We start from the raw sequence: 288,358 nt of genomic DNA, 5'->3' as shown, positions 1-288,358 counted from the left end.
TGCTTTATCTCAATGAAATTGCCTGCTTGAGTCATGATAATAATGTCAAGATAAACACCAGCATTTTCGAAATTGTCAGCTTCAGTATTGATGATGCCCCTGCAAATTCATTATTTTCCAAAGGGTCTTCAATTTCGCTCACATGTGCAATGTAGCTGTGAGTTTATGAAAGTATTGCTATACACGCTAAATTTGAAATGAAGATGGAATTATTGTTATGGTAATGGACTAGTTCTTTGTGTTTTAATCTACAGAAAAAAAATCCATTTTAATCCAGCTAGATGATGCCTGTGCTATTATTGTATCCTTCTGCTTTATCCTGTGCTCATCCTCATAATTTAATGCACCCAGTTGTGGTTGACATGTTATTGTGTGATGGCGTCATCACCTGAAGTGATATTGGCCATGTAGGTGAACGGAAGCACAGAATTTAGCCAGGTGGATGTGAGGGCAGCTCTGAAAATGTAGGAAGACCTACGGCCCAGTCAATATCTTGCTTGAGGTGTAAAAGTGTTAAGGTGAGCCAGCAGCGAAATATCTGGCTTGACAATGATATTGAAGGCTGAGAGGATGCCTGACCAGCAGAGGTAGAGTGCTGCTGTGCTGATTTTCAAGCACCGAGGCCAAAACGATAGCAGCTAAGGAGGGATCAAGTCAATGTACCACTCCATGAAGGTGTGCGAAAGAGTGGTTGAATCCAGGTTTGGAGGAGAAGTAAGCATCATTGAGCAGCAGTATGGTTTCACATTGAGGAAGAGAACTATCAGATGTTTGCACTGAGGATGTTGGTAGAGAAGAACAGAGAAGGCCAGACTGTGCCTTAATGGACCTTGAGAAAGCCAAATGTGATATTGCATGAGGAAGTGGGATTGTCGGACAAGAATGTGAGGTTTGTGCAGGACATGCACTGTATGAGGACAGTGAGAGAGTGGAGATGTTCTTGTTTGCTCTGGTCATGGACAGACTGACAGATGAGGTTAAGGATGTTTGCCGACGCATAGTGAGAGTGAAGATAAGTTGGAGGAGAAGCTGTTAAGGTGGTGGTATGAGCTGGATAGAAGAGGAAATGCATTTGTGTAAATGAGAGCTAAGGACGAGGGTTGGTGAAGATGAACTAGTAGAGGAAGTGAAAACAGACTTAACACTATAGTTTAGGAAACTATGTTAATAATCTTTAAACTGTTGTTATACAGATTTTTAACTGTCCAATATGATACTAACTAAGTAGTTTATTGATGTTTAACACACATTCCATAATCATAAGTGTTACTAAAATGATGGCTAGAGAGCGCAGGTTGGAACGTACGCAGATGGCTGTGCTGTGTTCAGAAGTGGAGTCTTTACAGGACAGTAGTGAGACCTGTCATGAGGAATAGAGACAGTTGCTCGTGGTAGAGATGAAGATGCTCAGGTTTTCATTGAGAGTGACTAGAAGGACAAGATTAGAAGTGAATATGTTAAAGAGGTCATGTGGAGAAGATTGGAGACAAAGTTAGGGAGGCCAGATTCAGGTGGTTTGGACATATGGGGAGGAGAGACAGGGAAGTTGCTGGAAGAATAATGTTAAAAATAGAAATACCAGGCAAAAGAAGAGACATTGAATGAGTTTCATGGATTTACTAAAGGAGGACATTGTGAGGATGCTGTAGGTGTGAGTAGGGAGGATGATCAAGATAGGTTAAGGTGGAGGTGGCTGACATGCAGTCACAACCCCTGACAGGAAATGTAATAGAATAAGAGTCATTTAAGTCACTTTATTCATAGTAATTGTATTGCAGTGAAGCTGCGATGAACACCATATATTATAGATTTAGAATTGTGTTATGTGGCATCATGGAACTGGCTTTTTGACTTTTTGAAGAAATCATGCACTGGTGCTGTCGAGCAGCTTTCTGAGGTTTATTTTTCCATTGCTTGCCTTTTGTTGTTGGTGTGTGTCACAGGGCCCCAGAGGGAGCCTAGCATATCATACTCAGGCACCGTTTTGAATAAATATTGTATGAGTGGATAGTATGTTTAAGCATAGGCACAGATCCCGGGGGTGCTCCAGGGCTCTTTTGTTTCGACGACAAATCTGTCTGTCACTGTCTGAATCGTGACTTTGTTTCATCACCCATTCAGTATTCTGTGTTTATAGCTTCAACATCACATTCTCATTAAATCTATAAGTTGATATTGTGGCCAACCACATATAAATTATTGGGCAAAATATGTTAATATGCACAGGTGGCACAGTGACAGTGGTCAAGGTTCGAATCCAGGTCTCGACCTTTCTGGGTGGGGTTTGCAGTTTCCTCCCAAAGACATGCTCCAACACTCCCCTGAACAGGACTCAGCAGTGGTTAACTGAAGATATATGTATGTTGATATGCAAAACCATAAGCTGAGTGAAATTAGTTGCTAGTTTGTGCGTGTCACGTGCCAAGTCTATGCAGTGTAGCAAATGGCTGCCCCCTTCCCAGCTCAAGTTTTTCCAATTTGTTCAAAACAAAAAGCCACATGAGGCAATAATTATTATTAAAAAAATGTCCCTAAATGTTCAAGTGTCTTAAAAGTTCACAGACACACAGGCATAATATTGCAAACAGAAATACCCTGACTCAAACAAAACTAAAAAAAAACAGGGCTTCAGCACCAAACGTACAAAAGCAAGTGAGGAAGTATACAACAAACAAAGCATAAAACTCAAAGCGACCCTTTTCAAGTGTTTTCAGACAGAATACGATGCAAAAGAAAAATACAAAGCAAAACAAAGAGACAGATCAAACGATGACCACGGAGTCGTAGCAGTGCAGTAGTTAACACAATTTACTGGTTAAGACGTGACAAAATTTGACCCTATTTCCTTTCAGGCATTCAATTTAGGCTCCAGATAAAATATTCTATTTAATGTCTGTGTTGCTGTAGCTCAATGGAATAGTACTTCTTTTAAAAAAACGCAGTGCAACAATAATATACAGTAGGTGGACATGCTGAGACCACAACCTTCCAGAAAGAGCAGTGCAGACGTGACCCATTCGTGGACTGAGACAGTCTTTTGGCTTTCATGAAACTCTCAAACTCAAAGCATCAGTTAGTTGAAGCTGTTCAATTCCAGCTCTGTGTACATGTGAGCGTGATGCTGCTGGCTGAGGCTTGAATCGAACAGCCACTGGCAGGAGTGTGTGTGTGTGTGTTGACAGTGTGTGGAGACAGTTGCGAACAGTGATGGCAGGACTTTGTGTCACCTTCGATGTGCCTCCCTCCATGGATGTGAATGTTTTTCCTCTCATCACAGCATAAAGCGCCCGCAGCAACATCTTTCCCGCTGGTCTGTGTTCATCAGCACTGACGACGCTGCACTCTCACTGACACCGACTCCCATTCATTCCCGTCCAAAGGGAGGCAGATGTGTGCCAGATGTCTGCCCCATCTAAACGCTGTTGTCCATCAGTGTGTATTCTCTCCTGTACGACTAACACTACAGCGGATGAATGGATTCTGAATAGCGCTAATTGATCGTGTTGTTGAGACTTGGACAGATTTCCAACTGTGGCCGATATATAATCGTAGTGCAGCACACCATGTTGGACACCTTTTTAATAATAATAAATTAAATATGGCCATTTTATTTTGTATAAAACTCAAAAATAAGGCTCCAGAAGTTCTTTGGTTACTGATGTAAATGTTCCTTTGAACATAAAATGTGTTGTGGATCAGCACATTCTGAAGAATTCTGCAAATTGTGCTTGAACTCACCTTTCATTCTCATTTAAAATGCATTATCATGTACTGTAAAGCAAGATGTTATACCTGTCAGAAATTAAATGATCATAGAAAGAAGGTGTTGACGTTTATGAAGTGCGTGTCGGTGCTTTGAGTCAGGAAAAACAAAAGAACAAAAAAGCTTTTTTTCCCTCATGCATTCGAATGTTGTTTTCTTACCATGTGAAAGAGGATAAAAAGCATATTTTAGATATCTCACAGCAAAGATGTCCATCTTCTCCATGAAAGAGTGTCTTTTCCTTGCATGCGAGCAAATAGTCATCATAAATCATCTGTTATGAGACAGGTGCAGGTCTGGCTTCTCAGTAGCAGCATTAATGATGGGTCATGAAATGAAGCTACACCACTGCGATACAGGTCAGTCCTTCCCACACATGCAGCGCTGTCGGACAGACACACACACCACGTTCACATGGGAACCGCGGTCTGGTCCCACCCAGATTTCTGTGCCTCATTGATTCATTACTTACAGTACTCCCTCATTCTGTCATCGGTTTTCCTTCACTGACATGTAAATGACTGAAGCTGCATCAGCAGGTTCAAACACTGCAGACATTTTATTTTCATGACTATACTATATCTACAATGCATTGTTTGATCACAATGATACTGGTTCCACACACTGTGAAACAGAATTCATTTGAATGTACATGCGCTCAATATGTGTAGCCATATAGTATTTCTTCTGTGCGGTGTAGACGGCAGAGAATATAATGCCTTTGAAACATGACTCTCTTACATCTGACGGTTTAATCTTAAAAGACTTTCAGCTTAAGAACCACTCACAGGGTCTTCAAAAACAATCAGCACCTAATTTATAGACCACCCACTTTTTGGCACTGTGGGCACGACCCACCCGGCTCTCGTCCAAATCCCTGAATTAGGCTTCTCCCAGGCTCCTAGAGGTTGTTTGGAGGAGTGTTTGACTGTGTGTGGGCAGCCGCTCCCGTGCCAGTCCTCTGTGGATTTACCACCTTGATTTTCTCCATTGTTTCACTCACACAAGCATTTGGCATTTGCAGTTATTCCTCTACTCCAGTACCGTGGCTTTCATTTAGTAGGTGGTGAGTGGGCGGTCGCTTCTGAAAGGCGTGATGGCCAGTCAATCATCTGCGTTAGGCACAGCGAAACGTGGTAATCTAACCGCAGTCATTATTGATGCAGACAGGCAGAGAGGTGGATGTTTGAAGGAGGTGCGCTGGCCAGCCTTCAGCTCAGGCAGCAACTGAGAAATGAGATAGAATCGATGCTGCAGGCCTTATTTAGATTCAAATTACAGCCATTTCTGATCAATTGGTTCTTCTTTTCACCAGAGAGCCGTGGCTCTGCTTTTGATCAATGGCCACACACTCTGATGTGCTCACATCCTGGGAAACAAACACACTCACACAGATGCGAAACCATTCAAATGTGTTTGATCGATGGCCGTTCGGCCGCAGCGCAGGATCTGCATTATTTCATGCTCTGTAGTTTAAATTGATTCGAGGATAAAATGATTAGTGGCTGGGATCGTTTCGTGTCTTTTTGATTCACAACAAAGCTCCTGGATTTTATTTGTGAACAAAAAGCTTTGGTTTTTGGTTGTTTGTTTTCGTGGTCTTCCTCTTGATCTCGGTCTAAGTTTCAGGTTCTTCAAAAGTGTTCACAGCGGATCTGAGGATTACAGAGCCTGATATTCTCACTGTAGCTGTGTTGTCTTTTACACTTGTTCAAAGCCAATTTGACTTTATAAAGTGTTTTGCTGTTGGATTTTGATCAGTGTTTTTATAGATAAAACCATGCAATACTTGTGTATTTTAATCACTGTATATGCATCAATTTGCAAAGATGCTTAATAGCTCAAACAGCTTGCAGATGGCTCCTCAGATGTGCATGCAACCATTTGGACGCACCCATACAGTTGCTTAAATGTCTCATCCTGTCAGTTTCTGTGTCAATATGTTTGCTTAGTTTGGATGCAACGGTTGACTTTGTTGATTTAATATCAGAGAGAGAATTGCCTCAAAGATGGGAGGGGGGGGGACTAATTCCATGCAAATATATGTAAATAACTGTGACTCACAACTCCTTCCGCATTGGTTCTATGCTAATAATGTTTGCCAGTCACATTGGACAGACCGGCATTTTCCCAACCCCCTCACATCCCACCCAACTCTTAGACCTCTTTCCAATTCGCAAGCAGCACCCCCATCCAACCAAGCGTCGCCCCATGCTTCCGTTTCTTTTTTATCATTGTCCCTATAGCCCCCCTTCATTGTTTCTTAATCCCCTCTTCGCTATTTCTCTCACTTGGCTGGCCACTCCGCACAGTTCACCCTCTCCGGTCTCGCCCATTACACCCCCTTTTTCGCTTCTCTCAGTAATCCTCCACCATTTCTCCCCCTCCTCTCATCCCTCAGTATGCTGCATGGCTGTTAGTGGTGTGAGGAAGCACTAATGGGGCTTGAGGAAAACATTGTCATAGTGCCTGGAAAGAGCAGAGCCGGGAGCCATGAAGGAGGCAGAGAGGCCTGATATTATCCCTGCTAATGGAAGGTTAAACAGACGCCAGAGAAGAGGGGTGAGGAGGGACAACACATTCACATTAGGAGATTCAGAGCCAAATGGCAGGTTCTGATTAGGGAAGACAGAAAGAACCCAATTGAGAACACCAGAGTACAAGATGTCACTGTGCACTATACTGATCTCTACGCTCACAAGTAACGGGAATCAGAGAATTCAGCAGGGACACTGTTGACCGGAGGATGTGACTGATGGAGGAGGCATTCACCTCGAGGTTATCAACCATGAAAGTTTGAAGGTACAAAAACAGAGGACACCATGTTCTCTTCAACCCACAACTACAACGCCCAAGCAATGAGGTCCCAGGATGCAAATGTTTACTGTACATCGTGGGATAGTCAGTCATCTGAGTATTCTGGAAAACTGGACAATATGGAACGGAGGTCCTCGAAGAAAGCTCCATATCATATCAACATCTGCAGTGTTGCACTATTCCTCAAATGCATCACATAAGACGAATCAATTATAATAATATCATGATCCATCTAAGAAAGATGAGTCACTCTATCTTTCATCTGCGCATTTTATTTGTCTGAGCTGCATTCTCAGTGCAGTAATGTGCTTACTTTTTGGACAGACCAGGAGGCTGCAGTCTCTTAACTCTCTCACATGCTGTAATGAAAAAATAATAGTAACATTGACAAAGCAATAAACAAATCTACTTGAGTAGCAATGTTGTCTGATGAGACAGGAACCATTTCTCTGCACCAGGTAGCGCCTACTACATTGGAGGACATTTTCGCCTCCATTGGCTTTTTGAGTTATGTGGTCCCAAGCTGGCATACATGCATCTATTATAAATATTATAAAATGTATGATAAAATTCCATGAGGGAATAACGTCTTAAGTTCATGGGAAGAATACTTATAAAATCTTTGCATGCAACCAAGAGGATGTGGTACTGTAGAAGAGGTACTGTAGCTGGAGATAGCAGGCAAGGTAGCAGAAGACTAGGCGCATAGATGTGGACATGAGGAGGAAAGGTGTGATGATCCTTGATGTAAAAGAAGACTGTACTGTATATGCATTTGGCCAGTGCAACTTATCTTATCTTGCCGCATCTCAAAGGTTAGGTCAGACCTGGGTGAAGTGGGAAGTGCGGCGAACTCGTGCATTGTTTTTTGTTCCTCATGATGCAACTGAAATATAACGTTTGGTTATTTTTCAATTGTTTGTCTTTTCCATTGGTTATTTTAGGAGTATTTCTTGTCCCTTAAAATACATCAGAATTGAAAGTATATTTTGAAATGTATGAGAATCTTTAAATGGAACATGGTTTAAATTAAATAAAACCCAACAAACCAACATTTTCTGTGCATTTTCAAAGTGTCATTTCGTAACCGCACTTGATGTGATCACTTGATCTTTATTTTCAATTTTCTCTTTCCATCCTTTCTAGGGGTTTGACAGCCCAACGGTCACAACATATAACCTGGAGCCTCAGGAAATTTATCATCATTTATCATTCATCAAAGGCACTAAAGCTCAACTAACTTCAGCTTTGAAAACCTGCTTGGTAAACAATTTCAATAAGTACATCAAACTTGAAATTACCTTTTGGGCTTTTGGCCTGCGGCCACTTTTAAGACAGGCTGCAGACAACACCAGGTCGAATCACTCTTAAAAAGCGAGTGAAATAGAATGTTTCTTCTCTTCTAGTTAGTCTCTCTTAAGTCACATCGGAGACCCACGATCGTAATTGGGAAGTTTTCTGTCTTTTAATTGGTATTTATTTGTGAGTATTCTGGTCTAGGTATGGCTTCTAGTGCAATTCAACTGAATTTATTCCACAAGAGCCCCCAATTGTTAATGTGGAGCCTTGCAGTTTCATCCTTCTTAGCACCGTCCTAGCGGTGTGGAGGGGGAGGAGGACAGGAGGCTAAGAAAAAGGGCCCTCTCTGAGTATTGCAATCCTCTTTTCTGGCTTCCCGTTTCATGAGGAGATTGTGGCATCACGCGTGACGGCTCCCGTCAAAAGCGAGGAAGCGTGTGCATGCGTGTCTGTAAAGGAATTCATGAAACCATCCATCCGGCCCAGACAAACTCCATGACACACAGCAGCACCATCGTGGCAGGAGGCGTTCTTTTTAAAACCTGCCCATGTTTTGTTTTTATTGAAAAAGCGCCAGGGGAAGTGTTGCTTGAAACCCAGTGGCCTCGCAGGATTAAACTTTAAAAGTACTTTGTTTCGTACAGAGTGAAGTGCAAACAGAGCGGAGGGGAAACGTATGCGAGGGTGATGTGGTGCACTGGAGCATTGGTGACAAAATGCAGACTGAGAGCAGAACTATGTCCACACAGCTAGTGTGGAGCAGCCAGGCACTGTTTCAACTAAATGGCATTTGTGAGTAATATGCTTTTCTCGGCTGCGACTGCAAGCAATGCAATACAGCTAAGTAATATCTCTCTGCAGAGCAATACGGGCTGTCAGCACAATATGGATGAGCTGATGATTGTGATGTGTGTGTGTGTGTGTGTGTGTGTGGTTGTGTGTGTGTGTGTCGTTTCCATTTAGGTTACAGGTAGACATAAGAAACAACACTGCAGAGAAAGGAGAGTTGTGTGTTTTGTATGCGTTATTGGCTTTAGTGTTGACCGGTCGTGTAAGGCGAGAGTGTGAAATGAAAGCGGCGAGGGGGAGAAAAACTCTTAAGACGAACTGAGGCACCAATATCTCCCCAGAAACAAGCTGGCCATTGCATAAAATATAGCAGTCTCAGCGAATAGCTGCCCAAAGAGTTTGAACCAACAGTAACTTTGTAAAGTGTGGCATTCCTCGTGGTTTAGTTTATATTTTTATTCTTCATTTGCATCATTTTCACCCTGCATAATAAGTACGGGCCAAAGGTTCTCATTCAACATGGTTCCTTAATTTCCACAACTATTCACTGAAGGCATCAAAACTGTGAATGAGCATACAGTCGTATGCAAAAGTTTGGGCACCCCTGATCATTTTCAAGATTTTCTTTTAAATCGTTGCTTGTTCAGATCAGCAATTTCAGTTAAATGTATCATATAGCAGACAAACCGTGATATTTGAGAAGTGAAATGAAGTTTATAGGATTTACAGAAAGTGTGCAACAATTACTTAAACAAAAGTAGGCAGGTGCATAAATTTGGGCACCCCAACAGAAAAATGACATCAATATTTAGTAGATCCTCCTTTTGCAGAAAGAACAGCCTCTAAACGCTTCTTATAGCTTCCAATGAGGGTCCGGATTCTGGTTGAAGGTATTTCTGACCATTCTTCTTTACAAAACATCTCCAGTTCAGTCAGGTTTGATGGTTTCCGAGCATGGACAGATTTTCAATAATATTCAGGTCTGGGGACTGAGATGGCCAGTCTAGAACGTTGTACTTGTTCCTCTGCATGAATGCCTTAGTAGAATGGAACCAGTGTTGTCTTGTTGAAGTATCCAGCCCCGGCGCAACTTCAACTTTGTCACTGATTCTTGAACGTTGTTCATAAGTATCTGCTGACACTGACTGGAATCCATGCGACCTTCAACTTTAACAAGATTGCCAGTACCTGCACTGGCCACACAGCCTCACAACATGATGGAACCACCACCAAATTTTACTGCGGGTAGCAAGTGTTTGTCTTGGAATGCTGTGTTCTTCTTTTGCCATGCATACCGCCCCTTGTTATGTCCAAATAACTCAATTTTAGTTTCATCAGTCCACAGCACCTGATTCCAAAATGACGCTGGCTCGTCCAAATGGGCTTTATCAGACCTCAAGCGACTCTGTTAGTGGCATGTGCGCAGAAAAGGCTTCTGCCACATTACTCTCCCATAGAGCATATCCTTGTGCAAAGTGCGCTGAATAGTTGAATGATGCACAGTGACACCATCTGCAGCAAGATCATGTTGTAGGTCTTTGGAGCTGGTCTGTGGGTTGAGTTTGACTGTTCTCACCATCCTTGGCCTCTGCTTAGCTGAGATTTTCCTTGGCCTGCCACTCCGGGCCTTAACTAGAACTGTGCCTGTGATCTTCCATTTCCTCACTATGTTTCTCACAGTGGAAACTGACTGCTGAAATCTCTGAGCTAGCTTTTTATATCCTTCCCCAAAACCATGATGTTGAACAATCTTTGTTTTCAGGTCATTTGGCAGTTGCTTTGAGGCTCCCATGTTGCTATGCCATAATCATTAATGCAAAAAGTTACTACTGAAAAATAAATAATGATAAGCATCCTTTTGCTGAGATAACCACACCGCTGCTCAACAAAAATCTGTGCGGTTATCGAAAAGGGAGAGAAAACAATTTGTTTTTTGGTGCTGTTCATGGCTATTTGATACATTCTGTTGAAGTCTCTGGTAGTAATTCAAGTAGACTGGCTATCATCAGTGTCGCACTTCAAAGTGAGGGTGTTTTTTTTTTGTATATTATTTGATTCCAGGATTAAGATGTTTATTATCAAATACAAGCCAGTGGGCATTACGGAAGAATGTTAATGACCTTACTGATCCATTCCAGAATATCATCTACCCAAGTGGTGGCTCTGGCTCATCACACACTGAGGTATGAAGAGGAGCAGGAAACTTGAATGAAGGAAGTGACTCTGTGGTCTCACATCCTGAGGAAATGTTGGGTCAGATTCAGACTCATCGTTTGCTCTGCGCTACTCTGCCTGAAGAAGAAGGACCACAGCAGGTTGTAAGCTCTGTTTTGTAGCAAAGAAAATGTGTCACACTTAAAATACTATTACTTTTTTTCATGGTCATAATGCTGATTTTGTAATCCTTCCAACAGGCAGTCAATCAAAAAAATAAACAATAACCGCCTTCAGAGAGAGATCCAGAATTGGCTTACGCACTGTCAAACTGTGCAAACACACAGACAGCAATGGGACTGTGAATCTGACACTGTATGAAGAAGAGAAAGACAAGTAGGAACACTCACACACAAAAGACATTACAGAGTGAGGTGGTGGAAGGGTGGCATGGCAGTTGGTGACAGACATTGTCGGGGCACAAGATCCCAGCAGGCCCCAGGCTCTGCTCTCAGTGTACCAGCATGTACACACTCCAGCGTGTAATGCAGCTCTCATCTGTCATGGATACAGACGACTGCCGTGCCACCCTGTGACGCTACGCTTTGGTCGTACCAGACACTTCACTGTGGAGATGGGTTTGTACATTTCTCTCAATGTGGCAGATATATCAAACTGGCTAAAAGTAAATGCCCACAGCAAGCAGCTCAAACAAACAAGTGTCGGCAATGAACAGACACAGAGGTGTGTGTGCTGGAGTGCATCACGCTCACTTGCCTATGTACGATATGTGCGCTTGGATGTGTGTGACCTGTCAGTGGAAGATGTGTAAACAACTGCAGCTTTGTTTCTAAAACCTGCTTTCTCATTCATGTCTCATCCACAAAGTGGAGCCAGAAGAGAGAGCAACCACGTGCGCTGAAGTATATGGGGTTGTAGGAAGGTTGGGCGAGAGGGAGCTGAAGTAGGAAAAGACTTGGGAGGGAATGCAGAGCACGGCGGAGTGAGACGATGCAGGGAGTTTGATCCAGCAGTTGTCAAAGATGCTGCATTATTGATGTGCTGTGGAGCACGCATTGTTGAACAGATTCCCAGTCTATCACGTCACATCCTGTGTGATATTCTACTACACTGTTATGGTCGCAATAATCCCACAGGAGCGCCACCTGTCAACAACCCCCTGTCACACAGCTTCGACGGTGACACCACTGTTTGGCCTGCACTGAGCACCGGGGACTTCTGAACTTTTCATTTGTTGATGTTAATTGAGTTTTTGGACTCGCCCAGTATATTTTGGGGTCTACATTAGTCTAGTTTTTGAGTGTAAAAATGGCAGTTCCATACTTGATTTGCTTGTCTTTTATATGTCCACATATACACTGCCTGAAAATGTCCATGATTAGGTTTTTAGGTTTAGGTTGCATGGGCATACAAGAATGTGTTCCCTCCTTTTTGGTGGCAACTTTTCAACAGCAACAATTGTGAAAACCCAGAGTGTATGCTCTGGTAAAGGAGACATCAGCCATACACTGTAACTTCAGTTTCAGGCGGCTGCTATTTGTGAGACCAATTTTACTCTCCCTATTTGTAAAGGTTGTCTGCTCTGGCATAATAAGAGTCTGCTACCTAACCTCCTTTAGAGTGTCATCTGCCCTGGCATTTTGTGGAGAGAAATGTTAAGATTCTTTCATAGACACTCTGAATAAAAGGTGCGTAATGACTTCACACTTCCGTATTCTTCTCAAGAACATCTTGTTGAGGGTTTGAGTCATCATATATAGGTGGACAGTATGTGTTACAATTGCTGTCTGACCAGATAGTATTATAAATGAACACACATCAGGTAGCGCAGCAATGTTTGTAAAATGACTTTTCAGAATAAAAGCTTTGGTTTTTGCTTGCCTTTTAAAAAATATATTTTTTAAAGATTATTCTATTTTGTATTTAACCGGAGGAGTGTTTAAACAAAATACAAGCTCATATAAAAAGTAGGCCTGTGTTCCCAGCTTTTCTGACTTATGTTTTTTTTTAATGTTTCTCTACATGATGAAGTAAGTCGCACATCATGAGGGTGCTCTGCTTTCCAGTTTTTGTCTTTTCCCCCAATCGTCAGAGTGCTACAATGTGACGTCACATTGAGATCGACAGCTTACACTTTGCCTCCAGTTGCCTCCATCTACTAGCCTGTTCACCTCCTTGTTACTACAGATAGAGTGTTCCGATATTTTTCACCCTTGTTATATGTCAAGGATCTGTAGCGGACTCCACATTTATTTCGTTGTCCAACTAGGATTGAGGGTACAGTTTCTAAGCTGGCCTGTTGGGAAGTGATATCATAGAATTATAGAATCATGGCAGATGTTAGTCACCACCAAATGTTTGAAGGTTTAGTTCTGAGGTGTGGGGTGGAAGCTGTTGAGAAGGACGCAAAAGAGCTCATTTTGTTTTGTCTTCCTACTTCCTTGAATGGGAACCAACGCTTCCATATCACTGCATCCATGCGGCCCTAAATTTAAAGCATTTATTTCAGGTTTCAATTAATTTGACCCAAGTCTTATCCACCTGCTCCTCCTCTCATGTCTCTGGCAGTAAGTCATTATGAGCTCAGCACCGCAGTGTTTCAATTGATTGGCGAAAGCTAATGGCTTCTTTCCAATTCACCATGGAATTTCTTTTTACTTTCCATACCTCATGATCACTCTTCTCTGCTCTTTCAATTAAAGGCCCTCTCCAGTAAGTCACAGCAAGTCGAGTAATAAATGACTTTGAGTCGGATCATATTTCATCACTGATTTCTCCGACTTTTATTACAGTGACCTTAAAGTGTGTGTAACCAGCTGATGTGCTGGCCGAGCCTCGCCGTCCAGATGACACACACCCTTCCTTCCTCCTACAAATCTTCCTCTCATGTTTAGTGTTCATTCTGCACCTTCAACTCGGGATTCTCTGTTACAGCAGAAAGAAGACTTGTATGACTTGTCTTTTTCTCACTACTATGTCCCACAATGGAAAGCAAATAAACAGATAAACAGATAGAAGAAGGAATAGGTAGCTGGAGAGATGGTGAGTGAATTGTGCTGGCCATCTTCCCAGACAGAGATCGATCAACCAAACCTGAGTCTCACTATTTCCTCTGTCAGTAGAATGAGTCTGACTGATAATGGAAGACAGTCACCATCTCTTCTCGTGACGTTCCACTCTTTTTTTTTGTCCCAGGGAGAACAATCATCGTCTCGGCAGAGGGTTGTCTCGCTCTCCCACTATGATCTGACATTTGAAAAGCAAATCTGTTTAGCCAGAGAAGTGGGTGTCACACAGCTACGAGATTCCTGTAACAGTGACTCACCGTATCCCGCTGCACCCAGAACTGAGACACACACTCAGACACACGCAGTTCCACATTGAAAACCATGCTGCTTAAAACCAGTGAGATCATTGATTCTTGACTGATTTCATTTCATGTAAAGCAAAATCTGTGTCCCGATATTCCATGTAAAGAGATACAATGAGTCGAGTTTGAACTTTTGTTGGAATGGCATTAATTCTTGGTTTTCATAAATGGAAACAATGTGTTCAGCAGCTTCAATAATGTTGGTACCTTAACCCTGCTAAATACCAGTCACAGTCACCTTAGGAATGAACTCTGCCCTAATTTTCATATTAATACGTGACCTAGAAAGATATTTTTTCTTTCAATTTTTAATTCTGAAATGTCCAATTCTACAGTTAGGCAGATTCTGGCTGTGGAATTCTCTCCGCACACTAAAACAGACTCAACTATTCTTGACAGTATGATTATTATTTTTTTTTTTTTTTCATCTTCGACATCCTTTCAAACCAAAGTGTTTGAGCAGAGTGGCAGAGAATATTATTTTTCTACCTCCATGGACATCCAATATGATCGTAAAAGCCCTTAAAGGAGCAGGACTTTAATTTTTTTTTTTTTTAAACTTTAAAAAAAACAAAGCAAAGTTTTGCTAGCTTGTAATCCTAAAGTCTTTTTTACAATCATTATGAAATCAACTAAGGCAGAAGCTAAGAGCCACAATGTTTTACTGTGTTGCTGGAAAGAGCCACATCCTACAAATATGTAAGGCTGTAAGGCTCACCTCACACAGCTGGTCACGTGACTTAGCGGCAGTATAGTGGTTAAAGCACATCCCTGAGTGTACCATGATCTTCCTCAAAATATCAAGCGGCGTGACATGTGCGCCATTTATTTGACCTGGGTTGACCAGGCCTGATCTAAGGAGTGGTTGGTTGACATTTGTATTCTAGTCTCTCCACTTAGTGCTTGTGTTGTTTGCTGTACGACTGTTCCGTTTTCCCATATTTCATTCAAAACAACTTATCAGAACATGCCATTTTATCGTGAACCATGTCACAGTAATCTGGCATACACTCAGCCTCTTCATCTACCATAGCTGACACATGCTAATATGAGAAGTACATCAAGATCCAGTCATCTCACAAAGCAGATATTAGAATTGATTCTGTCTGTCATCACTGATAGTGAGCTCTTCTCCCAGTGTCGCTTCAGCGCTTCTCAACTCCCTCACTTACAGAACATCTCATTCAACAGTGTCATCTGTTTGCGTTTTCCAGACCGATCACAGTCGTGACAGTAGTTTCTTGCTTGCAAGCTGTTGTGTTTGTTTTGTGAAGCACAGCTTTTAATGAGCTTCTCTTCTACAGAAACAGCCGTCAGTTCACACCAGGCATTTCTATCGACAGGCATTGATACTCTTCATCGTGAATGCTGGAAATCAAAAAGCGTCAAGAAGAAACTTCAAAGTAGTGTGATGTGTTCTTGCATGTCAGCTGCTATGATCGGGAAAAAGCCAGAGCGTCTGCAGGCTCACAACTTTTTGCGTCAGAACAGGCTGTCAGTCAAATGAAAGTGACAAAAAGGATGTGGAATCAGAATGTGACATATGTCAGCGTGACAGTTTCAGCAGTGACAGGGTTTTCTGTCCGACACACTGGAGGAAGATGAAACGCTTTTGTGGAGAACTAACACAGCGGAGGAAAACCATGGACTGGATCTCAAGCTGGCCTTTCATTCCGTTAAGCTCACCCATTTTTCATGTCATCAGTCTTGCTTAAAGCAGATTTCTCCTCTTGGGTTCTTAACAATTCTTCTTTTCCTTTATTTTTTCCCCTTTCCTCATTGTAGATTTTCATCTGCCCTCTATGTGGCCCTTTTACACAGTAAGGGGTCATTAAAATTCAACATCTTTGCGCAATAAAGTTAACAACTGCTTTTCAAGAATATAGTAAACAGCACTGTTTTGAGTCCCAATATTTGGTTTATGGCTTGTTTGCTGTAATGCATTCAAATGAGCGCTTAATTTTCATTGTAAACATCTGCATTTTTAAAGGGAGTTGTCACCATCAAAAGCCGTCTTCTGTAATTGAAATGTTATTATGTTACATTACCACTTCAAAGTCAATCTCTTGATTCCAGCAACAGGATAAGAGCAACCATTTTTTGATTTATGGTCCTCTTGTGCCATATATACATCACTTGACTTGAATTAGAAAAACTTTTATTTGCTTCCACATCTTGTCTCACGAAACATCTCTGCTGCTTTTATCAGACTGGCATCATGAATGGAATAACATACCCAACTTTGGTCTGTAAAAAACGACCAAAAATAATTCTTCTGTAAATATAAAAATGCTTTTTTCCTCAGTTAACACTTTTCTGTCTGAATGTACGGCATCTGGTCATAAATTCAACTTTGAAAATAATGAAGAGTATATTTGACTGGTTCAAATATTGTTTATCGCCTATAGGAAGCCAGAATAACTTTTTCCCCATTTTGCACAAGGGTTACTAATGAGGCAAGTGCGAGTTTTTGAGTTCACTAGTAGCACTAGTGGACAAATATGTCTACTAGGGCTACTAGTGAACATTTTTTAGCTCTGCTAGTAGTACATGTGGCAGTTTTTGTACTTGAGCATGAGTCAACCAAAGATGAGTATTCGTACTCCAAAATCTAGGACTTGTGGAGCTAGAACAAGGTTGATATCACCCATGTGGAATTTATGACAAAAAGGCTTTCCATAAGAATGTGGTGAGAGCCCTACTTGACTTGTGGCTCCAGTCATCCAAACATGTTTTATGAGACATGTAGCGCAAGTGGCGCACGCTCATGAAACCACTTAAGAAACAGATGAGTGCAGCGTGCAGTTAGTATCTGTCTGGCTGACCACCACAAAGTCTTTCAGCTTCCCCATTTGTGACGGTGGGGGTGGGGGGCTCATGAAAGCCTGGTTTTTGCTTTCATCAGGTGAACCTAGCAGACAAAGTCATCGTTGAAAGGAATTTTCTTCTACCAAATTCAGTCAGTCAACTTTCTCATTCACGCTCCCCTGCGGCACTGCTCTTGTATGTTTGCAGATGATACTTTGATGTGCCATAAATTATTTGTTTGCGTAGCGTCTCGTTTCACATCAGCTCAGTTTGTAGATGGTTAATTCCACTGACCAATTTCTTCCCGTCAGATCCACCTCAGCTACTCATTCATGTCTTTGATCACAACAGCAGTCAGCATAAAATCTTTAGAGGAACAACTTGTTTTCTGCTTTTGATGCCTTCCGCCAGACGTAGCCATGTGAGAAGTGATGACCTGGTTTTGTATTTGTTCCCGCAAACTTTAGATTTCTGTGGTCAACAATATTCAGCTATTTAGAATGAAGAGTCATCTGAGTATAGGGAATCCATGTCCTTTGAGATGGCTGCTTTAAAATTATGGAGGAGAGGCCTGTAAGTAGGTACGTGCGTAATCCGAGTCCAGAATTCATCAAGTGTCTCCAGCTGCCTCTGAAATAAGAAAAGGTGCCTGTGTGTGTGGAGGGGTATCCTTGCGCAAGACAGTTTTCTGCTGCCGGCTTTTTTCTGTGCAAACGGCGGGTTTTGGAATCACTTAACTTCTGTCACTAGCTGTTATGTCTCTCTGAGCCTGAGGAACAGAGGAGAGGGAGGAGAGGGAGACAGTATGGCGAGGGAAGGAAAGCAGCAGGGAGCTACACACATCTTCACAGGCTGCTTCACAAAACATGATGTCTTTCTTCATTTTTTTTTTCTCTGAAGCTCATGGGGATCTAATTTCCTTCATCCTAGTCAAGAAATTATTTACCATTAGTGGATTCATTTCACTGTCTCGTTCCTGTCTGACCCAAAACCCATTTTCCGTGTTGCCAGTGAATATCACAATAAGAATACTTGCTGCTCATGATATTTCTGCGTTGAAGCTCATCAGAGTCATGTTTGAACAGCATGACGATCAAAAATAGCCATTTAAGTTTTATTCATGGTTGAACTGAAACCTTCCACTCTGACTCTCTGCTGACATTGAAATTTAATTCCATGCTCCCTCTCCGTTGTTGTTGTTTGGCGCTTCACTACGGATCAACTCATGCAATTTGCATAGTGTGTTTCTCGGGGAAATCCATTTTTGGAACGAAACTGTGTCATTTCTTGTGGGTGTGTTGTGCTAAAGACATCACTTGACAGACTCACGGATACACTGAGGACCCCCCTGGTACGCAGCCTTCTGATGTGCGACCCTGTGTGACATTAATATGTCAAGCGGATGGCAGAACAGTGATGGAGTAAAAAACAAGGGGATGACAGCAGTCTGGAGGTGCAGGGTAAGCATGCAGGCTAAACATTCCTCTATGTTAGCGCTGCTTGCTGTTTAGAGAAGCCCTAGATACACAGCATAATCCTTTGATCTTACAACTGGATTGACAGCCCCCCAGTGGGGCAGTGGTTTATTAATCACCCTTGTACCTGAAGGACTGTTTCTGGGGAGAGTTTTGAGTAGATCATTCGAGGACTAGTTTGTCATAGCAGAGAAAGAGCTCGATTTGTCATAAGCTCCGTGTTCCTACCTTCACCCAATGTCACAAGCTTTGACCTACAGAACAAGGGTGTCCATGGTTCATGAGATGAGTTTAATAGCTTGGTCACATGGGCAAAACTCAGAGTAATACAATTGCTCTTCCACTCTTCTTTTTGAGAGAATCTCTATTTGAGCTTCCAATACTGAAGTAATTACAGAAATTCTTTCACTTGTTCACCCCATAAGTTTCAGCATTCCACTCGGGTCATGCTCCCTCTACTCATAAAATGAGTGACTTAAGTTTTCCTATCACATTTGTGAGTGACACATTGTCAAGTCATGTGCACTGAAAAAAACCCTCTAAAATTCAAGCAAGTCTCAGCTCCAAATCTGAAGGGGACAGAGAGAAACAGAGAGTGAGCAGAGGAGCCGAGATATCAGCCTGGACTTCTTGTAGCAGCCTGCTTCACCTGCACTCCTGCATAAAGTAAAAGTTTGTGAGAGAAGACAACAAAGGAAACTGAGCTCAGGACACTGAAGACACAAGTTGGAAATGGACTTTGGTAGACTAAGAAGCGTATATTAAGTCATTGCAAAGCAGTTTTTCAAGAACTAATACACCTACATAACTTGACACACATTAAAATGCAATGATTTTGCTAAAAAATGTGAATCAGATCAACAGGCTGAAGTGAGAGAGACAGAGACACGCACATCTTGTCACAGCACATCACACACACACTGTAAAGCTAGTGAATGTAACTACATTGCAGCTATTGTGAGTCAGTTGGAACTTTAAATACTATATTAAAGTGAATGACAAAGGGAAAAAAATCAGAATGTAGTCTAGTGCATGTTCTGATTTGCTCTGATAGTAGTGGGATAGTGGGGGAGGTGCGGTTTGTCTAAAGTGGCGGCTGGTCAATTGGATCTAATAATCATTAGTCTTTACTTCTTGAGTGGGGGAGTGTTTAGAGTCCACTAAAACGTGTAATCTATTTCATATGAATTGTTATATAATGGAGGAAACGGCTTCTGTGCGACTGGAAGAAGCCCACTCTTCAGCACAGCAGCTCAACCTTTCACAGACAAGAAATGGGTGCCAGAAATCCATCCAGTCAGCACCCTTGAATGCGTCGTCTGAGGAGTGACCTCTCCAGAGCCCCAAGTTCTCAGATCGAAGAGATTAGAAGGCCTTAACTCCACACAACGAATTCAGTGAGTGCTCATCTTCAGCACCTAATGTTCATTACTAATAATTCTGGATTACAATATTGACATTTTCCCAATATTGTCCAACACTTTCAATTTCCTACAATGCTGGTGCTTTTTTAACCCACATCAGACGTCTCCTATTGCAGAATTAACCCAATGCCCCAGTAGATGTGTCCGCAAATTAAATGTATAAAATATATATAACACTATAATAATATATAATAACAGTATATATGCATATAATATATACTTAAGTTATGAACTTTTATTTCATTACCTGAACCCTTTGTGTCTGGATCACACTCCTCATGAGCACATCCTGGCAATTCTCATTACAGCTAGTACAGATCTGACTTATTGACATAAATATTGCGCCTTTCCTGCACAACTTAGCTCAGTATTTAAAGTAAAATGAACATGCCACATAAGTTAGGCCCGCTGCCTATAACAAATTAGTTTTACTCCCATTACTAATATGGTCGCTGAGATTATAAACTGGCCTTGTGTAGCCACACTTTTGTATGAGTAACAAAATTATGCAAATTTAAAATGTACAAAAAAAAAACATTGATTCGAACATCCGTTGAGTCAACATAGCCCTCATAATGTGCAAAAGATGAGGCTCAAGACTGACACTGGATGACCTGGAGTGTTCTAAACGTAATCCTTATGCTACTGTGTAAGTGGTGGCATCTCAGCATTGTTGAAACGTTTTCTCATCTCGGTGAAGGCAAGATAACTTATTGAACAGCCGTTTGCTCTCTACACTGGTGCGGTGAGGCAAGAGCAAGTATGGTGAAAAACAAAACAAAAAATGACATTTCCTCACGTAACAAGCAAGCATGTGGCTGTTGCAGATGTTTTGCCTCCAAAATGCATGGATTCATTTATATTTATATATATTATAATACTTTGGTATCAGTGATCTGAAAAGTGATTTATACGTGATGTTTTATTACCATGATCTTGTTCACACATGCTGGGGAACAAAATACCCCAAACTATAGATAGAATTTTGCAATTTAGTACGTTCAGTTCAAATATTAACTAACCTTTTAAAATGTTTAATCCGAAGCAGAAAAAAATGTGGGCTAAATCTGAACTCCAAATCTGAACTCCAAATCTGAACGGAAGTTCACAGACCTATGCTGCACTCTATTCCACTGGAATGTAGGAGTTGTAGTTTCACACAGCTTCTTGTTAAATAATTTAGTTTTCCAAAACATCATTGCTACAGCATGATCCACTGATGTGTTGTTTGAAGTTCAAAAGGTTGTCAGATGCATATCTCTGATGACAAAGTCTTAAAAGTGTAAAGGAATAGGCACCTCAGTTTAGTGCTGTTAAAGCACTTGTTTGAGTGTACTGCAGTGTTCCAGTTCAAAAAGTTTGAAGTGCTGCTTCAAAGTTTACAAAGTAGAACAGACAACAGCTGCTTTTGTAAGCGTATCAACATTATATAACAATGAAGTTCAAAACTGATCACTGTCTCCAGCTCCCGCTCCTTGTCTTCTTTTGAATGAGCTCAACCCTCCGGCGGTGGTTGTGTAGGTGGCTGGACGCGTGTGTCCTTCACCGTGCACATGCTAACACATACATGGGCACCAAATGTTTTTCTTGTCTGTGTGTCACCCAGCCGCCCCCACAACATTGCGAGCCCCGTCTCTCCGTCATCCTCCGCTAATCCCAAAAGGTCAGGGCTCATCACCATGTCAGATAGAGTTTATTCATTCCTGCTCCCTCCTCCATTGTCATTCTTGCCGAGGCGACTGTCAGAGTCGGTGAAGGTTTGTCAAAATCACCGCGTTTTTGTGGCTTCCCATCCACCCTTACCTCCGGCTCCCCTCTCGTGTCGTCCGCTTTTCACGTGTTTTACACTCCAGCCTGTGATGCAACACGGTGTGCGCAAACATGAGCGGACGTAGGTTTTATCTTGTGATTCCTTCAGAATTGCTTGCAGATGCAAAGGCGTGAGCAAGGGTTGAGATTCTCCTGAAATCCCATCTTTATCTTGACTGAGCGCTCAGACTTTTCCTGGCTCTGCAGCAGCGTATTATCTGATTACACACAGAAATTCCTTGAAGTTGGCAGCACAAATTGGTCTCCCGGACGTTCAACGTAAAAATAAAAAGACAAGGACGGATGGGGATGAATTAGCATCACCCCTTTCAACATTCCGCTTAAAAGTTTTCACAATCAAAGGGCTCCTTATCTTTTCCTTCTGGGGTCCTCTTCATACTCACACCGACTGGAATCCTTGAACTACCCCGAAGAGTCAGGGAAGGATGGAATGATACCAATCTTCCTCACTCTGCTCTGTCCAATTTCTAGTGTCAAGATGCATTAAACAATCAAACTGAAAGCTGCGTGATGTGAGCTAATTCAAGGCCCCAACATAAACGCTTTTGCCAAATAGCCAGAAGCAGAAGTCAAGACACATTAAATGTGGGAGCTGAGATCTAAAATGGAGACACGCGGTCAGATGTGCTGCACTGTAAGCGAAAAACATTTCATGCCGCATTCTGGCTCCTTAATTAGCCGTCTTGTGAAAAATTGGATGGAAATGAAGGGTTTGTGGCTCCTGGCAGGCGTAATGGTCGTCATTAATTCTTGTCTGCTTGACTGTTGTGGTCCTTCAGCTCCTGTTGTCCTTAAAGTCGCCGCTAATGTGACTGCAGTGTATTGGGCTTTCACTCTGCCAATTAGACGGACAGCCTCTTGTCTGTGTGGTCCAGTGAAGCATGTCTCTGGTTCTGTCCAAATCTGACCCCGCTGTGGCCCCTCAGGCCCCGGCGAGTCGTGTGTGTGTGTGTGGATCAATTCTGACCAGTACAGCCTCTATCTAATCTGTTGGCAACTATGTCAAGTGTGAGAGGTCCACTGGGCCACACTGACTTCCCCTGCAGTAGTTCTTCTGATGCTTCGTGGGAAGCTGAAAGGTGATTTTTTTTCTGACAAGGACATAACCGTATTAGAAGTTTGGTAGAATGTCGTCACACTGTAAAAGCTTGATGCTGTATAAAGCGGTGGAAAGTCTCAGATTTTCCTGAGAGACGGAGAAGATGCAGTCTTCACAACAGTTCTTTTATTTTTTGAAGACCATCAAACCTGTCTGCCATTACGATGGAGCGATCCATCCAAGTGTAAGTTTCAAGAGTTACATCTCAGGTAAAAATAGGATTCATGAACCTCTGAAACCAGTGCTTTTATATTAGGCCTGGACGATGTCCAGAGGACAAAAAAACAAACAAACATTCAAGTCGCAGCCCATACAAGTATATCATCTGTTGAGAAACACTGGCTCGATTCTTGTCTCACAAGTTTCAAGTCTAAACAATAATGGGCTCGCAATCCACATGTTCTCATTAGAATTCCATAAAAAGTTTGTCATTTTCAAAAAAAGCTTTCTGTGTATCGATAAAAAGAAATTACATTACTTTTTACTATGGAAACGTTGGTGGCACGAGAGTGGCAGGTTGTTAAAATGTCAGAAGCGTTCGTCGGTTTTGTCAATAAAAATTGCAGGAGAAAAAAAGAGCCGGTCTTAAAATGCCACCAAGATTGAGTGATGGCTAAACTGAAACACAAGTCTGGTTTATTGATGAGGTAGATTTGAGGCGCAGGCGGATGCGTGTCTCCTTTGAACCTGCAGCACCGCCGGATCACAGAGCCAGACTCCCCTGGGAGACACACTTTCTCAAACACACCACTCAGTGGCCGATCGAAATAGAAAATGAAGGATTTTTTTTTATCCTCTTACAAAACAGCGTTTTCATATGAATGTCTGTGGGTGTTTCTCTCTGGTGGGAGTGTAATAGGTCATCAGCGTCTGAGAATGTAGACCACAGCTCATTTTAAATCATCTTGCATCATGCACTCAGTCGTTCCCAACACACCAGGTGCTGAATTATAGATCACACGTTTGCGTTCAATTTCAATTTCTGCATCTGGATTTCACGTTTATTAGCTTCTGTTCAACATTTATAACCACACAAGATCAGGTCCGGTTGACAAAGATATTTTTTCTCTGCATGTATTGAAGATGCTGCTGGACAGAGTGAGTGTGTGATCTGGGTGAGCAATTCAATTATTTTATTATTATATATTGTGCCTATACTGAGAGGCCAAAGAAAGATGGACAAGCAATGGGAATGACATAAGCTGAAAAGGTTCATTGATTATATTACATTTTATATACTTGTACTTTATATATTTGTACAAATCAAAAATATTGGAAGATGTTTGTACGTGGTCAATACAGAGCTACGTACATAACTATGATATAGAGATACGTTGAATACTTAATTTCTATTTTAAATAGCTATTTTAAAATACATTTTTTATTCACTTATGCCTTGCGATGGACTGGCAAACTGTATTCCTGCCTCTCACCCAATGACCCCTGAGTTAGCCTCAAGCACTCCAGAACCCTGAACAGTGCTGGTTAACTGAAGATTTATGTATGTATGTATTTTTATTAACTTATGATATTTATGACTATCATTAGCTATAGCTGGGACGAAAAAACGGACACATAAAATGAATAAGAAAATAGACTTATCTCAAAAAGTGACTAAAAAGGTATATTATGAGTTGGAATTCTAATGATAGAAAAAGTAAGAAATGTACGACCTCATGAGGGTCGCAAACACACTGGCAAAGGTCCAAATGTGGCCCATTGGCAGTGCTTTGTTCATGTCTGTGCTGAATCATGTTGCTGTCTTGCTCTTATATATATATATATATATATATATATATATATATATATATATATATATATATATATATATATATATATATATATATACACATATATATAGATAGATAGATAGATAGATAGATAGATAGATAGATAGATAGATAGATAGATAGATAGATAGATAGTGGCACTTTCTTGCTGAGACTGCTGTTTCAGCAACTAGTTTTTTTCCAGAGCCTCGTGCTAGGTTTTTGTAAACGCTGCCTGCAATTACCTAATTGGGGATGTGTTCACTGCCGTCTGCCAGGAAGTGACGACTCTCATTAGGGACACGCAGCCCCAGCTCCAGCATTAATCTCTCCAGTTTTGGCAGAAATCTGTCTTTCATCAAGCACCTGCCACAACCCACCTGCCCAGTTGCAGCTCCGGTAGGGTGAATAAGTCCTGCACATGTGCCCGACTGAATCTCTCTGCAGTTGCACAAGATCAAGTTTACCAGTGTATTTTTTGTCTTGTAGAGATGGGCCTTGTTTTGATAACCTACTAGCTTCATTGCAAACCGTGGGTATTGGAACAACTTCTCAACTGAAGTGCCTCATTGTTCTAGAAGTCAATGTTGTTCTGATGAAGGGGAGCTTTTATGCAGCACGTTTCATTTGTGGGGGGAGAAGCATGGGTCACACCAAAGGTTGGACTGGGAACAGCCTCTCCTGGGCAATTACCCTGGGCCCTAAGAATTCCAAGGCACCCAAACCTCAAAATCGAGTTAATTATGTGTTCTTCAGTTTGAAGTCTGTCTTCATTCACTCACTGTAACGCATCACAATGCTTGTTCTCTCATGGTCACTTCGACTGCACCCCTCACCCTTCTCTTGCAATGGACTTGTAAGTAGTCACTGGTTCCCTGGCATACAGAATCGTTCCCTTACAAATTTCCTCCACACGGTTTGAAGTATGACCTTTGTGCACGTTGTGCGATGGAGGAGTCTCCACACACTGACCTCAGAGAGGTGCAAGCCATTAGGTGGATCACGACGAACCTGTCGTGCCATCACTGGGACCCAAACGCTTCACTCTTACTGTTTCCCTCTTTGTGCTTGTAGTGTCTGTATCATTATGTTGGCGTGGATGCTTCTTTGCTGTAAGATATGAATCCTGATTGATTTTCCCGCTCCTCATTCCTATTTTTCTGTAACTATTCTCTGTTTCTCTCGCTCTCTCTGGCGCACGCTCTCTCTTACTCGCTCTCTCTGTCTGTCCCTGAAGCCCTAATCAAGGCTCTCCGCCATGGCGCACACAGACAGACGGAGGAGACAGAGCTGAGGAGCACCGAGGTTCCCACAATGTTCACTAATAGGCCAGAGGTAGGAGTCTGTCAGCTGTGGCCATAAAGACTTTGGTGCGGCGGTTCTGACAGCCTGCAGCGTCTCCCGTACAGCCAGGAGACCAAAGAGCGAACGCTCAAAGTCCTACGCTTACGCCTTGATCCCAGACGCTGGAACAAATCTTGCATTGTAGAAATTGTATAACTCATCCTTTACTCTTTTAACTTTTCTCTGGGCTGTAACTTTTTGCTCCCCCCTCGCCCTCCACCTCCGGGTCCCCGCCTTGTTTTGACTGAAGCTGGGGTAATTAGAATATGGAGATGTGAAGTATGAATGATGAATTAAGGTAATGGCGAGGGATTTGTGGGCAGAGCGCTTCCTAAAGACTTCATTTGCATAGATCCTCACCTTTAGCTGTGAAGATGAAGTGACAACACAAAAGAGTATTTCAGGACAAAGCTCATGAAAAGTAGGTGGTGATACTGCAGCTAAACGCTGAAAGCACTTTGGGATCGTCGTGACACACCAAGGTCTCACATTTGGGTGGATGATGTATGAGCCTCGCTTCAGGTGCGACACTTACAAATGTGTTACATTTGGTAATTGATTATCACAGTCTTGACCACTTTGATATTTCATAGTAATTAGTCTTTGGAGAGCTGCAGCAAAGTGAGCTGGGTCCGTGGTATGGCGGAAGGAAGAGGGCGAACACATCCATGACTACATCTTTTAGAGTTATGTCTTGCTCTTAATCCCTTCCCTGTTAAATTTTATCTAACAATGTCTGTCAAGACAGTCAATAAAAGTGGGTAAATATCTTCTGAGATCCAGAATATTGTTGATCTTCAAAACATCTTGGAGATGGCACATTTATGACACTGAGGAACCTCATGGAGGAGCTTCAGATGAGTGAGAGAATGCCCCTAGTTTGACTTGAGTCGGTGGGAAGACGCACTGAGACAGTAATTGAATTGTATTCTGGAAAGGTTTTGTTTTCGTCTAAGTAGAATTTGATAGCCTCCAGACTGTAAGTGTATTAGCATATTTTTAATTAAATGCCTGGGTGTGTGTTTGTCGATTATCAAAACCATCCTGTCCCTTCTGCTGTCACATTAACTAATTCATGTTTGCCCAGAATTGTCAGAGCATATTTGTCTGTTACCAAACCATAACCCACACAGATGATGATTTCCATGTTAGTTTTGTGAGAAATCTGAGAGCATGTAGTGTGTGTTCTTAGTGTACACATCCATTAGTAGCAAAACTGTGGAAATGAAGATATTATTTCTCATAATCCAGAGGACTGCTTTACTATGGGGGAAGGTTTTGCCCTTTGGCAAACAACAGCTTCTAGAACATATGTTGTCATACATATTGTGGTAGCCATCAGTATCAGCAGTACACAAACACACACACACACAGACACACACACATATGTGTATATATATATATATATATATATATATATATATATATATATATATATATATATATATATATATATATATATATATATATATATATATATATACGGTTTTCCAACGTCCCGGACTTTGAACGAATCGGAGTTCCAACACAAATTTCAAGGTTTTTTTGCTTTGGATTCAGAACTCGAAATTCAGAACTCGAACATCCCTGAAAAAAGCCGGAAAAAAACATAACGTGCACGGACCGATCAGCTGACACCCGACGCGCTTTGTTATTGTGTATAACGCAACCTCTGTATGCAGACGTGTCCCGTTAGCTACATTTACTGACTGTTTTCTCTTCATACTGAGGTGTAAAACCTTTCCTGTCTCTGCACTGGACCGTGGTAGAGTGTCACAGAGGAGGTGCTCGCTCTCCACACCTGGCTGGAGCGCTCACTCCAGGGTTTGATGTCCTGTTGTGGGCTGGAGCTGGGACAGGGATGAGGCGAGTCTGGGACAGAGCGTTACTTGGTTTATGACTTTGTCACAGCCAAACTGCACAGAAGCACACATTCAGAGCTGGACACGCACCGGGCACCTCTTCACTTCTGGAGAGATGTCACTCACTCGGCAACCCCTCCCACATGCAGCGGCCACACACATAGACGAACAGCGCACCTGCAGCAGACACTCTACATTCACTCCGACAAAAGCCTATTTTAAGGCTTGGAACGTATTATTTCTTTTTCCATTAATTGTAATTGGAAAAATCCATTCAGATTTCGAACACATCGCTTCTCGAACGGCCGCCTGGAACAGATTGTGGTCGAGAACCGAGGTACCACTGTATCTTTTTCCTTTCCTTTCGGCTTTTCCCTTCAGGGGTGGCCACAACGGATCATCCTCCTCCATCTGACCCTGTCCTCTGCTTCCTCTTCTCTCAAACCCACAAACCTCATGTTCTCCTTCACCACGTCGATTAATCGCCTAAAACATTCTGTTTAAAGAAATAAAATAAAATTTAAAAAATGGCATCAACTGCTATGGCTGAAGATCCATAGTGTGCATGCGTGTGTAAGAGCTTTGCATGTGGTCTAATGTGGAAATGAATGTCCAATGCCTGTGTATCAAACATCATAGAAACAACTCAGTAGTGCTATTGTGACTCTAAATAGGGGTTTACTTCTTCTTCTTATTGTTTTTGTAAACGATTGCTTACAAGCGCTGATGTGTTGCTCTTTGTGAGACAGATTCCACAAATGGCTACAGTATTACAGCAGGTTGAGTAACACAAATAAACAGGCATAAAATCTTGAGATGTCAAAACTGTTGCTTTTTTTATGCCCTGGGGTTTCAGCCGAGGAGAGAAATGATGTAAACACACGCACACAGAATAAAGAGACTCCAGGAAGAGGGAGCAATCACGTGGAGGCGCAACCTGGAGACACTGTGGACCAGGGGGAGGAGTGGGTGGTGGGGACAATCGGGAGTCAATTAGTATTCATAAAGGACAAATGAATCCATAGCTGCAGCCTAATACCAATTATTTTAGATCACCGAATCAATTAGCGGCGGTTAGGGTTACTGCAGCTAAATAGGAAATTAACCACGACGTTCGGCAACAGCGTTGAGGCGAATTTCCATCAAGAGCCACATCAGACATGATCATTTCTTCACCCAGGTGGAATCTAGGAGGGTCAGCAACACTCGCTTGATACAGAGCCTTTATTGAATCCTCCTGTACCCTCTTAATAGACAAATAGCATCTAATTCAATGAGGCAGAGGAATAGTGGGAGAGGCAAGAATATTAACAAAGGATCCGCAGCACTGAGAGACGGCTAAATGAGCAATTCAGAAATGATTGATTGTTCTTGAGAGAGTGAGAGATGGTGAATGAGAAGGAGAGAATGTGCTAAAGCGGCAAAGACTGATAAAATGGGCTGTAGATTGCAAAGGAGCTGAGCAATTGGATGGGGGGTGGGGGGAGAAAATGGAAAGCAGATATGGTTGGATAGCGAGAGTGAACCCAGTCCGATGAGTTACTCCCCACGCCAAACACTTGTGGCCTCGCTGTAGGTGGGCTATTACCGCACCTTCTCCTCATTCCAGTCTACCGAGGTTCAGTCAGACTTGCCTGAGGCGAGTGGAAGAGGGGTGGCGGCGCTATCAGGTCAAGCCTGGTGCGGAGAGGAGCTTAGTATTCTCAACGTCACATGCAGCAAGACGCAAGGAAGATGGAGATGAAGGCAGTCTCTTGGGCACACAGAGGGATTGTTTGGGTGTTTCAAAGTAACTTGAACATGCTTCACTTATCTCACTCTCAAAGATGCTCACGAGGCAGATGAATTGATGTGTCCTTGGTTATATTATTCTCTTCCAACCCAAGTTTCAATGTATTTCTTCAAGGTTTTTTGTTTTTTGTGTGACATTTTTTTCCCCAAGTCAAAATTCTTCCCAGCCTGTTTGTTTTTAGATGTTTAGTTCAGTTTATACATTTCATTTTTTTTTCCATTCTTTACCCACCAATTTTAAAAAGATATATTTATTTATTCTATTTTGTTGCTTTATTTGTTGTTTTTCATTTCTATTTTGTTTTCCCTGAAATGAACATTAATAAAAAGAGTGTGTCTTATATATCTCTTCAGTGTGGCCATTCCAAAGGCCCCAGGAGAAGAACACGAGTTGTTTGGTGGAGCATTTGCCCAATCCCATGGCAACAAAGAAAGAAGTACTTGAAAATGAGCTGGTGTAGCCGGAGGAGGTCATGACCGATTCACTGTTTTTTTGGGTTTTTTTTTTTTGCTCTTTCGCATGCATGTCATATGTGGATCTCATTCAGTGGAGCCTTGTGTTCACCCCTCTCTATTTCTGCTGGTTCACGTTTCCTTGCCCACTGCGTCGCGCCCTCTCTAATTTTGTCTTTCCCACTTCCCCTTTGCGTCCACTCGTCCAGCCGAACCTTTGAGGCCGACGGCCAAGACGGAGCCACACAATGCAGTATTGATGTGGATGGTTAGTTAGCTCTTCCTCCACATATAGTCCATCCTGTCTAATTAGTGTCCATGTAGAAGAGTCTGTCGCAGAATGTGTATATCGTGTGTGTGTGTGTGTGTGCGCGCGTGTGTGTGCGCGTCTGTTGGTGTGTGTGATTACCCGACCCGCTGCTCTCTTATCTCACAGCTCTCATTAGCCAGACTTTGTTTTCCTTGGTTTTATTAGCATTCCCTTGACAGCGGCTGCTACTGCAGCGCCAGGCTAAATACGGGGCTAAACGTCAACCCGCTCTTTTTTTATACCTATATTTGCTTGTTTACATTGTCTTACTGTTTGCCAGTCAAGTGACACAGCTAATGGTGTCGACTGTTGTCATCGAAACCTTTGCTTCAAATGAAACAAAGAAAAATAATGACTGAGACACATGGCACATGTTAGTATTGCGCAACACTTGAAGACGGTAATAGTCTTCATGACAGGAAGGATGCAACCTCTTTCTTTGGGGGAAAGTAGCATCCACCAAACCCTTACTAAGTCAGTAAAAACATGATGATGCTATAGTCAGGATAGGATAGGAATGGTTTTTCGGATTGTACATGCCACCCAGCGTGGGTCAGAAGAATCAAGAACCTGTGATGGTGGTTATACAAACAAATAAGATGCACAAGAAAACATGTTGTGGTGATCTACCTCTGAAGGCAATTGTGTTTCCTCTCTCCATCACCTGCATTCTTCATGCAGCATTCAAACTACCTCCCCCAACCCACACGCCACTCACTCACACACGTGCTTTAGCTCATTTATGCGTGATTTAATATCGGTTCACAGCTAAGGTATCAGTGTTAATTAAAGCCAGATATTTAATCTTGCATTGGGAATTATTTAATTTATTTATTGTCCCATTGGTCTGGAGGTTACACCGCTTAGATGACTCCACTTGGGTCTTGAATCATATTTATTAGGCCAAATGGTTGTCATTCTGAGGATTTGTTGTGTCGTCTATGGCCCCAAGTTGTGACCGATTCAGATTTGTAACCAGTGAAGCTACGTTTCTTACTTCTGTGAAATTACTCTGATAAGTAGGTCAATCCAATACTTATAAATGACCAATGCAAAACAAATATTTATCTATAAATACATCGAGTACTGTGTATTGTTCTTGTTTGTTGTTATTTCTCTCTCTCTGTAGCAGGTTCAGAAAAAGAGTCACGATAAAAAAAAATCTATAAGACAAATGTATATGTACATTATTTACATATTTTTTGTCTAATAATAAAATAAAAGAGGAATATGACTTTACATTTCTCAACATAAGTCTCTCTCTCACTTTCAAATCAACAGTTCGTGTGGTTGCAGTTGCCTGTCTGCATGAATCCATATTACACAATGCAAACCAGTTCATCGTTATCATCGCTCTTTCAGCAGCTGTGCTATCTACGTTGTACAAAAGTCAGTGATTTCTGTATATCAGCTTAAAAATGCGTGAGGACATGTGACATAACTTCTGCAATTTCAGTGGGTCCTATTTGGAATACAATTGGTAAGATTTGTCCACATTGGAAGTGATTCATCAGGGACATTTTTCACTTGCAAAAAAAGGTGCTTAAAATACGCTCCAATACAAAAAGAAAAACCAATCCATTTTGGCCCCAGACCAGTTCCCCGTCTCAAGTGGACGACTTGGCCGTGCATCCCGAGGCGACTGATCAGACTGACTGGTCTTTCCAGGATGGTTAAGGGTTGGAGGTAAAATGTGCATCTTGACTTATGTATCTGAAATTCCCCAATGTTCAAATGGCCTGGACTGCGTGGATTCTGTTACCGCTCTTCCACTGTGACAAATATATGAGACTTTCAGAGAATCAGTGGTTCCTCACATTGAAATCACAAGGGTTCATGTAGACCTTGCACCAGACTTCCGCTCATTCCAAGACCTCCTCTGGAGTACGCATATTGTTAGCAGACTGACGGGGGGTGAGCCAGATGAGAATAATTATGAGCAAAGCTGTCATGCCCCCTTTCCATCCATCCGCCATCCCTCACCACCCTCTCTCCTTATCGCTCCCTCACTCTAAACCACCCACTAACCCTGTCTATCAGCCACCACTGCGCACATTTCCTTGCAGGAGCTCAAGAAGTGGTCCTTATTATTCACGTCTTAAGCCATGGCTGTTGGCTGTGAAATAGCTCAGAGTGCATTAACATGCATTGAGAATTGCAATTAGCATAGCCATTAGCATAGCCATTTTTTTTTTTCATTTTAACCCGTCAAATAGACATCTACGTCTCTCTGGACCTGCAAGTCGACGTGACAATACAATCGGAAAGAAAGAACTTGAATTCAAGTCACCTTCTACGTGCAGATAAGGAAAGACTTTCCGATGAAGGTCGAATCGTGTTCTTTGTTCCCGCCTACATTGTTACCTGCTTATCACATTATCCATTGGCCTAGTCTCCCTAAGGATCCATTCAGTGACTAGATATTCCCACAGAGATAAATACTGGGCCATGACCCTCTCCAATAAGGGGCCCTCATAGGTGTGTAGCTATGACCTTAATAATTCATACTCTGAGAGCTCCAAAACCCACACATACACACAAGAATTAAGCCCTTAATAATTTACCAAGAGAGACGTCTAGCCTTTAGCATAAATGAGGAAGTCGGATCCCACTAACCCACATGCCCTTCTCTAGACTCTCACCACGCAACTGTTTCATCAGGATATTAATATTACATTTCGTCTAGTCCAGAACAGCCAAATATTTATGTCCCTCATTAATTGCCACCCATTATTTCCGAGTGGTCAGCCGTTTAAGCATGTGCATGGGGTGTTGCATCAATATGAAATGAGTCGATTGACACATGGACGTGTTTAACTTACCTTTCTTTTGTAAAAAGGATCATAAATCGAGTAACGTCCAACGGTCCAGATTTGTCCAAGAAGATGACATGGAAACAGAGTTGTGAGGTTTTAAATAGGTTAAACATTCCATATACATTTGGTTTAGTGTTATTTGGTAGCTACACTGTCATATACAGTATGTGGTGAGGTGAACAAAAGCAACTCACTCTGGCGCTGACAGGTGAATTGAAATGAACCAACACATTTTCGCTTCCAAGGCGTGACATCACCATTTGCATGTTGTAGCATTTTTTTCATGGGGACTTCTTGCATCTCAGAATGACACAGATGTCAGTCTTTTGCGCATGTGCAGGTATTTTGGCTTTCAAATGACCCATTTCTTCTTTCGTGCCACATCCTGTTGATGTGGCACGAAAGAAGAAACGGGTCCCCCGCCCAACAGAAGCCTGACTTCCGTGTCAACATTGGACGCTCAAGTCAACTTGAAAAGGGTCACACCTTGACGCCTTGAGAGTGAGAATGGGTTCAGGTTCTTCAAGTATTATTCTACGTAGCCTGCTACTGTTGCTTAGTAGTGGTAGTAGTGGTAACCAAAAGGCTACACACAACAAAGTCTCCAAATTAAACAATCTTTCATTCTGCAACTGGCTTTTTCCTGAATATTTTATGTTTCTTTCCGTCAATAAAGGCTTTCAGTGTCCTCTTGTGAGCTTAATGATTATCACATGCCAATCTGGTTTTGTGACTGGCACCTTCAAACACGTGCAGCAACAGTTGATGAGTACGTTTTCCAAGTGTGTTGACAGCCTACATTTTCAATCGCAGCTTGGATTACTGTAACCCCTGCTTTGTATTCATATTCACACATAAAAGGATTAATTGTCATTATTATAATGTGGTAGCATTGATTCCTCGCACACAAACCTCGATTTCACAATATTACAATGGTAGATTTCCATGTGAAGTAATCATTTCTCATTCATGTAGCGGCACTCGTATTACCCTTTAGACACATTTTTTGGTTCCGGATTGGATCCACCTGCCTTGTCGAGGTATGATGGTTAAAAAGAAACCCTCACACTCTAAATCTAATAAGCCCTAGTTTAACTTGTCTCATTGGATTCTGTCCTTGTTCTAATTCAATTTTCCACCGTGCAGAATCTAAACTCATCCATATACATTAGTGGAGACTGCGCTTCTATTTTGGCTAATTTGCTTTAAATGAAATGTTCTCTTTAAAACCTCCTTTGACTTCCACCACACACTGTTAACTGAGGAATTTTCAAATGTAAATCTGATGGGGTTCTGATGGAACCCAAAATATACATGTAAATTAAGTGTTTACGTGGAACGCAGTGCTGATGCCACATTCACAAACCATAAGGGCCAACATATAAATATGATAAATTAAGATTTGGTTAATACTGGTATGCAGAATAGATCTCTGCGCTTCTATAGAGCCATCCATTGGTAGATACAGTAGGATCGGACTTTTGTCAGTTAGGTGGTCGCCCATTCACGCCTAAAAACACAGGACTGAAGTCAAGTGTCTGAGCTGTTTCAACCACGGTGACATTGGCTCAGCTGCATGTATTTCCATGTCTCTAACTGGGACTGGTCAAGTGAGCAGAAATTCTTTCTGTTACATTACAAATCAATGACGAAATATTTTCTATGATCACAAAGACCTACAGAATACCACTAACATTATATCACCTCTACGAGATCCAATTTCCCTCCAGCTGTGAAAGTTGTTTTGAAATAGACTTATCCATTTTGGAGTAATTCTGTTCCCAATCACACACACAAACAAACAAGTGAACATAGCCCTCATAGAGAACCTTGCCCACTCCACCATCAGCTGAGGTAATAAACATACACACAAACACTTGACCTCTTTCACAGCATACTAGCCACTGCAGACTGGTTAAAAGACACTGGATTATAGAACAAGGTACACTTCCAGTTTTATAGATGCTCCTGAGATCATTGAAAATAAACAATTCATTCTTTGAAAATGTTCAAGATTCTTTTTTGTCATTCAAATTGGCATCTCTGATATACACTTAAATAGTCTAATAGGTTGGTGGTGGAACATGAGAACATGAAACAGATAGTTGTGACAGGGGAGGTTAAGTTAGGTTGAGGTGGAGGAGCTTGACTGTCAGGAAGCTGCTGATGAAAAATGCAGAAAGACAAAGACAATAAATGGATTGTTTGAGTCAAAACAAAATGCATGAAGGTGAACATATATTACTTCCCCCTCTTCCTCCATTGTGTTGCACTCCTTCAGGCCACTTCTGCCTTCAGCTGGTGGGAATTCAATGTCACATTATTTTTAGATCTGAGCTTAAACAATTCTAGTGACACTAGCTTTACTTTTCTTGGAAGTCCCCAGACTTGTTTGTCTTTCTTCCAAACTGTGCATGTCGCTTTTAAACATGCGCCATCGCCATGGTCAGAAGGGGGATCCTGCCACAGTACCCTCGATCCTAATAATAGATCCAGACAGAGAAACAGGCCCAGAAGAGGTGGAAGTGTTCTCAGGTCGCCGGCACTTATTGTGTTTTCGTAGTCTGTGAGGTTGCTTGTGATTAGATCAGTCGTGTAGGCACAGAAAACAATCACTCAAACTTTTTTTTTTCGTGACAAGAGCTGAGGGAGCTTCTACTTGGATTGTGATTATGAGATTGTGGCTGGTTGCCGGTGCAATGGGATAGAAGAGCAAGAGTGACATGGAAGCGAATAGAAGAGGAGGAGGATGGAGAGGTGAATGCTGTGAGGGGCTTTAAGGCTGGCAGAGCTATTGAGGTGCACAGAGGAAGAAAGGCAAAATACTATAAAGCAGGGAGAGTGGGTGCAGGACGTTGGCGGGTATCATGGGGAGTATTTGGTGGCCGAGAGCTACTATGAGTGAGATGAGGGAAGGCGAGTCTGCAGAGCCAATAAATTACAGGCCTTCAAGTCCCACTTTACATTAATGGAATGTGCAGTGCTGCTCTCTGCAGTCAGCCACTGAGATTAAAGAGTCAGGAAATGGCTGCGGACAGGCTCTCCCCGGTCCAGGCTCTCATTCTGTGATATGGAGGTTCAGAGTGGCCCTGTGGTGCTGCTCTAGCTGAACACCCTGGTCCAGACTGAGCATTTGTGGGTGTCTCTGCTTTTATGCTGTCCAGAAATTCCGACTGTGCATAGCTTATTAATCTCATTATTTATACGTGTTACACTTCTTTATGGGGTAGTCAAGAGGTTGGGAAGGTCTAACTGGACAGGCTGTGTTTTGCAGTCTATATTATTACTGAAGGTTTGTGATGACACCAGCTTGATATTATTGCTATTACTGGTAAATGTCGAAAGTTGTGTCTGTGAAAGTTTCTCAGTGGCATTGTTCATGGAAGAGAATGGTTGATGACATCTTTACAAAACAACCTTTAAAAACAACTACATGTTATTACACATTTGTCAGACGTGTACGAACGGAACCATTGATGATGTAAAAAACTTGTTTCACTTCAGATTTGAGTTCTGGCATCATCACATCAGTAGCTTCAGCTTACAAGTACAGTAGCTCAGTTGACCATGGTTCCCCAAGTCTCAGTCCTACTGTAACTCTTTAGTAACATCTTCTCAAACTGACACAAAATGCTGAACATGAAGGCAACTGAACAACGTAGTTGAGATGGGATTATCTGCTTTGGTCCCGAGTCGACTTAAATACTGGTACTTGTTTTTTTGGTTTTTTTTTTTTTATCTATATTGCATTTCGTCATATATTGCGTTGCGTCGTCACTGACCTCTGCTCAGACAGGTAATGTCACATCATTGCTACCTGTAAAAATGTGAAAGTCAATTCTGGGAACAAATATTGATATTTAATATTGTCATTTATGTGTGAATTGGTAGCAATGCATCCTCTCTCATATTGACAAGGGGAAAGTGGACTTTTGCATCCTATTCTGACAGTCAGTCGGCCTTCACCATGTTGCCACATTAGGCTTTCAATTCAACCACATGTTCTGGCTTCGACGCAGTACATCATGTAAAAGAAAGACGGAGGTTGGGGTTAGGTAAGCCATGTGATGGCGCTCCTTTCATTCTAGGCGCAACATGTCACTTGCTATTTGAAGGCCCTCAAATGGTTGTGCGTTCCCCTCAACGCGTGTGTGAGGATGCAAAAGGTCCCCAATGTCAATACATTGTGCCATACTGTGGGGGTGAGAATGGATCAGTGAATCCATTTTTAGTTCACCACAGTCCCCAGCATATACACATATATACACAGAAGCTTGACACTGATGTGCAAGGATCCTCCTGCTTATTGCTTTTATTCTAAATGTCTGCCACACATTGCCCCCTCAAACCACCTGAGGAAAAGCAATTGTCCAAATGAAATGAGCGTAAGCTCTCTGCAGAGGACCCTGTTCCTTGGCAAACCAGCGCTATGGATTGTGACGTTGCATAACAACAGACTCTATAAGCATTTACTGTTATGAAAAGAACATCAAATGTCCTTGTGTCTTCGCAACCATTAGCACATAACAGTAAGAGATGTGTGGCCACCTGGGAATTCCTGTTTTCCCAGATTATTTCAGCTGAACCGTGAGAAGTCTGCGTATATCCAACTGCACCTTGTGCCCTGCTTTTTCTCTCAGCACTGAACTGCCATCGCCGCTGCTGGTGCGGTGCCTCTTTGTTTGATGGGATCTCACGCATCAAAGAGGATTCAATTAAAATGTCGTTGTCTTCCTTAACTACTTCTCATCGCTTGCATATCTCCTGCCAGTCTTTAAAACTGATTACACACAATTAGTTCAATTAGTTGTCAGAAAAGAGCGCCATCATCATCAGGCAGTAATAAGGTTGCAGAGGAGCCGCGAGAGATGGAAAGAGTCAGCCACTTTCATTCCTTCACAGACAGAAGAAGCTGAGTTCTCCTCATGTTTACCACGGCAACTGTTCTTAACTTGATAAATGAACAGAAATGATCCACCAAAATATACATCAAGGACAAGGTGACCGGAGCTAACCACAAGATCCGTCCATCCTCACTTCATCGCTCATATTCTGGCAAACCTTCTTCCTCCCTTGCAACACAAGCATCCACCAAATGTTCTCCACATAGGCCATTACCAGCCAGTCAGGTTGTGTCTACAACCTATTGAAATATTTAATCTCCAGTTCAGACTCGAAGCACATCTGTATGGTTAGTTCATTATACTGACCGTGGTCTAGCTGTACAAAGTCATGGGTAAAGGCAGCTATTGAATAGTCTGAGGCCAACAGTTTCATCATTGTGGTGCTTTTTTCAGTCCAGCTCACTCTCGGTTTTCTGAAAATCTAAAAAACATCATCTTTTCTATTTGAAGCAAGTGTTCATTTCTCACCTGAAGTTGGCTTTCCATTGGTTCCCCGCACAAAACCTTAGATTTGAGCTGAAATACATTTTGCTGCTTCACACTTGGAGCCGGGGAAAAGGCACATCTGAGTTTTCGAAAATGACACATCTTCTTTACTCAACCTCTTGTCGGTTAAACTCTGCCAGGAGCACCATTTACCAAAAGGACTTCTTGATGCTTGTTCTTTTAGGCTTTTTGGAGCTCGATGAGTGAAAGCTGCTTTACGTTTCCCATCTGAGCTGCAGTGTGCAGTCCTTGAGGGTTGGAATAAGATATAGAAGCTCCGTTGGGACTTCCACTTGGTAACAATGCCAGTGCAAAAGCTGCTCGGGCTCTATGTTGTGATAACTGAGGCTTAGCTGGAGACATACGCAGAATGATGAACAATCCACCTCCCACTGCGGCAGTAGATGTATGAAGTAGATTTTCATTTTTAAATCCTATCTGTGAAACTCTGCGAGCTCTTAGTGGACAGCCCAGCCCTCTGCAGCACATGCTTGGTTGCTTAACTGACTGCATGCCTTTCAGCAGCATCAGTATGCTGCTGGCACGGTCCAGTGTCTGCACTCCTATCTCCTCCCTCCTTTCTCTGTCCACCTCTCAGCTTCCCTCTCACTTCACTGTCATACTGCCCTTACTGTACAGAGCCATTCCTTCATCTGTTTTTATCCTCATGTAATTGGCTTTGGAGCAGAAAATTTGAAGATTTTGCTTGGTCTGTTTTGCTTTTAAAAGTCACGTAGTTGGTGTGGTACGTGAACAGAATTTTGCTTTTATTTTAATACTAAATTCTCCATACGAGACCATTTACTTTCATTAAAGCTACAGTCTTTCTCCCTCCAAATATCAGCTTTAACGTAAACATAAGACACACAGGCAGCGGTAGAAAACTGTACTTGTATTTAATTCAATGAATAAAACAACTTCCATGGTTAAGGAATTACATGGGCTCATAGAAAAAAATCTACAATTTAAAAGATTCTCACTGGACTCAAAGACATAGACTTGGGCTTCACAGGGCAGCTGCACCACTTCTCTAGCAAGTGTATTGAAGTCTTATGAAGACTAAATACACGAGTTATCATAGTCTCATGAAAGTTGTTTTTATTTCAGTGATTCAATTGTGGTTTATCAAGTCATATATTCCCGTTTCTCCTGCTTCTCGTGATTGGATCCCATTATTTGTGAAGATCAACGGGGAAAATATAGAACTTTCCAGTGAACCTATTGAACAGCTCCAAAGTCAATTCACTTCGAACGTCTCCAAACAACCCAGAGCGCTGAAATTCGCACATCCATTTTGGAGTTATCCTGTTTACAAACAAGTGATTGAACAAACAAACCGCTCTGTCAGTCCACGATTGGCGAAGGTAATAACACTTTCAATTGCGGAGGTGGAGAATGACAAAGTAGTCGACTAAGTAAAGACATCTGGTTACACTGCTTAAATAAGGGTTTTGCTGTACTGAACTTTAGTTCACCTGAACTTTTGTGGGTGCATAAAACTTCTACTGCATGACACTCATTCACATTTGTCTGTCCCTGCTGAATATCCTGCTGCATTTCCCCCAGAGTCCTGTTACTCTGCCTGATTTTTAATCAATAACAATTGTTTGGAAGAAACATCATGTACACACCGCAGAGACAGCTCGCGTCAATTCCGCTTCATGTCATCTTCTGATTGATGATTTCACATTGCCCGACTGTTTTTCATAGCTCCATTAGTTCTGTGCTTTTATTTGGTATTAAAGTGCACAGGAAACAGGTTGACTCAAACTCGACTGCAGTGAAAACCAAAAAGAAGCTTCTGTTAAGTGGGAGATAAAAGAAGGAATCAAATTTTTCATTTTGTCATCTTGTTGTTCGGCAAATGCTTAAGTTCTATATTGAGTTATATATTGACTTCAAGACCTAATGTTGAGAGGGCACTTTCGCTGGAGTAGAATTTTCTTTATTTTTTCCTCAAGTATTGTGTTCGGTTACCTTGAAAGCAAAGCTGTGCCATAGCTTGTATTGCATATAAAATTCTATTTTTGGTCTCCCCGTCCTCAGTTTGCTCAGACAAATCACCCGCTGGATTACTGTGATGATCCTTCCCCATTTGTTGGTGTTGCCTGCTATGGTAACTGTAGCACATGCTCTTTAATTGTTGGCTCCCATCACCCACACTCTGGAAATATCTGACACCAAAGGGGTAGTGGGTGGCTGCATGTGTGTTTTGCCTATGTGTGTGTGTGTGTGCGTGTGTCTCGGTGGGTGTCTGATAGGAGGGTGCTCAAGTGTGGAGGACTCATCATGGGTTATTAGGAGCATGCAGGGGGCCCATCAAGCGTGAGAGACAGAAGAGGCAGAGAAAGATGAAGAGGAAGAATGATGACTGAAAGAGAATCATTCAAAGCAAACTAGTTCAGAGCCTCAATGTGACCCGGATGGGGCTCGGTTGCCCACATTTGTCTTCTTTGACCCAACAGTAACAGTTGGTATGATTAGATCTATAACTCATATCACCTATCAAGTCAGACCTGTGTGAGACAAGATATGACATTGCTAAACTAGAAGGTGATTCTTAGCCAAATCCCAGCTGCTCAGGGTGAGAGGCAGGGGACACTCTGGACAGGTCAGGCCATGCCAGGGCACAAAGACACAAGTGGGAAGTGATTGGATTTCTAATGGTGTGTGTGAAAGTAGAAAATTACGGCTATTTTCCACTGATGATAATTTGCTGTCTGACTGAACGGTCAAGGCGAGCTCAGGCAGGACAGAAGCCTCATGTGGAGCAGAACCTTTTCTTGATCTTCTTTTTCAGTCTGAATGCAGACCGTGAAACTGGTTTCATCAAATCCATTTCACTGAAATTCTGCAATATCGATATATGGGGCATGAGATCGATTTGCATGTCATGGCTTCATGCTGCGTTTACGTCCATTGTAATGTTGTCAAACTTGCATTCACGCAATGGAGAGCATGGTTTCAACATAACAGAAGCCATCGCAACTTTTGTCTTCAAAGACTCGGTTCTGGAAAACTGCTTCCCTCCGGTGCTTGATCCACACTATGTCACCACAGACTATTGGAGATTGAAGTTTTACTGAACTTTTGTTGTTATTATTTTCATATGTCATGTACACTTTCATTTCAAATTCCTTTGTAACATCAAGACTGCATGTTTTGGGAACAAGCCTGTCCTTTAACTTGCTGTGTATGATGAAGATTGTTATTTATCCACTCACAACTTAGTGGATTTAAACGTAATCGATTTAGGACGTTGACCATGAAACCCAGACCTCATTGTGGCCGTTCTGCAAAGGTTTTGTATTGGCTACACCAGAATACTTGTTCATTGTAGCAAGTCTCAGAGCATGAAAAGCATCTTTTTATTTTTCATCCATCCATTACATATGCATTGCTCCAATTGAAAACAATTCTATCCTTGCACTCACATGCTTTACCTGTACTGTAGTGCCCTGGAAAATTGCAAAAATGCACATAGAAAGTTCTGGAATAGTGCTTGAATTTAACATGTATAAAGGCGCTTAATTATAATTCATATTGAGCTGTAGGAAAAGTGAGGAAGAGGCAGCTGGTTAAAGTCGACCAGGGTGATTCACATATGGAGCAAAGGGTATAGCGTTGGCAACATGCCTGGTGACCTGCCACACTGCACCATTGGCAATGGTGTGCCATGACCCATGTGTGCCAGGAGGAACTCTTCATGCGTCTTTGGCCTGTGACTGGATCTGGATCTGACTCCATCTTCAGTTGAAGCCGGCGTCACTGAAGTTTTTGCCATGTTGTGAAAAGGCAGGTTCAGGTTGAATAAAACTCTCACGTTTATGTTATGGTCGCCCACAACAAGAATGAAGACAAACGTCTGAGGGAACATCTCAAGAGAAACGTCAGTTTGGTTTCACTCAGTGAAATGTGGGAACAAATTTGTGACATGATCCGTGAGTCACTCTTAACAAACGTTTTTCTCCCCCCTCAGCGAGGCAAATCTTAAATCTACTATCTCTCTCTCTCTCTCTCTCTCTCTCTCTCTCTCTCCCTCTATATATATATATATATATATATATATATATATATATATATATATATATATACACACATTATATATAATTTATATATACATTATATATTTTATATATATTATAGGTGAGTGGTAAAGTTCAACAATAGGGCTGCATATTAATTATCAACAATGGTTATTCAAAGATGATAGAAATAAAGAAATATGTGGGAAACCTTTTAAAATGTAAACATCACATCTCAAAAATCAGGTGTAATAACTGAAAATGCAAGGTAACATCATCTGAAAATGTGCTTGCTTTGAATGAATATGCTGTGAATATTTGATATTCTTACGCTACACAAAACATTCTGAATGTGGCAGAGGTAAAGAGATGCTGCGTGACAGCTCGGGAGGGTGAAATCACACATTTTCTAAATGACATTGTTAATACAGCTTCTCCTTAGCAGCAATGCAAATGTGACACTTAAGTAATTGAAACTGAACACAGAGTTAAATGGAAAATGGGTGTTAAATAGGAGAAAGGAGCGCGGGAGAGGTAGGAGTCGGCAATATACTTCCAGGGAGGTTCACGGTCAAATGTTTTCCGACACGGTTTCTGTGCTTGTAAGCAGCCAGACTGCAACAATAACAGCACCTCTTGCCTTGTGCCCCGAAGTCCAACGCCGACTAACTGTGCAGTGTACATAGCAATTATAGTCGACGAAAGTCTCCCCTCTGGAAACAGACTGGGGAACACAACAAAACACTGCAAGAACTTACACAAATCACATGGTAATAGAATCTGTGTTTATTGTTTGTAATTGGATGCTTTAATTAGCCCTTTGTGAGGTCCGAGTGTAAGCTGGGGTGTTGCATAACAACCCCTTCAGTGTTCTGTCCTGGCTGTATTGGAATTCATAGTTATTTTCTCCTTCATTTGTTCAGGTAAACTAACTGCAAACACTGACAGCTAAGACAAGTATTTGCGCTAATAACGCCATGAGAGCAACAACACCTAAGTCTTAAGATCACAGAGAAAAGTCTGGTAATGAGCACCGTCTGCTATGCATGTAGGTGACTGTCAGAGGGAAAGCATTTTTCTCTCCCTGTGACAAATGTTGTCAGAAGTAGGATGGTTATGTAAAGCCCTCTGGTGCTCTATCATCTTTTTTTTATGTTACGTGAACGATGACCAATGCTGCAAAAGGATAGCTCCTCGCTGGCTTTAGTGTATGTATATTCCTCTTGCTGACAAACTCATGGCAAAGGTACCCTCCACCTCTTGGCTCAAAAAAGAAAAGGAAATCTCCTCACCTACATGGGTGCATGGACGTTCGAATTTAAGATGTCTGTCCCTGAATAACAGCGCAACAGTTGTCATTCGCCTCTACCTCAATGACCTAAAGAGAACGATGATCTTGATATTTTGTGTTTCCTTCTTATTCTGTTCTTCATTTCCTCCCTGAGACAACCACTCTGTCATGACACGCCCTTTGCTCTGCCCGCCATCCTTTCTATCTGTTCTTATCTGTCCTCTTATTTCTGTCTTCTCTTGATGTTCTCAGCAGGTAAAATGGGCATCTTATCCGAGAAGAAATAGTCCCAGTGGTCGGTCTGGTTTTGTTTCTGAAGCGGTCACATTAGCCTCTTTATTCAGCATGTGTGCGTGCATGTGTGTGGTTTTTCTGGCTGAGTGTGACATTAGCCTCGCAGTGACACGTAATGATCTCATCTCTCCAGTGGTGACTAGGGGCACACACTCACTGACGCACGCACGCACACACACTGAGAAGGATAGATGGTAGGCAGAGATTGGTATTGTAATGGTTCTCTAATGGGCTACCTGACAAGTGCTTTTTCTTAATGCTATACCTTTATTTCCCCTCTCCATCTTCTCTTTCCATCCATCCAGGTGCATTCTCCGTCATTGAGGACCAGTGACATGGAAACCGGATGTGGTGACATTAAGGTGGGTACTGTAAAGTAGCCCTACCCTGGTTTTTAGTGAGTTACTCCTTTTACCTCTCCGTCCTAGAAACTGCACTCTTTAGGAACATTGCACAGTTTGAATGTGAGTTTTGGTGACCCATTCTGTTGTTTAGGTTTTGTTCGTTTCCATTAAATTTTGGGATGTAACTCTTTTTGTAAATGTGTATGGGGCAGTTACTTCTATTGAGATAAAGCCCACCTTTTAAAAAAAAGAGGCTAAAGCACATGATCTGGAGTGGCCTTCTAACTCAGAAGATCGTGCCAAAGTTCTACATCTCACTTCTGGACTACAGCAGCTACCTTGTGCCGTCATACCCAGACAGAAGGTCGAAGTGGAAGTGGCCACACGGGCACTTCAGCCAGTCAACATGCTGTTCCCCCACTGACTTATTATCTCACCAAATCCTCCTTGACATGCCTCTGTCATGAAGTCCTCCAATCATTTAAAAACACATCGTACTTGAAAGTCTTTCTAGCGCTGGTTGGATGAGATTAAGATCTTTTTTTCATTTGTTTTGTGAATGGCCCCGTTGGTCACTTGGTATTTAAGTGTGAGACAAATACTTTGTGCTGCAATTGATCCATAGTGTCGACATCACTGGTTTCTGTACGTTATGAATGGTGTTCCTTCCTGCCAAGTTTATCTTGTCATTTCACCTTCAGGCTGTATCGTGCAGGGTCTAAAAACAGATCCACCGAAGGGCCGCCGTGGATGCAGGTCTTTGTTCCAACCAAACAAGCCGCACCAGACACTCCACTGATTACAGTCTTTACTGCTCTGATTGGTGAAGCTACGTGCTCTTGATTGGATGGAACAAAGTCCTGCATCCACAGTAGCCCATTTGTGGATCAATCTGGTTTTGATGCTTCTTTGAGACTGTGCGCAACGTCTGGTCCATCTTCAACGCTGCACTAGCAACAGTTATTCCTCTTTACGATATAAAAGCGGCTTTGAGTGCCTTTCATCTGCTCACAAAATGTGGACAATTGTATCGCTTATGTCATTCAGTGTATCATATGGTTTCAATTTGCTTTCAAAATTCCGTTCCACCCAGCCTCTCTCTGATCCCGTGTCTGCTGTAAGGAGTCTCTCGACCCCAATAGACACACCGCGCCGCTCTTGTATTCCGGGCTCTCAATTTTTCTATTTATACCCGCTGAGATGAGCAATGAGCCCCGGGCAGCCCTCGCTCTCATACCAAAATACACACTGGCATGGCTCCCTCCACAAACACACACACATGTTCTGTGAGTGAACGCAAAGGTGGAGGTTAGAAGGTTTCATCAAGAGAGTCTCTGACCGTATGAACCAGAGTAATTCTGTTAGCTTTATTGTCAAGCCTTGAAAACCACACTGAGAACTGGGGTTCCTGCTGAGACTTTGCCCTCAGCCAAGGATTTGGGCTTTCTGTTGCCCAACACCTGAATGTCTGGGCTTCCTGTGATGCAGTTTGTTCGGGGTTACGTGAGGTCTGCAGGCACAAGAATGGGATTAGAATGGAGCTGCACATCATCAATAAGATGGTCACGCATATTTCATCACCATCGCAAGAGTAGCAGTAGAATAGCATATTCTAGGTTTAACTGACGGTGATAAGGTGCTACCAAGTGAAGACATCATGTCATGTTGTCCTCACATTAACATAAATTTGCCCTTCAATTTCTTCACCTGTTTTGCTTGTTGCTATTTCTAATAAACTGTTATATAAAGGTGAAAAACACTGACGGTCTGAAGGTTGAGCATGTAAATGCAGTCACATGGTTTCGAGAAACGTGAACATGTAGAGAGCGACAGCTTTGTATAAGCAGAAGGACGCGGCGAAGCATGAGCAGCCTTTTGTCAAAGAATGAATGGATTTTTCTAGATCGCTGAATCATTTCTAAATTATAAGATAAGCAGCACGTATAATGATATATTTTCAATCTTTTCCAGGCATCAAGAAACTTCATATTTTTAGTGAAATTACTGTACACACAGGTGGCAAAAAGGAATATCAAACTCTAAGGTTAAATTCATTCAGTTCTTTCCAACTGTATAAAAAAGGGCGTCACAAACTGACCGCTAGTCTGCTATTGAGTCCAGCAAAGTAACTGACTTTGACTTTGACTGAGTAACTGACACTGACATAAAGAAGGTTGATTTTATATGTATATATCCAGGGGTCTCCCCAGCGCTTAAGCAATTTCAATCTTCTTCACTGAGGTTCGAGTGTTACTCGCAATCACAGTGCAACCTTGTTTTCAAGACGGACTTCACTCAGTCTTCTTCAGGCTGCTGAGCTAATGTAGCAAGGTGCACATGCTGCTATATAAATCTAGTCAGAAATCTGCAGAGTAACCCTGTGTTCATGCGATGAACGCACTGTTTTTCTCCGGCCAAGTCACCATGAAAGCACAGAAGTAACATACAAAAGGGTAGTATCGCTAGTTTTTTAGCCAGTTTCAAAGAGAAAACAGAGCAGTTCCGTCAGTTACCCATGGAGCTCCTGTTTCTTGTGGACAGGGGACCACGACAGTCGCATGGCAGAAGAACGGCAATGAGCAGAAGACTGAGAAACAATGCTGGTATACCAAAGTGTAGATATAAACTATTTGTCTGGTCGTCTGCACTTTTCTCCTTGGTACCTTCTCAATTTGACTTTTCCTCAAATGGCTCCTCTGACACACAATATTTAGAGAAAGCAAGCCTCTCAGCTTGTACCTCGCTCATGTCAATTCAACCATGCTCAGTCACACTAGCCATCAGCACCAGCGCATGAGTCTGCTCACCAACTGCAAGTGGACCAGCTGGTGTTTTGGCACAGTCAGAACAATCTGCTGAACACACTGAAAACGGTGGACATGCTTTTCCACTTCTATCCCTGGGACAGCCAAAGATTCCTGAGCATGACCATCTCCACCAGCAGAACATCAGCCTCATTTTCAAGACGACCAAACACCACTTTCCTTTGTGATGGCTTCTGAAATATAAATCACCAAAAACCCAAACAAAGCAAAGCATGTAACCGTGTTTGGACCCTGTGAGCTCCACTTGTAGCACCGTCATACTTCCCTCCTGGACACACTTCTTGTTCACCTTTTATGCAGTCATCAGAGCGATGACACAGATGAATCCCTGCTTTGTAAATGAGCGTGTAAAAAATGAATGAAGACAACCGTCCGTCCTCAATTATTTAACATTCTGAGAATGCTGTAAAAGTATGTCAGCTTGACTTGTTTCACCTTCTCTCCCCTTTTATTCTTCTCACCGAGTACTAACACAGCCGGGTCGGTTTCATCACTCTCCGGTCCAGTGGAGCAGAAGGGGGATCTTGTGCAGTACAGATACTCATCTCTGTTACTCGCAAATGCAAATTTCAGATTTTTTTATTTTTTGGTTTTTGATTGTGGCACACTGGATAGAAGTTCTGCAGGAGGAGAACACTCTTTTAACTGTTGAAGCCACAACTGTCACTTTGGACAGGTACTTTGTTAGGAAGTGCATATTGAAGGAAATTGCTCGGAAATAACCGTTTGAGTGCCATTAAATTGGTGTTACTAATCATTGCGTTTCAACTCTTGTGAGATGGTGGGGCAATTTAGATTTTGGGTTTTTTTTGTTTTGCTTTTTACCTTTTGTCCCTGAATAAAATCAGACGTGTGACAGCTTTTGAGTTTACAGTATATACAGTAAGAGCTATGTATGGCTGTGACTGTACAGCACGTCGCCACCTTTTCTAAAAAGCACTGGTATTTTTTCCATTAATCTTGACTTGGTTTCACTAATCTCAGAAGCATATGAATAACATTCGAACATTCTTCTAACCTAATTCAACATGTAAGAAAAAGACAAACGCCACACAACTATCAAAATACATTTAAAAGAGTCAAATTCTGGAACAAGGTAGCAGTGATGTTCCAGGCTGCTTTTATTCCCCAGAGGGATTTGGGATGTCAGGCCTGATTTGGCATGATAAGACTGGCAGGAGTGCTCGGAGCAACGCTGAGGCGCGATTAGATAACTTTCCTCAGGTACCTGCTGTGTGCAAAAGCCTGTTTTGCATATGTTTGATACATCCAAATATATGAAGTTAAACACCACTCGCTTCCTTCCGTCTCCGGCTTTATGGGAGCCCGTCTTCCAGATTTAGGTTACGATCTTCTTTTGCCGTGTTCCTCTTCAAAGCCTGCTTATTTATTTACGTCTCTGAAATCTCTGAGCAGCGTGTAACACTTTTCAACTTCAACTGGCGTTTTTGAAACGGAATGCCCACTTTTTCTTGTGATGCCGTCGCCCTTAAATTTGGCACTCAAATAAAATGGGCCAAATCGCCAATAAATACAACGGCGTAACAATGTTGACATCTTCATGCTGGGACGTCTTTGACAGTGGGGTCGGGATCCTCTCCCCCTCCCCCGCACTCATTCACAGACATACTCTCGCATTCATGCGCACTCGACCTCCCGCTGTTCACATCTAACATATCGCAGCCGTGGAGATGCTAAATGAAGCGGGTCGCTGTGCACTTTAGTAACGCTGATCTCATTTCAGTCCAGCCGTCTCTCAAATTCACCTCCAGACATATTGACGCCTTTTTTTAAGGACATCGGCATTTACATTTGACAGTTGTTGCTTTGACACCAGGATCACATGACAGTAATGCTTTTAGCTACCGTGCATATGCCACAACACACACAGGTATTTTCACGTATAATCATTGATTTAATTTAAGCGTGTCTGTTCTCGGTCTCTCAAGGTTTCTACCCTGTAGGTGACGTTTTTTTCATGCAGAGGCATCTGAATTGTTTGACTACATATACCCTGAGATGACCTGTCGAGGGTGTATTCTTTTGCCTATTGCAGCTGAGATAGGCTGCTCAGGCCTCAGGCAGGAGTATGTAGCTGAAATTGAATTAATAAATCAATAACATTTTTGCAGTTCAAGGAGTTCACCTCCCATTGGAGATGGATAATCAGGAAACTGATGAACCCTTGCTTCTTCTATTGTCTGCGAGTGACAGCACAGTTGTGACATAGACTGTGTGGCTGGCAGGGGATGCCTTCTCAAAGCCCAGCGGCCATTGGATGACACCTCCAGGATCCTTCGGGGCAATGTTCAGTGAGAAGGCTGGCAGATTGAAGAACACTCATGTTGATGTGCCTCTTTAATATCTAAGATAGCGTGGGTGAATAAACATGTGGATTGGTTTCCCACCTTGATGGGAAGTTTAAGCATTAGCTCCAAGTGAGAGTCACACTGAAATTTGGAGCTCATAGACTATCTCTGTTCAGTTGACATCAGGGATGTGAAAACAATTAAACCAAGAGATGGATTATCCTTAAAAGCCCCTTCTTTATCATGGATTGGAATATAATCCAGCGCAATATGGACGAAGCTGTGGAATTAGCTAAGATTCCCAGCTGTTACTTTGGCACATTCATTACGCTGGTGGAGACGGGCTCATTGTGACAGCAACCCTCTGGTACAAAGGTGGAGTTACCTCACTTGCTTGCTGGCGTTTGAGGCTTAAGGATTGTGAGAAGTCACTTCACTCAATATAATGGCAAACTTTTCCATCATATTATTTTCCTTAATGACTCAAAATATCTTCCATTTTCTTTTGCTTTTCAGGCCACGGAGTCCAAACTCAAGCTCTGTTGTGACCTTGGGCCTCTCTTGCATTGATAAATAGTCTTGTGTATTTGGTTAGAACTCCAATCTTGTGACATGGGTGAAGCAGGAATGACACATTCTGCCCTTTTCAATGGTAATTTTTGAAGGGATGATATCGATAATGTCTGTTTGGTCCACAGTTGTCGCTTTTGGCCAGAGAATGATCTACCAGCAACATTGTTATACTGCAGGTGCCATAGACTTTAAATTGTGTTGTTTTTATCACCAGACAAATCGGTAAACCCTTGTCAAATTGTGGTTCGCTTTTCCCTGACTGGGAACTTCACATACACTAGTTCATGTATCATTATATTGGGGCAAGTTATGTTTTTAAATGTAATTATTTTTAGTTAAAATAAGCATTTTAGTGTAGCCTAAAAATGTTTTTAAGTTTGTCAGTACACTGTTCACTGTATCCTGGTACTGGATACTGAACAGGTAAAGCTGCCTATCTCACATTCAGCAACCAGCCCTTGTGCAGTTTGTATCCACGCGCCAGCGGTGCTCATATTGCAGTAAAACGTAGCCACTACTTAAAGGATTTTCTACAATGTTTATCGCAAACATTTCAGAGTCTTACATTCCTATCGTCACTTCACTTGCAATGCAGACAGAGGATCATACAGGCTTTTGAAATTCCATCATCTATATTTCACCGTGTGTAACACTTCCGATTAAGAGATACATGCACACATCTACGTGTGACATGAAACAGGGTTTAAAGCTTTCAAGCGAACTGAGTATACATCTAAGGAGCAGCTTGTGCCTTCACTGTACTTCCGACTCTGCAGAGCAGCTCAGAAATCTTTTGTTGTGTGAAGCCAGTTTGACCCATTTTGTTGGTACTACAGAGGCGTTTCTATACTTCAAACTTTTTATCCTCTTTTATTGATTCTCATTTATCAGTCCTTTAACTCTCGCTGGGCATTTCACAGGGAATCCTTTTTCTTTTTCAGGGAAAAAAAGTCAGACACTGACCAAGTTCTCACTCAGATCCATCTGGTCATTCCCACGGATTAGCTGAAAATTAGATTGTGTTTGAGTGTGTGTGTGACTGAATGTAACATAAGAAGAAGGCACATGCTGCTCGCTTACCCACATCCAGGGGTTATCTGCTCAGCGAGGTGGACAGATGGACAGATGATGAGAGTGGATCTTGGCCAGCAAATGGAATGTGAGCGAAGAAGGCCCCGGCAGCAGAGAGGCCAGGCAGGCTTTGGTGTGTGAAGGAGATAGGACAGTGGGAAAACAGACGTACACTCGGGGAGAAAAATGGAGCTGCCAAGGAATCAAGGATGAGAATAGATCATTGTTGCTTCGATGAGGCAGGATTTTGAAAATACCAGAAATAATAATAAGCTCCAAGCAATAGAAAGAGTCGTAAATAAAATAAGAGTTGTTTATTTTACATTTCTCACAATGTAAATGCTATTGATCTCACCTTTACCTTCAGATAGTACATACGTGTATAGTGCCAATATGTAACAGAACACCTCATAGTAGTAAACAGTTCTATTATGGGTGAAATAAACAGTTTAATTGAGAAGATATACTGTTTCGCGGATTTTGTGCACTTCCAATGTATAATGTGAGCCTCAAGTTCACCATGACTAAGACCTCCTCAAGACTTTTACCTTTAGCAGCCTCTAACGTGCACGACTTGGATTTGGAGAGCAGATTTAGGTGAGTGTTTTCAAGCCTCTGCAGCGATCAGAGGAATAATGTCCACACTAAGACTGCTAAATCCATGACTGCAGCTCTTCACCTCCACTGAGCAGGATCTAAGCAAAGAAGGAAGAAGCAGACAGGAGGAGAGGTGAAAAGGACTCTGTTTGATGACAGCTTGATGGAGAATTCAGGTTGCAGTTTTATTAACTTTGTTGCATCAGTTGCTAGTCTGTTTTCTGTTGTGGTTTTTCTGGCTTTAGAGGTGACATTTGTTTGAGAATTTTAAAACACAAACCAAGATTGGTTGCTACTATGTCTTGATGACCCTGCACTTAACATTAGACCATACATGCATGCAAGCATAGCATGGACGCACTTACTCAGAGGGATGGAGCTACAGTACGTGGCTTTCTCATTTTCTCAGTTTCTCAGAGCCCAGAATCATTTCACAGCAGAACAAAAACATTCCACATTACTTTCACTTACTTTCCAAGTATTACACACAGTTCTTAAATGTTCAGAAAATGAGACTGTCTCATTGGTTAGACTTATTTCAAAAACCATTAAACTCAAACCAGGCTTTAAGACCACAGCTAAATGAAAACAAGAAAAACCCTGAACAAAAAGGCAGGTGGGATCTCTTTGTTATGGCAGTAACCTTCAAGGTTTTTCTGTTTTCGAAAATGAACGAAAATTTAACCCACTGTTGTGTTGGTGCTCTTGTACAAATTCCAATAAGGCAAATTTGTATAGTTGAAGGTGACAAGGCTTTTGTTCTAAGAAACCTCCTTTGGCAGATGACGTCTGGATTACACTTGGCACAAGTAACTACCTCAGTTGGGGTTCAGGATTGTACTGCAACCTCCAATATTGGATCCCCTGACTTGCTGATGACATTTTTCTTTAAATTCTACCACCTCACTTTGTCTTTTAAGAAGTTTGAGTGACGTCCAACCTCGACATCTTTGGCGCGCTGCAAGAGACCCTGCTTAGGCAGCAGAATAATCTGCTGTCGAAAGAGTAAAAGGTTTTCCAACAATGTGTATACCTGATGGGAAATGACATTCAATACTTATTTTTATGGAGATTTTGGTTGTGCACAACTATTGAGCAACTATTCAACAGTCAACTTATATCCACCCCAATGTTGGAAATGATCTTGAACTAGCCACCCTAGTGAAGCATTTCTGGCTACGCCACAGCACACACACTAGAATATTCATGTATTAACAAATGAGATTCCTCATGAATAATTTGTAAACCACAAACTTGATTAAATTCTACTGAATGTACTCATTCATTCATTCAGTGCCACTAGTACGCTAGGGTCACAGAGGGCCAAGGACGGATGTCCACCCAGCTATGCTGAAGAACAGCGGCGTTCCTGAAGGAAACCCACATGCACTAAGGAATACGTGCAAATCCCACTCTAAAAGGACCACGACTCGCTCTAGAGACCCCATAAGTCAACTTGCTGTGAGCCTGCCCTGCCAGTTTCCCTCATACGATGGATGGTTAGAGACATGGATGTTGAAAGAAGACAGTCACCACAAAGCATAAGGATATACTCACTATACCATATTTCTTTAGCTCCTGTCTTTGAACGTTTCAAGAACTAGTCGGATGTCGAAGGTTAACATTGTGACTGTCATGGGTCATATGTGGCTGTACGTGTTCCACGAAGTATTCCTTGCAGGCCAGATTTGGCCCTGAGATTCACATGTGCTGTAAAGACAGAAGCCATGGCAACATGCTCTGCCACACTCGATCTTTTACTTACAGTATGCTCCAGACTGACAGCGAAGCCTGGGATCATCCTTGATATCAAAAACTTGAGACTAAAGAGCAGCAGAAGTGCAGTGAGAAGGACCAGACATGGAACCTCTTGCCACAAAGGTAAAGAGCAGAACTTTTGAGTCATGGATCAATGCTGCTGCCTCCCAACAAAAAGAAGGTTGTGGGTTCGAATCCAGCGTCACTCAACTTTTGGAGCAAAATAGCTGTCCTTCCTGCACTCCTCTTAAAATACATTTCACCCCAGGTAGCTTGGCTGGTCTTGGGTCACCAAGAAAATAAGTGGACAAAAACAATTAAACTACCTTCTTCATCTCATACGATATTCAGTAAATCTCATATTTTTGCTTTGCGAAAAAAGTCACGTGAGAAGTTAGTATTCTTGCATTTGGGACAGTCCTCAACAAGCACCCCTTAATAACGGGTCACGGGACATTAAGGTGCTCAAAGAAAGTGTTTTTCTTCTGTCCACAATTCATGAGTTTAACCTGCGTTTTACAGGCCCCCCCTTTTGTTGTCCTCATATTTAAGAAAAGCTTCACCATCATCCCCGACTTTCTCATCCCCCCACTCCTTGAAAGCTGGAAATAGGACAGTTCAGCAGCGGAGGGGTTAAGGGGATCCAGGGCCCGTGATTGGCTGCCGGCCGGCGCTGTGAACCAGCCTACAGAACGAGGTAACCAGGCAACCTCAGAGAGGGAGAGAGAGAGAGAGAGAGAGTCAAGAAGGAGAGGAGGAAGAGGGGGCCGAGGAGGAGAGAAAAACGCGCTGAAAGAAGCCTGACATAGTTTTGTAGGTAAAGATGTGAGGAAGCCCAAGAGTTGCTCGCCCCGGCATGGAACTCTGGATTACAGCTCCGACACTCCTCGGATGTGTGACTAAGTCTGGAGGAGAGTCGCGGGAATGAGTGGATTCTACGGCTTTTTATTCTGTCATAACATGGGAAATAACTGCCAAGATTGTCGCTGTAGTCTGAAGGTAAGTGACTCCACGCAACAAGCTGCACTTAGACTGGAGCGCACTGTGCGTCGGTGCGAGTTCTGCCGCATCTCCTGCGCGCGTGTCAAGCCGCGGCCACTGCAATGAATTGCCTATCTACTCCTGCTGCTGGTGCATCGGGATGTTGGTCCGCACGCATGTGTGTAGCGGGTGGGAGTGGGGGGGGGAGTGACCCCCGCACAGTTGTGTGTGTGTGTGAGTGTGTGTGTAAGGCGGGAGGAAAGACGCCGCCGCCGCTGCTGCGTTTTGGCATCTGTCTTCAGTCATCCGCCACTCGATGTTTCATCATTTGAAGTCTTGAGAAAAACGCGGACAAGTTTTCACTGGGAGCTAAAGTGGGCGAAGGTAACTTGGGGTAACCCAAAGTCACGGTTAATGATCAATGAAGAAGAACTATCACTTAGAATCCATCGTGGCTGCTCGCTACAGCAAGTGTAACTGCTCCAGGATCAGATCTGCGTCTGTGGCGTGGACACGCTGGTCCCGGGTGGACACACACACACCTCTTTCATACATGTGAATTTATGGAGGTTTTGGGGGGTTACGCCTGTGTTTGCATCGTGTCATCGGTCGCTGACGTGTACAGATCATCAGCAAAATTCCTCACTCCGCCTTGCTACCGTTCCCGGATCCATTTATCTCTGGCCTTATCAATCAGCAGCGGACTGAGGAGGCGCTGTAGAAAAAAAAGTCTTATTAGGAATTGGTAGCACACATTCCTCTGCAGACATGTAAGATGCTTGAACACTTTAAAACCACAGTTGAAGTGGACCCTTTGGCGAACGACTGAAAAAGCCTGTATAAGACTGGATGAGGCTTGTCCACGAGTGACTCTTCAACTGAACCCGTGGATGTTGGCTACATCTGTCTTTGCACGAACACACTGAATCACAGCAGACATCTTCAGGTCCCAATGCTCTCTGGTGAGCTTTCCATTGAATCCATATACATTGTTGGTCATACAGCTGAGGGAAGTCTTCTCTTCAATTGTGTGACACTATCCTTGAGCGTCCTTGAGCATGTGAGTTATGTTAAAACACCAATTGTGAAAGTCATTCAGTGATTCAGCTTTCGTCATTAGATTAAAATGTCTCCTAAACCAGTGGTAGATCACCTTCAAAGACACTCAAAATGAATAAAATTACTGTTTGGTGATCTTTAGAATTGGATTTATGGATATTCTTATGTTATCTATTTGTTATCGGCAAATGTTTCTACAGAAGAATCAATTGAATTGAATCCTTTCACCGTCAGAGCTGGTCATTTATTCAACAATCTAGTTTGTAATTTTTTTTTTTTTTCTGCTCAGGTGGAAATTTCCTTCTCTTATCAAAGTTTTCCCCATAGCACCCACCCTTTTGATCACTGAAATACTTAGTCCAGCAGCAGCAGCAGCCAGCAGGCCTCTTTACTTCTGCGTGTATGGGCCCAGCGGGCAACTTGAGGTCGCCATAGTAACCCACCCAGTATTGTGTGGAACTTTAGAGAGAGAACACTGGTGGGGTCTCTCTTGTGTGTCACTCACCTCCTTGGTGCTTCTTCATGCTCCTTCCTGGTCTGTGGCAGAAGCTTGCTCCTCTTTTCAACTGTTTCCTCTCTGTGTTTCAATAAATGGCTGCCAGCCAGTTTCCTTTGAGAGGTTTTTGAACAACACATCTGTTAATGCTGCAGAGAAATATCTTTGACATGAAGACTTCTCAGTCGGTATCTTCTGTTGGTGGCACCAGGTTGTTTCAGTCTGTGGTATGAAGTAGACTTTTATTTTCAACTTGTGAGTTGCTTGCTGTGCGAGTTTCCAGTATCTGGCGAAAGGTGAGGAGCGCTGCACTCTGTTCTCTCTAAAGTCAGAATAGATTGCAGATTTGAAACGGATCCAGAAAGATTTTCTTATTTTGTTTAGTTAGTATGGCACTCTTTAAACCAGTGAGCAGCCTGGATGTTGTTTCAGTGGGTGGCAGCTAAATGTAATGCGTGTGAATCAGGGCAGCCGGGAGACATTTTATTTGAGGAGTCATCTAGTGAGTGCTACAAGTTCAGAGTGGGACTTGAATACCAACTAGACAGCTAGATTATTCAGACTGACGTCTGGAACCACGTCCGCCCCGTGATCTGGGCAGATTTACTTTTTATTCCATGTCCTCAGGCATTCCAAAATAACTTCTCAACTTCGCTCATGCAAACTCAACTTGGTCACTACTAAAATCTTTATGGTCCTGTTTCAGTCATTCGATAGGTTTACTATCAGTCAAACTTATATGATGTGTAGGATGAAGTGTACATGCTTATAGGGCCTCACCTCAATGTCTGGCCCGGGGGCCATTTATGGTCATTTCATGCGGTCCACGCAAGTCTCTGTCTTGTTGTGGTTTGCAAGTTTATTTTCCATGACAACAAACTGGAACTTCAAAGTTGGACATTCCGTTTAAGCCCTGTGACTATGATGACTGTTGGTATCATTGTCCTGAGCACGTTTTAAATTTCAACTTTAATTTGAATATTTTACATTCACACATTTGATCAATTCCCTTCCTCAGAAAAATGTTCTCTACTGTATACACTCGACACTTGTATAAGGCATTATAGGTGGGACAAAACAGTAAAATGGAAAATGCAGACTCTATGGGGCAGAAAAACTATTAACTGAGATTGAGATGGCTGCATTAGGTAACTCATCATTTGGGAACAACTAGACCAGAAACAGGAAACCAATGAGGCCAACAGATGAAATGTAGAATGCTACACAGAATCACATGGTTTAGAAGCATTCTAACACAATTCAAAAGACAAATGAGCAAACCACGATTTTTCACTTCAGTACAATTTTTCTAAACTCGTCAATAACCGGAAACTTTAAAATAGCAATCGCCTCTAACGGCCTGTTTACTAGATTGTCATTCCCAAAGTGCCCTACTTCACCGCGCAGACAATTGTTGCTATGGATACAACTTTACAAGAGACAATATTGATACCTTATTTAAGTTACCTGCTCAGTTATCAAACGCTCTGTCTCTGTGACATTTCTTTAAATTAGCTGCGGAGAAAAACAACCAGCAGGCAGCTGAAGCTGAGTCTAACAAGCACATATTCGCCGATCATTTTCCCAGCGGAGGTGAAAAGGGATGCTCCTTTTTCAGAGTTTCGGGATTAGCTGCCTGTTGGGCTCTTACCGCTTCATGAGATCTGCATGTTTTGCCTGTTACTTCTTCAGCAGCTCATTTACTGTTGTGACTATTAAAAAAAAATCTTTAGAATGTTTCCTGTGCTTAAAAAAGGCACTTGGTGCGGAAACAAATAACACAACATTATAAGACATTTCATCAACGATGTATTTTTTCGTAATTCATATGTCTCAGCTGCTTTCGGTTTGACATCTAGCTTCCAACCTTCTAACCTATGATGACTGTTGATGCTCACCCTCATCCTCAGCTCTGTGTAATGACGGAAGGAACATGACCATAGATTCATAGCAGAGGAAATGAATCTCTTTGGCCATTTGGAGTCTCCCATGGAGATATGGAGATCTTATCAGAAGAGCTCCTGGAAGCTGTGTTCTAAAGATGGGAGGAGATTCAGCTGCAGACTCAAGACCACTTCTAGGATTTTACCGCTTCATTGAGTGGAGAACGTCTTGGTGACCTAGCCTTTGTTGCTTGGGCTTCTGCCCCCGGAACCTTTGTTAGTGAAACGAATGAATGAAAATTCCTTACCTGAGAGACAGATGAAGATCACATTTACACGGCACAGGCATGCGAAGGAAATGAATTCACATCAACTGAAAACGTGTTTTCAGTTGATGTGATGTGCACGGTGCAGAGCCAACGACTGCAGTCCTTACGCGTGGTGATTAGGTGGCAGCGCAACGTTTATTTTGCCTGCACTGTTCTGTTCCTCATTCCACTGTGTGAGGTAATTGACATTTTTAACTGATGCTTTGGGCGGAGCATGGAGTGAGGCGGAACATAGATTTGTCTGAGCCAAATTTCATACGAACAGATGACATGTAGAAGCGTGGAGGTTGGATAGAACTGCCTTGGACCTTTCAGTTGGAATTCAGCTGAGACAGACCGGTGTACCGCCTCACTTTAAAGCCCTTCTTGGCTATGAATCTTGCAAATACATGTCCATTCACGATTCCAATGTAATGTAATAAGCATTCTGTGCCACACCGCCGACTTGGGGTGTTCAAAAGCTGCTGATGTGGCGGATGAGGTGCCGTCATCTCCGCAACTACTTTTTAGGCGAGTAAATTAAAACCACGTGAAACGTGAGAATTGAGGCTCACTACGTTGTTGTGCTGCATCCAGGATTACTGTGTACTTGACATACGCAAATTCATCTTCAAACAGCAAACTTTCCAACGTATAGGAGGCTGCTTTCAAAAGTTGCCGTTTTTACTCAGCTGCGATGACAGTGCCATGTTGAACAGCGCTGCATTCGACACCAAAAGATGCAAGATTGAGTTGGAGCAACAACCCTGAGGATTATCTTATCTTGCCATCCAACTGTACATTAGTCCCTCATTAACAATTGTGCTGCACATACTGTATAAAGCTTGTCGCAAGTCTCCATCTCCAAAGCTGCACACTGTTTATGTGGCCAGCTCTTAATTCACTCTGCTCTTCTTGACTCTTCTGTTTCCTGCTCAGTTTTATTTTAAATGCCCAACAAAACAAGCCTCAGTAGCAGCCACTGGATTCCCTGCTTATACTGTAGGTGATTTAAGCAAAACCAAACCTTGGATTAACAGCTGATTTTATTCATGGACCAATGACACATTCATGTTTAGATGAATTATGACGGCTTATAGTCAAACATTTTCAGAGAAGCACATAGTAATGTGTAATTTCTTGGCCAATTCAGAAGTAAGCCGATGAATCAACTGAATTCCATTTCCATATTCATAGTGGGCTAATATGCCAACTGCAGTGAGTCAGCATGATTTACAACAGAGACTCCGCTAGTGATGCAGCAGAACAATGCTAGACACCCACCTGTAAATTTGGTCTACTTTCTCAGAGTGATTCAAGGGATTTGGCACATTTTATGCTTCCTGAAGTAGAGTGGCACACTGCTGCAGTCACTTAGTCAAGTCTGCGGGAAAGACGGTGAAGCAAGATGGCACTGCTTTCTGAATTGTGTGATCGTGGTTTGTGCACCTTGTCAACTGTGCAACTGTGGTATGAAAGACAAATGAAATCAATCAATGAGTATAGTAGGGATGGCAGTAGTGCAGGGATCTAGTGACACAAAATGTTCAGACACAGTGATGGCACAATATGCGATGTCTAACTCATGTGAAACGACTTTTAATCTCTGTACAGGACAAAGGACAGATGATCCTAAAATAAAGTAAGACTTGTAAATTGTGTTATGAATTTAAAAGCACAAGTCCTGCTTCATGTAAACCTTTGAACCTTTGACTGTTATTTTGGCTTCACGGGTTGTAATTTTGACACCAGGAGCGTTGTCCTTTCATTCCACCTCAGCTGTGATGCTATATTGCTCAGGTGCTGAGCTCGTAGGTTTATTATTTTCCTTGAGTAGATGACTCCAGTGTGACACAAAACAACTAGGATGGGTCAAGTGATACGGCCACATTGATGTATTATGACACACAGAGTGTGACCGCTAGTAGAATGCGCCAATTGCCGTCTATTATATCACAGCAGTCATATATTTTACCAACCGGAATGGTACTTAAAATACGATACAAGTCATCTTGGGTCAGTCATCTGACCCAACGTTAACACTGAAAATCATGAAGCCCCTTGTCACGACTTGCTTCACACAGTGTAGTAGTGTAATAGTTTATTTAAATGGAATATAACTGGATTTATTCCAGCAGATGATGCCATTACGGAAGACCAACACAGTCACAATACAGCGAATTAGTCTCACACTTCCACTCATTTACCCATTACTGCTAAACTTCTCGAGAAGTTCAACCTACCCATCTTCAGCGCTCCCAGTGCTTTGGTTAACATTATCTATAATCGGACATAAAAATTGACAGTAGAGTTCCATATTCAGGTTCTTTAATTTATTTTGTGTTGCTAGGCAACAGCAGTATGCAAAACTCACTTTCGATAGTGTCCGGTGAAGGTACAAAATGTGTGTCTGGTGTCTGGACTGCCACCTTCTGATGTCGGTTCGCTAAAAGTAGGTTATAATGCACATGAGACATTTATATCCTTAAAAGGATGAGAATGAATGCGGCCTGGAAACTATGACGGGCTGTGGCTTGTTGATGATGTCATGCTATGCATGGTATATGGTCCTCAGTATAGTGCAACAAGGATCAACAGGGTGATATGGGACACCCATGCAGACGCACTATACTATATTTGATACCAAAAGTATAACAGTAGTAGACAGGCCTTGGGCTGTCCTGTCACCATGTGGTAAGAGAAGAGTTTTGTCAACGCTGGATTCGCTATTTACAAGCGTGTACTTACTACCAATAATCATAAACTTTGAAATTACTCTTTGTATACTATTCCACTTTATTCATAAACCACATTTTATACAACAAGAATGTCGACAAAAGTCGGGAACAGGTAAGGGACAGATGTACAGGTGCAATAAAAACATGACACAGCAAAAACTGACTCATTCGATCAAAGCCAGTTGTTTTTACCAGAGGATTTCTCACTTAATCTTTATATGTAGCTCTAAAGCTATGGAAATATACATTAAGCACATTGTTGCATTAAGTTTTTACTTGCTTGTGACATTGCTTACTTTCTGCTGAAGACATGAAGGAATGATTGATGCAATAGCATCTGTGTGTATTCGTCATTGTTATGTAATTGGCGTTGTGTCTACCTCAGCGGTCGACATGTGTGTCAATGTACCGTTCCTCTGCCTTGATTCACTCCCGTGGAGATAGGAAACTTCTTTGCGGTTCATTCTGGATCAATATTCGATGTTAGTGCAGCAACACAAACACGCACATGCTATACTTGCTATCACCAGCACATAACTGTGCTGGGAGCGGCGACACTGAGTCCTCCAGGAGGTGAAGATCATGCTGCCAGCTAATCTGACTCTGCAGCCTGTAATCTGTAATCTGATAAAATGCCACAATCTCTCTCCGCAGCAGGATTAGCATCTGCAGACGACACGCTGACATACACACTTTTACTGTCCCGTCTTTTGACTGCAAAAAGAATGTGTTCTTTTGCGTGTTTCGCCATTGGGGTCACCTCTTGTGGATGACTGTTGGACGGATTACAGTTTCATCCAACACATTTGTGGCAAATGATACTTTCACCACAGTTACTGCTAAAATGCAAACGTACTACTAAATTTACATTCATTTTTCCCAAATTCTGCCTCTTATTCCCATCAGTGGTTTCACTTTTCTTCAGATATTGAATTGTTGAATTGTACATTTGATCAACAACAAAGTTGAGGTCAATGGAACGTTTTCCACCCGTTGCGCCAGGTGGAAAATGATCACAGTGATCAGAAATACTGGCTTGACTTCAGCTCCGGAAGCGTTGTTGAAAACCTCTCTCAGTCTCTATCACCCTTGTGTGAGAACGTTTTACTGTCTTTTCATCTGCAGATCTTTAGTAGTTTTGACTTACTGACATGATCAAGGGTTTTTTACTTGATCTCACATAATGATGTGACTCCTTTTGGTTTGGCTTCTGATGCCTGCAGGAGCAAGCAGACTGGTTTTCAAGTCTGTGGCTGCATATTTTGGTAAGAGCACATTCGATTGTTCAGAACGCCGTGCTAACTACAGCCATCAGGACCACATTGTAGTTCAAATTCTTGTGTAATTTCCACTGAATCCTGGCAGTATCATAGTAGAAAATTACACATACATTTAAGCTATTGAAAGATTCACTATATATGTATGTAATACAGTACAGGTATTAAGTGGCAGACAACAATTATGCAAAACATTTTTTTTTCTTTATTTGAATTCCGAAGCAAAAATACTAAGACATACTAAGAAGATATTTATAAAATATTAGATATAGTAGTGTGGCCCCAGAGTCACACTTTGCCCAGATCTGCTGTGGAACATTGGGTAATGCGCAAATGGTGCGACATATCAAACTGAACCATGTGCATACAGCCAGTTTATTCCTGGGCCAAAACATGTCTCTACTAGGCATCAATGTGATTGATCACTGGGGAAGAAAGAAGGTGAGGGTACATTTTCTCTCATAGTGGAGTTCTTGGATAAAGGGAAAAGATTTAAGTAGCCTGATGATGTCCTTGGTGGGCAACTTGAACGTACAGTGTATACAGTTAAGCTTTTTATTACCACAAAGTAAGGTTTGTTATTAACATTTGAGATGCTCACAATAAACCACGTTAACGTGTATCACATATGTAGAAATATATTCAAAAACAAGTGAAAGAGAACTTGTGAAATACAAATGAAAAGATGCTGGAGCATTTAAATTCTCCTTTAAAACTTTGCCATTAAACCAGAAACGATTGCAGCGTGAGGGATTTCTTCACCAATCCATTAGTGTGTCAGATAATCATTTTCACTTTTCATCCATTTTTGTCTGCATCCGCACTCAGGTCTGTCCTATGAGCAACGCTCTCAGGTGAAACCACCGGGGTGTTCACGTTGCTAATGGGTTTTTACAGAGAACAAAAGTGCTCAGAGCAGGAATTTGCAGAGGAAACAACACACGCATGCGCTTATGTTAACACACACACCGACACGATAATACACCACACCAGAGTCCCAGCACATTAACACTTCGATTAATTCACTGCTGTACACTCTCAATCCCCCTGGTGTCAGGATCCCTGACCCCCCGCCCCAAATCTCACGCGCAGTACATGCAGTGGTCTGTTGTGCGTCTCTGTTGAATTACATCCTCCTGACATTTTGAGCTCTACTTGAGGGGGTGACAAACATCGTGTTCGACATTTTGATTTCTTTCAGCCTCCTCTAAAACCTCACTGAGGGATAAAAAGGATATTATTTTAAATTCCGTGTTCTGTTTTTAATCTAGTGAATGAAATCATGTAACATGGAGAGGGGAACAGCAAGGACCTCTGTGTGGCTTTTCCCGAAAGAGCAGATCCACTGACTTCCACCCGGCCTGTGAGCCTGCTACAAAGATGCAAGCAGAAAGACAAATAGATCAAGATGAGAATGAAATGAGGTTTTCCTTTGAGAGTCATCGCTTTATATTCCTCTCCATTCTTTTTTCTTTCTCTGTGTTCCCTCTCGGGATGGTGACTTTTGTTGCTCTTGCAGGACTTTGTTCTTGTGTTGGAGTTGCTTTTCACTTGAATACCAATTAGAATTCCCTTCTTCCTTTCTGTGTGTTATTAATCTATTACCTTAATAACCGGAAAACATTAGAAATTCTCCTGAAGGTAATGGTTTCTGTTTTAAATTGGTTTATATCTCTGCACTTTTCAATGGTACAGTGACTAGAAGTCATTTCCCTCAGGTTTTCTACAGCAGTGACTCCAGTTCAGGCCAATGGCTGATAAAAAAGAAAAGTGTTTTACACATCCGTGGGCTGTGAAACTCTCAGTTTTACTACTCCGCTATTTTATTTAGGTGTCAGTTGTGTCAATTGACTTAAGAATAAAGGAGTAGGCCCTGTTTCTCTTTGCAACTACAAGAGTCCTCAGATGTCAGTTCAAAGGGCGCCCACACAAACAATGTATTTTCGTACTGATTTTGCTCTTTTCTGAGCAAAGACAGTGGACACTAATAATCTTATGAAAGAATCCTGAGGTGTGTACTGTGTTTTTAAGTGGCTCTGAAAAGGTTGTAAATGTTAAACACGTTCAATATGTACAACCACAAATCTGTGCTGACAGCCAACTGCTCCCGACTTGAATTGTGGTGTGGAATGGAATGTAGCCAATAGAGAGTTTTGGCAAAAAAAATGCAAGTTTTTAATCATGCAAAGTAAATCTCACTCAAATTCGCTGTTCCATTATATGTCCGGGAAGCCGGCGTGAACTATTGTTCTGTGCCTGCCCGTGTTGCCACTTCATCTTTATTTTTTATTACTTATTTATTTTTTATTATGTGAGACTGCTGGGACTGTATCGTCAATTAAATTGGAATACATTCATTTTATTTCCCCATAATTGTATTTATCACACATGTCCAGTTACCCCACTTTTTAACCAACATGACTTGAGTCTTGTTCTGGTAACAAATATCTTGCCACTCTAAATCGAGAGTGGCATTACCAAATACAGATGTAATATTTGAATAGGTCCTGATATCAAAAAGGTTGAGAACCCCAGGTTTACAACCAAAGTCTGTAAAGGTGATTCTCACCTCATGGTGAGCAGGGATGGTTATGATTCACATGGAGCATGCGTGAGCTAACAGTGAAAGAGAACTAGGTGAGGTTCTAAAAGTAGACAAGCTGTCAGATTGAATCCACAGGAGATGACAGGCCACATTGCCAGTTGTGATTGAAAAGATTTGAGGTTCAAAAGTTGCCTCAATATTGAAAAAGATGGAAAAAATATTTATTGCTAGATATTTCTTCAAGGAGCTTAGGCATCAGTCGGGGATTTCCTGTAGAGCTGCACATCCTAGCATGTATAGGCATCATGTAACAACGCTTGACCTTCCCCTTTGCACCGTCACACAAATATTGCGACATTAAAAATGAAGTTTGCTTTCATCAATGTGCATATATGCATATTTCTTGCTTTTCTGACTTCCTTTTCTGGTTTTATGCAGATTTTAAGTTGCTTTTCTAATACACGGTCAACCCTAATGATGAAAATAGTACAGCAAGTACTGCCTTGCTGTCGGATCGGAGTAATATCGTATCCAAATTCAGTATCGGATCTTATTTTATTTTTTGACAGCACTTTATTCCAAAGCACTTTCCTAGTTGGTGGGATCCCCAACTGACCATAAATTTGATTCTGATCCCTATTTTGATTCAGACTCAAATTCACGACCAACGGCTGCAGTTCTCTAAGCATAGTGCTGCATGGCTGATGTCCCGTTTTCAAGCAGGCTTTGCTCCCACATATCTTCAACAAGAACATGTGTGTAAATGTTCGGCAGATGATGAGAATGACATCCAATCCAGACCAGCAGCAGCGTGTAGCAGTGCAGTCTTTTTCACCAGTTCAAGGTACATTAAGAAGCCAGCTGCTACATTCAGGGAGCACGACTGACACAGTCTGACATTTACTCTCAAGAGAACGCTCAACTGTGACATACACCTCCGCGTGCATTTGCTCATTCAAAAACGTATGACTCACGGCTCTCCAGAGTCGCACAAAAGCGCGTTTGTGATTGCACTCTGGAGGTTTATGGTGTTTCATGGGTCATGAAATCTCTCCATCCCATAAACCAAGTTAGGTTTCAATTAAGAAAGAAGCGTTACGATCAAATTGTTCACTTCCTTTATCTATTTTTTAATGCTGCATTAAAGAAATAATTAAAAAACTTCCAAGTCTTGTTTTAAGTGATCTATTTTTTTGCTTACTGTGCTGTCTCTGCGACTGATCTTTTACAGCCAGAGCACAATTTGGAGGAGGTTATCCAAAATAAAAGAGATTAGAGCAAGAACATTAGCTTTTTTTTACCTGAGGGAGAGATGTTTATGTATGAGCAGGAAAATGTCAGGAGGCATGGAAACGGTGGTGGCTAACAGACGGTAACGGTAATAAATGGTTGTTTTGAATGAAACAGCCAAGAAAACAGAAGTGCCACATTGTTTTTTGTTATATTGATTTTTCCCCCTTTTTTTACACTCCACATTTACACAGGTTGTCTGTGTTTGCTCTTTGTGCCCACAACCCAGGCCACACCCAACGGATTTCTTCAGTAGTTTACTCACTCACAATACCTGCGATACAACATTTCTAATCCACGCTTCCTCTTTTTTGCCCACTTACACCACAAATGGATTATATGCTGCAGACAGATGGAACACAGATACATGGATTGACTGTTGCACAAAGATAAGACCATTAATCCATAGCCAGCGATCCACTGATGGACCGTGCTTGATATCATCACCTCTTATCACACAGCTCTCAGCTGGTAGTCTTTAGGGTTTGGCTGCAGTAACAATTTACTGGGTGTGTGTAGTCGCAGCATCGAAAAGGGAGACATAGTTGGGATAATAAGTTGATTTAAATTTTTCTTTTACATATCAGCAGATAGTAATGAGCAAAAATTATGAGAACGCTGCTCCTTTTAAATCTCTGAAATGCAAGAAGCAACGTTATGCAATGCAAAGTAGTGTAAGTCATACAAATGTAATTAGAATGTATTAGAGGAGATTAAAATAAATGATCACTCATTCATTCTTTCATAATGTGCAGTCTTTGAGACAAAATTGCGAATACTTGATATGCCTTCTCTAAAGAGCTCTAGCTTTCACTGAGAAGGAGGATCTAGAGAAGACAGCAGAAGACCCTGACCTTCCTCCACCACGTCATTTCACTGTTAAAACAGTATTTAATTTAAGATATGTTTCTTTAAGCATTGTCTCAGGGCAAATGGAGGCTGTCGAATGTGTTGAAGGAGAACAGCTTCTAAAGTCTTACTGCTTACAACCCAAAACAAGTGGATGACCAGACACACTCTGGATTTCAAAATAAGAAACCTGGAGAGCAGAGGTGGCAACATGATCAAATGAAGTCACTGTTTTATTTCAATACATTGCCAAATAATGTTTTGTTTTATTATTAGCAATATCCCTGTCTGTAGCCTTCACTTACTTGTTGCTGCTGTTCAGTGGCAAAGCAGTTTATTTAACTAAGCAACAGTAATGCCAATTTAATTGGATGAAATATTTGTCCATTTCAACACAATACTTTCATTTTGTTATTACAGATTCTTAATCTGCAGATCATGTTTGAGAGCTGTGTTGATTCACAGCAGCCTGTTTATTCAGCTGTGCCACAGAAAGAAGCTGCTGTGATTCCCAGGTATACACAGCAGCGTGTTCAGAGGTATACAACAGGAACTGACGCCGCAATCTGCATCCAGTCTTAAATGATCACCTCGTGCCCAGTGTTATTTTCCCCATATGTTTGTGTAGGGCGTTAATGGATTTTTGAGCAGGCGATGGGTCCGCAGTGGACGTTTATCCTCGGCGATCCTCCTCAGCCTTGGCCATAAATCGTCTCTCGAACAAGTCCTCTCCCGTGTCCTCCTGCACTGCCTCGGAGATCTCCACAACTTTACGATCCCCAATGTGATAAACACACACCGAGGATGGAATTGTGTGCTGGAGATTTGAAGCCAGCATTGTCTGTCAAGTGACCTTCCCCATGAGTGGACCTCTTCACCAGAGTGGATTGACCTCAGCAATTTATTACCTTCACTGCTGACATCCATCCAATCTCAGTCCTCAGGGACACTCTGATAATATCACTATAGCTCCATGCACTCAGCCATCTGACTGTCTGTTTTCTGCTCTGGCTTCCCTTTTTCCTGACATTCCTGGGAGTGTTAACGTACATCTTCACTTTCCTTCCCGCTTCCTGGCCAGCTTTGTTTGTTCATGAGACTTAGAGCCGCATGCTGATGTGGTTGGCTCAGCGGCCTCTCAGCAGCTGGCCCGATTCTTATCCCTATTGAAGCGCTGATGTGTGGTGAACCTGGGCCCTTTCCTTGAGGAGCTTGCAGGTTCTTCTCGGAGCACTCCGGTGTTGTGTGGTGTGTCCAGAATTAAGTTGCTGCAAGTGCATGAACAGAAAATAAAAATAAAAATTCTGCACAACTTTGAAATTAAGATGACAGGCGTGCAACAAATACTACGTGTCAGGTGTTTCAGTGGCTCAGATGATTCAACTTTGTGAGTAGAGATATGAGCGTGCACACAGATGCTTCTCGCACATACTTGCTCACTCAGACTGGCGGGACTAATTACCCAAATTCCTCCACAGTGATCACACCACCACAGCACGGCTGGCAAAAGCTCATTCAAACACATACAAATACAGCCTGCTGCTTCTTCCCCAACTCATTACGCTGCTCTTCCCCCATCGCCTCCTCATCCTGTCGCCATCTGTAGGAGACACAGAGGACGGGGAGAGGAACGGTGGCTGCGAGGTCAGGAGGTAGAGGGGGAAGGCAGATATTCTCTGTGTAGCTTGTGGCTTCAGGCGCTGCTACAGGTAACAAACACATCAGTCAGTGGCTCGACGCACCTGTTACTGTACAGATGGTAAACCCACAGAGAGCCAGGAGCCCAGGCAATGAAGAGGGATGTGCAATCAGACACAAAGAGGGGAATTGGTTTTTTTTTGTTTTTTTTTATGGGTAGGCTGCCGCAAGAGATTTTTCTCATCACCAATCTTGGCTCTATATTTACTCTTTTCAGACCTTAATTTTACTTAATCTGCAGTAACTATATATACTGTATGTTCCTGCTGATAAGATCATTTATTTTCTGGAGAAGAGAGTGACACCACTGCCTCTCAGCATAGACAGGAGCCGGTTAGGTGTTGGGCCATTGGGTAAGGGTGCGACAGAAAATCTTTTGGAGGACTCCCTCATTTCTTTGTACAGTGACAACAGTTGAACATGTTGGTTTTCAAGTAAAAAAATGCTTTAACTCAAAAGGTTACTTGAATAAGAAGGCAATTCTTTTGAAGACAACACCTTTGGATTGTGACATGAAGAAACAGTTGATGGATCACAGCGGCCAAATGTGGTATTTGCAAAAAAATATATTCTTAAGGCGACTTAAGTTGACTCCAAGTCCAAATGGAAGGAACCTTGGAGGTTGAGGATACACAGACAAGATTATGTCTCACAATTGGAGAAGATTCTGGAGTTTACTGGGAAATTCAGTGTAAGAAGTCAGAGCTTCTTTGCTACAAGATGACCTCACACTGGTGGAACAAAATGGTATGTTGCTCGTATGTGTTATTGTTGAAGACATATATTTCCACATCTGTGCATCAGCAGGTTTGTTATAGTGAGGTGTATATATGGAATCACAAGTGACATTGGCATCAGTTCAAGTGGTTTGAATAGTGTGCGTTTTGCCCCTGCGTCTGTTTATGAATGTATCATTATCGTCTTCTAGCTGTTGAAGGTGTCCGACGGCCACCTTTCACTCCTCCACTGGACTTCAGCCTGCTCCAGTAAGTCTTGAAGATGAATCATTGCGGACCTTGGATAAGAGAAAAAAATACATAGCTCGTCCAAAAGATAATTTTGTTCCAACATCATTAACTACTAGATCTCACATTGTTGTCAGTGACACTAGCAAACACCATATCTGTCCAACTTCAAACCACCTGAGGTCTGTGATACAAACTGTGCTCACAGTAGCAGAAAGAATCACTTTCTGACATCTCCGGTGGGACCTCCTGGATATGATGTAGGTGAGAGAGAATGACTGGGAAGGACAAGAGTCTGCTCAGGACTGCTCATAGAAAAAGGCTCAGAGATAAAAGTTGGGGGGTCATGATTTAGCCGTGTGGAGAGGACAGATAAAGATGTTGGACTGAGGGTGTTACATACGGAGGCACCTGGTGATAGGAGAAGATGTAGATGGCCAATGAGGTTCAGTCAGAAGGAGGTTGGCTTGCTATGTTTCCTGATGGGAAAAATTGAAAGAAGAAGTGGGACTTTGTTTACTGTAACTGACTTTGACTTGACTCAACTTTTTTTTAACAGAAAACCCAAACCAAACTGTACAGCAGGGCTGTCTGTTGTGATAAAAATGTGGAATATCCATACTGTTACAATAAAATTCATCAACCAAAAAGTCAAGGACAGGAGAGACTAAGCTCACTTTTAAATGCAAAATATAGCGCTGTGGCTCAAGGCCAGAGGTAAAAGGAAATAAATAGCGTGGATGCTGAGCTTGCAAAAGTGAGGTTATACTGTAATTGTTGGTCTCCCTCAACTCTGCAAACCTACCTCAATCCAAGTGTTCTATACGACCCAGATGATCTACTTCCTTCACAGCATTCAGCCCATTCTCATTTTGGTTGTGTTTACAGGTGAATCGACCAACATCCCTCTGCTGTTCTCTCTAGTGTCCCTGAGCTTTTCTTTTGATATACGCTTCATTGATTCAACCAGAATTCAGTCTTCTCCCACAAAAGTGAAGAGGGTCAGGCAGAATGAAGCACGTTTTTAAAAAGACCACACACCAAACACACACACCTCCCCTGTGAGTCTAGTGGAGGAACGTGTTGTGTGTGTTTACGTACATGTTTGATGGAGGAAGATTCAGATTCCTTATTCCAGTCACACGTTTCACTCTTCAGCCTGTGACAGCACATTTCCTCCACTCTTCATGCTGGTTGCCTCCCATAAACCACTTCTTTCTCCTGTTCCCTCCTCCCCCCTTTTCTTTCTCCTTTCTCCTTTCCAAATTTAAATGAGCTTCAGTGGCATGTGAAGGAATTCATCCAGCCCCTAGTTTAGCAACAAAACTCTCTTTATAATCTTAAAAGGCCTTCTTACCTTGCCTCTTCTGCTCTTTGTAGGAGTTCCTCTTTTTTCCCTCTTCCAACTGTGTCTGGCTTCACGTCTCCCCCTGGCTCTGCATCTCCACTGGTCCCCTTGCTGCTGATGTGTATTGGGATCATTAGTACCTGCCTTATGATTGATGGCGCCGTAAGGCTGCTTGCTTAACAGGGGTGAGCATCGACGTGAGCACACCGTCATTACCTGCAACACATTGTCTCGCGCGCTCTCTCACATAAGGCTGTGGGACCTCTCTACATTTCTATGCATCTGAAATGTGCTTTGTTATAAATAAAATAAAATAAAATAAAATAAAATAAAATAAAATAAAATAAAAGTAGTGCTTGAGATATGAATTATATCTTATACCTTAAAAATATACCTCAATGATGATGCGACTGTCTTCTGCATGATTGGATTGGTCAGTTCATGTGATAGCGTTCATCCATGATGGTCTGTGTGACCCAAAGATATTTCCTTGTTTGTCTGATGCTTCCTGGCATAATTACAAACATTTATATCTGTTGTGCATTAATCGAGAACAATGTGTGCCTCTCACAGTCCAAACACTCAGGTGAAGCTTTTGCTCTACTTTAATTCCTCTTTAGATCAAATGAACACATTCTCACTTTGAAGGCGCAGCATATAGACGATTGTCAGGAGGATTTTATTGACCAGTGTTGACGCAGAAGTCAGCCTTGCACGTTGATGCCTCAGGTGTTTCAGTTGAATCAAAAGGTTCCCCTTCAGTGGCATTTCCTGATGTTCAAAAAGACTGGTTGAGGTTAGGATGAGGACACGTGTGGGTGACTTCAGTAGCTCATGTGACCATTTGCCAAAAAATCATGCACCATAAGTCAAGCTGAAAGTGCATTCCGCATAAAACATTTAGACCATGGCTTGACCATAAACTTGACTATATACGCAACTCTTGGCAAGTGCACGTTCACGTGCTATGTTGTCACCAAAGTGACGATTGAGAGCTCGCAACAGTACTAAGCGAGTAGATCTCGCTTGGTATGTATAGTACCTTGGTGCCTCTCTGCCTTACAGATGCCCAGGCCCTGTGATGCTGTGGTGCCTTATATACTAGGTGACACAATTATCTATAGGGTGGAGCATCAGCCCTTGGCTTTACCCTGATCCAGATATTTGAAAACTTTTCCCAGTGTAGTCGGTCAAAATCCAAGCGTTGGGTGCCCCTATGCTGCTAAGGCACTTGGGAGAACTCTGCTGGTGAAGCTACGGTGTCAGCAAATACTGCAGGAGTGGAAGCTTTGTATTCAACTGAAAACATGTAATGCTGAATGTTGAGTTATGCATCACCTGCGGTGCAATAGTCCACTTGTCAAGATGCTACGCCATAGGAATGAGACTGTTGTTAAAATAGCTAGACCTGGGAAGATCTGCGGACTAAACCAACCAGTATCCCGCCTGGTATTTACATTCACACAAATAAAATACTATATCTATATATGGATGTATTTCAAACACAGTCACTGAAACGCACACACTAGGGCTGCACCAACCCTTAAGAGGTTTGTATCGACTGGAGACCCGCAGGGGAGTGGACGCCAGTCGCCCCTCTTCCCTCCCATATGGCAGTTGATGATCAGGTGCTAAAAGGGTCTATTTCAAGCTCGAGGTTAGGAAAGTTTTCCCTTCCTGAGTGTTTACAGAGTGTGTGCCTCAGATCTGTGTATATGTGTGCAAAGTGTGCAAGAAGTTCAAAGAGTTTGGAATTGATAAATGGAAATTATGCAAAGCTTGTTTTTGAATTTGACACTCCCCTGATGATTTTGAGTGAGTTTGTTGATAGCAGGAGAGCTAGCCAATGTTTTCCTGGGCCTTAGAATGAATTATATGCATGTAACAAAATTAGCTGTGCGTTCATGCATTTATTTGCGTGTATGATGACGACTACACACTTGCCTCAGTCCTTTAAGATGTGGAACAACTCCAGATGACAGGTCATTCATACTTTTGACTAAAACACCTCCCGTCGTTGTTATAGGATCTTAGCCAAGATTACAGTCTGATGTAGTTTTAGAAAGATAATGAAACACTGTGGTTGTGTCTGTTTTCATGCGTTCAGTTGTCAGAGTCCATAAGAAACAACAGGGTCTTATTATACCCGGGCACTCAGTGAAGATTGATTTTGCTTGGCTGTCTGTATTTTAACTGGAAGGGCAGGGGAGTGTGACAGTGTGTGGGCGATTACACTTGGGGAGTGTAAGGGCAGGAGGCAGGGACTGTGACTGACTGATGACCAAAAGTGGCAGGAGGGTGCACTGGGAGGATGGGCGGGAGAGATGTACCTGCTCCCCTCTCTGGAGGTTTCCTCCTCGTCCCCAGGCTTCATTGGGCGGAGAAGAGCCAAGTGGTTTGCACTGGAGACCGACAGGTGGAGTGTTTCGTGGGAGTCATCAATGAGCTGGACTCCTAAGTGCCTTTTTTATTCAAATGTTCATGCAGGTCATGCTCACACCTGATGGATTAGGCTGCCTTCCTCTGGAGTCAAGTTGAAAGCTTGCACTTTTCACTTCATTTAGATGAGGCACATCAAAGCCAAGGCTCGGGGGCCAAATTGATCTGTGGAAGAATTGGACATTACATTTCTGTTATATTAGTAAAACACTCTCCCACCATTCAAACCACAAGAGCCGTAATGCACTGCCACAGCCTGTAACACTTCGGACTAATGATAATAATGGGTTTTTGATTTCCAATGAAACGTGGTCAGGTTCATCAACTCATTAAATTCGTGTTACTGTTATTGAATTTGACACAACCCCCTCTTTTTAATCTTAAAGTTGAGTCCACAGACTGAGCTAAACATTTTCATCAATTATTCACATATGTATTTACTGGGGAAGAAGGAAGAACAGTGGATTCCAGAGATCTAGTAGAATTTGAGAGTTGCTTATTTTCTGAAGTCATAGTTCATCATCAAATACTAGTATGGTATAGCTTGAGCGAGTCAATTCCTCTGCTCAGTGAGCAAGGCACGCCTGGGACCGCAGAGTTTTTGATCTGCTACATACATGTTGCTGAACAGCCTCGCTGAGTCGATTAAGGGTCAGTGTTTAAAACGTTCTCTCTTGTGGCCAGTGTTCCCTGTAGATTAGGCCAGAGCATTTTATTCTGAATGCTATTACTTAAAAGTGAATATTTGTGAGGATTTATAGCTTATTTATAAGTGGCAAGACATGAAGATCAATGGAAGAGGCAGGCTTCACTTCAGCGGAGCAAATAACCATGTTATCAACACAGATGTATATAGGGTTGATAGGGTTCCCTTCAAATGCTGAAAAAAAGTCCAGATTTTCCAGATGCAAAATGCTTGCAGTGAATGGCGGGAGAGAGAAGACCGCACCTGCTAATACCATAATTCATTCATTTATTCACTCTTCTCCTCATAGTCTGAAGGTGGTGAACCAGTCAGTGAGGACAGATTTGAAGTCTGTTGCTGCAGGAAGTGGCACTCAGCCCTATGGATGACCTCCACCCAGGCAAACATGAAGCACAGAAGAAAAGTCAAATTATCCATCTATGTATTTAATGATGTGTCATAAATCTCTGCAATTAAACCGAATAGATGATTTTGAATGATGATTTTATAATGACTGCAGAAATGTAATTGCCACGACCGATTTAAGTCAAAGCTGCCTTCAGGTGTCGAGGCCTGAGATGTAAAGGGCTGAGGCAGAGTCTCAGGAAGTGTCCTCTTTGCACCCAGTCATGAGCCTTAACAAATGAACAGATTCTGTGCGTCCCCTTTGTTCACATAGTCATTGTGGCTTTGGAGTTGTATCCGCTGATCTTATAAATATCTTGTGTGTCAGCAGGTTGTGTCAAATGTTACTGATGTTTTAACCGCTCTTTTCTTGAGGGTTATCATCTGAAAAGCAGTGACCTGCAGATACAAACTGTTGTTTCTATGATTCAGAGTGAAATGGCCTCAAAAGATTCATTCTTTCTGATTTTCTGCACCCTGAAGGAGCGTTGAGAATATTAACAGATGAGCAGATTTTAAATTTCCCAACTCCCTTTTAAACTGATCTCTTCTAACCTGAGTGAAATGAATGATGAAGCTGTTGATGTTTACAGACTGGTACTGTATGTGCAGTTTAAATGTAAACCATTTGTGATGCTTGATGCTTTCGAGGTTGCTTTCTGTTGCTTCTTTTTCTGTAACAGAATTTTATGTAAATGCTTTTCAAGGGGAGAAAACATGCCATCTGCAAAGTAGTCTGTCAATAGAGTAATTTTTGTAATCTTAATTAATCACACTAATCTGTTTTGTATGTCTTTTATGTATATCTAATACAAGAGCGGCCAATAATGCTTACATAGTCGTTTTTATGATGTTTTTCAACCTTTTCAGGGAGTAGCTCGAGGGCCATGAAAAAACCAAATAATAATAATAATAATTTAAATTTTCGTGTCATAACTATATTATTATGTTATATTGTGATCCTTTTTTGTTGGCAATTATTGTGAAATCCATATCATTCATTGTTTATTGTGATTTCAAAAGTGTGTATGTTAGCCCCTCGGGTCACATAGAGCTTGTGTCAGTAACATCTTCCTTTCAATTACTTTCAGCGCAGATACAAAATGCGCAATCCAATGTACATATTGCATGATAAGCATGTGTATACAGCTGTTATTTTTAGCTGTGTTATGCTATTTAAACGTTTATTTGACCTCGCTTAGTTGCCAGTCATCTTGCCCTTCACCGTTCATTTTAAACTGTACTGACCACAGCGGATGAGGGACATCTTAGAAGAACGACTGTATTGTGACCTTTCAATTGAAAAAGGCTCCAACCTCGATACACTAGACCATTCTGACACCTCTGCTTATGCTAAAGTGACAAAGTGTTAAATGTATAGTTTCGTTTTTTTTTTGTTTTTGCTCTTTTGATGCCATGACTGAAGCAACAGGAGCATGGCTTCTTCCCCTCATTTATTCATCTGTAGATAGTGTTTAAGAAGCTTAGTTGCGTATGTGCCTTCACGTGTGTGTTTGTGCAACAGCACCGCGCGACACCATGATTAAGTGTTTTGAATAATTGATGATTGCATCCCTCATTAAGTCTCGGTCTTCTGCTGGGGCCGAGTCTGCCTCTATTTTTATGCGCCAGAGCGCTGCTCTCCTCTCTTCCACTCCACAGATGTAGTGAATCCATCACTCACGGGGCTGATGGGGGTCTGGATGGGCTGTGGGGGATCTAAATCATGTTGAGTGGACATTTTTAACAGTGGGATCAGCACAATGAACTGCGCGGCGGTGGCGGCCTCAGACGGCGACCGGCTTCGGTGCTGCAGGGGAAACACCCGCTGGATGCGTTCAGGTCACCTCCGGTTTGATCCAGTCCTAGTTGATATTCAAACAAGGACGCACTTAAGACATTGTGGTGAGGTTATTTGTTCAATGGTGTCATTATCCTAGCGTAAATGTGGGATTTTGAGTCAAAGCTTTATCAGTCTCACCTTTGATGCGGTGTTTCACTTGAGCAATTTTCAGCTGATCCGTGTGTGCTGGAGCGGTGTTGAAGTCAGTGGGAAGCAGGGTGTGGGTGTACATTTGGGGATATGTTTTTGCGGCGTGTCAGCAAATCGACTTTTTAATGTATTTTAAAAAAGGCTGATGCACGTTAATGAGAAGCAACAACTGATATGTATTAGCACATTAGACACACATACTCACTCACTCGAGGGAATATGCAAAGAATGAATTAATGTATTAAAAGGAGAAAGTAGGAATTCCCAAATGAGAACAAGGTGCTTTGATATCCGCCGCCATGTTTCTGTAAATAGGTTAGGTGAAGACTGGTGCTGTGCGTGTGTGCTTTTTTGATAATTTCCATGTGCATTTGAATCAGGCTGTGCTCTTGGATGTGTTATTTCTGGCAAGAGCTTGTGGGTGGCAGAAAAGCGTGTGCCAGTGTTTCCCGTGTCCTGATGAGGCCGGTGCTGATTGAAGACAGTCGAAGTCATGTGGAGTATCAGGAGCACCTGAGGATTCCGTGTTTCCAGTGCGTCCCCCTGCAGAGTTCTATAGTGGTACCTGAAGGCCTGCTGAGCTACTTTCACTGGAGTTCAACTTTAAGTCAACAAAAGTTTCACCAGCAAACCAGGTGTTGTGCTTCAACAAGCGTTTTGTGTTTGTCCAGCAGCTTTTTCTAATAAAGTCACCCAAGAAATGGAGCTGTGAAGGGTGAATAATTCTCTGTGGTGATCTGTGGAGAAGGTAGAACGTATCGGTTCATGAATCTGCGAAAGTACTGCAGTGAAGAAGGAGGAGGAGGACAAGCGGTTGGATGACAAGCAAACAGGGTTGAAGTATTCAAGGAGCTGCTTTTTGAGCATGAGAAAATGTGTTTTTATGTGTGGTCAGTTTCAGGATTTTCCTTTTTTTGTATAATATTGATTATACTTTCCGTATGATTCATTTTACATTTCATATCGATCGATTAAAATTTGCAATAGTACACAGAACATCCAAGCAGTTCAATGTGTGTTTTACTAAAAGAGTATATTACATATCAGTCTTAGCATACTGCAAAAGCAACACTCAAGTGGTTTAAGGGTAAAATCTAAAGTTGCTGGAATGGCCTAGTCAAAGCCCAGACCTTAATTCAATGGAGAATCTGTGATCTGACCTGAAGATCGCTGTTTAGAAGTGGAATTCATCCAAGTCAAGATGGGGTTAGATGGGGCAAGTTTACAGAGGCTGATGCAAAGGAACCAGCAGCAAAAGGTGACTCTATAAAGTACTGACTTTCAAGGTGTGAATAGTAAAGCACATTGACGTTTTCTCTCGTCTTGAGATATTTGCTTCTCACTTAGATAGAAATTACATCTTACAAGTTGTGTGTTCTGTAAATGAAACAATAGAAACCCTGAAGCCATCCACTTTAATTCCAGGTTGTGAGAAAACAAAAATGCCAAGGGGGGTGAATACTTGTGCAAGGTAGTGAGTAGTTGTCCATGGCAAAAGTTTGTCAAGCATTTTGAGTCTATCTCAACTCATAGGACAGAAATACTGACCAACATAGTTTTCTTTGATAATTTCCCTCAGCTGAGGCAGTTAAGATTGCATCTGAGGTTTTGTTGCCCTCTTGCTTCAGAAAGGTTATGTTTTGAAAAATGTTCTGTAAACATGGGTGGCGGAAAAAAGTTTTCGTTTGTTTGGTGGTTTTTGACCATCTTTTTAAGCTGACAGGAGCTAGCCTTCTGATCAAAACTCCATTCTGTAGCTCTGCCGTGATGTCTGGCTGCTGTCGTGCTGTGCAAATCCATTTAGATGTTGAATTTCAGATTATGTTCTTTACTCAGTTTGCAATGAAACAGCACCTGATGTGGCATTGTAGCTCTCAGGAAAACATTTTACCAGGGTGCTTTGTGAGGGTGTGCAATACACTACAGTAGAAACTCCGATCAACGTGGTTTGGGCCTGCGTCACCATCTCATAAATCCATGAATTGGAAAGGAACCTGGTTTGGGAAGGCTGGTTACATTTAGTGTTTCTTAAAACTGTCTTGATCACTGAAGCTCACAGTAGATGCTGAGCACTTTCGCAGGCTTTCACAATGCTATCTGACATCTTGGATAGTTTCCTTTCACCGCCTTCAGCAGACTACACACATTTACACTGACATTGAAAGAGCGGATGTTTGGCTCCATTATGGTCGCCACCCGTGCCCTCCAACCAATATTCTGTCTGAAAGTGTGAGATTGAAATTGGTTCTGGCTGAGGATTTGGGGAAAATACCATTATTATACTGCCTCTGTGTGACCTCCACAATTTTGATGAGAACGTTTTTAATTAAACCCAGCAGGAATTACTGGCTAGCGTTTCATTTAAATCATCAAACGACACCATTCTGTGCATTGTAATGAGCAGAATGTGCAATACCTAACAGAAATCTGAAACACATGGTGGCAAGAGATAGGCAAGTTTGTTCAATGTAGGTGGCTTTTGTGAACCTCTAAATACAATCCCATGTTCCCTGGAAAGGACTAAGCTGTAGCTATATATATATATATATATATATATATATATATATATATATATATATATATATATATAGGTTTCAGTTTGGTTCAAATTCCTGGTTAATGTCAGCTATTTGTTAGGGGATGACTCACTTATTGATGAGAGGCTACAGAAAGCTGTCTCCAGTAAGACAGAAATACAAACGTGTGTGTGTTTAACGCCATATGTTTATAGCTATGTTGCTTAGGTCATATTATTATCCTGGCTTTAATAATCCAGTTGCTTCATGAGCCATTTACTTGGTATAATTTTAACAATTTCTGTAGCGTTTTCACTCTTTGAGGACAGTTATTGTGAAGGATTTTATGTTTTTAACACCTCAAGTGTTGTGACGTAACTGTTGCACTGAAGTGTTTAATATTTAACCTGAATCTGATATCACATCTTTTTATTATTCTGTAAAGGGAAATTACTGTTGCAGCAGGTACACACAAGGCAAGGTGCACAACGACCAGTTGAAAGTGTTAGAGCCAGACATAATACTAAAACATACTCATAAAATACTTGTTGTAATGTTGTAATGGTTGCAACAACTGCTCCCTGCCTTGACTGCACCCTCCTGGGAAAAAAAGACCAGACTGCATCAGATGTAAATCACATCAGAAATATTAACCTCTGGCACCTCTTGCGTTATATTGGGCATCAAACAATCGCCACTGGCAACATACTGAAACATGCCATTGTTGCTAGCATGGATCAGGTGAGAAACGTATTCAACTGAGAAGTTAATAAGACATACAAGTTTAATATGTGGCGTGAAAAACGTCACATGTGTACCTTGTACTTGCAGTGTCTTGGGTCATCCCATCCCATAGCCCCTCCAAGGTTTTAGACTCTTAAAGCAACACATGCCCCAATGTAACTCAGTGGTTACACTGGAGTGCTGGAGGACACAAAGCACAATTGGCTGAAAAAGATACCTGTGCAGTCACAGCTACATGTTATTATGTATTAGTATTTACAAATTACATTTCGATGAATTTCAGATATTGATCGTCCATCGCACTGTGACGATTGTCAGACACAAGGCAACACTGATCTGTCTCACTCACCCACGATTTTGTCTGAAAATAAAAGAGGCAGGACACAGTCTGTGACACTTCAAACTCTACAATGTTCTCCACAGTGTAAACGCGACAAGCTTTTTCTCTTCTTTTTCATTGCAGCACTTTCAGGCGTCGCATGCCAGTACATGTTGTTTCCAACTTACATGAAGTTTGTGTTGTGTTCAAGGGTTGTAGCTCACTGTCATTTTGTACTTCATTGTTTCACACAACTGCTTTTTTGTAAAGTGTGTGTGACGTTGTAAGTCCACCCCTACACCCACCCTCGGTTGTGTCATTATGGTCGTGAACTTTGAGTTTGGTGACTGTGACTCTGCTGCATTCATTCACTCCTAGGTGAGTCATAGTCTCAAACCTCATATAGTCGCAGCACCTTCACTCCAGGCTTTCTCTGCTTCCTGTCTTCATATCATCGGATTACTTCAGATCCTGCTTTGAACCTGCCACACCTCATTCACTGGTATCATTTAAAACGTTCTATTCATAATTTATCGTCGTGTTTGCTTTCGTATATTGTGCTAAAAGGCGATCAACATTGGAAGGCATTCGACACTAGTCAAAACGAAGTGCTGATATTGTAGTTTATCCTTTCAGGATAGTTTGATGACTAGTGTTACAGACTTAAGATGTTTGACATCATGTGACAGTTTTTACAGCTGCATTTAATTTCACTTTCTTCTGCGTCCTCTTGAGCGGTGATAACCATCTCTAGAAAACCTAAGTTACAGCTGTTCCACTGGGTAGGTTCAGTTATATTTGCATCACATCTCATTTTATGGCTTCAGCTACATTAATGACTATAACTGTGTACTTGGGCGAGACTAACACTTGTTGCACTTGTTCTTAAATTATCCAAGCAGAGCATGGCACAGCTAGTGCACAACATAACTAGTGACATGCATTTTTGTAACTCAAGTTGATGGGATTTTGTTATATGAATAAGTAAAATGCTTGAACTACTTATGTTCTTGAATGAAGAATGGCCTCTGAATGCTTCAGTAAAATTTGTTTTTTGACTTCTGTCTAGTTTTCAAGGTTATATTTTTCCAACCACTAATACTACCGTATATGTATGACAATACCTTAAAGCGCTTTGTACAGCGGTTATTTATGCTGAGATGTTGTAAGAACTCTCTGGCTATTTATTTATTTTTTTTTCTGGTATGTTGTAATTAGCAACATGACCAGTTCTGGTCATGGTATCTTTATCACAGCTTGGGCTGTGTGTTTACTCTCTACACTCTTGTCTCAACACATGTAGGTCATCCGGTCCATGGCACATCACTTAATTAAATCGTACTTAATTCGTATATGTAATATTTGAGACGTTATTACCCGTGTCAAACATGAGGTTTTTTGACAGAATCTGTTTCTAAACAGAATCATTCCAAAATGGACGGATGTATTTCAAGAAATCTTCCGGGAGTTGGTTGGAAATGGGCTGGATCGGAAGCTATTTGAATTGAGTGACAGTCTGTGGATTTATTGCTCTATAACTTCCCAGATGGTGAACAAACAACTATACAACGTAACAACGTATAAGTTTGCATCTGGTGGATTATTTATTTTGTTTTTTTGTTGTTGTTTTTGTACGCATTTAATAGTAGTGTTTTTATTAAGACATGGGAAGTGGCTGAGGGTGACATGGTCTTGTTCTATTGAGGGAAGTGTGAACGTAAATATTAACATGCATTAAACTGTACACTGTAAATGACTGGGATCTTCTAGAATGTCTCCTTCCGAAAACTGCACCAATTTCCCTGAAGCTATTGATGATGTTTAGATACTTGTCTTTGTGTGCTTTCTTTTGGGATGTCATTGTCATTTCAGTGTCTTAGATCATACTAAAAACAAAAAATCCATTCTAGCACTTAGTGGATATGTTTCAGGTGTTAACAAGTGAACTGTGTCAGGATGTAATAAAGGCTGACCTTTAGTCAATGACAGGGTTATTTATCAACAGGTGTGACTTGTGCGTCACTGATACTGGACATGCGTCTGCAACAAAGATGACAGCAGTTAACTGGCAGAAAAGGTGGATAAGCCGAGAGAAGGCAGAAGATGGACGCAGCTAGAAAATTAGCTGAGAGGTGTTTTTATGATAACTCATTATTCATATGGCGGTAAAACAGGAGCCACTAATCTACTTCTGAGCCTGATGGACAGCAAACAATTACCCCGAGACACACACATACGCACCACTTTTCCGTCTATAGTCTCTCTCTGCTAGACTTTACTTTCTTCAGCATGTGCAGATGATTTCTGGGCATTAATCCTCTGTTGGCAGCTTCCTGTTTATCTTGTCTCGCGCACATACACGCACACAAACATCGCTTGCTCCTGTTGGCAGCGCCCCGAACACAGACGTCCAATTTACTTGCTCATTGGTTCTCCCGCTTTCCGGCAGTCTGTGTCTCCTCTGGTTGTGGTCCAGCTTTCTGTCTAAATCCAGACACTCAGTGCCATGTTCCCAATTTCACATCCCTGCTGCAGCTTTTAGGTCTCACACTGATATCAGGTCAAACTGCCACGACAGCGGGCGCTCAACTACTCTTGTGTGTGGGCAGATGACAGCCGAGTGTTTCTGCTGTCTTTTGAGGGAAATTAGACGGTCTGTCCCTCCTGGGACTGTTGTGAAGACGTAGTACTCGTCCCGGATCTCAAGAGAAATACGCATATGCTGCCTTGGAGACATTCTGGATTGTGTAACTGAAACGAAGAGGCTAATTCATCACCCAATGAATTATGATCTTTAATCAGACAATAAATCTGAACTGTGATTTATACCATGTATTGGATCAGTTATTATTCAATAACTGACAACTGTTGTGCACTTGACCAGGTTAAGTCAGGTGCACACCTTATAACAGTTCATGAACCTTGTCAGAAATTATCATTCATGATTATGAATTGATTAAGGCCTTATACGTGCATTATGATGCCTTATGAATGTATTGATAATGCATTCATGTATTATAGATAAGTGCTACAGAGAGTTGTATATTACTGCAGGACATTGGGACCCTACAACAGGTACTGACCTAAAAGCTGCTCATTGAAATTAAGCAAAATCATAACTGAGCATATACAAATCATCTATAATAGGGGTGGGCAAAAACACAGTTACACAATGTATCTACAGTATCGAGTACTATTATTATGACTGTGACAAGAATGAATGTCGATATTTCGCCCCATTATCAATACTATTTCTTCACATTTTGACGGTGGTAATATGAGTATGACAGCATTTCTGTTTCAGCAGACAGTGAGTCGACCTCAAGCGCGTCACTATTGTCCAAGGTATCAAAAATACAAGTTTAATATTCGAGGCAAAATATTATTTTCAAACCTGAATCATACAAGTACTTGAGTCACATGTATACCATGAACCTGTTGCTGAATCCACGACGCTGGCATGAGTTTTCTTCTGCTAGGTCTGTGCAGCCACAGTCACCATATCTGTTAGGGTTCTAGTCGTGGGGCGGGACCCAAGTGCAGTGGTGGTAAATGAAGTCGATCTGGCACATGTTGCTGGAGTCCAGGTGTTCTTATTCAGAGCAAGACAGGACTCAAGGGACCAAAATAAAAGCGGAACCATGACATTATCAATACTATCAAATCAATGTACACAGCAGAAACAACTGCTGGGATTTTGAAACACAAGACAAGTGGCTACTTGGTTGATCCAACCTTGAGCAGATGCTTCTGTCAAGGTTCTTCAGATGAGAGCATCCTTGTCCTCCTTAGCAACTTTTGATTTAAATTCATGATAATGCCCAATTTCTTTCTAATAAATAACATAAAACCTCCAAGTGTCACTATATGTAATATAAAAAAACAATCAGTATACAGGAATATATCTGAGATCAAAATGTGAAATAACAGTCAAAAGTAAGTGCATCAAAAGCTATTTTAACTGTTGAGGTTAATAAAAAGAGCTGCTCTTTTAGTTTTCATTCAAACTATAGGTCCATTTTGAGAAAAGCTCAAGCACAATTTGCTCATTTACTTTTGCTTCTCGCTTCACCTTTGTCGGTTTTTCATCTGGCCTACATGTCTGTGCTGCAGCGATGTAAAAATAGTGCTGCTCTTATTCGATCATAGGTCTGATGTAACGTTTTCTTAAAAAGTCTTTGAAGGCAAGACACTACGAGACAGAAGTGGGCGAGAGCCACAATAGCAGTAAAAGCTGAAACTTCTTTCAGATTTTTCCGTCCCTGCTATTATCATAGTCAACCACGCTGTTCACCCTTTACTTTCTTTGCACTCTCTTCTAAACCCTCGCTCTCCCTTCACACTCTCTCATCATCCATTTGGTGGAACAGTGTAGCTGATAATGCCTGTAATTGGAGTGACTCACACTTTTACAGTGTGTTTGGACCAGATAAAGAATATTGTCAGCATTTTGCCGACATGGCCTCTGCTGGCAGAATTAAATGGACTCTGCTCTCTTCTGTCTGCGGCAAATTAAAAGCCTCTCAATTCATCTGTTCTTGCCCACGGCTTACAGGGGCCTCCTATTCACGCTGAAACACAGTGGAGGGGTGAGAGATTTCCCTTTTCTTCCACAAGAAGCAGCTGGGAGGGGGTTTTTTTGGGTCGCTCAAGTTCGCGCTCAGCCCCTGTTAGATGAAGACGGAGGGAGAACAAGGGGTCAAGGAGAGCGGAGGGAGAGGTGAAGAGCAGCTCACCAGGCGCTCCGGTTCATTATGCAGCACGTCAACACGCAGCTGTCCGCTCCAGGTTTTGTGTTTAGAAACCGCTTGTCTGCACTTGTGTGCGCATGTAAATGTTTTCATCTCTTCAAGGTTAGCTAGCTAGTTCAACTTGTCAGTGCCACTCACAAGGATCCAAGCCACAGATGGCAAAGACAAAGCTGCGCGCTCTCAAAACTGTTGGAGTGAGCAAGACGACTGAAGCTGCCGGTGTGGATTTGAGATCCAAAAAGTAGTTTAGATGTGGTTTTGTCTGCTTCATTCTGGGTGTGAATCATTCAACTTCAACTTCTGTGGCTGGGCTCTGGCATCAGTTCAGCCATGTGGTTGTCTGGTTTTTCTCTCTCTGAGTTAGTCAGCATCCATTTTTGTATCTATCTCAGCGAAAAAAATAAGCATCATATCTTGTTATTTGTTATTGGTCTGTGGTGAACGAGGAGAGCTGTTTTGGTGCTGTGGACTTAAAACGATAACTTGGAGCAGAACAATGCCTTTCTGATTTTGATTTTGATTTTAATTTAGACTGGCTGTATGTAGCATTTTTTACTCCGCCTAGAACTCCACTGTCACATCCCAAGTCTAAGGAGTTGTCTAATATGACGTGTGGCTGCACCTCTCCTCACCCTCCAGGATTAAAAAAGGTAGATTCTAGATGTATTTGCTTTATTAAAAAATATACAGTCGTACACTGCACAACAACTTTTACTGTGGCTTTTGGCAACTAACAGCATGGTAAAAATGAGATGCAAAAACCAAGTAACAATTCCTCGTGGTCACAACAGAACAAACACTCAAGAGAAAGATAATCACAAATAATACGGATTACGATGGCACAATTGTACCTTGGCCATAGAGTCCAGCAGCTTGTTTATCTTGGCTCATCTTTCCTCCGATCCTCTCTCATTTCACCTCACTATCTTCCCTGACTTGTGATCATTTTCTATCATGCCTTGCCTATGAATCCATGGCTACTGGCACTGACTGGAAAAACATTGCTAAGTCTAATGAGCTGAACACTTCAGTTTCTTTAAAGTCATACGAAGCACACTTCTTCTTTCTAGGAGGGATTTTTGGTATTGCTGGTGCGCGGTTAATCTGACAATAATTCTTACTGGATTGTGTCTGTGACCTTCAGTTTGGGACAGCAATGAGACCACTGTTCAACAAATGAAAATAATTATGAGAAAATGAATTCCTGACTAATGTGTTTCAGTGTTTTCACTGTGGACAGAAGTGATTGCTCAGGTCCAGTTGATGTCCACTTTGTATCTTGAATAGGCAGTGAATCATTTCCACTCACCTTGTGTATGTGGTGGTGGATAGAATTACTGTAATCATGATGAAAAAATGTTTGATTCTCTCAGTTCAGCAGTGACCTGACTCAGACTTAATAGTTACTTGAAGAACAGTTACCAAAGGCAACATCTACTCAAGGTCCTGCTGCTTTCACAGAGGCTGGGAACTAACGTCTCCCCTTCTCTCTCTCCCCGCAGCTCTCCGTGGGTGTGCGTGGGATGTCGAGTCAGGGCTAGAGCCCGTCCCTCTCCCATGAGCCTGTGTGCCGGCACACACACCTGGCGCCAACACGCACACACCCGGCGCCCACACACTCACTGTCGGCACTGAGGCTGCGAATCCCAACGGAGCAAAGCGGAGTGGAGCCTAGCCCAGTTGGAGCCTGAGGATGTCAACAGAGACAGAGTTGCAGCCAGCGGTCAGGCCCAGCAGTGTAAGACGGGACTCCAGGAGAAAAGGTAAGTGACACCTGTCCACCTGTCACTCACTCCCTCCAGCAGTCTCATTAAAGTACTCATTCACAGGTGTCATAGGTTGTTCAGTCGTGATCCGACACCTGTGCTTTGGATTAGAGCAGGGCACCTCACTGATGACATCATTTATGCAGATGAAACATGAAGGCCAGCCCACCTGGTCTTGTCAACCTGTCGAGCTGTTGCTTACGTTAGACGCTTTCTCACTGTGGGAGCCCTTGAGGATCTAGGGACCATTTCACCGATAATGTGGTTCCATAACTAAATCCAATGGTTCTATGAACCTTTCTAGTCCCACTTCTAGAACAGTGTCTTTATATTCCAATGTTACGTCTCTGTGTCACGTGAAAGTCGACACCCATGCAGAGGCAGTGCACAGGGAGTCTGTGGTTCATAAAACACATATTTAAGGCATAAAACTCTCGATAATGATATTGGTAATGAAAGTTGTAAATCTAGGTAGTTTTCAAATAAAATAAATAAGAGCAATTTCAAACACCACATCATAAAAAGTCAGTCAAAATAAATACATTTTGAGGGAAACCTTGCTGTACAGTCGGAGTAGAACGTTGATACCTCTTCCTCATTCTGACCCGCCTCCTTGCAACCGCAAATGTATCAGAGTTCTCCCAAGAGACTTCTTCCCTCATGCTTTACCTTTGGCATTTTATCCAAATGATAGGAAACTTACGGGCACTACATGACTTCACCCAAGAAAAGTGAGGTATGTCCAGCTCCAAGCCACCGAGTGGAAGCTGTGAGCTGTGTCAAATTGGACATGCAGGCTTCCGAAGACCGCTGGAGTGAATTAATAAGCTGCACCGGCACAATCTGCACAACAGCCCACTGGGCATTGCACCCATAGTCACCACAAGAGTTCCATGTAACAAGCGTGGCCCAGAAGTTTTGCAGAGTGACAGAATCCCACGAGGAAAACATGATTCCTTTTAAAAACAAAGTCAAAGTTTCCCTTGTCCATGTCTGACATTCATAAAATACCCATCAAATGGTGCTTTAAGATGTATATCGCCTATCGCTGGCACTGACCAAATATGTGTCTATCAGGATATAGATGTGTAACAAAAAAGCATTACAAGGACCTCTCCCCTCCCATGCCTCATGCCATCCACCCTGCTCAACCCCACCTGTCAGCTGTTGCTCCCTCCTTATTAATCCGCTCTTGATGGTTGCTTGATAATGGAGTTGTGGAGGACAGCAGGAAGAGGGGGTGATGTTGTTCACAGCTAATTAACAGGTGGCAGGTGATCTCAGGACAGCGGGTTCTGCACCAAACAGGTGCAGCAAGGATGCCGTGGAGGTGCGCACAGATCCAGGTGCGAAAGGCTCCAGTGACAGGTAGCTAGCAGGTGTAGGGAGCAGGTCGTGGTGTTCTCAGATCTGAGCTAGTGCCAGGGGCCAGGCTGGCAGCCATCACCCAGCTGTTCAGTGCCACCTGCCCCTCTGCTGGAGCGATGCCTGGCACTCTCCGAATAAGCGTGAGATGGATGTAGCAAAAACGCCGGACTCTGTCGCAGGCAGACAGGTTCACCTGTGGCCGATGCCTCATTGCACATCACGGAACCAGCAAACAAGAGGCGGCTCCCTGCACCGGCGTGTGAGGGAAGCCTGAATGACTGTAATGTCCTATTTAGTCGGAGTATTGTTCTGCTGCAATGGAGATCATGTTCATCATTGAGACTTCTCTCTATATTTAGGGGAGATGAATGCATGCTGTGCGGAATACAGACACACACACACACACACACACACTCACGCGGCCTGGGATTGCAGCCCAGATGCACATGTGAGAGGAGAGATGAATGGTTTGCCGTCAGCGTTAAGACTCAGGGGTCTTTGGAATTCTCTTTATGTCTGACACACCTTTCTCAAAATACACACTACAGCATCAGATTTTTTAACTGGGTCTCTGATTTGGGTCGTTCCCTTTCAGCGCTCAAAATTGTGTTCTATTTAAATATAGGCTTTTTAATATACTACTGGTAGACATTGTCTCGGTAGGGATTTGGTGGAAAGTACTCCTTTATGAGTATGGTCTTGTTTGCAGTTGGGTTGGCAGAATGTGCCGCGTCAGCAGTTGTGAGAATACTTTTTCTGTCTGTTGTGATGATGAGGACATCACTTCAGTCCTCTTTTACTTGTGGATTCCTTCCCTGTGTTTTCCCTCATTTTATTGTTTACTGTATAACCGTTTTCTTTTTTTTTTAAACAAAAATGAAATTAAAACTTTTCTTCTAACCTGTATGATTATGTTGACACATTCCACAACTGCTACGCTTTGATTTTCTCTATTTAATCCCAAGGTAAACGCTCATTCTTGGTGGCTGTACACTTTGTTGTTGTTGTTTGTGGTGTTAGTAATTTCTTGCAGCGCTGGTAACCTCCATGCTAGCGATGTTGACCCAAGTCTTGCCACCAAATTATCAGTTGAGTCAGAGCCCGAAGCTGCCTCCAGGTTTCTGACACATGGTTTTGTTGTTGACAATGGGACACATCACATTTCGTTGCTGTCCTGTGTAGCATTGGCTTCTTTAAAACAGTTTGGGTCCAAATCCAACTCATCACTTATTGTCTGTATGCTTGTTTTCTCTAACAGATGGTATATAACCTTGTTACATTAGGTCTCCCTACTGCATGTGTAATTGTACTATAGGATTGAACTAGAACAGACAACTGTTTATTTAACAGCAGAGCAGCCACAGACACATTGACAGGGATCATGTAAAAGTTCTTTATATTCGATGAAAGGCTTTTGTGTGTGTGTTTCTCCCCCGTCTCTCTCCTTTGATCGTCTGCATCGCAATGGAAATAGATGTTCTGAATAGCTGATCACCATTTCCTGACAGTTATGAGAATCCCCTGTAGGATCGTCCCTCACTCACTAATGTCTCTCTCGTCCTTCCTCCTCCTTCGCCCGCTGCTCTGACTCTTAAATGACCTCGCCCTACAAGAGTAAAACACAGAGGAGAGACTCATCATGAAAAGGAAGAGACTAATGAGTCAGTGTGAAGGAGAGATGTTTAATCGCAGCCCTTTGTTTCACTCCTCTGTGAAGAAGAATGTAATGAAAAAGACTATGGGACGACTCCGTGTCACACATTAATCACAGACGTGCCTGCGTCTCTGCGCTGGTGTGTGTCGTGTTGTGTGTGCTTTTGTAGCGTTGTGTTGCTTTGGGTTCATTCGTCCAAGAGTGCTCTTGTCACTTCACAGGGTCTTTTATTAAATCACAATGACGTGGTAAAGATAACCTTTGACCTTTTAGCATTTACATGACCAGAAGTGAACAACAGTTTCCTACGTCAGCGAGTTAGTCATAACTGGTCTTTGTCTGCAAAGCTCATATCCTTCATCTGCTTTCTTCCCTCTCTCCCCTTCATGCTTCGCCGACACTTTAAACAGATGTTTTTTAATTGAGCAGGAGAGTACCATTCCTCATGTGGATGTTCAAGTCAAGCTTGAGTGGAAATGTCAAAAAGTGTGGCTTCTTTGTTGTGACATCTGTCAGGTTAAGTGAATGCAACTTGTTGTTTAAAGTGTTGAGATTAGAGCTGGAAGATGTGGGTGAGTCATTACAGTGAGCACCGTTATTTCACTGTCACATTAGATGAAGAAGATAGTGAGCGACTGTGAGCATCCAAAAACTTGTGAGAGCACCTGAGGTGTGGGAGGAAGAAGCACGCTCACTCTAACAGTGTGTGAGCCCCGTGTGTGCTTCCAGATGCTAATGTCAAGCTGTTTCGTGTTACATTTGATGTTCGATCACCTTGGTGAGGGTCAGACGTGTTGACCATGTCTTGCAAATCTGATAGTCCTATTGAGCCTTTCCACCCCTTGAAACCATCAGGCTGCGGTAGAATCACAGATAAGATCAAAACCAGACCCTGTGTCAACCAGACAAATGTGACTTTGAAGGAAGTGGTGAAGCGCCAAACGATACAGTTGCATTGAAGTGTTATACCACACAGAGACAAAAACCAGATGACCAATTCAGCGCTGCTGTTTGATGGTGGAGTGTCACAGCATGTACTGAAAGAAAAGGATTTTCATCATTGTCTGAAAATAAGGAGATGTGTGGGATCATTTCTAGCAGCAAATAGTGTAAATAATGTTTTCAGTATCATAGTTTGAAACATTGTCAGTGTTAGGTGAGATGTGTGACAAGAGGGTGTCGGCAAGGATGAAAGGGAAGGTGTACAAAACGGTAGTGAGGCAAGCAATGTTGTATGGTTTGAAAAAGACAGGAGGCAGAGCTGGAGGTAGCAGAGATGAAGATGCCGAGGTTCTCTATGGGAGCGAGCAGGATGCCTAGGATCAGGAAGCATATCAGAGGGACAGCACATGTCAGGTGGATCTGGTGAAGGAGGACATGAAGTTTGTAAGTTTGAGAGAAGAGGAAGCAGAGGACAGAGTGAGATGGAGGAAGATGATCCACTGTGGCGACCCCTGAAGGGAGAAGCTGAAAGGAAAAGGAAAAGAAGAAGATAGTTTGAAACATATTTTAGTACAGAGATCAATCATGGTACTTGCATTTGAGACTGATTCCGAGTTGCATTTATCAGATAAGATCATTTGGATCAGAGTCAGTGATGAACACGTGGAAGTGAGTTTAATTCTTTGCATTGTGATTTAAGACCCAAATTGAATTTATTTTTCTTAATAAAAATCCTGAAGCCGCAGTATTCCTGAAATGCAGTGACCCCCCCACCTGTGTCATCCACCCACCAGGCATCATTTACCCACCACTGGAGTGAAGAAAGACTGGAACCAAAACTGTGGCGTGCGAGGTTTGAACACACAGATTGGTCAATGCGCATCATTATCTATCGAACATGACAGATGAAAGAATGCCAGCGCAAACATTTTTCAAGATGAATTAAGACCTGACACTCTTGATCTGGACGAATCTTGCAGCCATTTGGACATGAAGTGAAATTTGACACCTCATGCTTGTCGCCGCAAATAAAGTATGATGAACCACGGCACTCGTTCAAGAGAACTATGCGATAACCCTTTCAAGTTCGGTTTGCATCTGCTTCATCTCATGACTCTTTATTCTCGCACCGGAGCTCTGATCATTTTAAATGCCAGTAGTTTTGTCTTTTTAAGTTTGTCGGCTGTTTTATATAATTAATTGGTCCTGTGGGGCTGTCATGAGGAAAACGCTGTGTTCTCTGTTGACTTAACAGATGCTGTCTGTCCCTCCTCTGACACCAAACCCGAGCGCCAGAATACATGCGCGACACCAAAGTGAGACATGACCCAAACTGACACACTAATCAATCGCTTCCACCGCTTGATGCCTCTCACCTTTTTAATGTATTAGACGGGCTTTTCTCTTAGAACAGCTCTCAGTTCTGTAGTCACACATTAAATAAATCAAAAATGCAATTCTGCATATTTCCACCTGACATGGCAGTAGGTGCTTTCATGTCTTCAATTTTTATTATGGTCTCTAGAATTATAGTCTTTCATTTATTAATTCATAGTTTCATGTGTAATTGTGAAGAACAATAGTTAAAACTTTGCTACTTATACATTTTTGAAGGATGTAGGATCTGATATGTTGCCCAAGGCCATTAAATGTTACATTTTAATAAAGCCATAGCAGCTGTGCATAGCTTGAGTGGTGTGGTGTTTTTTTGGTGACAGTATTTACTAGTCTGTAAAAGTCTGTTTTTTACTGTTATTTTAGTGGTGCAGAGCCATCCCAAGTTCTTTAAGCAGTATATCTAAATGAACTGTACACAAAGCAGTGCAAGCACTGCATATAAATCAGTAGGTGATAATGGTATCTTGAACTAAAAGAGTTCCACAAATCGATCTTGTGACGCATTCAACAAAAGACAAACAAGGCATTTTGGCTAGATACAAGAAGTGTAGTGTGCTCAGCTTAGGTAACTATCTTAAATGATCTAAGCTAAAAAGAAGAGGAAACAAGTGTGCAGCGCTTTTTTTATCGACAAATTCCAATACAGCATTTGCAGCCTCTTCTGAAGGAAAACCACAGCAGGACTCACCGCTGACTTGTGTTCAGGTTTCTTGCTCTGACATTGAAACGTGTACATATTTTATCATGTCTCAACTTCGCCAGCAATTTAAGGAGATGAGGAAAAAATGGGCTTCAGCTTCGACTGGTAAATAAGCACAAACACGTCCTGTCATCACTCGCCAACCAGCAGTTGACAATGTTTTCTTTCTGTTGGCGCTTTTCCCCCCCAAAACATCATCAATTACTTCAATTAGACATCGACAGAACCCTGCCTTTCTTTCATGATGTGACACCAAATATAATTACAAATTCTAATAACTTCCACTTGCTGTCAACACTTGCAGTCATCAGCCATCGAGCCTCCAACAATCACGACTCATTCACAATGGGATTTGGCTGAGGATGAGTGGGCGGGTGTTTTCTCCATCGAGGCTGCAAGCCAGAGCCATGAAAAGTGTGGCGGAGAGTTGTGCAGCTGGGAGACGTGTTTATGTGTGTCTGTGTGTGCCCGTCTCTGGTGTGTGATTAGCAAACACATTAGCTTCTGCGTGTGGATGTTGTGCACACATCCAGTCTATCTGGTGCAATCACTGCCACCATTTAGTCTGATACATCTCCCAGTGGGATGAAGAGCTCTGATAATAGTGTTTTAAATATGTGTGCGCGTCCCTGCATGCTGAGCCTGTCTTTACAAACAGTTGCACAATATCATGGCCAAAAATGTCCCTAGAATACAAAAAAAAACCAGTCGTGACAAAACTAAAATAAAAGGCCAGTCATCTGTGAGCGGCTCAAACTGGTGCTTTTGCTTTTCAGATGTGAGGTGTTCTGGGCATGTCCTTTTGGTTTTAGGCCCTGGCCAGACACAAGATAAGCCATATTTCTTGGTTGTCCAAGAAACAGCCCTGGACTCACTCAAAAAATATTCAGTAGGTTTCTGGGAAGAGGATATTCGCGGTCCCCTTGCTTCACTTGCGACCCAAGTAAGATCAGTGGAAGACAATTTCATGATTGTGTTTGCAGTTGTTGTCATAAAATGTCAGAAAGTCCAGTCCATGAGCTGCTGTTGTTCCAATATCTGCCAAGGTTAGTGGAATAATGGAGAATTTGGAGGAGTGTGTACATCTCCACTCTGGTACCAATTCGCTGACTTAATGTCTTTCCTAATCCGATCGACCTGACGTTGCCAGGGCAGAACTGCTGCTTGATCATACGGTGGCAAATAATTTGAGGCAAATCCCAGCAATAAAACTGTGACCAGTTAAATTTACTTTCTCATGACGCTCAATCCCACCCGGTTGAATTTGTGAAATTGACAATGCTAATGCTGTAATCTGTTCTCCCATCTGTTTGTCTCTCTGGATTGAATAAGCAGTCAGCTTCACTCTCTCATGAAACTCTTCCATAATCCTGCTGTATTTCTTCCCCCCCTCCACTCCATAATAGTTGTTGGGATATTATCAATGGCATTCCCAGCAGACATCCTTTTCCACCCTGCAAATCTCCCTCTTTCACTGTGTAGCAGCTTGAATGACACACTCTCCTACCTTAACTCCCGAGGGTTCAAAAAGCTTCATCCCGGCTTTTAGATGTGGCCACAGTGAATTAGCATTCTAAACGCCTTGACTCAGAGAGCCAAATATATATCACTGGAAGCCTTTTATTTGCCTTCCTGAGTCTTGGACGGGGTGTGCGAGTGGCTGTGGGAGCTTGTGTACCCTATGATCCTCTCAGTATGTTCAGCTTAGTCCTCTCTGCCGTGTGAGTTGGTATGGCTTTACCCACTGCATCACTAACTACTGTCTCCATAGCAACAGTTGTTGTTCCATGCTTATAATTTGCGCAAAAGAGAAAAAAAAACATCCCAATGTCACATCCAGACTAATTGAGGCCAGCGTCTGCCGGTTTAAGGACTGGATGCTGCCGGTCAGATTGTTTGTTCTCCTTCAAAAAGATGCCATTAACCATCTGTTAATGAAAAAAAGAACAGTGCAATTATTGTTTAATCCGGCAAAAGCTGTCTGTGATTTATAATTCCCATGCGACTAGAGTTGTTTTAACCGAAGTGTCTATTTGAGATGAGAAGCTCTAGCATCTTCATGAAGATTCAGTCAGGTGACGATCCAAAGATGTGTTTACGTTTATGAACCCTTGTTGCGGGTTGGCATTTTTGCCTGCTGCGTTTTATGAAAAAACATGCGGGGGTCTCTTGTGTTGGTTCTCCCCAGCGCATTAGCGTGCTGCTTTTGTTGAGCCCCCCACTCCCTTTTGTCCAACTCTGACACATCTTCTCCTCCCCCCAACCCCTTTGGAGACACCCCTGATGTGGAGATCCTGGGGACAACCCTGCGAAGTCAGATTGCATTTGAAGTCTTTCTACTACAGAGACTTTTGTTTTCTTGTGAAGGTGATGAAATCAATCCACTCATGTTCAACTCCTCGAGATCCTCTTGCCACAAGGCTGCGGTACAACTGTGAATCACTTTTTGAAATCACCATTTCACAACCGTAGAGTAAGGATTCATGTCCACGGACTCTCTCTGTCTGAGCCTACTGCTAATATACATGATGAGGAGTTGGAACATCCAACTTGCGACCGGGATCAGTTCCGACCAACCGGTCATAATTCGGATTGGACATGAATCAAAGGCCATTCAAAATAGCTGGCGTGAGGGTTAAAGGTACTACTGTAGTGGTGGATGGCTGTGTGAGAGTGAGATGGTGGGATACTGTGCTGCCGTAACTGTCGTACGCGATGCCGGGCTGCTACGTGCTGCTACTAAGCATTGCTGGCCGTGGTCGCAGGTATGGGTGTACGTAAGTCGAGCAGGTCGCAAGTCGGATGTTACTTGTATTGTATTAATGATGGAAGATGATTTGGATCTGTGCTTCACCCTGAAAAATCCTCTATGTTTTGGTATTAAACTCAATTCACGGTATGAAATGACAATCTAGTAGTTACAAGGGCAGAATGTGTTTGACTAGATAACAGCATTCAAGCAAACATCCACTTGGATTGGGTTTTAATTTGACGGGAAGAATCAGAAAGGCGGCGAGAATGACGGTTGGCAGCAGATGGCAGTGTGGATTTTTTTTCTTCTCATCCCGCATGACGCTCATCAATCCTTCAGCGCTCTGTCGTTTCTTCCTGGACCCCGGCTGAGTGAACGTAGACTCTGAGTTCATTAAACCAGATGAGGCACAGAGAGACGGAGGACAACAGCTTCAAGTGGTTCCTTATTTTGGCAGCGTTAATAGAGGCCAGGAAAAGCTTTGAAACATTGGCTCGGCATGAATGGAGGCATGCTGTGTGTTGTTGAGGAACTACCTGTGCTTCCTGCCACCTCTGAAGATTAGACTTCAGTGTCTCACACCTACATGTGCGCAAAAACATGGATCATGTGGATGTTTAAATCTCTTCGGTTTGGTGCTCACAATGTCTAAGTAGCATTTATGCAGTCGAGGAAATGAGTGAAGGGCTGAGCAGCAGTGCAGCCCACAGGGGAGAGTGCAACACTGTTGCATGCTCGCTTGTTTAGTTGCTGCGGCCTGCCGTGTCACAAATAAAAAACTGACACGTACACGCACACACATGCAATACATGAGCCTCCACACATTCACAGTGGCTCAGCCTTTGCTTCATTAGTGGGATCAATTAGCTTGTAATTAAAATCAGGGCCAGAACAAGCTTCCGCAACAAGTGTCCTAGTTAGACAGGAAGGCTGTGAGTGAAGAGCGCGGAAGTTCATATATTTTTTTATGTGCAACACAGCTATTGTTGGGTGCTTATTTGGTCAGGTGGACAAAGAAAAAGGGAAAAAAAAACATAAAAGTAAGACTGGATTCTAAATGCCCTTATTCCCAGTACTATGCTCTTCTTATGCGTGATGCAGTTGTTTTTTCCTTGTATGTGTGTGGGTATCCTAGGTTATTGTTTAATTCAACATCAAGCTCAGAATCAACCCTCGCAGCCATATCACGACTCTCAACTCTCTTCTGTAGCTGAGCTTCTGGGCGAGAAACGTTTCTGATCTTCAGGAGATTGGTCTGTTGGTCGTCAGTTTATAGCGCTGTTTTGCCACACAAACATCAACAACTAAAAGATTCAGACTTACCCCAACCCAAGGTTACTTTAAGCTGGATTCAAACCTGTGACCGTCTTGCTGCAGCACAATGACGACGGAACCTTGTCGATTACGTGGGCCTCGGCCTGTTTTCATACAGTACAAGCTGGCAACACAAGCTGAATTCTGACTGGATAAAAACTCTAACCTAGAAAAACAACACTGGGATATACTATAACATGAATACTGGATCAATCCTTAGTTGCGGCGGTGCTGCAGCGGTCATTGGGCAAGAGGCAAGAATACAACATGGACATGTCGCTGATCCGTTGCAGGGTACTCAAACCATTCACACAAACACACACACACAAACTGGGGCAATTTTAGAGTGTCCAACTAGTCCAACTAGTGTCCACACTAATGTCCACACTGGTGAGCATGCAGGGAGTACCCAGAGAAAACCAATGCAGGCACAGGGAGAACATGCAGACCCAACCCAGAAAGGTCCCGAGCTGGATTTGAACCCTGAAGCTTCTAGCTGAGAGGCAGCAGTGCTAACCATTGCCATTGTGCCTCTCTGGTCGATAATATCAAATTAGTCTGAAATATCAAAGTGGAAAAGAATGTGATGAAATAGTGCTCAGTCAGTCTTCTGTCTCTCTAGTTGATGCATCTTTTATTGGGATTCATCTTCCAGTGCGTTTGAAGTGAGCCTGACATCTCACTCATCTGATAAACACTTGCTGAGAGAGCACTGAAAACATTTGATTTGAAAGCAAATCCAACAAAGAGCTCTTTTCAAGTGTTCCACTCTTTAAATAACAACTTTTATCTATGTTGTCATTGGCAAAAATGTCAAATTTTACACAGTCCTGTGGGTGTGACCATCACTGTCGATCTCGTATAATGATTTAGATGCAAATGGGTCTGGCAGAATTAAACATGATGCTAACAGGGGGAAGTTGTTGTGCAGACAGAACAAGAAGAAGCTTCTTCATTCTCGGTCATGGTCTCATCTCAGAAACTACTGCACTCTGATTCTGTCTCCTCTTGGTCTCGGCCTTGCTGCATTCTGAATCAAGACAAGTCAAGGCCACAGTTGTGATTCTTTTTTTTTTATTTGTATTTTTTAATTCCAAATGTGTGACATGAAAGAGGCAGAATGGAGCCATTTAAGTCCTTTGTCTTGTCAAACTGCCACCTACATAACCTGGAATGGACCTTGTTTATCACCGGAGAAGAGCTCAAGCTTCTGGCTGTGAGTGCCCACTAGCTGGGAATTCAATTTCCTCCGCTTATCACAGAGTGGTGGACATGCATTGCTTTTCCTTCCGTTCATTTTGTAAACAGAACTCGGACATGGACCAACATATTTCAATAAACTAAAGGGTTGATGGGCTAAGAAGAATTTGTTTTTGGTGGTGTTCTGTTGCTACATCTGGATTTATGATGACAAAAAGACTAATGTGTCCTCAGTCTTGGTCTCGCCACCTCAAAGTCTTGGTCATGCCAGGCTCTCAGTTATGTGTTTTACTATACTGTAAACATATGTGAATAAACTCAAGTTATTTTAACGCTGATGAAGTTTGAGATTTAAGATCCTGAAGCTAAAAGGTTGCGGTTGCTGGTGGCAATGCTTAGGGCTTCCCTGAAGGCCTCATCGTACTGTACCTGTCATCTATCCGCTGTGTGTGTGTGTGTCAGTAGGATTCCGTCTGTCATAACACTCTAATCCTGAGTGACATTTATCCAATCGAGGACTTGCTCATTCATCCATCCATCACGTTCAATTCCTCCTCTCCATCCTTGATGTCCTTCCCTCTCTCTCTACTGCTTCTCATTCCACCAAACTCTGCATTTCAATTGCCAACACACACACACACACAGTACAATAGACACAGTATTATTATCATGCGAGTGTAAGTGTGGACAAGCCTTGACAGATGCAACAGAAGATTCTTTCACCACGAGTGTTTGAAGCTCAGTGGGGCCACGGCTATTATAGACATTTAATTAGAGCTAGCACATACTCACTCACAGATGAGCAAACAGGCGCACGCTGTCGTGCACCGATACACACACACACGAGACAGAAGCCTTTAATTGAACAAGCAAAAGGCAATAATGCAGCGCTCTCAGCAGGAGTGATAACCTAGGTCACAGTCAACTTTCATCCTTTTATTCGTCTCTCTCGCTCCCTCTCTCTCTGTGCCTGTGTCTCTGTCTCACTTTCCCTCCATGGCTCTCGTTGTTTCTCCCCCTGGTGTGCTAAATAAGTGTAGTTACTCCAGTGTTGATTGATGCAGATGTGGAGAGCGGCTTTTAAATGTCAGGCACAAATGAAAAGTGCTGTGGCAGCGTGACCGAATGCTCACACTTTTACACAGTCAATACGGCCGATTGATTGCTGATAAATATATACACGGGCAGTATTTGGGTAAATTATTGCGCTTAAAAGCGGGGAATATATTTGTTAGTACTTTTAAATAAAACATCTGTTATTTCCTGTTCTGTACTATGTCATTTGTTCCTTTTATGATACACATTATTCTTCACATGTGCAGTCTTGAGACAAAAGCGGGGCTAAATGTTTTGGCAGCCTTGGACGTTCTTTATTAGGCTTTGTGGAGCAGAGCTATTACTGCAGAGTCGCCCTGGGAATCCTGTTTATTCTCCCTTAATGAGGCTAAACAGTCCTTAAATACTGTCTCACCTCCAACACTCTGTGTCAGAGTTATTAAATTCAGGTGATGCAAATGAAGTGTTTGAAAGTGTTTGCGTGTGTGCCAGTCTGCCAGGTGGCTCCTTCTGGAGTGTCACCTGGCAGAAAGCTTTCATCTGAGCGTCGTCCATGTGAGGAGGAACATCGTCTTAGTTATACGTTTTTGGAAACATCATAGGTTTATATGTATGTACATATACATTTTGGGTGCTTAGTATTGCTGTGAGGTTGTAAGGTGACTCCAGCTATCAAGGCTTTATGAGTAAGGGAAGGATGGAGCGCTGGGGCCTCAAGTCATGAGGACTCTGCATCAGTCTGCTGGAGGAAAGATTGAGCTGAGCTTTAAGGTAAAACACAATTTTTTTTTCAATTAATCAATTAATCGACCCGTATCTATTTTCCTGCGGATGGCCCCACATCGATTCATAAAATGCCCAATATTGATTTCTGAATATGTTTTTTTCCACTGCATGTAGAAATTCTTGTAGTTTGAACCAGGACGTACAGTGAACACAGATATTATTATATATAACTGCCAAGTTAGAGGTTTCTTCTTCTATTCTACTCCCAAATTTAAGCAAAGTTGGTATAAATTGAGTGAAAATATCCCGACCCAAATTGAAGTAAATAATAGTAAATATTATAATGGTGAATTGGATCAAATCTGGCCCTTGTGAATTCATTAGGACACGGTCACACACTAAGGACGACTGACCACAGTACGCTCCCATGTTGTGACATGACTGTGGTGGGGAGCTCGCAAAATGCAGTGTATACAGCCCAAACTCGCTCATGCACTGAGGCTGCCCACCATATGATAAGTGCAATGTAGAGAAACACTCTGCACATGTGCTCGCTCTTGTAATTTGAGCTTTATCCAGACTATTGCGTACAGTTATGCTTTCATCCTTACAACATTTCGGCCATTTTGTTTTCGTTTAAAAATGTTCAGTGGCCACATTTTCTGTTCATCAGCAATTTAATGGCATATGTTGAATAGAACCTACTACATGAGGAGTTTGTTCCAACCTGCGAGCAAACACATATAGATTAAACTGGTGTCAGGTGTCACCTGAAACAAACAGCCGAGTCACCTGAGTGGTGAGAAGGAGTCCTTTTGATGGGTGGCAACATCTCTGCTGGTTTGACACCTGTGTACTACAGAGCTGGGTCTCCAGTATGTGCCATTGGTTTGGGAGCGATAGAACAATGCTGACTTGGAAAGTAGCAGCCTCTTACCCGTATATAACACAGCCAGTTAAGGCAGTTTTAGCATCTTGTAAGTCAGGAATCTTCTCTTGGGAGTTGCACACCGTGGGCCAATATTGTCTTGGTATTCATCCGTCTGAGTGGGTTGAAGTGGCGAATGGCGAATGGAATCAATCCGGTTCATCACTGCAGTAAAGCCGTATGAGTCATCTTCCCTTCATGTTTTCCCCTTGTCTCATTTACATCAGTGCATATTTCCGCATTATCTTGCTTTAATAATTCCATCTGTTGTTTATGTGATCACCCATTGTGTGGAGGCATCAGCGGAGGAGGTGTGTGAGCTCTCCATCACTCGTGACTCTGACCTTCCTCAGCCACGCAGCTATAGAGAAGGCACCTAATGCCTCCATATATTACCTGACTGTGCTGCATAGTCATTACACTGCTGACTGTTTCTCCTGCAGTGTCTCACTCACATAAACAGTAAAAGACTTTTAAGTATGGTTAAAATGTTGATGCTGTATGGGTCAGAGAGAGAAAGTGTTTTGGTAGATGAGGGTCTATTCTCGACGATGTATAGTGTGTGACAAGGACCGTGGCCGGGTTGCTTCACAAGATAACATAGAAACTCACACACTTGAGAGCAAGGTCAACACACAAGGGCTGGCGCCGACATTCACAGACACATGTCCACAACGTCCGGCAATCTCTCGCACAATGGAGGGGGCGAGTGAGGGAGGAGCTCTGAAGAGATAAGAGCGAAATGCCATGGCATTAGTTCAACAAAGAAATGTTTTAGAGGACATCTGTCACAGTTTGGATTCTAATCCTCAGAACTTTATTGATTCACGTGTCTGAGCATATTGACTAGTGTCATTCATATGTTCCTGTGGTCCAGGTGCGACTGAGCAGCATAACAAGGTGATGCTAACAACCAGACTTAGCTTTGACCTGCACTGCTTTTTTCTACGCAATGTGATTGATGAGCTTCTGTTAGAAGCTCTCGCTGGAGGATCCTTGACTGAAATCCGTGTGGGTGTGTGTCTGCAGGGCAGGATCGCAGCGAGGCCACTCTCATCAGACGTTTTCGCGGTGATGGCGTCCGATACAAGGCCAAGCTCATTGGCCTGGACGAGGTCACAGCAGCCCGGGGAGATAAACTCTGCCAGGACTCGATGATGAAGCTCAAGGTAAGATTTACTTCCTGACTCAAAGTAAGCGGAAAAAGAAGTTGTCTGGAGTGAAACTGGCTTTTGGTCCGGTCCACGCGTTCACAGGGAATATGAACGAAAAACATTAAACTGTCAAGATTTTCGATGGGTTGTGCTTATGCACATTTTCCAATGTAAATGATTCAAATCATGGAGAGTGTCGTGCGGACAACAATATTGTTTTATACACACAGACATCGGTATATATTTTGTGAAACTTCATGGTAGCATGATGGAGCTCTTGCGGAATTTGAGGAACACCAAACTAAACCATGTGTGTGATCTCTCTCTCATAAGTTTGTGTCGCCAAAGACTCAATTCACTGATATCATTGTCGTCTTTCAGCCAACTTAACCAAATGGATACCTTAACTGATTAAAATGGACTCAGTTATTTTGAATTCCTTTGTATGTGTCAGCCATTTGAATAATGAAGGACTATGACTACAGGTGCATTGAGGAGCCATGTATCTTAGTTCACTGTCTCACTACGTTATGATCTTTTTCTGTCAACAAGTGGATGCTGCAGGTCTTCTGTTTTCCCCTCATGCTTCACCTTATTGTTTTGACAGATGAAGCAGCGTGGGGGTAGACATTGTGTTCCTCGTCCTGTTTTGGATTGTACATTTTGTCAGTGATGTGTGTAACTCATAAGAAGTGACTCACTAAAATCATTGTTTATTTCTGTAGATAGCGACGAAACAATCATTCAATGTTACTGATTCTGCTTCAGTGTCTCATTTGATCGTCGCGACTAAGGCAATGCCTGTTTCCCGGAGGAACATGAAGGCTTAAACAGAGATTCAGAAAATCTACTTTCACCACGTCATTGATTTGATCAGGTTACACTGAAATGTTTTATCTCTGATAGTTCTTCTATTATACAAGGGCTGCATTAATTCGACATAATGGGAAATGTGAAAAATGAATGGATCCTTCCTCTTCACAACATTTTTAAAACTCTAAACTGACATGAAGATGTAAACTGAAGTCTTGAATAAGAGTTCTGAATTATTATATTTTCACACCTCACCATTTATTACTGTTTTTCTGCCGGCGAATAAGTGTAACATTCAATGCACTCGTGCTTTTATGTGACATAAACATCCAGACCAACCTTTTATCTAAAATGTACTCATTTCCTGTGAAAAAGGAACTATTTCTCTCGCCCCTCCTTTGTGAACTCATCACAGAAGCTACATACTTTTTCTCAACAAATAGTTACACTACCTTCACCAGATGTTGACCACGGCTGTTATTGCTATAACATTTGAATTGTTTTAACCTCACCAACTGTTCTGTAGTACTTAGAGGTTTGCGTAGCTGGTGACGCATGTGCTGGTGAAAGGGCTCACCGATTGTGGGGGGCTACTGCAGAAGCGCCTGGGCTACTGTAATTACAGTTATATGAGCCCAGGTCATTTCCTCAATATTCGCACTAATTTGATGGTGACCGTTTTGTGACGGATAGTGCGGGTGAACTGGGAACGTCTGGAGGACGAAGCTGTAAGAGGAGCATTTAACTCACACCTCCAGGAAGCTTTTTTACGCATCCCTGTGGAGGTTGGGGACATCAAGCATGAGTGGTCGGTGTTCAAAACCGCCATGGCTGAAGCTTCAGTTGCGAGTTGTGGCCTGAAGGCTATCGGTGCCTCAAGAGGCGGCAACCCAAGGACATCTTGGTGGATACCAGAGGTCAGGGAAACCAGCCAACTGAAGGAGTCGTATCGAGACCTAATGTCTTGTGCGACTCCTGAGGCAGTTGCAAGGTACCGTCATATACCGATCAATCTTCATCCCGACCCTCACCTACGGTCATGAGCTTTGGGTCATGACCAAGAGAGCAAGGTCCTGGATACAAGCAGCTGAAATGGGTTTTCTCTGAAGGGTGGCAGGGGTCTCCCTTAGAGATAGGGTGAGAAGTTCTGTCACTCGGGAGAGGCTCCGAGTAGAGCCGATGCTTCTCCACATTGAGAGGAGTCAGTTGAGGTGGTTCGGACATCTCAACAGGATGCCGTCTGGACGCCTCCCTTTGGAGGTGTTCTAGACACGTCCAGCTGGGAGGAGACAGAAATAAGCCTCCTCGCTCGGTCAAGGCACCATGTTTGTGATGTTGCAGAAGCGGACAAGGCCTCTTCGAGTGAGCCCTCTGCTGACTACTTCCGGAACGTCACACAATTTATTTTTCATTCCCCAGATAGACCAGGATAGATACAGGAGGGAGGAATATAATATAATATAATCGCCATATGGATAAGGGAGGATCCGGGTGAATGTCTCATTTACAAGGACAGGAACAATTAGAAGGTGAGGGAGACAGATGGGCGAGTTAACACACCAAAAAGGGAGAATGAGAAAGAATATCGGGCTCCAGAGATAAGATTTTAATATACAGACATCTGTTTTATTAAACAGGATGATTGTCTTGATACAAACCTGTCAGGTGCTCAGCTTATTTATTATTGATTGTCCTTCAGCCAATCTCTTCTGACCATATTTAAACTGATAAAAAAAAACAACCCTTTGTTTTTACGCGAAGGAAAGCGGATCCATCTGAGGGGTAGAGGGGTGAGGAGACGGACAGCTCATTGATCAAACAGCTTCCCACCTCCTCATTTATTCAGACAGGAAATCCATCAACTGCTTTTCTCTGATCTCTCCACCTCTTCCCTCGTGCTGCTCCACCCTTCTCTACCAGTCGCTCGCTGCTGCCGTTTTTTTTTTTCTTCTCCAGCGTACTCGCCTATGCTAATGTCGCAAAGGTCAACTTGAACGGGAATGTATGACCTTTCATTCTCATCATATATTTATAAATCATTAATATGTCAGGCTTATTCACGAATAATTAAGGTCAAATTTAAGTTCTAATCCCTCTTGCTTTACTAAAACTTTTAAAAACATCCTGCATAGGTAGATGGATCTGTTCGATCTATAAATGTGGATAAACTTACACTCAGTGGTTTCAGTGATACATACTTGTCTGGGGTCAGTGAGAATTGTGGATTCTCATGAGACAACAGGCATAAATGCATTGATATTATTGCTAAAGTGTAATATGGCTGTTAAATTTGAAATGAAAGCATCCGTATTTGTGCCTGTAGCATGCCTCCAAAACATTTTCACTGAATTTCCCTTTAGAGCCTAAGAGGGAAGCAGGAGGTCCGTCCACCAAAAGATCTCTCAAATTTGTCAGAACTTAACTACTCACCATTACTTATTACTCATTACTAACATTAAAGGACAAGGTGGAATTTGATTCCTTTCATGGGTCTTGGGTCAACCACATAATCATTTAAAATGAACATATTACCCAGTTATCTATCAGATTTTTTTTTTTGAGACAATTTTGCTTATATTTCATTCTCTTTCATTTTATCATCGACACATGAAGCGTGGGCATCTGAGTCACTCACATGTTTCCAGTTTTTTCCATTCATGAGTGTGTCAGAATACTTGGTTTTAGTAGCTCTTTTCCAGTGATATACTGCATTCCAAGTTCTTTCCCACTGATCAAATGTCTTGGTGCATTTCCGAAGGTCCATCTGAAATGGACAGACTGTGGAAACGCTTGGTCAGAAGTGAGCAGCCGGGTGGAATAAAACCATTTTCCTTCACAAATGACGACTATAACTGGAACCTCTTCCTGTGAGAACCTACACAAATGGATCCAGTCTCATGAGTGTGTGCTCTGATCTACAGGGTATAGCTGCAGCGGCGCGCTCGAAAGGCGACCACAAGCAGAAGGTGTTTCTCACCGTTTCTTTTGGTGGGATCAAGATCTTTGACGAGAAGACGGGGGTAAGCTCTGATCATGTGTGTTCCTTGTGTGCCTGGTTGTGCTTATGTGAAGGCTTGAATGCGATATGTGTTGTGTTTTCTGTGTTAATGAGCCATCTCCATTTGAAGCGGGGATCCCCAGGGAAATCACATGGTCTGAATTGAAACCTGAAGACCAGGCCCTAAATGGACTAACAGCAGTTTTATTTTTCAAGATGAAGCCCTTTCCATCACGTCAATCTGTTTGCTAGTTGTTGGCTGTTCACTTTTTTTGTGTGAAGAAACACAATTTCCCCGTCTTGTGAGATTTAAGATCTGGGCATGAAGTCAATCTTCCAGTGGATCAACGTAGTGAATATGACTTCAACCACACCATGTCCAGTCTGACCTGTTCATGCACTTAAAGTGCATTTATTTGTCATTCATTTTTCGATTCCTCTGTGCCAGATGTCAGCTGACTTTCATTTAGCCGGAAGTATTTTCTTGTGAGACATGAGGCAGGCTATCTCGCCATGGACTCTACCCTCTTTGTGTACGTTTCCTTCAGATGCTGTACTTTTCTCCCACTTTTCGCAAACACTAATTAGAGACTCTAAATTGCAATTACATTTGAAGTGCCCTGGGAGTCTGTGACCCCTTTGGCAGAATCTTTTGCAGTTGAAGATTCTAATCTTCAACTTTAGTTCATCATGTCAACCAGTTTTGGAAATACTGACTCGTTTTAAACCAGTTATTTGAAGGTATATTATATATTTTTATTATATGTATTTTTATGTATCTATATATTTTCTAGGGGTGGGATTCAATAAAAAAAATGTAATCTAGTTATTTAGTGAATTTGTGATTAATTAATGTCAATGAATTGCAGTTTGCAAATGATGGACCCATACATACATTTAAACAACAAAATGTTGCTTATTTGACAATGGCACAATAAATCACAATGGTGGCTTTTATAGAACCTTATTTAAACTAAAGCTCTCTTAATGTCTTGGAAATAAAGTCCAAGTAACGTATTCTCAGCGGATTCCTCCATGTTTGTTGTTGTTGTTATCATCCTCGCTGCGATGTGTCTTGTGCATCAGTGTGAGCAGTGGACCAGGAACTCCTGCACTGACAGAGGTTCCCTGTTGTCTGGAGAGCAAACTCTTCAATTAAATTGCATTAAATTAAATATTTTAACGTTTTTTTTGTTGTAATTAATTAATCTAACTAAGCTAATTGTTCTAATTCTTGGTTGCCATCTGAGAACAGAACGCTTTGATTCAAATGGTGCAACTTCAACTCAATATTAAAAGAAAGCTTCACTCAGTGCTTAACTAAATGAAAAATGACTCCAAAGCTGCTCTTTAAACATGAGTACTCATCACATACAGAAGCAGAACACAAACCTGGATCTCATGTGAGGCATCCGGTCCACCAAATGCACTTTTCCTATCGGTGTAGAGAGATTGTGAATTCCGATGTTTACTGCTGCTGCAGACACGAGTTGAAGTGACAGTGGCCAATGGAGCGTGATCATTTCCTTCCAAACTTCCTTTTCAAGGATCTTTTGACAGGTATTGTCTTGGCGTGATCCCCCAACTGGCCCTAAGCTGTCACCGTATCCTTGAGCTGGAGATATAATGCTGACATTTTCAAAGATAGATGGAGCTCTTTTGGGGCGGCTTTACTCTCTATCGGTGTCAATAATGAAACATTTGTGAGGCTGAGAGAACCCAAAACAATAGACCGATCCATTTTTTCTCATCCACTTGATCTAAGCAGCTATATTTCTAACATAAAAACAGTGTTTTGAGCTATTGTTGGGATATTCTTTGTTTCTCTGGTGAATATGTAGACTGGTATGAAGTCGGCTTCTATGTCTGACACCTTAATCCGGAGAGTTATACTGCTACAGAAGATGTTTGTTGCTGACTGGGTGTGTTTATGTCCAGCAGCAGATCAGAGTGTCTGTGCCAGAAGACAAGTGTCCTCCCACATTGCAACTACCTCCTAAATAGAAGCAGTTATTCTCGTCTCTTTGGTGCGGTCAATTCTCATTGCCAAAGACTGTGAGACTTTAAGGGAAGAAGTGAGGAAACAGACAGATGGAGGATGCTTGGAAGAACGTCGGCAGACTTTAACAGAGTTAGAGGGATAGGAAGGGATTCAGTGAGCATATGTCAATGTAAAGTCCCCCGCAGGGAGACCTTGTCCTCTGTCTCTGCACATTAATATTAACTATAGAGATTCACTGTCCTCGCTATCAGTCCTTCAGCTGTTCCAAATGGCCGGGGAAACAGCGAGGGATGGGGTCGGAGAGGAAGGAGGGAATGACTCTGCATGAGGTTCAGGGATCTTGACAGTCTCATTCCCTTCCCGAGCATCAGTCAGCCAGATGGGCGGATGGATGTTCAGCCGAAGCGATGGATGGATGGCCTCGCTCTCCTGAAGGAGGGAAGGTCGAGCAGTATGGAGGGAGATGGTGCTTGAGATGGAGGGGAAGAAGTGGGGAGACATTAATCTAAAAGAGGACAGGTCAGCACGTATCCTCGCTGCCAGACCTCTGCAGACTCACTTTCTTAAGTTTGGGCTTGACTTCTCTTCAACATCAGGTCAAGAACTGACCAGAGGTGAATGGCTGGAGGAGAGAGATCAAAATGCTGAAATGTAAACGTGTCGCGGCGTCACATTTACCGCCGTCATTAGCATTAGGAAGTGTCTATCTTTGTTTTTGGCCCACCTCTGAGGAATCACACATACAATGAAACAGAAATTTAAATCCAATAAACCATAGTTCACCCCAGTGATTTTAGGCGACTATGAAAGTCAGACAACAGCTGTCAGCATGTCTAGAATCCTCTGTGTCTTCTTTGTAACCCCCTTATTCAATAGTGCTATCTGGCTGGAAAGTGACTCCACTGCAGAACTTGTGGCAATACCAGGGTGACGTGTAAGATATTATTTATATATTGCAGCACATTGATGTTCACTATACATTCTGCAGGGGAGGTCGAAACAGCATCTAGCTGCTGATGCTCATCTCCCTTGCCCCTCATAGCCAGAGACACTATCAAGGTGTAGTGACCAGCGAGTTCATCCCCAAAGTCTTTTTGAGGTTTTGAAAACAGTTTGCAAATTTTCATGGAGCTCAAAAGATGGACAAACGATCCATTCTCTTCCAGTCTTTGCTAAACTTCCATTTTAATTGTACAAATTTGTCACCAAAGACGACACATCTGTGAAGTAGGCTATAAAAATGTGATCTATCACATAGTCAGTCAGAGGCTGTATAAATGGTACTTAAATATACTGCCTCCCTTTCCATTATATAGCATTTTATAGGTGACGTATTTTAGAAAACTATTAATCACAGAGCCGAAACCCTAAAAGCTTTATGCACAGTTATTAAAAGTGAGAAAGCATGCAGATTGATACTAGAGAGATGAGATAAGTCGGTCATCAGCACACAGTTGTACCTGACTACAGTTCCTGCCTGAAGCTTTGCATGTTATTTAGAATGACTGTTGAATGTAAATAACTGATAAAGTATGAGGGCTCATGGTTCCACTAATCTCTCTGTTGTTCATAGCTCAATATTTTGAGTGGCATTGTTGACTTTTTGTGCCCATCAGAGCTCATGACAAGAGTGTATGAATTGAACAGGCATGTGGAATTGATTCTTCTCAGCTGCCTCTTCCTTCTGGACTGGAGCGTAGAGGTTTGTGTTTAGCTTCAGTCGTACAGAGGTCAGTCTCTCGCATTCACTCAAGAACCAGTGGGTCATTGCAGCGTCCTCTCACCAGGCGTGTACCTGGCACCAGCCGTGAAGCCCGTGTTTAGCATGACTTCACCGAGGACAGTTGTCTGTTTCTTTGTGAATCAGGCGTTTTGTAAACCAGGGCACAGATGAAGTGATCAGGTTGACAGCTTGTTGAGTGGTGATTGCCACTGATCCCCCACCCTTCTGTCCTGGGGACAAACATTGCCATCTGCCACAGGCAACTAGGCACTTCCCACCCTGGCTAAACTGCAGAGACAGTTGATATAGGAAACAATGTCGGCCCGTGACTGAAAGGTGGCCGGTTCGATTCCTGCACTCGACATGTTTGTGTCGTTGCGTCTCTTAGCTTGACCCTGGTTTGCTCCTGATGGATCAGCGTGCTGCGTCGCAGCCTACTGCCGTCGGTGTGTGAATGGGTGACTTAGTGTGAAGCGCTTTGCTTGCTGGATAAGCATGGAACACGCTGCATAAGTAAGAGATGTTTTACCATTCAGGTTGAAGGTTCCTTCGAAGTTGATTGTCATTATTCAGTCACACAGTTTTCTGCAAAATAAGCTTTATTTCTGGTTCTTTATAAATTATGTGCACACGTTTAACCCCACATTTACCCCACGTGACCTGGTGCACTCCAATACCTCCTTATTGCAGATGTGATTCTCAATGTTTTTTTTTTTTCATACAGGTCCTTCAACATCACCATGCGGTCCATGAGATTTCCTACATCGCCAAGGACATCACGGACCACAGAGCCTTCGGCTACGTCTGTGGAAAGGAAGGGAATCATCGCTTTGTGGCGATCAAGACGGCTCAGTCGGTCAGTACCTCGCTGTTTGCAGCGCTTTCTTTAAACAGGACCCAAGCCCATTTCAACAAAAAACAAAACAAAAAACAACTCATTGGTTGTCTCTCTGAATCATTTCTTGTGGTTTGGACCTTCTGAGTCAAGAGCTCTGGCTCAATCCTGTTTGTACAGCTGTGACTGTTTTTATTGTCGAGTCTGGATCCAGCAGTCTCTCGTTGTAGCCTTATTGATTTCCCATAGTGAGTCAATGAAGGTTTGAGTGTGTGTCACCAGATCTAATGGCAGATCCATCTTCACAGTGCCACAAGCTGTGCCCTGCTGACACGGAGGACTTCACACTGTCCATTACACACCTCTACACACAAACACACATATGATGCTGCCAAACAATATGTCTGCTAGGATAACAGTGAGCTTGTGTGAGGCAATCCGTTTGATCCATTTGGTGCACCACTGTGTCTCACAGTGGTGCAGGTGTGTGATCATGAGGAGCGAATCAGAAAGAAGAGCAGGAGGTGTCATCATTTATCATGTTAACTGAGCTGCAACTGCTGCATTGCATTTTGGGACGTGCAGAATGAGTACTTGGAATGATTCTTATGCTATTAATAATGCATGTTTTAGTGTATATAACAGAGGCCTGTGGTAGAGCAATGTGTTAAATCATCTTTTGCATTGTAATAGCAGTGGTCAGTGGCCTAGAAGAATGTCGCAATTCTTTGCATTGTCGTGACATCTTTGAAAGCCTGTACCACAAGGATAAGATCTTATATTGTGGATCATTGACCTCTGAAAAAGAGGTTGTCATCTGGCAAAGAATAGCTCAGGTTAACATTGTATTTACTTCAGTTAGTTTTTGAAAGGCACAGCATACAGTAGGTGGAAGCTCTCACAAGGAACGTGCACCATTTTCTTTTCCAACGTTCAAGAATACACTTTTATATAATATTAGAAAGAAATCCTAAAAGATTCATGAGCACTTTGTTGCCAGACGTGTTTCAATTCTAAGAAACCTTGGAACTTGAATATCTAGTCGTCTGTTTAAAGGAGTTTGGGGAAAAGCCCACAATTAAATTGCACTTCTATTTTCAGACCATTAGTTTTGGAGGGGACAATCAGGGAAGAGGGAACTGGCAGAGACTTTAATTGGAACCAAAGCGCTCTGATGTCAATTGACTGAGCGACGACGTTGGCTGTTTTTCAACTCGCCAATTTAGAGGTTGAGTTTAAGTGTTCAGTTATGCCATACACTTGTTTGACGTTCTTACACTGCCATTTTGCAAAAGTGTTGTTCAACAATTTTGATGACTTTACACTATTTCCAAGTTCTATTATGTGTGTGGTAGCAATTCTCAATATATTTTCACTATTAGTCTCTTTTTATTCTACATTTTCTCGAAAAACATTCTGACTACCTGCCTAATAATTGGTGAGGCACCCTTTCAAAAGTGAGAGGAATATTTTGAGAAGAAGAAACAGAATAGAATGACATCATTCCTCTAAAAATAATGATAAATATTTGATTGTGCATATCAAAATTGATATAAGAATATTACATGGGGGCAAAAAGGGCAAATCACACGCTGAGAGGTTCACAAAGATTTCATTATTTAACATACCTTTTTTTCTTAAACCAAACTAAAACAGCTTCATAATAAAGATGACTACATCCTTCATTATTTCCACGTATCCAATAATTATTGTTAACACTTTTTGGTTGGAACAAATCACACATTTAAATATCCTGTACTAAAGTATCACTAGCGGTTTTTTTTTTTCTTTTTAGTGACAGATAATATAGTAGCTTTTGCTCCAAATATCAGTTCACTATCGTTGTCATTGACAATTGAAAGTAAAGCATTCTATATACAGTATGATATATTTTTTTCAAGACAATTCCGTCCTTTGCAGGCATCTTGTATCTTCAGACCTTTATAAGTAGGTTTTTGTGGGAGTCATTTGTCATAACTGCCAGTGGCCATGAATTAGTCATCTGTGCTGCGCCGAGGTGAACCTGTATCTGTGGCCTCATAAGCCGCCTGCTCATGCTCAAGGCTTCCTGCTTGTTCACTTTGAGTCTGTCTATATCAGTTGTTTGGTTTCTCTGGGGACTACAGATGGATGGCATTTCTATATTGACAGCTTTGTTCAGATTGCTTCCTGAGCAGTGTTGTCATTGTGTTGTGCTCCCAATGAGCCTGTGTTGGAAGTCGGTGATCACATCAGTTTGTTACACCACAAAAATGAAATTACATTTCACCTCATCTCACATTTTACCTAATGTAACATCTTGAGCGCAATGTTTATCCTCACCTGCAGCCTTGACAAATTAAAATATGACTTTTGGTTGCATCATGATAAAGTGTTAAATCTACGTGTTCCTTTTTTCCCCCCTATGAGCCATCATATCTGAAGCCGGCAATGAAGGCGATGGCAAGAGAAAATGGAAATATCTCACGTCAACGACGAGGTGACATGAATCTGACAGAGCGACAGCAGTTCTACTTCTGGCTCAGCGGGAGCAACAGTTTACCCCACAGTGTCTGTCAGTAGCAATATTCAGACGAGAACATCTTCCAGGAAGACAACACTTAAACACAGATCTTTATGCAAGGCAGCGATCTGCCTGCGAACTCCGACTGATGCGGTCAATAATAGATGTCTGAAACACAGTTTGACTTGTGAAATTGTGTTCAAAGTTGCATGTCACTTCATATATGAGAGGGTTTTTCTTGGTAAACCTCAGATGACTTTACACTTCCAAATTACTGTGCACAGACCTGCTATATCAAGACATACTTGGTGACTTTATCTGGTATTTAAAGCGCTTATTTTAGCACTGACAAACAATCACAGATGAGACTAACTGTGTACATTGGTAAGTATCGATGAATGAGCCTTTTCATCAGTTATTACAACATTGCTACTCACTCGTGATGGACTTTGCTCTAAGGGCAGCATTTATTACCAAGCTGAATAAAAAAGTGTTTTGTAACACCTTAGTAACGTGCTGTTCACCTTTTCTGGGTAATTGAATAACTGTTGCATTTTTTTTTTGTTTATGGATGAGTTATGTTTTTGCCTGCAGGCGGAGCCGGTGATTCTAGATCTGCGGGACTTGTTCCAGCTCATTTATGAGATCAAGCAGAAAGAGGAAATGGAGAAAAAGGCCCAGAAAGACAAGCAGTGCGAGCAGGCCGTCTACCAGGTAGAACCATCCACACCACTCAGTCCCATCCATTCCCTCTGGCTCATCTCTGTGAGACGTATACCAGTGCCATGTGGCAGAGACGCTGCAGTCAGGATCAGTTTGTCCTCAAAGGGCTGCACAGCCCCTCAATTGGCATCTCTCGTCTTGCGGCTGATAGCTCCTCCGGTGTTAGGAGGTGGAACGATCTGATTCCCGACACTTTCCACGGTGAAGTTATTTGAGCTTGACCTGGACTCTTAACCTAGTAGTGTGAGAGAGGCTACTGCTTCTGTACATGTATGCAGGTCCAGTTCTGAATTCAGTCATGTCACTTATCAAGTGACTGTTGTTTTGGGGGGTGGAGGTTAGAATATAAACCTCTTAAAGAGTACAAGTAGCAAACGAAATAAACCCCAACTGCAACTTTTTGCTCGCAAGAGTTCAAGGCTCCGACGAAACCCCTTGAGAGTTCAGTCAAGTTCGACAGAACGACGTCCTCGGCACCGACTTTCAGGTTTCATCAGTGGCACCATCTGCCCATTGTGCTTCTCTCCATCTCATCTGTTTAATTCCTCTCTGTCTGCCTCCCTCTGATGATTGCTGAACGATTATCTAAAAGCTTGCCTTGCTGCTCGCCCACTCTCTCCACTAACTCCTGTCTTCCTCGCCCCTTTTCTTTCTGTCCGCCGCTCGCCCTGCAGACAATACTGGAGGAGGACTTGGAGGACCCCGTGTATCAGGTAACTTCCTCATCCCTGCCTCCACCAGCTGCATTCAAGCTTGCTCCTCTCTGTGTGTGCACTTTGGGGAGACCATGACCTGTTCAGGAAGTACTATCCGAATAATCCCGAGTCATCGACTTGTCTGCATGTTTGAGCGCATGCTTGAATCTAACGGTTTCTTTTCTAAGTTGCATTTATGTGACTAATCGCCAGATTTCACCACTTTATCTTGCTGTTTCTCCCCACTTTGTTTCTCCTGTCTTCCTGTGCTGCTGATGTTGTAGTACATTGTGTTTGAGGCGGGACATGAGCCGATCCGCGACCAATCAGAAGAGAGCATATATCAGGTACACACAAGCTCGACGATGTGGCGCTTGTGTCGATTTTTTCATAGTTGTTCAATTGTATTTGCTGACCATTATGAATTGAAAGGGGTGCAGCCAAGAGCGGAGGCCGACATTCAGTCAGAGAGTTAACATCTCACCCATCCCCGGGTGCTCTCCGGGGGTACGGAGAGGGGGAGGATATGGTTTGTGTGGAAGGGATGTTGTTGGTTATTCCTGGCCCGCGTGGAAGGCGGACCCTCCTCCTCTCCTCTCCTCCCATTCCCTTCTTTTCCCAAGGAGATGAAAGAAAGCGAGGGAAGGAAAGATTAATCACCAACCTCCCTTTTGATCTTTAAATAAAATGGATTGAAAATAGAGCATGCCAGTGCACATACACAACAAAATAACACGCACACGCATCGCAGCCAAGAGCACCCCCTCTTCCCAACGCGCACATCAGCCATAGGAAACGTGAGCCCCCGCCAGTCTCTAGCCGCAGAGGAGCTAAAGTATGAATAAAGATGGCAGCATGAGGAGTCAAGTAAACAAGGCAATGAGATGTCTATCTGCTATACAGTGCTCTCACTGTTCTTACAATGTACGACACAAGTTGATCCACCAAGTCTACTCTGGGCTTTCATGAAGGGCTGCTGCTGCTGCTGCTTAAAAACACTTTCTATTGGTATTTAATGTTGGGGAAACACTATACTTAGTGGGTTAACTGCCAACACCCTCTCTTCGAGTTCTTTTATGAATCCATGCCACCTATTGATCACAGATCAGTGTCAACGATGTAAACGCAACTCTTACTACAGACTTCAGACAGCAATTGGTATAATATTCAAAACTCATCAAGCTTTATGAAGATGTGCATTTAAAAACGACAATATCTCGACAAAACCAGGAGTCAAAGTGGCAGTAATTTCTTCCTCTGATGCGGCAGACTGTCACATTTCTCTGTATGTGTGACACAGAAATATTACATGTCTCCACGTGTGTGACAGTCTTGAGTTATTACACATCTGCGGCTGCGATAAGAAGCCTTATCCATCCTTTATTAGAGAGAAAGCGAGACCATCACCCTGAGGCTGATAGTCTTCTGATTAGCCAAGTAGATGAGTTCTCACTCCACAGATTTTAATTCTGATTGTCACTGTTCACGCACACACAAAACACACCAAGAAGCTAGAGATTGATGGAGTCTTGGCTGCGCTAATGTTTGATGGACGCAGAAGTAACAGGCATTTTGGCTCGATTGTGTAGGTTCCCACCAGTCAACAGAAGGAAGGGGTGTATGATGTCCCAAAGCGCCACCCAGTGAGTGACAATGTGTTTGCTGTGCCCCCCCCCCCCCAGTATGCCCCGCTGCCTGCCTCCCCGGCTCAGCCAAACCTCTCAGTTTCTCACACTTTTGCCGATCCAATGGAGAGTCCCTCCTCCCAGCGAAGCTCTTTCTTATTGCTTTGACCCAGTGCGTCTGTCATTTTTGACTGAGAGGTTTGCTGGGACCCAGTGCTGTTATTGTGCAGTGTGCCGTACTATTCCTGAACTTGTGCTGTTGCTGTGATGGAACGTCGCGCTCTGAATGGCTGACCAGGCGCCCGAGAACTGTGTTTGTCAATGTGTTTGCATTAATGATAAACGAGCATGGAAGCGTGGCCAGCATGGTCGGCTCTCCTCCACATATATGTATATATGCATATATGTCTGCATACGTACGCACACTGACAGACACACACCTGCATGAGAACATTTCCTGATCGCGGGGGGATCTACATCTTCTTACCACCATCTCCTCCATCCAGTGAATGTCTGAGTTTGAATGTGCATGACTTCATGTATTCATAACTCAGGACTGGTTTTTGCATCAGCTGAATTGGAAATCTATAGCACATATTGTGTGTGTGGACTGTGCGTGGCTTATCGGTGAGAGCCAGTTATTGGCTGCCTCTATCGCTGGTTATAATAAAAGATGCCCTTGACCGCTGTCGGGCGGTGGCGGCTATAACTCTGCTGCTCTATCTGTCCGTAAACATGCTGCTTGATATGATCTGCTGGAGTCTTCACCAGAGTAGCCGCCTACTATCTTGTGCAGCCATTATTTGCTCTTGCAGTTGTGCATTTTTTTCTCCCTTTAACCACTAAGCTCCACTTCAGCACAGCACTTCTGGCAGAATTCCACATGAAGTTGACTGGGGTTTCCTCTCTGCTTATGATCCCATATGCTAAGTTGAGACGCTCTCAGTTGCCACACTCTGTCTGCTCTCGCCCGCCTTCCAACACATGCTGTTTTTGGTTTTGTCCTCGTGTTGGCAGGTGCCCGAATGTGAACAAATCCAATATTTCTCTCTTGTTGTTCAAGCAATTGGACTGGTCTTTTATTCTTCCTCAGATTTGGCAAATCAAGCGTTTCCTTTCTTCTCCCAGTCACTCATGATGTGTATTTATAGTTGAGGATCATAAGCCTGAATAAAGGGATCGCAGACATTCTAGACATTATCTGCTGACTGAGGGCTCGGATTGTAATTTGTGGATAATTCGACTTCATTTCAAAATATATTCAGACACTAGAGGTTTAAAAACGCTGCTATGCTGCCCTCTATGGGCCGGAGCAACCGTTCACGGTGAAGGGAAAACGTATTTACAATTGTTTTTAATGTAAATAAATTCGTTTACTAGTAATGTTCGTTCTCCAAAACATAATAAGATATACAGGCATATTTAATAATAGTCACATGCTGTTGGGAATTCGATCAACAACATAAAACTCACATTCATAGCATCAGTCCATATACAGTATTTTCATCTATTATTGTTTTTCCTTTTTGAATAAAAGTCAGCAGTTGACCTTTGTTAGCCTCATGGCTGCATTAGCACCTAAGATGCCAATTGAAATTGCAAAACTGGTTATACACAGATTTGAGATAAAAAGAAAAATATTTTTGCTGATACAATGCAAAGGTGTCTATAATGACCATGGCAAGTGAAATTTGATTTTTACACATAGTAAATAAGTGTTCACATTGCAAAAACATTGTCTTCCTCTTTTTTATATATGTGTTTTGTATAATATTACTTTCTAAAAATAAGCAGCAACAAGGTAACAACAGTTTGCTTGTCAAACAGCAGAAAAACTAGATTATTATTATTATTATCATTATTTTAAAAAATGAATGTTTGTTCCGTGGGCAGGGCACGAATGATAGTGGGCCGCGCCATTAAATGAGATGCCACATGTGTAAAGGCACAACATAAAGCTGCACACAGTGGATGAAAATGAAAGTGCAGACACAAAACGCCACCTCCTGCCTAAACCAATGTCTCCTGCTATTTACTCTGTCACCGTCCTAAATGATGACAGATCAATAAAACACACAGAGCCCTGCACTCCATCTCCATCTGTCTCTCTCTCTCTCTCTCTCGCTCAGACACACACACTCAAAGCTATTCCAAACAACTAAGCTCTCAACCCTGTGGGACATGAGAGTGTTGAATCAACAGATACTTGGTGCTTTGTGAGTCCACTTGGTCAAAAGGCCACACATTAGTGAGCAGGCTGGCAGGCTGATGCATCACGGTGCATTATTGTAACGTCACATAGTTTTCAATGACTCAACAAGAGACAGTTGGTGCAATAAGTAGTGATGAGGACAGATTTGAAGCCCTTACTGTGAGCCAAGTGGTTGGCCACTTATTTCTGTCTGCAAATGACTGGTTGAACTAACATGAAGAAAAAGACTTAAAAACTTACAAGTTTGTTATCACAATATCAGTGAGTGTCCTTGAAAAAAAAAACATTTTTTTTACATTGGTGTGGGATCGAATCTAGCTTCCAACTCCTCCCTCAGGTGAATCCTCCCTCAGTCCAAAATACAGAAGTGAAATGGTAACTTTCCCCTGCTGTGAGTGTGTGCATGCATAATGGGTCTAAATTGATTGAGAAAATAATGAGTTGTCATTGACCTTGATGTCGCAAATGTTGCCGTAGACCAGTGCTTCTCAATTACTCCTCCTAATACACCTCTGCACAAAATTGTATCCTTGTAAACATTTCAGAAAAGAAAGAAAAATAGATACAGAATAATAAAATTTAATAAGAATAATATAGAGCAAGGTCCAATACAGACTGACTTTGTTAACATTGTTTTTGTCTCTAACAGAAAAGATTATATATATAGGTATGCATTACACTTAATTCTACTATGGCAAAAAAGTACTCAAAAAAGTAACTCTTAAAGCTCGTGTTCTGAAATCCACCATATTCCACGTGACCATGGCCTGTCGTAAGGTATTTTGGGGGAGACAGAGTTTTTATGGTGCTATTCAGTCAGAACAGTTTTACAGGAAAACTCTCCATCACCTTAAATCCAGCCGGTAAAGTGGCCTGTCATAAATCCACTGCTGTGGACGGTCAGTCACTTTACATTGAAGGTGACATTCAAGGCCCTTGCGCTGCAGATTTCGCCAAAAGTTGAACCTAATTGAGAGAGTGCGTACGAGACAGAGCCGTAATGTTGCCACAAACGTGTGCGCGTCCGTGTGCACCGGGGTGATCAGTCATCGAGGTGGCGTTAATGAAATGGGCTGCGTCCATTGTGTGCTGAACACATGTGCGCAGGTAATTACTGTGTCCCAGGGGAAGGCTAATTGATAGGTGGTGGCTGTAATGATGGAGATAAAGAGCTGGTACCAGCCATGAGTGGGCATGGATGGCTGCCTGGCACCACGAGAGAAGAACAACAAACAACACCAAAGAGACTGTGACTTTATCAGGGCTTCTTTTTTCCTAAAGCAAAGTCTAGCAAATGGAATCAGTTTCAATAGAAGGTGCCAAAAAAAAAAAAAGAGCGGCGAAGAGTTTTATTTGAATGTTGTGCAGAAGAAAAATGGGGAGTATTCAGGGGCTGATTAGTATTGGCCGCGCTGTTATTGTTCTTCATTATGCGCTAATGAGGGCCATACTTCATACTTTAATCCAGATGAAAAACAATCCACTTAGCTGCTCTCCAGTGTTTGCGCCCTGCCGGACCAATCTGCTCATCAACTAATAGTCCTGGTGACATCCATTTGGCTGAAGACGTCGCGTCTCTCTACCATGTTTCATGTGGAACTCCTCGTTTTGGTTGACTTTGCAAACTTGTTACGTTCTGAAGGGTTTTACTGCATTGGTCATCAGAATTTGGCTGTGGGTTCAGCTTGAGGCAACCCTTGGTTTGGAGTGAACCTGTCTCCTTGTGTTCCGTGTGGAGGTTGACTGCACAAGCCCAGAACATTCAGAGGTTCAGGAGATGACTGTCAATTCTCTCTAGCTGTGTGTGTGTGTGTGTGTGTGTGTGTGTGTGTGTGTGTGTGTGTGTGTGTGTGTGTGTGTGTGTGTGTGTGTGTGTGTGTGTGTATGTGAGTGGTGTGTGGCTGGCACCTCTCCTCATGCCCTGTGCGGCTGGGATAGGCTCCTCCCCCATTTAGGGAACAAATGTGTTCTGGATTGCTCCTCACAAACCTACCTGTCAATTTTGGCCACAGGTGAGAGGATGTGATATGGAGATGCTCCGATCACGGTTTTTGCTGCTGATCACCGATACCGATCCCATGGATTGACAATGAATTTGTAAACAAAATGATGATGTGTCCACGATGTGAATAAATGGACTTTAAATCATTTTAATTCAGACACGTTTTATATACCTCTTCAAGGTGGCAAAAATAGAAAAACCTTGCTGAATACAGAAATTATTCTGTCAAAAGCACAACTGAAAAACGGTTAATTTGATGTGAGACATCCCAGGTGAATCTCTAGAGACTGTAGTGTAGCCGTGAAATATTTACATGCTGTAGTGGGACTCCGAGACAGAGAGCACTGCATTTATGAAAGTTTCCTCTCCAGATGTTTACAAATGTTTTACATTCAGGTGGCAAACGAACGCTGCACCTGACTCCAAAACAGCGACGGATCCGGTCGTTTCCGTTTCCGTCTCTGCGTAAACGACACCTGAGAAAGGCTGGTCATCTAGCTGGGTGAAATTAATCATTATTTCTTATCAATCCATGTCACGCTCAAACCAGGTGTTGCTAAACGTCAGCTGCGCTAACAGCCTGCTACTGAGGAAACGGCGGTCTCACTTTCATCAGCCTGGAAAACTCTCCGTGCTCCGTCAAGTGCTGGCGCTTCAAATGGCGTGTTTAATTTTAAGGCACTTCCCTGCACAGCATTTTCCCGTGCATGTGCTGCAGGATGCAAACTTTACATCACAGATTGAAAGATCCTCTACAGCAGCTTAGTGAGCAGCGAGTCGGGAGGAGCGGACGCATCACAACCTGTGGGGCTTCATCAGAGCGCCGGTTGTCACACATGATCAGTTGTGGTGATCGGCAGTGACAGGTAGTGATCGCGCTGAAATTGGCCGATCATGATCGGTGACAGATCGATCGGATCATCCTGGCTGTGTTTTCGCAAAGATTCTCAACAAACAAACTGTCAACTTGTTTTTTTTTTGTTAAACCTCTTATTTATTTATTTCTACTTTGCTTTCCCGTCTTCTCTTTGTGCATCTGAAATTCATCGTGTGTGTGTGAATCTGTCATCTAATCCTGAGGTTGCTCTTTCAGAGTGATCATAGAAACAACCTTCATCATCATCATCATCATCATCCTTCTCATCACGACCATCATCATCATCATCAACAACAACAACAACAGCAGCAACAACAACAACAACAACAAACTCCCCATCAAGAAACACCCACAGTGAATCTGATAGACTTAGGCGTGGACAGTTTACCGCAGGTAAGCGGCTATTCTGATTTCCAACACGTTTGTGTGGAGCGGAACTTCAGTGACCTTACATTGACCTTGCTGCGCGCTATCCTACGGTGATTCCTTACCTCCTCCACATATTTTATCAATGGTGTTTTCGTTTATAAATAAGAGACGTCGGTGTTGCCATGGCAGCTCCATAGAGTCATCGCTCACTCCGTGGATTTAGTCTGGCAGACGAATGTCTCCGTTTATTTTGTGGAGAAAACCGCTCCATCAGCTCGGGTCAGAGGTCCGAGTGAGGGTGGCACGCCATGACAAGCTGCTCGCAGCACATTATTAAAGCTTTCATAACGGTCTGCAACAAACGTAATCCCTCTGCACACGTGTAGAATATCAAGTCCACTGGACGTCATTTGGACAGAACGTCTATAAATGTCCAACTTCTGCCAGTGGCAGTTTCTTCTGTTGGAGGAACATTAACAATGGCTCAGTTTTATTGACCCAAGTGAGTTGAGCTGTGGTTTCAGTGAGCACTGCAGGTATTTAGGGTGACTTTCAAGAAGTGTTAAATCAATGTGTTTTGCCCTATTTGATCTCTTGCTTACTGGTAATGACAGGCTTACGGCACATAATAGTGACATTTTTAAACCCATGTAATTACTGTAACAAATGACAATGATCATAAAATAGGGCAGTTGAGCTCTACATTTAGATTTTAAATGTAATATATTAAATATTTTGCCTTTTATTGCCTTTTTTTCTTATCAAACCGCACCCCTATAGAAGGACAAAAATAAATAAATAAATCTGTGACACGTTAATTCCTAGTATTTTATTAATGGAAGTGTTTAGCAAGCTAGTCATGGAAGTGTATAGTATGTATAACAATATATGACAAGTTTGATGATTACAAGATTAAGAGTGTCTCACATACAATGAGCATAAATAAATCTATGCAAATTCATTTCCCTACAGAAAGAGAAAATTGAGTCCAAGTGTGACCTACGTGAGCGAGCGAGACAGGAATGATATTCCTAGAACATTGGTTATCTCTGCAGAAATTATCTGTGATTTATGCAAATCTCTGACCATATATTCCGGTCTTATATTCTCTTAACCACTAAAAATAGTCTCCGTCACTCGGCTCTGGCCTTGAGATATTATTAATGCGAAAAAGCGGGAGATAGCGTCGGGAGAAACTATGAAACAGAACAAATTCAGATCAAATGAGAACAGCGGCTGCCTTTGATAGCTCGTCCCTCTGAGGCAAACCGCACAATGCCGGAACGTTAATGAGTTGAAGACGCTCGTGGTGGAGCACCGCTGAGGGGGGAGTCGCAGTAGAGAAACAACTTTATCTGAGCAGGTGACAATGTTGCTGTGCTGCGGCGTCAGGTAAACAGGATAAAGACAGTTCAACAGTGACTACTGGAATCCTGCACTCTAATGTTGAGACAATATATTTGCCATACTGTAGTCACCGTGCTTGGTAGGTACGACTTCACGCTCATCTCATTTCATGATTCATGTCTCCCCTCTCCCGTCACCATGTTGATGCTCAGCTCTCAGGTAGGAGCCACACAGGAAGTGTGATGTTGCATGCTCAGGTGCATGGTTGTGAAATGTCAACATCCTCATTGAGTTTCAGCTGTGAGCCGCTGACACCCGCGTGTCTCTCCTGTGATCCTCAGAATTTAAACCAGTTAGAGATTTTTGGAGACATGTCCACGCCGCCTGACATCACCTCACCGTCTGTGAGTATCGGAAGTTTGTCATAAGCATTTCAATGGCGCTAACCTGTGCTTCTTTTCTCACTCCGTCACGCTCAACTTTATCAGACCCCAGCGTCTCCTGCAAACACCCTCGACCCATCGCTGGGTCTGCAGCCACCCACTGAGCTGTTTGCTCCCTTCAATCCAGCGTCTGTGCCCTCAGGTAGGACCTTGTTCATTTTCCGCTTCAGTACGTCATGTCTGTGGGGGGGGGAGTAGGAAACAAACTGCGGAGGAAACAGAAGATTCAGAGGGCAGACAGTTGTAATGAATAGAAGAAAGGAGTAGAGATGAAATCTTAATGAGGGAGAGAGGGAAAGATAGGTGCCGTTGGATGTGCGCCGCATATGAAAAGCGTCATTAGGTTGCTGCCAGGATGCTGCTGATTTACCTGTGGCTGATGTCGGGCTCAGAGGAAGGTATTGCAGAGCATCATGTGCATGTCTGCTGAGTCCTTCCCCTCAACGGCTCCTTTGTGCGGCTCCTTTGTCTCCTCAACTATGGACCTTGTTATTGTTATTGTAGTCATTCCTGCTTAAAAAGGATGACTGAATTCACATGCCCAAAAAGAATCCCAAAGATTTTGTCTAATATTTTGTCTTAAGTAAGTCTTATACTTCTATACGAAGTCTTGACCTGCAGATACTCCTTGGTGCGTAGCCACTTCTCTTCTAATCTCTCTTGCTCCATTTGTGCAAATAACAAAATGAGGCGAAGTCAAGCATGTGTGATAGAAAAAGCTCCTGTTCATGAGTGATTTTAATGTTGTAGCCGGACCATTAGACGCAGGTGGGCTTTCTCTGATCGATCTGCTCTGACTCACCACCAGGTTATGTGACGATGGGAGCGGTACCACCCGGACACTGGTCCCAGCAAGCGTTCACAGCTCAAACACCACTGGCCTTTGGGGTCCAGTCTCCTCTGGGTCCGGTAGCCCAAGTCCTGCCTGGCGGTCAGCCGCTCATCTGGGGTCAGGCCAACATTTTCCCAGCGACCCAGCAGCAGTGGGCCGCCATGGCGGCCGGAGCCTTCCCCCCGACAGCCTACCTCCCTGCCCAGCCCATGGGCAGCCTGCCAGCCGCCATGTTCCAGACCCTCACCACTGTGGCAACGGTGACGCCGGCTGGTGAGACACATTCAGGTGCCGGAGCTGCAGGTCCCTCTCCTTCAGCGTCGTCAAGTCCGCAGCACAGCGATCGTGCAAAACAGATGGGCAAGGAGATGTTCAAGGTGCGAGCAGGATTTTGAGTACACTGTGTACATAGAGTTCCAACAGGATGGCTTCAGGATTCTTCATAAGAAATGTGATGTTCTATGATCTGAGCAGCAGGACACATTTGGACCTGGCATGTCCTTTTTTTCAGTCGTTTTATTGACTCATTATTTTTTATCATCCTAGTCATCTTTGTGCAGTTATTGGTTTGTCGGTCACGAATGTCGTGTCAAATTACGTTAAATGTTAAAACCAGCAACTCAGTAGTTCCAGGAGCGCAACAGTTGGAAAAGAAGGTGGACCAGTTCTGATGTACTTTTTTCTGCCTCAGGACTTTCAGCTAGCGAAGCCTCCGGCGATGCCATCGAAGAAGAGTGAGCAACCAAGTTTAGCGGGCACGTCAGATGCGTTCAGCTCGTACTTCAACCGGGTGGGCACGGCCCAGGACACGGATGACTGTGATGATTTTGACATCTCCCAAATGAACCTGACTCCTGTAACGTCCACGACGCCGTCCACAAACTCCCGTAAGAGTCTGCTGCTTTGACACACTTTCAGCTGGCTTACAGGGTAAATTCACCTCTTTCTTTGCCCAGCACCCACCCCGGCTCCTCGACAGAGCTCGCCCTCCAAGTCCTCTGCCTCGCACGTCAGTGACCCACCCACCGACGCCACAGATCCCCCGACAGACGACTCGTTCGGAGAGGCGGAGGGCAGCCCGAGTCGCAGCGGGGAGGAAGATGCTGTAAGTGTTGGCAGGGATCAATGCTGTGACACTGTCCGATACTGTCTCCTAACAAAGTGTGCGAGTGCGAGTGTGAGCTCATGAGCAACGCAGCGTTAAATTATCTGCTGCAATCGTCAGAAACGTCATTAAGTTGTTATTAATATCAGCGCGTAAGCGTCCATACATCAGTGCTGCTGTGTCGACAGCTGAGACAGAAGAAGATGAGTCGCTCAATTTTTCTGGCGGTGGAAATTAACATTTATTTTGGACAAGCAGAACCAACGTGAGTGATGACACAGTGAAGAGATTTCTCGGGCGTGTGACCCAGAGGGTCCTCAAAAATGTCCCGTAATGTAATGGACTGCTCTAGGAATCCAATGAGTCAAACCCAGCTGTGAAATGGAAAGTCATGCTGCGACCAGTCCACAGTGAGTCCACTGCAGGACGTCAGTATAATTTGATTTACTGACTCCTCCCTTCTGGTTTTGCTTCCAGATGCTTCAGAAATCAGTCCATTCATGACGATAATTCAAAATGGAAACAATGTTAAGGACTCATTTCCAAAATTCCTTTTGGAAAACGTAAATGACGTCACAATGTTGTGTTTCTCTATGATACATTTGCGTCATAATAGTTTTCTATGGAAAAACAGGATTGTTAAATAAATGTGCCATTACACTAATGTCTGTCAACCTTTCCAGGGTGTCCATTGTCAGATAAAAGTAGCTGGAGATCCTAAAATGCATCAACCTTAAAGATTACATTTGTGATTAAAAGTGTAAAGGTCAAAATAATGAACAACGACTTTTGAAAAAACGATGTTGCTGCTGGGGAGAAGGAACATCTGACAACTGTTGACTATTTATTAATTTAAATATTGTTTCTTGATAACTAAGAGACAGCAGACTCCTCCTGTCTCATTGTATGTCGCTTCATTTGACAGAATTAAAGAAAAAATGAATCTCAAAACAAATTGACTGCCAATGGAAAGCAGCTTCTAACAGCATGGCTTTGTCTTCACTGACACGTAAATAAGTGAGCTCTTCATTTGAGCGACATCAGATACCCTGTTGACCAAAGTCCTTCCACCGACCTTCCAGAAAAAGAAAAAAAACACCCCTCTGCCCTTTTCAGTCCGTCTCTCACCCTCTGTCTCTCAACTTGCTTTCCTCTCCCACTCTTCTCCAGGCGTGAAACGTTGTTTTTATGCCTCCAGCCCTGCTATTATTGAAAAAAAAAAAAGATATTTATGTGTAAAGGACTTTACCGAAAATGTCACCGGGCTTAAAAAAACATAAGCTTTGCACAACTTGCCGAAGTGACAGCAGCAGAGCAGTGAAAAGGTTACGACAGGAAAGATGGAAATAACGCTTTGTGAGTTCTCTGAGGTGTGAAAAGCGAAATTGTGAGAGGAGGAAAAAAGCTAGCGATCAATGGAAGCAAAGTCCATGGAGAGTTCCATGGTAGTGCAGTGTGACTGAGTGTTCTCATGTTGGTGTGTCTGTGATCATCGAGGCTGCCGATGTCTTTTCTGTCCCACTTAATTGCCTTTTCAGTGCCGCATGGAAACATACAGGCGTTGGCGAAGTGAGGCCTTTCGCCCCATGTATGCAGCCTTCATGAAGTCAGATCTAAACTACAGAGAACTTGTCCTTTTTTATTTTTAAGTATTTATTTATTTTTGAAATCATTCATAGCCATTAGAATTCCAAAGAAATGAATCTGAAGGTGTTTTTTTTTTATATTTCTATTTTAGCTGCCCGTTTCCCTTCCCCATAGCAAGTAATAGTTATCCTGAAATATTGCGTTAAATGTTGCTTAAAAATGTAAAAGAATCTAATGTTCTAATCTAATCTAATATTTCTTCTTAAGTTCTTAAGTCCAAAATAAACCTTGACAAAATGGTTATCTTTATGAAAATTAGAATCTTTATTTAAAGATTATAATGAAACAACATATTTGAAACATAAATCACAATGGTGATATCTCAATTTTTTGACACTATAGTCACAAAATTTAGTAAAATTGACCACTTTTTCTTCTGTCCTTCTGTCCTGTCACAGCTGTTACGGTGATGTGACTGCTGTGACCTCCCTGTGTAGCTCTTCCTACAAAGCTGGAGGTGGACAAACCATGAGTTGTTTAACTGAATGTCTACTACATTACTACGTTAGTGATTCCTCTATATTGATACACACAATAGCACACAAAGCTGGTGCGGCGCTACAACACTGAACATGTGACTTCTTCTGATGTATTACTTCTACCTTCTTCTTCCCTTTGCTGTCCTGTATTCTTGTCTTCTTACGCCCTTCTCTTCCTCCTCCTGTTCCTTTTCCTCTCCAGGCTTGTGTGTCTGGTTCTCCCTGCCCCAGTGAGGCAGCGGAGCCCAGCCCAGACCAGGCCAGTCCCGAGGCTGGGAGCTAGAATGCAGCAGGGCGGGGTATGTATCTGCTCCCCCTTTCCTCTCTTTCTTCCACCTGCTGTTGACCTACTCTGTTTCTTCTGTGGAGTCTCATGTGTATCACTGCACATTCCATACCTGTGTGATGGTCATTATTTTTGCACTGAAGACCAACAAATGTTCATGCACATTGCCCCACCTGTGTGTCCTGCTCATGCCCATGTGGCGCCCCCTCACCCTGACTGGGACACGTCTCCCTGCGAGTGGCGATAGTGTGTGACAGCCAATCAGAACCGGTTCGCTTCAATGAACAGCGCTTCTCATGGGATTCTGCCGAGGTCGGCAGTATGCTGATCTGGGATGTTTAGTTTAATATAAACATGATGGCTGCTGTCATTTGATGCATTATGAATGATTGCTGTGACTCAGTGGCTCTTATAGGATGAGGATTTAACTCATAATGACAAGCAGCGTCTCTCCAGAGGAAGACGTGGCGGCGCACACGCTTCAGTGGACACAACTTTGGAAGTTTCCTTTTAAGCGGGTGATGATGTTCAGCCAAGTTACATTTTAAAATACACATTACAACGAACACATCTGTTTATTAATCTATAAGATGTCCAGTTAATCTGATTCATCCACAAACACAAATGGGAGGGCGATTTACAAACTGTTCAAAAACTGTCTATATTGAGGGAAAAGAAGAAGAATTTTGATGCATATCATCAAGAGCATGTATCTTTGCATCTTCTGAAGTTGCCAAACAGCATGTCTATCTACTCCTGCATCCCATGGCTCAACCTCCAGCACAAAATTCTCCATAGTCTTGGAACCAATGAGTGCACGCAAACTTACCATCTTCATCCTTCAGGGTAACGTTGATAGAACTGACCTCTTGAAGTGTGACAAACACAAACCTTTAGCTTAGCTCCGCCTCCCCACATTCAGGCCGTCTATCTCAACGGACGGTGGAGCGCAGTCATGTCAGGAGGAAAAGCCTTCAACCAAAGTGTGATGCCCATTTGCAGAGAAGATAAGTAATGCGTTCAGTGCAACAGTTTTAGCTCCTTGATGTATTTATTGCCAAGAAGTTTAAGAGAATCTTACAAAGCAAATTCGAAGCAAAGCTCGATGTTCCAAGGAACAAGAGGAGGGGAGAAGGGAAGGAAACAGCTACAACATCAGCAATAAGAACTGTCATGTCATAGAAAGAATGGTGTCAAAGTATTCAAGAAAAATATTCAGAAAAGTCTGAAACTATAAGCGAGCTAGGTGAGACCTTACACTTGATCACATGGACTCCATTTCATAGGATGGAGTTTTCATTTGACGTGAACAGCATCACATGTACACACAAAAGCAGCAGAGGCTGTTTGATCCCGCCCTCCTTGCCCGGTGTCCTCACCCACATACTCCCCTACTGTGGCCTCCTCATGATCGCTGCTGGCACTGGCAGCAGCCACATGCAGTGGGTTTGTTTTCATCGGCTAATACTGGGGTGCCAAGATTAATGACTACCCCGACATAATTGGCAGTAATTAAAACCCAAGGAGCCTTCAGCCCTCCCTCGCTCCAGGAGACGAAGAGGGGCAGCGCCGCTCCCACGATGGCTGCCATCCTGGTATTCAGAGTGTGAAAGCTGCAGGGCAGCAGGTGGATACTGGCGGGGGGGTGGAGGGACGACAGAGAGAAGAATCTGGCTCTGGATTGACTGGTTTGGCTGCAGGCGAGGGAGTCTCTCAGTTGTCTTTGGACTGCTTTGGTTGTGGTCCATTGACGTCGCACCCATATGGTGTTTGCTCGCTCAATAACCGCGGCTTCAGACACACACAGCGTGGACCAATCAGTCCCCAGACGGACTTACCTGTGATCGATACCCGGACCACCTGGGGTCTGATGGAGCCAGAAATATGTTTGTGACCGTGAGTCCGGCTTTGACCGACGGAAATGTTTTCATTCCAAACACTCACCACCTGCTCTCAAGCCTTGGCTTTCAGAACCTGAAACGACAAAAGGCAAAAATGGTCGGGAAAACATTATAGCCTGCTGCAGGTTGCTTCAACTCTGCTGACCTGCAGTGGTCAGTAGCTTTTAGATTTAGCTACTACAGTGTTGTCTGCGTAGCACAAAATACAAGAGTGAGCAAATCATAAGACGTAGAAATCAGTGTTGCGATATAAAATCACTTTTGGGATAGCTTCGACTCCAGCTCCAGCTCCTGTGGTGCACTGAACAATTTCACATTACCGCTCCTGTTTTGGACCTAACACACACACCATGCACGGCCATATTCATGGATCCAATAGGAAACATCTGTCCGGAGGCTGGCGTTGAACCAGCACATTACTCAGTCTGTTCTCCGCCTCTGAGCTGGGTTGATGGAGCGTTGCTGGTCAAATGATGCAGAGTGACACCGCAGGGCTGCCGCTCACATGGCGGAGCCAACGCAGTGTGCATGTGCTGCGGCTGTCAGTCTCAGGCTCGCAGCCCGGTGAGGGCTGGCACCACCTCTGAGTCTCACTGGGACCTTCCATGGCTGGTCTGGATAAATCACGATAAGTCATGCCACTTGAAAGGTCTGCCCTATTGAGCTTGCTCACGCCAACACTGTTATTAAAATAGAAATATCAGTGGCATTTTAACATTGATGGGAGTTTGTAAATACAGGCGCAAGGTGGTTGACTTGATCAGCGTTTATGTCCTGGGGCTGCAGCAGTAATAATAATCTTTAAGTATCTCTTTTCAACTAAAACAAGGGGTGAGAAATGCTGCCTCTTTCTGTGTATTTCATGTTTGTAATGCTGTGGTGATGGCTTCAAAATTGAAGACTGAATTGACCGACTCCTGGTGAATAGAGTAGTTTGCTACTGCCACCTGCTGGTGAAAATGAGAAGCGTCGCATTTGTAGGTTTGTCTCATCTGACGACTTGAACGATGGAGAATTGCGCAACGACGGAAATGAGTCATGGATTTTATCATGTCACTGTCACGATTGACACAATGTGTCGGTTTTATCTACATCAGTGGAGGAGAATTTATCCTCACAAAGGTCGATCGAGGAGCCTTTTCTTCCTCATGGAGATTATCAGAGCGGACCCCAGTGTGTTTTCAGGGTCCGTTTGTTCTTAGTATCTCTGTGCAGTACGACAGGAAACATATCATGTTGGCCACCGTAAAACACCAAGTTAGTCACTGAATGCACCACGTTCCCTTCAGTGCGCGACTATCTTTGTGTGGGAGTTAGACAACATGAAATAACGCAACGATCGAGCTCCTCCGGTGTCGGCCCTCCTGGCCCCTGTGTCCGAATCTAGAGTGACGAATTGATTCAGTTGTTTTTGTTTGCAGAAGGAGAAGGACCCACTGTACGCCAAGATCAACAAAGGGAAGAAATAGAGGTCCGGCCAGCACTGAGAGACCTGGAGGAGATCCCCCTTCCCTCGCCGCCTGTGTGTGTCTGTTTGTGCCGAACCCTCCGCCACATCCTCCCGTGCTTCTTCTCGACAGAGGATCAAACTCTTTGGTCAGGAGGGATGTCAGTCACCAAAACGGATCCAGAGCTCCCTCCACTTGTGCCCCTCCTCTCTTCCAGCCTTATAGAGCTGCACCTCCTCCTGTCTCCCTCTACCTCCCTCCTTCTCTCTGCGCTGCTTCTCTGCCTCGTGAGTCCGGCCAAAGACTGTGCTGCCAAGTAGGGACTGAATCAAGCAGTGCCTCCTCGTCTTTGACACCCACACACTCATATACGCGCTCGATGGACAGAGCCGACGGGATCCAGCACCTGGAGCCAGACTTGTGTCAGGTTCTGCTGGGATTGTTGATTGGTTCATTCTCGTGAGTGTCTGCTGGAATACTATGCAGAATCAGACTCTCTTGGAGCTCCTCACACACACACACACACACACACACACGTACCTTCGCCACACACATTCCCTACTACAGTTGCCATAAGTCTCTCCTTGCTTGCAGACTTATGAGGACCGGACAAACAAAAGACCCGGAGCAGGACGCAGGATTGAGTGATCGAACTCTTCATTCTCAATAGCTTTTGTACAATACTGATTTCGACGAGAACAAAATGAGAAAAAAAAACAATGTAATTTTTATTTTCTAACTCAATCGAGCCTCTGGGGTCAGCTGTCCAGGCTTTAAGGCATCTGGTCGATGGTTTGCCAATCATTTTGTAAATAAAGATAACAACTAGCAGTTTGTCCACTGGACCTCTGTGCCATAAAATAGGAACTTTGCTTCAGTTATGCAAACTCTCGACATGAACCCAAGCAATAGCCACATCCGTGTTTCCTCCTCCGTTTGTCTCCTCCAACTGTCATCTGTTTCTTCTCGTGCATGAACGTTGTTGGTCTTTGTCTTCATCGCAGGTCTTCTGTCTTCAGTTTCTATCTCGCTTTATTCCACAGAAACATCTATGTTTTGAGCGGAGCCCAGTCAAAACATTTTCCATTCACTCGGTTTGTTTTTCATCCATGCATTCATCCTAGTCAGCAATAGTTGAAACAGTTTCCGGTGGTGCTCTCGGCTGAATGATGATGATGGTCATCATTCTTGTGGACAGATGAGCAAGAGGGATCTCATTTCTTGAGGCTGTCTCTGGGGGACTTCAAGTATTAAGCTCCCAAGTGAGAGAAGCCAGTTAAGGCGGCAGATTTTCATGTTAGAATGTCCCCTCAACATCGCCGTGGAAGGAGGTCTCAGCAGAACGATCGTGAATCTCAGTTGCTCTGGAGACGCCTTGGTACTTCCCAGGAAGAGCTGGAGGAACCAGTGTTGACCTACTCCCTCTCACTGAGGGTCACCACTTTGGTCTCTTAAATTGGTCAGCATCACAGCATCAAGTGTTCAATGAGATTCATGACCCGAAACTTCTCCAGCTACAACATCTTGTCACCATTGTTGTTGAGGAATTTAATAATGGAGTTAATACACATGCAGGAACGACCACACTCAGATGCTCTGACCTTGTTTTGTCTCCAAACTCATTTGATTCAAACCTCTGATAAAGACTACTGGTGGAAGAACTCGAATTGTCGTGTATTATTGGATTTTTAGTAATTGGTGGGAAGTATTGCTGGTACTTTTTATCAGGGCCTTGTTCACAACCATGCTGTTCCGCAAAAAATGTTTAAAGCATAAAGAGGAAAAGCTGAAGCAGAATATCAAAGGGTTCCAATTTTGATGTTATCATGAGAGGCAGTCGACAAGCAGTGATGGCCTCTTGTTTTTTTTTTTCATTCATGAAGAAAGCCTTATTCACTGATACCAGATTCTTCAAACCTATTTTCAAAAACAAATCATGGGAATATTTTAGGAAATTCTTATAAATAATAGACTCACTGACTCCGATTTTCTTCTTGTCTCATCAAAATGTGCAAGTGGTGATGTGTACCACCAGTAAACTCTGCAGACAAAAAACATGTTTAGTTTACTCTGGTTTGATGTCTCATTTTCTGCTGAAGTCCGATCAAGTTCCTTCCTCCATCTCAAGTCAAGCGTCTCTCTTTCCAAAGTCACCTCAGATGATTGTGTCAGAACTTCAGTGTCTCTCCGTCAGGTGCCAACAACTGTAGTGCATCATCTACCGTGACCCCAGTGATTCCCTATTTTATGGCCAGAGTCCTCCAACTCACCATGTAGGACAAGCATTAACCGTGAGAAGTCACACTTAGAGGAAGGTCTTTGTTTTGTTTTTTTCTTGTTTTGTTTTTTTTAAAGGGAAACTGTTTGAGTACATAACATTTCTATTTTAACTTTACCTCAGCTAAGGAGTTTCTTAATGTAAAATTGACCCATTATTTTTAAAATCTACAGTGAGTTTTTAGACGATTTCTTTTGTTCCGTTGATTCCACCATGTATTACTGTTACAAATAAACACATCCAAAATGACTAATATCTTGTGTGTTTGTGTGTGTGTGCGTGTTGTCGTGCACTGAGAACTTAATGGTGTGTGCCGGGCAGGGGTGACCCCCAGTGCATCTGGAGTTAATGGGTACCAGCGAGTGCCACAGTATTTTGTCGTAATTTAACACACTTTTAATGGCCTGTCAAATTGCGCTCACTGGTGGACTCTAATTGGAGCTGCCGTGAGTTTTGTTAGCGGCTATAAAAACCAACATTTGCTTGCTTCCTCTCATCCAGGCCACAACAGCCAGTCCAAAGCGTTCATTCCAAACTGATGCACTGCGATTCTACTTCAACTCTGCTGGTCAAATGTCTTGAGTAAAAGTGCTGGGTTATTGCATTACTTAAACTGTTGCAGTGCATTATGGTACCTGGCGCATGAAAGGTGAGAGCGCTGTTTAGTCAGAGATACTTAGTATCCTTTGCAATAATCCTGGAATGTAAACCAACTTCGCATTGTTTCTCTTTCCTTGTCTACAAATGAATAATCCACGCACCACACACAACTCAATATGATAACATTCTAGATCAGATGCACTTCCTGTTTCACTGGACATTTACAAGTAGAAGACTTTAGATACAGTACAATAATGTCAACTTACAAGAAATAAATGCAGCAGCCAGGTTTCATGACAGTGACTCAGCGCAGGACAAACGACATTCCTGCACTATTAAAAAATGCATGTGTGTGTGTGTGTGTGTGCATGTGTGTGTGGGTCAGACTTGTTTGACAAGACTCAGTGTGTGCGTGTGTTAAGTCTCATTCCTCCACTGAAACCAGCACCAAGACACATGGAGAACGCGCTGGATGACACACAAAATTTTGACATTTAATATTATGGGTTTTTTTGCCCGTGTGTTTTCATCACACGCACCATGAGAGGCTGAAGGACACAAGCAGTCTGGATTATTTTTTCAATCTCTCTTTTGATTGACATTACAACATCATGGACCAGGTACGTAACATTTCACAATCGTTACTTACTGGTAAAAAGGAAAAGGATTTGGAGGGTCTAAGACGTACTTTATTTGATGGTACACATATGTAAATATCATGTATCAGTGTTAGCAGTCGAAACTTGTATTGATATTTTTGTTTCTGTTATTCACTCTGCTATCCAACGTGCGGGCGATGAACCCCAAAATTTCATTCAGTTACATGGGAAATATGAACCAGAAACAGTGAAACACAACTTGAGTGTAATTCTTACCACAGGAGGACACTATGGACTTTCAAGCCCTGAGGGCCAAGTTTCAGGAGGAGGACCTCCTTCTAAAGCAACCCAAGCTGAAACCTGCTCTGCCAGAGAAACCCAAAGTGGTCCCCCCTCCCACTAGCCCCACACATTACCTTCCTGCAGGGGCAAGACCCTCCCTTCTTACCACCATCAACCAGACCCTGGAGGGGAACACGGCCATGGCCCCACGAGTGATCTTCAAGGACGACAAGAAGGAGAGCAAGAAACCTCTTTTCCAGACCAACTCCAAGAGTAAAGAGAAGAGTGAGGGGAAGCAGAAGAGCAGCAAGGACAAGCCGACAAAATCTGGCAAAGACAGCGAGGAGTCCTCCGAGAAGCAAAAGAAAGGGAGCTCAAAAGAACGAAAGCTCTTGACTCTAGGATCTTCAAAGGAAATGTCTGGTGAGTTAGTGGCTGCAACACCTCCTCCAAAAGTCCAAACCCCAAAGAAGAAAGGCTTTATGAGTTTTGGGAGGTCTCTTAAGAAGAATTCGCTGGAGAAGGTTGCGACCGATCCCATCCTGGACACACCCAGCACTGAGATGGATGGAGTAATTCCACTTATTCCCGTTCCCTCAGACTTTGGTGACTCAGAGCCAGAGCTGTCACCACACAGTCCGGTCTCACCATACTCTGATGTCGTCATGGGGATGACTCCACCCGTCAACATTCCCGCCCCTCCAGACTTTGCACCCCCTCCTGTTTTTATTCCGGATATCCCAACTCCTGAGATCCAGACTCCGGAGAGGGAAACACTGCCTCTGATAACTCCTACCATGCCAGTTAGCACGCCTGCCGCCCAGGATGAAGTCATCACAAATCCACTTCAGTCCTCCCCTCTCACTCCCTCTCCACCTGAGACTGTCATTGCTGCTGTGGAGGCTGCAGCGGAGAAGCCGCCTTCCTCTCTTATGGAGCCTTCATCGGCGCCACCATCACCTAAACCCGAACGACCAATATCAGCACTCTCAGCCCTCGAGAGGGCAGAGGACATGAGCCCGGCAAAGAAGTGTTCTCCTGCTGACCAGCGCATCCTGAATGCCTTGGAGAAGGCTCGCAGGAAGATCAGCAACAGGTAAGCAGCTGCACCGGTCCTCTCTCTTATTACAGTTACGTTACATTAATAAACCTAAACTGTCACCAGTGCTTGGACGACTCCGACCAGCTCCCACACTGTCACCCCACCTCCTGAAGAGCTCCCCCAGTCTCCACCAAGCCCCACCCAGTCCACCCCTGCACTTCCACCCATTGACTATGAGGATCGGTTTGGCGGCGCCCTTTCACCGAAACCGGCAGAAGTTAACGGCCTTGACCACAGTGAGTTCAGAACCCTCCCTCAGTCCTCAACATCACAGGCATCAAAACATTTGGGACGTGCCACGCAGAGAAATCCGGGTGTGTTTGGTGCAATGAGCCTCAGTTGAAGGTTCCTGCCAGAAACAACCGATGAGATCAGAGCAGGAGGAATGTCAGCAATGACAGGCTGCAGGACGCTTTTCTTCTTTGTATCTTCCTACTATTCTGCCTACAAACCTCCATTGTGTCAGGTTATGACAACTGCTGAAAGCCAGATCGGCAACACAGTTGTTGATCAAAAAATAATCGACAAAACAGGAGCGATATTGTTTTCTTTGTTTGTTTTTTTTTTGTACATCATGAATCAGTGATTCCCCAAATATGGATTTGGCAAACTGTCTGGACTGAATACTTGTAATCTCCAAACTATAACTGTGGAGATCTCTGCCGTGTGATCTTAAATATTTCTGTGATTTGCTTTATGGTTACACACATTGCAGCGTGGAGAAAAACAGACAGATGCTACAGTTAACTTCGACTGTTTGAACGTCTGATCTAAACAATTGTGCTGCTGTTCCACCTCAATATTTAACCAACATAAATGTTCCAGAATGTGCAGTGAGGAGTAATGTTTCACAAACTGTCCTACTGATTTCCTCAAATTATTAATGTATTCAATTCATTTGAGGCTAAATTCATATCATGGTTTTATGAAAAATTGTCTCAATTTAATGACAGAAAATGAAGGGAATGTTTCCCATCAATGTTTTCCCCTAAATTTATGCACATTAAAACAGTTTTCAGCTCCATAAAAATCCTCTCACTTTAGAGAGGACTAGCACACCGTGTTATGACGGTGAATTGTTGTCGCAAGCTCAGACTGCAATTTACATTCTGTCTCCGGCTCCTGTGTCGCTAAACTTGCTCCACTTTCACTGATTTGCATGGCTTGTTTTGTTCCCTTGACTTCTGGAAGATTCCTCCAGGTTTGCTCTCCTCACCTTGTTGTTGAATATCATGTGTCTCCAGCATTAGGGGGCGTCTCTAGTGAGCTGGCTGGAGTTATACCGAGGCCGCAGATGGCTCCACCTCCTCCACCAAAGAAAGCCTTGCCTGACCTTGAAACTCTGGGTCCAGCTCCCGAGAAGCCCGCCAGACCACCCAGTGTCAACCTCTTCAACTTCAGCCCCCCTCTGGTGAACGGCGGTGGGTCCCTCACATCACACTAAAACCTCAAAGAGGGGCCTCCTGATGATGAATATTTCTGCACCACAGGTGAGGAGGTCCATGTCCCTGCTGAGTTCCCGGGGACTGACACCACAGACCTCCCGGAGTTCAACGATGTGGCATCAGACGCTCATTCCCCAGAGCTTCAGATGTCAGAATGGGAGAGCGGGAGATCCACTGCTCTAGAAGATCAGGACGCTCAGAACGTTTCCCACTACTACAGTAACGGCTTTTCTGACTTGGCTGCTGGGGTGCAAGTGGATACCAATGGATACCAAGGCAACACCCAGATCCACCTCCCAGAGACGCCGTCACCAGAGACTCAACCTGCTGCAGGGTGAGAAGCACATGCGCCATCTCCTCTTCAGACTGTAGAATTCATGTGTTTAAGATCAATAATGTTTCATGAGAATTGATGAATGAGTTTTTCTCATCACAGGCCGCAAACTGACGAAGGTGTATACGACACTACAGACAACATGTATGAAGACGTCAGCACAGCGTACAACAAAAAGAAGGGAAAGTTAGATGCTGGCAAGAAGTGCAAAAGACCGCTTAAAAGTAAGACCCATAATCCAAGACAGTCATGACTATTCTCGTGAAGCAAGACGTCAAAAACCACAGAACACAGTGGCTTTGCTGCTTCTGTCCTTGTTCCAAATAAATAAATAATTATCTAAAATGCTCATTTTTAACTGAGGCATGTCCAAAGTCCTGCTGGAGGCAGTTTGGCACCCTTGAGCAATTTTAACCTGCAGTCTCAATAAAACGAGTGTTTTAGTGTTTCAACATTTATCAGCTCAACTGCTATTATCTTCCTGACCTTCAGGCATAAAAGGCAGAGATATTTTAAAGAGAATGTTTCAGTTTTATTACTTTTGAAGAAGTTATTTACTAGCAAAGAAATTTCCCCCAAAAAATTCATTCATTTATAATTTGTGTGTTTCAATGAAGAAAGTAACAGAAAGGCTAGCCAACATTCATCTTGACAAATGTGGCTGTCTTTGAAAAAAGAAAAAAATGGCACTGTCCCCGCAGCTCTACCTATCGTCCCCTGTGTCCCGAGATAAATATGTGCTTATCTCTCATTCATGTCCAAAGCAGAGTGATGTTACTGTCAGAAATCATAACCATTAATATTTTATATACAATACGAACTAAAACTCATTGTCATGAATTTATTTAAAGTAGTGAATTTTTTTCCATTCCCCGGTCAGTTCCTCCTGTCCTCAGTTAACACTCTTCCTTATGTTTGTGTGTGCACAGATCCTTATGCTGAGGCCACACAGGAAACGGTCAGTTTGTTTTACATCCTCCTCACCATCATACAGCAGTGATTTTCCTAATTCAATGGCACATTAATGCATCTTATCTGTGCGTCTTTGTTAACAGAATGAAGAGAAAAGCAAGACGAGCAGGTTTGGCAAGTAAGTAAATCCGCTGTCGTCCTCGCTGTTCCCCAAACTCACCATTCTGTCATAAACACACGCTGCAAGAGCAAAGTTTGGAATCACTCTGATCTTTCCAGAAGTGACAAGAAAGCAGCTGCGGAGGGCCCTGATGAGAAAGAGATGAAAAAGAAAGCGAAGCAGCGTCTGGAGAAGGACAAGAAGGAGCAGAAGGAAAGACAAGAACGGGCAAAGAAGGAGCAGAAAGAGAGGGAGAAGAGGGAGAATGAGATGAAGAAGAAATTCAATGTGAGTAATTGTTCTTTTCGACAGCAGGGAGGTAGAGCAGGTGAGACAGGCGGCGGGGGAGGGTGGGGTCTGCGTCCTGGCATACAAACCAGTCTGGATTCATTCCTCCCATGACCGAGCCGAGTGGCGTGCGCAGGAATCTGTGTACATATTTCTTGGTTGTTGCTGATATTTCTGACAGATGATCTGGGCACACTTGTTTTTTGGGGAGTGTTTGAGCTATCGCTGATAAATCTTGTCAGAACTCCAACAGCTGTCCTCCACCTGAGATTGGCTCGAGTGCACTTTGGGTTCGATTTCCTAATCTTATCAGCAGTTTAATATCCTTGTTATTGAGGTGTTTGGCAGTGGATAAAGGCATCATGACTATAGATTCATGACCCATCAGTCAAGTCCAACATTTTCAGGCATCTGAGCGACACAGTTGAGGAGTGAGACTTGTGTGTCAAACTCAATCCCATCCAACGACGAGAATGCTTTCAAGAGTGTCATGGGTCACCATGCCGATGTTTGCGGAGCTCTTCAGTATTCAGTATGGAATTCAACATTGAACCAACTTGAAACCCTGGTGGGCCACATACCATGACTTGTGGGATCAGAAGCATCAAAAAGGGCAATGATATACATCATTTGAAGGAGGAAATAGCATAATATGTTCTGTTTTGTTGGACTTTTTGCTTCAGTTGGAAAGAAAATACTTGGCCTGGAAGTTTATCGGATTCATTTTCAAGAATTAATTATAGGGAAATAACTCATATTTATCATGTGTAAACTTATATAAGCATTTTTAATGCGACACTTTCAGGTGCTCTACATCATACAATGTGACGTCATAACCAAAATATCCACGATGAAGGAAACTAAATGAGATCAAATTTAAGTTTAAAACAGATTGAAGTTGGAAAAGAGAGCTCACCACTGGTGCACTTCCAACCCAATGTATACACTTATTTGTACTGATTTTTTTTTTTTTTAATGAAGAACCACCTTTAAAAAATGAGGCACAATCTTTTTTGATGCAGCAGATTTATTGTCTTCATATGTGATGACCACCGACAGATAAAAGAAAAAAATCACTTAAGATTTTTGAAAATCCTTATGTGTGTGCCGACCTTTAGGCCTCAAACGATGGGATATGGCAATAGGTGTTTGTGGAGTTGTTGTGAGGGTCCAGGTGAAGGTCAGTGTTGAGGTGTACGAATAAGGTTTGGCTCTAGACTAGAATGTGAATTTGGGAAAACCAGTGTAAAGGGTAGAAGTTCAATAAAACTGGCATGATGGGTGTGATATTTCATTATTATACTGCCCACCTCTGTGGCAGGAAAGCACTTCTTATCTCAGGGTACTTCCCAACAAAAACGTTTCTTCTCTTAGGATAAAAGTGTTTAAAGATGTTTCTTCTTTATCAGATCACAGGACAGGAAGATGCTATCTACCAAGCTACTGTTACCGTGACGACGAAAGGGCGAAAGAACGACCTGCCTGTCAATAATGGCGACGTTGTTAGCATCATCCGGACAACTAGCTGCCCCAAAGGGAAGTGGCTGGCCAGAGACAGCAGCAACAACTGTGAGTGAGACGAGTGCAGAGAGGTAGAAGTACTACACAGAAGCCGTGTGGCTGAGGCGGGTCCTGTGTTCCAGATGGCTACATTGCCGTGGATCATGTGGAGCTGGACATCAAGGAGATGCTGGAGTTGGGCAAGAAAGCTGCGGTTAGTCGCCAAATCAGCAGCAGCAACATTGTCAACGGGGAGGTGGCCAGCGTGGGGAGCAGGTATGAGCCGCACACTCGCTCATGCACACACAGATTGTAATGTAACCATGCCTGCATCCCTCCTCAGGAACTCAAATCACTACCCACTGTCCACAGAAAGCTGTGAGTATCTTGCTCTGAGAGATTCCAAGCATAGCTGGACTGATGTTTGTTGTGTATGATTGTGTCCAGTCTCGGATGACAGTGAAGAGTGGGCCTGCGATGATGATGAACCCGTCTCACCTGCTGCTGAAAACCCTGACCCCCTGGCTCAAGCGTGAGTGCTCCACACCTTCCTCATATGATTCTCAGAGGGAGACTTGTAACCACCAGTACTGTGTCGGAGCCGTCTTTCTTCCACATGCAAGCTGCGTTTTCACTCAGACAAACCACAGCTTCCTGAAACTCCCAGAGAGGATCATGAAAACAATGATGTCACACCCCTGCCTCTCTAATATTACTACTCTCTTGTTACTTCATGTCTTTGTCAATTTGTAGTTGAGTGTCAACTCAAGCTCAGTATGGTCTGCACCAACCCCCGATTGTTTCTCATTTGATGTGTTGTGTTACAGTGCTTAAGCTCTAATGTGTCCTCTCCATTCTGCATGTGCCACATGCAGTTCTGGCACGCGTGGTCCATTGTTAGTTTTAGTTTTAAATAGACATGAAAATGATTATTATAAATTACAAAAATTCTGTTTTCAAGACACAGATATAAATTGTGAATTAAAAAGAAAGTAAACGGGGAAAAAATAATCGAACAAACATGAAAAAGAAAAAAAAAAGAACATTGAAAAGTATGTATAAACTAAATGGGAATTAGGAAGGTACAAATTTTCTGTCTCTAGTGTTTTCTCTCGATTGCGTTGCTTTGTTAATGTCTTTAACATCAAATTTTTTGTCTTAAATGACTTTAATGTTCGTATTCTGCCATAACAACCAAAATTTCCCCACTGTAGGAAGAAGTAAGGCAATATGATCGATTTTAATCTAATCTCTTAAAATTTGACAGAATCTTATCCAATATTATTGTGGACATTTTGTCAAAATATCTCAAATGTTTGAAATGGTGTGGCTGCATTATACAGACACCAACAACTTATTTTGTACATTGTTCACAAGAAATACTAACAAAGCTAAAATATTGATACGTTCAATATGCCAGTTCTCCACATTTAATAGTCCTGAACAGTAGCAAACAGTAGAATGCATGGATGTCTGCCAACTTTCAATTGCTTTATACTTCTTTTTATTTTCTTTTTTTTTTATTTAATTAATTCATGTACAGATTTTAGAGACAGCATTCCTGAAGCATCAAATACACTATGTTTAACGTCAAATAATTAAGGATGTTTGCACACACGATTAAAAACACAGTGGATTTCATTAATATATTTTTATTAACAAAAAAAAATACTCATGGTCTTTGGTGTACAAAGACCATGAGTTGTTCAGGCGGTGAGTAGTTGCTCAACACAGTGGGCGTTAGCTCACACCGCTCAGTGAAGCGACACCTACAGGCACAAAAGGTCATCAAGGTCAAGATCAACAAGATTCGCGTGGGCTGTTCTTGCTCCAATGTAATATTCTCATTCAGATATTGAAATCTTTTGTCTTCTCCTGCAGGGGTCACGCGAGGACTCTCTCCATGCCAGACATGGGTAAGAAACAAGGCTGTTGTTGTAAGACACAGATCGCAGATTATGATCGTCAAAACACTTTGATAATATTCACAGTTTTGTGTGACATTTTTTTCCACTGCTACACACACAATGTTTCGGTCACTTGTTCACTACATCGCAACCATGTGACACACCTTTGCAGTCTTTGTAAACAGGAAGTCAAGGCAACAACATAGCAATTGTGCATTGATAATAGATTCCTCAGTAATATGTTTTAACTTTGCTTTTGTTTTAATGGATTTGCTCTGTGTTTCAAGGCAACAAAGAGCTGAGCATCAACCATCAGCACAGTCAGAGTGACATCAGCGCTGACGGAGTTCATGTCAAGTAAGTTGTCCTGCGCCGACGCATTGACTCGATCCATCCTTCACCTTATTTGTCCATTCAAGAGCTCGACATGAAGCGCTTCAGAAGCTTGCCACGTTCTTCCACACAGCCAAACCTGCACCGGCGACAGTCAGGTAACAACCTTCGGCTTCATGATGTCTTACATTACATGTGGTCTGAACGGTCACTTCCTGTCTTTCCTACAGCCCCACCGAACTGAGTACAGGTGAGGGCCTCAAAGTTTGTTTTCATTTTGTGGACATGTTTAACCAATGTGTGCTGAACTCTCTTGTCTCTTTGATTCCTCCTCAGCTCCTGCGCAAGTGACAGAGGAGGCTGTGGATGCGTAAGTGGAACACACAGACACGCACACGGCCTCAGAAAAATTCCAGACATGTTGTGGAACCTGTAGTCAAACACGTCCTCTTCCTCTCTGAGCGCTGGGCTTCTGCATAGGGCAGGATGAAAGAGGGGAATGGAAAATCCTCAGAGGAAGTGAACTCAGCACAAATGGATTTCATCATGTTTGTGGTGTTAGGCTGCATGAGGGCACAGCAGGGGATGAGTCCAGGCACGTCTTCTGTGTTAAGGAGTTTCAGGGTGAACAGGTGTGGCTGCCTTTCACAGTGCTACCTCATCACCCATGAGAAACTCTGACATAACAATACAAAAAAAAAATAATAATAATGTAGCTTTAGCTGAACTTTTTTTTATTCATTATTATATCAATTTTAGAACAAAATGCAATTTATTAAACGTTTTTAAAATCTCATGTTTATATTTGACTCTGGAATGATCAAATGAAAGTTGAATCAAAACACGTAAGCTTCAACACCAGGGTGGAAGCTGCTGCATAAGGTGCGCAGAACAATATTTTTGTGCTTAAATCCTGCTGTTTTCTGGCGGGATTATCAGACTTCAATTTTCCGCCCATCAATCCTCAATCTTATCACCATGAATGGTTTAATTATGACATCACAATTTGTAATATGGCACACCTAGAAATGGTGCACTGAAGAATGTTCCCCGAGCAAGAAAGATCATGAATCATTCATCTGAGTTATTTGGATCAACTGATTATTCCTCTCTGGAAATAATTCATCAAAACTAAGCTCTAAAAGTCCCACCTCAAAATTGTAACGCACTATTTAGATGTCAGATGTTTCAGAACGTAAATGTTGCTTAGAAATTGAACTTACTAAACGTAACACTTGCACTTTATTCAAAACATTGAGCACAATTATTATTTAATGGATAAGTCCTGCTTTTAGCTGCTTTTTCATTTCCATATTTATGTTGCTTTTGCTGGCATTTGCTTGTTGCTTTGTCAACAGTATATCTCAATAGGATGCAAAAAGGGTTTTCAAGAAATTTCTGGGTTGGTTAGAAATGTTGTAAATTCAGAAGTCATTGACTTTTGGTGGTCATCTAGTTGCATATATAGCCAGGGAGGTATTGAATTCACTTGTATGGCATCTCACCCTCAATTGTCACGTGACTGGTGACAAAATGTGTTGTGGTTGTTCATTTGACAACACGTTGTGGTGCAATCGTTGGCGGTTTGAAAACTTGGTGCTGTTGGCCTAAATTCCTGGTGGTGTTCTGAGCCTGCATGCAGGCAGCATGAATTTGAATTTGAATGTTTTTGCTGGTAACATTATTGAATCATGGAAGTTATAGACTCCAGCTCAGTCATGAGTGCTTTTCAAGTTTAGACATATTATTTCCCCTTAGTAAACAGCAGGGCTGGGTATCATGTCCAGCTTCCCACTCCTGAAATTGAATCCATTTTGATTTGTAATATTTGGAATTTATTCATTTTGATTCGATTCAGAATGTGCTCTTGAAAAATGTGTTACAAAATCTAAAATGATTTTTTTCTTCTCACCTTAAACAACTAATTTTAAGTCCAAAACTGTAACATTGGATAACTTAAACGTAAAAAAAAAACAAAAACTCAAGCCTGAAATTGTACTTCAACATTTCAGCTATGTGAATAGCGGCTCGACGGAACCTCGGTGGTCTGTTGCGCATGAGACATTGCTAAAGTCAGTTTCATTTGTTTTGCCCCACACAGCTTCTAGTCAGAAGCTAACGTCAACAGCGCAGTGTCATAAACCTGGTCACGTCGGTTCTAAGGTTTGTTGCATTTCTTCCAGAAATTAGCTCCTTCCAGCTCCATGTCTTGAGTTGTTTTAAATCCCAAATGGTTCACTTGCCTCAGCCATGAAAACGTTTAGATTAAATCAATTCTAAATCGATAGAATCTTTTTTTTTCCCCAGTCATAGTTAAACATTTTTTAAAAGTGTACGTACACATGCACATGTTCCACACAACACCAGCTGGTGGTTGCAATGTTATACCTTCCTCTGCTATGCTTTCGATGACACGCTGCTTTTTGAACTCATGTCTGTCTCCACAGGTCAGCAATGAGCTCCTCGCAAGAGATGGATTTCAACAACCCCACCACGCTGATCTTACCTCCTCCTGAGCTGTATGCAGACTTTCCCATGCCGTGATCAGAGCGCTGGCAGGAGCCTTCAGACTATTCGCTTCCAAGCTTTAGCATCTTCTGTCAGCACCAACTCCAGAGTGACTGTTGGGATGATTCTGACCCCAAAATACTGTGACCACTTCACCTTCTCAACTGTGACTTTTAACCACCATCTGTGCTGATTAAGGACTTTTGCACCTGTAAAGGTGGGACTCAAGTGCCGGTCTGACTTTTGCTGATAGGTCAGACATCTTTGAACTGTGGGTATGGTCTTCAAATGTTCCTTTGAACTCACTCTACCATTTACTGCAGGAAACTAAAGATCAGAGGGACGTTGACTTGATGAAAAAGATGAACAATTTTATGTACAAAATTTATACGAGGCTGCAGTTGGTGGTTGTAATGTTTTGCATGAGCGGCGCAGTGCTTTTGGGACTGTTCCGTGATCCTTGGAGCTGCTTGTCTCAGCAGTAGGAATGAAGGGCAGCACCTCAGATTTAGTTATTCAACATGGTACAAACAAAATGCAAGAAGTCTCACAAGCTGGAGAAGATGGATGGAACATCTCCCTGCATGCGCTCAGGAAAGTCTGACTCCCTCATGGAAAGCTGCAACCTGCAACAAGCAGCCAATGTTGATTATTTTCTGAAATCTGTGGACCAGTGAATCTGATCGTAGAAGTTTTCAAAGAGAAAGTCAAAAATCTTTTTTTTGTACTCAAGTAAGCATATAACTCACTAGCTCCCCCTGATGCCTGCTCTCTAGATATAGTCCTTTTTTATTTGCTTCTATCACATAAACATCTAAATATCTACATGAATGAGCAAAAAAACAACAACAATATAATTTAAATTTAATTTGGTTGGCGATTTTAAAAACAATCTTAACTATATGGATAATATATTTAACAATATGTTACGTGTATATTATTGGAGAAAACAAAAAAAAAGGATCATGACTTCAAAGCATGATTTGTGAAGTGGTATGGGGCATTTTACACAATCATTGTATGTTGATTCAAGTAGCTGAAGTGTATTGAGGCATCTGTGATTGTAGTCTTCATCTCATGACAAGTGTTCCTTTTGCTGAACTTTTTTTTTTCATGTAGAACAGGCACGTCATTCATCCCTTCAGTCCTGAGTACCAGGCCCAGAACAGTAATAATGATCAGGAGGAACAACAAACCTCACAAGTTCATGATGTTAGTGAACTTTGTCTAGAAGAAAAACACAAAAATAATCTTTCTGTGACGTGTGTGTTTAGGTTATCAAAAACCAAGACTTGTTTATTTACTGTTTATTGTTTTTTTTTCAATAAATATTCATTAAAGTGCAAATAATAACATGCAGCGCAGAACAAGACCAATAAACCTCAGTGTCTCACACACACACACACACACGCACGCACACACACCGTTTAAAGGTAACAGCTGCAGGGAAACACTTTGGTGCAACAGGTAAGATGTGCCTCATCCAGATTGTACGACGAACATGCCAACGGTGGTTGCAATACGGTATGACATCTGCAAGATCATATTCCAGTTGCTCTTTTAATACCACTGATGGTGTGTTCTGGGTCGGAGTGAATATTGAAGTGCTACGACCCGAACGCTACATGGAGAACAGGAGTGTAGAGGCATCACATCATCATCAGTGAACAGGCAAGAGACACTCAGATCACATGGAATCAGGGATTCGTGCAGGGAACCTTGACAAGTGAAACCTTCAACACAAACATTTTCAAATTAATTCACAAAGATAAACAAAATCATTTCAACAGCGTTTGTTGGAAAAGAAAAAGCTCGTCCTTTGCTGAGATATTCAGTGAAGCTGTGAAAACCAGTTCTAGATTCACAAATTGAATTTTAAAACTGCACTAAAACAGTTCCCATTTTCAATACATTATTTTGAGAGTCACTCTGTGCACCCACAATAAGGTTTACAATAAGGGTTTTGAGGTAAAACTTGCAACTTTGTTTCATCAGTTTCGGAGTGTTTTTATTTACGCTGTTTTCTATCAGAGGTCTAGCACTAGCTTCACCTTAAACATTAGAACATGACGTTACATTAAAGTATTTGGACTTGCTTTTCCTTCTGTGCCTCCATCCATAATTCACATCCTTTCCTTATGATATTTTGTATTTTCATTACTCATTTACTCCATGCAAATAGATAGTTACTTTGTACCCAATTGCTCACGTCCTGTTTCTATCATCATTTCAATGTTTGTTCCGTGATCTGGACTTTTAAGGTAGGAAGGGCGTCAACAACTGTTTTGATAGTTGACTAGTCACCAACCATCTTCATGACTAGTCTGCATATGAGGTGCACCGGTCGAAGAACATGTTGACGTGTTTCATTGTATTGTTAAATATTTGACTTTTAATTGTGCAAAATGTTCCAAGAGTTGTGAAAAATCAAGGTAAGAAAACCTCTCTCCTAATGGGTTTGATGTTGAGTAGGGATGCACCAATACCACCTTTTTTGACTTGTGTACAAGTACTTGCATTTGAGTACTGACTGATACCAAATACTTAGGGCATTACACTTTTTTTTCCATAATTATTTGAACCACATTCCTCAGCATGTCACGTTTCACTGCAGTACAAACACAAATTCTACAAAATTGTCATAAACTGACATCCAAAAACTGTGAACTGCCTGTGAAGTGGTATCGGTGGCCAGTCTATGAGTACTCAAGCCCAGTATCTGTGGATGCCTAAATTTGAGTGTGTGCATGATTTTAACAATTTTTATTTTAATTCAGAAGATTCTGACTTACATTGTTTTGTCTTTTTCAAGTCAACCTTTGTGTTTCACAGCTTTCACTTTTCATAATCTTCCATCGACAAACTCCATCTCAGCAGCTCAAACTTCTATTTTGAAATGTATTTATGGAGCGAATACTCCCAGCCTTGTTGAGCGACTTGTTCATGAATATCAAACGCATCACACTAAAAGGATTTCAAAAGTGATAGTCAGACACTTGTTTCTTTTGGCGACATCAAAGTTTTGTTCCTTCACTCAAGTAGACATCTCCGGCAAAACAACAGCACCTCCAGTGAAGTAATACCTTGTCACATTTGACAAGAAGATAAAACAAATTCAAATCACAGTTACACCTCAGATCCAAAAAAGTGATCAGACAATAACAACAGAGTGGAGGAAAGGCAACAGGTAGAGGTTCATCACAGCAGCACCAACGCTCCCCTTTACATTCCATCAGTAAAATACTGTGCGACACTTGTGTGTAGAAATAATATGGTAAGTGACCCAAAATGAGGTCCAGTGTGAGTGTTTTATTTGCGCGCACACAGCTACCGGCAGCGGCCCCATTTACACCTGGCTTTAATCTGACTTGTACTGCAACATGTTTTTTACGTGTGTCTGAAGCGAGCACATTGAAATCTGATACATGAGTGGTAATGAACTCTCCCATGCGGCTCCTACGTCGAACCCTCACTCACCCCAGATCTGATCACATGTGAAACCAATTCTAAATAGGCCATGGCTGTCGCACAAAACCAACATAGTCTCATCAACTGATGACACACGTCATCATTGAGAGACTCGCACTCCTACTAAAAACATGTCTAAAACTATGATAGTGAGGCCTACCGCTCTGTTTTCGTGTCTCCCTGACAACAGCTCATGGCGCGCGCAGCAGGGGCGATGCATTTCCTTTCACACTCAGAACACATGCAACGTCAAACACACCCAGGCCGGCACTGAATGTATTATGGAGAGCCTCACACACGATCGTTCCAAGCGAACTGAAGCGACCGTGTGTACAGGGGGTCAAAGTTAAATCGGTAATCTTCCGAAGGACACACGCACACGCATCTTGTTGCATATTTAAGGCAACTACAAAAAGTTTCAGTGGCTTTTTTCCACAACTGCAGCAGATCTTCGAAACCGTCTCACATGAGTCCTACATTTTTTTTCTAGATATGACAAAGTTACTCCTCATTGTATTCTATAGTTCGATTCAGCTTTTCCATTGTGGTTTTGGAGAGTCACTCACTAGCAAAAGGTGTTCCCCTCCAGCGTGGGAGTGGATTGGGAGTAATCCTGTTAGCTGAGAGCTTAGCATCTACTCAAGTCTAATGTATCTGGTCCCAATTGACCTTTTATAGTAACAGATGTGTACTGCGTGACCGACGGGGAGCCCAGGCCTTTTGAAAAACAAGAATGTTCTGAACAGCAGCAGAGCTTTCGCACAACTCAATGATCAAAATAAAGTGGAGAAGGTCAGACTTTCATTTAGAGGCACTCGAGCAAAGACAGGACCCCCCCCCCCCCCCACACCCCTCGTTCCTGCCTCACACGTACTGCAAATGTCAAGACTCAACAATGCACACTTGGTGTCACACATTGAGGGGCTTCAGGTGTAAAACGTTCAGTGCAAAGTTCAGAGAATCACAATACATGTGAGACGGTTTAAATCTGTGATTCAACTCAACACAAAAACTAGGTGGTCAAAAACCTGCCTGTAGATTTCATCTCTCAAAAATAATTTGGATAATAATCTATCATGTACAAAGCTCAGTATTTGGTAGGTCATGAGATGTGTAATATGGTGTGGAATAAAAAATATAAACACAACACGACAAAAGGTGTCTCTTCAACAAACAATATAAAATTGTCACACATTTAAAGAGGCCATAGAAGTCTGTTGGTGCTTCTTCATCTTCACCTCAGCTGAATGGAGATATCGCTTCCAGCCACTGTGACATCGGATTCACACGAGGCGAGTTCTTTATATCGAGCAGTTGTGAGGTATATCTATCTATCTATCTATCTATCTATCTATCTATCTATCTATCTATCTATCTATCTATCTATATATATATATATATATATATATATATATATATATATATATATATATATATATATATATATATATATATATATATATACATATATATGAATGAAATGTGACGGCATCAGGTTAGATGTTGCCCTTGGTCTACAGTATGAAAAAAATCCCTCATTTGAATCATCATCATCATCATCTGTGTATCTGACCTTTATAAGTTGTTTTTATGACGGTTTCAGCATCTTTTTTTTGCGTATATATGAAACCCACATTTCATTCTATGGCCTCTTTATACTGAATGCGAACGCTCTGTCGATTTAAAAGATGGAGGTCAGTTTGACTCAGCAGAATCTCCACTCGCAGGACATGACAGGTGATAAAAGATTGAGGGTACATGTCGGAGAGAAGTTGTCTCACCTCATCAGCTTTCAAAAGTTCACAGGTTCAAGATTGGATCCTTTTGCAGCCAACTCAGAGGACAGTCTCTTCCGTCTCCCTCTGTTATCCGCTTTGGTATTTCAAGATGAACATCCGCTACATGGTGACGTCCTCCTCCGCGCTGACATCCAGGCACAGCAGGGGGCTCTAAGGGTCCGAGAGGTCTCAGCGGGCCAGAGTGGTGATGAGACTGGCACACATTTCAAAGAAGTCCATGGTGTGTGACCCCTGTCGTGGCGTGAGCTGAGCCGAGCTGCCAGACAGGGATCCGGGCAGGGAGGAGCTGAGCTGAGGCAGATCCACCAAGGCTGGGCTGACTGAATCGATGCTGAGTCTGGGTCTGTGGAGTCCAGCGGTGGAGCCTGACCTCTGGGGAGTGGACGACCCAGACTTGAAACCCACAGCTTCAATGATTTCGTCTGAGTGGAGAAGATAAAAAGATGAATGACTGGTCACTGTAAATACCTATTTTTAATCTTAGATTAGATTTCCTTAATTCTTCACACAATGAGCACATTTTGGTTTTAGTTGATTAAAAAAAGTTTTTTACAAAAAACAGTGCATATATTTTTTTTCTAGTGCTTGTCATGTGACTTAATATAGTATGAAACAGTTGTTTCTGATCATTTCTTGCAGTGAAGGGTTTTTCGGTGGAGCACATATGAACCTACTGAATGACAACAGAGCGTGCATGTGAAGCCCACATGGACACATCTAATCCAAGCTACACAAGGACTGCTCCCCACAGGACACAATATGAAACAATGACTATTCCACTCACAGAGCGAGGTTCAATGTCGCCACACAACAAGCCTGAGCTGCAGTGGTTTATTATTCTGCAATGTGTGTTTTTGCTAAAACCTATTTGATCTCTTGAAATGGAATGAAAACATTTCGGTGAGACCATTTCAAGCAGATGGTGGTTGAAGTTCAATCAATAACTAATCCAAGAACAAAGACACAGCATGGCCGTCGGCAACTTTTTAGAAAGTTCAAATCCAAGTACAGTAAATTCTAGAGAGCAGCTCTTTTCTTCTCACCGTTATCGAACCAAAGCCTCAAAGTCTGACCTTGAATTCCCATGAATTAATTAGATTAGATATCAAAGTTGAGAAGTTTGCACAGAAACTGGAGAGCAGTGAAACGATTGTAAATCTTTAAAGTACTTTGGTTCACAAGTATCCACTTGAAACAGGCTATTTTTGGCGGCATGAAAATGAATTCTGTCAGGAGGTAACCAGCTTACAAAAGACCAAGAAGAGAAGGACGAAATTTGACTTTCAATCCTAAATGCTTGTTAGTTCTTATGAAAAGGTGCAACAGTGAGGAGCGCAGTAAAAAAGATCAAACAAAAGTACAAGTCAAAGACTTGTGGGGCAGCTGAAAAACTTGAATCCAACATGGTCACCAACATAACCACCACAGTGTCCCACTGACCATCAATGCTCTTGAAGTCCAGCAGGTAGGATCTGTTGTCCACCTGGTAGAGCTGCAAGCTCATTTTAACCAAATTCCCAGTGACTGGATTCTTCCTCCGCACACGCAGATGATATGGGTTCACCACCTGAGAGGCAACAGACACAATGTACACAAAGCATTCTTGTCTACGTAGGAATGACCCCTGCACTGTTGGGTTGGTTTTACCTTCCAGTCAAAGTCAAGCTGCTTCATGGCCCTGTACACTTCAGCCATGATGTCATAGGGGCGGCTCTGACTCCGAATCCCGAGATGCCACTTGGCTTTCTTCACAGTGAGAGGTTTGGGCTTCGTGGTGTTCAGGGCGTCCAGGGGACAACGAGACTTGGGACTGTCGGCCAGGAGTGGGGGCATCCTCTCCGGGTGGGGTTTGACCCCCGGTGGCAGTGGCATGCCGTCCTCGATGAAGGAACCTTGTGGTGGACTGGAGGCCAAGTAGAACTCACTGGCCTGAGTCATGATGCGCCGGTTGTCGATGATGAGGTGATACGCTACGGCTAGCTGATCCTAGACAGACAGGGAAGACAAGAGCCCTTGGTTGCTGCGGAACACGTCCGTCGGCCGCTGAAGAGGAAGCATCATCTTCCACCTCATGCATGTCCATATCATATTCATGTTAAGAGTCCTGGGGCCCTCAGGTTTCCCTCTGGGTGTTCGGGGGGGAGTTGTGTAGCGGGTGCTAAGGAGTGTGGTCCCTCACCCAGTGGGATGATGGGTAGGGACTGATCTTTCGGTTTGTATCTTTGTTGTGATGACAGAATAAACTACACACAGAACTTGACCTGCGACTCCTTAGTCCTGCCACAATGTAAGCGATTCATTGTCATAACATCAAGCAAAGTCACAGTGGTGTTTGAGAACTACACAGCAAAATGTGAAGCTTAAAGAACAGAGCCAGCCTTTGACAGAACTCCAGGCACACTCACCTGAGGGTCGCCGCTATACAGGCTGGTCATGACTTCTGACTCGGTACATTCAAATTTCTCACACACTTCTTTCACAGCCTCCTCGTCCAGGACTGTGGCATCATATGAGGGATCCTCAGGAAACAGGTATCCAGGCAGGTCCTCCTTAAACCACTCATGTTCTCTGATGGATGAGAGCGTTCATTGATGGATTGTCCTCACGCCTTACTAAAGCCAAAGACTCTTGGACAACACTACCTGATGTCCTTGATGGTGGCTCTCTTCAGAGGGTCCACCTGCAGCATGAGCATCAGCAGTGAGGCCACAGACCGGTTCAGGTACTCAGGGATGTAGAAGACCCCTCCTCTGATCTTCTTGAACAAAGTGGGAACATGCTCATCATCAAATGGAAGCGTGCCACACAGCAGAGCGTAGAGGATCACCCCGCAGCTCCAGATGTCCACCTCTGGACCTGCGTACAACCTGAAGGACCGAGATACATGGCGGTTACATGGACATATACGCACAATAACTGGGGGTCACAGACTAACCAGAATGAAGTTGGATTAGTTGAAATCAATAACAACAACAGCGCTTCTTCAACTTGCGCCTGGAAACAAACCCACACACACCTTCCTGAGATGACTTCTGGAGCAGCATAGTTGGGCGACCCGCAGCTTGTCCTCAGGAACTCTCCGTCTGACATCATGTTTGACAGACCTGGCACACAACCAGACACACTCTTAAAGACCTTGTCCTCTGACTTTCTGTGATGTTTCAACATCAGTGTGAGAGCGGCCCACAGCAGGTGGACTGCGACTCACCCCGCTGATGCCTTTATCTTCTTTCACCCGCCGAGACGCTAAGCTTTGAGGTAAATCTGCTCTAATTGAATGAGCCTCGTACTTCCTACGAGCGATCAATCTGTTTGATCAGCTTCACAAAGTCTTATAGCTGCCAGCACTGTTCCTTTAAATCTCTTCCTAGCATGTGTCGGTTTCAGTCAAAACACTCCTGCTGTTCAGCCTCAGTGTATCTCCCTACTATCAGATGACAGCAGGCCTCAAGGAATCGGGCCAGGGCTGACAGGAGACATGCCCGTTGCCAGGGGACATATTCCCTCCTCAGACCCCCTGCTGCCTCAATTTTCAATAGTGTCTTGCTGTCTTAGAAGAACAATACTTTTTACTGTTTCGATTCCTACCAAAGTCAGCAATCTTGGCATTTTTGCTGGCGTCCAGCAGGACGTTTTCCGGCTTGAGATCTCTGTGGACCACCATGTGTCTGTGGCAGTAGTCCACAGCCGAGATGATCTGCTGGAAAAGCCGACGAGCTTCAGAATCTTCCACCTAAGAGATACAAATAAAATGTGTTTCACTCAAAGTGACCTTTGCATGTGGACAAAAAAGACTTTCTTTATGGAGAATACTGTATGGAAAGATACTGCAACACCGGCTAAACACGCTTCTTGTTCAATAAGCACCTACTAGGACATGTTTATGAGCATACACGTGCCTCATTTGAAAGATATAACTCCAAATCAAGACCACTTGCATGTTCTTACCCGTCCATTTTTGCAGATGTAGTCAAACAGCTCTCCTCCGGACACATATTCCATCACCATGAAGAAGTCTGTAGGAGTGCTTATCACCTGGTACCTAAAACAAAAGTTACACATACCTTTGGAAGCACTAATACTAGTTCATCACACGTCAAACTGCATTTTATTTTTAATGCATAAATAATTGTTACCAAATATTGTGAAATTCGAAACTAAAGTAAAAACAATTTTCAGAAATTATTCTTTGGATTATGAATTATGACATTTTTAAACCTATTAAGGCCTTGTTTTTGGATTCATGCCTTTTAAGACTTCTTCAGGCTCCGCCGGAACCCTGTAATAGCAGCCTTTTGTTTTCTTTGATCCAGTATGTGCTGCAGAGTAAGCAATCATATGCAACATGAAACACAATTAGTGAGAGGAGTGAAGCAAAGCATCAACGCTGCTGAGCTTCGGGTTTATAAAGGTCACTGCATTTGAAACAGGCTCAATCTCATGGCGGCTAGCAGAGCATTTTGAACTTCATAAACATCTACAGCGCCAGAGGCCGCTCGCCGACAGAGACATATTCTTAGAAATATTTCATGACACATTCAAACTTTCAAATACAATTTACGACTATGTAGTTCTGTGAACTGCATCCAGTGAATGTATCACACAAACACACCAGTAATTCTCAGAAAATAAACAAGCAAGTCTGTGTTCTGCCAGCAAGCTCATGCCCCAAGAGTACAAATATCTGACATAGCTTACAGTGTGGTGGTGGTCTAACCCTGACCCACACCTAAAAATAACACAGGGATTGTTGCTCAGAGATGTGCTCTGATAAGGAGAGAGAGAGAGGCCAGAAGGAGAAGCAGCCACAGCGAGGAAACACTGAAGTGCTCTTCCATGTTTGTTTTGGATATGATCAATGGGCTTTGCATCAGCCAAACCTTACAGAGAAGGTCATTCCTCAATAATGTGTTACTACAATGTGTTATTGGCATTTCTTCAGATACAGTTTTAAAAGTTAAATGTTCAAAGGTTCCCCAAGTATCACAAACACTACTTGAGTCAATGTGTGAACGTGTCAATTGCTAGAAAGACACTGTATATACTATCTCTACGTTCATATATTTTAACAATTATTTATCAAGTTGGTGTGAGAAAATGTAAGATGCTTCAAGATTGCTGAAGCCCTGTTTGTGGCCTCCTCAAAGTCAGATGTCTCAGGCAAAACCTCCAAAGGATTGAGACAGAAACGATGCACTCCACATGGAGTTTCTGACAGAAGACAAAGAACCTCAAGCTACTCCCAAGGGAGACATTTGCTTTCCAAAGACCAAAGGTGAAGGTCACTACATAAATCGTTTGACAATACGGAGATTGCCCTTTTGGCATAGTTCCTCAGTCCCACTGGTGTGAACAAATCTAAAAAAAACTCTTTCGCCATGGCTCTGTTCCAAGCTATACAACGTAAGCTTCCAACACATTCCTCCGGACTACTATTGAGTCAAATTTAAAGGTGTTGATCCTCATCACCACATCTAAACACGTGGATGCAAATCCGTGAAATGAGGTTAAATTGAAGCTAAAGGATCACGTACTTGTCAGTTACACACCGCCAACACCCAACCTACAAACTTGACTCTCCACAAGTCGTCATAGAAAGTGCATCCAGAAAAATCACCCATAGATAGAAAAACAGGACGGGACCTAGTCATGCACCGACCTCACTAAATTTAGGATTTTTCTTTAGCCACCTGGGAACCTCGTGGGCATGCTCAAGTGCAGCGCAGCTGCTGTCAACATCAACAATCGGGCCACGACAAACAGCTTTCAGTGAAAACAGTGAGCATTTTAGCTGAGCACAAACTTACAGCTTGATGATGTGCGGGTGCCTGAACAGCTTGAGATTCTGGATCTCCCGTTTGATTTTGCCCACCACATCAAGACTCCGGATCTTCTGTCTGTTCAAGATCTTCACTGCTACTTTATGGCCCGTCAGCTGATGTTCCCCAACTGTGAAAGCGAGAGAGAATTTTTTTTTACAGCAAACAAAGTGACATATCACAAGTGCAAGCCAAGAAGATATGCGATTTACTTTGTTATTGCTCAAACACCGATGAGGGTAGCCACTATTTCAGCTTGTTTCCAAAACAAAGGCATAAGCCAAATGACTTGAAAGAAGCTTGTGTCTCAGAACAAACTTGTTGTGGAACAAACTACAACTGATGATCTACTTACATCATAAAACCACATGTCATAAAGAGAAACAAGCCATGCTGTTTCCAATTCAAACAGTTTAAAATGGAACAAGTAATAATGTATAACTGGGGATGTTATTGCATCAGATCAATCACACTTTAGTGTGACCAGCGTGTGTGAGAATTCGGTGGGTGGGTCCGACTGTTAGTGGTGGCAAAGAAATCTTTTGGGGGGTTTTCTGACCCCCGCCATTCATTCCATGGACCAGAGGCCATCTCAGCTCAACTCCTTAATTCGATGAAAACATAACTTGATGTCCATATCAAAGCCACCGATAATTAGAAAACAAATAAGTCAACTAACATTCTTTCATGTATTTTTTTTTTTAACATTGCATTAATCTTTAATGAGAACACTCTTTGCGGCAGATCAATAGTGAGGTCAACTTTGAACCCGACTGATCTTGAGACTGGGCAGCAGCCATTTAAACAAACAAATAACAGTTGTACTGAAATAGATGATGAAATGATGTACCCCATTCTACAGTCCAAAGATATAAGGAAGACAGCCACTCAATAATCCCAACCCCCACCGTTCCTAGTTAAAAGCACAAAGCTTGTCAGTAAAGTTATATCTTTCGAATACTTTGTGCAGCAGTTCTATCTAGTAGAAGCGGCGCGCCACAGAGATTGTTTACATCCTTCAAAACTCCACTCCCTACGACCTCCAGGATATTCAAGTGCAGGCTAAGGCGCACAAGGTCACCGGAGGAGCAGGGGAAAAAAACCACGTCCCTCTCTTAAGCCCCTCTGTCACACTTGGCTCCTGTCATGGCTGTGAAACGAGGCGGGCTGGTAAACTCGCTAGCACTGCGAGATCCCTACATGCTTGTCGCGTCAGTGCGTATGGAAAACGGGAGAAGCTTTGAGCTTCGGCCAACGTCGTCGAGCGTCGAGATGAAAGCACAATACATGGCAAAATGACGTGAGCCAGGGAGCATGTTTAGCGGTGACCACAGTCCGCCAGGTAGTTGCACCTGCCATCGCTGTTTACAGGGGGCTTCGCTGGAAGAATTTGACTTTCAAGCGGTGCTATTCACAGACACGTTTACGTCGACTATCTCCTCCGCTTATAGCGTCTCCCCTCACACCTACGCCGGATTCCTACTGACCACCGGCGACTTCCACTCTGCCCTGCGAAGGGGGCACTGCTACGATATTGCACTCACACAGTCGTGACACGCGAGCGTGACTTAACTCTTCACTTTGCCGAAGGTTCCCACTCCGAGCGTGTCTCCGAGAATGTAGTGGCCGATCTTCACCCTGCCTTCGTGTTTCTGTTGTTGCCGCTCTGCCATCTTCTCCGTTACCGACGACTGGGCTCGTTCGTCGCGGTGGGTGTGCTGCCTGCGTGCTTTAGGAGAGCACGGAGGGGCGGGGCGCTCCTGTCAGGAGGAGTGATGTATCACTCAGGGGGCTCGTTAAACATCAGAGGAACGGTTTACCGGGACGCCCCGAGCATGAAAACGACGCCTAACGTGATTGGAGTCTGTCAAAGCTGAACCACCCCCATTAAAATTGGATACAATAAAATTCACCTTATTATTGTAATAATGAAGAACATGTTTTAATTGAATTTCCTTACCTCCATCCCGGTACAGTTGAGTCAACAAACGAAACCCTCTCAATTACCATATAATAATATGTATTATTATCATATAATAATCATGATATGACATTGCCACCCAAATGGTTTGGCATTGTCGTCCAAAAGTGTCAGATAATCAAAGCTTCTTTGAGAATGTCCAGACCAGAAAATGGCTTTAATTGTCCTGTCATGTCTTTTATGGCTGTAAATGTCACCTTGAATTCTAGCCTATATATGTGTGCCAGGTGTCACAGGTTTCCAACGGAGAAACTACAAGATAATAAACACGTAAGCATTTGAACCAACTTCCCCGCTTGGTGAAGTCCACTGGAATATAACGAAACACGTATATGATTTAACCATTACGTTCCGTTTTTAAGCGCTAGGTGGCAGCCATGTATCGCTTCAGCAGTCCGACTTTATCGCATGGACGGACACTCACGCAGAACTAAGGGAGGCCCTGAACCTTTTCCATCCATTACGCCAATGACACCGTTAACTACACCTTTGCCACAAACGAATGCGACTCTAGAAACGTATTTGTGACGAAATCGCTGTTTACAAACTTAAAATTGAAAACACAGTTAAAGAGCAGGCACTTTTAAGTGACATCCTTTATGACGGCAAAGGTTAACGGCTTTAAGGCTGTGGTATCGTGTCATTTCGTAAGCAAACGACTTTAATGTATATGGTTACATATTCAGTGTGTCTGGTCGCAACCTGACGCTCGAGCAAACAGCAGGAATAACGCGTGTAAGTCATGAACCTTTTTCCCCACACGGTGTCAGTCCCGTATCGTTAACAAGAACCACTGTAGCAACGACTGCAGTCAGAACGACGAAATTTATTCCCCGCGAACAAGTCATTGACTGCGATCTAGTTGCATTTAAAATTCTACGGCGTGATTAAAGGGAGTGTGTTCTTTCATATGTGATGACGTTTGATTTGAAGTCTCGCGCTTTTGTTTCTGGATAAAGGAAAACAAAAGAGGGACTTATAAACTTTCATTATAATCTTTATTGTTGCATTTTCGTAAGGATTTGTTGTCGAACCAGTTTCACTTTTTCTCAACTGCATAAAATAACGAGTTTATATCATGGGTTGATCAGCAACAAATGCAATCCCTCTTTTGTTAAAATGTGGATATGTAAACACTATCCTGAAGCCTTTTACTAGATTCATCACATTAATATACCCCCATCGGGGGAAAAACGTAACACGTCTGTCATTCCAGATACCGAGCACCTGCAATACTGTCGATCACCACAGGGGGCACCAAGTCACGCCGCTCTTCAGTCTGAAAGTTTTCCACGCGGTGATGGAGGCGATCACCCACCACTAGCGGGGGGAAAGAGGGTTGAGCCTTGAATCTCGCAGGGGTGACTTGAAGAGAGCAGGGGAGGCGGATTGATAAAAAGAAGAGCTGCTGTCGATGCGTACTCACACCAAGTGTTGGGGATCGATCACGGGAGAGCAGGCTTTCCATTCATTCAGCGCGCGCGCGCAGCTTTTCTGTGCAGCTCTCACGCACCGATCGTAATAGTCTCTTTTTGTACTTCTTTTTCTATAGTTTTCTACAGCTGATCTGAACCTTTACCACGCTGCGCTTTTGGGAAGTTTGCTTCCACCAGGCTTGAGTGATCAGCCGGTAGGGATTTGGACCCGGGACCGCATTCTTCAATGCAAAAGTACGTGTATGAGAAAGCAATGGCTCAAGAGACGAGAAACGGAGGAACATCTTCGTTCAATAACAACAAAAATGACGGTGGGAGCGGAAGGAAGAAGCTGCTCATTGTACTTGACATCTTCTGTCTGCTGCTCGGTAAGTTGATCCAACTTTTCTTGAAAGTCAACACCATGTTTATTGGCGTGACAAATGAATGGTCGGCAATAAAAACGCTTATCGTTTTTTAAGCATTCTCTGTTATCTGCAGCGACGAGGCAACTGAATCTCCAACATCCTCTTATCATTCCATCTCAACACACCACCCGAGGCTAGACGCAGAACACTCACCGCCTGCAACATGAGCAGTGATGTATTATTGACAGTCAATATACGTGCAGAATAAGGCCATAAAGAGCACTTGCGCCAGCTCTCTTCATGCAACTGGAGTGGACCATCCAGATGGGAAAGTTGTGATCCCATTATGTATTGATCATTCCAGACCTCACAGTTCAATAGAGCTGGTGCCCTCCTGACAACATTCCTGGGGGGCATAAATGTTTTGAAGTGTTGTGACCTGCCCTTTAAACAGACCTCTAAATAGCTCCCACACAACCTTGCTCATCTGACCCTAAAGATCCAGAGGTGCCAGTCATGAAGCGGTGATTACCGTATTGATGTGAGAATGGGTGAGTGCTACTGTGTGGTATGGTTCTGACTTGATATTCAGGTGGTGCTCCTTCTGTGGATGGTCAGCTGGTTTGTTGTTGGCAGTGCCACTATAGCTTTTCCTTCACCCCTGCCTCCATTCTGCTTGAGAAGGGGGGTTATGGGAGTTTGGCTTCACCCTCTCCTGCCAGTCCCTGGCCAGCTGCCGCCGATCACTCCACTTCAAATCGCTTCTTTCTCGATGTCTAACGCTTTTTCTGCAGCCCTCGCTTCTCCATCTCTGTCCAAGGGAATGCGTGGAGTAATTGCTTAAGCATGTGTTGTAGCACGGGAATGCCTCTCCAATCCATCAGTGGCCAGCCAGGCATTAGAGGAGCAGGTGGGAGTGACATCAGCTCTGGAAAAACTGAAGCATCAATAGTAGTAATGAAGTATCCAACATCGCCACACAGGAGCAGAATTTATTGCCCGTGATGTTACAAATAGCATGGATTAAAGCTCACTTTTGAAAAGGAAACCGGCCAAACGTACTTCATGGTTTTTCCAGTGGGGATACACAGCTTTGCATTTAAAGAACCCTCACTCTTTCATCTCTACTTGTAAATGTAGATGTACTTTGAATACATGTGGAGTGAATTTCCTGCTCTTAACTTCACATGGTTCAAGCTCCCCGACAGTTTGACGTGTTAAAAGTACATGCACAAGCACATAAGCATGCAAAGACACACACAAGTGGTCCCCCACACTCCTCTTTTGTTATGTTAAACACAATCTGGCCTCTCTGTGATGATTGGATGTCCCACTTTAGTGGTTTGGGGCGTCGCACAAGGGGACTGAGGGGGTTAAAAGAGGGATAGAGAAAGAGAAAGGGGGGGGGGGGTTATCACGGGTCCTGAATGAGGAATGCGGGTGTGTAGATGACTGATCTTGAATGGCCTTTGTTCAGTGTGTGTGTGTGTGTATGGAAAGGGACAGCCAACCAATATAACTTGATATAGCCTAAATATCATCATTTCTAAACATCATTTCATTTGCATCTGCCAGCTGGTGCCATGTATTCACGCGCAATCAATCGTCTGGACAGACACAGCCTGAGGGAAGCTTGTAAACATCTGAGGGCACTAATCATCACACATATGGCGACATGGGTGTGCAATTTTTTAAATCAAATCCTTATAAAGTGGTGGAACACTAGAGCAGGAAATTACCATAAAGTCGTCATGCTTGGTGATCAAGGGTTATTACTGTATGTCTCTGAATGAGAAGAAAGTCTTTATAATTTGAGTTTTTACTCAGCAATACTTCGCAGTCTTCACAAAGATGAGGACAAAAAAGAGCTCACCTCTTTATGCTTTTTTGGTTTGCCAGGTTTGCCATGATGTTCTTTTGCCAAAAAAATAAATCCAAAACACATTTTGAGGGGCTTTTCTCAGAGATGTGCAGCGTTTTAAAGAAACTGTACGTCTATAAGTATCCATGCTTAAACCCTGATTATGTTGTAGACAATGGAAAGGGGATTATGTGTGGCGTTTTTGCTTGGCTGCATACATTCAACTGAGAGTAGCCCAGGCCAGAGAAAGGTCAGTTACTGTATAGAACACCGGTTGTCAAAGGTTAGCTTCCCCTGGTTGTGTTAGCGACAAATGTGCATTGATATATACTCTGTTTTATTTAGGCTATTTCAGTTTTAATATGACTTTCGCAGGTTTGTATCATGGACTAACCAATACACGACAGTCCGTCTGTTGTCTGTGACATTTATATAAGATTAAGAATTGTCTGACGTAAACAAGATAAGAGTCAAGTCAGGTCATTGCTGTCCAAGTAAACCAGCTATAAAACACAGATTTGTATTTCAACACAACGTTGTGGTTTTTCACTAATCCAAAGTTTGGAGATTCTAGTCGTAGCGAGCCGTGTGTACTCAGAAATTCCCATCCTAAGTGACCCAGAAGCATTAACCCAGTATGGCCTCAGATGGTATATAACATTACAGCCGTCCGTCACACGGCCCCTCATTAAAGCTGCACAGGTTTAACCTCTACCTCTCCAGCCTGCCAGCCACATCAATCCTTCAGCCGCTTTCCAGAATTTCTCAAATTCTTCATCTGCAGTGGCCGGGCCGCTCTTGATTTGACATCTGGGGTAATTTTGCGAGTGAGTGAACCAGGGGGCATGTTATTGATGTGTGTGCGTATAGTATAGCTCAGGAAAGGGTGGGAAACGGAAAGGTAGTGTATGTCGGAGTGGGTGTGGTGGAGAAATGAAATCCTGTCCTCACATCCCATTTCCACCCCCTGCGCCACTGCACACACTTGATCCAGGTTGACCTTTTGCTTCTTTGGCAGCAGAACTTTTCAGAGATAAAAACGTACAACGGCCATTCAACATACTTTTACATCAAACTGTGCTTCTTAAGCAACGTCTAATGTAGCCATGGTGCTTTCATGTTACACGCAGAATGTTTTGGAAACTGTGACATAATGGAGCGTGGTCGCTGGATGTTTAGATCCAACTACACCACAAACTGTTCTGATTATCCACACTTCCATGTTTGGTGCTTACATGCCAGGCTATACTGTCAAAACAGTGGCGTGTGTTGATATTTATCATTGAAATACTGCATCCGAGGGCTGTTCTCTGTGGCCAACGGGAGCAGCCTGTGGTCAGCTGTGGTGTGTGTGTTCTGGCTGGTGCGTGAGGCTAGATTTGGGTCATTTAAAAGGCAAAGAGCATCCTCTGGCTAAGTAGTGTGTGCGATGGATGCACTCGATAAAGATCAGCAGTTGTTCATGTTCAAGTTTGTGTCACGCAAAGATTCACTTTAGCGATCCTTTGGGTTATAGTTATGTCTCATCACTATTGCCAATAGCAATGTCTCCTAGCCTGGGACTTACAAGTGCCCCAGAAGAAAAGACAAAACAAAATAAAGCTGCAAGCTACCATTGTACCAGCAAAACTCCACCATTGTACTGCAAAACTTCTAGCTATTAACTCTATTGCTGCGGGAGCTGAGGCAGACTAACACACAGTTGAATTTCTCTCCCATATTTCATGCACTTTAAAACTCCAATAATAACCATACTGTGCTAATGATTTGGCTTTTTTTTCAGCTGCCATGTGAACATGCTCGTTGTCGTTTTGTGGCTCACCCTTGCTGCTGTGGCAGCGCAGGGACAAACCCATAAGTTTGTGTGTCTGGCGTAAAAGCCGCTATTAGAGGTGTTTGGGTGAAGCGTACATCCCACGGGCCTTACGAAGGAGACGGGGTGCCCAGAGCTATCATTAGAAGGATCCATGGTTTTGAGTGTGACGGCACATGTGCGCAGCATCTGTGGCCTGATCCCTGCATGCTTCTCTCCCATGTGGTTCCTGTTGCCACGCTCAAAGCCACGTTATCTTTTGTGACACCATACGTCTCTTTCTGTTTGCTTCATTACTGACTTTTTTATCTCAAAGTAAAATAGCACAAGAAAGCTCTCAGTGAGGTCACTGCCTCCCACAATAGCTTATTAAAGTCTTCACTGTCTCCCATCCCTGATTATATCCTTCACAGGTAAACACCGCAACTGCTTATTTAGATCAAGCTGCAAGAGTGGGTTGGGCCTGACCATGAACCTTTGTTAGTGTTGATTCTCGTGTGTCTCTGTGTGTGTTATAAACAAAGATTTGACTTAATTGTGTGTGTGGGCACGGAGTCTTGTAGTCTCCCTCTCAACTCAGGGTTCCCGTCCTGCAATTTAATCGATTGAAAGCACATCTTTCATGTTTTTCCAACACTGAAAGTAGGCATCATTTTCATCAGTCATTGCTCATGCTAGCGTCGCGATGAATATTAGTGCAGCAGTGTGTTTCATGACGGTATTAAGGATGCACAAAGCTGTGTCGCTGAGCTAGGTCTGGGTCGTGTCATTAATCATGAGCAAAATGTGTTCAAAATTCAGTATATATCTATGAATATATCATGTGATAAGAAGTGCCGTTCCAGAGATTTGTGATAACTGCGCTTGATGCACATGTGTATCATTGCTTGAATAAGACTTTTATAAATGTGTGTTTGAAGACCAAATAGTTCATTTTTAATGTGTCTTTTTTGGATATATTTTGACTTTGACTCATTGTGAAGTCAGGAGAGAGTTGTCCTTGACAAGCGTTGATCATGGAGGAGAGTAGAAACTGCAGATGATCATGTACAGCAGCACCTCACCAGAGCTCCACCAGTCCACACAGGGCCTCTTCCCTGCTGCTACACTGGCCTCTCTGTCTGTCACTTTCTCTCACTACATTACTATTCTCTGTTTGCATGTGTGCACAACATGCTGTGTGCATTCAGACATAAGGGTGGGGGGGGTTAGGAGTCGGTGAGTTTTCACCAAGAACAATACCTCTTTTGATGCATCTTTGTTTCGTTAATGAGGACCGAAAGGCCAGTGTCTGACAGAAGGAGGATGAAATAGAGGGAGGGGGCAAAGTGAATGAGGGGCCTTCTGACTGGGTATACTTTATTATCTGTCAGGGCTTTATTACTGTCTTCACTATATTGTGTTGCTGCCTCATGGGCTGCAGCTCTTATCTGAGCTGCGGCCAGTGCTGTGCGCTAATCAGCTCTTTATTGGTGCGAGTCTTATCTGAGCTCAGGCCATTGAGATCTGTCCTGTTTACATACAGAGAAGAGGCGGGGCTGGAGGGTCTCGCTACATTAACCTAAACACTGCGCAGAGAATCTGCACTTGTGTTCCAGTTTAACACCTATTGTCTGCAGATAAACCTGATCCACAGTGTGCTAAGAGGTGAGCCGGATGTGAGGGACAGAGGCGAGGAAGGAGTGAAGAGAAGGAATGCTGTGAAGGATGTTAGGCAGAATGATCCATACAGAGGTGTCCTGTTTCAAAGAGTGGACGGCTCGTCTCTCTGCATCAGGGCTTTTGTCGGGGAGTAATAATGCCATTATGGCCCAAAAAGAGGAACGCCCCACCGGCCTGCCAGCCATCCAACCGTCCCGTCAAATAGTCTGCTCTGGCCCCTGGGCATGCTCAAATTTCCCTTCATTTGGAACAGCTGAGCACCCGTCCTCCGATTACTTTGGGAATGCCTTCGTGAGTTGTAACTGATCTTTTTAAACACATTATAAATATCCCCTTTCAACCATCTGCTGCCTAATATAGACCAAAGTTGATTTCCGACAAAGCAGAGTTGAATGGACGTGTCCAGTAACTAACAGGGCCTCGAATACAGTGGGGTTCCCTCGCAGGTGCCTGCTGGTGAAACTGCTCAAGAGCGTTGCCACCGTGTGTAAAAAAGCCATTTATTCCTGTGAATAAAATATCTCTGAGTAAGCACATGCTTCAGCCAGCGGCCCCTCGGTCACACAGAGAGAGGGGAAAGGACAGGGATTCTCTCTGTGCCGCTCTGCTGACATCAGCCACTTGTGTGTGTGTGTGTGTGTGTGTGTGCATTGTAAACTTTGAACATGCGTTGTTCACATCAGCAACTCATGGACAAGATAATTACACCTGCACAGACATATCAAGCCTAACACAAATTGCAGTTATTGGTGTGTGACAGCACTTGTGTGTATCTGTCTTGGACACAATTTCCGATAAAAAAAAAATCAGCACCAGTTAGTAGACAATTGGATATTTAATGAATTGTTTGTCTTTTTAAAAATAATACTGTTGTCTTGAGGTACTTTTTTATTGATATTATTATTGATTTTCTCCATGAGACTACAGTAATCCGCTCTTGAAACCGCAGCCTCTGGCGCACACACAGATACAACCGCTAATGTAATATTGACATTTACATTTGCTTTGAAAATGTCCCAGTATAATCCCAGAAATATGGCACAGCCCTCACCTTTGACCTTTGGCCCTGTAGCTACCTTCCACAGACAGTCATGGACCTCACCTCTTTTACCAACTGGCCACACACAGTCCACATTGAAAACTTGACTGATCTCAAGATACAGTAAAGTGTGTGGGCTCCCTGTTTGAGCCCTGGGATCTACAGGTATATGATCTATAAGTTCCTGAACATCCCATCACTAAAGTGACGTATGACAATAATACGCGTTGCTGGTAATCGCAGATCTGCTGACATGTTTACACAAAGGATTACTGTCTAAAACCTGATGCTATTTGTGTACATGAATTTGAAATAAAGCATGTTCCATTGCTAAGTATTGTCCAGTAAATGTTGTTAGAAAAATAAAACATAAACCTAGTCCAATCTTTGAATTTTGTGTTTTCCCTTAGGAAAACTTGATGAAATTAGTTCTCTCAAGGACTCAAATGTGCCTTCCTCTAATCTCAAAATAATTCAGGGAACCATTGGGCAACCCATTCATCATTTATATATTTCAATATGAGATAGTAGGAAATGACAAGCAACATGTATTGGTGCACACTTGGTTGTGGTTGTGTAAGAAAGTAATGTTATTATTTAAAAGGATATCTAGATGTTGAAAAGCTGTTTGTGGACATTCCCACATTATGTTGAAAACATGGCAAAAATATTGATGGTTTACGTACTTGTTGGAAGCTCATTCATTTACAATAGAATTGTGGTTATAGCAACCTCATCTGGAAGCTTTATATGGCCAGTGGCTTAGATATTAGATAAATCAGACATTATGTCTCCACATGATCCTGGATTTCTCCCAACATCCTGTAGGTGACCATCGTGGACGCTGGCTTCCTACTCATCCGATCTGGAAAGGAGACTTGGTCTGCAATTATTGTCTTTGTCCAAGTCAGAGTGAGTGCATGACAAAAAAAACCAACGTATAGAACAAGAATATTAACAGAATGATGTCAGCCTAATTTAACTTGAGCTGTGCACCCTCTCGCCCAAAGAAGGGTCACATGCTCTGTTTGAGAGACAGGAGGAGGAAATCCTCCATTAGAACAGACCACAATGCCTCTTCCTTGGCCTCACCCGCCTCCCATTCACCTCTCACACACTGGCTGCTGACACCAGCTCGCTCACCATTATAGTGATATCTTTCCAATTCTGCTCCTAAGAGACATGAAAGCACATGGTGAATGGTGGGACATGTGAATGGAGCGGACCAGACACTTGAAAGCACAGTGAGCGGGACATTGGGGAACTCAGTCTGTAGACCTACAGGTATTTGTCCGCTGGGAAACAAGAGCCATGTCAATGGAATTAACCTCTTGAGCGACTTAGAGCCTTAGCTGCAATGAGAATAGCGATCCTGTCCTTGTTCTAGCAGGTACAATCGCTCCATACATGGAAAGGCAAAAATAGCACCCAACCTGCTCTTATTTAGTATCCAAGAAAACTATTGTAGAGGTTAAGAGATGAATCACAAGTACAAAAAACTTGAAATTTGTGTCTGTGTCTAAGGCAACATCAGGCATGTGTGCCTCCGCTAATCTGACGGTGTGACCAAATTTAACCTCAAAGCCAATCAAAGAGATGCCGCCGGGATAATCTGCCACACATCCACACACACACTTGGGACATCACATAGCAAGGTAAACTCAGCACTGCATAGAGGCTTACACACTGTTGTTTGTAGCGAGAACGCCAGTGGATTTATCCACTTAGAACCCAAACTGTTTCAGTCCCTGCCATGACCCCGTCACATAAACACGCTTCAGCCATCCTGAGAAATTCCTTTCTCAATGACCTGCCTCGAGTAATTTTAGCTGCTTTGCTGTGGTTTCCCCCACTGAATGATGCTGACAGGATCTGATAAGGCAAATCAAAGTGTTCCTAAACATGTCAGACTGCCAACCACTTTATTTGCTTTTCCTTCTCTTCCTCTTTGTATGAGCTTTTGACACGATAAAGTTGTATGACCCACACATCGTGCCAGTATCGGATGTGTTGTAGTTCTGTCTGTTATAAGGCAGTGATGGTGTGCGCAGTAAACATGTTGTTTGTCAATAATAAATGTGGTCAGTTATGTACTTGCTGCTGTAGGGCTTATATTCTTTCCACTGAAGTTGGCACATGAGGGTATGATGAGCTTTATGCTAGAGTTTCTCTGGCGATGGTATGAGGTGAGTGCCCACATAGCAGGCCTCTTTCAGAGAGTGCAAAATAGTTTGGCAGGCCTCAAGGCTGGGCATCTCAGAAGAGCATGGCAACACTGAATCAGTGAGGATTCCATCCAACTCATCAAGAGGGGGTGTATCATCACTTCTGCTGTTTTTTAATTGGTCTGGGCATTTCAGGGCAGTTTGCTGCGAAGCATTGGTGTGTTTGTGTTTCCCATGTCTGTTAAGCCTCTGACCTCCTTTCACTCTGCTTCATTTGCATGTGAATCCCACCGTAAGCAAGAGAATGCAGGCAACAGAATAGGAAGGAAGCTTTAGAACGCACTGATTTTCAAAATAAAGCTTCAAATGAAAGTCTTCCAAAAGAGGGGTGAACTTCTTCCAAGTTCATGAGGGTATCACGTAAATATGTGGCATCATCAGAAACCTAACTGCCTGACCCTTACTTGCCCTGTAATACCTTGTGAACAAGTTCACCTAAATCTAACCCTGTCTGCTCTGTAGATGGTGTTGTTCTTTGACACCACCAAAGCCTGGGCTAGTGCTGTGTGGGCTCTGGCACAGGGCACTGTTTGTGCAGGTGCCTGCCTTTGTGACCAGTCCACCTTCATAAGTTGGGAAGTCTTTAGACAAGAGGACATGAAATTTTACCAAAAAAATACTCCTATGTGAGTCGATCACCCATGTGGCAGTTAAATGCTCTGTGGTTTACAAGTTCACGTGGGTGTTTTGGATTCTCCGCCAGTAACACAATCTCCTTCTCCCATCATGGGTGTGATGACGGCTGTGGTTCCCGGCTTCATTAGGAATGCTCATAAGTAGATGTCTGACTTCAGATGTCCTTCTGATGTCAGTCCACCACAGTAACAGAATATAGGAATATTTTCCCTGCAACGTCGCGTCGAATGTATATATTGGTGTGTCTTTGTGTGCGTATTCGGCTCCCGCCTACATGTCTTGAACCCTGTCTATTTATGAGCTGCTATGGTAATGCATACACACGCCAAACACATTCCTGGGAAAAAGTAATGTTCCAGAGTTGGGTGGGCTCGATTTTGTTTTTCCTAAGTATTCACACATTTTCAAATCCCCAAAGGAAAAACCTCAAACATTGCTTCTAAATTTGCCATGACTGCTCATGTTTCTTTGATTTGGAGATATCAGTGTGTGCACACAAGAATAGGAAGTGATGTAAATCTAGTATGTTCTGTCGGCCTCTGCTTAGTATGACACCTTTTTCGTCTGTATTCCATCAATCCTTGCACTATAGAGTGACACTGTCTTTTGTCTGTGAAAACTGACCCCCAGCCCTCTGACTGTCGGGGTGTATTTGCTCTGTTGTGGGGGTGTCTCCTGACACTAAGGGATAAGCCGGTGCCCTCTTATAATGTCAACTCAAGCGGCATTGAGGAGGTTTGCTGAGTAAACAACACATTAGGATGAGCCTTTGTCTCTTTGTTTATTGGAATGTATTTAATTTCACAACAGGTTACAGGAACATGTCCACCATGCAATGCGTCAATCATTTGAGGAAGTTTGCTAAGTGTGGGTTATCACATTTAATTATTTTTGTGTGTAGTGATGCTGCCAACTGCCATTCTGCACTTCAGCTTTGTTCCTCCATACAAGAGAGGTTTTTACTGCAGCGACACAAGCCTGAAATTCCCCTACAAGAAAAGCACCGTCTCCTCCGCAGTGCTCACCTCTGTTGGACTGATCCTCCCAGTGGTCGTCGTAAGTCTGCAAGCCACAAGGAGACCTCTGCACTTGGGACCATTGTAGGCAGGAATGGCAGGACGGTTACTGCTTTTTAGGGGCAAATCAGATTGCAACATGAGGAAAAACTTGGAATTGTAGCCGCACCAACCCAACCGTTTCTGCCATGTCCTGTGATCCCGTGACAGAGTTGGCTCTTTGTGGTTTCTCTTGTTTGTATTGTGTTACTGACCTGGTGCTTCTCTTCTTTTTTTCTGTCTCTCTGTTATTCTATCTCTATCTTTTCTAGCTAGCCTGCCTTTCCTGATCATTGAAACTAGCACCATAAAGCCATACCGACGCGGGTTTTACTGTTCGGACGAGTCCATTCGCTACCCACTAAAAGTTGGAGAGACCGTTAACGACGCAATGCTTTGTGGTGTTGGCATTCTTATTGCCATCATCTGCGTAAGTGGAACTCTGCACGCCCACCCCCCAGCCTTTCTCTTTTCTTTGATATTTTTCCTTTTTCACGCTCAACTCCAGTCATGTCCTTCTAACATAGTCTCATGCGGAGATCCTCCCATTTTCTTTAAATGCACTCTGAAACACTCCCATCCTCACTCTGTCCTCTAGTGTCCCAATCTTACGCCTTTGGTCTGTTTTAACTCATTCCTTCTAAATGAGTCACTAGTAAGAAACATCAGGCGGCAATAATGTGTGTGATGACACACGCATGCCGTACGACAACAGGGTTTTAAATCTCGGGCCATTCACATGACTCAAATCCCTTGCTCCCTGACTTAAGTTGCCCTTTCACATTGCCTGGGATGACATGGTCAGCGCTCCTTCCCATGCTCTCAAGTGTGTCGTTGATAGCCCAGCCAGATAAAGCAACCTTCAGTCAAGGAGCAGTGGAAATATCCCGCAGTGACATGTGTCAATTAGTGCCACGTGGGACGAGCTGCACTGACCCAAGCTCCCTCCTCAGTTCCCACACCTCCATTTACAGACACACTGTACTTGCTCAGCTCTTCTCTTTATTAGAACCAGGAGGCTGTTTGATACTTAGTCCCCTTAACGTGCTCCTGTGTGGGCAAAGCTGGCGTGTCTTGCACAGCTGTGGCCCATTAGTGGCGTCTAGTGCCATAACGGCACCGCTCCTTTAAAACACACACATGCTGGATGTACCCACAGTTATACTGGCACTCGAATGTGGTCCAATGTACATGATTTACTTATCACCACGTCAGTACAAATGGTTTTCAGGTGGCTAAAAACAGACCGTTGACACAAACCCTGATGATGTGAAGAGAAACAGTAATAGAGATGAGTGAAAATATTCACATGAGTCCAGGCTCCCTGGCCTGTGCGCCACCCGCGCTTCCATCAGCAAGATCCATCAACAATAACACACCAATTCTCTGCCATGTTTATTTGCAAAGACTACCCGCCAGCTGGTGGCCACCCAACATGTCAGAAAGTTTGTTTACCGGGCCTAACAATGGACACGTGCATGTACAAGTCCTTAGAATCAGAGCGTCTGAGAAACAGCGAGTTTATATACTGGAGAACATTTACAGTCTCAGAGTCGCTCCCATTCACTGCGCTGGCTCTGATGGGCAGGTAAATATTTTCCCGAGTGACTTAGTGAGGCGAGAGGCTGGAAACTGAGGCCTTGTGTGGAAAAAGGAAGGAAAAGGGAGTGCGGTTAGCAGTGGAGGGCCGCCGGTCTGTCAGTGTGATACCCCGTGTGGGACAGATATGATTGACATGTCTCTGCCTTGAAGGCTGGCGAGGCTCAAGTCCCTTACTCTCACTGAGGCCTGCTTAAAGCCACCTGCTTGAAATGACATTTAATCCAGTTTAGTCTGCCCTGTACAGACCATTACCTAATAAATCCCTCTTAGATGAAACACAGACCATTTCCATAATCTGGCGTAATGAGTCATCCCCCTCCATTTATGAATATCCTATTCATCACATCCAAAACTGCCTGAGGGAAAGGCAGGCCATGCTCATGCTCTGTTTGTCTCCATCTCATGTTTGACCTCCTATCTCTTCTTTTCACTCACCTATGTCCCTCTTCTGTCTCGAGCGTGACCCTTGGTGTAGCTGCATGATAGACTTTCCTTCATGTAATTGTACCTTGCTAACTCCACGGAACTGAGAAATGCCTGTTTGACTGCAGATTGTGATTGGGGAATGCTACAGGATTTGTCAGCTAAAAGAAGGTACCAACTCCTTCGTGGGGAATCCCTATGTGGCAGCCCTCTACAAGCAGGTCAGCACCCACATTCTCCTCACTCACCACATTAACCACCGACACTGACAAAGCTGCTCTCCCTGTTTTACAGATCGGCGTTTTCATTTTTGGCTGTGCCATCAGTCAGTCATTCACTGACATCGCCAAGGTGTCTGTGGGACGTTTGAGGCCACACTTCTTAGATGTGTGCAACCCAGATTTCACCCTCATCGACTGCACTTCTGACCAGTACATCACCGACTACACCTGCAGAGGCAAAGAGAGCGATGTAACTGAGGCCAGGTGTGTGCCACATACAGTTAGACTTTGGTTTTGAAGCAAATGATCAAAAAGGGTTAGAATGCTGACTGTTGTTTTTCTTCTCTCCACAGGAAATCCTTCTTCTCAGGACATGCCTCTTTTTCAATGTTTACAATGCTCTACCTGGCTGTAAGTAACCCACACGCTTGCCAATAAACCATAGCAGAAAAGGAAAGCATTAAACGGAATAAATTTAAATTGCAGTTCAGAGGTGTAAATGACATTTCATTTGAGTCAAAGCTGTGATGAGTGTTTTTAGTATGAACTCAAACCAGTCTAGAGAGCGCAGGCCTTTACCACAAACCCTTTGGTCACTCACAGCAAAAAGAAAATCCATAATACTACATTGATCAAAGAATGACAAATATAAAAATGCTGTTTTCATTTGCATTTAAAGAAGTTGATGGGTCACATCATGGATGCACTTATTAACTGCTGGCAATCTCTGAAAAACAACATATGCTTCTGCTTGGAACAATGATAGCTTTTGTCCAGGTTCACAAAATCCAATTGTTTTGACCCCTTGTGTGTGACCAGAGTGTGAGGACTGCACACTCTGGCTTTGTATTGGCAGCTGCTGGACAGATTGAACTACTTCACTCTAGTGTTAGAGCTCAGGCGGCATCTTATTTTGACGGCGATCCATATTCACCGATTCTATAAATGGGATTAAGTGAACTCAAGACTGATGCAGTCTTGACAACGCACACCACAAAAAACAAGATCTTTGGCTGACTAAGGATGGAGGTATATGAAACCAAAACTGTCAAAATCACTTTTTTCTTCATTTTTTTTTTATTTTTCTTATGAAAATAAATATAAACAAGCAGTATTATTTTATTTTTTGTCTCAATTCAACTTCAAAATAAGAACTATGTGTTTTTACTTCTCACTCCATAGTCTTTAGGCATGGTTTATGGCCCATCACTTCTTTCCATTCAGAGGCTGTTGTTCTCACCAACGTGTGACTTCCCCATAGTGGCTGTCACCTCAGTGTTATCAGCGCATTGTCATGTTGTGGTTCTACACGAACGTGTCTGCAAGCTCTTGCGTTGGCTTGTGTGGTTGACACAGATAACTGGCACGCTTTTGCCAGCAAACCACTGAGAAGTGTGAAGATAAATACGCAAGCTGTCTAATCTCTGAGACTGCACGTGCCGTCGGTCTTTTATCCGACAAAAATGTTGGTGCTGAGTATTTCCTTTCAATTAAACCCAGTAACATATGCCGTGTTTGTGGTTGAGACTACGGCCATCATCCATTCTGAGTGACAGAAGAGGAAGGGCACCGTTAAACAGTAAACAGCAGTTGTGTTGCATAGCTTGTAAAACTACATGTAGCTCTGCCTGGCTGTCGTTCGGATAAACTACATCTGATGCTAAAAAAGCAGGCTATGGCTTTTGCATTTAATATGAAATATTAATAGAATATTTAATGGTTTGTGTAGTTTGGAGCTTGACTTGAAGTAGTTACTTGATAGTTACTTGAACCACTTGAAGAGTGGTTGGTAGATGACGCAGTTATGAGACAGCATGCCTTCTGGTCACCCAGGGAACACCAAGGCAAACGGAGCAGACCTTAGACTGCATAGGATGGGAGGTATCACTTCCCCTGTTTCCGTTAGAACAATGATCATAGAGGAAGCCCACGGCGCTGTGAGTGCAGGACTTCAGGGATCCGCAGAAGTCGAGGGTTGCTGGGAGGCTGCCGTGGATGTTGTTAACCCCAGTGATTAGAAGACAGACGGCAGACGTTTAGCCTTGACTGAGGTCGACCCTCCCAGTCTGGCTGAGTGTGAGAGGCAGGAAGTAAAGGTTGGAGAGTGGTGTAGAAACACAGGATGTCTCGGGCTGACCTCATCATTACATGTCATTGTGAGTGCATGATGGTAAAAATGTATATGAACGGCTCCAGTGACTCAAGTGACCTTGTTCCTGTTTTGGTTCCCTCCAGTCTTTATCATGAGCCAGCAAGTCTTATCGGCCTGCAGGAGCGAAGGGTGCATCCGTTAGTCTCTTATTTACTATGATGCCGGGTCAAAGCCAGCGCTGTGTTTTTGAGTGTTACGCTGGCTGTTTGTGGTCATTCTGTTTTCACAGCTGTGATGTAAGAGCATGAACCAGTCATGTTCAAGTCTCAGCTGGCTGAGTGTTCCTCCTCAGCTTTGGTCAGCCAACCACTTGAATTGTGTCTGAAGCTCTCACACAAATATTCGTGCCCCATCATTACACTGCCGCGTTGGTTTAGATGGGATCGCTTGAAGGCGTGTTTGGCCAGCAGATGCTCGAGTTGAGTATTACATATGCAGATTGCTATTATATTAATAAAAACAATATTACTGTGTCATACTGGAGTATATATATATATATATATATATATATATATATATATATATATATATATATATATATATATATATATATATATATATATATATATATATACACACCATGATGTATTCTTTCTGTCTTCATATACCTAATGCTTGTGCTTTGTTTGGTTACAGTTCTACCTGCAGTCCAGGTTCACCTGGCGTGGTGCTCGTCTCCTGCGCCCACTTCTGCAGTTCACCCTGTTGATGCTGGCATTCTACACGGGTCTGTCACGCATCTCTGACCACAAGCACCATCCCACTGACGTCCTGGCTGGGTTCGTCCAGGGAGCCCTGGTGGCCTACTGCATTGTAAGTGGCTGGAAAATCTCAGTGTTCAATCATTAGACATCCTGTTACATGAAGTGCAAAGTATTAAATACAGATCCTTTCATTATCATCGTATAGATATTAAAAAATAAATAATATAATATGAATATATGGTGTGGAATATCCTCAATGGAAATCGGACAAAACAAAGTCAAACAAATCCTATGAAAATGTGACCTAATTTAGATAAATTGGTGTTATTTGGCAAAAATGAAATGCTGGAAATTGTTCTTCTTAATAGACACCAAAGAGGCAAAATGTTCTTTTAACATAGATTCAGAGTTGGTGATGTGCATTGTGTATCAAACATATTACTGTGAGGAAAGGGCTGGACTATGCTATCGCTCTGAAACTACTAAGAGAACTCATGTATACTTATATATCTTTGTTTAAGTATGAGAATGAGAGGAATGTACATTTATTTGGGTGCTAGTAGATATGACCCTGAGGTCACGCTGAGCAGTTCTGATAAGGACGTGTCAGCGTTGCTCTCATCCTTCACCTTTGCTCCACTTTAGAGCGAGAGCATAGATTGATGCTGGCAGCGCTGTGCAGAGTCTGATTCTAATAACTAACACATTGCTTGGAGCCAGGACCCGTCAGTCTTTGTTACTTCAGTGAAATATCAGAACATCAGTCGCCAGGCGACTTTCGTAGTCGTCATATCATGAGCCTCGTGGTGCCCAGAAATAGTGATTCTGGAGTGGAGGTTGGATGACTTTTAAGAAAGTGAGCGGATAAGCCTTTGAAACGGGACTGAAGCTGTTAATTATTTGGGGATTTTTTTTTTTCTCTTAGCTCTTGTTCCGTCAGCTCAGCAGGCCCCTGACGCTCACACACAGGAACTTTACCTCCCTGCACAGTCCAAATTATTAACATGGAGGGGATTAAGGTTCATAAAATGAGGCAAGACGTGAGCAGTGGCGCCGGAGCCGACTGTGGGGCAGCTCCACAGACGCACGCACACAGACACGTCGCTGGGATCGCATGAAAAGAAGAGAGTAACAATAGAATTTAATTCCGTGTCACGGTTTCTGGTCCAGCTGGACAAAGCTCCTGGACAACTTCACATTTACGCTCAACTTATGATCTGGACTCAAATCAAGGTTGAGTGAGATGAGGGGTGGGAGAGGGGGATCAGGGAAGGCTTCTCTCTACAACTCAGATCATTTTGGTTTCATTTCATTCAGCCGTTCCAAAACATTCTCTCATACAGAGAAGCAGGAGCATGCAGTGTTTACATCCAAGTGCACTCACACACAGACACATATTGACGTGCTGACACACACACTCTGAGGCAAACCCCTGCTGATCAAGGCAATGGGGTTGGTTTTACAATCCTTGACACCCCTCCGTATTTGCCAAGATTTTGGAGGGAGACATCTGTGAGCACTTACACTCGGCTCCTCAGCCGACAGGACCTGACAGGAGATGAGTGGAGGCAGAACTGAGTGGAATAAACCCTCGCAGAACCTTTTAAATCTCAAAACTACAACTCTTTCAAATCTGAAGTTCACTAATGTGCAGCTTTCTCCATTAGTTTTTGGCTATTAGTTTGAAAACATGAGCTGCCTGTTTGAAGCCATGTAGGGAAACGTTTTCAGAACATTCTAGGGTTTATATTTCCAAGCGGAATTCATGAACTAAAGACACTAGTGACATTGTTAATGTGTTTGTCATCCAGTCTCTTCAAAAGTGTGGAGTCCTTGCTCACAATTGAAGGGTTGTATAAGTATCCATTGAGTTATAGTCAACTTTGGGCAACCATCAGACAAGCCCAAAGTTAGGCCCTGGGGGCCAAATGTGGCCCATGAGCCCATTTATTATGGCCGCAAGCCTCTTTAAAAAAACATTAGTGATTGTGTCGCCTATTCAGAAGATTTAGAATTAAAAACCAAACAAAAATGAAATCAATTTTCAACACAATCAACACTACCTCTGTTCTTGGAAACAAAATCTCAAAGTAAGTGACACTGCAAAACTGCCATTTATTTATTTAGTTGATCTTAAAAATCTGCTATGCGGATTAAAGTTAAAAACAATAGTTCATTTTCACATCAAATCTCTTTCTTTGAAAGCAGTTGGGACCCCTTTGAGTGAGGATTTAACGGACCTCAGAAACTCACCCATGTTTATAATTTATAGGCAAAAAAATAACATGATCTCACTCAATAGTTAATTCGCAATCTAGCAAACATTTGTACTCCAACTTCGCACACAAGCGTGGTCGGCCCTCAGGTCCGCCACCAACAGTAATTTAACAGTTCCACCGCCTCGTAAAAATTGCAACTTGCTTTTCAATGTGCCTGAGATAATCTTAGTCAGCCTTTTCACTATATTTGTATCTCACCACAGAAGTGTCGACATATTTAACTGTCAAAGGCAACACAACACAACATTTCCTTGGATAACAACCTACAACAGGAAGTTTCTGTCTGACCAACATGGCACTTCCTGTCAGACAAACTGACCTAGTTTTTCAACACGTGTTGCAAAAAGAGGTGGAAAAGACCAAATCCAACAGGAAACAGCTGCCATGAGACAGTGTTGGTTTGTTTTTTAAGGTTCATTGTCACAGATGAGAGCAGGGTCAGGGTCACCGTGGAAAGAGGGAGAGGAGGGGTGACTGATGTTATCTCAGCCTCACTGAAATAGATTTGACATGAGCAGTGGAGGAGCAGTGTCAATGAACCTGAGTAGATTCTCTTGACTTCCTAATTAAGGTTGGAGGAGTTCAAACAACATTCACATCAGGAGAGTCAGTGTGAGTGATAACAGAAGGGAGTGAAGATGGGTTTGATATTGACAATTTTTGACAACTTTTTCAGTTTGACTTGATTCACTTGCCTCCCCTAAGAAACAACATCATACAGTATATATTCATTGTAGTTTTAAAAGTGGCATTGTAAGACTTGAAAGACAGAGGTGAACGGTCTTCACAGCGCGGCAAGTCCCTGTGAATTATACTAACCCACTTCCTGTGCTTCACTCTTCTCACATACACAGTCAACTGTTCTGTTATCTTAAAAACGGACTGTACAAAGCTGGCGTTTAAGTGTCTCTCCTCTAGCGGTGTTATCTGCATGATGTCATCTGCTCATCAAAGGTCACCATTAAAACTGTCGAAAATGTCAAGTTGGGTCACCAGTTTTGGACTCAACAGGAGTCTTTGTTAGATAACCAAGGGACAATGTTTGGAGTGACTCCACTTCCTGTATGAGAACATTCTCTAAATTGTCACTTTCCTCTCTGTATCTTGAATAGCCGTCTCCCTTGTCCACAATGTATGAGCTTGTCTGCATCTGACGTGACTTGTTACCAAGTGATGCCAGGCCAGTATGAAGTATAAGAGTGAACCACTCAGCTTCCCGTCAACCCGTTGGCTGGTTTCCTGTCAGACATATGATGTCACTTGGACCTTGGGAAGTCAACTTTCCCTCATTTCTCAGCTACTGCTTCAATGCTGGGGTACTTGATAAAGGAGGAAACTCCATGTGGGTGGGGGAGACCAAGCACTTCATAGGAAAGACTTGACAAATTTGATGAGCCCTTTGGTCACTTCCTTCACTTCAGACAGTTTCACTGTGACAGGGAGGGAAGGAGTCCACATGATGTAACCTTCACTTTTGTCCCACTTCACTGTAGATGTCATAATATTACAGTCATGATAGCCTCTTCACGATGTGCCGATTGACTCAGAGAAGACACCTTGTGTGACTGGCTCTGATGAATTTTTGCCTGAACTCAAGTTACACAGGATAAGAAAAATGAGTGTGTTGTTTAAAGCGTAAAATCAAACACTTCTGCAGTATCAATATTCGTCCCTTTAACCTCTTTGCCATTTTCTCTACAGGTGTTCTACGTGTCCGACCTTTTCAGGTCCAGAGGGAAACCAACTACCCTTCCACCGTCGCCTATCAAGAAGGAACAGAACACCTCCGCAGACCTCATCGACCGCAAGAACCGCCACAACATGGTGTGAGACAGAAACCTCCACTCTGTGAGCGAGCGGCCCGCCACGGAGCTCCTCGCACCCCATCGGACAGTAGAATGTAGCGAAGAGAGACTCTAGCTGCTACTCATGACGGCATCCTCCTCTATTTTGCCACTTTTTAGATAAGGGTGTCAGATTTGAGATTTGCACAGCCAAGTCCACTCTCACTATCCACACTCACCATTTACTGTTAACTACTAATGAGCCCTTTATGAGCACAATGAATTTGAAGAATTCAAAATTGATGATCCGACAGGCAGAGCTGAAGGAGGTTTGATGAAGTGAAAACACTTTTGAAGGAAAGAAACAGAAAAGGATTTAAATCAGATTAGCCCCCCACTATTGGGAAGACGTACTTCTTCTGGTGCTTCCTCCTCTAAACTCTCTGTGGCCTTGTTACACTGAAGGACAACATCTTCCTCAGCTACAGGAAGAATATCTCTGCGAAAGTAGTAGAAATAGAGTAGAAAGATATAACTTAAGCACTGTTTGTAAAACCATTGTCCATGATCACCACTTGCCGCCTGATGCGTCTCACTACAGGAAGGATTGCAGATGCTGGTATCGATGTACACAACTGTGCAGAGACTAGCGCCGCATTTCCCAAAGTGGGCACTCAGTGTGGCCTAAACTCGGGATGTTGCATTCATCTGGGATTAGATGTAGGAAAGGGGTTTTGGTGTCTGGAGAAGGCAGATCTGCCCGGCAGCTTGTGTCAAAGGGATGGCCGTGCCATGCTGGTGACCACAAGTACGGGGCCGTGGATCAGTCTCTCTTTGGGGAGGGACAGTTTTACAGCTAAGCTGGCACATCGTTTGTGGGATGACCTGGGCCTTTCCTGCTGGCTGGGATTGGTTCTCACCCATCCAATCACTCATTGGCAATGTTTGTCTCTCAATGTGTGTGTGTTTCCTCTCGGTGTGTCCGAGTGTGTGAGTATGTATTTGTGAATATGTGTGTGCAAAGTCCTGCACTTTGTCAAATGATCCTCTTTATAACATGTGAAACCTACCCTTTATATGTGTGTGTGTGTTGTGTGTCCAGGCCACTGTGTCATTTTGAAGTTTATAAAAACTGTGGATCTAATATTTTATTTTGTGTGAAGACGCATCTTTAACCTTGTATGATTATAGCCTGTCCAGTGTAACCTCTAACAATTGTACAGTACCACGTACACACTCCAACTCAGACAACGACGAAGAACCGCCATGTTGCACATCTCTCACCGTATAGTCCGTCCTATCATTTCCCAGCTCGGTTTTCACTTTTATAAATATACACACGACAACGTATAGGTCATTAAGATGTTGTTAACATATTTAGATATATCCACTATGTTTTCAGACCTGTGTTCTTTATTTACAAAGTGCTGCTTTAAAAGCATCACCCAGCCGGGTTTTGGAATTCGGTTACACTACTATTGTAGATCGTAAGAGTTAAGAGGTCAGTGCCATTCACAAAATCACACCCACAATTGTATTGAAGTTTATTATAGTATTTTTGTATTGTCTTGTTTCTTTTGTACAAAAGAGATAGTAGTGATGCTGTTTACTGCTTAATGTACTCTAATACTGTGCTTTTGAATAAAAAAAAGCCTGTTATAAATGCAGCTGTCATCTTGTCATTATAACTGCTGTCAGTTTTGGATCTGCACTGACCCCATGTCATCCATGATGCATGTTAAGCGAGGAAAACAAGTCTGAATCTTCAAACTTCTCAGTGCCGTCATAATTTAAATGGCATGAAAGGCTGTCGCAAACTGGCTAATGTGGTCTGTCAAATTTGGAACTACCCCTTGTCAGGTCCCCTGATCGATCAATCCACCCCCAACACTCCATGCCAAAAAAAAAAGCCGGCAGGTGGAAAACATAGTGAATGTGAGAAAACATTCGGGGAAGGTGCACACGGGTCGGAGGTCACCCTATATGTTAAACTGACTGATTTATTTGGGGCTGCAACATCAACACAGCAACAGGTGCACATGTATGTGCATGTGTGAGGTCGAGCAATGAGTGAGGGCCGAAAAAGAAGAGAAGGTCTGTGAATACATGAATTCATGAATGACTGCTTAAACTATATATATACTATATACCGTCCAGCTACAGCTCAAATCAGATACGAAAAGAAGCAAAAAAAAACAAGTCAAAGCCTGAAATTAGTAGATAAGTAGCTGTTATTCTGGGACATTTTTAGTTTTTAATGGAATAACTTCACTCGTGTGGCATCAAAAACCTTGGAATGTTCTGTGGGCCAAACAGAATTTTTATTACTTTGTTGAAAAAAAAAGTTTCATTATGTCCTGGTTGTTGGTCCAAATAAATCACTGAAGGCTGAGCTCCAGTCCAGACAACACTTATTCTGTATCCTTTCACTCCCTTGGCCTGAAACTACCACATGACATCTGTAATGACACACACTTAAGAGGGTGGCTTGTGAAGTGTGTGTGATTTTACACTCTCGCAGACGTCAGACCGGAGGAGCTGGCGTCACCGTGGGACTGTCACTGCAAAGAGATAAAAGGAGTGAGACCTGAACCACCATCATGGTTTGGAAATGTTACTTTACAGAAGCCATGTTGTTTTCTCCACCACACAGTCTAAACCACAGAGAAAGTATTTCCACTGCTGCGTTTTAGATAGCAGGCCAAAAAAAGTTTGTCAGTTAGGTTTGAGGTGTAACTGAGTAGACTAAACCGCTGCCAAACCCTGAGCTTGCTGCCACATTAAATGCATTTCCTGAAGTATTTTGCGTCTTAACAGCTTGTCTATTGATCAGAAAACACAGATATTTCAAACTGACAAATAGGACATTTCAGAATCCCCAGAATTGACCCACTAAGAAGTCAAGCGCTTTCTTCCTACTAAAAGCAGTTACTAAGGGTTATTTTCTCGACATCTACTGTGTAAGTTTACCCTTGGACTTGTGATGTTCCTGATAGTTTTGCCTCAAACTCGGTGAGGAACGCTGTCTATCTGAGGAGAATTTAATCATCTGTGTCTGGCTCTAATGGGTCTAACCCAGTGTCACAATGGTCGATGTCAATGGAAGTGATGCCATTAAAAAATAAAACATTGTTGAATCTTTTAGAGTCAAGCCCAACACACTCTTGAGCCAAAACTTAGAGGTATTCAAACACACTCCTCCTTTCTTGAGGTTGCTCTGACTACACAAAAAGAAAAAAAAAATCAAATTGTGACAAAGTTGAAGGTGACTTGCAAATTGAATTCTGTGAGTCACTGAAGGCAGTAATATCGTCATTATGGTGTCACACTTGCTTCCTCTCAGCGTCCTCTGGACCTCAGTGTTTTTATTGATCATGACAGTGCAGCTGGTCTAAAGTTAGTTTTCAGGAAAGCACACCACATCTATGATTTACGGCCACTCAGAACAGCTGGTAGTCCTGGGGTCAGCCATGCGTGGATGTAACAGAAGAGGCCCGGCCTGTGGTTTAGTTTGGCAGCAGTGCGGTTCCACTGGCACTGAGGGGCCACAGCTTTTCACTCAAGTGAACAACTCGCCGTGGGCTGGGTCTTTATCATCATCCCACATCTACCAGCTCTGCTTCCTCTCATTCATTATCCCTATGCCACCTGTCACCGTGATATACCCCCCCCCCCTTAAAGCTAGCATGAGTAGCCATGAGAAAAGTTCACTCTCCAAAGCACAGTTTAACCGGCAGGGACGTGTGTAACTTAAATGTAATGGATTGCCTCCACGTTTGTGCGCTGAGGAATTTCTCCCTTGTTAGTTCACGTCAAATTCAATCAGAAACTCTGTGGCAATTCTGCGTTTTTTAATTAGGTTTGGCTTTTAAACGGGTTCCATGTGAGTTATGTAACTGTTAATCACAGCTTAGGAATGGTAGAAAAACTACCTGGTTACCGGGACGCTGTACATCATCCGATATTGAAGCAGCAGTTGTTGCCTAGCAATCCTAAAAACATACCATAAATACAAACTAACATTAACACTGCGCTCGATAGAAAATGACAGAAGTCAGGCTCAAGGTGAAAAATAACATGACAAAACAGGTGTTTGAATCAAATATCATTCAATTGAAATCAAATAAAACACAAAGTACAATATGAAACGGGTTAGCAAGTTTGAGCTGTTTTGAGACGTGATTTGACAGTACGGTTGTTTTAGATTTTCAATATCGCATGAAAATCGACATCCATACAAGTTACTCAAACGCTACACTCACACACCTGTCCGGCCTGCAAGTGACGCATTGAGACACACATGCTTGCACACTGTTTACAGACTACAAACGCAACAGTGAGGTGCAAAACGAAAACTATATTCAGGGCCATGCATTTGCGTTAAAATTTCCAATAGGCAAGGACGCTTCAGAACTAGCTCTCTGGGGTCCGCCATTGTTATTGTTGTGCCTGGGTGGACAGATGTAGACATCCAGATTGCAGTTTCACAATGTGGATGCACACGCTGTCTAGCGATGAGAGTTGCAGTTAATTTTGGTTAGATTTCTGGGTAAAGCTACTGCCCTTGTCAGTCCATGCCAATCGTCTTTGAAGCTTCTTTGGATAAGAAGCAGGAGGGAAGACCTAGAGCATGATCATCAGCATCATGATTTTTAGTACATCATTGACCTCAGTGGAAGGAAGAATACATTACTCACCTGTACGTTGCTACATGTGACCTACCTGTAACTGAAGTGTTGTCTCACCATGAAACGATAGGATAAGAGCAAATTAAAGACAGGAGCATCAGGAACCACCTCAAATATGTTGTGATGCTCTTGTTTGAGTTTGTTTTTTCACCACGTACTGTTGGCTTGTATCTGCTAATAACGGTGGATTCTGGTTAGCAAGTGCAGTTGTGAACAAATGCAGCACCAAATTACACCTAAAAATCAACAGGTCTGTTGTGATAAAACTTACTACCAACTTTCTTTTCTTTTTTCCTTTCCTACATCGCACACCACTCATTCAGTTCTCTACCAGCGGGACTCAAGACAGTGAGGGGGGCGGGGCAGGGAACGATGATGAAGCGCAGTTGTGTTTACTTTTATTTTTAAAACAGGCAGTTGCTTCACTTCACTTGGACTGGACAACATTGTGGCCGGACGACCTTCACATTCTAAATGGAGCGAGGCAAAGATTGATAACGCATGCAACGTTCATTTTAGGTATGTGCATTTTAGAATGAGTTCTGGACTTATTTTGGGCGCAAGAGCCTGGCAGAAGAGTAGGAATGGCATTGCTAAATTTAAGTCCACACAATAGCTTGGCATGTGTCAAACAGGGCTGCGGTAGCTCTTGGCTGGCAATCACAAACACCAAAAGTCTCTTTCTGCACAGCAGTCGCCACGTAAAACCTTGGACTTGAATGGCCCACTGGCACACATGATATAAAAAGCAACACATCATAACAAGAGCGCTACTGTAGGTGCCTCTGGTTTGGCTCCGGCGTTGTGTGTGCTTGTATGTGCGTGTTTGAGAAGGAGAGATTGAGTGGAGCTGTGGCATATGCAGAGTCCCCAGCAGTTATGTTGTAGCTCCGCACACTCTAAAGGTCTTTTCTCTGTGGCGTCGAGAGAGAGACGGGCTCTGTGGCTGGGCCTCTACAAGAGCACTGGATATGTGCTCTCCTTTAGTGCGTGCTAAGAGCAGCACATAACTGTTTACAGAATATCAGTCTGTTTTACACATCCACTGCACACTTGAGGTGTGTAGACATAATACGACTCGCCATGTTGATGTGGACTCAAGGGGTGGTGAAACAATCCCATAAAACTAGCCAGACTTCCAATTTTTCTTTTTCTTTTACGGTTGCACTGTTCCCCCCCAACACAAAATATGAATGCCGTGCGACATGGTCAATAGAGGGAGACAAAATTGCTTTACATCAGGACCACATCTATAACATGCAACAAATGAGCACAGCTGGTCAAAAAGGAGGAAGTAACATTTGGATGGTTCCCTAGTCCAACGGGTTGTGGTGAGGCCAAAAATGTGTTTTGAATATGACGACACACTTAGAAATTGTGCCTGATGGGTGTGTTGTTTACTTTGGAGCACTGTGTTCATTACTTTAGATTGATGGATGGAGGTACAACTTCCATTTCATCATACATATTAGTGGTGCACTTAGTGCTCAAACTAACTGGAAGCTCATAACCAACGTTCCGAAAACGTCAAAGCACTTTGGAGTACATCATCTCTTGTGTCCCCAAAGTTGTTTGTCACAACTTCTGGCACTGGATGTCGGTTTGAAGGTAAAAACATACAGTTGCTAGGTAACTGTATGACTGGAAAAAACAGCTTTAGTTTGCAGAAAAAAATATCATAACATTCTATTTTAATTCTTATTAGTAGATATTTTTGGTCATGGGCAATGAGTCTTAATAAAAGTACATTTTACTGTCTCAGATTTTTCTCCCAAATTCAATGTCAGCAACCTTACATAAACCTGGCAAGAGACTGTAGCAAGAGATGCTTCAAAGCAGCTATTGTAAATACAGATTTTACTGAGCATTAACCTAGTTTTCTGGCAAATCTACTTAAAGTGACTATCTGTGGTTAGAACAAACACGCTGAAATGTTCTGGATGCTGCCAACAAACCCATGCAGTCAATAAGCACTTGAGTGGGCGGCCCAGGATTAATATGGAGGATTAATGATTTATGCAGATGATCTCACATGAGAACAATACTTCTTTGTCTAACCAAAAGAAATACTCTGGCATTTAGCTATTTAATGCCCCCTTGGAGAGTAAAACCAAGTGCTTTTAAACATAGATCCCTTGTTTACTGGGTCTGAATGGAACCATTTATTTTTTTCATTGACACACATTTGAACAGAAATAATCTGCATGCTGCTTTAAAAGGATAGAAATATCTGGCCTTTTTTTTTTTTTTTTACTGTCAAATATATCTGCTATCTGTCTAACACTGTTGCTTACTGAAATGCCATCAGGTTTTGTAAAATATTTTACCGCCATCCAATCTGCCTCTCTGAGTGGAAGTATCACCTTTGCTTATAGCACGTAAACATACACCTTAACTAACATTACATGAATAAAATTATAAGTAAATATTAGAATTGAACATGTTTCTCTTGTGGACAATGAATTTTAAGTATAAGTTTTAATACCATGCTTTCCACAGGGGAAAAGAAATGGAAATATAGTGGGAGAACTGAGTGGTTGGACAGATAATAAGAGCTACAGATACAGGCTGAACATGGTTCACGTTCCTGCACTGTTATCCAATACTTCACAAAGATGTTGAGCAGCTTTAAGGCTTTAATAAACACAATCTGATACTGTCCACCTACAGGTAATGTAGGTTGTTCAGCTTCATCCAAAAATCTGGATCTCTATTTCCTCACTTCTGTTCTCCACTGTATGGGAAAGACATCAACCCCCGTTCCACCTCTGCCCACCTTTTCTGTTTGTTACATCAAAACCTTCATGGTGGTGCTCAGTCTTTTCCTCAGACAAAGAAGCAATGAGGCCAAAACGAATGTTCGATTAAAAAAGAAAAAAATCATTATATAATGGCCTCTTGACCTTCAGGTTGGCATGGAGTCTGACCAACTTTTGATCCCTTGATGAAGTCTGACAATTTAAGTGAAAGCAGAAGGCAGAGGTCTCGGTTTTCCGCTGTCCACTGTCTTTAGAAGAGATGAAAGTGGAGGATGCAGGTTCAGCAGCAGGTCTCAAAGGATGAAAGGGGGCAGAAACTGAGACACAGAACCCACTAATCCACTAAAATGTCTGTCGGGAAGTTTGGATTTCTTTGTTCAAACCTGTTTGTCTGATTTCCTTTGGTCTGTTGTCCACCCACTAACCTACATGATCCTGGTACGCTGGTTGCTATTCCGGTTAATTTGGGGACACTATGAGAGCCGCTTGATCTCCGGGAGCCATTTCTTTTGTTAAGATAATGTGCAGCGTTCACACTGCAGGTGAAAACTTCACTCTCCATCCCATGATGTTGTTCCAGATCGAAGGTCTCCCATCAATGGAAGTCCACCATCAGGTCTTCTGACTGTTTTCTGGCAAGTCGTACATTGTGATACATCGTACCTCACCTCACTGTCAACCGTCACTCCAAACTTAGACCAAGTTGCAGACCACACAGAATTCATATTAACAGAACAGTCTCTGAACGGTATTCCAATAGGAATCCCCCTTTTCTTGGACCAAATTTTAGGTATTTTCCAGATTCATTCTGGGCATGAATTTTCGGTTGGAGTCAGGCTACCGAAAGGCACAGCTTGAGCACTAATCTTTGCAGGGCATGATACCAACATGGGTTGGTGGTGATCCAGTTTTTGGTCCACAATATAATTTTCTTCTTTTTCTCTTACTTATCCGGGACTGGATCACAGAGGCAACAGTCTGAGTACGGATGCCCAGACTTCCCTGTCCCGCACACCTAATCCAGCTCTAATAATAATAATAATAATAATAATAATAATAATTTGATTTCAAAGAATATAATAGTGCTTGTACAGGTGGGACTTTCAACAAGGTGCAATTTGTGATAGTCCTTCCAGTCAAAATGTGATGGTTCTTCAAAGTGACTTTTTAGGGATGGCCTGTTTTTACTGTTTTAAAGTGTTAAAGACTTCTTGTTTCCAGATGGAGTGGTATACACGTGTAATCCTGCTAGTAAAAAACCTGAACATATAGTTTTTGGGCCTGCGTCCAGAAGTGCTGCCAGATTTTATAGACAGCCGTGATTCATTTGTGTCCTTTGGGGAGAGTCTTCTGGGCTTCACGCTCAGATGTGATGCATCATTTTTCATGAAGGAATGTAAAATAGGCCGCTTTTTCGGCATGTTGGACTCAAGACCCAAATCTTCCTCCTATAGCAATTTACGCGCCATACACGCTTCGGCAGGATTTATTGATTGTGACTTTCTTGATTTTGCTCTGGGATTAGTTTATTTTTTTCTCTGTGGGGGACTGGGAGAGATAAAGTGGAGCGCTGCCCATGAAGGTTTCATTAGTTCAGGCAGCAGGATTTGTGTGAGACATCAGTCAGAAAAGATGCTGTTAGAATATTCCCAGAGCTGTTGTTTTCCCAAACTTGGCTCAAGTTTGTTTGCATGTACTTGGTGGTTATCCATATTTTTGTTTCTCTTTCCTGACGCAACAGAACAGCCCCCCACAAATCTCTCTGAGGAAAAGTACAAGAGATAAATCCATCATGGGGAGAATGAAATCTATAATGCATTTTCCAAGCAACGGCTGATCAGTAAATGTCCATGGAGACAAATGCTTCCTAAATGCGGAGCTATTAATTGATGTTTTTGTTTGTGTCAATTCAATGTACATAAAAATTCTAAAGGTTTTGTCTGTCCACAATCAGAAATAATCAGCCTTTTTATTTTTTTTTAATTTGAACCTTTCCTCTCTGCTGGGGCTGGAGGACGTGGCCAAGGACAGGAGACAATCCAAAACCAAATTCAAAGCATTTGTGAACATTTCAAAAACTTTTCCTTTCCAAGCTTTTATTCAAAGTGAATGTTACGAATCTGGGACGTCTGACTGCGATCAAAGTATTTACACGAGACTATAGTCACGGATCGCTTGTAACTACTTGTTTGGACTTGGTGAGTGTTTGGCACCGAGGATTGGTGACACAGTTTTTTCCCCTCTCTGGAAGTATGGGATCCAGCGACGGTGGCTATTTAGACCGGTCCACAACGAGTCAGTCTGATGTAAGATGAAGGCTGCACGCTGGAGGCTCCTGGTGACACTTGGATGGTGCGTGTGGAGATGAGCCATTCACAGTTTCACTGTATCGGCCGTGTGTACTTAGACTTGCATGGCTCAGTCTTTGAGACAAGCATATGCTACTGGCAGAGAAATGGTGCCTCCGCATAAAACCCAAAGGAAAAACTGAGCTGTACTTAAGACCCTGAGAAGACGCTGACCATCATTGGACGGGTCCCTCTGTCACTCTCCAAACTGGTCGACTGCCGGGGAAGCGGGTGGAAGACCACTGTGTGAGAATGCTAAATACAACTGCTGTGTATTTATTAAGTTTATTGATCCTAATTTGAGTCAAGGTAAGAAGAATTTATAAATTACAAAGCGTTATTGTGGTGATAAATAGTATGTATGTGAATCTGAACTCCACGAACAATGCTGTCATTGCTGGTCAAGCGACAGTAACTAAACTTTTACAACAGCCGACCCTACAAAGACAGCAGTCACAGTTCAGAGCAGATAAAACAGCACCTCACTGCTTTGAAGTGCCGACTGTTCTCCATCATCGAAATATACCTTAGTTCCATTAAACATTTGCGTCAACACTCACATCTTGTTCATAGCAGACCCCGAGATGAACCAACAGCTGCATGGAAAATAAAATGACAATCCGATATAGAAGTGAGTGTGTGGAATAAAGGACAGAAACAGATGCGCGCTCCAGACAGGACAAAGAGCGAGCATGGGCTTTAATGGTGGATTTCACACTTGGTTCGGCTTGGCCGACAGTTAACCCCAGACAATTAAATATCAATGGTTCCCAGTCCTGGCCATTCTCACGCTGCTGATATTTATATGGATCAGGGTTGGGTCTTCAAAGCTTACCTAATTGAAAAGAAAGAAAATGCTAGCAAATTATTCAAAAACAGCTGAAATAAAAACAAGGCATGTGAAAAGATAGGACCCTCTGCACTCTGACTCTGACTCTCCGCCCTGTAGAGAAGGCAAACTATTAAAAGCCATTTTGTCTGACACCCCAGTTAAATAAATTCCAAAAAGATGAAGAAAACGCTTCAACAGTATCTGGTAAGTTGACTTTCGGAGGGTCTGGAGAGGGGGCAAGATAACGTCTCCTTTGAGTTCCCAAACAATATCTGTCAGCAGGGATTTATGGCTTTGCTGAGAAACAATGTCACTGATGCCTTTATTGCCTACTGATGTTTACAAGCCTCAGTCTTTGACCAGTGAGAATGTTTGTTGCTCTGACTCTGTCACGCTTCACATTTTAGGAAAACAATTATGCTACTCGGTGAGTGGCGTCCTTTCATGTTTTACAGTCAAATTCTTCCAATAAGTTTCTGTCAGTCGTCACAAACAGGATGTTGCTAATTGCAGGCGAGACATTCGAATCAGATTGTACTTGCTCAGCTTCATTGTTGTTAAATTTATATTCGCAATTTCACAGTGCACAGTTTGTTTTCTTTTTTAATCCAACTTGTTTTTGCTTTTTGTAATATTTTTACTATTTCAAGACATGCAGATTTTTCTATTTATTTTCCTCTTCAGTTGTTACATGACATTTTATTTTTGTAGCATTTTGTTGCATATTTGTCTGACACATTTCTCCGTCTAGGCTTTCAGGCGCTAGCTTGTCGTAGCTGTTGACATATGAGGCTTACTCTTGTTAATTTAGCACATCCAGAGCAAACTGTAGGCCTCAGCACTGGCTGACGGACCCTCTTCCAACAAAAGTATGTGTCCTGATGATCACCACCCCATCGTCCATTTAATTTTTATTTTAGCTTTGAATTCATGCTAGATTTTCAGACCATGTGCATGTGTGTGGGATGCTGGTTTTTCACATAAATGAAAATTGTATTGATATATAATTTAAAATGAAATACTTCAGTTAAGCGCTAAATCACAAAAACAGGCACGGACAAAATATCTTTGCCTTTTATTTGTAAAGGTCAGCATGAAGATTAAGTAGCTGCTCAATATAGTTCTCAACACAGTGTTTGTGGCTACTCTGGTTTTGACTTCTGCTTTTCATGTGGACAGATGAGAAGCTGGCATCATCCTTTCGTAACTCACATTGGATGGATCAGAGCTGGAGAGACCATAGAGAGACTTATCTATGTTTTAAAAGGGTCCGATACTGCCTCTCCCCGTTTCAGTACTCAAATGTCGTATATGAAATGAATTACAAATATTAATTATTAGAGTCCCTTAATAAAAAAAAGAAGTGTATAATTTACATTCACTGGTTGTCATTGCCGGTGGGCCACAAATAACACATTTTACGACAGAGGCTGTTGACCGCATGAAATCTGACCAAGGGCTGCAAGTGGCCCCTGGAACGTCTTTTGAACATGCCTGTTCCAGATGCTAATCGTAAAGTAAATTGTATCAGTTGATACTCGGATGTTTTCATGAGCCGTCCGTGGCGGCAGTATAGCAAAACACAACACCATCAATACATTTAAAAAATAATGAGCTTTGAGCAATAACTCTCTGAAATAGTCAATGATATTTGACTTGGAAAAAAGTATTCCTGTTGAGTCCCTAAAACTGTGGTTGCGTTCTCCTGCTCTACCTGCAACCCCCCGCTGCCTTCCCTGCTCCTCAGCCTGACTTCTGTAACTCCTCTCATCATCTGGACATCTGGTTTCCATCCCAACCAAGATTACAGACGTAAGCCCGGCACCAGCAACCTTACCCCGCTGCTACTTTCTCATCCGTATTCTAGCATTTTGTTGCTCATTTCCAGGCAATCCTGACTGGCAGATTTAGTTGAGCAACGAGGGAAACTAGACACAAATGCCCACCTGGGGGAAGAGATGAAGGATTGTACCATGGAGAATCTGTGATTGACTGCAGGACACTGACCATGACCCCAGAGGTCAGAGTTCAGGATGCTAAGGGTCATGTATGAGAGGTCAGAGGTTAACAGGTAGCACAGAGTACCAGGATGAAAGGTAAAGAGATGTTTATAGTCGCAAGGACAAAAAGAGGGCACACTCCCTGTCTGGCAGAGGTCTGTCCGACTTGGCTTCCTGCTGTGACCTTCTCTTCTCTTCTCTGCTGTCTGTCTTTTGTCTGCTGTCGCTTTATCTGTCTGTGTCTCGAGCAGGGAGCTTTCACAAGCAGATATGTCTGGGAGAGAGTTGGGGAAAACATCAGCTTTTATTGCTTAAAAAACAGCGTTCTACGCCTGGTTTGACTTAGCCTGATGGCGGAAGCTGTGTTTTATTAAAAACGAAAAAAAAGAAGCCTACAGACAGGTATATTTCAGCTACTGTGCATTGATTTTAGGTTCTCAGGTTCCTGTTCTCTCCAACTCTATTTTTTGATGATAACTTTCAACAGATCACTGACAGACGCTTCTTTAATTATTGGTGGTCCAATTGAAATAGCCAGAATAACCTGCAATGTTGTTGTGTTGTCGGCCAAGGTGGAAATTGTATGTGACCACATTACTACTCACAGGAACGTAGCAGCTCAAATAATCCCAACACAAATTTGCTCACTTAATGTTGCTACAGGAATGTGGACCCTGAATGCATCACATCCAGAACATGACAGGTGCATCCCTGGGCATCACATCTCTTTAAATTACATTAAATGCGGTTATAATGCCTCATGTATCGACACTGGGGCCATTCAGCTCCACGCGAACCAGGAGGTATCTGTTTGCTGGGTTCTTGGGGTTTGAGCCAACGTAGCCAGGGGAGAGGTCCGGAGTGTGTGTCCAGGTTAGGGCTCCGCTCCAGCTGGGTACCAGCCTGGGTCTCTCCTCCTCAGCAGCAGCTGCGGTCACAAATCCACAATCCTTCTTTCACACACAAACACACAGGTTCTGTGTCGAGAACACAGTCGGCGCTGGTGTGCGTCCCCTGAAGGAAGCAGCAGAGATGGACTTGAGGAAACAGGCAGACAGGTGGGAGACAGACCGGCCTTCAATATGGAAATGGACCGCTGACTCCAGCTCAGGTAAAGTGTAACCCAGATCCCTCCACAGAGAGCATGTGTCTTTTTTTTCAATGCATTTTACTGACAGAGGGATCTTTTTGCTGCATTCAGGAACCAAACACGAATCTAATCTCCTCTTGAAGGCTCCACGAGTCGAACACTTAAACATCTGGCTTTTGCTGTGAAGTCTTGTGACACATTCTGAAACACTCGGTCCAGTACTTCAGTTAAGATGTGAAACAATGGCTGTGATCAGAGGGGTCTTTACTGGACTTCAAAAAAATGTACATACTGAAGGTCGTGTGAACTATTGTTTTGTTCTGTGTTTCTGATCATTTGTTTTCGGATCTAATTTCTCACTTCTGTCGCTGTCTTTTCAGACTATGTTAGTGTGAATATTTCTTTGTTTCATAAACCTTATTAACAGAACTCTTGTCCGAGTCTGTCACCACACGCACACTTGGGTTCTACTCCGTGTGGTGACAACTCAGATGGCTGAGCGGTCGCCCCATAGCTGAGAGGTTGCTGGTTTGATCCTGGCCCCTGATGTGTTTGCGTCACCACTGAGCAAGACACTTAACCCCAGTTTGCTCCCGGTGGTTCAGATGGCGCTGTGTTGCAGCTTACTGCCATGATTTGTGTGTGAATGGCAGTCATAAAAGTGCTCTGGCTGAGGATAAGCATGGAAAACTCTATTAAAGTAAGAGCCATTTGCTCTCCTTTTTTCTTCAACTGCTACTTTTTTTAAAGGTTTGTTTGCACATGGACGTCAATTCCTTTTGTCCTTTGGTCTATATATGAATATTATCTTTATTCACCGTTTTTCACCCATTTTCCACTCAGATTCTTGTTTTTGGTGGTCTTAAAATACATCTAAAACACACTGTTAATGAAGTTATTTTCTATAGACAAATTTCTATTCAGACATGACCATTTGTCAGCCAAACAGTTCAAGTCAACACAGACCCCTAGGATAGTCACTGGTCCACAACAAATCAGAATCTCATAAACCTCTCAACTGTGGCTTTGTTTCTGTAACAGCAGAGTTACGAATGCTCACCTTTGTTGGTTATACAAACAGAAGCCCTTAAGTCCATGTAATGACTGTATTGCAGCAAAACACAGTCATTTTGATCAAGTCATTACACAAGTCAAGCAGGATCTGTGTGATAATTACACACCGTGCACATTCTTAATGAGATGGTATTACTACTTCTTTGAACTTGAATTGCATCCATGTCCATTCTGAGTTAGTCGTTTGTTGTGTTGTCTCATTTTCACTGTACGTCCACATGTTGTCCAAGAATGGACCATGTTGTGAAAGTCAAGCCTGCGATCATGGGTGATGGACACATGAAACCACTCGGCTCTAAGTGTCCGTCCACTAAGTGCTTCCTGCCAGGATCGCTGGTTGGCAAAGAGCAGCTGGAAAATGTGCGGACCTCAGTTTACTCTTAATTGTGTCTGTTAATTCTTCTCTTTATTGCCTTGTTATGTCGAAAGAGGAGTCATGGCTCATTCTCCCAAACTCTGTTCCAGTTTCGCAAGCCTGAGAATTTCCATATGGGGTGTCAAAGCTTTTCTCTGTGGTTTCTGTGCATGTTCTATTCCACGGCACAAAGGGGCAGAGGTTGATCATTCTAGAAAATGCCCTAAAGAATCAAGTCAGACTGAGATTTCAATATTTGATGTTAGAGGTTAGATGTGTTAGTTTCATGCACCTCTGCTTGTGCATATTTCGATAATGTGTGATCCTAAATAATCTTTGATGCCTCATGCGACTGTTTTTCTTTTGTTGGGTCAACATTTTTTTTTCACATGTTCCACCACCAAACGTCTTCGTGGTGTAGTAACAGCCTATTAGAAAAACAAACATTTGAGCTGAGTAGAATAACGGTTTTCACCAGTTAATAATTATATGGTTACTGTGATATACATTTCATTGTGAATGAGCAAGATCAACGTTTGTCATATGGATGTGTAGAAGCAACATGCTCTCTCTTAAAAGGACGACCATTCTCACACCTCAGATAGATTGTTATTTATTTAACTGTTCAAGACAGTTATGTTCAGATTTTGTTGTCAGATAACCAGAGGTCGCAGAATATTTAGCTGCCTATATATCTTAAACGCTGGATTGAGGAAACCAGAGACAAAGTTTGGTCTGGGACTGATTCCCTGGGAAATCATGTTTGTGTTTAACCTTCCAACTTTCTCTGGCGTCACTCTCACATGTGTCCTTCTGCATTATGCACAAATTTGACTGTAATTTTCACACACTTCGCTGAGCCCAGTGTGGGCCTCATTTCATTCTAACCTAAAGTCGAGTTGGCTCGAGTTGAGCTGCAACTCAGGCGCCATCTCACACAGACACAGGGGGTAAGAAAAGACGAGATGGTTGAGCAAGTGGGAAAGAGAGAAGTTGTGGTTTTCTTGCAGCCCAGATGTGTCTGATCTTATAAATGATGAAGAGATGATGGGTTACGTTGAGAGCTGATGGATGTCAGACGGAGAGAGAGACGGCCTCTGGTTGAGACTCAAAACACATTGATATAGGAATGACAGCTATTCCCTTATTGACACACAACACATCAGGTTGTCCGAATGAACACCAGCAGGAATGGAGTCACCATTGCGTTTCTCAACAGTTAAATGTCTGACAAAATGCTTGAAGGGAGGGTGATGGAAAGTCTGGATACACAGAGCTTCATATAAAACCTTGGTGTCTGAGCCATCCAGTCTCACAAACAATACCTACTTCAGTAGAAGAAAATAATCGTAGTTCTACTACTAGTAGTACTTCTACCACTACTACCTCTGCTACTGTATTTATAGCCAGACTCAATTTCGAAATAAAACGCTTGATACAGGTTCTCATGCATTTTTCTACCCACGTGTGGACTTCTTGTTTCGTCTCTTCCTGTTTCCTTTATTGTTTACGTGATTGGAAAAAAAGTATGCTGTATTCACAGGGCAAATCACAGTACAGAGTGTATGCATTTCCCCTTTCAAAAGCACAAAGCTGTTATTGAGTTCAACATTTTTAATAATAATCATAAAATGCACGCTTTATGGGTTTACTAAATTTCATTTTAAACAGCAGCATAAGCTAATAATTGTTCTATGAAGTTGATGTGAAGTCGGTGGGGGGTCTCTCTCTTTCTCAGCCCAGGTTATGAACAAAATCCCTGCAGAATCGCTCATGTTTGATGAAGCCATGACGCTATGATGTGTTGCGAAAGATGATTGAATGCATGTCAATGTAGCGCTCTGCTATCGTTTTATTGCTAGCACCATCTGCTAAAGTGAGCAAGCTGCTTCAGTTCAGTTTTCCACCTGCAGCTTCTCTCCTCTCTTTAAGGTTGTGTTACAGTAGAACAGTTTTGCCTCGCTGTTTATTTGACTCAGAACTGTAAATCCATGATTCACGTGCTGCTACAGTCACGTAATAACCAATGTGCTCCAGCTGAGATAAGAAGTCAGTTAGAGATAACAGAGCTGTCTGGGATGAGTTGTGGTTGTTTGTTTAGTCTGTTCCGAACAGACAGTTATGGTTCCTGTTTTCCGTTTGGAGTCCTAATCTCTCTGACCTTTAACCTCACTCAGCTCGGAGGTCCTAGCTATTAGGAGCCAAAGGTCAACTGAGTCCATCTTCTTACAGAAACTGTATTGAATTTGTCAGACAGCACTGGACAGATCTTACTGAAGCATTTTGAAAGTCAGTTGCGACAGGAAGTGAGAATTTGGTTTGCTTGTTTAGGGTTTCTCATGAGAACAGTCAGGCGCAACAACAACTCACCACATTGCTGTTAGTGAAGCAGCATAAACCACCTCCGTTTGGTGTCAACATGAAAGTGGTCCTCCTTCACGATGAAAGTGACTCATAAGGCATAAGAAACTTTCTCCATGAAGTGCACAGTCCCTTTCTCACAATCACTAATCACGTCTTCCTTTGCATATTTACCAGGGAGGAGAAATGGAAACAAGAAAAGAACAGATCGGGGTTTGAATACGTTTTTTTTTTTTTATATAGGTTTATTACATAGGTGCTAACTAATAACAGCTCATAACAAATGTATAATAAGTATATAATGTAAGTCCAAATATTTTAGATTAAGACAAAATTTGGAACAGAATCAAAATTGTGTCTTAATGCAAAGCACAAGGTCAAAGACTGCTACTATGGTCGAGCACCATGAGTTGAGTGGAGCCTCTGGAACAACTGACGATTGGTGGTGGAGGTGTGGCTGTTTGAGCTTTGAGGTTACCACAGTCATCACTGTGAAAAATCTGGGTTTTTTTTGGTGAAATATGCTTGAATATAAATATGAATGAATGATATTTTTGGATTGTATGTGACTCTATTCTAGAGAATTGGATACGCTGCACCATTGTCTTACCAAGTCTTATCAGATCAACATTCTGAAATGATATCTAAAGTTATGCTTGGTGCTCTCTTCATGTACTGAATAGGTCATGAGTTTAGAAAATTCAAACTGTCCGTGATAATAAATACATGTTGTATATGATAATATTGTGTCACAAACACTTCTAGCATCAAGCACTCTGAATTAACGGGTGGGTCTTTCTTCTGATTTAGTGCTGGGGGGGAATAGTAGATGTTGGGAATTCTGCTGCGAGGTGGTGCTGTGGTATATTCCAGATCTGAACAGGAAAACATATGCTTCTAGCAGGAGAAATAAATCTTGATACACACGCATGTACAGTCTCACTGATAAGGCCATGTATGGGGAAATTCGTGAGGTGTTTCTTTAGTGAGCAAACATTTATTAAATACACATGCTTTGCAGGACACTCGCTTATGGTTGTAGTAAAATTTACAGCTTTGCACCCATTTGCTCCCCTTTCCCCCCAAAAAATCACTTACTTTTTTTGAGTTGGTCTTTGGCAGGCCCTCATCTCTCAAGTTGGGAGGCACAGCAATGCTGTACAGTAATGTCCGAACCCATTATTTCACTTTCCACTGTAGATTTTGTACACCGTTATAGTCATCAAATGTAGACTGACATTTTATTTTTTAAACGGAGACCCTTTCGGAATCATTTGTCCATAAGCTCCATGTAAATCTACCTTTTATCTCCCTCAACTCTCCCTGATCTTCTCCTCTGGGGTTCATCCATGCATTGGTTCCTAACTGGATCAACAGCCGTGTTTCTCTTGGGCTCCTACCATCAGTATTCCAAGCCAAACTTTTATGCAATACATTCGTTCCTTAAGTGTTCCTCAGTCCAAACCTCCTCCGTTGCTGCATTTAGTTTTCTATGACTCAACAACACACCATTTCTCAGTTTTAAATTGAGCGCAGTGTTGAAAAGATGACGTGTGTTGTCCGACACTTTCTCAGGTGAAGAATCTACTGAGTTCCTGTTTCATTTCTTTAGGCCCGACAACTTGATGGTGTAGAAGTGAAAGAAAATGGAACAGCTTGTGGTTGATGGAGAAGTGGAGGTAATGATGCATGCAGGAGTGAGGCTTTTCACCATGTTGGACCAACATCTGAGGGTCCAAGCTGCTGATCCTTGCAAAGCTTCATGGAAGCACGGAAACAGGCCAAATATGACATGGAGACAAGAAAACATGGATACATTCTCCAGAATACTACTGTACAGCTTCTCCCATATCACTAGGAAACATTTCAACATGGACCAGTCATGACAAACATACAGTACTGCACATCTGTTAGAATTACACGTCACCACTTGTACTACAAGGTCTATAATGCTCTGTCCAACAGTGTGCAATAGTCAAACGCACAGTCAAAGCTCTTATAGCTTAGTTTTTAGTGAGCAAAATGATAACACAAATTTTATTTTTATTAAGTGTCAATCGACTCAACTGCCTTCCCAATCATGCTTGGAAAAACACCCGGGGAAGGGGACATGACAATGTATGAATCTTTGTAGGGAATGATGTAATGCTCAACATTTAAATTGTAAAAGTCACAGTTGGGTTTTTACTCATTTAGTTATTTATAACCCCCACACAAGTGCAATGACACAATGAGATGAGCTACATGGTGCTTTGTAGAATAAAATAATATAGAGAGAATAAAAATTGTATTTTAACAGTCATTCATGTATATAAAAAAAAGGCTATGCAATTTAAAATAAATGTAAAGTAGAAAATGACAGTAGTAAATGAGCAATATTCAGTGATCTAAAAACATTATCACCCCATACTTTCTGCTGTGTGCTTATGGCTGGACAACTAAGTACGAGTTTGATGGGATGGTTTACTTAGTTTTTTGGTTCACATTTGAGCACATTCTCTGTTATTTATTGAGATTATGTGTTATATTGTTGGGAACTGAGATATTCAAGCCGTCAAGAACCTAGTTTGTTTGCTTCTTTTGTAAACAATAAACAAACAAACAAATCATAAGTACTTGTTTGGGTGTTTCAAAAGCCATACCTTTTGAAACACAAAAAAAAGATTTTTCTAAGGTAATGTAAGATGGTGTCAATTTTAATGGTGTCAAAAAACTATTTTCTGTTGCTGTATATGGCAGGAAATGTGACCAGGATGATTTTTTTTTTCATGAATAAACAAATAAAGACGTATTTTCATCATGAAAATCCTGAATGCACTTCTGTTTTCTTGACCTTGTTCGCATGAGCGGAAAAAACACAGGAGTGACTCAGTCACAGCTGTGTCAGAGGAAGATGACGTTTTGATGTTTTCATGATGATGTTTGTTCAACTCAACTATACAACTATATAACTAGATATGTAGGATCTGGGAAAAGTGCGGCTTCTGAGCCACACGCAGCTCCGAAACTACAAAACTAATCATGTCCCATTTTAATGTGTTTAGGCAGTTTCACACAAAACATATATATTAACAATTATATATATTTTCAGTTTCTTTTGCGAAGAGTTTGAAATGAAAATGTTTGCTCAAGTTGCAATTGTCCTTTACGTGAGTATTTCTTGTCATTTAACAAGATATAGATAATTCGACCAATACATGTCCATGTAAACATCTGTGTAAATGCAACACTGACAATTTTTTTTTGGCATTTGGCAAACATCAGGGAAAATGAGTGACGATGGGCCAAGGGCGTGCAGATATGTAGGAGTGATGGATCGCCGATACGAAGGACAGCAAGATAAGTTTGGACAGTGAGAAGGAGCAGGCCAAAGTGTTGAGATTAAACCATCCTCCCTCAAGCAAGTGTCCATCTGAGCTGAAGAGGTCAGCAGTGGGAGTGAAAGTAGCCAAACAATCATTAAAGGTTGCATCATCAGCTCGGAGATATTAGAGGTGTGGATTGATAAGAGGCAGAGACGGCACCAGACGAGAGGGCAAATCAGAAGAAAGGCTCGGCCTGACCTCTGACTCCCTTTTACATCCACTCAAAACATTCACTGCTTATCCTGCCTCTTACCAAATCATTCCATTTCAACAGGAAAAGAGGGCAGCCGAAGGAGAGTGAGCCCAGTGGACAGTGTGTCCTGAAAAAACAAAACCGTGAGCATTAGAACAATCAAGTTATAGGAGTTGTTCCAGCGACTGTTGGATGAGAAATCAAACTTTTGGAAAAGACAACTTTTTTTGAGATGCCTTCGATGTTGATGCTTTATAATACGTCAACGATGTGATGCAACAAAATAGCACTTTTTTTTATTAGTAGTTTGTCATGTGAATGATGGGAAACATTTGCTGCAGAATGTCATTATTTCTTCAGATGACGTGGGGTGAGAATTGTTGTCTTGAGCAGGAAGTAGTGGGAACCTCGATATGGTCGCTGAAACGCTCATTGAAGCCCTGTGCGAATGATTGTGGTAGCTGAGAAGACTAATTCCTGACGTCACGGGACTCTTTGTCTCTTCAGAAGCAGGATGGAAGACTCATGAAAAAAAAAACTGCTGTGCTGCCAAACTCCAGTGTCAGTTGAGAGTAGAAAATGCTGCGGTCTCTGTGTCGTGATGGACACATCTCTGTAGCAGCGCAGGGGAGTGTGGGACCTTCCTGCCATTTACTGAAGAATCCCATTACTCAGCCTCCTGCAGAAACCTCAGAGGCAAGAGGAACTTCACAGATCCTCTTCCCCTCGAACAATGAATCAAGTCTTCACTCATCTCTCCCCGTTTATTTAGGATTTGAAGATTATAGGAATCTTCTGATGACAGGGTTTTCCCAACCTTGATTAAATGACCTGACCCAGCGAAGGTGGTGACACTTTTATATCAGATATTCAATGTGTTTTTGTCTACAGTTGTGCTTACAGACGTCCTTACACACCAGATGTTGTGACCCAGGCTGTATATGTGATGGAGATTCCACAGTATCTTCAACATGATACGCATGAAGCCTGGTTCTGTCGGGGCCACCAGAAGAACTCACGAAAATGATATGTCAAAGTATTTTTTGCCATTAAAAAGGAGGGAAAAAAAGTGTCTCTTTGTTGTTCCATACCTTACCCCTTTCCCAAAATAAAAATGTGGACTTGTGTGTTTTCCATGGAACCTGAAAAACCCTGCACAAAAACAGCAATGCAACTCCTGCCAAACCTGAGACTCAGTTTAGCATTGCATTGGACGGGTTCAGACTGCACATTAATCTGGTTTCTCACGTGCAAGAGGCTTCAGCAAACAGGTCGGTCCTTCGCATGACTGGTATGCATGTACTCTTTACGTATTAATTGTTTATTTGCTCATAAAGCTGATGTCAATACGTCGGTTGATGATGTGGAGGAGAAAAATGAAGGTGTCTTGGCGCAGTCTGACTTGTTCAGCAGCATCCATATATTGTGAACCTGAAAAATAGGCCCATCTCAAGTCAGTTACGCCTGTGGTACACAGTGGTTCAACAACTTTTCCCGAATGACAAACCTGTCAGCAATGGCCAGGAGTCCGTAAGAATGTAGTAACAGAATTACAGTCCAAATAAAAGCACTGTTTTAGTCCACATTCTGGCCAGAGTCTACGAGAAGCAGAGGTCAACAAAACTTCAAATGTGCATTTTAAAACAATAAAGATGAGAGGTCTACTACACAGAACAATGCCCAAAATGACACGGCCTTCCTGACCACATTGGTGTTCTCCTGTTCATCCACTGACTTCAGCACAACATGGCACATAAAGTGTAGACTGCATGTTACCAAGCAGATGGCAGTTCAAACTGATTTTTTTTTTTTTTTCATTCAAATAGACACACAGAGATGAAATGCACGACTTGAGTAATACACTGTAGTGACAAAAGCCTCAGATAATTATCACCAGACTGTTACTCCACTTCACTGTGGTTTCATTTTAAAACTGTTGTGGTCCAAACGAACTTCACATGCCACTTCCAACTAGCCACGCTTTGAAGAAAATCATCAAAGCCGGGACATCATAGAAGCTGACCATGCAGACGAGACTGTAAACAAACTGGACTATTAGTCAAGAACTTGTCAACTTCAACAAATATCCATACACCTCTGACAGCTTTACCATATATAGACATCACACACAGACGCACAACACCAGGATGCCTCCACAGGGCTCCTCAACAGTGAAACATTCTGAGGTTATTGGCTGAATCCCGCTTCCCACAAACCCCACAGACATGTCCCTGCTCCTGTTCCATGCACATACATGCTAGGAGTCAGACTGCACTTTTTTTTTACCCTCTTTGGCTCCTCTTGGACGGGAATCATCACATATAAAGCAAATCTTAACAAATCACCTCTTGCTTGTGAGATTAGGGTCAGCTTTCTGAACAGAGGCTGAAAAATAGGGCGTTCACTTGGAATTATAATAAATGTGGCAATGATTTAGACTCCTCATTATGTTTTCAGTCCAACCACAACCCCACTTCCTCCTTTAGGCAGAATCTGAAATGTGTTTGCAAAAGTCCAATGTTGTTCATTTCTCATGCGAAACAGAGCATGAAGGTAAAATATTGACTTTATAATCACCCGTTTCATAGTAAACCTCTTTCCGTGAATTCTTGGAGGTTCATGCAAAGAGATCTACTCATCTACTGGGGTGCCTATAAGTCCGAAACTATAATGGCTGAGATGGTCTGCCGGATAAACACTGTCTTCTTCTCTTCCAGTATAACACTTTTTATATGTTTTATTATGTGTATATTTATATAGAAGTGGTCTGAATGTTATAAACAACAGGCAACTAACCCAACACCTCTGCCAAAGCAAATCAACAGGATAGTAGAGTATAAATATATCATTTAATTGGGTCTTGGAAAGTGGAGAATACCATTCGCAGACCTGCAATAGAAACCTACACGAGTTCCTCCACACCGAAGACCTTGATATGAAGCTCACCTGAGTCAAGCATTCTTCACTCTTCATGACAAATGCTGTCTGTAAATGGATGGTTTTTATGAGGCCGCAGTAATGGCGCCCAGCATGTTAGGTAAAAAATATTGGGGGATTATCAAACTGTGTAAAGGACTGAATAGAGAAGCGGAATGAAGGATGCACTGTGTGACAAGACAACACAATGAACACTGTGCGAGAAGGGTGTGCTCCAAAGAGGAATGGAGCAATGTGACCAGTCATTGAGCCGATTTTTGGGGACCAGATATTATTATAGAGGACTTTGATTGCAGGGCTGGTATGGAAAGGTGCTCTCCACTTAGTGTTATAAAGGATGCCAGAAGTAGGATGGCAGTGAATCACAGTCACGCCAGGTCTGTTTTCTGTCCTGAGCTGCAATGAGGCTATCAGTATCTGATATACTGTTTATGTTTCAGAGTTATTTTCTTCCCAGAGAGGTTTTGGAGACTATGACAGCAAGGGGGGCTGTATATTCTCCACATTACTGCAATCCAACATCAACAAACAATGTGTTTGTGTTTAAATATCGTTCAAATAAGCATGGAGATGGGGGCTCACCAGACATCAGGGGATGCGATCGCGCCACAATAAATGACAGATCATTTCATTGTCATATACTTTGGGCTACAGTCGACTGAAAATGCAATAATGTTAAGGAGTGGTCATGGACCACTCACGTGCTGAGTCAAATATGTTCCAAATATGTAAAAAAAATACATAAAATACATGACACAACCATTAAAAAACAGAAACAATACATTTGTTTTTGGGTGTTTCTTGTATTATGAATATATTTAAAACTGTGATAAGGAACTAAACACCTCCAGACCCTCGCCTTGTTCCTTTGTTTTGGCGTCTACCTTCACATGTAGCAGAGGTGTGGACGGCAGTGGGAAAAATCCTGTGGTGGGACAGCATGGTTTCATCATTGCTTGGGATTAGAGTTCAATCCGATTCAACGTCACTGGCACTGATCCAGGAAAAGTAGAACTGTATCCTGTTATTGCAGTGCTGAGCAGTTCCGGAAAAGAGAAGACATATATACTCAGCTAAATGTTATAGACACTGACACAAGATTGGAGTGAAGGCGAACCGTTGAGTGATGAGTCAATGAGTTAGTCCTTCATGAAGGTTCGCCGCTAACCTTCTCAAAAATCGCTAAAATATTGGCTAATCAAAGTTGTTTTTTTTACTTTGACTTTGATGTCTGTTTTTGAAGAATCAGTGCAAAGATGGGTTTATAAATGTGACCTTTTAACCATTCAGGAAGGCACAAAAACAATTCAAGTGGGAGCCCGAGTAAAAGCCATTTTACTCTTTTTAGTAGTTGTTCATAATGGTTCTGAGACCATTAACGCAGATGTGCATTCTGCAAAGTCAGCATGGGAAAGCTTCTCGTGTTTAGTGAATGATCATTGAAAACTATTGAGTTGTTGAGTGGAGGACAACGTTGCCTTTAAAAGGCTGAAGAGTTTACTGTAAGGCAGCGCCGTGATGGCAGACATCATGTGTGCTCTTCACCCTAGAGGGCACAGACAGCACACACAAACAAATTCACAGAGGCAAAAGTGGTGGGTGGGGGGCATGGGAAGACCCTTCCAGGAACAATACACTCATACAGACGGTTATTTATAGAGAAGGGCGGCATGGTTATGCGATGACCAGTAGCGACTCTCACAAAGTTCCTGGCAGAGGGAGGAAGGTTGATGGGTCTGCCAGGTGACTGGCTGCATCCTCTTCCTCGTCGTACACTCTGAATAACCCACCATTTCCTCCTTCGTGTCTCTTCAAGTTGTTTCCTGTCAAAACGTTTTGTGGCTTCTTCTGGTGTGTGGTTTGGCTATATCTGTGACTGCTATGTAAATCATATTTGTTCTCTGGGATACATTTTACACGATACACGAGGGATATTCGTGGATTTGTCGACTGGATACAGTAAATTTCTTGGTAAACAAAAAGGAACGTTTGGATTTCCTGACAAAACTTGTCAAAAACAAAAGCTGTTTGATGCCCATGTGCCCTCATATTTACCTTGTTGTCTAAAGTAAAAAATATAAGACATTTTAGTTGAGTCTGAATCAAATTTGTCACACAACCTCAGTAAAGTTTACCAGGACTTTTACCTTTGGTGAAACGGTCCTGGTTAAGGTTTTCAAAACACTATCCCTGTGAGGACCATATAACTTTGTCGGGACATTTGGCTGGACCCTACGAGGTCATGCTTCAATTTGACTTCTAAATAACTGGGTCATTATAGTTGGGTGTAAGTTTGGGTGAGTTTGAGTTTGGTTGAGTCCTGGTTAAAGTTAGCCATGTGTTTTGGCTGGTTAGGTTTAGAGTGAGAGGCTGGGAAACGCATTATGGCAATGAGAAACCTCACAATGTCCTCACAAGGATAGATATACAAATGTGTGTGTTTACACGTATCCATCCTAGTGAGGACCAATTTACACTGTGTGAATATTTTCAGTCGCAGTGTTCAGCTGCTGCGCATACTGTACGAGTGGAGTGAATCGCAGTTCACAGCTCACAACTCACTACAAGATGAGACATGATCTGACTGCTCACACTGTACGTCCACATGTGACACATCGGACTCTTGTGTGCAGAAATACAACGTAGAAAAGAAGAAGCCGGGAGAACACCGGAAAGTGGCACATAGCGCAGACTCGAGACGTCAAGGATGCCCATGCAGGTCACTTGCCTCTCAGCCAATGTAGCTGGGAGTGGCTCTAGCTGCCCAACACTCTGGAACAGGAACAAGCAGACGATAATTGCTTCAAGTTTTATGTTGTCAAAATTGCCTGGCATGTACAAAATATTTTACAAATTACGGACAAGTGATCAGTCATTCATAATTTCTCATTACTGTGTAGATTGGCAGGCAAAGGAAGAGGAAAGAGAGAGACAGTTTTATGATTTCTGCCTGAGTCATATTTCACTCAGCACTCCAGAATATACAGTAGCAGGACATACACATCTAAGAAACGGCCACAGCATGAACCGCAGTCAGAGCGTAAATCAAAGGTTCAAAGGGTAAAAAACTGACTTGATGTCCACATGTTCAGCTTCCGAACTGAGGACTGAAATGTGGGTGGTCAGTGCAGAGGTGTGTGGCTCTTGCCTCTGTTTACCAGCAGGAACATAACTCCTGTTGGCATAAACCGCAGCGTCCCGCCGGCTCCGTCTCTGTGACTCAGACCTTTTAAACCACGTTCATGATTTCTATCGGTTTATAAGCACCATCACCTATGTTTGCTCATCTCTCACCATATTTATGACTGCATCTGACATCATGTTTGAACATAAAGCTGGCGGAGTTTTGACCACCAGATGGAAAAAGCCATTGAATTCATTTCCAGTTATTTATTTCTCATAGCCATCTGAGGAATGTTCTTCAGATCCGACATCCGTCTCTCATTAGTTTGTGTCAGAGGATGTTGATGCTGCTTGTTATATTTGTCTGTTTAGTTTGAAAAGCCTGGAATCATTCAGATACATGTGGAGAGCACCTGATAGTTCACTCATCACAGGCTCAAAACAACAAGTTACATAAATCGGTATAATCGCCTAAGCATCCTCTGTATCGAGTTCAGATTTGAATGTTTAATCTTTCACACACACACAGCAATGCATTTAGGACAGTGTTACTAAATAGCAACTAGTCAAGGTTACCGGCACAAAATTGTTTTTGTGGTGAGAAGGAATGTGTGTGAAATTCTTCAGAGTGATGTCCTCCACTTCTGAGCAAAAGCAAACTTGTGTTTGTTCACCAAAACATCCTGAATCCTCTGAGAGAGGTGGCTCAACCACAGCTGATTTGTGCGCACTTGGGTGTGTGTGTGTGTGTGCGTGTGGCTGTTCTCTGTGTTCTGTCTCTTTGCGGCTCTGGAAGGATTTTCTCAGAGGTGTCGACCTCCCTTTTCGATGTCAAAGATCATCTCCAGCGAGAGAAGGGGCGAAGGGAAGGAGGGACAAGAGGGTTTTCGGAGAAGAGGACTCAGAGCAAATAAACATAGGTGATGACAGGTTGTCATAACTTCTGGTCTGATCCCTGGAGAGTAATGGAGCAAGGCAGCGGTCAACTCCAAGACCCGCCAGTGAGAGTGGGAAGTGTTAATGCCGAGGGTTTGACTGTGCACAAACTGATGATGTAAGATAATGACGTGAAGTTATGCTGTTGAAGATGTGAAACCTGACAGAACGTCAGCAGTTACCTGACATTTTGGCAAGAAACTCATCCGAACATCTTGATCAGATTATTCACAGTGTCAGACTGGTGATTAATCTCTGGCAGACTAGAATAACTCTCCTTTCCATTGCTGCAGCGTGTCACTTTAATCTTTTCTGGGAAAATTGATTGGTCGACCAGGATCTACCAGGAGGCACCAGAGAGGATGACCTGTCATATCTCTCAGTCATGCAATGAACTCTGAACTCACCATTCACCCCAGATAAAGCCCAACTCACAGCAACTATTGCACAACACCATCATTTGAATCACAACTGCAAGGAAATGTCCCTGGTAACTTTCCTAAAGTCACCAAAATACACTTTTAAATATGAAAACTGAGTAGAATAAAGCATTGAGCATATTAGTACTTGGAATCGATTTAGATTTATTAAAAAAAAAAAAAAAAAAAAAAGAATTGTTTACCCTAGACTTGTACCAAATACACTAGCAGTTTGCAGCTGTTCCGGACTGCATCCCAGGTTGCAGAGTGAATTTAGTTCTGAGGCTGCACATGTGACACACTTTTCAAACGTTTTGAAGTTTTCGCCTGCGTGTTTTCCCATCGACCAGGCTGGGATCAGGTGGATCTCTGTAGAGGCAAGGAGCCGTCCAAAATCTTTTTCCATTGTAAAGCAGTGTCAATGTTTGACCCAGTTTTCAATCATTGCGTACTTTCAGGAGAGAAAAAGGAAATCATTGACCTTTCCTCATCAATATACAAAGTATATGAGTATATCATATGCTACACCACAGACCACTGACCATTGTTATGACACTTAAAGAGTAGAAGGTGATTCAGTTTAGAAACTTACTGACCACATTCCTTCCTGTGTGAATGATCCCCCTCAACACCGACTTGAGTGACACTGCAGAGTCAAGCAATTTAAAAAAAAATTTATAATTAAATAGAATTTCATAGTATTTCAGTATTCTTCCTTTGACTGAAAAACCTCGTTCAGTCTTGTTTTTAAATTTGAGATTCCGAACTCCAAAATGGTTGATGCCTAATCTGCGTATTTTCTTGTGCTGTGCTGTCATTGCTGACTTGTTCAGCAGCTTGAGGCTGTTCAGAGAGACTCTTTGCACAGCTGATGACAAACAGTCCCCCAGCTGAAGTCTGTTCTGCGCTGAGTGAATTTCCTTTTCTGCAATTGTCTAAACAACATTGTTGCAGCTTAGCTTAGCCTGAAGTTTACCCGCCTCCCTTTGCACATTAAGGCCAGCTACATTGGAAACAATCCTTGCACCACGGTCATGTGTACGTCTGTGTGTTGCTCAAATTAAGAGCAGGGATGAGCGGCACACTTTGGGCTGGGGGCAGCATGATGCGGTGTCTCAAAATAGTTAATTCATCCCAGGAACAAACACCTTCAGATGGTCAACAGCTTCACAGCGGCATCGCTGGCTCAACACAGTCAAAGAAAATCACTGGTTGGTGACAGGGATAACTCTGTGGGGCTTCAGCGCTGACATCACAGAAGAAGGTGTTCAGTTGTTTTTGTAACCTTGTCTCAAATCATGTCGAGGAAAAATGCCCTGAGAGTTTTCCTATGCCAGATGTATATATAATATAACTGGAGGACGAGGATAAGGCAACCTCGACTGAAGTGTCAGGAGAACAGGAGGTCCAAGCCATTTTGTTTGATCTGAAAATGATGAATTGACTTCATGCAAGTGTGAATGAGTCCGCTGGAGTTGTTTAAAAGTTTCAAACATTTTCTCCCCCACAGCATTATCCAGGCATCCAACTGCCCCGTCCGTACTTTCCAACACAGCTCATGTGTCCAGTCGCAGCCAGGGGTGGAATAAGTAACTGTAGCTGGCCACATGCCTGGACTGTTTTCCTTCCTCTCACTGTCAGCACACAGACAATTAGCTTGATGTCATTTAAAAGCTCGGCACTAAGCTGCAGGAGGCTCCCAGGTGATCGCAGAGATGGAGGACTGGAGGATGCTGATGAATTCAGGATGGAGGGACAAGGTGGAAAGAAAACAGGGATCTGATTCGGGCCTGCAGCCACGTTGGTGTAAAATGGAGTGCAGTGAAAGTTGCCAAGGTTACCGAGCTCAGAGAGGCCCACGAGTATCTGAGCCAGAGGCAGTGGAGTCAGATCCTTCTCGGAACATATGGTGGCAATCTTTACAGAATGCAGCGGAGGAAGGGGGTAAGAATATTGGGTATAATTCACTTTATGCAAGGGGCCTGTTTTCCATCCGAATGTAAAATGTTTGGAACTTAAGAAGATCTTTATAAAAACGGTTGCGGCGTAAATCATCCGAAGGAATGTGACCGTCGCACTGTCTATATTGGCTTATAACGCATGGATTTACAATTCAAAACGCTCGCGCAGTTCTCCACATGAATGGCAGCTTGAGCAGCACTGTGGTTTTCGCAACATTGTTTCATAAGCAAACCAAGCTAAAGCCCATGTTATGAGAGTTTTATGATTTTGGACTCGCGATTTGGCTGGGGCCTCGAACGCAGACACGCCCAGCGCTGTTTGGCTCTCACACATGAACAGTCAAGACATCACGCTAGCGCAGCACCTCCAGCTCTCATTAATGACGTAGGTGACGTAATGTATAAGGAGCTCAGGGCTGGAGCCATTAGACTGCACTTAAGGTTTTCACAGTCTGTCATCTCAAGTGCTTCATCCTTTGGCTCCAGACTTACATGTGTAGCCGAAGGTCATGTTGCTCTTCATCAAGGGATTATCACCCCTCACTTATTGTCTGATGAATGACAGATACACAGGTGAATCTTATATATTCTCATGTCTTCATCCATCCGTCCATCTTGCACCACTCTTTTGGGGTCAGGTCAATATACTGGGAGCCAATATACAGTATGTTATAGTAGTTTGTGTTTCAGACTATAATATCTCCTGCTAAAAATGAATATAAAAAGTGACTAATATACGTAAAAGTAAATGTGTGTGTAAAGATAAATATGTCATTTTGAAACAGAAGGGAAAGTACTATTTCACCAAGAATTTAAACGCGCAGAATTATAGGTTGAATGCGGCATCAACTCACTATTTTACCATTATGATCATTGGAATCAGTTCGGAGTTCATGCCGTCGATCCTCCTCCTCCTCTGTCAAGACGTTGGGTCACTGGAGAAAGTGCCATCAGATTCCAGGATGCTGATTGGCTGTATGTCTGGTGCCATGTGACCACTTGACGTCTGTGACTGTCTGAGCTGCGGTGCTGAAGGGCCACTTTTTTCGACTGAGCGATCCATCACTTTCGAGTAGTACCCCGCTGTGGACAGATAAACATCCGACGACATCGGAGGGTTGTTTTCCTGTTATTTAAGCATGTCCAGCAGGGCATGAGCCCTTGCTAGCTGCTCTGACGGAGGAAGCTTTCAAGACGATGAAGACAAAATCTAATAAAGTCGCCAGTTGTGATATTGTGCCACAAGAGAAGTAATCGAGTTTTAATTGATTCAATGCAGAAACATGGCTTTGAGGATGACATTTGTGGTAGCTTCTCATAGAAGTAAGACCACTTCAAGGCTGTTCATAATTCTCCAAAGATTGTTTGAATGTGCATGATTGGAAAATTCCTTCCACTCTAGGGGGAATATTAAAGCTTCAGTTGGTTCTTATTTGTGATGCTGCATCGCATGCATAAATTCACTTGTAATTCCAACTCGAATTGGGCAAAGCTGCAGAGCTGTGTTGCAAGAGTGCTGTCGCTCTCACCAGGTTGCAAAAACATGAAGCAGAATCTGGTTCTGTGGGTCTGTGTTCTGTACAGGGCGTTACAACAACATGGACATCAAAGTCCGAACTCTCCTGGGATTGCAACTCTGCGGTTTGGCTGAGTGACGCCCACTATGGGTTGATTTTGGAGAGAATATTGCCCAGCAGGTTTGAGTGTGTGTTGTGGGAGAGTAAAAGTGGGGTGGGGGGTAAATTTACATTCTCATTTGTCTGTTTTTATATACATCAGAGTCAAAAGGCAAGATTTTGTTTTAAGGTCATGATAAGGGTGTGGACAGAAAGTTATGGTCACAGTGACTTTGGATCTCCCGGCCACAGAGCTGTTGGAAGCAAATCTGTGTCCGAAGAGAGCAGAAACAATCGTGGAACAAACTTAAGATGACATGGGTTCATGAGGTCACTTGCTTCAGATTCAATGTTGACTTTGCAAATGTGCTCAAAGTGGCCAACATCATGATACAAGGTTCATGAAAGGGCTAAAATGTTCCTGCAGGGGGAAACTTTCAAAAGGGCCAGAAACGTGAGCAGAACAAAAGGCTTCCCACCTCTGAGGTAAGTAATACGACAGTGATAAGTTTACTACATCATCACCGCAGCTGCCAGGAGCACAAACCTGAACAGAGAGGAGAATTTGGATTCCGTCAAGAATCCAAACATGCGGTTGCTTCGTGCCAACTGGTTTAAACACCGTATCTTTCACCAGCGCTTGCATGTTTGGAAGTATCTGAATTGAAAAGACTTCATCTTTAAAGAGGGAGCTGCCACAGCAACCACATGACTTGGACATCTGCGAGGTAAACAGGGCAACACACTGAGTCCATCTGTGAATCAGTTGGGTTCGTTAACAATGAAGAAGATTTGGCTCAATGCACCACATCTGACTAATCTGGCCCCTCACAGGGACTTTCCTAGACCAGCGGGAGCGGTCGAAGCAAGCATCCAAGATCAGTCCAGAAGAATGGCTGCTGGGGGTCCGTGGTGGGGTAACGCACCTGCACATGAGTAATGAGAAAACAACTGCAGTCCTTGTGTGACATAGTGAGTCTCTGCCTCTGGGATCATTCAAAGATATTGGGGGGAGCCGGTTATGTGTGTGGCATAATATTGTTTTCCTGAAAATCTACCCCCTTGGACGTTCTCCTCTCCATCCCCTGTTATTCTCTCAGTGGGACTCCCTCTGTAGTCCAGGCAGCACCTCCCCTGTAAGCCTGACTCTACCCAGGTGGAATGCACGAGCTGGATGCTCTGACACACAAAAGTGCACTCATGCAAATATGAATGATTTCAGGCCATATCACACTTGCACTTTTTCACAAATGTCAAGCGCAACAGTGGGGGGTTTCAAAACACTTACTGGAAGCACAACCACACACTCATAAAAGGACACATGAAGCTCCAACTCCAGTAAAATCATTCATGCTGCAAATACGTCAGGAACACCACAGCGACCTGTCTGATTTAACCTTCCAGTGGGGGTCAGGTCACAGCCTCTTTCCCTCTGCAGTCAAGTTGAGAGTCTCCAGTTGACTAAAGCTGCGCATTAGAGGAAATAAGAGCACCCAGGGGAAACATACTCGCTCAGAGGAAGGCGGAGGGGGGCCCAGCACAAATCCACTGGGGTGGATCTGTGTACGTGTGTCCATTCCAACAGAGCTCCAGAGAGTAAACAGACAAATTTATCACGAGACTGCCTCCAGGCTTTGCTCAAGAGCACTTTGTATTGATGACATTTAAAGCTCATTTTGGACTGGTGTCCGATTACATTGTAGAAATGTAGTCCGGACCCTCGGATCCTCGGTGATTGTCTCAAAGTCTAGGGGTGACAGAGCCTCCGCCATTGAGGCTTATTGACTAACATTCTGCCAGAGAAGATCCAAAGCACATTAGGCACCTCCTCCATTAAAACATTCTTTTTTTACTACTTCCTTCAACATTGCTGAGACATTAGTGAACCACCAGTGATGCCAGTAACACATTACTCAGTAAGGCATTACTCTTTAATAACCACTTTGTTCAGTCACAACAAGTAATCTCACACATTACTCTTTCAAAACCCTAAGAAGATTAAAGTACCTTATCCAAGTCACTGAGCATCACTATTTTTTATTATTTTCCAGAAGCAACAGATATTCTTTTCTGCCTTCTCTCTGAGGGAGTGGGGTGACGCCAGTGTCAGCAATCACTTAAGTGCAGCCACAGCCTCCTGGTGGCCAACAGGAGACACGACACACTGAGGGTTTGTTCACCTGTGTCTTGTAATGGACAGGACTTCTTCAAAAACACCCAGGGCATTTCCTGCATTTTTTAAATATATAAATCGCTGTATATATATATATATATATATATATATATATATATATATATATATATCGCTGAACGTGTGCACATATCTGAAAATGACAAATATTTGCATTTTTGTTTATTTACAAGGTTCATATTTGTGGCTTCCACAGAGAGAGAACTTTTTTTTTCATACTCTGTTTTGTTGTGTGTGTGATTTTAGGTCCAACATGTTAATACAGAATGCCATGTGCTGGTCATTTCCTAAATTACCACTTTACCATCGCGGAACTGGACTCAGCTACTGAGCTCTAAAAGCAACTAAATGTTGCATTAACATAAACACAATGGATGGAGCAACATCTGGGGAGAGACGGTGTAATTATCTTCCCCACAATAGCATCTTCACACACCAATGTTTGAGAAAGCAGAAGGTAAACATCCTTCAGTTCCAGAACAGACAAGAGCAATTAACCATGCTGGCGAGATAAGCATGCATTTAGCATCAGGGAACATCAAGGCAAAGAGGCATTAACTAGTTGTACAATGCAGAGCTGTTGTTTCGGCTAACACTTGTCAGATGTTTGAACATCATTAGGAACCAAATTATACCACATTAGGAATCAAAGCACAGTGATCTGATTTTCTCCGCAACCTACTGTAGACCGTCCTTCAACAACAGCTGGAGTCACATCTGCGATATTCCCCTCTTCCTTTGCTCAGACAAGGAGTTCCTATAATGAATGATATAATAAACAAAACAACTCTTACATTGATATTCATCTGTTGTCATGTACCATTGTATATATATGAACTGGATATTTTCCTTGGTCTAATGTGGAAAACAAGGGCAGGCAAAATGCTAACAGCTTGTTGATGGAAACCAGTCACATGGGCAGTACATGGTACTTGGACAGCTGAGGTGCTAAGGTGTCAGGATGGAGCTTTTGACATGTATCTCTGTCACTTCCTTGAGTAAAATGGATCGTGACAGGTGTCCACTGATACAGCACGGAAGTTGCTACGTCTACCTGGCAGAGCCACGTGCAGACAGGACTCCGAAGAATCATTGACACTATCAATTATAGCCACCTAGTTATAGCATCAAAGTGTCGCCTGCGTCAGTGAACCTGAAGCCAGAAGTCAAAAAAGAAGCAGTACATGCCAGACGCGCTTAGCCAGGCCGTCTTGGACCTGGACCATCTCTGATGACCGACATCTGAGTCCATCCAACTGGGTGCAATATCACTCCAGAGCATAGTGAAGTTCAAGGACTTGGAAACGCAAGCATGGATGCAAAGGATATTCTGACCTTGAAAAAGTAGATTTAAATGAATAATAACATATAATAATAAGCAGTAATAGTCTCAATTATACAGGGCTATACTCAGTGGTGGGCCATCAGGGGCAGCAAGGCCTTCTCCACCCCTGCATTTCCCCAGCATAAACAGCCACACGGGCAAGAGAAAAGCCACTTCCTATCAGGCTTAGCCCTTGGTGAGTGCAAACATTTTACATATATATTTTTTCATGTTTATGGACTTAATGGCCGGCTCACTGGCGCAGCAGTGTGTTCGTACTAAGAGAGAGTTTCTTGTGCCCATTGGAGTCTTTCTGACACAAAACTGTGACTTAGCAAATGAGTGTACAACTGGGTTTCCGCCATATATAAACTAGCGTGTCACGGCTTAAATGAGAGCTGCTACATCAGAAAAATGTTCTCTTTTTAAAGGTGAAATGAAATGTGTTGAAACAAAGTCATGGAGGTGGTCTTGAACGTGACGGTTTTCACCGTGTTATTCGTGGAAAAATCCCAAAAGAAACATAGAACGACTGAAGTCCATTGCTCGCGTAAGTCAAGTCACGCATTACGGCCGGATATGTGAAAAGATGGAGCACTTGGATTGGAGGCAGATTTACTTCTATTAAAAATGTGCATTTTTACTGTTACCAATTCAGCAAGTCATTGACAAAAGTTCCCCTCTGTAGGCCCAGGTATGAAATGCAAGACCCGCCACTGGATTTACTATTGTACAACAGCAATATGTGTATGACAAATACGAGAAGAGGATGAGGGAAGTAAGTGTGATTAAAAAAATATTTCAGATTTTGTTGTACAGTTGAATTCAAATTACATGTCTTTGTATCCAATTTTATAGTGAGCCCGCAGCACACCACCTAATAAGATTGTTTTAAGGGGTGACTCACACAGGAGTTCAAAGCCCTGTGTCCACCGAGTGCCAAACCACAGGTCCAGCGCTGTGGCTCTCATTCAGCCACACATTTTTGCCATTACATTCAGCAAATGAGGCGAGTGGGTGTGCCTGGCTTCATGATGCATTCATGGGAGCAGATTCCCCGCTGGTGACAAGGCCAATGTGATTATTGATGACCCGCTTCCACCCAAGTGGGTTGGGTCGTTGGCCTGACCAGAGTCCAGAGAGAGCAGCAGGCCAGGAGTTACTCGGAGGACTAGAATGCCTTCCTGAAACTGCTGGCTGGGCCGGGTGGCATGTCTTGCATTCAGATCCTTCCGTGACAGCTGAGCTTGCTGGATTGGACCCGGTGTGTGTGAGCGGGTGTGGGCTTGAGTTTGCGGGTGCAAGCACCTGTCAATGAACACAGGCGTGTGAGTCAGAGTGGCGTCTGCTGGAAATAAATGGGGGGAGCAGTTCGTTGCGCTTCCTCATTTAAGACTCATAAATGCAGAACATACAGTCGTTGGCCTTTGAACACTGATTCAGTCCATTAAGCGCATCCTGGCAGCGGGCTACGATTAAGATTTCACAACGTCATGGAAGCCATCGCAGTGATTCTCAGAGTTGTGCTTTCAATTTCCCAAAGACATTTAGAGCAGCATGGCAGTTTAACTTGAGCCTTTTTAAGGTCACACTGTGTTTTCAGTTATGGCAGAACAGGGCAGGATGTGCCTTGGGTTTGCTTGCTTTCTAGACGTCTTGTGTTCAACATGAACTTCCGTATTTAACACAAGTGGTGCGCGGAAAAAACAATTGAGTTTATTTTTGGATTTAAATCACTGGTCACTTACGGACTAAAAAAAATCCTTAATCTGGTGACTCTGAGAATTTCCGTCTCTTCACAAGAGTTTGTTCACAGAGCGATCGAGAGTTTTTCGAACCACCACCCATTGGTGGGGAAATCCATCATTGTTGTCTCCAAACATCTCACGACATTTGGCAGCAGCACCCGAGTGAAATGAGAATGTGCAATTAAACAACCTACACTGGAATGTCTCATTTTGACTTGTATTTGGTTTTTCTTGTTTGGCCTGTGAGTCACTCTGTGAAAACAAACAGGTTCCTTGGGTTTTCCTGCACGAAAACATGAACTTTATATGAGGACGCAGCCAAACTTTGGTGTGTTACCAAATCAAGAGGATGAGTCATCAATCGCTATTGAACTGTGTATTGTGCTCATGTCCAACCCATCAAGAGCACATTGGATATATATATATATATGTATATATATATGACAGATAGATTATTCACATCTCAATCCATCAAACGGAGGCTGAGACTTTTCTCTCTTCAACAAACGTCTGGATGAATAACAAGGCCTTCCCAGATCCACTGATCAGTCGAGCGTGTTCCTGGATCGTCCTCAAGAAGTCCTCCCAGTTGGACCGGCCCATCTCACTAGAGACATGAAGTTCACGAACTAATCTAGTTTCATTTGTAATCATTACTGATGAATATGTTACAGAAACCCGAGAAAGAGGTTGTTTCCAGTATGTGTAATTCTGGAATGTGCCACAACAATTGCGTGCAGAAACAGCTATTTGAAGGAGATGATTCCCCTGGGAGACCCCATGAATCCCATTCCTAGCTCTCACTGGGAAGCAGCAGCAGTGGTTTCACCTTGAGATGACTGAGCTCCTCACCAGGTCTGCAGCAGGCATCGACCCGTTTTAGTCGGTTGCATCAGCATCTTCTGTCAATCACGACCCAGAGCACGTGTCCACCAGTGAGGACAGGACTGCACCTTGGGCTCAGTTCTATCTTCAACATGATGAACCAATACAGTGTTGACAAAAGGCATGTCACTGACCCATCCAGCGACCTCATGCTCCGAGACCCCAAGATTCTCACACTCTCCCACGGGGAAGGATCTCATCTTCATCCTAGACAGGAGACTGAGGGCTTTCTGCTCAGGTTTCCAGTCGATCACACAACAACCACTAACACACTCACATATGCTATATGCCCATCAAACTGACCTGGGTTGGCTCTTGGATTGTGGTGGGGAAACAAACATATAGAATGGACTGAGGTTCACCAAACAAACGGATCCAATCCTGGGAGCTTCTTATTTTGCTTAAAGATAAAAACCAAACTGCCATTTTGCCTTAACATGTGTTGGCTTTTAACTTTAATTCGTAAACAGGTTTTGTCCAGAGTTGCTCAACTTAAAGTCAAAACAATCAAACAGACTGGAAATACTTAGGCAGGAATGCTCTTTGATGTTCCTTCTGATCTGGAAAGTTTCAATCTCAATTTACCAAATCTGAAATTGCTTGGGAAAAGAATGAAAACAGAAGATAAATATGGTAAGTCCCATTGTTGAAACCTGAGCACACACAAGTTCTGTGAGCAAGCATGAAACTAAGTATTGCTATTATCACAAACGTTTCAACGTGTATATGATAAATCACTTCACTGTATCACAGAGTTATAGTATCATGAAACCGTAAAGTAGAGCCCAGCCAGAAGAGTCAGTTTCTCCTGTTGTAAAATATCAATTCTGAATGTTTTAGGTACAAGGTTCGCAACTGATTCCTGTCAACATGTGCTGAGACATGCTGATGTTTCGTGTTTTTAAACACATAAATCATAAAAGAAGCATCATGATAACTAAATGACAGGGGTACATCTGCTGCCCACGGAACTTAAGTTGTGCATCCCACCCGGACATTTGAAGGAAGGAAACAGGTGAGGACGGCTGCAGATTGGAGTGAGATTTACTTCTCATGACATGATTACAAGCATGTGTTTTATTGCTGTCTATTCAATAAATGTCAAAACTCCTCCTTCTGCTTCCTTGTTTCTTGGAGGGCTACATTCCGTTTAGGTTGGGGTCTTTAGGTCTGCTATGTTAACTAGCATACTGACAGTTATTCAGGTAGACTGGTCAACTATTCTTGATCAGTTTGTAGTAGTCAGTTGCTGAAATTTTCTTTTTTTTTCCCTCCAGGATTTGTGAGCAGACACAAGTTTATACACGTCCATATCCCCTCACCTCTAACCTTTGACCCGGTTGCACCCTGTTTGCTTTATTACGGCCCAGCAGACCTACAAGCTATAAACCCAAACCGTGTCTTATTTACAAAGTGATGATGTCCATGTCCTCAGGGATGGGTGGTCAGACAAAACAGAATCTGTTATCTTGAATGCATTCTCACGCATCAACTTATTGACTTTCTAATTTGTTCCATTACGTGGTATATTTTTCAAGCATTTGAGGACATAAACATTTGCCAGGATTCAGGACAGTCAACACATTCTTCACGCAAGACGGGACACTTCCAGAGGGCCAGACGCCAGCACACTCTCAACTGAGTTTTCATTGAACATCGCTTTTGTTTCATCCCACAAAGCTCTCTCTGTGACATCTCCACACTCTCATCCTCAGGGCCGATGAGAGGCCGCAGCTGACCGTAGAGCCAGAGGTTAGCGTCTCATGGCTCAATAATGTGAGGATTGTTGTGGTGAGTGTAATGCAGTGTTCACGTCTGATGAGGACACGTAAATAAAGTAAGAAGAGAGGAATGAATTGAAAGAAGATGAAAATATGTTGCATCATTCAGAGTGAGGTTACTCTACTTTTTGGTTTATAGAGTGTTATTGCGCAACTCCGAGCCAAGAACAAAAATCATCTGGAGCCGAGTTGTTATTGTTCCCACCAGTCAGAACCGTAAATCTCAGTGTTTGACTGTGTGTGCTTCAGTGTTTTCAGAGTCCACAGTGACAGTGGACGATGGCCTCACACTCCTTCCTCCCTATCAGTGAGGGTGTGGGTTTGCAGTTTTCAAGAGTGCAGCACACCCGGAAGCTGTATCCTCACTGTCTTTATCCTGAAACTTGCCGCTTTTCTTAAACGCGCCAAAGCAGACAGTAAGGTCAAAAGGTCATAAATGTCTGACACTCTCATGGCACTGTCATGAGGCGTTCTCCAAAGGTTTGTTCATGAATTTGGTGTGTGTGACTCACATGGTGTGTCAATGGGATACATTTGTCATCCAAGATGTTGTAATGTAACGGTGCACCAAATGAAGTCAAATCTCAGAGGAAGTATCCACAACTGTGCCTTACACACACACATCCTTGTGGGGACATTGTGATGTTTCTCATTGCCATAATGATTTCCCTAGGCTTTCAGCCATAACTTAACCCTCAAAAACAACTGACTAACTTCAACCAGGACTCTGAACCAAACTTAAACCTCATTTGAATGACCTAGTTATTTTGAAGTCTTCATCCTCAAATTGAGACTCGTGGGGAGCACCCAAATGTCCCTACAATGTCATATGGACCTCACAAGGAAAGTGTTTTGTCAGGAATTGGTCCCACAAGATAGGACAAAAAAAGTACACTCACTCACACACCCACACACTAGAGGAGCGGGTGAGAGACTAGTCCCCTGGAGACAGCGACAATACTGAAATTCATTTATAAATGTATAATTCATCTTAAAACATTTATTTCTGATGTGTAATATATATTTTGAATTAGGTAATTTCCTGGATTAAAGATCTACTGTGTCACAGTAACAAAGGCATTGTGTTACAAAGGTCAGTTTCATTGGGGAGATGAGACATCCCTAGTCCTTCATTTGACACACAAGTTGTGGTGAGAGTTATGCACAATTTCACTTATAGAAAAAGTGAAAGTCACCACTTGCTGGAGCTCCTCCTCTCCTCCTTGCTGTCACTCTTCTTCATGTGAGTCATCAACACTTGAGTGAGAGCAGAGCTTCTTTGGCAAATCCCATGACACATGTTAAGCAACAACTCCAAATGACATTTGCCGAGGTATGACTGCGGATGCTAATCGCGCCTCTGTGGTGGAGAAGGTCATGAGTTATGATTTTACGTTCTTCAGCGTTAACTCACTTACCCCCAAACAAAGCTGGTTTTCTTGTCCAATTTGCATTTACGGTCAGAGTCAGCGTCCTGCCAACAACTTGTGTGTCCTTTTTAGCAATAAAAATGTGTGGTTTAGCGGTTTTCAAGCTTTTATTAGATTTGAGTGTTGAATCGAAAAAAAAAAAAAGTTGCAGAGCTGTAAACAAATACCAGGAAAAATTTGTGAAAGTAATCACCGTGTCATGCTTAACCAGAAACTATGTGGGAAATGCTGCGAAATTACCTGCGAAGATGCAGATATTCCTAGTGCAAATAGCAGTGGTGGGCAGCATGTGAATGAGTCCAACCAGAGGTCTAAGGAGGTGAAGCCGAGCATTTTTGGGGGAAAGATTGAGGAGCTTGACTTTCATTTTTGGTTCTATATATAAGGGCATATAGACCCCAGCTCAACAGTATACACACCCTTTCACTCAATATTTGAGATCAAGACGATACACAAGGTGTGGAAATCGGGTTCATGAAATATTATAACTTTTCTATTTGTAAAATGAAACTGGAATTGCACCAGAGAGCACTGGCAGCCCTCAGACCAGGAGCTAATTTTACATGACTGAGCAGACTTTGAAAGCAAACAACTGAATGAATGAAACACAAATTTTACTGTGTGTATTGTGTACAACACATATTCTGTTGGCTCCCTAAAACGTTCTTCATTGAACAACGACAATGCATTTTGTCAGTTTGGATACATGGAAGCTGTTTCAGTTAAGCGATTTGATTGTGTGCTTTGTTTGATAAAGTTATGTTTTTTTTATTTTTCTTTCTTTTAACCAGTTCTAATTTTCATCATAATCCATTCACAACTTTTTTGAGTCCAGCAAGTCTGAGTCTGTTTACAAACAAACTACCAGTGCAGGTGAAAACAGTTCCTCAGTCACATAAAAAAATTGTTTACATCGCCAGATGTTCCAAACACAGCTGAGGTTATTGACATTCCTGATTCCAAAACCTAGACACTTATTTTTAAGTTGAGAACAGAATGGTTTAATGACACAGGTTTATATTCATCCTGCTCCACTTTGTGATTGAGCCAAACACCAGCACGGCCAGCAGTGGTGGTGATGAAATCGGAACATTTCTCTGGCAGCTGTGTCTGACCTGCAGCAGATGGCTCTCTGGTTTCAGCCCGGTTGATTGATAATTCCAGAGACTGGATGAGTCACAAATATTTGGCAGACTATAAGCATCCAAAGAATTTACAGCTTCAGTTTTGTATGCAGCGCAGCATCTCTCTCATTGAATTAGAATTAGCCATGGGTCACTTCTAACTGGGTCAGTCTGCTTTAATTTCAAGTGAGGGTGGATACAGGCTGCAGCCAGATCAGCCGTGAACAAAGACTCTGATGATAATATGAAACCAAGAAGAACATTTATTGCAAATGATATGTTGAAAAAACACAGATTGCTAACCATTTCTGCCACTTCTAAAATCAGCGTGATGTGAAGGTGAGTCTCTTTTGGGAAAGCAAATGTGATTTCCACACATGATGGAAAAAAGTGCAGCATGCTTTGGATCATGACGTGATAAGAAGAGGAACATTTCAGTCTCCTGAGGAAGCGTGCATTCTTAATGAAATGGAATGGTCCCACAGCAGTCGTCAAGATGAACTAGCTCCTCTGACACAGAGAAGATGAGATCAGTGGAACACATGGCAAAATCCTGGAAGGTCACGCAATGAAGTGGCTTCTTCTGTCCCACATAGCAGTATATTTGAGGCTAAACTACGGTTAATATGAAGAGGTTTGGACGAAGATGTTGAGGCCAGACTCAAATGGTCTGGACATGTTAGAGTGGTGATGGTGGACAGGTTGGATGGGCTCAGCGACAGCGAGGCAAGGTACACAGGAGGAAGAGTGGAAGACAACCAGTGAGGTCTTAGGATGCAGAACATGAGGTGTCCAACCTCACCATGTTTCACATTGCAAACTGGTTTAAATAGATGTCTATGACCCTGTTTTCATTTGCACATGCAATCTCAACAAATCACTAGCCTGCCACATATGATCCATGCCCTGCAACTGAAACCATGAAAGTTCCCTTTATCTGTTCATGACTACTAAACAAGACGTATTTATCAAGCCATGTCGACATAAAATAAATCCATTAATGATGTCAATAATGTTGTGAAGTAGTATTTAAATAGTAAGATTATTGTTTGTACACCAAACAGTATATTTCATATTTTGAATACTCATAAAAATATAAAATATGGGTGTGATTGGAGGAAGAACAATATTTAAGTTGCAAAATGGCACCAACTTGTCATCATACTTGAACTCTGTCTGTGTCTAGGTGGAAGAGAGTATGGGCTGAATCACAAGTTCAACTCGAGATGACTGCAAACAACCATGTATGAGTGACAGTTCTGGCCATTGATCCCAGCTACTAACTTATACAGACGAGCACATTAGTGTGAGTTTCCTCTAAAGCTTTTAACTGAGTGGTAAGTCATAAATAAAGTATTAGCAAACACACAGTTGATTGGAAACATCCTCGTGTGTTATTTCACTGCAGTAAAGTGGTCAGTGTGGTTGGCGCTTCCAGGGTTTAGCTGCTTTGTGAGTGAGTCTCTCACAGGAAGTTCCCACTGCTCTGGCTATCAGCGCGGAAAATGAGTGTTTGTCACCCACTTCAGTCACATCTCGGTTACACACGTACACACACACTCGCCTGTTATACACAGACCAGGGATCAAAGCCTCAATCTCTTTTCCCACACCAGCAGCAGCCGCAAAGCCGGGATTTAACAGTTTAATTGAGCCTGAGGTGTTTGCTGTTTCCGACTGCATTTTCAGGATGATTTCCTCATTTTACGCCATGATTTTTTTTTCACTTTAGTGTACATTACAATCTGGAGACTTAGATGTCGAACACAAATGATTTGTGCCTGAGTGAAAGGGAAGCTTTACAGGACAGTACAGGGGTCACCAACCTCTTAACAACTGCAAGCTACTGTAAGGGCTACCATCCGTTTAGTACACACTACTGAAATCACGATAAACAATGGAAAATAAAATATTTTCTCAAACCTGCTTCATTGCAGAGTTTTCAAATTACCAATAATTACCAATGGTATAAAAAAAAAAAAAATCAAACATAATGAAACAGTAAGACGGTTATCACATGAAATTTTTAATTATTATTAGTGGTGGGACTTTAACAACGTATTTATGATTTATTAATTACAACAATTTTATGACTAATTAATTACAACAAAATTTAATTTAATTTAATGTAATTTTATTGAAGAGTTTGCTCTCCAGACAACAGGGAAGCTCTGTAAGTGCAGGAGTTCCTGGTCCACTGATCACACTGTTGCACAAGACACGTGGCAGCAAGGATGATAACAACAACAACAAACATGGAGGAATCCCTGGACAAAAGCAAACAAAAGCAGTCTGTTTGATTTTGTTCATGGATGTTTTTCACTACACAATGGCCAGGGTTTCCACTACTCTGAATGTACTTGAAATTCTTCTAAAATTGAAATACTTATACAAATATTTTCAAGACATTAAAAGAGCTTTCATTTAAATAAGGTGATATAAAAACTTGAATTTAGCCACCATCGTGATTTATTGTGCTATTGTCAAACTGATGAAAAATAAACTATATTTTGTTGTTAATATACCAAATTCATTCAAATTGAAATTTTATTGAAAGGTACTTTCAATAAAGACTAACTGTAAACTTCTTTTTCATGTTAATATGGTTTCCATGTATATTTTAGGGCCCTGAATTTGAGGGAGATGAGAAAGATACTTTTTTAAAAGCGACATGACACTAAAATAAAAGATTTCTGTATTGTGAGATTTCTTGTTAAGTGGTGCAAAGTTTACTTGCTGTCGAGGGAATGAAAAAATATGACTGGAGGATGGTGAAGTTTTCCTCCAGTGGTTTGATGAGTCCAGCAGAAGTGAAGGGTGGAAAGATGGTTAAGTCACAGAACAGGCAGCAAGCCAGGAAGCTAAAGATCATGGAAACACTAAAAACATCTAGTCACGGTCTTTGAATACCTGTCTCCATAAATCTTGACAGGACTGGCATTTTTACACAAGCTTCCAGGACAATTTGCAGGAGGCAGTGTGGAGCTGATTGGAGTGTGTTTCTTGAATCTTGGCACTGCGGGGCATCTGACTGCACCAGGCTGGGCAGATTACAGAAACGTTCAGACTTAATCCTCCAGCCATTCTTTTAAAACAAATTTGCCAAATATTTACACTCAAGAGTGATTATTATTCCCTGTAGGTTTTCGAGAATCATGGGAGACTGAGAATCGGAGCGGGTCCAGATCTTGGAGGCTTTGATCAGAGACAACTCAGAGCTTGAAGAACTGCTGGCACCACGCAGCCAGAAAAAAATAATCAAAGAGCATTGTAAAATAAAATAGGAATGCTAGGAAATTCTGGATGATTACAAAAAATGTATTTGAAAAATATAGTACTAACTAGTGTTAGTGAGAAAGCTAGAGATTATTTGAAAAATAAAAAAGATAGATAGATAGATCACGACAACTACAGTAGAGATCAATGTCAATCTGACATTCAAGAATTGAAAAAACTAAGTGTATGTAATGAAAACTGCCTCACTCTGTTGGCAAGTGACCCAACTCTGACTCACTCTTTTTTACCTTTCCTAGCACATTGTCTCAAATATAGCCAAATGGGTGGATGATGTCGTTCTCCGAGTTGCAGAGGAACGTGGCTAAGAGCCAAAAGAGAATGAGACTGCTGAGACATTGGCCAAAATTCACTTCCTATGCATTAAATAAGGTGGGGTTTGGGTGCATTCACATTAACAAAAATAATGAAAACTCTGTACCCATGTATACTTGGATCCACAATGTTTAGGACTACCTAAAAGTTGAAGTCCTTTGAGCGCCTTGTTCTTTCTCACCTGAAATCCCTCACTGCTTCTCACCTGGACTCAGAAAAGCTTTGCCAGCTCAAGGTGTCTGACTCCCTCTGCAGATGGATTACAGACTTCCTGACCAGCCGGAGTCAGTGCATGTGGCTCGGTCCCTCAACATTGGGTCTCCTCAGGGCTGTGTTCTCTCTCCATGGCTCTTCTCTCTCTACACCAACTGCTGCACCTCCAGCCACCAGTCCGTGAAGCTGATCAAGTTTGCGGATGACACCATCATCATCGGGCTCCTCTCAGATGGAGATGAGTCAGCTTACAGGAGGGAGGTGGAGCAGCTGGTGTCCTGGTGCAGCCACAACAGCCTGTGAGTTCAACACCCAGAAGACAGTGGAGATGGTCATAGACTTCAGGAGAGTAACAGTTTCTCTGTCGCCTGTCATGTTGGCTGGTTCACCCATTCCTATTGTAGACTCCTTCTGCTTCCTGGGAACCGCCATCACTGAGGACCTCAAATGGGAGCCAACCATCAGGTCCCTCATGAGGAAGGCCCAGCAGAGAATGTTCTTCCTGAGGCAGCTACGAAAACTATGACTGCCGACGAAGTTGCTAGTGGAGTTCTACACGGCCATCATCCAGTCCATCCTCACCTCCTCTATCACCGTCGGGTACAAAAGCGCCACCTCCAGGAACAAGAGCAGACAGATCGTACGTTCTGCTGAGAAGGTGATCGGTTGGAGCCTGCCACCTCTTCAGGACCTGTATGTCTCCAGGACCCAGAGACGTGCAGGTCGGATCAGAGCTGACCCTTCTCATCCTGGACATGGACTGGTTGTTCCTCTTCCCTCTGGCAGGAGGCTACGGTCCATCCAGACCAGAACCTCCCGTCACAGGAACAGCTTCTTCCCCTCGGCCGTAAGACTGTTGAATTCGTGAACAGCCTTTGTTGTTTATTTTATTTTATTTCATTTTATTTTTGTCAGCACTTTATTCCAAAACACTTTCCTAGTTGGTGGGATCCCCACTGACCATGGCAATACATTTGATTCTGATTCTGATCAGACCCGGGCAAAGTGCGGCCCGGGGACCATATGCAGACCTTTGCCTGTGTTTTTGTGGCCCTAATGAGGTCAGACTAAAACTATACAGCTGAAAGTTGTCTTTTTTTTTAAATTCTGTATCTGTTTTAGCTGGTACTGGTGCAATAGTAAATACAACACATTCATGTCATACATTTGTCATTTTAGTATTGTCCTCGAAATTTGTCGAAAGACAATTCTAAATATATTTTGAGCTAAATTGCCTTTTTATATTTGATATTTGGTCCAATGCATGTAAAATGATTTTTACAGGTTTCATAGTTTAATCAGACTTTGTAATATCCTTGCTTCCATTGAAACCTTTTATGCTTCATTTCGTTCTAGTTCATTTAGATTAGGTCACATTTCGTAGTCAAGCCATCTTTCTTTTGGCATGACGGCCCTTCACAACAGTCACGGTTTATAATATGGCCCTTTAGGAACTTTAAGTGCCCACCTCTGAACTACATCAACCTGGATTCATGCCTGAGCAAAGTTGAGTTAAAGGCATTTATCATTATGGTGTGACTGAAACACTAAGAAATTGTAGACAGACAAGTTGTATTGAAGAGATTGCTGCATTTCTATCCCATGATTGTGCTCTACTTCCTTTAGCCAAAGGCACCAAATCTTACTGACCTCCCAACAGAAGTACTCATCAACTCCTCCAATAGACCTTCTGTTCTCTATTAGACACGTGTAAGATTGCAGCATGTTTGTGTTCTAATATTTCGTGGACTCCTCCATGAGTGGTTCCTAGCCAGCGCACACTGAGCCACGAGGATATGATAAGATTATGTTTTATATATCAGAGAGTGAAGACACTTCTTTCCCACAACACAGAACAAACCCCAAGAGTCCTTCCTCAACTTTACCCCTGCGAAGGGACTCCATTTGATTTAACCCTGAACATTCTCTAAACAGACAGATTAGGGATTTAAACATGAGCTCAAGTTTCTTATTTAACCACAGAGAAAATCTGGTCGGTGTTATTATTTTGATTCCCAACAGAGGGGACATTTCACTTGTTTTATGAGCTGCTCTGCCGTCATATGGGAAGTTATATCAGGATATATCTGGATTTTTTTTTGTCACCATGACCAGTGAATATACAGAAACTGCAATTTTGATGAAGGAGTAAAATATGTCAGTAATGAATCAGTCAAATGACAGGGCCTGACCGACTGCTCTGACTCAATCCTACAATCCCACCATCCAAAACTTGCTCATGACAAGACAGTTTTTGGAATTTAATGAAACATTTGCAGCTGGCAGAGCATGAACACTGTGGTAGAGCATGTGCTGTTAAAACTCCTGTTTTGCACTCAGATCAGCTGCTAATCTGAATTCAGTTAAAAGCATCTTTATTGGTAAAACCATGAATCAATTCTTCATCACATTAGCTACAAACATGTGAAGTTGTGCAAGCGTTTGGTGTGTTGGCAAGCATGAAAGTTGAGGAAGGGCCCAAAACAAACATTATATCTGATGAAATAAAAAAATCCTCCATGATAAAGAGGCCACCATAAATCCATGACAGCTCAAACCCACCACACAGCAGATATTTCATCCAAACACTTATCTCTAACAGATAAGTTAGAGGTGGTTCTGTCTCTGACAGTGTAACAAATAGGCTTGGCCGTGAGGCCACATAGCAACACCAAATGGAAAATAAAAAACTTCTTCGGCCTTAAAAAACAATTGTGATAAAGATTATCGCATGGTACAGAGTGCATTTTTAAAGGTTGTCTAAATCTGCATGATGACCCTTGTATAACAACATTTATTCCTGATTTATAATGAAAATAGGTGATTTAATGCAAGAGATATATACTGTAATTGTTTTTCAACTTTAAAATCAAGACTATGTCAAAGTCAATGTTATATGAGAAAGGAATACAATTTTTCTCATCATAATATGTGAAAATGCATCATTTATTTGAAATACCATCTTAGTTTCATAAATCCCCTTCTCGGTTATTGTGGCAGTTATAGTTGCTGAGAAGGAAAAACCTGCGCCTCTTCTTCTTGGTCCGTAACGTACACATTGCCAGGGAAGATCTACTGTAGCTTTTCTTAGATATGGCTAGTGTAGTCAAGAGCACCTAACCCGAGACCCTCGTCGAGACCAAGAACAGTGACTACAGAGATGAAGTCCCAGACCATCAGTTAACCATCAATATTCAGCAATGCACCACAATCTGCTGGAAGTGTTTGAAAGCAAATGTAGTGACAAAGAAAGACTATCTGTGACTTCCTTAAAGGTTAACCACAAAGAGCCATTTCAAGAGACCAGCCTGACCACAGTGTCTCAACTCCTCACCATCCACATGTGACTTTCATGTATAAACCACCACATATGGTTTGAATGTGGATGTTTGTGCTTATGTGTACATGGACATGTAACCAGCAGCAGAGGGAGGAGAGCCCACTTGACCCTGGGTGAGGCTAGGGACCACAGAGACCACTGATGGAGCAGAGCTCAACCACCAACAGCTCTGGTGAAACAAGAGCGCAGAGCGGTGCTGGTGATGAAGATGGATAATGAGAGGCCTGACTTTTGACGGCAAGATTGTGATCGCCGTACCTTTATTCACTGGTGACGGGTGAGAGTCATCTGTGGAACCAGAGTGGGACTGAGTGGTGGAAGTTACATATATACTGTGGCAGACTCGGGGTTTGGTCTCTGGGAGGGTAATGTCTTGTCAGTTATCCTGCTTCCATTTGCAAAAGAAGAGATTTCAAGATGAGTTGAGGTTGCGGTCTAGTGCCCGAAGGATTGTTTCATTGTTTTTCTTGTGAGAATGCGGTTCTGTTGGCTTTATAAGTCTGAGACCAGCAGTGTTAACTGGAGTCTTTTTTTTGTGAGTCTGGCTCTCATGGTCATGAGTCATGAATAAGGGATTCAAAATGGCTCATCAATTTTCTGGGATTCGATGATATCTCTATTAGTTTGTAGACTTTCCAAGCTGGTAACAGACCACAGGGCCAATGGAAATCCTGCAATTCCACTATGACTTAGGAACAGAGTGAGGACAACGACTTTGAAAGGTCTGTATTTGACACGCAGTCGCACATAAATGACTGCGAATAGCATGGCAGCGTCAACCAATCAACAACTGCAGCTGGAAGACCCGTAATGTTGGGTCCTGTGTTGAGACTTTGATGTGTGCCGGCAGGTAATTTTGTGAAGCACGCTCATATGCATGCTCCGATGATGGAGCTGTGAGAAACCCTGCAAACGGCCGTCCCACGTGATCGGACCTGGAACTGGATCACGCAGCACGTTTCCAAATTAGAGCAGAAGTGACACACAAATGAGGTCCCCTTTTTGCCACTCTCGTACTCTAGAAATCATTTTAGTTAGGGCCATGCTTTTCAAAGAGTATGTGTTCACACTGGCAGAAGAGTTAAGTCACCACTACATAGCAGGAGCATTGAGACACTAAACAAACTTTGAATAGTGAGTGAGGAGGCAGCAACCTTATGTTCTGCATTAGTTGAATCTATGTCCAAAAGCTCACCTTCATCTCACCATGACCAATGATCTAAAAGCCTAAACAGTTTTTCGCTTGACTTTTTCCTATTTGTTCACAACATTCTTCAACATAAGTGTTTTCTTAATCGCTTTATGACTAATGTACTTCATTGTGGATTCTTTTGGTGTCAGGTTGAAACATAACAGATATTTATTTTGTTTTTCAAATTCCTTATTTAGAACAGTGGTCAACCTCCCAACCGTCTTCATCTCAGGATATACTTTTCATGTTTCTTGTATGTAAATCTCCACCATTTCAACATGTTATTTACCACCATTTTTTTAGAAATATAAATGTATATCTACACAAAAATCGGAGTTCATACATGTTGACAAATAACCAAATAAAATGACAAATAAAATGACTATTCAATTACTATGAAATTTATATTTTGAATGAAACTGAGATTATCCAACAATGCTGATGCAGCTTTTTAAAATTTCACATTTTTACATTTAATTTTTACAGCATAATTTCAAATATATATCATCCAGTGGACAGTGCAATGACCTGTACAAAGTAGAGTTACGAGGGCCAGTTGTACAGGGTTGGCAAATATAATCTAAATGATAAAGTGAGGAGCTGCGGGGAAACGTGAACGACTGATAGTGCGTATGGTTCGGGCGGCTCACAGGATACCCAGGAAATGAAGATGCAGGCCTGTTGAGAGCGAGGAGGGAGAGCCTGATCAAAACCAGATGCAGCCTGAATCTCCAGTATTGTTCCCAACTCAAACCAGCTGTTCGCTCTTGGCTGATCTATCAAAATAAACATTTGCTCGATGGCCACGAGCTACATCAGCCTGCAAGTCATTACAAGAGATTTTTTAAACCCCGAAGCCTGACACTCGCTCTGTCACGTCATTGACTGACTAACTGGAATCAAACTGGACTAATCTTCTCCACGTCCTCCAGGTTCTCTCTGATCATTAGGGGACGCGTCATGCTGATGGAATGATTTCTGTAACCAAGCGTATGAGTCTGCTAAACACTTGTTTGTTTGTTTGTCCCATGAGGGCAAACCTTTTTTTTTTCTTGAAGATTCTGGCTCTGGCTCGAAACATTCTGAAACAATTAGTCCACATCCTTTGAAGATGGAGCACATGTTTGTTTTGCTTTTTGCTGACTTCATTGAAACGATTAAAGTTTTCATCAATTTGCGACCCACAGCCGCCTCTTCACAGAGCCTGGACAGCTGAATATGGATGCATGGTAATGTCTTCTCCGGTTTATGTTGAGGAACCTGTTGCAAGTAGAGTCAGCAAATCTTAAATCACGATCGCCTCTGATGTTTGAAGAAACGAACTGGCGTACGCATTTAAGTTGTCCACCATGTGATGTTCATTGCAATTACAACACCACTCTGATGCAATAAATACATTTCTAAAGTAGAGTATCACGCTCTTTTCTTAACAGCTGCAGGCACTTAGTTTGGATTGACACCATATTGCCTGGAGTGATCATGAAGACGACTGTGTTTACTGGTGGCACTCAACCCTCCAAACACAGTGATGCTGACTCACATTCAGCAGCATTGCTGTGGACATTGTGAAGCGATCTCAGCATCCACCTCACTCCAAAAGTAAGAGCTGAAAGTCACCTTGTCTGTGAAGGAGCCCCACAAACGGATGTTCCTGTGACAACTGAGGAAATGTCACCACCCTTGGCCAATGTTGGTGCCATTCTACACCTAAGATGTGGCGTGAGGTAAAGATGTGATCTTTGCCTCTGCAGGAAAGTCTCATGCGTGTCCGAAATACTAGTTACCTGGATGTAACTCCAGTTCTATGAGAACATGCAAAGCCCTCTAACTGTTTGCTGCTTCACTCCGATGCTGAGTTTCAAAAAGAGATGATGCACAGTGTATGTTTTCTCCCTCTTCATTCAGTCATCGGTGATCGTAATGACTGATCTAATCACAAGAATCTTTACCGCAGAGCTTCCAACTCAACAAAATCATTGGCAAAAAAAAAGTTTTGTAATATAACCTGGCATAGTTTGAGCTGGATCATGATAATATTTGGTATTTGTTATCAGGTGAGGGACCACTTGCTGAGTGGAGGTCTTCACTCTTCAAGGGCTTTTAGTCAAAGGATGTGACAACTGCATGGTAGAACGCCACTGAACAGCAAAGTTTCAAACAAAAACAAAGACCTCATAAGAACTAAGAACGAGGAAAAATACAGAAGCTCATATGGTGACTGACTGTGACATAACTGTACACTGTAATACACAAAAGAGGAAATTCATAACAAGGAAGGAGATGACTGTTTTCCTTTCGTGGCAGACGAGGGATCTTGTGTTTATCTTGACTCAGTGACACTTCCTACTGTCGCTCTGCCCATATGTTTCCGAATGTCAACCAATGACCTTTCTGACAAAGTTAGAGCGAAATAAGCTTTGGCCAGGGACAAGGACATCAAGGCTTCTGGAACACTCGACTGATGCTCATTTCTATTTCAGACGTCATTGTTCTTGTTATTCATGTGATGGTGGATATGATTGAAATATCGCTTCGTGAGTCACTTTTTTTTTAACTTCTCCAGCAGCAGTCAGTCACAGTAAGATTGGCTTAGTTCTAAAAAAAAAGGAGTGTGTTTATTCACATTGGTCGTATTTGGACTTTGAACCCCTGAAGACAAAATGCTCGGCTATTATGAACAATGTTTTTAAAATGGCAATGGGATGCATGACATCTTACTGGAATGAAGGTGTGTGACTCTTTTGTGAGTGGGAGAACACAGTCTTCACATTGATGCTGAACACAATCCTTCCTTGTTCTTCCCGCAACCCACTCAAAACATGACATCCTGAATCTTTCAGAATCACAAAAGACTCACCCATAGAAAACCGTCCTTTGTTCAATGGATATAGTGAAAATGTCTCTTAACATCAACTTACCAGATACGCGTTACTTTTGAGTTCTCATATCAAAACGTACCAAGCAATCATAAACCGTTAAAGATGTTGTCCCATGATCATGCCGCACTACAAGAGAGAAAAAGGTTGCATAAATGTATCATCACTAATTCTGACACAGGGCTCCACAGTAGCTACTGAAGTGAAATCTTTCAAGATCTCCGTAGCAGATATTTGGCTGTTTTATCCATCACTGAATTCCCTTTTGTGCCATAAAACCATTTCTGTTTATACAATAAGGGACAGGTTTTTTTCCTTCTGAAAGCCTCTCAGTGATCATGGCACGTCCAAGGTAGCTGAGTGGTGGTAGAAATATTTGGAATGAAATTTGCATCGGCAGCAGTGAGCCACTTCATTTCTCAAAATGTTCTTTTGTTTTTATCATCCCAACATTGAATTGTGAAGTTGCAGTCATTTTGTCAAGTTTGAGTCCCACTGTGAATGTAAGACTTACTGTAACAGTTACAGATACAGTAACATGGGAGTGGAGCTAAATGTAGCAAGCACAAGTGGTCGGAATCGAAAGGACACATTACATTTGCTTGAAAAAATGAAGTCATTATTAGAAAGACTATGGTATATCTGTTGCTTATGTGCTAACAATACTGTGTTTTCCTACTGTTAAGGTCCAGCTTTTGTAACGACAGCTCATTTAAGAAAAACACCACACCGGTAGAGGAATGAAGGAGAGCACTCACTACACACACATATCGACATCAGTATAATTGTCCACGTCATCCCGGCTGTACGAAGCGTGTGTTTCTGCTTCAGCTGAGCGTGATGGCACACATGTAGAAGAAGGAGTCAAGTTGATCTCATCTGTTGTGCTACGCTTGCTCCTTGCTTTATACAGAGCCGTGACGCAAATACAGACCCAGAGCTTGGCTAAGCAAACATTCATCAACTTGGATTTCCCAACCATGAGGTCTCAGAGGGGAAGTCAGTTATCATGGGTATAGCAGTGATTGATTTGGGGGCCTTTGTTGGGGATACGGTTTGCCAAAGTGTGCTAATCGCAGTGAAACAGAGCTTCATAAAGTAAACACACCTGTGTCCTGTCCCGAGTCCAGCATCATCATTCACCTTCTCTCACCCTCAGCCTCTTCCTTATCTACTGGCAGCATCACCTCATTTGGCCTCCGTCATATGTTTTCATTAAAAGAGTTGATTTATTTAAACCCACAGCTGAGGTGAAAGTTGCCGAGGTGACAGACTGAATGACATATCTGTTGTAGAGAGGATTATTGCGTGTGGATGACTACATTTGTATGTGTGTGTGTGTAACCCCTGCTGTCATGAAAAAATCCCATCTGCTATGCATTTGCATCCTGCACGTCTTCTCCACACACACACAGTTATCATGAGGTTGTTGGTTTGTTTTCCCTCCCTAGTGATCCCAATATAATATCATGTACTGATGCCCAGAGTTATGCTTCCATATAACAAAGAAGATCTACTAGCATCAGATAAGACACTTTTGGAATGGACCCCTCAGATGAGATGAGAGCGAGGTCGGGTTAATCTGCTTGGAACATTGGCTCCAGCTGGAGGTGAAAGGTTACTGGGTCACTGTGTCATCTGTAGTATTCTCATACTGTGTTTTGCAAAGTTCCTGTGAAAATATGTAGCACAAGCAATCATTTTTATGATGAAAATGTAATTGTTTGAATTGGACTCCATCCAAAACTTCATCCATTGTCAATACAACTGTATAATTCTTCTTTCTCAGAGGCAAAAAGAGTACCATTGTTAACCAGAAAAAATGTGATTCAGGAGTCTTATGAGATATCACACCATCCATCAATCTTTTGTCTTGCATGTTACAGGTCACAGGTTCACAGAGCTGGGCATCAACAACCGACTCCTCTTCAGAACTGGTTCAAAATCGTCTGATTCTCTGGAATGGATAAGAAATGCTTACTTCGGTTCCTCCTATCAGTTCCTGAAGGTGAAGTCAAACTCTACTCGCTGCCGTCACCACTGGCGACTGCTGCGCATCACAGTTTTTTGTTTGCAAAGACAATGTGGCTTTAGGATGATAGAACCCCTTTAACATCATAGTATAATAATGATAGAGTGTTAGAGTGATGGAGTGTTTCATCAGTGTCTTTGGACACCGTCGACCTAGAACAGCTAGCTTGACGGTTAAAATGGCAAAACTTGTTATTGTCGAAGAACATCCTATTCTTGTCCTTGATGAGTAGATGAATATTCTTCTATTGGACGATGGTCTTTATTTATCACCATCTATCCAACCGTCAAAAACTGAACCTCATAATCCTAGAACTCCTCATTTGGGTCTAACTTCCTAACTGGGTGGGACACAAGGGAGAGAATTTAGTGCAGTTATTTCTCTTCCTGAATGATTTTCTGATTATGATTTACTGAGAGATCTTGGTCCGATGAAAAAAACCTCTCACACCACGCGCTCTCAAAAACATTTCCAAAATAGTGACTGATGGCAGCCCTGGCAGAGGTTCTGAGTTTCATCACATGCAAGGCCTTTCTTACCGTGCATGTGTTTCAACTACACAGAGCTGAGCATGTGTACTTGCCTAAACATCGATCTGAAGGCTTAAAATGGGCAAATACACTATTTGTTTGGATATCAGCGATGCTTGGATACAGTATGAGTTGTTGTGAGGAGGCTCTTATCCTAAAATCTTCCCAAACATTTCTAGTTGTCCTCATGTTTTTGACCTCAGGGACGTTAAACGTCACAGTCAAGACATGATAGCAAATACCTTTCAATCCTTTCTTTATGAGAAAATGTGAAAAAATGAAACCAAAATAATCTGAATAAGTGCCGCTTTATCCTTCATGTAAGGACTAATAAATTGTTGAGTTAGTTCTGCACTGCTCCAGAGACCGTCATTCAGCTCAACTTCTTACACTCCAAAACGAATTGCTCACATCTGCGCCAAGAGAGGGAGTAAGACAATCACGGTTACATAATGAGAAATGTTGCTTTCTTTATGAGGTCACACTGACAAGAACGACTCTGCTCAGTCTGATGTGTAACCTGAAACACCTATTATCGGGATGTTGAAAACGTGCAGCTGCACCATCTCAAGAAAGTCAGAGTGCGTCACATGGACATGAGTTCCTTAATGATTCCGCTCAGGAAGGCAAACACGCTGCAGGCTGTTTCATTGGAGGGAAACAATACGTGAAGAAGAAGCTGCACTTTGAGACTCTCACAGATGACTTGACTTCAAAATTGCTCTCTTAAGAGGAGAACTTTGTTACTCTGAATGGTACTTTAAAAGGGCATCACAGATTTTTAAACTAACTCCACATACATGTTGTTGGACTGTTTTTTAGAACGGCAGAAAATGATCAACCAAATTCAGGGACCTGTTTCTTCCAGGAATACATGCTGCAGCAACCAAATTCTGAATCAGGGCTTGTTGGGCTTGTAGATAAGGTTGTCCCTTTTTGAGGGATCCCTACACAATGGCATCAACAACATACAGTAAAATGCATACTAAAGAAAAATAAGGATCTCCCTATGACTGTTCACAATACATTGCTTTCAAGCTTCATTCACCTTTTAAACCCACAATCCAACTTAAAAGCCATTGACCCCTGCATGACTGAAATGTGTATGTGTGTTTCTCTATCACGTACACCAATAATTGTGTCAGCTCATTGCAGCAAAGGAAATAGTGCATGCTTACAGTAAAAATTACAACATGAGTATGGGAAGCGGGAAGCTGATGACCGCTACACCACATGCTGTAATATTTCCATCAACCAGCTCTCCACTTGCTGTGGGAGCTCTGTTATCAGCTGCTGATAAAAGCCCTGGAGTGATAACTGCAGTCCGAGATGAACTGCGTCAGTCAAGTGACCTGTGTAACCTGGGGTGACAAACAACCACTCTGAGATGTGTTGTTCATGGTTGTTTTGGTATTAGAGATGGTCTCGCTGCGGCTGCCTCGTACATGACCTGAGATAATAATCCATCCATGACGCACCTCTGACTCCACAAAACTGAAACAGGTGTGTGCACAGTGGGCTCATGGCAAGGAGACCTGATTGTGTTTGTGCGCATGGAGGACCCCCGCTGATGCTGAGTGATGGCCATGAACTGTTCTTAGTTCCAGCGGTGCTGGTGGTGGGGTCTGATCATGCAGAGGATATGATTTTTAGCTTGTCCTCCTCTTTTCTATTGGATTCCAATTTATTTTATTTATAGGCCACAGTCACACAGTGAAGGACAAAAAGTAATTGTGCATTTTTGTTTCTGTGTGTCTTGTGATCCTGCTGGGATTCAGGTGATTCTACAGGGCAAAACAGTCCCTTGGTTAGAGACTTTGGATTTGCTGCTCCAGGGGTCTCAGAGGTGCTCAAAATATAAGCTAGGATTTATGTTAACTAAAAAACACACACACAAACGAATAGAGCGGTAATACAGCAATAACTGCCACCAGTCATGAAGGTAATTTATAAAATGGATGGGAAATGTGAAAAAGAATAACTTCCAGCCAACATAACCTTCTGTAATAGTCTTTCAAACACAGAGTGGAACAGAGTATAGAAGTTGAGTGTGTAATATATCTGTATAATTTAAACTGGAGATGAAAACAGAGAAATGATTTGCATACTTGTTCTCTTCTCATCTTATGACCACTTGTCTTCCCATTCCTCACTCACTGTCAACAGAGTCATAACCTTCCCCCGTTGACTCTCCGCATGTTCTCAAGTGATCTTTGTGGCTTGCCCTTCGATTCTCTCCATTTGTGTAATCCAGAATCTCTATCTCTGATCATTGCCTTCTGTACTGGAATGATTCCGTCCCTGTCATTGTCCCCGTGCCTGGTCGAGGGGTTTTCCTAACTGGCCTTGGGAAAATCTATGTTGGCTTCAGTGGTTTGGTGTGTTTGTGATAATTTTGGGGTCAACCAACTTATCATGGATGTCACATTAAGCACAATTATCTTTCGGTTTCACAAAAGTGGGTCCATTTCCCAGCTGGGGCCTCACAAAGTGGAGCTTGTGGCTCTCTCTGTGCTGGAGTAACTTTGCTTACACTCACTTAAACTTGAACAACTATGAACACGACTTAAAGGTTTCATTACTTCCGCCAAAGAGGTAACGTTTGATGGCGTTGGTTTGCCTCTGTTTGACTGTGTTCATAGTAACATAAACTAAACAATAACTAAATGTCAGTGTCATTACAAGATTATGTTGTGCTTGGTGGAGAAAACTGTCGCACTGTGTTGCACAGTTATTGGATAATGTTGCTCAAATATTTTATGATTTGCAGTGAGTACTTTCACCTTAAATTGACAGAGGTTGACAGTGTGTGAAATGATTTCAACTTTCACTGCAATGTCATAGTTAGTGGTCTCACCATCCTCTCCTGCGGTCAGGCACCAATAGTCCCCCACCCATCACACGCATCAAACAGGGCAAAAGGCAAACAACCTGCTGACAGGAAAACCTGAAAGTCAAACATCATTAAGGCAATGACGTCATAGTCCCAACTCATGCTGACAGCATGTTGGGAAATCCTTAAAAAAAGCCTATGCAAGTTCAGCCCCACCATAGGTATGTCATTTTGCATGACCATGCAGTGGTGCTCAATTTTGTAGTAGTACAAATAATACATTTTAAACTAGCTGTGTTTTCTACAATGCAATAGATTTATTAGCAACAGGACCGTTAAAACACAAACACAATGGAGTTATTGCAACATGTCTTTTAGCTCGATCTGGACGCAGTTGAATCATTTTCAGAGGCAGTTCCTTCCAAAACAACAGTGCCCCGTTAAACAGAAAACGAAAAGCAGGACCTGGCAAACGTCGTAAAAAAGTGAGAAAAGGCTGTTAACGCATGTTTCTGTTGTTAAGTCATTAGTCACTGTTTTCTTGGCCAAGAACCATCAAAGCCCAGAGGCCCAGTGTATTTACAGGAGGTGGGATGTATGGTAGCCAGTTGTCACATACATGAGTGTGCAGACTAGTATGGTGTGTGTGTGTGTGTGTGTGTGTGTGTGTGTGTGTGTGTGTGTGTGTGTGTGTGTGTGTGTGTGTGTGTGTGTGTGTGTGTGTGTGTTTCAGTGGGTCTGGTGTTATCAAGCTGCCATAGAAGGATGGATGAGACTCAAAGCTCCTACAGGATGTTACTTTTCAAAAGTGGGGCAGCTTGAATTTTCTGTGATCTGGAGCCAGACACTCTACACTGCCAGGGTGTGTGCGTGTATGCGTGTGTGTGTTCTTGCATGGGTAAGACTCCCCGTGAGCACTGTTTAGTTTAGACAGTAAGGTGACACAGAGGTCCACTATTTCAGATTGAAAAGCAACCCAACTCCATGTCAGCTTGGAAGTATAACTGATCGATAGGTAGTAAGTTGTCAGTGGGTGGTCAATGTTTCAAAGAGAGATCAACGTCCCCTCAGCTTTACTATATTCAAACATTTAAATATAGACCCTCTCTGAAGGTTCAACAGCCTTTCCAAATACATTATTAAACATCAAACAAATTTCAAAGAGTTTGGCCTTCCCTTGATCTTGGCCCAAAACCTCCTGAGGGGCCTTCAGAGAAGGCCCAAGACACAACTCACAATGGTTTCACACAGCAAATGAATCCGTCTTTAGCTTCCTGTCACTCTCAGTTTCCATCTCCTCTTCCTCTCCTTCTATCTCAGCATCCCGCCTTCTTCCTCTCATCTTTTGGACCATCTACAGATCGCAGTCTGGCTTCCGTTGTGCCGCAGTTGGTTTTGTGTGTTGAGACCAACATCCGCACGAGAGTTCAGTCTGGTGCCTCCCTGACCCCTGCTGCTCTTTTTGACAAGGCTATTTCAGAGCTGGGAGAGCAGACAACACACACATACAGGTCTGTAAATAGATGAGAGATATGATGCCCTTTAAGATGCAGGGTTGGAAGCCACTTGGTGCAGATAGAATAACCTGAAGAGGGCCAAAACCACGGTACTGCATTTGTCAGGAGCATTGAGAGCGCATCACTCTTAATGACAAGTTATTCATTTTAAAAATATAATCAAATGAACTAAAGTCATGAATTGTGATCAGTCATATTTTAACATTTGACACCAGAATGATCAAACTGACGTTGAATCTGTCGACATAAACATCAGGGTGGAAGTGCTCCAGTGATGAGCGCACGCTTGTTGCATGAAGTGCACGGAACAACGTGTTTTTGTGCTTCAACTATGAGCATTTCTAACTAACTTATTTAGTCTCCTTTGTCATGGATGGTTTGGTAATGACATGAACTGGTGCACTGAAAAAAGTTCCCTGAGAAAGAAAATGTATATGCGATTATTCTCTATGTATTTGGCTCAATTAGCTATGAAATAGTTTAAATTAATTTTAAGTCCCAGCTCCAGGAAATGTACATTTATTTTACAGTGTTATAGAGGAAACTCTGACAGGTTACATTGCATTGTATATATACCATATCTTCTCATTCCACTGTGAGAGCAATAAGGAAGGGGGAAAGCAATATGTTTCAAGGTATTCCATTTAAATTGGTTATATGTGCTCAATTATTTCCAGTGTTAATTTGGGGTTTATATTTGTGCTGTCACGGTGGCCCAAAAGAATATTGTAGCTCACATCCTACAAGCATAGAAGATGTGAGCAATTCTTTTATGCTTGCTTTTATGCCCACCATAAAATATTGTTCACTCAAAAAAAACACAGTTATAAGTCTATAATACTAGTATTTTGCCGCAGAATTAACAATTGCTGAGGTAAGTAAATACCCAGAGACGAACAAATCGAGCGCCGTTGGACTGAGCCAACTCCAGTGTTATGTCCAACAGAAGGCGAGTGAACTGGTCTCATGAGCAGTTACTGTGTACAAAGGTGAACTGTACAGCGTGGGAGGATCATAGAGTTCCAGATTGTGCCTCTTATCCAAATATAATATTAGGCGACATGCAGGTTCCTATCGTGTTTCCACATCGAAACCTGAAACAGGATCTGCGACTGTATATAAGTGCACCCTGCGGTGGGAAATACACACCCTTCAGCATCCCCAAATGCATCTCAGAAGTTCCTGTTTTTAGGAGCGACGGTATAGGATATTGCTAATGTACAAGCACGCAGACACACACACACGGAGCGCTGCCAAGCAGAGGAGGAAGGAGAGCTGTTGAGAACTTAAAACAAAAAGACATTTTTAGAAAAGTGGAAACAAAGGGGGGAAGTGACATGACGTTGCACAGGAGGGATTCAGAGGGTCACTGGTGGCGACATTGGACACACCTATGGAACAATCTCACACATCACATGCTCATTTCAGACCCAGGTTTTGTTAAATAGAGCCAAGGTCCTCCTGCTCTGTGCCCAAAATATCTGCTTCCTCGTTGCGCCGATTATTTGCTGATATTAGAATTACACGGATGTTTTCCTTCATGGTCCTGAAGAAACCCACTGTGCTTTATCAAGGGATGTGCCTGTTGGAGTGTCCGACCACCTGCATGCCAGCGATAAAACTGTGTTGTAACCCAGCGTTATGTAAAATCTGTCATGTACACATTTACACACACAAAGGGTGACCTCACACATCTGTTTTGGATTGCATGAATCTGACAGGCAGAGGGGGGTAACGCCATCAGTCATGATTCCCTGTGTTCTCCTTCTTTGTGATGCCTCAGGCAACAAGCTGGGAACATATAGATGAAATACAATTATCCATGTTTTTGCTTACTTTGACACTAGGGGTGAAGCAGGGGTCTCGTGTTTGCACTTTGAAAGGAGCCTGAGGATGCACATGCTGGGTAGTCACACACATTGATCTCATTTATGACCATGGTTCGTCTTTGTTGACACAAAAACTGGGCTAAGTAAGTTGAGTAAACTGTTTCTGACTCTGATATCAGGTTTCGTTTGCTTCAGACCAGGAGCACACAAATGCACTCTTGCGCAACAGCAGAAAACGTGGACCGATTTTATTTCATACCGCTGCTAATTCAATATGCAACAGCTCTTTGATGCAATGGTAGATTACATTTGATAATGACAGTTTGGAAGCAGAGAGGGTGTAAGTGGAAAATCTAATAAACCTTTGTTAACCATGATGTGGAAAAAGACATTTCTACAGACAGTTGACCGCTCCATATATTCTTCACTCAAACCAAGTCTGACATCCAATGTGTTATTTATTGAAGTGGATTATATCAGCGAGAGATAAGTGACCGGTATTCATGTGGCGCTTTTCCATATCCATCCATCATCGATCTATTTCTTTTGAACAAGGTCTGGTCGAAGGGGCCACAGTCTTGAGGACCTGCAAACCTTGTCTAGATGCAGCATTCCCAGCTACACAGAGTGAGAGGGGGAAGAGACACTGTGCAGGTCACCACAAGGAACACTCACGCCAATACCTTAACCTTCACTCAAGGTCACTGACTCATGTGAGCAGGTCCCTCCTCTGAAACTACTAATGTTCTAGGTCTAATTATGCCAAATATTATTTCAGCGTTCAGACTTGAACTTAGCAGGGAGAAAGATTACAGATGAATCTGATTCAATTATTGCTGTATGAGAATAAAATGAAACATTCACTTCAGTAAAATGCCCCAAAGATTTCATTACAGTCTGTGTGCTGGATTGTGTTCCTTCTGATGTTTGGTTGAACAGCTTGTCCTTTGGCTCACATCTCAAGGTCAGGACAAACAAGAAAGAAAGTCAGACTTTTTCAATCCTCATGAACAGAGCTGACAAAGACCAAGACTAGAAACATAAAATCAGCTGATAGGTCCCATATGATATAAGAAACACTCATTCTCACACTCATTTGAAGCAACTTATGTCTTAAATTGCAACACATTTTATTTTGTTATTTTTGGACCAGTCAGGTAAAGTTAAATGAGCTAGCTAGGCCAGTTTGTTAGATCTGGAGAAGTATTACTCAAATAAAAACATTCTCACTGAAGCATTAGAGAACCACCTGTAGTTTGGAAGACATGCACAGAATAAAGCTGCACTGCACTCGCAGCACCTACATGATCTTTGTCCAAAATAAGTGATATTTCTGTCATCTGATGTACGAGTTGGTAAATCATACACAAAACTGATTGTATTTTCATAAAACGGGGGGGAAAATAACATCATTACAACATCCAAATCATGGTTAAAGTACTGAACATAATCAGGTAGAATGTTAGCAGGGAGAAAGATTACAGCCTGCAAACATTTTCAGGATGAAATATGTTGTTACAAATGTTTGTGCTTCCTTTATTTGTGTCTTGTGATCAATAACTCTTTTAATCACTTTTAACCCATTTTCAAAGTCTCTGTCTCATCTCTGTGCATGCTGGACCATAAATTAGATTGACTTTTAAATACTAAGCAACTAAGGCCATGGTTTTCAATTTTGAATGGTGCTTTTGTGCCCATTTGTTAACCTTGTTTACCACTTCATAAATCTCTATGAAGACACAAGAGGTCTTCTTCCTCATGACCATTGTGAATGATGATGTTCCTCTACAGTTAAGAATAAAAATTAAACAAATAAATAGGTTACGACGTGAGGATTTCTCTACAATAAATCCATTCCAGTGTTTTAGGAGGCCGATCAAAATGTGTCTGCACCATGTAGATGCAGGGTCATGAGTTAAAGATGCTCCCGGTGCCATAAAGTCTGAGAGCACTTCTGTCAAGTGTCTCAAAAGTGCTGCGCCTAGTTGTGCACGGACCGGGCCCTCAGCACATGAAAGCCCTACTCTTCACTGGTGTCACATTAGAAGCAGAAGGTTCACACAGAGACACCCCAGGACTGAGCTACTCTGAACTAGATCAGACAGGACAGTGCTCATGTGGTTTTGGTTTCTTGTCTGCTAATGCAGATCCAGGTTCAGTGTCCTCCATCCTCATCAGATCACTCTATATCTTTACCAGGGTAAAAGTTTTAGTGGGCATCTGATGGTCTGGATGTTGCAACCTGTTTCACTTTTGACAGCTGTTTCTGAGGTATAATAAGAATGAAGCGCGTACAGACAAATGGTCTCACTCGAACAGATGGCATTATTTGGGTCAAAAGAACTTGATTAACGCTGGCATTTGGGTTTCACTTTCAAAGGGGTCAAAAGTGAGGTGTAGGTTGTGTGTTAGTTCTTGCATCCTCACATATGTGCACAGTATATGATGAAGGTGTGAGGCGCAGCAGAGCTGGTGAATGATTGCTGAGCCCAGTGTTGACCTCGTGTGGCTTTTCATGCCGTTGTCGTATAGACGGTATTTGAAGTTTGACGGAGGCTCTCAGATCTCACATGTGGCTTACATTTGCACAGAAATGCCTCCCAGATCCGTTGGCCACTTTTAAATCAAGTAAATATGGTCGCCGATGCCATTCACTCCGAGCCATGCATGGAGAGCATTTGAAGAGTGTCGGGGCGGTGTGCTCCTGATCGGTTCCGTTCTGTTTGTGAGTGTGGGTTCTGTTTAAGCCATCAAGAGAGTTTCGCAATACAACAGTGATTGTTGACGTTTCACTTCACTCTGAAGGAGGCCACAAAACAGAGCAAATGCGGTTGTTAAATTGCACTTTTGAGTCTCATTCATGAACACCAGCGAAATTCCCCAAACTTCATACTGGCATGTCAGTTACACAACACTGTGGTGTGGCATCCTGCCCTGTTATTGTTAACTGGCCCGGTCTCCACTTCTGACTTTTTGGCAGAAGACTCCATGGCTGTAGCAGATGATGGCCAAGAGTGCGATTCGAGTCCCACGACTCGCAGCCTTCACAGAACCAAACGCAGTGAAGATGGAACTAGAAATAATTAATTTTACCCTGCTAGGTCAACAAAGTGCACTCTGGCCCCTCAGAGTGAGCCATGTTTAAGTTGAATCCGCAGTGTCTATAATTGAATCAGTCGGTCCTATGTAAGTGATATTTATTGTATTGCATGTGACATGTCTGAATCATTGTTCCCTCTGTCGACGCTGTGGCCTCCAACATCATATTTAGAGCAGGCATTCAGCAGGACCATTGTTTTGTGTCTTTCAACAGCACCAGACAAGAGGGAAAAGAAGCACTGAAAAGAAGATGAAGGCCCTTTAGGAGATCATGTCTCAATGCCTGATATCATTTTCAGCGAAGCTTATGGTTCATCGGAAGGACAAACAACTTTCACAAACAGAATGGACAAAAGTACCTCTAATTTCTGAAAAGTGGCTGAAGATTACAGAATTGTGTGGCTGAATTTAGCATGTGGTTAACAGCTAATATACATACATGCTAAATCAAAGTGGACATTCACAAGTCAAGACTTCTTAAATCACAACATGCAAGAAACGTTTGAACTCAACATGCATAGACAGAGGAAGATGGGGTGGGGGTGATACAAGGATGTGCCTTGGGTCTACAAGACATACACACATGGCTACGTCATTCCACTGAGACTCAGAGTAGAGCTCCCCCATTATCCACGTAGAAGGTAGCTTGGTCTTATACTGTATATCTTGCCATGAGGCACTGGGTAACTCTATGTACAGAGCTTCACTGTAGCTTTCCACGATGTATAACCCAATCACATATGGATATATAATATATAATATATATAATATATATTAAGGACGCCTGCAATCTCTTGAGCTACTTCATCATCCCTAAAAAAATATCACAAACCAGCCGGCTTCCAAGGCCTCACCACCACATGCCCAAACATTTTATCCCCATTTTTGATGTAATGGTTTGTGCTGCATCCTCGCACTAGGAGGACCATGAGTTGGATTCCTGCTTGGAGCAGAACCTTTCCACTCATTTGGATTTCCTTGTCTCTAATTTGTCTGTCTGTGTGAGTGGTTGTTGTGATTGACTGGGACCTGTCCTGGGCATCCCTACCTCTCGCCCCAGGTAGCTGGGCTGTGCTCGAGCTTGAGACCCTCTAAGGGATGAAGCAGTGGCGAGTGGACCTGCTGGTTCTCACATAAACATGAGTACTCCTGCATATTCTGCAAAGCTGAGAACTAAATTGTGGTGGTTTTGTTTGTTTGGGGAAGTGATTCCGTGAGATTTCACATCACAACAAAGATTGCAGTCGTTTCACTTCACTTTGACCGAGCTGAAGCCACAAAACAAAACAATGTAACAATGATCTGTGAGTCCCATTCATGAGCGCAAGATTACAGGATCTGTATCCTACTTCAAACATACTGAAAAGGATACCTCTTATGTAGCTTATCTACTTTCTGGTGTGGACATTTGATTTCAATCACTTTAAATCAGTTTGGCAATTTCAGCTTGTGATGGTTCAAACTTCAGTATCGAACTTGAGCGCAAAGCATCAAATCTCTACCGCGTAAGTCCCACCAACAATTTTGCCACCTCTCAAAATCAGAAAGGGTTATGAATTATTATTGGGAGTTATTCTTTGAACACTGCAATCCAACACAACTTAAATGGAAGAACATCAATGTAAAAGTGTGTTTGGAAAAGCAGTAAAAACCACAGTCGGTGCAAATGTCATTTATATTATAAGCCATTTGTCTTCATTCCCTTCACACAGGGTGAGAAACGCCCAGGAAAAGCAATAAATAAGCACATTATTTCAAGAGATGACAAGCAAGAACCGATCATTCAGGAGAAGTTTCCCCACTTTTACCTACTCTTGATGCAGCATACATGTCAGGAGTGACTGTAAATTGTCACACTATGCCAAGCCGAGTCTAGTTTCCAGGCTGAGGCTGAGGCTCGTTTATATTTACACGACTTACATACTGTACACTATAGTGCATGTTTTAACCGTCTCCTTGGACAAGCAACAATCCCGACTATTATCTTACATGCTTTGGCTGCCTTCTGGCTTCATAAAGAAGCTTCAGAAAAGAGCCAAAATTATTTAATAGTTGTGAATTGAGTGTACGGAGCTGAGTCAATACCTGAGGGAGTTGGAAGAAATAAGCCAGGAATGAGAGCGAGAAGTAGGGATCAGAGTGCAACAGTAAATAATGTTACAGTATGAATAATGAGCTCCCTCTGTGCCGGGGCCTCAACTGGACTAATGACAGAGACCTGGTTTGGATTAGGCGTAATGCACACACGCACGCATGCACGCACGACACACGGTTTGTATGTATTTGCTGAACATTTGTACGATATTTTTCTTCTATACTGCATAACATAACATAAATAAAACACGTTGGATAAACTTCATCAGACCGTTGTCAAGAACAAAACAATAAATAAATAAACAAATCCAACATTGTGCCAAGTGTCTCAAGTTAAAAAGGTTTCTGTCGAAGAGCGTTTACTGTTAACTTTAGGCGGGAAGTGATGCACGTGCGCCATCTGCTGTCAGATCAGATTGTTACAAGTCAAATACTATGCTGCTAGTGAGAACACTATTGATCAGCTACTGCTGAAGTGCGATCAAGTAGATACTCATTGACCAAATAACTGTTGGTGCACTTAAACGACAGACTTTTTTGTTTTTTTCTTACAGCCACCAACTTCAACATGCATCACTTCAACATGCATCACTTGTTTGACAAAAGCATCTGAAATATATGTACACACATATATGTACACACTTTACTCTGTCATTGGATGCTACAATTCCTGTTTCCTTCCCAAAAATGTTTTCATTTATTTACTTCAATCCACTCAAAAATGTCTTATTGACCACTACCGAGTTCATCTTAACAAAATGCTTTTAATATAGACAACATCGTTTCACCAAGCTTGAAATGAGACACTGTCAAGACCGTTAGGGTGACACATTCATGAATGTGATATACCTTGATCAATATTCAAAGTTTATTTCTTATAACTTTATAAAAGACGGTACACATTTCATTCTTGACCAAGAGCAGTCAGTAGTTCCACTATGACAAAAGCAGTCACACCAAAGATAATCAAGCAGATTTTCTTTCACTACAGTGTAGTGGTATTTAACTACATAACCAGAGACGCATAATTATAATAATAATGCAAGGCTACTGTAGTCATTCAAGAGGCTCCCTATGTGCCCTTTTACTCTCACAATACACTTCTGTTTATTTTTTGTCTCTTTTCACATCTTTCCAAAGGGTCAGTGTCCTTGGGCAAAGAGAAAAAGAAGTTGAAGCTGCTGTATAAGGTGAGATGATGTCATCATCGCTTCTCCAGTTTTTTAAATCTTGCTTCTGTAAAGATCAAACCAGTGTTCATAGTCATAAAGGATGCTAATAAGTATGTAATTACAGACAATTCTAACTTTGTCACACTTTTCACACAGGATTAGGAGGCAGTTATCAGAAGATAGAAAATATTAAAGACACAAAGTTATACACTAAAATTTCTTTCAATTATGATACATTAAAAGGTTTAGGTGAAACATCATAAGAGAGAGAGAGCTCAAAACTCTTACCCAGCTTTTTTGAGTATGCATCCAGTTTGTAAGCTGCTTGTTCAAGAGAAGAAACTTGCTCTTCAATTTGATTTATTTGGTCCAAATATGGCTGGAGGCTGGCATCTGAAGCACAAACAGAAGTGTATGTTACTGTACATAAGCTAATGTATCCAACAGCCTATACGCATTACAAACTGGGTTGGGACTCACATTTATTATTAAGATCTTGTAGGTTTCGGCTGATGTTGATGCTGATATCTTTCATTTCCATGTATTTCAGGCTGGTAAGCTTGTTCATGTTTTCCAAAAGCCGATAATCTTCACAAGTTGCTGTAATTTGAAGACATTCGATTTTTGTTAGAGCCTCTGTCAAGTACGGTTTTGTTAAAACAGCATGACAAGACATAAATATATGCAACACACAATATTTTTTAAAGAAACAAAGTGGATCTTTAAATCTGTATGCTCAAAAATAACTGCAGCTAAGTCAACTCCACGCTCTGCTACTCCTTCAGTAGTCTAAAGAAAAATACCTGTTAGTTCCCCTTGTAGGAAAATCCCCATCTTTTCAAACATATCTGTGCACAGCTCATTTATGTCAGGCTCTGCCGGTTCTGTTGCCTCCTCAGCGGTCTCCACACCACCATCACCTACAAATACAAAAACTATTTGTCAGCAATATGTCATCATTCATAGTGACTTGGGGAAATAATTGAGAGACGTGCTTTATTATTTACCGGTTGACTATTTGTCAAATGGATAAGAAGACCAAAACGTCACATTCCTTCATTTGTATCCTGTTGATATTGCAACATTTCAACAACTCCCTATCTATTCGCACACCACACACAGCAGTGTTATTGTTTCTATTAGCATTAGCCAGCTACGGAAGACGTTCACCGAACCGCAAAAGATCCATACCTGGCTTTTTGGGAGCACACGCCAGAATGTCGGCAGCATCCTCCGCAGAATCCCCCTGGCTTCCTGCAGCCAAAGGTGTAGAAAATGCAGCAGGAGATCTGGAGATGCTGTCCATCGCAGAAGCGTCGTCCCCGGTAGCAGCCATTTTATTTCTGTTTTGACGTTTGACTCAATCACATGACTTGAAGGGGTTTCACGTGACGACCCCAGAAACGTTCGCGCGTTTTACCACGCCCTTTTGAGGAGACACCCCCAAGAGAATTGCCAACGCTTTAAATAATATAATTCATCACAGAATATTTTTTTTTTCAACCACTTGCTTGCACGACAAGGTCACTGAGGCCTAACTCTGTAATTTTGGCAAAAAAAAATTAAGCACAAGGAAAAGACTTATTTTAAACCTGTATAACAATTTAGGGTGTGAAACCCCTGTTACGAAAACTATGAAAGAAAGCCAATGGTCCATAAAGAATTCGAATTGCTTCGAGTTGACTGTTCCCAAAGAACGATTTATTTATTTATGGTAGTTAATTATTTATGCATTAGAAATGACACATAAAGATGTTTACTGTTGGTGACTTTATCATTGTTGCTTGGGAGTTGCACTAAGGTTCCGGGCTGTGGAAGCAGGCGCGTCAGTCGGCATACCGAAGTGGGCGCTGTTGTGGCGGATCCCGGGTCGTGACAGACTAGTAGCAGGCAGTGTGCTGTAAACATGGCGGCGTGCACAGCTACAGGGCTGTGCCGAGCACCCCGTTAGTTTTAGGCCGAGACACGGATTCGACCCAAACATGGAGACCGAAGAGGAGCAGCACATCACCACGCTCCTCTGCATGGGCTTTCCAGACCCCGACGTGATACGGAAAGCGCTCCGTTTGGCGAAGAATGACATTAACGAGGCGGTCGCGCTGCTGACTAACGAAAGCCCCGGTCTCGGTTATGGATACGAGCCGATGGAGAGTGGGCCCGCTCCCGGCTCCAGCACGAGTGGAGACGGGGAGAACAGTGGGCGCACTGGTACTGGAGGATTCGACCCTCCACCTGCATACCATGACGTCGTAGAGAGTGAGGTAAACACACAAGTCTCTTCATAAAATGCGCGGAATATCTTGGATTCAGACTCGCAACCAGTGTGGACTCGCCCATTTAACCAGCTAAACTTATTAGCATGGGTGCTAGCTCCAGTGCTGCCAGCCCAACGTGAGCTGTCAGAAGTGACCGGCTACATCGCATATTTCCTTTCCTTATAGCAATATTGCTGTCTAGTTTGGGGGTGGATTTTCTTGGTAGGTAGCTATATCCGCGCTCAGGTGATTTTAGGCTTGAATGCTTGTGTTAGTGTAGCAGCACAGATTCGCCGCCGTGCAGACTAGTAACGACACATTTCAACCTGCACCTGACAGATGCGTAAACATACTATCCAATACTACTCCCGCAACTTCTGGTTGCCTGCCGGTAGATCTGTCAGGCATTAAGTCAAAATGTCCACAAGAAGAGTATTTGAAGTTTCGCAATTCCCCTAGTAGACGTGGCCTACCTTCAACACTTATAGTAAGCTGTCAAAATACTTAACCGTGGAAGTGACACATCCATACAAGTGCACCTTTGATCGACTTTCATTTTAGCCAGTCTTTAACAGCCTCCCGTTCACGGTTAGTTTATAAACAACTGTAAATAAGTGACGTCCTCTCATCCCTTAAGAGATGCTAAGTTCCCCATTTATCTCTGTGTTGATCTGACATTGTAAATATATGTGGGGTTTATTGAACGTAGTAATTTAATTTACCAGACGTTTATGGTGGAAAAAATGGAGCCTGAGATGAAGCCTTTCCCTATATGAATTTCATTTCTCCTTTCAAATGTGGCTGTGGAGCTTGTACACACTATGCAACCAGCTAATATGGTTACATTACTTAACCTTCTGTCTAAATAGAAGTAGGGTAAGAGTCAATACTAGTACTATAGAAATTAATTCTCTGTGTACACAATGAAGCCTATTGAATTGAACTTTAACTACCTTTTTGAGGATTCCCTGTCATATCTAGTCGTAAGAGGAAATTAAAACGCTGCTGATTCAAAACCAGGATAGAGCGATTGTATTGCTGCTCAATGGGGTTGGGCAGTTGTGTTCTTTGCATTACTGGAGTTTGTCTCCAGCATCATCTTTTGTTTACATTTAAGTGTAATAGTTAACTAAGTGTAGAGATGGGAGGTTGAATATTTTACATCTCTCGTAGACCCCTGTCATGCTCAAAACCTGACAAACGTCTCTGCCACTTTCGTTTTAGGGTTAAATTCTGCTGTCTTCTGCAGTTTACGATTACCTTGGACCCATCTGGACACGTTTGAGTGCTGTTCGAGAAATGATAATGAGAATAACATCCTAGACAGTTCGGCTGTGGTCACTGAACCCTATTCAGTGGAGCACCGGAGGATGACACTGCTACTACCGATGTAGATGTTTGTGGAATAGCCAACTTTCACCACAATCTTTTGCATGTGATGGTATGAACTAAGTCAGTAAACTGTGTCAGAATACTCATTTGGACCAAAATAAAAACACCAATACAGAGATTCAGATTCTATTAATGTCATGAGACGTAGGTGTGTGAAGTTATGGTCCTCAAGTTATTCTTGGGTTTCTTTCAGGCTTTACATAATTTTGGAGCAATCTCTTAAGTATAGTAACTAAGTAAATAAATAAAGCATTGCTTGTCATATGATGTATGCAGTTTTTCTGGCTCGCATTTCACTGAAAGCTGTCCCCATAGCCACTAAGATGTCAATACCTTTATTTTGTTCCCGTTTTGAAATGTTTGCACATGCAGCTTGTCATTGGCAGATGGGTTCCTGTTGTCAGCCTAAATATAGCCCTGTGGTATCCCTGACAAAAACAATACACACAGATTTTTGCAGGGGGTCCCACTGGGGCGGCGGGTGCATAGTGACAGAGATTTGCCTCATCATCCTGTGCAACCACATGAGCACCTGCTGGTCTTTGAAACTCTAAAGTGTGGCACATGTTTATTTAAGAGGAATCTCATTCATATTATTTGACAGTTGTATGTCATGCTATGTTTACTTTAAAACACTTGCTATTGTGAAGGCGTGTGATGTTGCTGCAGATTTGTAATTTCTACTTCATTTGTGTTCTTCTCAATTGATGCCTTTCACCTTCCTCTCTCGTGGACCATCTGACATGTTATGTTATCTGAATAAGTGAGATGAAACCTGATCCTTCTCAAGCGTTTCACCCTTCCGTTCTTCTTGCTGTTAATGTACATTGTTGTTTACCGGATGTATAGCAGTATGTTACTCACGCGCAGCGGAATATGGACGCAAATTAATTCTATTTATTTAGTTTGAACTGAAGATCCGTTAAAAATAATATAGTCCTCCGTGACCACACAGTTCTAAATGGTTTTGAAGGCCTTAGTAAGGTGATTCTTAGTGTGCTGCACTTAAATAGCAACTTAACAATCAAGACTCACAGGTTTATATCCTGGAATGACCTGCTTTACTGCGGGGAAAAAGGTTCTTCCTGGTGTCATTGTCGCTGAAGAGAAAGTTTTGACTTTTTATCATGAATATTCAACTCTGGCAATGAATATGTAAAACACGTTCAGTAAAGTGAATCACTCTTTTGTCTTCGGTGCCTTCAAATACTTGGAGTATACAAAACCTAACTGTATTGATTTCTCAGTTATGTATTTATATCTTGTAGTTTTTATTTAGTTTACTAATATTGTTACACATTTTTTTGCATGACGACACTGCTATGTAAAGATGGAGGGGTAAATTGGAGAGATTGAGGTCAGATTATTCTGAATGGAAGAAACCTGTTCCAAGTCTTCTGTTTTTAATTAACCTAATGGAACAAAATAATGTGACGTGGCTTTTCCCAAGGTTGTTTTGATTATCTCTTCATCACAGTGAATCTCAGGGGGATGTTGCAAGTGACCTTTGCAGATAACAGGAGCGCTGCTTTAAGTTCATATACACTGGTTAATTCTTTTGTGTGATTCTTGCAGAGGAGCAATGATGAGAATGGAAATTGCTCCGGGGGGAGCATGGAGTTTCCCACCACCAACCTGTATGAGCTGGAGAGTCGAGTCTTTACTGACCACTGGTCCATCCCCTACAAAAGAGAAGAGTCCCTTGGCAAATGTCTTATAGCTTCCACCTGTCTCGCCCGGCATGGTAAGAGCTCTCTTTTTGTATTAGTAGTGATATTACTCCTTTGTTTCTGTAATATTCTCAGAAACAAATGCTAGACTAGATACAATTACTATATTAAGATCATCCCATGCTGTGCTTTGAATCGAAATATCTCTATTTTATTATATTGTTGATCGAATATGGTTATCCCCTCTGTACTTCTCTATGTACATCATTTTGAGTGTTGTCTTATTGGTCATTCTCATACATGAAATTGATAACACGACGTGATGGCTTGCTCCATCAGGACTAGCTGACGCAGATGAGAACTGCAAGCGGTTCATGGATCGGTGCATGCCAGAAGCCTTTAAAAAGGTGAGCTGTTAAAAACCTTCCTCATTGATTTAACTGGTGACTCTATTATCTCTTTTCTTACATTGATCTTGTTTGTCCCAAGTTGCTCACCAGCAGTGCTGTTCACAAATGGGGTACAGAGATTCATGAGGGAATCTATAACATGCTTATGTTGCTGGTGGAGTTGGTTGCAGAGAGAGTCAAACAGGACCCTGTCCCTGTCAACCTGATGGGTGTGCTGTCCATGGTGAGTACTTGCACCTTCTGGTGCTTGTTTTATTGTCGTTGCCCACTATACATTGTTTTCATGATCTGCACACAGCTAGCAGTCTCTTCTCATCTTTGATGTTATTTTGTGGAAGGGATTTCAGACTTTAACAATATTCAGAATCTAAAAGTTTTCTAAGCAGTGTCCCAGTTACCAGTGTTAATTTAACTTGTTTTCTGACCATAAACTGGTTAATATATCATGAACCTGTTTTCACATATACCTTATTGAGTTTTTTTAAGTAACAGGCAGTGAACTGATGAGACAACCAGACTTGCAGTATATTTCTATTGCGTTCATGGCCAAATATAGCCGACATTCATATTGAAAAATATTTTAGTTTTAATGACTGTGATTTGTGTCTTGTAGAGTTATTGCTAAATATAGGTGTTTTATTTCGTTTGCTTACTGTTGGAGTTTACTTATTTGTGTCAGCATCAAATGTTGAATGTTTCTCTCTTACATCTGTAAAATGTCAGTTGTGGTTTTCTAAGGAGTACAGTGTCTACAGCTTGGTGTGTGACGACAGCACTGTTTTTCCACGGTTCCCCTCCGGATTTTTTCCTAGAATAGTGCTCCGGTCGGGGGTACAAAAACCACCCACTCTGCTAGGATTTTCCCAGAGTAGGGCGCCCCAATGCTGCTAAAGCACTGGGGAGACGCCTATATTGTTTCGATAAGCATTAGATTCAACATTCCTTTTTAGATAAGGAAATTAAAGTCATAGGACAACAGTAGTAGAAAGTTAGCATGAGCATTTCAGTTAAGGAGACATGCTGAATATGAAGGGTTTTCACTGAAATCAGAAGGTTATCGTGTTATGACCGTAAAACATTTTCATGTAACTATTTGTGCTTTCACTTTCTTGTTTAGGCCTTTAACCCTGACAATGAATACCATTTCAAAAATCGAATGAAGGCCTGCCAAAGGAATTGGGCTGACGTTTTTGGAGAGGAGGCCAACATGTTTGCGGTTTCTCCTAGCAACAGCTACCAGAAAGTGAGTTACATATAGACTAATCCTGCTGTTTACATCCAGGAGTCAACTTTTGTCTTTTGTCAGTTGGTTTTAATACATGAGAGACATGTTAAGCTGTGCATTGACAGCACATTCACCCTTGTTTACAGTTTGTACTTCATGTCAAAGAGCAGAAAAGCAAGTTCCAAGTGTTGTGTAACTGTGCTATGGCATCTCAGCTTCACACATGTGACTGACACACAACAGCTGTTGGAGCTTCCATGTGTGTCCTATCATCACTTTCTGTGCTGTTGCTCAATACATGTCTGAAACATATTTATTTTTATTTCAGGAGCCTCATGGTTGGCTGGTTGATTTAGTCAATCAAGTAAGTTAATAGCCTCTCACTTTCATTTGTTGTATGGTGAAAGCACGGTAACATTAAATTTTTTGCTTCCCCACCAGTTCGGAGAGCTGGGGGGATTTACTGCCATTCAGACAAAACTGAACACGGAGGAAATCGAAATTGCTGTAAGGCTTTGTTTCTCATCTTTCTGCTGCAAATGTCCTGGCACATCTCCAGGGAGATGAAATCCTCACCCTTTTGGTTATGGATCGCGATACTGTGTACACACTTTGACATGTTCTTGCACTGGCGAAAGGTCACTATGTTTACCCCCTTTGCTTTTAGCTGCAGGCGACTGAATGCTTCCCCCTCTCCTTTTCTCAGTACCACTCACACAAACAAGACCTCTCATGCTGCTGCTGTGTGTGTTGAAATGCTCTGTTGTGTGTTGTGGGGCATCCTGGCTTGTATAGATCCTTCCTTCTGGGAATCTGACCGGATGATGCTCTCCCACAGACATTGACATGCACGAAGACGCACACTGTCACCAGTGTATAAGGCTTTAGTGAGTTAGTATAGTACAACATGTACAGGGTAGTAGGCATATGAGAGTAGTTGAGTGAACATGCAGAAAGTATTTTATTGAGGTTTGATTTATCACCAAAGGACAGCTGGCTCAATTTTATGGGCAGATTAGAGCTGCTCACCCACCTCACAGAGGCATGTAGGGGACAGACCTTGTCCAAACCTCGTTGTATGAAGAGGTTGAAAGGGCATCCTGAGTGAAACAACAGGGTAGACATCTTATTGCTTCTCCTTGAAGTGTAATGTGGATGAAGGGACAGATATTTTAATACAGGTGTGTGTCTGCCTCTCATCACGTTTGTGTAGTTCAGGGGGTGAATTGCATTTCTGGCCAAGCAAATACATCTCATCAAAATTCTGACAAAATAAGTGAGACAAGGGCGGTGTTCTTAAATGTATTGTTTAATGTGTTATCTGTTGGTTCTACAGTGTGTGTCAGCACTGGTCCAGCCTCTGGGAGTCTGTGCCGAATACCTGAACCCGAGCCTCGTCCAGGTGAGCTGCTATGGTATTCTGCATATGTTCTTGCATTCGTCAAACGCTGCTGTTTGTCAACTTTTGTCAGTGACTGTTCTGTAAAGTGCTTAATTAACCATGTACCATGTGTTTGTAGCCTATGCTTGATCCTGTCATCCATAAAATGATCACATATGTACAGAACCTGGAGGAGAAGGACCTGAAAGATAAGGTATTGTCAATTTTATGTACATTTAATGAGGATTTTTGGATTTAATCAGTGTCAGGAATGCACTTGCCAAGCAGAACTAATTTAGTTATGTAACAAAGTGCAATGAACACATGACAGAGAATGTCATTAAACTAAGTAGACTAATATTTAATTCTCTAGACTTTCTGAACCCTGTCTCTGTGGAGTTCAAGAAGATGGTCAACAAAAAAATGAAGGAAAGTCTAACATACTGTGATGACAAAAGCTTTGTGTTCTTCCCCACAGCGTCTTGTAAGCATCCCAGACCTCCTGTCAGCCATCAAGCTGCTGTGTATGAGGTTCCAGAGAGAGCTGGTTAACGTGGTGGATGACTTGCGTCTGGACACGCTGCTGCGGATGCTGAAAACCCCTCATTTTTCTACCAAGATGAACTCCCTCAAAGAGGTTGGCATACTTTTTTTCATTCTGTTTATTAATTAGGATGTGTAGAATTTGATGTTGGCTTTTCCTCTGTTGTACAGGTGACAAAGTTAATAGAAGAGAGCACTGTGGCAAAAACTGTGAAAAATGCCATTGATACTGACAAGCTTCTGGACTGGCTTGTAGAGAACTCGGTCCTCTCAATAGCTTTGGAAGGTTGGGATGTTGTTTTTGGCTTTTTGAATGTTATTATTTTGAACAAAACATTACGTATGACTGAGATTTGTCACTTTTAGGCAATATTGATCAGGCGCAGTACTGTGAGAGAATAAAGGGAATCATTGAGCTTCTCGGCAGTAAACTGTCCCTGGATGAACTCTCCAAGATCTGGAGAATACAGGTTAGCACCATTTCAGTTGGAGGGGTCTGTTTTTAATGCGCATAGATGCATCAATTGTATTGTATATTTACAAAATTCTCTTCTCTTTCTTTTAGGCCGGTCAGTCATCAACTGTGATAGAAAACATCCACACCATCATTGCTGCTGCTGCTGTGAAATTCAGCTTTGATCAACTAAACCACCTCTTTGTGCTCATTCAAAAGGTTAAGATTCAAGTGGTCTTCCATGAAGGTCACCATTCATGTTTCTCTGTGTGCTTGGTGTTCATAATGTAACTTGTTGTTTTTGTTTGTCAGAGCTGGGAGGTTGAGAGTGACCGAGTCAGACAGAAGCTTCTCAGTCTGATCGGAAGGATTGGTCGAGAGGCACGTTCTGAGACTACAACTGGCAAAGTGCGTATCTGTTTGGTCATTTTAAGTTGAATGCAACATTAATGAAAACGCACAATGATATCATGCAGTTTTGGCTAAAGTGGAAGGCATACTGACATTTGTAGGATAATTGGTGTTGATACAAAAATATTCTTGTTTGTCAGTAGACATCCAAAAGGCCACTTTTTGTGTAGTTCTTGAACTTAAAACCTGTATTGTAAGCTAGGAAAGGCTATGTAGAGCAGCAAAAGGTTGGAAAATCCTCTACATCAATATGATAAGTCTGTACGCTTGGGACATCATCAAATCATAAAGTCAGAGTGGAAAGTAAGAAATAATTGCTACAAAAATAAAGTAAGAGTTTTTTTTTTTATTTATTGTTTTGTCTGAGATATTTTGCGCTATTTTACATGTGACCAAAAAGAAAGTTGATGAGGTTTTAATACAGTGTATTAATGCTCTTTTAGAAGATTTGACGTGTTCTATGTGTGTGCTCAGGTGCTGGAGGTCCTTTGGGAGCTGGCACATCTCCCCACTTTACCAACCAGTCTTGTCCAGCAGGCATTGGAGGAGCACCTGGGTATCCTGAGTGATGCCTATGCTGTCAAGGAGACAGTGAAACGCAGTTACATCATAAAGTGTATTGAGGACATTAAGAAGGTGAGACACTCCAGCAGTGTTTGTGGTCATTGTGTCTGTGAATTTACAAATGTTTTAGCCCAGTTCTAGTGATGTGTAGTACAAATGAAAACCCACAAAAGCATGACTGAAACATTAACACAGTATTTACAACTGAACCATGTGGACAATTTCCATCCATATATCAGTGTGGTCGAAGGAAGAGAAAATGCAGGTAACACTTTTTGAAGATACAGTACAATATCCAGAATAGGAGGTCCAACTGAACTAACTGAACTGAACCCAACTTTATTGTCGATTCATGTTGCGTAAAGTCTGTCTCATGCGGCCCTATGTTTTTGTTTTGTGGGCATGAAAATGCTTTAATGTAGTGCTGTTATCACAACAAATGTTTCTAGCAATCAACAAATACATTCATGATAGCTCATGAAAAAAACTAATTAATGGCGGTGGCTGGTGTCTGTTTTCTTACAAGTGGAAAATGCTGACACTATGGTGAAAATGAAGCATTCACCAAGTGTTGAGGCCAAAAACCTCAACAATTATGAACTATTTTGTCTTGTTCTGTGCCATAATTCAAATGTGTGCTGTTTAGATTCACACTCAGGAGGATGCTAAATGCAGCGACACTCAAAGTTCTTTTCTTACGGGCTCTTGGGGAAAGAGGAAAGCTAACTTTTTGGTCAAAGTAAGCAAAGAAGCCCAAGATATTTATAATTCCACGGGCCAACCTGTGTCCACTAATCATTCGCCTCTGCACACTAATCACAAATGAAGGGTTTTCTTTGGTCATTTCACACCTGATTATTTCAGACTTTGTTTGCTTTCTGTATGTGGTTTACCACTGGGAATCAATCACGCACGGGTCTTCATCTTTCCCGGGTGAGACTTGACCAGACTTAAAAACTGAGTCAATCCGCTCAATGCCAAGGATATACAATGTTGTGAAACTAGAGTTTTTTTTTTGTTTTGTTTTTTTCCCAGATCTAAGAACAAGAGTTTGACCAACATTTTATATCCTTGGTCTTAGCTTTTTAAGTCACAGAATGGAGAATTTGTGAAAATTGCTGTCTTGGCCACCAAATTAAACAATCTTCATCATTCTCTATTTCTGTCACATGGGCTCATGAATTGCATTTTTGACCAGTATTTGATTTTATTTTTGTTGTGTTCCCAGGCCTCGCAGCAGAGCAGTCCTCAGTCTGTTTGGGTTGTCCCAGCTCTCCGTCAGCTGCACGAGATCACTAGGTCTTTCATCAAGCAGACCTATCAGAAGCAGGATAAGGTAAGGTTACTGCCACAACGTCATTTAGGGTTCACTAGCATCGTCATAACACATTTTCTTTTGATTGTTCCATAGAGCATCATTCAGGACCTGAAGAAGAACTTTGAGATTGTGAAACTGATAACAGGCTCTCTTGTTTGCTGCCATCGTCTGGCTGTGACTGCTGCTGGAAACAACTGTCTCTCAGGCTCCACCCTCGTGGATGGACGGTACACATATCAGGAGGTTTGTAAACAAAGGCTGAAACTTATATCTGATGAGGAAAGGATAGTAGTTTAATTTAAAAATGTTTTTGGAATTGATTTTGAATAACATGTCGTGTTTTCTGGGGATGGAACAAAATAGTAGCCTCATGAAACTATACGAAAGAAGATGTGTATAGATGTACATAAATATGTACATAAATCTGGGGTCCAACTTGACTCTAATTTAAGACCTGTAATCCAGGACTAATTTTGAGGATTTGAGCTTCACCAAAGTATACTAAAGTAAATGTGGTTTGACTTGCCATGAATAATGAGTTTTTGATAATAATTTGTTGTCAGTTTGGGCAGACAATTGATGAATTTGCATAAAAAGGGTTGGTGACCTTTGCGGCTGCGTTTCAATGTTAATGAATTCTATCTCGTCATTTTCTAGTATCTGGACAGCCACTTGCGATTCTTGGCCTTCTTCCTCCAGGAAGCCAGCCTCTACCTGGTTTGGAACCGGGCCAAAGAAATCTGGGAGTGTTTAGTATCTGGACCAGATGTTTGTGAGCTTGACCGTGAGGTACGAAAACTTTACTACTAAGTATAGAAGATGATGCCCTAACTTTTTGTTGTTTATATAATAGCATTTTTTTTTCTATTGCTTGCTGAAATGTTGCTATTTTTTCAGACAACAAAGTGAAACTGGATGACTAATTTAAATAACAAAAAAAGACACTAAGCCCAGTGAAAGCTTGTCAGATTGCATTTATAAATAGAAGACATTTGTGTCTGTTGACTTCCTTGTGTGTGTGTGTAGCTCATTAGTGGGTGATCTTACGTGCTATTGTGTATTTGTGTGCGTATGTGCACTAGTCTAGTCTTTTTTTTTTTTTGCTGTACATAAAGTATACAGTTTTATTGAACTGTAATTTGATGTTTGCAGATGTGTTTTGAGTGGTTCACCAAGGGACAACATGACCTTGAGAGTGATGTTCAACAACAGCTCTTCAAGGAGAAAATACTGAAGCTGGAGCCCTATGAGATCACCATGAATGGTAATGGCCCTTCATTGACCTTCTACCATTCCCACTTACCTGCTGCTCGGCATTTGATTGAAGACTTTTATGTGTCCCTCAGGTTTCAATCTGTTTAAGACGTTCTTTGAGAATGTTAATCTTTGTGACCATCGACTTAAACGCCAGGGGACCCAGCTGGTCAGTCTCCACTGTCATACTTCAGCTCTGTATTATTAAAAATGATTACTGTGTGATCAATACATGCTGTAATGCTGTGAGGCATCTGGAGATGGCGTCTAAATGATGTACAATGATGTGTCATGTGCCCTGACTACAGTGTGTGGAGCGCCTTGACCTGGCAGGAATGGATTTTATATGGCGTATTGCCATGGAAACCCCTGATGAAGAGATCGCCAATGAAGCAATCCAGCTGATAATCACATACAGCTACACTAACCTCAATCCAAAAATGAAAAAGGTTGGTTGTTGCTCCTTCCACTTTGTGCAGCAGTCATCTGAAATGAATACGGTAGATTTGGCGTGTTGTATCTTTTTAGCAACGAGTGATATGCACCAAGCGTTTCTTTATTTTGGCCCATTGTTGCGGTTGAATCTTGAATCGAATGCAGTCGTTTATAATGATGTTCAATGTTGTCTATGTTGTGTCATTCTATCTTCTTTTGTCCATGCAGGATTCTGTGTCTTTGCACAAGAAATTTATTGCTGATTGTTACAAGAGACTGGAGGTAAGTCACGTCTTCATTAGTTCTAAAATCGAACAACAAATTCACTTGCCTTGGTTTTAACTAAAAGTTATTCCTGGTTATTTAAGGTAATAAAATTAAGCCACCTTTGCAACCAACAGTCAGTTTTGAGAAGGACTGTAAAACTTTTCTATTGATCTTTTCTTGTTATTTTATTTAAGATTTGAGTGCTAACTGTAAATTGACTCTGGAATCTTTACCCTGGCTATCATCTTCGACAGTGAACCCTTTCGTGACCCATGATCACACATGAGGCCCTCGTGACATATGCTGCACATCCAACTGAAAACGTGCACAAAATGCACATTGACTGGCTCATTTTCTCTTTTTTTTTATCTTCAGGCTGCGAGTTCAGCCTTGGGAGGCCCAACTTTGACGCATGCTGTTACTAGGGCAACCAAGATGCTGACAGCCACTGCCATGCCGACTGTGGCTACATCTGTGCAATCACCTTCCAGGTACATCCATTTAGAAAACACTGCAAATTATAGGTGTCATCTCTGATGACGCCTCCATTCTCCTTCAGATCCACCAAACTGGTAATCATAGAAAGACTGCTGCTCCTGGCAGAACGCTACGTCATTACTATTGAGGTATGTGGTGCTGATCATTTAACCCAACATTTAAGATTAAAGTCTTCGTGCTCTCCAGGATATGTACTCAGTCCCTCGCACTATTCTACCTCACGGGGCCTCCTTCAACGGACACCCAGTCACCCTCCACATAACCTACGAGTCAACCAAAGACACTTTCACTTTAGAGGTACAGATATTCTGCACCCATTTATTTACAGTTTGCTGTAATGTCTCAGTGGAGGAAATGACTCTCCCTCTGCATTTCTGTCCTTCAGACTCACAGTAATGAGACAATAGGAAGTATCCGATGGAAGATATCTGAGCACTTGAGCTGCCCGGTGGATAATGTCCAGATTTTTGCCAACGATAGCGTGGTGAGTGTTGATGACTTTGCAACGACTTTGCAAATGTTCTGTTATTTAGATGCTTGTTTCAGTCTGCAACTCTCTTTCTTGGAAGCACTGCTTTCATTAGTTATATTTCATGTTTATTCAAATCAGGTTTAGCAACCAGAAAATCATAGTTTGCCATGTTCACAGTGGTTAGCAACAACTTGTGTTTGGTTAAAGAAGACACTCGATTTCCAACATTCTCCATGCTGACTTTTTCCCTGTTAGCTGACCATGAACCGGGACCAAAAGTTGCTGTCCCAGCTTGGCTTCAATGACGAACAGAGTCTGACTGTGAAGAGTTCAGGCACTGGTACTCCCTCTGGCAGCTCTGAGTCCTCTGCTTCTGCCTCTAGTAGTTCCAGCTCTGCTGTCTTCAACTCTGCCTATGCCCTGGAGCAGGTAGTGAAGATGGAAAACGAAGATGTAAAAAAAAATAAAGTTTGTGTTCTGAACGTCCTGATGTTTGCAGGAAAAATCGCTTCCAGGTGTTGTGATGGCGTTGGTGTGTAATGTTTTTGAGATGCTCTACCAGCTGGCAAATTTGGATGAAACCAGGTATTGGATGCTATTTTCACCCATTTTAGGAAAACATTAAAAGTCATAATAATGTCATACTGGCAGATTTGTGTTGAACACTCATCACTGCAAATTGTGACTTTATGTAAATTCTACTATATTCATGCCAACAGACTTACAGGGGTTGGACAAAATAATGGAAACACTTTTAAGCTAAAAAAAAGCTTTAAGGTGTTTCCATTATTTTGTCCAACCCCTGTATTTCCAATGAGTGTATGTGAATTCAATTGCTTAAAGACAACATTGAGGTTTAGGCTTCTTCCCAAATAGATTTTGTTTCCACTAATGTTAATCAATATTGTCTTTTCATAATGATCTAATCCTCTGACTATTGTAATTTTCCTGGGTTTTTGTTTCCTCATAGGATTACTCTCCGAGTACGAAAGCTGCTGCTGCTAATACCAACAGACCCTGAGGTTCAGGATGCACTTGACAACTTTGTTCCCAAAGAATCCAGCGTCTGGAGTCATCAGGTACATGAAAGTCTGAAAACATGTGCCCAACAACGGCATTCTCCCAGTGGATGTTCATCATTTTTATTTTCATTTCGCTTGTATTTCCATCACATTTCCTTTGTTAGAAAACCCTCTTTACTCTGGGCCAAGGAACTGGCTCTCGGTCGCCGTCTATGACATCTAAACAGCAGCACCAGCCCAGTGCAGCGTCTATCTTGGAGTCTCTGTTCCGATCTTCAGCTCCGGGCATGTCCACCTTCAGAGTCCTTTACAATCTTGAGGTATATTCTTATTAAATGAAGTAAATCCTCTTCTTAATTGGTTAAAAGTACTCCCCTCGACTCAGTGTTTCTGTCTCATCTCTGTCACCTAGGTTTTAAGTTCAAAACTTATGCCAACCTCTGACGATGAAATGGCTAAAACCAGCAGCAAGTCCTTCTGTGAGAATTTCCTCAAAGCAGGCGGCCTCAGGTAACATCTTCCTTTACCTTTACAAGAATATTGGAAAGCATCTGGATTAATGCTTCAAGAAAACAATGTGATCATATCACAGCATTTGAGTGCCTCTTTTCTACTCTACAGTCTGGTTGTTAATGTGATGCAGAGAGACTCCATCCCTTCTGAGGTGGACTATGAAACCAGACAAGGAGTTTACTCCATTTGTCTCCAGTTAGCCAGGTGAACACCTTCATTAGATTCTAGATACTGTATATGTGCTGGACTTAAATGTTATTTGTTACAGACAGTTGATTTTTTTAATATTGTGTTCATGCAGATTCCTCCTTGTGGGACAAAGCATGCCTGCTTTGCTTGATGATGATGTCATCAGGGATGGTGAGGCGTTATCGTCCCGTCCATTTCGTAATGCTGGACGAACCGGACGGCAGTTATCTCTTTGTGGGACCCCAGAAAAGTCCTCCTACAGGCAAATGTCTTTGTCTGAGCGCTCCTCTATCCGAGTGGAGGAAATCATACCTGCTGCTCGTGTTGCCATTCAGGTAATGCATTCTCCGTAACTGGTTAACAAACCCAGATTAAATCATTCAAATATCTTTCATTCCTTCCTCAGACAATGGAGGTTGGTGACTTCACCTCCACGGTGGCCTGTTTCATGCGTCTGACATGGGCAGCAGCAGCTGGACGTCTAGATCTTGTCGGAAGTCCTCAGCCAATCAGAGAGACGCACAGCTCTCATCTGACGCAAGGTGTCCGCACACGAGTCAGCAGCACAGGTGAGATAACGTCTGCTCTTACACCCCTGTTAACCTTTTCTGGTTTCAATTTTTCACCCCTTAAAAGAACATTGTCATCACTCCAAATTTGGACTTCAGGAGTAAAGACGGTTCCGCGAAAAACCCCATATGTACATTTATAAAAGCAATGCTTTCAGTTCATGCTGATAACAACTTTCAAGATCTATATTTGTTTAACTTCTAACAATATATATAGCCTAGGCTTCTAAATCAATGAAGCTACGCTGGTAATATCATGACACAGTGACCAATGTCACCTAATGCCGCCTAGATCCAAACACAACATCACTGTTCCTTACAAGTCAGCAGTATTTTGAATGTCTGATTCTTTGATGATGAATTTTTTAATACGTTAAAAAGGCTGAGGCTTGTACATTTAAGGGATGTGGTTAAATGCTTCAATGCAAATGAATCAGTCATGGTCGGTTCGGCGCAGTTTGTTCTTTTTTCTTTAATTAAGTTGTAGAATGTTTCTGTTTGAGTTAAAAAAATTAAATGAGTAATAACAAGTGATTCTGTTTGTCTGCAGGGAGCAATTGTAGTTCGAGCAGTGAGGGGGAGACCGCTCCAACAGCATTGCATGCTGGGATTTGTGTGAGACAGCAGTGTGTCTCCATCAAAGATACCATCATTGCCCGGGAAGCTCTGTCTCTCTTGGTGACCTGCCTACAATTGCGCTGTCAGCAGCTGTGTAAGATGATTGTTGCTTCAATTGTTAGTCGTATTTTGTCAACTATTTAACTGTTTTTCCCCCCTCTCAGCCTCCTTTTATAATCTTCCCTCTGTCAATGATTTCATCATTGACGTGTTGCTGGGATCTACCAGTGGAGAGGTATGAGTGACACCTTCGTACCGTAAATGATTTGCAGGACAGCGGTGTATTAATACGTTTTTTCTGTTGCGTGTTCAGATCCGACGTGTAGCTTGTGATCAGTTTTACACACTTAGCCAGTCTGACACATCGGCCTTCCCTGAAGTTCAGAAACCCAACTTGTTTCTGCTGTCAGTTGTGCTCACTGCTCAGCTACCATTATGGAGTCCGACATCAATCATGAGAGGGATCAACCAAAGGTAGATCAGAATGAAGGCTTGATTTAAGTGCATTTATATTTTGCTCATGTTGTTGCCACTTTTCTCTACAGACTTCTCTCTCAGTGCACCGAGTATTTTGACCTTCGATGTCAACTTTTGGATGATCTTACGAGTACGTATTTTTTCTTCTTTTACCATTGTCTAGTGACCTTATCCACAAACGTGACAGAATTACCAAAGTTGTCTGACTGCTTCTGACGGCCCAAGTTCAGTCCCGCTTGAATTTGTCAGCAGTGTTAAGAGAAGCTGGAGATGCATTGAGAAGCGCTGTACTTTTTTTTTGGAACTATCTTTCCAATTAGTCGACAAGTCACCCATACAGCATATGCAGTTTGTTGAACAGGGCCACATGTCTGAGTGTGGTCTTGTAAATAGAATCTAAATAATAATAATAATCAAAATTAAAACAGTATATAAATTGTTGTACACACACGTTTATTGCAAAATCCTGATTATATTTGAATTTTAATTGCTGAAAACGGTATATGTCCTTTGTGAAATGGTCCCATATATTCAATGTTTTCGGTGTGATGGTCTCATTGACTGAGCCATTTCTCCTCTTACTGCAGACTGTGCCAAGAGAACGATGACGTCATGACTAGTCGACTTATGAGCCCATTGATATAGTAGTTGGTTATAGTCAACTAGTCGTTGCAGCCCTAGTAGAGAGTGTAACTTGTATATACCGATTGGACACTTCAATAAATGTGATTTAAGGACAGTATTTGTTCTGTTCTCATATTCTCTCTCTCATATAACCCAACAAGAGGTACTGGGTTATACAAGACAACATATTTTTTTGTGGAAAAAAATGTAGTTGTTGCTTGAATTAATAACCTCATTTAAGTTGAATTGATGTGGTCTTGTTTAGCTACCAACCAGACACAGCAAATTGTAGTCCAGCAAGAAGAAAGAGGCCTGGTTACACTTTATATCCTGTAAAGGTCAAAACTAATGCATTGTTAGTTGCGTGTTTATAATCATGTAAGATAACAAGGTTTCTTAACTATTTTAGGGTGCACAATTTGAAAAAGTGTTACTGTGTATACGTTTTACAGTGTGGTTAGCTAAAGCGTTAAGGTTGCAGCTGACATTCTTAAAGCCTAGTAAATGCATTGTCTCGTGAATATACTAATAATGTATACATTATAGATGGACACTTCAAGTGTAACCTAAAGTTCCAATCCTATAAAACCTTTTCTTACATGTTGGTGGGATTGATTTAAGTCTATGGTTCCTTCTCATCCCTGCAGCTTCAGAGATGGAGGTGTCAAAAGTGAGCACTGCAACTATGCTGGAGGACGAGATTTCCTGGCTGGACAACTTCGAGCCCAGCTGGACCTCTGAGATGGAAACCAGTGAGGCCGACAACATCCTTCTCGCTGGGCACCTGCGACTCATCAAGACTTTGCTCTCACTCTGTGGCAACGAGAAGGAACATCTTGGTGAGTTAAAGGTTTTAATAGCATTTAATAACATTAGCAAGTTTAACTTAGCAACATTAATTGTGACCGGTTGATGTTTGTTCCTTCAAGTCTGATTTCACAAAAGAGTTGAGACTTTGTTTTTTTTTTTTTTTAGGTCCCTCTTTGATCCAGCAGTTGTTGGATGACTTCTTGTTTCGAGCCTCTCGGATCATTATCAACAGCTCCAATCCGACTTCTTCTCCAGCACCAAGCCATGACTTTCATCCCAAGTATGAGACCTGAACTCTTCTTTTCCTTTGTTCTTACACTCATTGTCATGTTTGCGGCACTCTTCTTTAATTACTTAACCTGTAATGGATTTTCCAATCTTCCTTAGGGCTGATCTAAAACTTGTATTAGTTTCTGACACGTAATTGTTTTGTTTGTGAGCTCCCACCCTGTAACCAAATACAGTCGCGACTGAATTTTAATCCAACATTCCGACTTATCTGATATCGCCTCAGGTGCAGCAGTGCGAGCAGCAGACTGGCAGCCTATGAGGTTCTTGTGATGTTGGCAGACAGCTCTCTCTCCAACTTGCGTCTCATCACAAAAGAGTTACTCTCTATGCACCACCAGTCAGATCCCTCACTATGCAAGGAGTTTGATGTAAGACACTGATCTTTCCTTTATTGTAATGGACACTTCTCACAGGGAAGCTCTGTGTCTTCTGTCTCCTCAGTATCTCCCACCTGTTGAAAGCCGCTCTGTCTCAGGTTTTGTTGGATTGAAGAATGGTGGAGCCACGTGTTACATGAATGCTGTTTTCCAGCAGCTTTACATGCAGCCTGGTCTGGCAGAGGTTTGCTCTTCTGTCTTTGTCACACTATAGCACACTGCATACTGCATCGCCAGTCTCATGTCCGTTTTTATTGGTTCAAGGCTTTCCTGTCCATCGAGGACGACACAGACCAACCTGAGGAGAGTGTCTTTTACCAGGTCCAATCTTTGTTTGGTCACCTGATGGAAAGCAAACTCCAGTACTATGTGCCTGAGAACTTCTGGAAGGTATTTGTTGCAGAGAATTTTAAATGTGTTGTTTTTGTGCTATTAAACTCTATGTTGAGATACATTTTATCTGATGTCAGAATACTGAAGTTGGGTTCCACATCTATTTAGATTCCCTGCAAGAACGAACAAGGACTATCATGACTTTGCAGACTTGAGATTTTTGAGACCTCACAACCAAGTATTTTCCATTTCAGATCTTCAAGATGTGGAATAAAGAACTGTATGTTAGAGAACAACAGGATGCTTATGAGTTCTTCACCAGCTTGGTGGATCAGCTTGATGAGCATCTTAAGGTAAAAACTAAAGCCCTACACAATGCGGCACGGTTTCTATAAAGGGTATTTAATCTAAAATCTTGCTTCACCACCAGAAAATGGGTCGAGAGCAAATCTTCAAGAATACATTTCAGGGTATTTTCTCAGACCAGAAAATCTGCAAAGATTGTCCTCATAGGTGAGTTAGCCTGTTGTGCGACCTCATCTGCTAGCTTTGGGAATTTATGGATTATGATTTTTCATACAGGTACGAGCGTGAAGAAACATTCATGGCTCTGAACCTTGGAGTGACATCCTGCCAGAGTTTGGAGATCTCATTAGACCAGTTTGTTCGTGGAGAGGTTTTGGAGGGCAGCAACGCGTATTACTGTGAGAAGTGCAAAGAGAAGGTGAGACCTAAACTACAACATCAACTTTATTGAATCGATGTCGTGTTTAATCACGGTATTAATGTGGACAGAGAACCACAGTGAAGAGGACGTGCATTAAGTCTCTGCCCAGCGTTCTCTGTATCCACCTCATGCGCTTTGGCTTTGACTGGGAGAGTGGACGGTCCATCAAGTATGATGAACAGATTAGGGTAAGAAGAATTCTTGGTCCTCCAAAATCAAACACAGTCAATAGGGCAATGAAGAGTCAACGTGTCTTTGTCACTTTACACAGTTTCCCTGGGTGTTGAACATGGAACCATACACTGTTTCCGGAATGGCCCGTCAAGACTGCAGTGGAGAGGCAGGAGAAGGGCGGGGTGATGGGACTTCTGGAAGTTCTCCAAGGAAGAAAGTTACCATTTCTGAGAACTATGAACTGGTGGGAGTTGTCGTCCATAGTGGTCAAGCTCACGCAGGACACTACTACTCTTTTATCAAAGACAGACGGTACGATGGAGTTTTAATTCACTGTGATTCCAATGGCTAAGTTTTGTTCATGACTGAGATACACTTGTCTTGAATCGTTTTTAATTCTTGAACAGTTTCCCAGTGATTGAGAAGAAAGAAGCACATTTCCACTTGAGATTAATGAAATATATCAGGAGATGGTGTCATGTTCATTTTGTGTTTTAATTTGTCTCAAACATTTGTTTTGCTTTAGTGGCAGCGCCCGCGGTCGATGGTACAAGTTCAATGACAACGTTGTGGAGGAGTTTGACATGAACGATGAAACTCTGGAGTATGAATGCTTTGGCGGGGAATACCGACCAAAAGTATATGATCAATGTAAGTGGTTCTTTCAAGTACAGTCAGTAATCACACCGTATGAATGAATATATAAGGTGGTCTACTTGAACTCATCATTGACACTGCTCTCTGATGTGTGCCTGTACAGCCAACCCCTACCCTGATGTTCGGAGAAGATACTGGAACGCCTACATGCTATTCTACCAAAAGATCAGCGATCAGAACTCACCAGTGGTACCAAAGAAAAGCAGAGTCAGCATTATGAGGCAGGAAGCAGAGGACCTCACATTGTGAGTGGTCAACATGTGTGTACGTTGGTATTAGAACCCCATAGCCAAATGGAGCTCTTCTAAACTCACAGTTTTTGTGTCACGTTTAAATCCTGACCCAATAACCAGTAGCATGTGTTGCATTATTGGATGAGATTTTTCCATCCAAGGTCACCTCAGAAAACATATTGACCAACTGCCTTCAATTATAATGCTTTTACCTCCCAGATCTGCACCGTCGTCTCCTGATGTGTCGCCGCAGTCCTCCCCTCGCCCCTCCAGGGCCAACAATGACCGCCTCACCCTCCTCACTCGATTGGTTCGAAAAGGAGAGAAGAAGGGCCTTTTTGTTGAGAAGATGCCTGCCAGCATCTATCAGGTAACATTCATCTCCAATGATGCGAGCAACACCGAAGTCTCACATGGCTCTTCTGTCATAAGATGGTGCGAGATGAGAACCTCAAGTTCATGAGGAACAGAGACGTCTATAACAGCGACTACTTCAACTTCACACTCTCGCTGGCCTCTGTGAATGCTGTAAGTGTTTCTGAAGACCATGTCAAAGGCAATATGCATAGTAAAAAAAAAACATGGACCGACCTGATTTTGTGCCCCTCGTGATCGATGTTTTGTGTCTCTTATGATCTGTATTTCTTGCAGACCAAACTGAAGCATCCAGACTACCAGGCAATGGCTAAAGAGAGTCTCCAGCTGGCTGTTCACTTCCTCCTTCATACTTTCTTGCACACCAAAAAGAAACTTCGGTATGAATCAGTAATGTCACGAGTGTGTGTATATAGCTCCCACTGATGTGTTCACATGTGGTTAACCCACGTCATTCCAACCCAGTCTTAAGGCTCGATTAACAATCTTTTAAATAATGATGTACAGGCTTTTGTTCTCCTGATTTGGTCTTTTCATCAAAACCAATTTCATTCCACATTAGTCCAACCTGTTACCATGTGACATTTTCACTTTGATTGATCCTGCTGTGCCTTTGTTAAACCTCCATTAAAAGCCACACTCAGGCAAACACTGAAACTAATGGTGTTTTTTTTTAGGCGCAGATGCTGATAAAATCACACAATAGGAACAGTGATGGCTAACACCAGTCACATTTTAAAGTATTGCATATTATCCTGATGTTTTTTTCAATGCCCTGTGACAGGGTGGACACAGAGGAGTGGATGGCAACCGTGGAGGTGCTGCTCTCCAAAAGCAGTGAAGCTTGTCAGTGGATGGTGCAGTACCTTGTGGGCCAAGAGGGACGAGAAATCACAAGGTCAGTACTTGTTTGTCTGCCGTGACACTTTTAAGAAAGACATCAACAATGTTATATTGAAAAAGTCAACATCACATTGCTGCTGAAGATAACAGTTACAACGTAACGTTAACATTCCCTACTGATTCACCGAGTTCTAAAACAACATTGACGGTCCAAATGGAATTGCCGCAGCACTTCCAGCAGCTGGCCAAGTGATATGTGATAGTGTTTGGCAGCATGTCTTAACTCCAATCAATGCTCTCAAACTCTCCCTGCTTAGTAATCACGGAATTGTTCTCCTGCTCGGTTGCTGCTGTTTCATCCACGGCACCGTTTCCCCGCTGCTTTCATAATTGTGTCCTCACTAACCACGGGACCATTAACGTCTGCACATGCCTCTTAAAGGAATGTAAACATGAGACCCTGAGCTTAGATTCTTCAAAGCATGTGTCATTTCCCCCCAAAAAGGTGCTCTCTTACATAATGCGCACGAAGGCATGGGGTGATCACTCCAACCAGAGACAGGATTGGCTGTTTGTCCATCATCCGTTTTAGCAAGAACGTCCTGTGCCCTGAATGAACCGATCCCCTAATTCCAGACAAAGCTGCTGTATAGTTGTGTCTAGCTGGTGCTCATGCTTTTTCTCTCCATTTTTAAATGTCTTCAGGTCTGTGAATATGAACAACTGACTCGATCTTTTATCACCAGCGAATGTATTAGCTTTGTTTCAATGTGTTTCTGCTTTCTTTTCTAGGGTTTGTCTGCTGGAGTGTAGTCTCAGAGAAGTGCGGGTGGTGGTGGCATCCATTCTCGAAAAGACGCTAGAGAGTGCGCTTCAGTTTGGGGATCCTGGGCTGGACAACTTAATGGACGCTTTGCTCTCTTTATTGGACAAAGACGTTCCTGAGAATGTGAAGAATTGTGCTCAGTACTTCAGCCTGTTCAGCAACTTTGCTCAAAGGGTACAGATTGGAGTGTTTTTATTCCCTCACCCATCATTAGTGCCATGTGCTAGGCTTCAATTTTTAACTCTGCGGTTGCTTTCAGGGTTGTGGGCCATGCCAGTTATTGTTAAAGCACTCAGCTTATCGCCGAATGCTCATATTTCTGTTGGGACCTAATCGACAGAACAACCAGGTAACATTCCGGAACACGCTTGTAGAAGCCCTTTACAATATGTGATGTGTGTGTGTGATGTGTGTGTGTGTGATTCACTCTTCTCGCCCCTCAGACCTCAGGATTCTCTTATAGAATAATCATATAAGGGCTGAGATTCAGGCGTTTGCCATCTTTGGTCTTTTTGTGGATGGAGGTGTTGGAGAATTTGGCCAGTTGAGCAGTGGTGCAGGAAACATAAGGTTTAAACAGCAAATGGTTGTACATGCTCCGAAAATATGGTACAATGAAGTTGAGAGAATCCCACTGGACTAACTGATCATATCGTGGGTGTGTGAGTGTCTTGCATTTCTTATGTTATGTAGACCCATGTGACCAGGGCAGGGGAGTTTTTCCCCTTCATGAACACAGACAAGGAGTTCAGTGAGAGACGACGACCGTTGGTATAGATTTACATGTTGCTGATGCGACATTGGTCTTCTTCTGTCTGTAGAACCGGCGCTGGAGTCCAGCTCAGGCTCGAGAGTTCCTCCACCTTCACAGCACCCTGGCTCTCATCACCCTGCATTCGGACCTTGGCCCACAAAGAACTCACAGTGAGACTTGTTGATAGCATTACTGATCAAAAACACTCTACTCCAACTTTGACTAATTTTTTTCAAACAAAGCTGTTGGAGAATTTAAACCACTTGAGAGGAGCATCTCATCTTCAACTCAACTTCTTCCACTTCACCCGGACATCCTGGCCTCTGTCTTTACTCCGGAGGGGCAGCCGTACCTGTTAGAGGTGACACTGGCAGGAGTCATAGACGCTACATCTTTGTTTTTGAAAAACATTCATGAACTTTTTGGTGGTTTCCAGGTCATGTTTGCCATGCGTGAGCTGTCAGGTCCACTGTCGCTGCTGATCGAGATGATGACTTACTGCTCGTACTGTAATGAGCCATTCTCTCAGGGGATCCTGCAGTTACTCAAGGTACCAAAACCGTGACAAGCTCTTGGGCATATTCCTCGTTCTGGGATGGACCTGTAAATACCCTGTCTCTCACAGACGCAGCTGGAGTCCGCTCCGCCTCATGAACTCAAGAACGTGTTTCAGACGCTGCAGGAGCTCCTGGTGAGTCGACCGTTCTCAGCATTCTCTGATCATGAGTCCCTTCTTGCTGGTGCAAGTACACTTTGGCTCACAGGTCGTGGAAGATCCGCTGCAGTCCCAGAGACTGAAGTATGCTTTTGAGTCGGAGAAAGGTCTTCTAGGTAGGTTTTGTTTGAACCCTTCACATCCTGTGTCACTTGGTGGTCACGTGATTCATTTTTTTTAAAACTCCCTCCACTCTTGAAGCTTTGATGCACCAGAGCAATAACGTGGACAGCAGGCGCTGCTACCAGTGTGTCAAGTTCCTGGTCACATTAGCCCAGAAGTGAGTCGAAACCATTCCCCTATTGCTGTTGCTCTTAGAACTGTACTAGATGTCAATAGCTCAGTCAGAACTAAAAGTCATGGTATGTCAATGCTTTGGCCCTTAATGTCACCTCAATACCGACTTGTCTCTCCAGGTGTCCTCCAGCAAAGGATTACTTCAAGGACCTCTCTGGACACTGGAGTTGGGCTGTTCAGTGGCTCCAGAAAAAGGCAAGTTTGAGTTTTGCGCATTCGCTAATGGATACTTTTGTTTAAAATTTATAATATTCATTCATTTTATTTTGCTTTTCACATTCACTCCAGTGTCCCTGAGCTAATGTTTGCAGGAAAGAAGCACTTTCTCTTTCATCATTTAAGTGTTTGTTGTTGACTTGTTGTGCTGCTTAGCTTACAATGTTTCTCCTCTGCAGATGACAGAACACTACTGGACACCACAGAGCAACGTGTCCAATGAGACGTCCACAAACAAGACCTTCCAGCGCACCATCTCTGCACAGGTAACCACTGACTGATCCAACGTGACTGCGTAGCCCTTGATCCAGAGAAACTCGAATATACTAAAGGCTCTGTTTGGATACAGTACATCTGCCTTGTTAATGTTTTGTCTTCTGTGAATTGAGTTAGCATTTGAACTCCAATTTTGGTTGTTCATTAAATATTCTTTTTATATAATTTTGTTCCAAACATTCAACCTATTTTCTGAATTATAAGTCGGAGGATTTTTGCTGAATCCTGCAACTTATACTCGGGTTATATATATAACTGGGATCAGATAAGTGTGGCTCAGCATGATGTGGTTGGGGACTGAAACCCGTCTCTCTGACCAAACATCTGCTTGTGGTTCTGATACTCCAGGACACTCTGGCCTATGCCACTGCTCTGCTGAACGAAAAGGAGCAGTCGGGCAGCAGCAACGGTTCTGACGGCAGCCCGGCTAATGAAAACGCTGATCGCAGCCTTCGACAGGTAAACGGAAACACAAGTCCCCAGCAGTCTTTGAGGGTGTTTGTTCGGCCGCCACGTCACCTGAGCGCCTTGTCCCTCTGACAGGGCTCTGAGTCTCCAATGATGCTGGGTGATTCCAAGAGCGATCTGGAAGACGTGGACCCGTAACTTTTCCCGCCGGCTCGGATCCTTCCAGAGCAGCAGGACTCCAGAGAGTCCGTGGAGAAAAGGGCTGCACTTTACCTCTGATTGGTCGGGACAATTAAGACTCCACCGTAGGCCAATCGTAGGAACACTCTTTCTCTTGGTCGCCATGGCAACGTAGGAGCAATGAATAAATCATCAACGACTTCCTTTCGGCGCGACGACGGAGACGCATTATCATTAAGGGCCGCAGAGGTGATGACGGGGAACCTTCCACAATCATGGATGACTTGAGTTTATCCTTTTTTTTTATTCATTCACTCAGAATGAGGCGAGTTCCAGGACGGCTTGGGTTGTGTTTTAACAATGTTCTGCTCATATTTGCCAATGTATCGACATTGATATTGTAAAGATTTCTTCCATTGATGTATGATGATGTTTTAAATCCTCCTGTGCTTAGCCATGAAGTCGGAGCCCACAGCAGGCGCACTTACACTCATAGAAACACAAGCACGTGGGAGGGATGGGGGTCATGTATGCACTTTATAGTCCGGCCCAGTCTATCGAGAAGAACAGCAGCTGTGCTCACTTCCTCCTGTGCTCGTGCGCTTGTTTCTTTTTTTCTTTTTTCTTTTTCTTTTGCAGTCTTTTTAGTGCCACTTATGCAGACGCACAGATGCCCCCGCTGCCTGTGATTTAACCACTGACCCCAAAAGGGTGCGGTGAAGACCGTCAGCACGTCTTGAGTCCAACTGTGCCAAGGTCAGCACATCCAGCCTCCGTGTGCTGGATGCTCCGTTATTCTACTTTTCCTTTTGTTTTGTGTCTTCAAGTGGGAAAAAGCTTTCGCGAGGAAAGTTGAGCGACTTAAGCCTTATGCAAGATAGCGCACACAGATCTGTGGAGGGGGGGCACCAGCGCCCTCTGGTAGGAGCATATTTTATTTCAAGGTGCCAAGGACATTCTCACAGTTATGCTGCATTCACTGACATACAGGGCTGGTCCTCCTCGACCCACCGTTACCTCTTCTTTATCAGGTTTCATTTGTCTTTGTCTTTTTGCTTTAACGTCTTTGTTCTCATCCGCCATGGGAAGCACACACACACACACACAGGAGAAGCAAATGTAGCCGCCAAAACCCCAGCTGCAACCCAAGGAATCACTGTCATCAAACCAACCCTCGGGAGACTTGAAGTGCCTTACCCTCCCGCGTTCTAAACCGCCCCGCTTTGACGGGATGTGCTCCGCTGGGCTCTTCCTCCGTGTGTGACCGAGGACTGTTGGAATGTACGCGTTGCATTTCTGGGTGTCAGGATGATCAAATGCTGCTTGGTGACCATGAGGATCTTTAAATTGCTGAGCAGCTATATCTGGTTCATGTTTACAGTGCGAGGACCTGCAAGTCCCCCCCCACCCCCCGATCAGTCATTGTGCTCCTCACCATCTCTCGTGTGCTGTCTGTCTCACACGCTGTGAATGTCACTGTTACGGCACATTTGCATGCGATTCATGACGTGGTGCTGAAGTTTGTATTGTCTGTGTGACGGAGGAAAATCAGCCCCCCGTGTTGTTTGCAGTGTAATTGGATCATTAGCACTTACCGTCACATTCACCCAGACCGGTTGGCTGTCTTCTGATGGAGCAGCGTGAAGTCTGCGCAGCCACCGGGCTGGTGCGGAAACTCGACTTCTGCCGGGTTCCCACTCTGCCACATCACCACAAGCACTTGAGGTGGAGAAAACTTCAGTTTTATCGCGGGGAGGGGGCGGCGGGAGGCGAGGGTTCGGCACCTGTACGGGTTTTTACTGTCACTCACAATCAAGGCCGGATTCTGTATCGCATGTCGACTCATTTTTAATTTGTACATCAAAATTTGATTATGGGGAATTTGATATGAAATAAACTGGAATGCACAACCTTTTGTAAACATTGTTTTTCATGTTTGTTTATGGATCCGTGCACCAACATGTTTGTGTGTACCCTCGTGGCTCATCGTCCTCTGTGAGCAGGTGAGCTCCACCTGACAGAGCCCCCGCCTCTCTCCGAAGGTGTCGTGCCGTGAAGGTTCAAGTCCTCCACTTGTGATCATGGCTGTATTTTTCAGTCTGTTTTCTAGAACTGTGGACTTGTAAAGCTGCTGAACACAGTTGAGTGCTCAGGTCAGTCAAATGTGTTTTTATCCAAGTATAAATCAAATAAACTATTCACCTTTAACTAAACGCTTTAGCTTGCTTTTTTGTGATGGGAGCGATGCTCGATTTTTTTTTTTGCACCGGAACGAGACAATTTTATCCAGTTTTATTTAAGAAAATAATAGTAATATTTGGGTACATCACTGAAGCGTGGGACAAGACAAAACGGTACTGAATGGGCTGGTTGTATTAAAGTAAGAGTGGCCTTGCTGAAATCGCACTGCAGTATTATAAGTTTATGAAGGGAGGCACAATGTAGAGAATTATGGAGGCGGCTTCCCTGAACTTATGCGACAGCACACAACCCAGTCATCTCCCACTCCACCGAAAACCTAGATGGTGGCTTCCAAAAGCAGTCGCCGTCCTGAGTAGTAGCTAACAAGTCAGCAGCTGTTGCAGCAATGGCTGCAGTTACATATTCATAATGTTCAACTTGAAACTATGAATATTGCTATATGATTTCAACACAAACCATGTTCATTACTGATGCACAGATTCAAACGTGGACTGCATTTATAGACGTGTCATAGCTTGTTCATAATTTTGTTGTAGTTAAGTTAATGAGAAATGTCTATATTTAATAATCAATATCAATGATAACAAGCAGGAAACACTGGCATTTACGGTAAACTGAAATTGTTGGATTTAGAACAGTAATTTTGCAGTGAAGTGTAGTTTTTAGTATTGATAAAATGCAAAACCGTTTTTTCTCTCTCACACACACACACACACACTCGAAATGAACAAAATAAAATAAAATAAAAAGTGCCAGGACACAATAGAAAATGAGGTTACGCATGTCAGCTGGCACATTGTGTCGAATCCTGTGAGTTATAGTGTTCAGTAGGTGAGAGAGTTCTCTTGGTCCTTTCATGGAACAATCAGATGGAGTCCTGTTGTATACTATTGAGAATGGTCCCCAGATCTTCACAAACATACAGTGTGAATGACAAAGACTGTGCGTTATTTCCTCCAGATACTAGAGAGACATGTCATTAAACCACTTCTTGAAGGAAGGATGGGGAAATGGACCTGCATTCACTCAAAATGACTCTCTTCTCCACAATCTAACAAAATGCAGGAGCCTGTTGCCGAGCACTGTTCCACTTTAAAATGCTTTTTAAATCAGTAATGTACCACATGAGGAGTGTTGTATGTCAGTTGATCCTGTTGCACTCAACAACAGTATGTCTTTTGTTGGTGTTTGTGAATCCCTTAAATATTTCCTTCGATTTCATTCGCCATAATGATCGCCACTAACTAAATAACTCTCTAGTGTACCTGTTTTTGTCATTGTACGTCTGCCAGATGTCAGGTAAAGAGCTGTGTGCAGGTGTTTTAATATTCAGCCTCAAGTAAACATCATAGATTGCGTTGAGCTTCCATTCTTATAGCTTTCAGTGCATTCCATCAAAAAATAATGGTATTAAGAAAAATGGTTTGATAAACCAAGCAGATATTTATTGTTCATCATGTCGTGTTCAGAATACAATTTTATCCAGTTTTATTTAAAAAAAGATACAAAAATATTTGGTTACATCACTGAAGCGCGGGACAAGACAAAACAGTACTGAATGGGTTGGTTGTATTAAAGCAATTGAAGTTGCACTGCTGAAGTCGCACCACAGTATTATCATGAGTTTATGAAGGGAGGGAGGCTTTATGAGGGACGGCGTGTAGAATTATAGGGGCGGCTTGCCTGGACTTATGCGACAGCACACAGCAACGGCAACAACCCGGTCGTCTCCAACTCCGCCGAAAACACGGCAGCTGTTCTCCTCAGCAAACGATTTCGAGAAGCTGCCTGCGACTGCCCTGCAGCTGGTCAGAGTCCAGCCCGTCTCACAGGAAACTTCCACCTGCATGAAGTGAAAAGTGCTGTCACTGCCTTAGAAAAAAACATTTGAATAAGAGCTCTACCATATTCTTTTCGGCTGATCCGCTGTCCAACACTTTGCACTCCAGAGAGGGACCATGGCAGCACACCACTTGAGTTGTGACATGTCCTTTGGCCTGGCAGCGATTCCTCTCGGCGGGACGAGGCCCCGAGTGGGGCTTACTGCCACTGGGCCGCGAGAGGCATGCTGCAGCGGCAAGAGATCGACAAGCCCTTTCAAGGGAATGTGGCGCTCAGACATGCACATGACATCATCAGTAGTCACCAGTGAGTCTGTGACCACCTTCCAACCGGAGAGTTGAATAAAACTCAGGACTGAATTACAAACAGCACACAAATTGCGAAACTAAGTCTCTTACAAAAATAATATTAACTTATAAAATTTAAAAAACAACTTATAAATGCGATTTAGGTTATGCTTTTTATCTGATCCCTGTTTGTTTCATAACCAAGTGGCAAGTTCTATTGGGTATCTGCCTGAAATTGCTGCAGCAGGAGGGTGACAACTATCCACGCCAGCAACACCCCAAAAACTGAACTAAACGTCCCATTATTTTCACTCTGTCTGCCCTTGTTATCAGCTTGAACTCAAGTCCAGTTTGGATCTCGATTTTCTTTAAGAGTAAATCTTGATGTCCGAGTGCCACTCACCGGACACGTGTTGCCGAACATTCTCACATCTTGCATCTCGTCCAGGTGGTGAAGAGGGGCGGACCTGACACTGCAGACCCTCCATCACGCAGCAGCGGGCCACTGCATACACACCCTGACGCCCTGGTCCGTTGTGGGCAACACACTCCATCTGTCCACCACTCACCTGCAGATCGAAACACACAATATTCCAGTGTAATCGCTCTGAGCTGTGAGAGCCCCAACATCAGGTTGCTGTGTTTGTTATCACACTGAAAGGAGGAGGACGCTGTAGAGCACTGTGTTCTGCTGTATTCAAATATGTTTATTAAAAGACACTTGCTTCAGTAAAAGGCCTTGATAGGGCTGTATTCTGTCTTATTCCACTTTGATGGCTGCAAATTCATGTCCACAGACTGCACTTAAACACACCATCCAATATCTTGGCTCAGCTGTAATGATGGAATATTTACTTCATGTAAATAGAATCCCGCCGCCTCCTGTGGGTGGATGAAGGTTAGAACTCACTGTGATCGCCTCCCCCTCACCCACGCCATCGGGAGCGTAGCTGCTGCAGCCCATCATCTCCTCCTGCTGACGGCAGCGAGTCACCGCCGTGTCGGACTTTGCGACCCCCGACCTCTCTGACCACACCGACCGACACAGGAGCTCCCCACCTACACGTTGGGTTGCAAGTGAACCATCCAGATGCTGGGAGCGTCTACAGTTGCGAGTCACTGACCGGTGAAGTTGTCGGGAGGCATCGCTGCCACCAGGTTGGCGGTGGTGAGCCGCTGCGTCTCGGGCAGAGACAGGAGATTGATTGTGTTGCTGATGGAATATCGCAGCATGGTGTGGAGGACCTGCAGCGGCGTGGCCTTCTGATTGGCCGACAGGATTACAGCAGCTACACCTGCAGAGGAACGCAGAGGTCTGTCACAAAAGCTGCACCCCAATACACAACCTGTCAGAAATATCAAATATCAATATGGATATGATGGAAAACTGGACAGTCGTGCTTTTAGTGAATGTGAACAACTCATTTACACACATACTGTGATTTTTTTTTACCCATTACTGCCGATATTTTTTACCGATATTTCCGATATCTTTTTTTAGCATTTGAACGATGGATGATGGCAAACAGTTCATTGGGCCAGTAGGTGGGAGCACAACACATGAGAACAGCCCTTTCTGCTCTACAAACAGGGACCACTCTTGTACTGATCCATTTTGTTTCATGTTCAGATTTTTATCATTGTTCTTTTGTGTATTTGCTGACCTGCAGCGTGCGCAGCAGCCTGCGACGTCCCACTGCGGGAAGTGAAGCAGGTGATGCAGTCACTGCTGGCGCTGACCACGTCATCACCAGGTGCAAACAGGTCCACGCATCTGCCGAAGTTGGTACCGCCGGCTCCCTGTGACATCAGCTGGTCAGACAGGTTCACGGCCCCAACTGTGATCACCTGCACATATGAGTGTCAACAAGTGTGGAGGTGGACCACGTGGGGTCGGGTACCATCCAGGGATATATGGACCTCCGGTTCTGAAGCCGGCGAGTAAAGACAGGCGTCGTCTCGGTAGTTTCCGGCAGCAGCGATGACCGTCACGCCGTTGGCCACCATGTCTCGACACGCAGCATTTAGTGATCGACTGAAGCCGCCGATGAAGGGGAGAAGGATGATGACGGCGTCCATTGGTCGGGACGACAACGTGGCTCGGATGAACTCCAGGCCTGGGTGTCGGCAGGGAGGGGAACCAGTCAGGGGGGGGCGTTTGCTCGACGAATCAGACGGAAGAAATGAGCAGACCTGCCAGAGCTCCAGACACGGTCCCCTTCCCCTGACAATTCAGGACCCGCACCAGGTTCACACCGGCACCGGGGGCCACGCCTGAGTCCGACCCGCTCACCACTCCTGCCATGTGAGTTCCGTGACTGTCACACTGACTCGCCTGGGGGGAAAAAAATGCCCATTTAGAACCTTGAAAAAGACAATTGGGTGTCAGCGTGTCACCTGTCGATGCACTCTGACTCCATCTTCCTCTGGTACATTGTTGAAGTCGGTGATGAACACTCGTCCCTCCACTTCTCTGTGAGAGCTCTGAACGCTGCCATCCATCAGATACACCTCTGCCATCGCGCCATCATCTGCACGCAGTCCAAGGACATTTTCACCTTAGAGACAGTGTGTGGGTGCGTGTGTGATTTCACTCACTGGGAGGCCTGTACGTCCCATTCTCAGAGGAGCTCCCATGAGGCTGCATCAACCTCTGAAGGTTCCAGGGGGCGCTCTGGGCAAAGACAGAGGAGTCCTCCTCTATGTAGTGGACATGAGGGAGTCTCATCGCCTGGAAGAGAAACACTATCTGGTTGTGATCAAGGAATAGGAGAATAGTTGGGCCAAACTTAGCGCAGGGTTTTTAGGGCATGTTGACCCAAATCTTTCTGCAAGTGAAGTTGCTGAAGAGATGATTCCAGAATCATCCTAAGGGTGTTCACGGCCGCTCTGTGTTTGAATACATACAACCCTTTATTTGGGGTGAGCTTGGAAACATGTTCATGACTGTATTTTCACTTGAATTTACTTTCCATTTTTACCGCTAAAGAGTCATCCTCATGCCAACAATCGACTAGATGCTCCACCTTTGGAACTGGTGGCCATTTAAAGACCATTAATGCTGTGGATCGGCTTTGTTTGGGGGATTTGAACTGGTTTTAAGAGTGACAGAGCTGCTGTCGAGCAAAAAAGACATGAATCTCCTTCGGTCAGCAAAACCCCTGCGACTTCAGAGACACTTGTTTTGATGAGAGCAGCGACTTCTACGGCTAAGTGTTCTGTAAGGCAGTTATCTTCTCAAATGATCAGGAATGGCTCAAGATCTAATTTGGTGATACCGAGGTGCTGCGACAGCATTTCTTTTAAAAAATAATAAATCTAAACTTCACAATAGCATTGTCCAAAGGCAAGAGCAGTTTGACGTCGCTTTGTCTCCATTTTTTTTTTTTTTTACCAGGTGAAGGACATCGCTGCTCATCTTGACCAGGAAGCCGTGCAAGGTCCCAGAGTAGGTCTGCAGGACCTCCAGCAGGTACCCTCTCCGGGCTGCTTTGGCCATCAGCCTCTTGATGGTCCTCTGCACGTGAGACTCGTGTGACCCCCGGTGCAGCATCACCAGGTACTGACCCGGCATCCGCCACGCAGCCTGCGGCGGAAAGAGGAACCTCAAAGATATATATTTCAACTGCAAAGTCTCCATGTCAACACCTCACCTCAAACAAACATGAAACAAGTGTAATAACAATTGCCTGACTTGTCAGCTCATGCACATGGAACGTGAACCATCGAGTCGCGGAGTGGGACTCAAGGAGTGTTCCGTTTCACTTTTCTTCCCGGGAAAATAACTGGTACACACAAGTGGAATGCACCAATTGATGTTGGGAGCTTCATACTCAAGAGTTAATTGGCAGCATGAAGTTGAGGTAATGAGTCAAGTGAGTATTGATATAGAGGTGTGAGATGCTGGAGCATCCAGGAGAGACTCATCAAGGGAAGCTAGCTGGCTTCACGTACAACTATCAGAATACTGAATACCAGTCTACGAAACTAATGTAGAGTCACTTGAGTGAGTGAAGTGTCAGAGTTACAGGACACAACTGATCATGTTTACAAGCAAACCTCTTGATGATCCTTCATGAGGAGCCCACCATCTTCAACTCAGCTATGGTAACAACCCGTTATTACAACATGAAAATCTCGCGTTTAGATCACTGAGATTCCGATACACAATGGAGGTTTCTTTGTTTATTGCTGCTTCAAAGAATGAGTGGTGTTCACACCATCACATTGACAGTAGATGTTGTTGTCTTAAGCCCTTACATCTTATGGTCCTCATTAAACATTACACGTGTGTAGAAAACAAAGTATAAAAAAAGTTTCAGTATCATTCTGAAGTTGACGTTGCGCGTGAGGTCCAGTCTCACATTTACAAAACTTCACATTAATGCAGGACAAGCTGGTCAAAGAAACTGTGATTTATATAGTCGTTTGGCCGGTTCATGTAGGAATCGGTTCCATTTCTACAACAAATCGCAGTACCTTGTTGCACCTGAGGAACTGGGCCGTGGGTCCGGACCCGGTCTCAGGTTGAGTCCCGTCCTCCTGGATCAGCTCCAGGACCGTCTCATCCTCCTCGCGGTCGTCGCGCGCGCTCACAGCCAGAAACGCGCACAGACACAGCGTCCAGGTCGCCCACGCGCAGGGGAGACGCATTCTGCACGCGCGTCCCGCTGAACCAGCACCGAACTCTCAGCTGATTTGGGTCCAGATGTGTCGGTTCAGAGTGTCAGACGGGCTGCGAGCATCTGTCCTGCTGGATCCGACAATTGAAGCTTATGATTGGAGGCGGGGCCCCGTGACGTCACCGCGGCTCACGCCACCGCTTTTGTATCGAATGATTGTCCTCATCGAAGCGCACCTCCGCGAGCTGGAGTCATGTTTCAGGTCTGACAACACTTGGCCTCCCTGCTCTTCTGCGGGAGAGGAACTCTCGGCTAACAAGTGGCTGTTAAGTCTGCGCTTCTATTTTCTGTTGGCTTCTTCATCATGACAAACTCTGCCGCTGATCTCGCTGATCAATCACCTTTGAAATGGAATTATTTCAAACTGCATCGAAAGCTAACATTGTGTGGATCCATCTTTAAATGTTTGATGATTTTTAAATACAATCATAAATGCTGGTCGTTTGACATCAGTGTGGACACCTCTTTTCTTTTTGCTTGAGTCGTATATGAAACTTTTAAAAAGCAAAGTTGTTGGTTGACACTTAAATTGTATTTTTTTTTAAGGAGTGCAGCGAGACAGAGCACTGAGCAGGGCGCATTTCACAAGTCTTGGATTAACTGGATATTTATTTGTGGCTATTGTCACATGACTTTTTTATTGATACATCACATACAACATTTCTTCTCACATTATACAGAGATTGAAAAGCAACAGAGAGAAGAACACAGTTTAATGTTACCGTCAGTTTTGTGTCTATGTTTATCCCAAAGACAACCCTAAAGTTTGTCATAAAAAAGGTCTAAACGTGACAATGAACTCCTTCCCTGAAGTAAGGCGGATCAGATATACAAAACTTTAAGGTTTTTTTTTTTTTTACCTTTAGACTCCCACTTTGACGAGTCTTGACATGTTGTTGGCACTGTTGTTGTTTCTAAGGCTAAGGGGGAGGACAGAACATATGACTTGGGTACATCAAATGAAAACATCGATGCTCTATACATTAAAATAAATGGAAAAAAACAATCCCATTTACAGTTTAAAAAAGGATAATTAACACTTGGTTGGGTTCATAAAGAGGAACAGTGATGTCATGTTGGCAAAAAAAAATCCTATTTCAATGTGTAGAATAGCGAAAATGACCGATTTGTTCCAGCAGGGATTAGTGTCATTTTCACACAGAGGAGCTGCAGCCCCACTGTCCTTTTCTGAGACGAATTTAACATTTGAGTGGTTGTCCATATGTGTCCTGTGATGGACCGAACAAAGCACAAGTCAATGTGTCTCAACTGATCGCCTGCCGTTCTCTTGCAGTGTGGCACTCGCTACCATATGAAAGTTGCTGTGGTGTCACAAGTAAGTTACACGTAATGGTCATCCAATCTTCAAGCAAAAATGTGACCCTTCCAAAGTGTTGTCCCTATTCTGCGTCTTGATTTAATAATCCCTTTTCAAACTCTCAAAATAAACAACACAATAAACTAAATGAAGATACTGTAACAGTGCCCTCTGCTGGGTGTAGTATTGCGTTGCAGTTCAGGCAATGTGTTCTGTCATTTTTGTAGATCTCATCCGAAATGCGGGGAGTTTTGTTTGCGTGTGTGAGTCCTTTGATGTCAGTGCAGGTTCAGAGTGGGACAGCTGTGTGACTGGGTCTTCCGAACCTCTGGAGGAAGAGCGCTGCTGCTCCACTTGGGGTCCACGCCAGCCGTCTGGGCCTCAGTGTGTCTACAAAATAATCATGAAATAAAAAAAGGGGGCGGGAGATATGAGCAAAGATGGAAACAGACAAGGCGACAGCCATAATTCTGGCCTCATTTTCCCCGTGATTTGCTGAGCGAGCACGGCTTTATCTGGCTGCTTGGATAATTGGAAATGTTCACACGCTGCTCTACAACCTCTGATCAAGAAGTGGAGCTCAAGAGGTTTAATCGCATCCCTAATAATGGTCAGGGCCGGATGAAAATGTTCTCCTCTCCGCCCCCACTTATTCAGTCTTTCTGCCCTTCAGTGGCTATTACCGCTGCCTCTCAGTCTGTACATCACCGGGAGTGAAATGTGTTCAGGTTGCTCTCCTTAACTCGAGCCCATTAGAGGCAGGGGGCTCGCACAGGGAGCCCCCAACATACCAGAGAGAATCACTGATGGATGAGCGCACGCCAACTCATCCGCACGTCATGGTGTGCAAGCGTAGGTGTAAAACTAGTAGCCGGCCTTTTCTGCTTGGGCTCTGAATCAGTGCGTGGGGGCGCATTGTGCCCCTCAAAGCTGTGACACAGTTTTCAGTACATAAAGCATCCACGAAATGTGTCCGTGAAACGCTGTCCTTGAATAACGGTACATATAGCATGTTCGCCTGCGCTTCACTCACCACTTCTGCGGCACGTCCCCACTCCTCTGCCTGTTCCTCCTGACCATCCGCAGCCTGCCTAACTTCTCCCTCTGGTCATTACCTTTCCACCATTGAACCTTGGCCCTACCTTCACAGTCTTCCTCTTTCTAGACTCTTGATCTACAGATCACTGGCCTATGCTGCCTGGCTACCACCGCACAGTCAACTCTACCTGAGAACTTGTTCTTTATTCCTCAGTTCTTCTGTTTTCTGGAAGTATGGAAGTTCCCTTCGCCTACTGTAGGCGATGAAGTCTGCTCAGATCAACATTTGTTCTGCATCACCTCATCTTGTTTGCTCCAAAACTATTTTTTTTCCTCCACGTGGCATCCTTCCTGTGGCACTATACTGCAGTTCATTATCATTGCAGGAACATTACATGTGCTTTTGATGCCCATGTATTTTGAAGCACACTTTTCTCTTGATCTGGGCCAATTTGTTTTCCATGACCATCATATACAGTAGTTGAATAATATGTGTTTTGTGCCTTTTTAATAAAAGAAGTATTGTTAATTGTCTCATTTGTTGATGTGGTTTATTTCTTTTTTGTTCAGCAAACATATTCTTGGCCGTTTGTTGACTTTGACTTTGACATTTTGAAATTGTCAAAAATTCTGTTCTGTCAATTGTTCGTGTAAACAGTGAACAAAATAAATATAATGTGTTGTTTGTTTGTGTGTGTATAATGCGACTAAACCTTTTGAAAGACAAAAATGACTTTTTTCAGCCACTGTACATATTTCACCACGAAAAGGGAAATAAAATCTTCAAATAATCTACAAATAAAAAAGGATAATAATAACAACAACAACAACAATAATAATAATTATTATTATTAGTAGTAGTAGTAGTAGTAGTAGTAATAGTAGTAGTAGTATAGTAGTAGTACCAGTAATAGTACTTATATTAAGATCATTATTACTGTCATTATTCTATAATAATAATAATAGTGATAATATAATAATATTATTTTAACGTAGCAAAAAGATTAATAATAAGTGTTATTATATATAATTATTATATATAAATATAATAATAAGTGTTATTATTATTATATTTTTAAGTAAACAAAAACAAATAAAATCCTTATTGAAATTTACCATTAACTAGATTGTATTTCAAAATAGTGATGATGAAAAAAAAAAAAAAAGCAATACAAAATACACAATACACAAATTTTAATCATAAAACAACAGATTATTTCTACTCAATCGTTTGCACACTGACCCTGACTCAGTGGCAGCTGGTCTTGCTGCACTTCCCCAGGTGTACTAAGAAATATATTTGACCGAAATGTGAGAACATGTAATGTAATACTGTTGTAATGTATATATTTCCACTCACATATGCATATCACTCTTTCACCAGTACTAAAATGCAGGTGCTGGCCTGGATTGGTATTTCAATCTGTGGATTAGTCAAAGATAAATCTGATTTAAAACTTGGACTTCTTTAAAAGCCATGTTGAGTGCTGCAGTGCACCATGGGACTCTTAGCTAGAGTGATGGGACGTTTCAATAAAACAAAGCCAGAACGGCATCACAGGCCAGCAATGGCTTGTGGTTCTTGAGCTCAGCCTGCCTGGATTAGAGAGTTTCCACTGCTTTATCACCGACAGGAGACCAACGGCCCAACACACCGGGCCAGATTCACTGATGAAACTGCACCTGGCGAAGACTGGCTGCATAAACATCAGTCAGATCTGGAT

The 288,358-nt window shown here is 42.6% G+C and overlaps 7 protein-coding genes across 21 annotated transcripts; 4 read left to right on the top strand and 3 right to left on the bottom strand.

Moving 5' to 3' along the window:
• Positions 1–54,386: 54,386 nt before the first annotated feature.
• dab1a (DAB adaptor protein 1a) lies at positions 54,387–133,300 on the top strand. Of its 8 annotated transcripts, XM_053878201.1 has the most exons (16): positions 54,387–54,670; positions 86,463–86,723; positions 101,794–101,933; positions 105,653–105,751; positions 110,179–110,310; positions 113,387–113,506; positions 114,190–114,228; positions 114,495–114,557; positions 115,800–115,853; positions 122,984–123,046; positions 123,131–123,227; positions 123,894–124,294; positions 124,609–124,804; positions 124,874–125,022; positions 127,351–127,447; positions 130,757–133,300. In XM_053878201.1, the coding sequence occupies exons 2-15, from the start codon at positions 86,654–86,656 to the stop codon at positions 127,429–127,431; spliced, it is 1,704 nt and encodes a 567-aa protein (XP_053734176.1). In that variant the 5' UTR covers positions 54,387–54,670; positions 86,463–86,653; the 3' UTR covers positions 127,432–127,447; positions 130,757–133,300. The 8 variants fall into 8 exon arrangements, with proteins under 8 accessions (XP_053734176.1, XP_053734134.1, XP_053734185.1 ...); XM_053878159.1 differs by lacking the exons at positions 114,495–114,557; positions 115,800–115,853 and adding an exon at positions 121,143–121,319; XM_053878210.1 differs by lacking the exon at positions 115,800–115,853.
• Positions 133,301–134,083: 783 nt separating this feature from the next.
• LOC128752747 (proteoglycan 4) lies at positions 134,084–147,008 on the top strand. Of its 2 annotated transcripts, none has more exons than XM_053854330.1 (19): positions 134,084–134,281; positions 134,542–135,638; positions 135,708–135,880; positions 136,889–137,065; positions 137,135–137,423; positions 137,526–137,647; positions 138,353–138,381; positions 138,479–138,513; positions 138,615–138,783; positions 140,193–140,352; positions 140,427–140,559; positions 140,627–140,661; positions 140,731–140,815; positions 142,165–142,199; positions 142,478–142,547; positions 142,610–142,681; positions 142,754–142,773; positions 142,860–142,893; positions 144,625–147,008. In XM_053854330.1, the coding sequence occupies exons 1-19, from the start codon at positions 134,273–134,275 to the stop codon at positions 144,629–144,631; spliced, it is 2,751 nt and encodes a 916-aa protein (XP_053710305.1). In that variant the 5' UTR covers positions 134,084–134,272; the 3' UTR covers positions 144,632–147,008. The 2 variants fall into 2 exon arrangements, with proteins under 2 accessions (XP_053710305.1, XP_053710304.1); XM_053854329.1 differs by having other exon boundaries at positions 144,971–146,992.
• prkaa2 (protein kinase, AMP-activated, alpha 2 catalytic subunit) lies at positions 146,324–158,659 on the bottom strand. Of its 4 annotated transcripts, none has more exons than XM_053854332.1 (11): positions 158,523–158,659; positions 157,691–157,877; positions 156,106–156,247; positions 154,247–154,340; positions 153,887–154,031; positions 153,315–153,402; positions 152,941–153,165; positions 152,704–152,866; positions 151,946–152,284; positions 151,739–151,865; positions 146,324–150,720 (listed from the first exon to the last, which is right to left on the bottom strand). In XM_053854332.1, exons 2-11 carry the CDS (start codon positions 157,788–157,790, stop codon positions 150,467–150,469), a joined length of 1,677 nt encoding a protein of 558 aa, XP_053710307.1. In that variant the 5' UTR covers positions 157,791–157,877; positions 158,523–158,659; the 3' UTR covers positions 146,324–150,466. The 4 variants fall into 4 exon arrangements, with proteins under 4 accessions (XP_053710307.1, XP_053710306.1, XP_053710310.1 ...); XM_053854331.1 differs by having other exon boundaries at positions 158,078–158,620; XM_053854335.1 differs by lacking the exon at positions 157,691–157,877 and having other exon boundaries at positions 158,078–158,621.
• Positions 158,321–181,004, top strand: plpp3 (phospholipid phosphatase 3). 4 transcript variants are annotated; one of them, XM_053854337.1, is made up of 8 exons: positions 158,321–158,368; positions 159,651–159,902; positions 170,445–170,602; positions 172,326–172,418; positions 172,492–172,682; positions 172,772–172,829; positions 175,207–175,383; positions 179,255–181,004. In XM_053854337.1, exons 2-8 carry the CDS (start codon positions 159,761–159,763, stop codon positions 179,381–179,383), a joined length of 948 nt encoding a protein of 315 aa, XP_053710312.1. In that variant the 5' UTR covers positions 158,321–158,368; positions 159,651–159,760; the 3' UTR covers positions 179,384–181,004. The 4 variants fall into 4 exon arrangements, with proteins under 4 accessions (XP_053710312.1, XP_053710311.1, XP_053710313.1 ...); XM_053854336.1 differs by lacking the exon at positions 158,321–158,368 and adding an exon at positions 158,656–158,833; XM_053854338.1 differs by lacking the exons at positions 158,321–158,368; positions 170,445–170,602 and adding an exon at positions 170,019–170,173 and having other exon boundaries at positions 158,849–159,902.
• Positions 181,005–247,875: 66,871 nt separating this feature from the next.
• On the bottom strand, positions 247,876–249,560 carry bloc1s2 (biogenesis of lysosomal organelles complex-1, subunit 2). The gene is made up of 5 exons (XM_053876070.1): positions 249,404–249,560; positions 249,016–249,132; positions 248,693–248,812; positions 248,501–248,605; positions 247,876–248,276 (listed from the first exon to the last, which is right to left on the bottom strand). The coding sequence occupies exons 1-5, from the start codon at positions 249,546–249,548 to the stop codon at positions 248,245–248,247; spliced, it is 519 nt and encodes a 172-aa protein (XP_053732045.1). The 5' UTR covers positions 249,549–249,560; the 3' UTR covers positions 247,876–248,244.
• A 476-nt stretch (positions 249,561–250,036) lies between these two features.
• usp24 (ubiquitin specific peptidase 24) lies at positions 250,037–277,454 on the top strand. The gene is made up of 67 exons (XM_053876059.1): positions 250,037–250,473; positions 253,435–253,603; positions 253,869–253,936; positions 254,019–254,162; positions 255,057–255,182; positions 255,493–255,528; positions 255,606–255,671; positions 256,501–256,566; positions 256,685–256,759; positions 257,024–257,182; positions 257,260–257,374; positions 257,455–257,558; positions 257,654–257,761; positions 257,855–257,950; positions 258,428–258,589; positions 259,164–259,256; positions 259,746–259,853; positions 259,929–260,078; positions 260,493–260,624; positions 260,988–261,099; positions 261,182–261,258; positions 261,398–261,538; positions 261,753–261,806; positions 262,167–262,282; positions 262,351–262,417; positions 262,476–262,586; positions 262,675–262,773; positions 263,017–263,190; positions 263,261–263,346; positions 263,732–263,840; positions 263,948–264,103; positions 264,196–264,293; positions 264,405–264,500; positions 264,598–264,820; positions 264,892–265,054; positions 265,605–265,766; positions 265,837–265,907; positions 265,986–266,146; positions 266,218–266,279; positions 267,421–267,612; positions 267,749–267,863; positions 268,098–268,242; positions 268,316–268,435; positions 268,516–268,641; positions 268,839–268,937; positions 269,015–269,097; positions 269,167–269,308; positions 269,380–269,499; positions 269,583–269,797; positions 270,012–270,136; positions 270,246–270,387; positions 270,595–270,745; positions 270,808–270,903; positions 271,027–271,130; positions 271,535–271,648; positions 272,386–272,593; positions 272,679–272,768; positions 273,241–273,343; positions 273,416–273,534; positions 273,610–273,723; positions 273,799–273,864; positions 273,938–274,004; positions 274,090–274,168; positions 274,305–274,380; positions 274,581–274,667; positions 275,026–275,136; positions 275,221–277,454. The coding sequence occupies exons 1-67, from the start codon at positions 250,195–250,197 to the stop codon at positions 275,281–275,283; spliced, it is 7,866 nt and encodes a 2,621-aa protein (XP_053732034.1). The 5' UTR covers positions 250,037–250,194; the 3' UTR covers positions 275,284–277,454.
• A 1,467-nt stretch (positions 277,455–278,921) lies between these two features.
• Positions 278,922–284,344, bottom strand: pcsk9 (proprotein convertase subtilisin/kexin type 9). Its single transcript, XM_053883055.1, has 12 exons — positions 284,076–284,344; positions 282,991–283,182; positions 282,195–282,327; positions 281,994–282,127; positions 281,790–281,931; positions 281,517–281,713; positions 281,261–281,444; positions 280,721–280,891; positions 280,507–280,655; positions 280,000–280,165; positions 279,372–279,535; positions 278,922–279,310 (listed from the first exon to the last, which is right to left on the bottom strand). Exons 1-12 carry the CDS (start codon positions 284,247–284,249, stop codon positions 279,134–279,136), a joined length of 1,983 nt encoding a protein of 660 aa, XP_053739030.1. The 5' UTR covers positions 284,250–284,344; the 3' UTR covers positions 278,922–279,133.
• Positions 284,345–288,358: the final 4,014 nt, after the last annotated feature.

Source organism: Synchiropus splendidus, chromosome 1, assembly GCF_027744825.2.
Source record: "Synchiropus splendidus isolate RoL2022-P1 chromosome 1, RoL_Sspl_1.0, whole genome shotgun sequence".
In the NCBI taxonomy this organism is placed as follows: domain Eukaryota; kingdom Metazoa; phylum Chordata; class Actinopteri; order Syngnathiformes; family Callionymidae; genus Synchiropus; species Synchiropus splendidus.
The sequence above is the reverse complement of the archived record's forward strand: the minus strand, read 5'-3'. Positions and strand labels throughout refer to the sequence as shown.

Coding starts and splice junctions, on each gene's coding strand:
- usp24 (XM_053876059.1), top strand. CDS start 250,195: ATGGAGACCGAAGAGGAGCAGCACATCACCACGCTCCTCTGCATGGGC. Junction 257,951..258,427: donor CTGAGACTACAACTGGCAAA/GTGCGTATCTGT, acceptor GTGTGTGCTCAG/GTGCTGGAGGTCCTTTGGGA. Junction 267,864..268,097: donor AGCCATGACTTTCATCCCAA/GTATGAGACCTG, acceptor ATATCGCCTCAG/GTGCAGCAGTGCGAGCAGCA.
- LOC128752747 (XM_053854329.1), top strand. Junction 140,353..140,426: donor CAGAGACAGCAGCAACAACT/GTGAGTGAGACG, acceptor CCTGTGTTCCAG/ATGGCTACATTGCCGTGGAT. Junction 140,816..142,164: donor CCTGACCCCCTGGCTCAAGC/GTGAGTGCTCCA, acceptor CTTCTCCTGCAG/GGGTCACGCGAGGACTCTCT.
- plpp3 (XM_053854337.1), top strand. CDS start 159,761: ATGCAAAAGTACGTGTATGAGAAAGCAATGGCTCAAGAGACGAGAAAC. Junction 172,683..172,771: donor AGCGATGTAACTGAGGCCAG/GTGTGTGCCACA, acceptor TTCTCTCCACAG/GAAATCCTTCTTCTCAGGAC. Junction 175,384..179,254: donor CCCTGGTGGCCTACTGCATT/GTAAGTGGCTGG, acceptor TTTTCTCTACAG/GTGTTCTACGTGTCCGACCT.
- bloc1s2 (XM_053876070.1), bottom strand. CDS start 249,548: ATGGCTGCTACCGGGGACGACGCTTCTGCGATGGACAGCATCTCCAGA. Junction 248,813..249,015: donor CCTACAAGGGGAACTAACAG/GTATTTTTCTTT, acceptor TTCAAATTACAG/CAACTTGTGAAGATTATCGG. Junction 248,277..248,500: donor TGCATACTCAAAAAAGCTGG/GTAAGAGTTTTG, acceptor TGATCTTTACAG/AAGCAAGATTTAAAAAACTG.
- prkaa2 (XM_053854331.1), bottom strand. Junction 152,285..152,703: donor TGTATAGCGGCGACCCTCAG/GTGAGTGTGCCT, acceptor CTGTCTGTCTAG/GATCAGCTAGCCGTAGCGTA. Junction 151,866..151,945: donor AGCTTGACTTTGACTGGAAG/GTAAAACCAACC, acceptor GTTGCCTCTCAG/GTGGTGAACCCATATCATCT.
- dab1a (XM_053878159.1), top strand. CDS start 86,654: ATGTCAACAGAGACAGAGTTGCAGCCAGCGGTCAGGCCCAGCAGTGTA. Junction 113,507..114,189: donor GCGAGCAGGCCGTCTACCAG/GTAGAACCATCC, acceptor CTCGCCCTGCAG/ACAATACTGGAGGAGGACTT. Junction 123,228..123,893: donor TCCAGCGTCTGTGCCCTCAG/GTAGGACCTTGT, acceptor ACTCACCACCAG/GTTATGTGACGATGGGAGCG.
- pcsk9 (XM_053883055.1), bottom strand. CDS start 284,249: ATGCGTCTCCCCTGCGCGTGGGCGACCTGGACGCTGTGTCTGTGCGCG. Junction 282,328..282,990: donor GCAGCGATGTCCTTCACCTG/GTAAAAAAAAAA, acceptor TTTCTCTTCCAG/GCGATGAGACTCCCTCATGT. Junction 280,656..280,720: donor GCCTCCCGACAACTTCACCG/GTCAGTGACTCG, acceptor CCCAACGTGTAG/GTGGGGAGCTCCTGTGTCGG.